Source organism: Netta rufina (genome assembly GCF_964035555.1).
Source record: "Netta rufina genome assembly, chromosome: 2".
NCBI lineage: Eukaryota > Metazoa > Chordata > Aves > Anseriformes > Anatidae > Netta > Netta rufina.
The window spans coordinates 5,959,838-6,248,195 of NC_140124.1; the positions used below are offsets into that span (position 1 = coordinate 5,959,838).

The following is a 288,358-nucleotide window of genomic DNA, read 5'->3' on the forward strand; positions in this document are numbered from 1 at the left end:
AAAGGCAGCCATACTGTGTGTCTTCCTATCAGTCACTCCCTAACAAATTGTGTTTGTGACATGCTTTCCTCAAACCTGACAGGATGGTTAAATATCACGCTGTAGTTCATTCTTGCCAATGAGGTAGAGAAGAGAAGCACAAATAAGCATTTCCACTGAAGGGAAATTGACAGCATCACCTCAACCAATCCCTTAGGTAGAGATGCAGATGGGGAGTGCCATGTGGGCACCACATGGGCTGCTCTTTGTCATGGTGGTGAGCATCATCCAAGGCCATGGTGTGAAGCCTTCACCTGAGGAAGATGTGTTGTGTTGGTGGTAGGAGCCTCTCCCCCTTCTGCTATTGCTTCTCTGATGGAAGGGACAGTTTCCTTACCCCTGCACAGGTTAGAAGAAACCAGAATACAAATAACGTGGACATTTAGGAAATTTGGGTTGAAGCATTTGAGTCTGGGGTTAACATGAGACTATGGATTTAGAACATAAATGTTTCTTGTGAAACTGTGTGCTCATGGTCTCTCATGATCTTCACCACATTTTCCTTACAGAGGTCTTTGTCCTCCTTCATTTCCTTACTAGCCTGGTTTTCTCAGAGAAGCACACGTCCAAACAATACATGGTCTTTTGTCCCTTGCACATGTACTTTGTAGATACTTTTAGCCGATGCACTTTGCTGTCTCATGATTGTCATGTTATCCTTTGTCATGCACTAGGCACAGTCATAAATTACCCTTGACATTTTAATTTCTTATTTAAATTTCAGACACGTTGCATGCAAGTCAGTAGAAGAGGTTTTTTTGTTTCTCTTTGTCACATGGTTGTAGTCATGCAGTCACTGTTGGGTTTGTCAGGTTCTGGTGAGGTTCAGGTGAGCTTTTCTCCAGCCAGAGAAGAAACTGGGTTTTGCAACTGAATAGGACCTGTTGTACACTCCACTTATGACCTGCAGCAAGTTGCTCACTCTCTTCAACACCACTTCTCTAAATGGTTACATTTTGTTCTGTGCTGTGTCGCCTTCCTTTTCTACCTTTTTCACCTCTTCAGATTGTGAGGTCTTTGGACACAAATTCTCTTTTACTATAATACTTAATAATGAGATTCTGTTTTCAGTTAAGACTGTTTGAAAACTGCTTGCAAATAAATATTTATAACACCTTTTAATTTTCATTTTCTCGGTGGTATTCTTTTAGCTTTTCCTAGCCACTCCTGACATTGTAACACCTTTTAAAAATTTTGACTAATAGTCACTCAAATTCTAAGATAGGTGCACTGTGAATCTGCTTGATGCTAGAAAAGTCAACAGCTCTGTGCAATTAAATCCAAGGGAACTCTATTCCTTCACACTTAAAATTAAAACAAACAAGTAAAAGTGATTAATACAATTAAATGCAGAACAACTGCAGCTCTCTGTAGTGGGCTTGATTTCACTACCTATAGAACACACATTTTTAACAGGAAATAAAAGTAATGGAAAGGCTTGGAATGTAATTAAATACTTGCACCCCAGTCAGAAGAGCTAGAGGAAAAAAAAAAAAAAAGACTGTGTTCTTCAGTAAAAATAGTAAAAATCAGCATCTGTAGTTTAAGCTACAGTGACTTTACCACTTATCATTATTTATGGCACCACACTGACCATCTACTTCAGTGTCCCTCGGCTCCTTGGGGAAATCCATAGAGCTAAATTGCACTTTAAAGCAAAGAGAAGTTTTTTCTCTGTTTTTCCAGAAACTTTCATAATTCAATAACTGTGAATTAAAACTAGATTAAGTTCAGAAAATGCAATAATGAATTGCAACCTGTGTTATGAAAAGAGATCCAAATTTGGTTCATTCGACTTAGAAAAACAACTGAGAGGACACACCAGAACTCTCAGTACATAAAGCAGGTGGGAAAATACATGCGAGGGAGAAAGGCATTTAAAATACAAATAAGGTAGCCTGGAAGAAAATGATCCTGGAAATTAGGTGTCTTCTGTTCTTCAGAGGATGAAGTTGTGAAACAGTGATGCATCAGAAGCAGTGGAGCAAGTCTGACTGAAAGGTGAATAGTTGCGAATTTCTTTAAGGGACTATGTGCCATGACATTTTCAAGAGAAGTGTGACACAGCAGGCCCCTGGATTCCTGCTCAAAACAATCAGAATTTCATTAAATTACCAGTTAAGGCTGGGATCTGCACCACACCAGTGAAACTTGTTGAATGCTTCCTCCTAGTGGTTTTAGATCAAAACGACATATTCGAAGTGCAAAAGACGTTGGGGGTTCTATCCCAAATATAGAGACTGAGACGTAAAAAAATAAAGGTCTTAAAAAGAATGTTAGCAACAAACAGAGAGTTTAGAGGGTGTGGGAGAAAGAGTTGTCCAAAGAGAAAGCTGCACCTTGATGGATGGAAAATGAAATGGGTACGAATTTCCAGTGTAAAGGAGAATTAAACTGTGAATAGAAATCTGAGGCAATAATAAATAACTCATCAGCTATGATGAGGAAGATGACCAAAAAATTAAGAAGATGTGGGATTGTTTTGGAGTGGGGCATGGATGAGTAGGACAAGTAGTTTTGGCTCAGAAGAAAGCTGAAAAAAGCACCTAGAAAAACAAGTAGGACAGCATTAGTTAAAGATAATCTTTCTCTCTGTGTTAAAGACTAGGTAAATATTTTCTCTCACTTTTTAATGAAGACGATATTCAGCATGGGATTACTTTTCCTTGTCTAATAGGAAATGTTTGAATGGAAATATGAGTATATCCGTGGATGAACAGAGGAGAGAATTAAAGCAATCGAGTCGGGGGCCAGTAATCTCTGTTCAGAGATACTGCTGAGAGCTGGCACGTGGGACTGTAGATCTCTCAGCAAGGGTTTTGTGGGAATGTGTCAAATCAGAAAAGACAGCAGGGGGAATAAATAAACAAAGCTAAACCCATATATAATACTTATATTTGTAAAGGAGGTAAAAAAAGCAACTCAAGCAATCAGAGACTTGTTAATCTGAACTGAGTGTGTTCCAGGGTGCTGGAACACTTAAAAATAAGTGGAAAAACAAATAAAATAGTTTTAAAATCTTTTTACTGAGAAAGAAGAAAGTGGCAGATCTTGTTCACTGGTATTCTGATAAAGCTGTGTCTGATGGGGACCTGTAGGTAACATGGAGGCAATTTGCATTTACATGGGAGCTGTGCTATTTGCAAAGGGAAAACTGCTTTTGTTCACCTTATGAAAGATCTCTTGCACAGATCAATTGGTTTTAACAATATTTTATCCATAACCTGAACAGTGGAGCCCAGGAAGTGTTAATGCAATGGGAAAGCATGGATGAGGTCTCATCTGCACCCATGCATGCATTAGTAAATGATGCTCAGGAAAGATTCATACGAAACAAACAAGAATTAAAGGGCTTCTATGATAGGGGATTAGAAAGGCTTAGAAAGAAGCCTGGAAGCCTAGTATGCTTAATCCCACAAAATGAAACTAAAGGGGAGAGCTGTGACTGTTTCTGATGGGGGAATAAACGTAAGTGAGGGTTAAACTAGAGCATTCAGAAATGCTTATTTTTAATAGAACCTGCATCAGCCACCCTTCTTTCCAAGTCTATAAGTGAGTTTCAGGTTCCCCATGGTGAGGTTTCCATGCAGAAGAATCTTGCCATGATCCCATGGCTATGGGCCAAGGTTTTGGCTCAGAAGAAAGCTGAAAAAAGCACCTAGAAAAATTGTCATCTGTACCGCCTTGATCAAGTAGAACAAGCTGCTCCAGAACAGCTAGATCCAGTCATCCAAAATGCGTTTGCCATATTCCATCCAGTCAATGAAGATGCTTCCTGTGACTTCTGATGTGTTACTGCAGCAACACCAGAAGGTAGAAAGAGACTTTCTGCAACAAGTGCAAAGTAACTCTAGTAGGAGGTTATAGGTGTAGCAGAGCAGACCTGCATGCTCACAAGTCATGTGCAACACAAGCATTAATATATTTGCAGGCAAACATGCAAAAGCTTGTTACACAGGTACTGAACTAAAGTTTGCATCAGCTGATATGTAGTTGATGGTCTCATTTGGGATATTATGAGCACAAACCAACTGAAAGGGGCCTGGATCATTAGTGCAGGTCCCTGTGATATAAATAAGTCATTTCTCGACTGAAAGAAACAAGAAACACAGGTTTAAAGTCTGCCAAATGCTTTGGTGGTGAGTTCATTCTCCCTTCTGTTGTCCTGCTGGGGTTACAGTTCTTCACCTGAAGACATGAAAGAAAATTTTTGCCCCCTGGTAATTTGTTTCACAGTTAATTAGCCTTACACTTAAAATCACAAGCCTACCTTCTCATTTAAATGAACTTGACTTCAGCTTCAAGCCACTGGTTCTTGATACACCTTTAATGCTGCATTAAAAGGTTCTTTGGTACTTGCTAGTTTCATTCAATGAAGGCACTTATTCACTATCAGCACTCTATTTATTATTTTAATGTGAGTGGAATGACTTCTTAAAGTATTTCATACAGGCATTTTTCCCAGCAATCAAATAGTCTTTTGGCTCTTTTCAGAGTCTTCCTCAGTTCTCCAATGTCCTTTTTAAAGCTGCAGACAGATGATATATGTGTGATGCTCCTACATGTGACCCACTAATCTCATAATCATTGCCTATCGTGATCATTATAGCTCTGTTAGTATACAGGCAGTTTTCCCTCCCCTGAGAACGGAAGAGTTAGGACTGACTGTGAGGAGCTTTACTGGATGTGGCAGGGAAAGGGTTAACCCATTCAGCTATTAGCAGTCAGGTGCAACGTATAAAAGATCAGGAGAAAAAAAAAAAAAAAAAAAAAGAAAACATAAGGTTTGGGAGAGCTGGGTGCTCTTTTGGAGGGAGAAGAAGTGATTGAGGGCTAGCAGCTGGAGGCTGGATTGGTTCAACAGGACTGGATGATTTTGGAACATGTGTGAGCTTCTGTGGCTGGGAGCATCCCAAGGAGGTGATCCATCTGTCTTGGCAAGCTATAAAGTACCTTGGTGTCATCTGCCTCAGCGTTCAGCTTCCCTGGTGGGAGAAGAGAACCCAGCGCCATGAAAGGGGCAGGATGAGCCTGAGCTTGCTTGCTGCTCCACTGGTGGCTTTAGGCTTTGCTTATTTAACCTGAGGGGAATTGAAATGATGTATGTTTTCACATGTGCGAAAGGAGAAAATTCAGTCAGGGTCATCATATCCATTTATAAGATTAGTAACCTGAAATGTTTCGCTCATTTCCTGTTTTCTCCCCTCAAATTACCATTTAATCTTGTAAGGAAATGGATATGGTTTAGCGAGTGATATTGGTAGTAGGGTGGACCAGGTGATCTTGAAGGTCTCTTTCAACCTTAATGATTCTGATTCCTGACACAAGGAGCGCTATTTTAGTGAAGTTTTAGAACATTCTGCTTGGTGATCTTAAAGGAGTTTTATGAGAAGATATTTTATTTAATTTCCCCCCACCCCAAAATAGGGAAGTTATCAAAAATATTCCTTCCATTTTCCTGTTTTGGCACTTCTCAATTGCTAAAACCATTTGCTGGCTGTGAGAGTCCCTGGGGCAGCAAGGCCTGGAGTTTGTCTTTCAGTAACTTGTACGACGCTGTTTACTTTTTAGGCTCATGTTTTTGGCAGGTCTCTTACCTCAGTGACATTCAAGTCATATTTTCAAGATTCTTTTAGCAGCATGAATCACAGCTTTATTATGAAATGAGAACTGAGTGTCTGATGTGATACTGTATCATGGGGTGCAACACAGGAACCATCCTGTCCATAGATAACTCTAAAGACATGCTAGACAAGTGACCTCTCAGGTGGTTGGATTTTGGAAACGGTGTGAAGACCTGTGTAGTGCAGAGATGGCTTTGCCATTTTTACCCAGCTGTAGGCCAGCCTCATCAGTGTTAGCTTGTTCAGCCCCAGCTGTGCTCTTGCCATGGCATGAACAAGGCATACCACAAAATCTTGGGGGACAGTTATCCTCTACGTATGCTATCAGCCACTGACAGTTTTTGGTGTTTCACTGGATCAGGTAGGATATATTTCACACTGTATTTGTTGGCATAGATTGCAGGATCAAGATGTTTAAGTGGAGGATGCTGAAACTCTCCTTTTCACGCATCAGCGTTTGACAACCATGGGCAAGAGTGACAGCTATTACATCCTTGAAAAATGTGTGTCCCACTTCTGAGCTAAAGATGCTTACACAGGTAAGCATCCCATGTAAAAGTACTGTGCAGGACAGGATGTGGCCCTGCTACAGATTAGAAAGGTGGCTAAAACTGCAGAAATCACCAGAAGAGCTATTTTGGACCCTGCTGCAAAGTGTATCCCAAGTAGTGATGATGAACAGTCTGGGGAGGCTTGCAGGGGGTGAGGATGTGCCTGTTTCTTTCACTTTGCTCTTCCCACCAGCTTTGGCTGTGCTGTGTGACTTGGCTTTCCATACAGGCAAATCCCCTGCAAGAACATCTGTCATATTGTTTATGCAGGGTGCTTGATGTAAAGCAGTCCTAGAGAAGTAGGCTGCTTTGGGGGGTGCAGGTGGGATGGAGGGACGGTACAAATATCCCTCCTGGATGCCCATCCTTGTCTGCATTACGTGTAGAAGGAGTAAAATGTAATTTAAATTCATTCTGCCTCACTTATCCAGAGACAAAGATCTTAATTTGAATACTTCATTCACAGAATTATTTTATATATATATATATATATATATATATATATATATATATATATATATATATATATATATATATTTCTGCTCTTCTCTGCTGTATTTGTGTATTTGGTGGCTTCTTTCCAACTGACCTTTTTCAAGGAAAAGGCAGCTGGTGAGTTTTCAGGTTCGTTTGATGATTAGTTCACATTTTATTAGCAGATTCCCTCTTCCATTGAGGCTCTGACATAATAGCAATGAAAAGAAAGTGATAACCACCACCACCCAGCAGTTCCAGCTGTTAACTCATTTTTAATTGTTCTGGGAAACTTTTACCCACATTTTATTTCTTCATGCAGTTCCTGAGCTACGCCCTCAGATGCTATCACTTGGCTGATGGTGTTGAGCTCATTTATACTGACTGAGGGCCTTGTCTGCTGAAACTATTGTGAACTGAACTGAGGTTTTGGGGGCTTTTATTTGTTTGGTAAATCATGAGACAAGCTCATATTAAATTTATACATTAGAAAAAATCCAGAATTTATTTTTCCCATTTAGATTAAACCTTGTTCTGAGTCAGTCTCCGGTCCATTACCAAGCCTTTTAGCAAACCCTATCATATCCCCTATAACTTAAATTCTGCAAACTTCCTTAAAAATCCATTTTTCATTTATTTGCACAAGCCTTAGCAGCCCATTAGCTGACATCAGCCTCAACATCTCTTGCAAACAACATCTCTTCGGACAAATAAACTGATTACTGGTGTGATTTATAGGGCACCGTCTCTGCGCCTGTGATCTGTTTCTAGAGTGCACCTTCGGGCACTGCTCTTTCCTCAGGAGGACACGGTCACCATCTTTCTCTAAAGCTAAGAAAAATCTTAAGTATGATGGCTCTTACAGACAGCAAAATGCCAGAAAGATCTGTGGGAAGTAGGCACTGTTCAGGTAGTGGCTATTTCATAAGGAGGGACTTCTGCTTGTGTTTATTGCAAGAATTTACCAACTGAATAACTGGTTAGCATCCCTGTTGAAGAGATTGCTGGTGAAAGAATTTGTTGAAGTAAATATATATACATTTATCTAAAATAAAACCCATTTCAATTAAAACATTACTGGCAGTTCTGGCTGATTTCTTTTCTTTCAGGTACAGAAAGCAAGTGGAAGGACTGGGACTAGGTGCTTTTACATCTCTAGAGGTTGATTGATCTTGTCCATGTAGGGTTGGGGAATCACATATCTCTCCAGTGGCTTTTTGGAGGGGAGACATGATATGGTTTGTTCAGGTTTGGACTTGCCTACCTTTTAGATACCTAGATATGGGCAGACGACTCCCACTACAACTCTCACAAGTTGGGAAGAACCATGCAAACCTCACAGTTGTAAAGCACCTTTAACAGGGCTACAGTACTGTCTCAATTTTAGGAGAAAGTTTCTTGTTCTAAGTTATAGTCCTAAAACTGTCATGGCCTTTCTATCTAATGAAGTAACGGAGCTGAGATATATTTGTGCTGTATTTCTCAGAGAAGTGCTTGTTGGGGATATTTTTCGAGCTAGGTGTTCAGAGTGTGTGGACTTGGAGATCTCATCTGGCTTTGATATTTCTTTGTTTATTGTTGAAGAAATTATTCCTTTTTTTGCTTATAAACGATGGTGTTTGTCCATTGTACCTGCCGGGTTTTACAGCTGAGCTTGTCTTTGCATCATATGCTACACTTGGGGCATGAAGTGAGACTGCAGAGCAGTGGGATGTCCTTGGGGAGGGACTGACATGAGTGAGCTACTGGTGTAACGCACAGAAATAGTACAATGGTAGCTGCATTAGTAAAAGAAATGGGGTAAACTTTCACTCAAATCAGAAGTGGGTACTTGCCTCTTCCATATACTTATCTTCCACTTTTCCTTTACTACAGACCATCCATTTAAACCAGCTCAGCTCAAGATATCTCCTTTAGAGTTTTCTTTTTTTTTTTTTCTTCTCTTTTGATATCAACATGACTACAGGGAAAAAGGGGGGAAAAAAAAGAAAAAGAAAAAAAAAAAAAGAAAAAAAAAAGAAAAGAAAAAGAAAAGGCAGAAGTGCAAATCCATTACAAAAAGCAAAATATGAAAAGTGCCAGGCAGTGGGAAGTGCTTCTCCAGCATCCATCCTTTCTATCGGACACTTGAGTGCCCACAAAGATAGGCTACTCTTGACCCCATCTGACTCTTCTGGGCACCAAAGTCAGTTGTTAGGGTTTTGTGTTATTGTCTGTGGGTAGCTGTGTTTGTGTTGAGGATAGCAATTCCCTTCCAAATATCTGGCAGAAGCCCCAGTCCTCTCCCACTTAAAGTCACCCCCAAATCAATGCTTGAAAATGGATGAAAGAATAAATAATAATAATAATAATAATAAAAATCTCTTCAAGAGAGCACTCAAACTCTGCAGGAAAAAAAAAAAAAAAAAGTTGGACTTTGCTTGATGCTGAGGAGAGCATTCAATATCCAGCAAGGGTCTGACCTTGCACTCAGAGGGGGTCAGCTTGGAAAGCAAATGTGGTTGTTCAGTGCGCGCATTGATGTGCTTTAATGCTAGATTTCCAGTCAAGAGCAGTACGGTTTTTAAAGGCTCCATTTGTCAGAGGTAGGATATTGCATTAAGGATGAAGTATGAAAAGCTGAGAGCCGTGAGCAATTATAGTTTTGTTTAAAGTCTTCTCCAAAGAGGCAAACCAGTGGGACTCAAAGGATTCCTTGATTTTTAACAGAGGAAATTTTCAGATGCTTGGAGGACTCAGTGACTTTACTTCAGTTTATCCCAGCAGGTAATTGTGCCTGTTGCATTAGCAGCCAGATCCTGGTTGAATGCTGTCCTCCCCCTGCCCTTTCTTGTCATTGTGAGGAGCAGGCTGGTTTATTATATTAGGGTTACAGGTAATTTATGCTGGAGAGTCGTTTTGCAGAGGCTCTAACTTTGTCTTGAAACTGCTTTGGTCTAAAAATTGTTTGCTGGGAAAAGGAAGATGAGGGGCAACACTGTGATGGGACCTGTTGGAAGTTTCAAGTTGGAAATGGAAGTAAGCATTTATCCTGCCAAGAGGATGAGTACCAGTACTCATGTTAGCCCTCCCTGAGGGCAACAGGGCTCAAACAAGTTGCCCATGCCCATGCCATATCGGTATAAAAAATTTAGATTGAAAGAGCTTCAAGGCAGGCCCCATATCCCTCTGGGCATCCTTAAACTGCCCAGCTTAAAAAGCTTAAAAAAAAAGTCCAAAAAGTAAATAAATGCTATTGCGAGCAGCAATAGGGCTAGAGCAGTCCTAAAGAAGTTGACAGGATTATTTTCATTCTGAAAGACATTGTGGTTTTAATGCTTAGCTACTCCAAGCACTTCCCAGAAACTGAAGTGGTAGCTTCTGAATACAAGCTAATAGGCATTACAATTAATTAGAAGATTCAAATAAAATTAAAAAAAAAAAAAAAAAAAGGAAATGGCTGATGATTCACATAAAATACTAAGTGTACTGGAAGGAAGCTTGACTTTAATTAGTGTTAAATGGAGAAAAGGAGGGCATGCTGGATTAAAAAAAAAAAAAAAAAAAAAAAAGAGGAGGTATAAGGGTGCTAAATGCAGAAAATGGCTTTATCACTTGAATCTTGCCTCCAGTCCTTGGAGGGGCTGCTCATTAGCTGTGCCTCTGTGATGTACCCGAAGCCATGTGTCTAACGCAGGCCTGTGAGTAGTGTTTGACCCTCTGGACCGTGCACAAGGGATGGCTCTGGAAGCACAAGGAAGGCAAAGATTTGCTCAGACTGCCTGCGGAAGGCAAGGAAAGTGCATAGAAAGTTTGAAGGTGTGGCAAATAAGATTTTACATCATGTACGGTCAACTTTTCACCATGTATAAAATAGCAATATTTCGAGATGCTTTGGATTCTTGATTTTTTTTTTTTTTTTTTTTTTTTTTTCCTAGGAACTGATAACCTATGTTTTGTCTGCCTTAAAGTCCACTCTTATGGGAATCATAGCCAAAATTCCCACGGAGCTTGGCAAAGTTTAGATTTCATCCCCCTAAACATCTTCTTGGGGCACTCAAAGTAGAGAGAAAGTAGAGTAAGTAGAGAGATTGCAGGGATAAGGCCACTTCAGTAGTTTGAGTTTGTCTTTTTGACACTCCCCCCTCCAAAAAAAAAAAAAAAAAAAAAGGAATATGTTTATATTTTTGGCTGCTTTGTGAAGGCTCAATGTGCAGGAATGCTCACTGACCATGGGAAAGGAGGGGTTTGAATCACCTCTCGGAGGGAGTTGGCATAGGAGAGTTCATATGAGGAGAAGTTTTTTCAACCTTCTGAATGTCAGAAATTCATCCCGCCTGAGGAAAAGGCCTTCGTTACAATGCAGGTGACACAGGAGAAATAGAAAGAAAGCTTTGCTGGAAAACCAAGTGTCTTCCTGACACTGCTAATCACTAGAGCTGATGTAAATGCATGTGCCTCTCCTCCGCTCTCTAAACCACCTAATCACCGAGTGTTTGTGCTGTCCGCAGGCAGCAAGAGTGCATAATGGGGCATAATTCAGCACAGCATAACCTTCATACCCTTCCACATTAAAATTCAGCTATATTCTGTTGTGACACAAGTGGCCTAATTGTGCGGGGGGGTTGCCATTTCAGGGAGGTGCTGGGAAAAGGAAATAAATTACTTTTATTTTAATGATGTGAACTGTTACGCATCTCTCAGGGCACTGAATGCTGTCTTCACACTTGGACACATTCACTGACTGCCTGTAATTTTTTTTTTTTCCCTTAAATTAGATTAACTCACTTCAGGATTATATCTTTGAGTCTGATTGAACAAATGTAGCAATTTAGCCAGGCGTTACAGGATTTCCCCATGGATGCTTGATGAGAGATGCTCCATGAGGATGATACACTTAATTAAAAGATGGAAGCTGAAGACTGATCCAGATGTACCCTGACACAGCAGCTGGGTTTATGTCAGGGTCTCTTTGCTTATCAAAACCAAAGCAGGGAATGAAAAGAAGTCAGGGCTCATAGTGCTAAGGGAGGAACAAGCCCAGCTCTCAGACTGTGTCATGCCTGATCACCATCCCTGATGTGACCCAGCAAAACCTGGTGCAAATAGAGGTCTGACCTGATGCTTTCCATAGCACAGAGGAGGCGTGGATGTGGAGGGATCCAGCCCTTCAGGTTTGCTTCATTTGCTCCTGGTTGGGGGCTGGGAAGCAGCTGGGAAGGGACCTTGTGGGGCTGTCATCATTGTCCAGGCAGTAGCAGGGGTCGATATGGGATGTCCAAAGCCCTTTTACCCAGTTAATAAATGAGCAACGTGTCGGTGATGTGCTGAATCGAACACCTTTTCTTCATCGCATGCACCTTGAATCCTCCATTGTTTTTAGGCAGGAAAGCCTTTCTTGTCCTGGTGTCTCCCTCTATAGCAGAGTATTGCAAATAGCAATATTTTTCTTGCCCGGTAGAGGGAAGTATTGGCTAAAATGAGCATTACGTATTTTTTTTTTTTTTTAAAAAAAAAAAAAAAAAAAAAAAAGCACCTGGTGCTAAAGGAGCTTCTCTCACCACTTATCCCTGCTCGTAAAAGGCTTTATAGCAAGCCGTGGTCTGTGGCAATCAAAGGCACTCACACCGAAGGCGGGAGGGCAAAGTGAAACCTTTCAAGTTTGGAAGAAAAAAAATATATATATATTTTGGCAAGTGAAGTTTTGCGGGATTCTAAGGAAGTGTATTTTTTTTTTTTTTCTTTTAAGACAAGGAACAGTGTTTGTGTTTTAGACTAAAACTCTTCTCCAAACTCTCTCAGTTTCCATAACTGCATGTTCTTCAATTTCTTTGTTTCCTTAAAGCAGATGGCAATAAATGTGTGGCGATTCGGATGAAAGAAAGGTTTTATAAATACCTCAGAAAAATAAATGGCTCTTTGCAACCAGCACTGCTGCCTGTAATCTCTTTAAGAAAGCAATGATTGCTTCATAAGAAAAAGGTACATTTTTTGGAGAGAAGTGAATAGAAAGATGACATCAGCTGATCTCCCACATAGTATTTACTTTGCTGCTAGTACCTACTTCCATCTGACATGCACATTTATTTGGTTTCAGCTGACTCATCTGAACTTCTTCACAGACGCTCAGTAAGTCAACATTACCTGAGAGTTTCCTGCAGAAGGGAAAATTTTGGCAAGGCAGCACATTTAATCAATTTTATCTCTCTGATCGATCTGCCTGTAGGGTTCCAGTTAACGTGGTCGCTTTATGATTAGTTTTTCCATTATGAGTTGCTCGTGTCCCAAGGATGCTTGCTGCATGAGTTTGATGCTGCACAGATCTAGATCCCACCCCCAAAGTGCTGCCCTTCAGCATATGCTCCTTGGTAGCATTTCCATATCTCCTGAAGCGATGCTTAGCGGGATGCAATTTAGATACGAGAACCTAAATAACATGTACATATTTGATCTGAAAACTTGGGGGCGAGTAATGGTTTTCTGGGCTGAGCTGAGCTAGGAGATAGAATATGGGGGATGCTCTCATTCCTGCTTCTGGTGTGGAATAAATTTGACAGGTGGTTTTCCTTTCCTATCCTTCTCCCTTTTCCATCCTTCCTTGTCTTCATCTTCATTGTTTCCTCTGTAAATATTGCTCTGTGTTTCATATAAACTGGGCTCAGACTGAGCTGAGGAACTAGGATTTGCAAATGTTAGGAATAATTTCTCAATTTCTAAAGACAGATGAAAAGAAGATGGGTTTTCCTGGTGCTTAATCGAGATTACACAGTGCATTTTCTCCCTCCATAAAATAGCGGTAGAGTTGAAAACTTGGAGGATCTTTACTTATTACTGACTGCAAAAGAGAGACGAGGTGGTTAGACTGGTGGATGGACATTTAGTGAAAGCTCAGGGGCTTATCCCTCTTTTCCCTGGCTGTGACACTAAACCTGTGACACTGAGATGCTGGTGGCTCCCCCCTGCCCACCTCATTTAATTTCTGGGATCAACCCTGACACAGTCACTGCTGAGATTATTAAAGAAGGAGAAAGGGCAGAGATAAGATTCTTCATGGGGGAATTGTGAGTGGAGCAAGAATTGGATGAGAAAGACTAAATTATTTTAATTTCCAGCAGTCAATCCCCTTCTACATGAGATTCCTGAATCTGAGTGAAAGCTCCAGCAGTGTCTGGAATCCAATACTACCTGTTCTGCTAAAGCACAGGTAGGGATATAAGAAACCAAAAATGCCCTTTAATATATACACGTGTAAATCTTTGTTCCAAAACATAAATCTTCAGCTGTCATCAGTGCAGACAGCAGTACATCACAGCCAAAGCTGTCTATTAATCAACTTCTCCATGGAAAGAAGAAATAAGTTCACTTGCCCTCTCTATGTGCAAAGCCAGCCCCCCCATGAACACCCTGAGAGTATTTTTAACGATTTTAGGGAATAAACACTATTTTGAGAAGCAACTTAGGGCATGGCTCTGGGGTTAGAGACTCCCACCTCAGTCCCTGACAGTGATGCTGGTCCCACTGTCCCAGAGCTGGGGGTGTTTCTGGGTGCTGAGGGCACCTCCACAGCAGACTACGCTGCGACCATCCCTCTGCAAGGGTTTCCATTGAGGCTGGGCTCGAGACACCAGCAAACTCTGGTTTTGGACCTTTCTGCTGTGAGGTCCTTTCTCCAGTTAATTTAATATGGGGTAAAAACTACTATAAGCTCTGCAGAAAATGAGCTGTTTCTCTTCTGGCGTAGAAATGTGCTGGCACAGCAGCAGGGTGTGACTGGAGGGGCTGAGCAGCCAAGGCTTTTGGAGCAAAGATTTACATGTATATGCATCTGAGGGCATTTTTGTTTTCTTATATCCCTGCCTGTGCTTTAGCAGAACAGAATTTGCTTCTGCGGATTGATGTTATACAGACATTGCTGGAGCTTTAGCTCAAATTCATCAGTTTCGTGTTTGACTTTGTGGTGTTGAAGACATGCCCATCCTCTGTCAACTTTAGGTCCTCATGAGAATGTCCTTCCCTATGCACACCAACTATTCAATTTCTTATCGAGTGATTAAAAAGTTAAGCTGTACCCTGAGGATTTGTCTCCCTCTATCTCTTACCTCCTACACCTTCCTGCACTGCTCAGGGGCTTTTTTCCCATCAGGGATCTTCCTCCTTGCTCACATCCATCCTCCTCTGCTTTTTGTAGCCTTCAATCCCCTCCATCTCTGTTCATTTCTGTTCTTCATTTTCTAGTCCCAATGCTTTTCTGATCTCTACCTCTTCTTCTCATCTCTCTCTCTCCTCCTACTCTTCCCCATGACACACTTCTTCATTCCCTGCTTTTCCAGCTTGCGTCTATGCATATTTTGAATCCCTCACTTGATAATTTCTTTGGATGTGAGCTTTCTTTTGAACTGAGACCTGTTCATCGCACATTTCTGGGGCCCCTTTTTTTTTTTTAAAAAAAAAAAAAAACAAACATTTTGAAGCCTCCTCAATTCTTTCCTGCCTCATCTGCTCCTTTCTCAGCATTTGTATTTTTGAATCAATACCCAGACCTGAGCTGCTTTCACGGGAGTTTTTATTGGAGCTCCAGACTCTTTCCAGAGCAGTAACAGCCACTCAGAGCCCATCACAGGCAGGTAAAGCCATGCCCATGTCCCCTGTATACACTATTTTACCTTGCTCAGTGTTGTAAGGACTTTTTGCAGTTCTTCAGAAGTTTCTTTCACCATCCTGAATACTTCAATACTGCCAGCAAATGGTCACTCTTCTCTTTACCTACGAGCATCCATCCATGACCTTCTCACTTACTGCCAGGCAGCTTATTTTTGGTTAAAACTACTGTTTCTGCTCACTTCCATGCCACCCTTTAAGCATGACTTGGCCTCATCTGTTCCTCAGGGCTTGAAGCACTTGGGATACAAAACTGAAGGAGCTCTTGGGTAAGGTTGAGTTTTGTTTTACATGGGGTGGAGAGAAGGCAGCTTTGGCACTTCTCATGCCTGCCACCTTCCCCTGGTGCTGGGGTTCCCCTGCCATGTCCCACTCCCCAGCACCTCTTTTCTCCCTTGTTCTCCCACAATTTATTTTGCTGCAGCTCCATCCCACCTGCTTCCCCACCCCGCCTTCCTCCCCAGTCCTCCTCATCCCACCTTGCTCCATTGCTCCCTTCTCTCCCTTTCTTTCTCTGTATCCTTCTTCCTTTCCCAACTTATATCCTTCATCCTTGCCTATCCCTCCCTATCCTTCCCTATCATCCCCATCCTACCTTCCTCTCCATCTTCCTCCCTCTCTATTCTCTCTCCACCCTTCCTTCTCTCCATTCTTCCTTCTCTCTCCATCCATCCTTCCTTCTCCCCCCACCTCTGACCCCTGACTATCCTTCCTCCATCCTACCTTCCTCTCCATTTTTTCCCTCTCTATTCTTTCCCTTTTCCTCTCGTTTCCCATCATTCTTCCCCAGCCCTCCTCATCCCATCCTTCCTCCTACCCCTCTGTTTCCCATCTGTTCACCATCCCCACCTTTCCCCCTTGCCTTTCTTTCCCCTATCTTCTTCCTTCCTCTCCTTCCCTCCTTCCTCCCCATTCTTCTCCTTCCTCCCCATCCTCTTCCCCCATCCCCATCTCTCCTTCCTCCCTCCTCTCCTTCATCCCCATCTTCTTCCTCCACCCCATCTCTCCTTCCTCCCCATTCTCTTTCCCCCTCCCCATCCTTCCTTCCTCCCCATCCCCTTCCTTCCTGCACATCCTTTTCCCCCCTCCCCATCCTTTTCCCCCCTCCCCATCCTTTTCCCCCCTCCCCATCCATTTCCACCTCTCCTCCACTTCCCCCCCCCTTTCCCACCCTCCTCCCCCTTCCCACCACCCACCACCCCACCCCTAACCCCCCACCCCCCCAAATTTTTTCCTCCCCCTTCTCCCCAACCGCACCAGAGGGCGCTGCGGGCCGGCCCCGGCCCCGGCCCGGCTCGACGGGGCGGGGAAGGGCGGGATGTGCCTCCCTCCCTCCCTCTCTCCTCCCTCCATCCCTCCTTCCCCCCCTCCCTCCCTCCCGCCCCCGCCGCCCGGCCGGGGCTGCGCTCCCACGGTTGCCGCACACGGCGCGGCGGCTCCGAGCCATGAACCCTCGGCGGTGGCCGGGCAGCGCGCCCCGCAGCCGGGCTCTTCCCTCGGGACGTTCCTCTGGGGGACTAAAAACTCTGTGGATACAATGAAGTGGCTCTGGGACTCTTGGGGTAGCAGGAAAAATTAAATAAACCGATGTAAGTTTCTCTCTTATTTTTGTTGTTGGTGTTGGTGGTGTTGTTGCTCGGTAATCATAAATAAAAAAAAAAGAAAAAAAGAAAGAAAAAAAAAAAGGAGAGCCAAAGATGTCTGGTCGTGAAAATGTTGGAGGAATTTGGCGTGTTGGGATTTTGCCTTCCCCTAAAGTTTTCCCCTCGAGGTGGGAGCGCTGTCCCGTCCGGGGAGGGTGGCGGTGAGGCTGCCGGGCTGGAGGAGGGAGAAGTTGGCTCAGCAGAGCTTGCTCCGGGGTGTAAAAGTGGAGGAGGTAGAGATGTAGGGTTTGGTGCTGAAGGGGAACTCTGGCTGGGAATTTGTCTAGTTTCCGTCTCTCTTCCGCGTCCAGAAGTGCCGGAAAGAGATAACAACACAGAAAATACTCTGCAAATTGTTCGGTAATGTCATGTGGTGTCGGATGTCTTTGAATGGAAATTTAGTGGCACGTTTTGAAGGGAAGAGATGAGCTAGAATGGATATTTCTGCGGTGGCAGGGAAAATTAATCATTCTCCTGTATCATGAGAGTACTACAGATATTACTTATAAGAACTGTCATAATATATTAAGTATATATCTTAATAACACCACTCACCTCAAAGCCATTTGTAGAACACCCGGGCTTAAAACACTTGGAGTTTTTAACGGCATACATTAAAAACTCCACTTGGCTTGTGCAAATGAAAGGAAAACAGGGAGAGCTGTGCTGCACTCTGGCAAGGTGATCATGATTTTATCAAGGCAGCCCCGGGGGGAACGGTGACATACTGGGAGCACCGCGAGAGAGAATGAAAGCTAAATTAAAGCAAAACTTATGCAACCAAAGTGTGGCTGCAATGGAAATATATCAGACTTTTTAATTATATTTTTTCCTGGAGATTCGGGTGAGGAGGTGGAGATGAGCTTCTAAAAAGTGGAGAAATACACGAGCCGCGTGCACCTACGGCAACAGGTTTCGTTTTGCTTGGAAAGGATGAGCTGAGCTTTGTGGGTGTTTGAGCTGAGCCTTTCCAGTTGCAACTGGGGCAGCTGCTGATCCTGCAGACGGGCGGCGGATCTGGAGCTGGTGGCCCCGATTTCTCCCATAGCTGGGGCAACAAGCAGCTATTCCCGAAATACAGGGTGTATGGTGGAATAACCGCGGTGATTCAAAGAGGATTTGTCAATACTAAAAATAAACAGGCCCGCAGATGTGTCCTAAAGGGTCATGTCCAGTCATAACATTTTCAGGGCGGATGTGCCGATTTCACGATTTTGCTTGTGCGTGTCCTGTCCAGGGTGCTGAAGTTCATTTTGCTGCTATTTTCCAGGATTTCTGGGCTTTGCAGAAGTGGTTTTTGGAGGCTTCCTCTCGGGTTAAGGCAGTGGAGGTTGAGTTGGAGGGTCCCCCCTGGGTGGCATGACGAGGACGCAGGGATGTGTTTTCAGACACGTATATTTGATCCGTCCTTTTGGCGTGGGAAAGCAGGCCAGGTGGAGTCGCAGATGGATCCAGCAGATCCTATAAGCTTTTGGTGGCAGAGAACTGGAAAGGTCAGAGCTGTAAGGCAGCGAGGAGTGAAACCCCCTTATTCTAATGGACTAAGAAAGTGGTGTTTTTGAGAGTACTGCTGCTTATTGGTTTGGGTGCCTTGCCTCTGATGAGATGTTGTCTGGTTCCAAAAAAGTTGCGGGGAACCCTGTGTTGGGATGCAATAGGAATGATGCAAATGGGATTGGAGTGATGCCCAATGATTTCGGTAATATTTTTGTTTTTCTGGTGTAGCCTTTTCAAATGGCAAACACAGCTGATGGAGACCTTCAGAAATAGAGGGTGCTTAAGAAAAAAAGTGTGTCTTTTGGGGGAAAAGTGTCTCAACAATTAAGCAATGGAAGCCTGTGCTGCAAGTTGTGATATTTTTAGATTAATGTGCCAAAAGGTCTCAGCTTTAAGTAGTGGGGTTTATGTAATCTTTGGTATGAGACAGATCGCAGTATTGCCAGAAATAAGCATAGAGGAATATGCTACTTAACTTGTATGTGTTTGGAGTTTCATGTTGTAATGTGTTTTTTCTCAGTTCTTGAAATTAATTCTGAATCCTTTTATCATGCAGATTTGTACTTTTTGTCTAGGACTCTCAAAGGGCTTTAGAAACACAAAGGATGAGATTTTGATACCTGTGTCTGCATGGAGGAGTAGTTTATGCTGTGAGGAGTGCTGTAGATTTAAAGCATGCAAAAACTCTGTACAGTATGGTTGAGAACTGATATTGTTTCATAGCCTCAGTCACTTGTTAGAGATCACAGAGGAACTCAGTTGCATCATTGGGTATGTAGCCCAAATATCTTGACCATGAAGGGTGTATGTAGATCATGAGGCTTCCTGCTTCTGAATGACAGCTTATGGGTATAGAGTTTAAAACTGCAACACAGAGGAAGGCATTGTATTCTTGGCTTGAATCAGAAACTAGCCTCTGTTCATGCTATGATGGACTAACCCCCATGGGACCAGTTAACACCTCCTAAGACTTCTACAGGTACAGAAAACGGCTGAGTAGTGACTGTGTTCTTGATTTAAATGCATAGTCATATTTAAAGTTTGTATTGATAGAAAATGACATTCTGAAAGGCATAGAAGATTTATGAAATATAGCTGATTTTAACTTCTTTAAAAGTCCTTATTTTTGGTATTAGACAGTTATTTATCCCTTCTTTACTATTTCCAATTTAGTATCTGAAAGGAATCTTCTGCACATGTATGTGAGGAAGGAACATTTTGGGTTGCCTGTTAAAGTGTGTTGAGTGGTTATTTGGAAATCCTGGTCATGCTTTTTGGAAGGAACAGCTTATCATCTATCACCCCCTCAGATGTCTTTGTTTTTTAAATCTCAATTTGAAAAACACAGAAGAGACCTGTTGTTTTCATAGGGTGGTTGCTCAGTTTTTCTTTAAAATTACTACTGTGTAAGTTGTCTCCAATCGTCTTCAAGAATTATTTTGGAAAATTATAGGTCTGATAGTTAAAAGGTGGCAACAAGTAATTTCTCACTTCTGTTAAATAAAAATCATGTTTTACAAAGGCAGTGTCTCTCTGAAGTATATACTTGACTTCTGCTTGTGTTACATGCTATCTTGTGGTAGAGCCTTAATCAAAGTATGAATTTATATTTTAAATTCTCTCTGCTTCTCCGTTTTGTCTACAGTGTCTGTTGTTGTTGATGCCTGAAAGTGTCCAAGGCCAGGCTGTATGGGGCTTTGGGCAGTCTGTGCTGATGGGAGGTGTCCCTGCCTATGGCAGGGATATGGAACTGGATGGTCCTTAAGGTCCCTTCCAACCCGAGCCATTCTTTGATTCTAACCTGGAGGAAAAGACACGAAATCACTTGGGTATATCCCTGTGTGCTTACAGTTGATATCTATTCCATGGTATCATATATCTCTGCAAACAGATCAGATAAGCATCTGTTTGTTTATCATTAAAATAACCATCGTCCTTATGAACACTGACCAATACAAAACCCTTGCTATATTTCTATTGATCTTGTTTTATTATTTATTTTGAAAACCAAACTGATGGGCCCACTTTGACCTGGCTCTGTCTCTTTGGGTTTCTCTTGCAAAGTGACAGTTTCTAAATCAGGAAGGAAATCAGGTCACATTTCTGGCTCTGCAGGATTTATATCACTGCTCTTCTTTCAAAGTAATTAGAGTTACTAATAATGAGGAAAAGAAAACTTTTCCAGAACTGGTATGTCCCTAACCCCTCTCTCCTTCCTGCTGTTTTTGTGTCACAGAAGAGATCCCGGTAGTGCAGAAAGTTTGTTGTGGAGGATCCTTTTGCTCCACCATTCAGACTGTGACCTCCTTCAAGTTAAGCTGCAGGTGATGTGGTCACTATTACAAAGATGCCTTCCTTTCCTTATATTAACAGTTTCCTTCTTTATTCCCTAGTCGTTCCAGTATGGTGTTACTGGGCCATCTGTGGGCGTCCCAGTCCCAGTGGGTGAGCTCCCACAGTGGAGCTGCTCAGGTTTCAGCTTGGGAGAAGAATGAGGAGACACTGACAAAGAGCTGTTCCCATCCTGGTCCCTGAGCAGGCTGGGGACAGAGGAGGGGGACAAGATAAGAATAAGAGACACAGTGGTTTTGTTAAATACGTGTAGTGCCAGCTATTGTGGTTATGGTTTGTATCCCTTCTTCACAGGCTACTTATCAGTCACAGTTCACTGCAGCATACTCCCAGGAAAGCTGGCAACTGAACGACAAAAATTCCCTTTCCTTTAATATGTCCACCTTTGAGGTGGGGCTCAGCCTCCTGCAAGGAGGTTTGCAAACCCTTTGTGTGCAAAATTTTCATTCATGTTGAAAGACCCCTTATCTTTCATGGCAAAAACATGCCTCCCTGCTCTTTGAAACCAACAAAGCCATTTTAATCACAATTCTGCAAGACAAAAATGGCTTGATTTTTTTATCATAATAGTGCAAGAGCTTTTTTAAATACAGAGATACCACACATCAAATAATAAAGTTGTACCAAAACAGGCTGAAAACTTTAAAATTCTGTTCAGCATTGAGTTTTCCTTTTCCTTTTTTTTTTTTTTAATTGAATTTAATTTGAACTTAATTGATTTTAAATTGAGAACATTTCTTATTTACCCTATAGAAAATAAGTCTGTTCCTTATCAGATTGTTTATTTCAACTTTCAGCTTGAATTGAACTTCCCTGGCTCACTAAGCATCCACTAAAGAGGCTTTTTGCTGCAGTGCTAAAGCCCTGCCAACAGGTTACAGGTTGCTTTTTAACCTTGCTGGATTCCTAAGAAGCTAAAACTGCTGTGCATCATTTGAAAGTTATCATACTTTACTAACTTTAGTCTAACTCCAGGATTAGTATGGGACATTTAAAATGTCATACTGATGGTCAATATTTGAGTGTATAACACTGAAAGCAGACTGTGGGCATGAGTAAGGTGTCTATGTTGGAAGTAAGGAGTGTCTCTCAGTAGTCATGGAGTTTGTAGGCTGATTTTCACCAATAAGCCAGGTTTTAGAGTTTTGGAGGGGTTTTGTCTTGGTGGGGTGCAGTTGTTGTTTGTTTAGTGTGGTTGGTTGATTTTTTTAATTAGTGTTTTTTTTTTTTTCTCTCTCTCTCTCTTTTTTTTTTTTTCTGTTTGTGATTTAATATTTCTCTAATGCTTTAGAGAAAATCGAGGAATCTGTGCAATAGGAAGGTATAGGAAAACTTGCTTGTGGACAAATTCTTTCAAGACCCATTAGCTGAAGATAAATTAGATACTAAGTTTTGAGGCCAAAATCCATTCTCAAAGACTCTATTATTCATAAAGTGATTTTTCAAAGATTCTTTTTCTTATTGTAATGAAATATTCACTTTATGCAAACAAACAGGCAGTGTTGTTTGTGTCTCAGTGGCTCAATATGCCACCATTCCCCCTGGCCGGCTTACAGAACACTGACAAGGGGTTTAAAAGTCACAGGAGCCAGATGCCCACTTGGCCCAGGGTAATCAGAACAGGGCAGCACAGAGGGCAGCACATTTCTGGCGATTTTCAGTGAGCAAAATTCACCCCAGTCAGAGCCAGCTCAGGTTTTGTGCTCCACTGCCAGCCCACTTCAGTCTTCCGAGGAGCATTTCTCGGAATGGGCTATACGAGGGCAGCCATTGCCCTGGGGAAATCCCAAAGAAGCACAAACTTTTCAAAAAATCATACCAGTGACAATTAAATAAACCAATAAATCCTCACTGTTGTGTAAAGCTCATAAAATTGAGCAAGTCTGTGATGAAAATTTAATTTTTTCCTCCATGATATAGCCACCTAAAAGGGGTAGAGGTGTTAGGGGGAGGCTTTGCACGGTGGTGGGAAACTCTGCAGGTGCCTGTGCTGCTGGAGATGCAGCACAAGCTGCGGGACAGCATGGGTGGTGGAAGGGGAGCATGAAATGATGAGAGAGCTTCAGCCCAGCTTGCACAGCTTGGAAACGCATCATTAAAGCATTACAGCCTGACCTGTAGACAGGCATTTAGCATCGTCCCAGGTCTGACACGTTAGTAGCTGTTACATAATGCACAATTATAAAATCACGCCAAAGACTCTTTAAAATACCTGCCTGATTACAACTGGGCAATTGCGCTGCTTTTAATGGGGCTGGGTGCTGCAGGTAAGGTACCCCCTGCACCAGCGCATATTCCCCTCCCTGGCAGCTTGAAATACTTTACCAGGTGGAGCTAACAGTGCCATTCCCTTGGTCAGGAGAAGACCTCTTCCCTCTAAAGCTCCCCGGTGCTCGTGTCCTCATCCTGGTTCACCTGCCCATGCCTGCTCTTATGTTACAGAGGTTGTCCTGTGCGTCTGGACGAGGGTTTCTACCCACCCCTGATCCCCAGATTTAGCACAGCAAGCACGGCAGCATGACGCAGCCACTTCCTTGCCCTCCCTGGGGCCAAGCACATCATCTCTATTGCCTCGCTGGCTGGAGTTTGAGGCCCTGACATGGAGTGATGTGCGGCTTCCATGCTGCTGAAGGGGCTGGAGGCAATAAGAGGGGTTGGGAAGCACTGCAAGTATCTTAAGGATTTTTTTTAGGTCTTTATCTTTAAACAGTGTTTCATGTTGAAAAGTCTAATCTCCTTCAACACATGCATGTAATTCCCATTCATGTGAGAACAGAGGCTGCTGCCGGCATGCTTAGGAAATAACCCCGTCAGAGCTGTGGTGCGTGGCAAAGTTACCCGTAGCTTACTGAAGTCCTTGTCGCTTTTTCCTTCCGTTCATTTGTCAAGCAGAGGGCTGGGTTCAGCTCTCAGCTCCATAAATCCAGATCGACTCATCTGACTTCGGTGGAGCTAATCCAGATTTGTGCAGTAGCTTCCCCGAGGACTGCCCGGTTTCACTCTGGGTGACAGTTAGTGTGCCAGTGTCAGAATACATCTGATCTAGCCAGATTCCCTGTCTTGAATCATTAGTTATTCCTTGGCAAAAGTTTCTCAGAAAGAGCTGTTGTATTTGAAAACAATATACAAATTCTGTTGCTAATGTTAGAAAGTACAGGATTTTTTTTTTCTCTTACTGTTGAAACTAAATATAATTTGAAAGATAATGTACAAGAATTTAAATATAGCATGCAATTATACATTGCATATGAATAGTTTCTCTCATTTTTAACATGCTTAGATTTTTTTTTTACCAGTCTTTCTCAGCAGACAGCTGTTAGATAAAGAGAGAGAAGTGAATAGTTGTTATGAAACGACATGTCATAGCTGAAGGAAAAAAAAAAAAAAAAAAGAATCATCATATGAATATCAGAGGAAAAAGACAGAACAAGTCATCTCACTTCCTGTGCCTTTTGCTCCCGTCATGTCCTTTCTTGGCACTTCTGAACTTTAGCTGAAGAAGTAATTTTGTTCCTGAACATAATGCTTAAGATCTGCAACAAATTTCCATTGCACTCCTGTTCTGTCTGTGTGCAGGGAGTTTTGAATCAAGGCTCTGAATTCTTTACAGGAGGATGAAAGTGGAGTAGAAACCTTCCTAGGAAAGTCTATGAATTCTTGGGTTCCTTTACCTTTAGTGAAAGTCTTGTTTGAGTTGCATTGGGTTTTCTTTCCTGTGAAGTTGCGTAAACTTGACAGTTCCCCAGAGTTTTCTCACAGTGTCCCAACAAGCAGCTGCAAGGTGTACGGACGTCCACCTGGGTGCCCAGGGTGGCTTGGGCAACCTGCTTTGTCCTGTAGCTGTCAATACCCCAGAAACACTGCACTGGGTCACACATGACCTTTTTTGGGGTATGGAGGTGGCAAAAAAAAAGATCCCCAAACTTAAAAATATAATAATAATAAAATACTCATGGTGACTCCAGGCTCCTGGGAACAGAGGAAGTGGCTGAATATGAGGTTACGGTCTGAAAACACTGAAAGATTCTGGGCTGTGGTTTTCTTTTATTAATTAGCTAAAGTGATATTCAGAATCTGAAACCAAGGCTTTTAGGCACATCTCTGGTGCCTAATTCTGCTGGCTGTCTCCTTGTACGGTGAATCAGGAGACTGTTTATTGAAGTCAGTGATGCAGCGTCAACATAAGTGCAACATAAGGGAGATGGGGGATTTGTTTACGAGCATAAAAATCCCCTGGACAGTTTAATACTAACAGTGAAAATTACTGAATAGCTGCAAAGCACAGGCTTTAAATGTAGCTGAAATAAGTTTTCTGGAACATTTCCAGCATTATTTTAAGGGCCTGATCCAGACCCCAGTGCAGCCAAAGGTAAAGCTCCTTTTGATTTCTTGGGATCAAGCATTATATTTCTGAAACACCGTTCCTGCTCCTAGAATTTTCTAAAGGTGTCTTTCAGGTGATTTTTGATTACCTATTAGGCCAGATGTAATGTCTTTTGTATTCCTTTAGCTCCTGGATTGGTTAAATATAAGAAGGAAATAGCATAATAATTCTGTTGCACAGCACATTCTAATTTTCAATGTACTCATTCATTGGACAAGATGTAGAAAACTATCTTTTGTTGCCTGTTTTCCCAAAGAAAATTGGTTTTACCATTACTCTTACTGTGCGTCTGTCCTGTCCTGTAGCTTTTGAACCTCCTGGATTATTTGGCTCAGAGATTTAGGACTAGAAGATATTTGGGTTGTGCGAGTTTTGTCAAAGGAGAGGGTGATCCCAGATAGAGAGTGGAGAGACTGAGAGAAAAGTCTTTTCCAACCTAGATGATTCTATCATTGTAAAGAAGGTGACTGTAGGGTGACTCAGCCACATAACTTCATGACAGCCAATCCCTCAGAGACCTATAGGGGAGCAGATTATTTTAAGTAAAGTGAATTGTTCAAAGAATTTTTAGTGTATTGTACTGTATTGTATTGTATTTTTAGTATCCCACTGCCAGGCTGGTGTCCACTTAACCTACATTAACCAGGTTCATGAGGTCACATAATGCCAGGTGTAGACTATGTAGAGCTAATTGTATAGTTTTAAAGGAGATTTAGGGAACAAAGCTCTGGGATTTCGTCCCTTTTCAAAATCACATCTGAAAAGACTCCAACATAAAAATTTGTGCGCGCAGCTGTGAGAGTTTGTGGTCCTGATAAAGACCAGAAGAGATGAACGAGGGATATATATGTTGTCCCAGAGGACCATGGCCCTGCCTCCACTCTAATCCTGCCCCACACATGGCTAAGACCGTATGCATGCCTGGGAGATGTTCGTCTGTACTGGCACCACATCAAGTATGAATTACTAACCATGTATATACATACAAATCTATAAAAATCAGGAATAAAGCAGAGCTATTGAAAATGCAATTTTCAGCTGCACCAGCTGGAACGCAATTTCTAGCTCCACCAGTTGCACACTCCCCATTTTGCTGGGATCTGTCATCTGTGGTGTCAGATGGGGGATGTGTGCCTGCCTATTGCGTGACGGTGGTGCAAATGGAGCTGGCATTTAGTGGGGATGTACTGAGGACCTCCCCCCCGTGCATGTGCACCCTTGCAGCAAGGCTGCAGCTGCTTCTCCCCTGGCCATCACTGTGAGATGGTACGAGGAAGGGAAAATGGAGAAGTAATCCCCAGCTGACACCGTTCCTGCCAGGAGGCACACGTGGCCAGCAGCGATTTACACAGCCACAGCAGGGACTGGCCTGGGTTCAAAGGAGAACAGAGGTGGCCCCCTTCTGCTCCTCCTCCTCACCCTGCTCTGCTACAGGCTTTGCCTTCCCTGAGCAGTAAAACCCACTTTCTGCCATTGCTTACAGACCAAAATGCTTTTTTTTTCCCCTATGTATTGCATAGGATGCTAATTGCCAGGTGGGCTTTCTGAGCTAATAGTTGGGATATAGTCTTTAGTAATGCTTATAGTCTTTAAGTAATGCTTATCTTCTGTGAGTCTGTCAAGTTATCCATCCCCAGTGTAAACCCTATTCAGCTAGAAAACATGCTGAGCAACAACATGTGGCTCCTGTGAAGTCTGGTGTCTCAGTTCAAGCACAACTTAGAGATTCGGATGCTCATTTGATGAAGAAACCGTGCTAGGAAGTGCAAGAGGGCAGGTGTGCCAGCATGCTCCATGTTTGCTAGCTTGTGTGGTGTTCATCATGCCAATAACTTCAGGTTCCTCAGATCCTGAACGAAACCTGGAAGAATGTGCTTGCAATGACATTTTCTTCTCTCACTTCAGTGGCCCAGGATCCCATCTTGAATGCAGAGCACCATCATTTCATGCTCACTGAAAATTGCGACAGCTGAACAAGCGAAGTGCTTTGCAGCACCGCAAGGCCCAAACCAGGCCTCATGGAAGCCTGCAGCTCCCTCATAAGGGGAGTGGAGGGGCAGGCGCTGAGCTCTGCTCTCTGGGGACAGCAACAGGACCCAAGGGGACGGCATGGAGCTGGGACATGGGAGGGTCAGGCTGGGTGTGAGGGAAAGATTCTGCACCCAAAGGTGGTCGGGCACTGGAACAGGCTGCCTAGGGACATGGTCACAGCACCGAGCTGCAGGAGTTCAGGCAGCATTTGGTCAATGCTTTCAGACACAGGGTCTGTTTTTGGGGTGCTCCTGTATGGAGCCAGGACTCAATAATGCTTGTGAATCCCCTCCAAATCAGGATGTTCTGTGATTCTAGGATTCTAGGGCTCAAAATGCTGGACCTTGCACATTTATTTGAAATATCCCTATGTTGGTTCTAATTTTCCTCCTAATGCTAGTCTGAAAGCTAGTTTTATATTCATAGCTAGTTTTGTGCATGTTTGAATGGCTCCCTGGTACATTATTTCTTTAGGTAGATTTCTATAATGTTAATGAATGTGAAAGTTGTGATTAGCACAGGAGATTATTGCTTATAGCAACTACACAATGTATTAGGCAACCCATCAGTCTTGCTGTTAGAGCACTCTGCAGAATTCAATAAGTGACATTATTTACACAGTTGCCTTTATGAGCTTGAGAAACTTTGCAAAAACGTGTTATAATCTAGGCAATAGCTTTGCTAAAAAGCAAGTTAGCTTCATTGATTGCATTTCTTCACTTTGGTTACTGAACTGCGTGCTAAAAATAAATTAAAAAAAGCCATAATTGAGATCAATCTCTAATTGATTTTGACTTGTCGTGCCCAGTTAAAAGCAGAACTGATGCTTTCTGGAATGTTACTGATGTTCAGAGACTTTGTAGAGCTGCATACACGGAAAAGCATCAATAGCAAAAAGAATGATCTCTTAATTTGGGCTTCATACAGAATTTTTCGTACTTAAATGTCAGACTAAAGTTCAAGTGTTCTTCAAAGTCCAGCAAGAAACTTCAGTGTCAATGAAATTCCTGTTAAAACTGTCCTGTGAGGCTTTGCTGCCTGTAAAGGCTGGCTCCTTGAGCCAGAAATCACAGTGATCCATGGGCTGTGTAAGCAAAGGCTTGGCAACAGGGTGGTGGTTAACATGGAGAGCCTCTGATGGGGTTATCCGTGGTGGGATCTGTGCTCTTCACGCAATGAAAGCCAGCCTCAGCTGCTCCACAGCCGCTTTGGCTGTGGGTCAGACAGGGACAGACGCCCCGAGGACAGCCGGGACGGGCTGCACGGCTCCGTGCTGTCCCCACACAGGGCTCACGGTGGACTCGGGTTGCAGCTCCAGTGCTAAACATTGTGGAAAACGCTCTTTCCAAGAAGCACGAGGTCAGGTGGGGACCCATGCACTACGTCCCTCTCCTCCATCTCCAAAAATACCACCCTGCTCCCTCCGCTGCTTTTCTGGTTGTTTTTCACTGGACCGCCAGCCCTGTGCCCCAGGGACGGAGGGAGGGGAGAGCCAAAGCAGAGGACAGCCTATTTTTAGGCTGACTATCTCCCACTCCCTGGCATGCTGGGTGCCAATGAGGTGGTGTCGCAGGGTGATGCTCGCGTGTCTGCAACACAGCCCCTGGAGCAGGAAAGGAGCGGAGATTTGAGCCACCTTCCTGCAGGCTGGGAGGGTCCCAGTGCCTGTCTAGATCAGCAGTAAGTTTTTACCTTTGCATCTGTTTATTTCCAACTGGATAGCTTTCTCATCCCTCCCCTCGCATTTTATAACAGAACTACATAAATGCTGTGCTGTGCAGTGTTTTCAAGCCCAAGTGCAGGAATTCTGTTTGTGCCTTTCACTTGATTTGGTAGTGGGATAAAAAAAATAAATAAATACAGGTTATAGAATTTAAGCTCAACTGCATCCATCAGAGATTATTAAACTGTAAAGTGAAACTGTGATCACCTCCTCCATTTCAATAATAGCAGAGGAGTCCCCATAATTCATTAGTGTTGGAGCTAGAGCATATATTACCTAGAAAACATTAATTCAGGGAGGTGGATTTTCCATCCTTCAGTCTTTGGTAAATTGGCAGTCTTTGGAAAATCACAGTCAAATTATTTTGTTAAAAGTGTGCACGTTGTGCCTTATTTATATATCTTTTGTTCCAGTTCCTGGCCACTGGATTTCTTCTATGTTTGTCTGACAGGCTGCAAAGCCCTCTGTAATATGCAGAGTAGCAGTATTGTCGTGGCTGTGTTTGTCCAAGGGTACTGGTACTGAAGTGAATTCATCTTTTGCCTTTCTCTTTCGTATGATGAAGCTCTTTGCATCATTTACCATAAGTCTGGTTTCTAGCCTGTAAATGTCCTTGGTGATGCTTCCCTCAGCCTTTCTAATTCATCCCCATAGCCCTTGAGTTGGCAACATCAAAACTGAGCACTGTACGGGGGCAACATTCCCATCAAATTATATTTGTGCCCTCTCAGCGCTGATTAACCAAGCCCTGCATCAGCTATTCTGCTTGTCTGGCCAGAAAGCAGATGTGACGTTCACTCAGATCTTTCTGTTTATCCATATAAAATCCTGCCACAAGTGCTTTACAGCAGTGTTCCAAGACCTAGGAAAGCAACATTGATACTCAGACTGAATTCTGGCCAAGCCTCTAGTAACCCTTGGGTACAGTTATCCTGACTTGTTGATTTAAAAAGTCAAGCTGTAGAAGTTTCTGTATGTAGTACCTCTTTGTTATTTGTAAAATGGAAAAAATGTCATTCTCGGACTGTTATTCCTCTGTTGTGTTTTTTTTTTTTTTTTTTCCCTGAATACAGAACAGAAATCTGTGTTGAACATTTTTGCATTTTCTGTGGCGTTGCACCTGACAGTACTTCCACAATACATTTTGGTCTTTGTGTTTGAAAAGTTCATTCTTGTCTTCAAAAAGGCCAGTGATGTCTCTAGCCACAGATTTCTCACTGTGTCTTTTTACTTTACTGTTGTCACCTAAGTCACTTTTATCATTCTTTCCTTCATTTTTATTTTATTTTATTTTATTTTATTTTATTTTATTTTATTTTATTTTATTTTATTTTATTTTATTTTATTTTATTTTATTTTATTTTATTTTATTTTAATAAGCTTTGCGCAGTGACATGTGTGCAGCATTTCTTTGCACCATGTAAGATATTTTGGTTGACACAGGAGAGGAGGCAGAAACTCTTCCAAGCCCCTCAGTGCCCGGGGAGCTGACTGTCTCGTCATGCTGTGACTGGACCTTTCTCTCTCTTTGCATTGCCTGGCCAACACGGGATTTGCAGGACGATGCAGCAGGTATTTGGAGAGAGCTGGGAAATGAAGGAAGTTCAAGTCCCCAGCATCTTATGAAGGGTGGAATTATTTCCAAGTTGATAACCTCAACAAAACAGATCTGCTTCACATCACCAAACCTTGATGCATCTCTTTTAATGCAGGACAGGCTAAAGAGGCTGCAGTCCCCCACCATTACCATATCACACATGAGGGCAGCTGCAAATAATCTCTTTTTCTCCCATAAAATCTGGTTGCAGTGTCACGCCACCTTCTGTGTTTCTGCTAACACGTAGTTGGGACTTCAGAAAATGAAACCAGGGCCAGAAACAGTTGACATCCTACAGCCACTTCCTTTCTGCAGCCAAGCAGTAAGTCACATCTCTGCATCCTAAACTGGAGACTGCACCAAAATAGCATCCTTGGGATGCTCACTGGCACTCTCTTGCTGGGCTGAAACACCCAGGATTTTGGGAGAAGCCCTCTGCTCTGTGGGAAAGCCCAGGCTGGGAGGTGAGCTACAAACACTGGGTGAATGAGCTGAGTGGTAAGGACTGTAAGGAGGAAAGGCAGCTTCACAAATTATGATTGAATCTCTACAAGCCAGTGTTTTTTTCATTTACAGAAAGTACCAGAATTCAGTCTTTCAAGCCTCCTGATACTGGGGTCCCTTAGCAAGAGGCCCAAGGCCTCCTGGCTCTGACTGAACATGAACTCTGGGCTGATGCATATTTATTATTATTTTCTGTTTCATGCCGCTGATTGTCCCAGATGCAGCAGAGGAAAATGACTTTCAAATGAGAAGATTTTCATAAGCCTAGAGCATAACTGTACTTGGAATGCAAACTTTAATCAGTTATTATCTGGAAAAATGTCTAACAAAGTGCCAATCTCTGCTGGGTTCCCCAATCATCCTAACATCAGCTACAGGTGGTCCTTGGATGAAACATGACTCCCGTGTAAAGCATTTAGGGCTCCTTGTAGGGACCTTGGAGCAGGGACCACTCACCTTTCTTATGTACTCTGAGAATAATTATAAATATTAATGATAATGATTAATTTATCTTGGTCAGAAAGCTTTACTTCACTGGGGGAGCAGAGTATTTTTAGTCTTGAGAATCTCTGAATGTTTTTGGCAAAATCTTACTGTTGGATTCAAGTGTCTGCTTCTTCAGTTCAGCAGTCAGGTTCCCATACTTTTGGCCAAAGGAGTGCCCCTAATCCAAAAGAGGCATCAAACCATCTGGCACCCCAAAGCACCCAGTGCTAGGCACCTTACAGGGGGTCAAACCCCACATGGGAGGAAGCTTTGCTGCAAGATCCCACATCACCCCTCACCATCCCACTCTAGGGCCACTCCCTGCCCCAAGAGCTTTTGCTCTGCACCTAAAAAATGCAGGTACCCGTGTAAGTGGTTGCAGTAAAGAGCTACCAGAGGAGGCAGTTTTTTTCAGGACACAACCAGAGAGCCTACTTAGCATAGTTTTACAGGCTGCTAATGTGGTTTTATTGCTTCTAGGACCTGACCTATTATTGTTATGTGCTGTGGATGCTTTTATTCATTTGGAACTGGTCCAGGGATCTCTAACGGAGCTTTGCACAGCATGACCCAGGTATGCCCAATGTAACACTCCTCCCATGCACTGGGAAAGATGTGTTGTTTTTTTTTTTTTGCACTGCAACTGGGAGGCTTGGGGAATTAGGCTGGCAGCACAACTTACCTTTGCAGATGCTGTGCTCTGGATCCTGCAGGGTACTGGAGGACTACAGGGTGGGAGTAAGGGATGTCTCCATGCTCCCCATCACTGCACGAGGCCGTAGGTTTCTTTTTGCTCTGTTGTGGACTCAGTGTGCGTGTGCTGAGCGCTTCAGTCCAAGCGCTGGTGTGCAATGAGTCATCCCCCTCTGCTGCTAATAGAAAACTCGACAGAGCCCAGATTAGAAATGGACAAGGGATGGTTTCTTAGACTCACCTTCCCCCGCACCACTGAGCCCAGGAGTTGCACAGCCACGGCTGCTCTGCTCCATGCCCTCTTCTCCCTCAGACAGGTTGAAAACCCATGGGGGAGAGGAGGGATGAGGCAGAGGAGGGTGGAGGAAAATTCAGTGAGTCCTGGTTAGGCAAAGAGGCCTTGTTCATCCTGACCCATCACCAGGACCAGCTTTGCCTTACCAGTGTTCCCATGGCCAAAATAATGGATCTCAGCATTATCTGTAGTCCTTTAAGCATTTACTATGTTTTGGTGTTACTAGTTTTGACTTTCTATCCCATTTTACAGCCTCAAATAGCTAAAGTGAATGTTTTCTGTTTATTGAGCTTTTCGTGGTTTCTTGATAATAAACAGCATTTTTCTACATTTTTTTCCATGCTTAAAATGCTGATCCAAGCAGTACCATCTTGTTTGTGAGGCCAATTGCTGTCTTGAGATTCCTAAACACAGATTTAAAAAATAAATAAACTTCTTTGGGCAAATGGTCACTTTTATGCCTGAATAGTCCATAGGAGCTTTGTCGGTGTTTTGCAAGTCTAAAGAGGTCTTCCTTGTTACCAGAAGTAGCAATTTCATACTGAAAGTGGCAAATTTTTGTGTTATGGACATAAAAGCTTTATATGACAATGGGATTTTGCTATGAGCACTGGGAGCGTGGGTGCACATGTTTAGCTTTAAGCTAATTTTTGGTTCTCCCTGAAGTGGTCAGGTAGTTGGACTCAGTGATTTTTTAGGTCCCTTCCAACTGAACTACTCTACTCTACTCTACTCTACTCTACTCTACTCTACTCTACTCTACTCTACTCTACTCTACTCTACTCTACGCTACTCTACGCTACTCTACTCTACGCTACTCTACTCTACTCAAGTCCCAGGGGCCTGATGAACGGTCTTTCTGCCCACAGCTCTCAAGAGTTTCTGTCCTCACTGCCATTTTTTCCCCCTCCAAAACCTTGCTTTTGCTTCCTTCCAAGCAGGAGCACTTCCCACCTAAAGAAACAGCACTGGATTAAGGCTTTTAGCTAAAAGGAGAGGAGCATATGCATGCCTTACACAGTTAATCAGGGATAGAGAGAAGGGGAATTTTGCTCTTGTGTGAGCTGAGACATTGCTTTGAGGTGCCTCTATCTCTGCATGGATGACATATCCACCTAGAGAAGCTGCACTCTCACCATGTGGTTTGCTATGTAAGATGATGTGGTGCTTTGGTGATCAAACACAAAAAAGCTGTTGTCTTCAGGGAGGTTGAGTTGTTCAGCCCAGGTCTATGCTGCCCTCCAGTCCTCAAAATGGACCTCTGCTGGGGACCTGCCTAGCTTTTGCTCTGCATGGACTTTGTCATGCATATTGAAGTTGTGCTGTTAGGAATAACAGAGCATTCAAAGTATTTCAGCATGAGTGGCTCTAACCCTGACCCTAGCCTTACATAGCCTCTAAAAATGCAGACTCGATGAAACCGCTGAAAATATATTGTAGAGCTTATCCATCAGAGCAAAATGCCTGTAAATATTTTTTAAAGTAATCAAAAGGCGAAAAAATTAAGAGCAGAAGAAGGAGAAAGTGCACTGCTAGTTCAGTGGAAAAGACAATTGTACCTGCTTGTAGCAAGAACAACTTCATCGTCTGATGCGTGGACTTCTTCCAGCTTGTCACAACAAATACTGCACACCCAAGGCTATTTGTTGCATTAGCAATAAACCAGTGAACATAGGGAGCTGCAGCTCATGTTGGCACGTAAGCTAGGCACCAGTTACCGCTGGCACAGATATACTACTGTTTAGCAAGGAGGAGAACTGGTGAAGACGTGAAATGGCATCAAGGACACACTTTGTTTCCCACCTCCTCTGAACTGTGTGTTGATCAAGCCCAAGTGTTAAGTCAAGCCCCAGGTGACAGCATTATCTACTGTTTTGCTAAGAGTACTCAAAAGACACCTATCACCCTACAGCTGAGGCTCACTGCACTTTGGTTATGATAGGACCAATCTTTATTCTAGGACCTGGCAGGGCACAGCAGCAGCTGACTTCAGATCCCAAATGACAGCTGAGAGATTCCGCTAAGGAGAATCCTGTATTCAGCTGTGAACGAGTAGAGGGATGGTTTGTAGCTTAGCATAGGCAGCCTTACATAATGCAGCCAGAAAAACAAACAAATGAAGAGGTTGCAAATGACCCAGAGGATACATTGCAGAGAGATGAGGAAGAAGAAAGCCCACATTATTCTTGTTATAAGTATTTGAAGGTAGTTCCCCGCTGGACATCACAGCTCAATCTTATTTGAGGTAAAATCATCTGGCTTTCATCAAGGTTCCTGTCTGTTCCAGGGGCTGGATGACCAGAGAAACAAGTGAGCTGCACCTTGTAGAAAAGTCTTGCGATGTTGTCCTTGGCTTTCATGGTGGAACTATATAAGCAAGGTGTAAATGTCTTTGCAGCCCAGATTTCTCTCAGCATCTTTACCTCAACAGAGCTGTTCAAAAGATAAAGGAATGCAGAGGCGAGGGTCATGGAGAAGGAGCAGCTGGACAGGATAACCTGTGGAAAGAGATGGTACTGCCTTGCCTTCTGATGGCAGCCTTGCAGCTGCCTTCAAGATAAGAACATGAATCCCAGAGATAGAGCAGATGTGGGCTTGAAAACCACAGGCTTGTTAATAATTGCGGACTAATATATCACAAGAGTGTCTACAGGCTGCCTTGGAATTGCTCACATGAGCACGACAGAGGGACAGAGCGCAGGGTACCTAGACAGGCTATGGACACTGATCTTTCAGACCTGCACTGATCAACACTCAAAAAGCAATTCCACAAGCTCCAGTTTGGCCACCTACATTGCATCTTCTATTTCTAGGTTTTCAAAGCCAGAAGCACTTCTTTGTCTGTCGGGCGCTGGTTTTGAGGTGAGAGCTGCCCCCAGGAGCAGAGTTCTGCTGATGGGGAAGCATTGTGGCTGCTGAGCAGGAAGACAACCTCCTGTTGTGGGCATAATCGCTGCATTCCTTGACTGGGAGAGGAGCGGAGCAAGCCTGCCTGTGTAGGACTTACATGGAAATGGCATTTTTATGGGAATATCTGAAATGCCTCTTACAGGCACCCGGTTAAACACTCCTCTCTGTCTGGCCACAGGCCAGTCTGGAGTCCTTTGAACTTCTTGCCCTCCAGGCAGAAGCTGGGGTTGAGTTCTCCTGTTGGCTTTCAGGACCCTGTTTTTGGTAGTAGCCCCAGCGAAGGGAACCCAGCAGCCTAAATTGTTGCCAACAAAGTTTCATGTGTCTCATCGGCCATGGTAGGGGTTTGACAGAGTTTTGTCTTCTGCAGTTTTTGTGGCACTGTGTCCACTCGCTGGCAGACCTCAGATTTTAGCAGGGATAGAAGGCGGATCACAGCTGGTAGCCAGGCAGTCTGCCAGTGCGCATCAGCCATTTCTCGTGATATTTAGCAGCTGAACTAAGTTGATTTTTTTTTTGTTTGTTTGTTTTTTGGTGTGGAAGCTTTGAAACCTGTTGAACTTGCCATGTAGGAAAATGTCCTGTTAGTCCAATGCTCATTTGTAGCAAGGACACACAAGTTTGGGAGCATATTCCTGCTCATGGCTTAAAATGTGCTTTCAGCACATTGTGCATGCACGCACCAGAACTCTTGAGAAGGTCCCAACATCCTGTTTCTGTGTGCAGATATACAACGTGGTGCATGCAGCCAGGGAAATAAAGCTAAAAGTGTGTGTAAATTCAGAGTCTGCTCTTTCAGCTCTCGTGTACCATATGCTGCTCTCGGGGAGCGTAGGATTTCAGCACAGCAATCAGGCTCCTGTGGGAGACTCGCACTGCCTCTCTGCTGCCCTAGTCAGAGGCTTTATGTGAAGTTGCTACTGCTGAACTCAAATGAGGACTGAATACCACCAGGGAGGGCTAAATGATTTTCGTGGCCTCAGTATTCTGTATGGTGCTGCTTTAAGGGATCAATTCACATCAGACTTGGTTTCCTCTTGCTTTGGGAACTAAGTTTTAGACTTTGCCATTGAAATGTGAAGAGAATAAGAGAGGAGCCAAAATATGAATCTCTGAACAGCAAAAGATATTCTGCTTTTCTAAGGTTATTACCCTAAAATAATGTAAATAAAACTCATGTTGCTTTGTGACTAACAAAACTAATTCAGCTTTGTTTCCTAGCTCTTGTGACTTTAACTTGCCCTCCCAAGCCCATAGGCTCTTCCTGATCACTTGTGGGACTAAGTGGCAATATGTGCAATGGCTTAGGGCTGTATGTCCTATTGAGGATTTATTTACATCCCTAAACTGACTGATATACTGGCTGCCATCTCTCAGAACAGGGTAGAGGTGGGAGCTATGCTGCCATGGGGGTACTAAGGTTGATTTATTTTATATAGCTCTTCATTTCAATAGGATGAGTGGGCATTTAGTGGATCTAAAACATCTACTTCCGTCTCAAGTATGGTTGAAATTGGCCAACGGATTCAAAAGTTATTAGAGGGGATTAAAAGACAGACAGCATGATCAGATAAGCCTGTTTCCTCGGAAAACTAGGCTAAAAAGGGAAAAAAAAAATCTAGTGCAAGGACTCCTGTGATGTCCTCTGTACATCCTGTTTTTTTTCAGCATCCACTGTAGTTAATTCTGCAAGCTCTGAGTATTTACAAACGAGTGATGCAGCACATATTGAAGTGCTGCTCTCCTTTGCTCTGTTTACATTGCACCTAGAACACGGCATGTGGTTATCCCACTGATATGGTATCAATCCTCTGTCTTGGGAGCCAAAATCTGTTGTGCATGCATAAGGAGTGGCTTCAGGTTAACCGCATCTGGACACCCCTGTGCCCAAACAGAATTTAGTGGCCAGGAGACAAGCCTCGTGTCCCTGTCCCTATTCATTGAAGGACTGTAAGACACGCCACCAGGATGGTCATTCTGTATCCCAGAGCAACTGATGAGGACTTCTTGGTTTAGGTGTGAACATGGACATGTTTTAATTGAGCAGGGATGTGAGGCTGTGCCCAGCTCAGCCTAAAATATACACTTGACTATCATCTTTCATAGTCAGCATCATTTTGCTGTCTAGAAGTTGCCAGTTCATAAATCAAGGTTTGCAGACTGGGAGGTGGGGAAGTCCATGAGGTATTGTGTTTGGTCTCTAGATAAGCAGCTGCCACTTTGCCTGTACAGCAAGGTCAATGGAGCTTTGATCCCCAAGTACATTTCAGAGCAAGTGCTGCTAGTCATGAGCCCACCATCCAGGAGGAGTGAGGGAAAGGGGCTGGGTTTAATGGAGCCTTTCATCAGAGAGAAGGATGCTGGAAGGAAAGGCAGCCACAGCTGCAAGAAGAAAAATAGTTAAAGTCTGTGAAGGTATTAAGACTTGGAATTTTATTTCAGGCTATGTAAAGGCATATTCTGGGAGGTGAATTTTTAAAAGTAAAGGAATGGTACATGGATAAGGTTTGGGTTTCTGCCTTTTCTTGGTGTTTCCAGCCCAGTTTCTGCATTCCTGTTTATATCACAAAGCCGGTAAATTTTCAAGCAGACACACAAATCCAGAAATAAAAGGAATAGCTGGTCATGAACCTGCCGCCCACATACATAGCCAGTGAGCCAGCTGGGTGCCAGCACTCCTCCCTCCCTTCCTGCTTCCCTGACATCCCTGTTGGCTCAGCCGTCATGACATGAGTGAGACATTGCTGAAATCCACGAGGCAGATTTCCAGAGCAGGGTTGGGAATGAACTCCTAAAAACGGTCTGGAGAGACTACCTTGGCTTTCAGAAGCTGTAGTGCTGGGATTCTGGTAGCTCCTGAGCATCATCAGGAAAAAGAGGTTTTATGACTCAAAATCAGTGCTTTGAACTCTTTTGGATGAGCTGGTAGACAACATTGTTGTCAGAGGTGATGGACATCAGATGAAACTCATACCTGACAATGAAAAGATTCTGTCTGGTGCTTGCTTGGGCTTTCAGACCTTCTGAGTGTGTCTTGACGCAGCTCATGCTGTAAGCCGCCTACTTGCATTTCTTGCATGGGGAGGCAGAGAATGGGCATCTGGGCAAAGCCTGGGAGAGCTGGGATCCCCTCCTCCTGCTGGTAGAAGAGGCAAATAACTTCAGACCATTCTGCCCTTCTTTCAGTTCACGCTGTGTTTGTCCAATGGTAAGCAGCAAAGTAATTGCATTTGTTGCCTCTGGGTGCTGCTGTCAAAGAATAAAAAATAGCAACAGGAATTTCTGGGGCTGGGCTTCAGTTCAGAAGCTCAAAAAAGTTTGTACGCACTTGAAAATCCCTCCCTGCCCTTCCTTCTCAGCTGGATATTTAACATTATGAGGGAACACTTGGTACCATGCCTAGTCCTCAGGATTAGTAATTTGCTTTGTTGTGTGTGTTAATCTAAAGCCCCTGGCTATGCAGCAAAAAGTCAGCCAAGTTCCCTTCTTGGAGAAGTCTGGGAGGAGGTCATTAATCTGGTGTGTGTAATGAAGCACTGTGCTCAGAAGGGTCATTATCTGCGCGCTGCCAGCCTGCCGCATGGAAAGGACTGAGCAGCATTTACCCTGATGGCATCAGGTGTGCAGCTGGGAGGAAACCCCTGCAGCAGCCAGAGGAAATCTCGAAAAATGGCTCGCTGTCAAAAGCAGTTTTCCTGCTGAAGTCTGCCCTCTCCTTTCCTCCTGGGATCTGCGGAGCTGCTGCCTTTTAGCAATTTGCTCTCTGGAAGAGGTTGAGAGTAGATGGCTTCTGCCCCTGCGTTAGTTGGGGTAGGTTTATGGGGTACGTGGGTGCACACTGTGCTGCCCAGGAGTGGGTCACAGCTTGGGTCTAAAGGCTGCAGGATGCTTTTTTTATGCCTCTACCCAGGCCTTGATCTCTAAGCAGTTTATATTCTCTGTATCTGTTTCTACCAAATGCTTTCCCCGCCTAGCCACCTGCTGAAACCAACCCAGGCTCTTTGGTTTCTTTTCTTGCTAATTTGTGGTGGTGCTTTTTTTATTTTATTTTTTATTATCATTTTTTATTTTTATTTTTATTTTCTGTGCTGCAAGAGGTATAGCCTAGCTCTGGAAGACTCCCAATAGCAGCTCCCTCCCACCCTCCCCATTCCCGTTTGTCTTGCGTCTCGTTTGCAATTGCCATTATTTCATCCCTCTGAGGCACCTACTGCTAAGGCTCCCCCCAATGATGGATGCTGACAGACCGGATGCATAAATATTAAGAAAGGTGGAAAGAGGCAGACTTGCAATTTCTGTGTGCAGAACAGAGGTGGAGATGCTACTTTTAGAGCTGACCAACACAACTACAGTCTGGGCTCCAGACTAAAAAGTCTATAGATGCAAGTTAGGTGCAAGTTTTAGCTGGGACTGGAGCTGTGCATCTTGTGCCAGCGAGGCAGAGAAGCAAATATGCTGGTTATACCGGTGATTTTCACTGGACTTAGTTAGGGCTTAGTCAGGAGACTGATCTGGTCTCTAATTGTATCCTGTACCTTGTCTAATTTCTGTTACTGGTAGGGTGAGACAAATTTGTGCCTAGATGGTTTTACAGATTTTCAGTTTCTTGAGTTTTGACATGAAAAATCTGATGTGAACATAAGCCCCTGTGCATGGCCCTAGAAATGATTATGTTAACTGTCAATCTGGTACATTATCCTTGCAGTGCAGTATCACAAGTCACCTGTCTATGTGACCACCTTAATAAATCAGTGTGTGACCGCCCGGAATTGCCAGAGGTTTGGTATTATCAGAAAGCCTGATGGCAATATTCAGATACTGAAGGAACAAGAAAGTCTTGATTAACGCTGAGTTAGCTGTCTCTTCTCTAATGCTGTTTCCAGTTCAATGGATGTCTTGATAATAGTGTTTGGTCTGAAGGCCATAGACTTATTGATGGTCACAGATCAAAATACCATCACTTCCAATAAATTATGCTGCCCTATTTCTGTTAAGAAGTACACCAAGGAACAACATCTGTAAAAGCAAGGGGAAAATATGAGCAGTCTCAACAATGAATCGTACTGCTGCTACCCAGAGCAAGAGTGAACACAACTGGAGTGCATTTCCAGAAGTGAAATTTGAGGAATGCAAATTTGAGGCTGGCAGTGGTTCTGTGTTGTGGACCCCACAGTACAGTGAGGATGGTGTTGTTTTTGGAGGATCCCAAATTTCCTTGCTTACATCTCCTTCTGCAGACCTCTTTGGTCATTTATCCTACCTTGGATCAGGTATAGTTTCGAGAATTTGAGGATAAATAGATTAGGACTAATGCAAAAAGGCACTGAATGTTTTTCTTACATCTCAGGATAATAATGCCAGAAGTTTGTGATGGACCAAAATAATTTTAATGTTCACAGTGTCCCAAACATCATCTCTGTGTTATTACCTCTGAGCGTGAGGCTGAGACTAGTGTGATCACACGAAGATCTCAATATCCCTGTAGCCAATACAGTAAATTAATACTTTGTAAGATCAAGGTTTGGGAATGTACAACAATCCTCATCTTGCTAGGACTGATCTCTCAGACCAGTGTGGAGTATGTCAGAGATCTTGTCACTTTTCCAAGGTTCTCACCTTGTCACTACTCACTGTCTGCAGGCAAAGGGAGGCTCACCAATCGAGCATTTTCCAAAAATACTAACTTTCACTTAAACAAAATGTGCAAATTACCTTCCTTCATTTAAAACTCACAGAGTGTATTATATTTTGTAGGAGGAAACAGATTGGAGGACATCTTGTTTCAGAGCATGCAAAAAACTAACCAAAAGTCTGGAATCACTCACTTCTGTCCATTTACTATCAATGAAACATAAAAGCAGCTGTTTGCACAGTCCAGGTATTTCCTTGAGATGAAAACTTTTGCTCCGTGACAACCTATGAGCATCCATTAAAGCACAGATTGTGGAGCAGAGCAGATTGTGTGGTTCTGCCCATCTGTACATCGGATACCCGTACTTACTTTTTAGTAAGAGCAAGGAGCTGGATGTAATGTCATGCAGTCATAATTCTTGGCAGTTACTATAGTTCATATGTTTATAGGAAGCTGAAGCTTTGGAGCATTTATCAGATCTCTTTACGCTTCCTGCATTAGTGCTTGGGTGTTTTTTTTTTTCAACTGAGCTCTCAGGCTGCTGAAGCCCTCTTTGGTAGGGAAAGAGCCATGTGTCCGGTGGAATGTTTTGTGGAGGAATGACTATGTGGGAAAAAAAGGGAGAGCACCTTCCTGGACAATGCATGTTTGTAAATTTAGATTTTTAAAGGAACTTTGAGAATTTAGATTTTTAAAGGAATTTTGAAAAGGCTAGAGAGGACCTCTCTCTCCAGAGTTTGGTGTGAAATAGAAGTGGCACCTGCAAGATAATGGACTCTCCCTTGGAGGGGAGGAAGGTTGTGGCAGGCTGACCTTGTGGCAGGCAGCACTTTCTGCCTACTGAAAGTGGACTGCAGTGAACTCAGCTGTCAGCCTTGGGATGTCATTTAGGGGCTGGACTGAGGCTTAGAGCCACGTCTTGCAATGCAGGACATTGCACAGCACCTAGAGCCAGGGCAGAGCTTCTAACTGGGCAAAGCACATGCTGTCTCATCCATGAGGACCTTAGCAGAAGGCTTCGGGGTGCTGTGTTATGTACCTCCACCACCAGCCTTGCTGTCTGTGCTGTGGCATGGTGGCACAGTTCAGCATCTCTGGGCACCTAAGCAGGCATGTGCTCCCAGCCATAAAATGAGGGTAACGCTTCTTGCTGTGACCAGCCGAGGCAAAAGGGATGCTCCCAATGGTTCTCAGCTCTTGGTATGGGCCATGGGAGCTGCAGAGAAAACGATTTTCCCGGCTTTCCTGGGACAGCCCGTGCATGCAAAGGGTTGGGCTCCCTCTTTTCTTCCTTTCCTGTTCCTTCCATCTAAGTTTAGGAGGTATGAGGGAAATGACAGAGGGTGCTCCAAGCTTCCCCACTCCTATGACCCCATCACCCTGAATGATCCAAGCAGGGCTGGGGTTTGCCTTTAGGGTGGTCATACGATATAAAATTTCTTCTAGGATGAAATTCCTTCTTTTAATAAAAGCCCCATTTAAATAATCAAAGTCCCGGCGATGAGATGCAACTGGCTTGTTTGCCCAAGAGAGCGTTTCAGAATACTTTTACCCAACAGTTGGTCTGAGATCAAAAAGACTTGGCATTGCACTGTTTCCTGGATAACACGCCATCATTATTTATTAATCTGAATCAAAGTGCTTGATGTTTTCATGTGATCAGTTAGAGCCTTATCGTCTGCTTCCTTTTTTTTTTTTTTTTCTTTAAATTTGTTGTGTTTCAAGAAAGTTTTGTAGCTGTTGCAGTGGGAAATCCATAGCTTAAGTGGCAGCTTGCTCATCTTTTATTTATTTTTGTAATACTCCCATTGTTCCTTATTCAAACCTCCAAAAGATCCTTGTCCTCACTTAAAAGTTTTATGCTTGGATGGTAGCCTAAAGGTGACTTTTAAAAGAAAGGCATGTTTTCCTGGGTTTGAGTAGATATTGTCCCATTTGCTGCTTTGTGATTTAAAGAAAAGTCTCTTGTAAGGTCAAAACCAAGTAATTTTAAAATACATTTTTGTATTAGGATCAAAACGACTAAGTTACGTTCCTGTATTTTTTTTTTATATATATATACTTTGCAAACACAATCAGAGCAATGTCAAGTCAGTGGGTGAACCAGCAATGGGATGTGATTAGGCTGATTTCTGGCCTGTTTCCATCATTCTTGGAGAGAAAGTGTTTTTTATTTCCTCACGGAAAAATGTGATTTTCTATGAGAAATCTGCTCCCTTTTCATTTTGGAGGCTTCTTTGTTATACAAAGAAATTTGTATCTCAAAGTAGATGCTCTTTACTAAAATGCCACTCTTATTGGAAAGACTTTTTTCTATAGAAATAGAACTTCAATAGGAAATTTGCAGTCAGCTGTTACATACAGCAGGCAACACTGCTCCCCCTTCCTCTCAAAAGGGTGGTTTCATACAGAACCTGCACTTCTGCATAGCCATGCCAGTGTTGTGGTTTTATAAGCACATTTTCCTATTTTAAAATGTTTTCCTGACTCCTGTTTTTGTATTAAACATCCTCTCAAAGAGGGATGATGATTTATTAGAAACTACAGAGGAAACTATAAAATCAATTGCTCTCAAAGAACTGTATAATGTAGAAACTAAACTAATTAAAAAACAACAGAGAAATATATGTCTATTCTCTCCCCTTATTTGGTTATATAAGTCTTAGCTGTAACTTGGAAGATTTTTCTGAAACAGAATTGTAACCCTTATACTTTGTCTAATTGGTGCTCAGCTACACATTATCTGTGAACATACCAAACAATATTAAAAAACTAGAAAAGCCAAAAACTCTCTTGATGGACTTATTCTGACCATTTACACTGCAAGAAGGCCTGATCCCCAAGCTGATTGTGCTTCTTTATAAAATTAATCCACAAGATTTTCTGCTCATAAATAACTGTGAAATGATTGAACTTTAAAACGTAAGACTTCTCATGTGCTAAACCTCATGGAAGAATAATCTCTTGATAAATTTAGTTTTAAAGCAACGGAAGCATAGATGATTGCAATTCTATTTTTAGACATGCGCAGTAAACCGTTTCCATTTGGTTTATAGTAATGTTAGTTTAACTTGGAGCCTCCAATTGAGGAGGTAGATGTGAGAATGTGCAGGAGCAGCAAGGGTTGATGTATCAAGCAGTCCTGGCCCTGGGCTTGCAGGCAGTTTTAGGAAGGAGATGGTCACAAATTGCATTTGCCAAGGCAGGGAGGAGGCAGTTAGAGAGCCGCGAGATGGCTGGAGCTGCTGGAATCATGGCTATATCATAAAGACTGGAACACCTGAGCATGTGTCTCTGCTATCAGCCTGTACCAGCCAGCACAAAGCAAACTTAGGCCGTCAGTTTTTGGGTTTATTACAGTGTGTATTGGGTCAAATGGAGGCGGTGTTAGGAGCTCTAGGTTTGTGCTATCAGACCATACCTAAATAACCTGTAGATAGCTGTGTTGACCACATGGAGACATGTTTCTGCCTCACATCTGTAATGAGAAAGAAGTTAAGGTAAGCAGCAGAACTCTGTCCTGGACTATCTAATTCTTGTTAGCCACTGTAAGAGTAAATGTTAAGTATGTGAAATGGGATTTCCCATTACTTTCTTAAAGTGAATCTTCAATTGAATTTAGATTCACCTGGGAATATTATAAATTATAAGAATTGAGAGGATCAGTAATGCTTTTAATGGTCTGATTTTTCAAGCTAAATGTTCTTGCTTTGATGTAAGGGTTAGCCTAGAGGCTTTCTTGTGTTTTGTGACAGCATTTTTTTGAGGCTCTCTTAGCCAGCTCCATCGCTTTGGGATGGAAAAGGGACATAGTATAAGTCATGTGGTAGCCCAAGCTGCAGCTCAGAGCTGCAGTCTGGTCTGCTGGGACCATTTTTTCCAGGATGTCTTCTTTATCTGCTTTGCAACTTATTGATTTGGAGATCAAGCGAGAAGAACTATTTCCATAAATGATGGTTATTAGTTTGGGGCCCCTAGGCAGGGGCCCCAAAAAATCTTTTATTTCCCCACTTACATTTCTCTCTTCTCTGGCCAGCAGTAGAGATGGGGTGGAGAGAAGAACAACACTCCAAGACAGCTCTTCAGTAGTTAGCACTACAAGTTTAGTCAATATTTTTGGAATGGAAGTAGAGTCAGGCAAGCATATTTTGGAGCCAGGCTAAACACAGTTGTGTGGGAAGAGAGGATCGGTGCTATAATGCTTGTTCTGCTATTAAAACCACTATATTCCTTGGCATAATCCATAAGACAAACCCAAGACTGGCACATGAAATTGTCTGGAAATGGAGGTTCACTTTCAACTATTTTGGGTTGTTTCTTCATGACCCCTAGGAGTCCTGGATGCCACTAGCAGGTATGCCATTCTACTTTAAGAAATATTAGCTCAAAACAACTTTTGTCCACAGAGATGCACAGTCCAGGTCTCCACCAACCCTTTAGTCTGCAGAAGTAAAATACAAGGTGGACAATCTTTTCCAGATGCCCAAGTCAAATGGTGTGTCTGGGAGAACTGGGCTAAGCTGAGTGACCATGTTTCTAGGAAGAAGCATGGTTTCACTGGTTAATTAAATGTAGGCATTTTGTTGAAGCTGAGCATCTATACTGAATGCAGTAAAATAGTAGTGAGCACTGGAAAGCTGTTGTAGAAGTGAAAGCTGAGGTAGAAGTGTTGGAGTTTGCCATCTTCAGGAGTGGAACATCCCCACGCTCTGCTCCTTTTCCACCGTGCAATTAGAGGTAGCTGGTCCTTTTTTTTTTTCCAAGAAGAGTCAAGCAGAAGAAAAGCTAACACACAACACACAACTTGGTCAGAATTTTGAGGAGATGGTTTTCAGTTTAGATGCCCCTGCTCTGTCAGAGAAAAGCAGACATGCCGGCATAGACACTGAGTTCACAGGTACCTATCTATATGTCAATACCTAAATTTAGGTGTCCTAATCAACAAATTGAATCATCGGTACCTTTGCTGCGGTCTAGTCTGGTTTATCTCACTAAAGTAGACATGTAAAACAGGAGAGATGACTCATGTTCCTGACAGTGTCTACTTCTCCCTGAATGTCTGACATCCTGCATTTCTTTGGTTTGGGCAGTCAGTTTCATTGCATCAAAGATAGATTCATTCTGTTCTATGTATGAGGCTATTTCATATGAGTTGCATGTCCAGTGCATATATTTGCAGCCAAAACCTTTATAATACATATTTGTCCTGTATGAGCTATGAAACTACGCTGCGGGATGGATGACGATAGAGATGAATGTATAAAGGAGTAGGCTGTACTTAAATTACTAGGCTCTTACATGGCCAAATAAAAATTAAGAGCTGGACAAAATCTTCCATTTTCTTGTCAAATTTTTATTTTTAGGAAACATCATCTCAAGAAAGGAAAAATGAATAAATCTGAATGTTCCAGCCATGTAGTCACTTCTGTATCACTGCAGGATCCTATCAGAGCAGGTGCTATTATACCTAATAGCAATAATATCCCTTGAGGGCTCCTACATTGCCAGCATTCATATAGTAAGGTAGGGCTCTGGCACGGAAGCTGTCCTGCACATAGGAGGGGATTAGAATCAAGATATTGGCTGATCTCTTGGTGCATTTATAGCTGATGTTATGAATATTAATGTTATTTTTTTAAATAGTGTTGTTTTCTTTTTCTTTTAGAAAGTGCAAACAAGTTCCCAAATTATGGAGCTAGTGCATTTTCTACTTAGAAAATATCCTGCCATACCGTCATCTGATGTTGCTCTTTCACAGGCCACTTGATGTATTATTTTCTGTTTTACTCATTGACTGTTTGGTCTCATAAGCTAAATTAAGCAAGGAGCCACAACAGGGGGTTGCAATACTAGGCCACTATTGTATGCTTCCAGTGCATTGTGCCTCAGGCCCAATTGAGTATTACCAACCATTGAAGCATGCACCGTTGACACATAAATGCATATTTGGATGTAGCTTGTTAGTAAATGCAATGTCCCCAGCAGTTTTATTTGGATGATTATATTATTGCTAATTAAGAGAAAATGTCATGACTTTTGGAAAATAATTGTTTGTGCAATGTGTTATTTACTCTGTAAAATTATTCTGTGTAAAAAAGATGAGGAAATTATACAGAGGAGAAGGGGAAAGTGGGATATTCAGGAGAGTCATGGGGTTCTCAGTAGTGTGAGTCTCATTGACATCAGTGGGACATAGCCAAAATCACTCCTGGTAATGTGACTCACTCATATACCTCTAAAATCATCTGTGTTTGCCACTCATTAGATGCTCTCTTTCATTTGCTCAGATGCACTTTAGGTTTTGGTTAGTGTCAGGAGAAATAAAGTTTAATTCAGCTAACCTGCCAGGAAAATATAGTAGCTAGAAGGCGGCAATCTTGGTGCTAGTGTTAAAGGCTACAAGATATTAAAACGGGAACAATGAAAAATCCCTGGCTTCTCGGCATTCTTGCTTTGTCCACCTCATTTACATAATGGTTTAGAGCATTATGTAATTCAAATCAAATAGCTGTCAGTAGGCACCAGCTTCCATTGCGTCTTTTCCACGAAGCTGCACTGAGTCACTGAAGTAACCGTATCTGAAAGGAATGACAGAAATGAAATAATTCTGTCTCCCAGATGCCAGGGATCTGACCCACCACCTATTGCAGTCAAACAAAATATTCCCCTTGGTTGACGTGAGGCAAGGATTGCACCCTCAGCACCAGGGTAAGCTCTTAACTCTGATTCCTAAACTTGGCAACCAAACACAGGCAGTTTTCAATGGCAAACAGGCAGAATATCGCTCCTCTTTATACAGCAATAATTCTCTTTCTGTCTCTTGGTGGGGGAAATCTCTTCCCTTCCATCACATTTGAAGATCCACTGGCTTTATCCAAGCACTACTGTTAAATTCACAGGGTACTAAATAATGAATCAAATCTTCAATATACCCCAGCAAGCAGCAAATAGCCTCTCCATGACGGTGTCCCTGTTCAATTTCATGGGTCTCTATTTCCATTTTCAAAAAAAATAATATTGCCAGAGCACTTCTACATCTGTGCCTTTAGTTTTTTCTCCTCTGTGTCTTATTGCAAAACACACTGAAAAGGCCTGCCTATAGTTGGGGCACCATTAGCACCCAACACCATCCGAACCCATAGGGACATAGGTACCCTGCACCCTTGTCTGAGGGAACCTACTAGAATAGACAGAAATGCATTGCAGGAGATTAAGGAGAATAAGATAGCTGTGCCAAAGTCACTCAGGATTGGTGCAAATGTCACTTGAGGGTTATTGCTCAGTGCTGTGGACAGGGAGAGGTTTGTGGAAGGGTTATGTTGGCTTGGGATAAAATAGGTGGGAGGGTGAGTTCGTTTTCTTGGCTGACAAATAAAAAAGGGAACGAGGTGGAGAAAGATGGGAAGCTGGGTGTACCGTAGGTATGTGGGTGGATGGAGTTTGGTGAAGGTTAGTGGTCATGGAGCAAAGTGCTGTTGATGTTGCAGATGGAGGAATGATTGGCAAGACCTGCTGTCCGACCTCCTCTGCTGAATATGAGAAAGGGACTTGCCACCTCCTGTAGCTTAACTTTGTGTGATTTGGGTCTGTCTCTACCAGCCTTTTGTATCTAGTATTTTCTTGACACTTCATCTCATCCTCTTTTTGTTCCTCACCTGAAAGAAGAAAAAAGTATATTGCACCATTTACTCTTAATAATGGGTTTTAAGTTCAGTTGTTGTACCATGTTTGTCTCAGTTCAGCGTTAAAACTGCAAGAGGCCCTGGCTTTACTTACAGTTTCATCCATCTCTTTTAATGTAGACATGCCAATTCTAGTGATGGTTTCTGTAAGTCTGTTGTTTTTTCCTGCTGGTGAGTGTCTCTCCGTAACTTAGAAGGGGGTGATAGTGATGCCTTACTTGTAACCTTGTGTTAATACATCACATAGCCCAGCTCTTCAGCTGTGGCTCCCCATCTTCTGAAAGCATACAGCAAAGCTTTTGGTGGCCAGCCTAAAGCCTGCCTTCTTTAAGCAGTATAACTACCACATAATGGCTTCAGAATATATTTTAATAGCTGTTTTACAACTTCCTATATCCGTTAGAACGTCTTTACAAAACACTCTGTGAGTAAAATGGACCTGATTTGATATATTTTATTCATGGGAGCATTCAAAGCACCTAATGGTGTGAGTAGTGTACATTATATTTGGCATAACGTGGAGCTCTCCTGTAGATTTCTTATTTCTTGTTCAAAAGCTACTGACTGTATCCTTAGCTGAAAACATTTGGCTTGCTTGGTAGCTCTTTTGCAAGCTCTATTGGTTCAGAATAGCAAAAGAGAAATCTTCCCCTGGATCTGAAGACTGACTAGTTTCTAGTAAAATAACTCTGAGGACAATCTCTAGTTAATTAAAATAGATATGAAAACCTGTTGGGTGCAGCGAATTACAATTTTCTGCAAAATATAGAGATGTGCACTGGTAACTATATGCTGTTTCCCTCTTGCTTATTTCTGTCATTCAGTCACAGCATAATTTAAAACAAAAACACCTGCAAAGAAAGCAGAATATTTTTAGCTCACTAAAAATATGTATTTTATCATAAGAGAAGACTTAGTGCCAGCACTTAATTCTTGGCATAACATTTGTCATCCCCAAATACAACATCAGGATGAAATCTTTTGAATTAATTTCCTTTTAGCACATGTTAGCTTGCTGAAGACTTTATCTTATCAATAAGTCATTGGTAATGTCAGAATGTCATGATTCTGATGAGTGAGATGCCAGCAAAACTCATTAAACTGGATTTAAAAGTAGATACAGCACAGGCAGAGCTGGTTGTGACAAACGGCGTGTGGGTCAGTAACTCTGAGATTTCACTTTGGACATTTTGTGTTTATTTCTGCCCTCGGTCTTCATGCTTGGTGAACAAATAAGGCTCCTTTTAGGAAACGTGTGCGTTATGCGATGTCATATCAACCTGCAGGCTTGCTTCGTGACGCGGGCAGCAGGAGGAACTCTGTCTCACAGCTCCTCCTGCGTCAGTCTGGGGCTTGTCTCAGTGCTCGGCTTTTCCTGGGAGATATCCTTCCAGTGCTAAGAACACAGCAGCCGTTTCCGTCAGATTTTTGTGGAATGCCAAATCTTTCTGTTGCAGTCCAGCCATGGGAGCCTGCCTGGTCCTCAGCAGGTGTTGGTGTCCTCAGAGTCTCTGCTATGTTTGGCAGTATCCCCTTTCTTCCTTTGACTCCAAGCTCACCCAACCGGGTGTTTCTGAGCAGTGTTCTCTTTAAAGACAGCGTATCTATCTGAATATTCTTGGTCCTAACAGATCACTTCCCCAGCTGCTGTGACTTCCCTGGGATGGGTCAAGCTGTGCTCATTTACACCAGCTGGAGATGAGGTTGATTATATATGTTAGGAACATGTACCACAAGAAACCATTCTGTGTGGTCTTGACAAAATCATGCCTGTTGGAAAAAAGAAATAAATCAAATACCAGTTTAAGCAGAAGTAATGAGCGCACTGTGCAAAATTTCAAGAGCTGTCTTACTCAGTTCCCCCTTGTTTCGGTGAGAGCACACAGACCTTCAGAACGTGTATGAGCAGCAACTGAAATGTTTCAGTAAAAATTTCAGTAAAAAGAATTTCCTGTGACACCTGCTAGCTGAGGTGCATCAAGTGAGGTATAAATATAAGTGAATAAAGTTTCCTGAGGTTGTCTGTGGATGGTCAGTAAAATTATGAAGTCACCTAGACTCCTGTAGGCACTTGATCTTTATGTAGAAGTTCTTTATTTGGTCTTAATTAGAAACAAGAATTCTCCATGAAGCCATTACATGCTTCATGGTTGGAATAAAATTTTCATGTGGTTCCACATCACCTTGCAGTCTTTTTAGATACAGTAATGTTTGTGTGTGCATGCGTGTAAATTTATGCATAAGAATCTGTGAATCTAGGCCAGTGACATTAAATTAGATATGTCATTCCTTATTTCCCTAGCCTATTATTCTCATGTTTTGTAGTGCTCTGTAGGTCAAAGGAAAATGCCAAAGAGATTATATGGAGAAGAGGTTAAGAAAAAAAAAAAAGATGTCAGCACTGTATGCAGACTCAAACAAGGGAAACCATCCTCATAATTGTTTTTGTTACCACAGCAGTTGGGAACACAAAGTCTACATTTAGTCACAAACATTTTGTAAACAAAGGCGAATTTTGAATTCTTGTTTGTTACTGTGTAAGATTTATGTCTAGCAGAATCACGGTGGAGACATATTTGCTTCCATGTGCTACCATGCATCTCCCCAGCCCATGGTCAGTAGTTGCTTCTTGAATAGCATCACTGAAATCAGAAGGGTTGTATGAATAAAAGCCTACTTGAGAGGAGCATGTCTGATGGTATCCAGTCTTCATTCTATGATCATCACTTTCACTCTGTTGACTTTCAAGTTTGGCTCCTTTATTATTATAGCTCCCAAGCATATGAAATACATGTGTGTACATCATTTATACTCTGTGTGCCAGGGAAGAAATCCAGTGCCATCATGCACATTGGAGGTGAAAGCAAGACAGGTCTTTGAAGGCAGTATTCCTCCAGGTGTAGTGGACAGCAAGGACCTCAGTCTCTGCTTTCCCCCAGTGCATGAAGGACCTTGCTACCAGCTTGTGTCAGTGTCTCAGGCCATGGGAAGTGATTGTCAGACACTCGGGTGGTGGTCTGAATCTGCAGACCCCACGTGAGAGCAGGAGGGCAGGCAGCTGGAGGTGAACAGGACAGCTTTCATTGGTTGTATCTCATTGCCCAAGTGGCTTTTTGGGTGCTGGTCAGCCATCCGTGGGGAGTCAAGGAAAAATTTGTAGGGCATGCATGTCTTGTTTGGAGAACCTGGAAGGTCTTCTGAGCTGGGATGACTGAAGCTTACATGAGTAAGGCTAATTCTATGGTGGAAACTGGCATTTATCTTACTGAATAAATACAGATGCTAGCAATATCTTTGTACAGTTCCCACTTCTTGCCATGTCATAGAAAATAAGCATCTTGGGGCTTTATTTTCTTATGCACATTTTGTTTACATAAGCAGTACATTTTTATCAGCACGAACCGATGTTAACTGAATTTAACAAAGACAAAGCAAGAAGGAAATGTTCATTCTGTGCATGGTGATATCACAAAAACAATGTGTTTTGAAGCCTTGTACTTCAAAAATATGCCTGAGAGGAATGGAAAAATCCAGGCTCATATTGTAAAAATGTGAGTCACAACTGCTATTATCTCTTAAGAAGTGGCATTCCAGCTCTTTGATTCAGTCATTAATGATTTCTTTTTTAAGTAGTGGTGCTTTCTTACCCTTTTAAGAAACATCTGCACTAACCCTGGCTATTTGTGTTCACAATTCATAGATTCAAATAAATTAGACATAGAAAGGACTTACGAAATCATCTTGTCCATTTCCTGAAAGCATATGAAATTGAAAAAATAATTATACTAAACATATATATTAAAATGCAGATGCCTTAACTTACGTACAATATGAAGACAAATATGTCAGTTTTTCAGTTGTAAGGATGCTAAAAAATGTAACTTATTTTCTTTATAGTAAAAATAAACATGAGTGTAGCAAAAGCTTTCACAAAGTTTGTGGAGCATTTTCTACTTTTTTTCCCAGCAAGCTAACTTTCTGGAATTTGTATTTAATATTCAAAAGATCTTGTTTCAATTAGTTTTAAGGTGATTTTTTTTTTTAATTTTATATTTTAATGAGAGAGCTCTGAACAGAAAGAATTCTTTTTTAAAAAACAGTAATTAAAACTTCTGTTTTTGATATGGTTTTGGGCAATTTTATCTCACTCTCAATCCCCTATCCTATTAGTTTTTTTAGTTTAAAATTTTTTATGACAAGTTCTATTGCCAGAATAGTTTATTGTAGGAAGTCTTTAGGGACTGCTGGGTAGGATGCTGAGTATTCTGGTGAATATTCGTTTTTTGTGATTAAGCAACACCCGTGAAAACTGTGGCACTTATCAGAGACGTTCCACACATTCTCTTATTATCTCAACAAGTACTCAGTGTTCCTCATGCTATATGGTCATGCCTCTAGCTCTGCTGTATGGAGAAGGGGCTGCAAAAGAGGCTGGGCTGAGGCAGGCTAGCAGAAACACCCCAGAATGACACAGCTCATGAAGCATGAGCAGGGCCATGCGCAAGTTCACCACTTGTGTGATCTTCATCCCTCTCCTGCAGCATAGCACAGCTCCTTGTCAGAAGGGGACTGTTAGGGCTAATTCTCTACTTCCACCAGTCTTAGACTAGTAACATCTCCGTACAAATACTCAAGATATTCTCTAGTGACTTAATAACCTCCTGGTCTGATAATTTCTATTAAAGAAGATTATGTATAAAGCTACCACTAGCTTTCCAGTAACCATTGTATATCTAAATGCTGGAGGATGTTGTCTGGCCCATGATCCAAAGCACTAGAAACAGGTAGATGGTCAAGCACCTGCCAGTGAATAGGGGTACTAGCTTTGGTTTGCCGTGTGGTTACAAGGCTGTACAAGCTCAGGCCAGCCACAACGTCAAGGAGCAGGATGAGCCCAGCCCATGCCCAGGGCAGCGTAGGCTATCTTGTATTGACATGAATGCTACATAAGGACAGACGTGCACAAGATCAGACCACGGGTTCCTCCAGGGCAGTAGCCTAGGGATAGAGTAAAAATAGGGAAAGCGTATGTAGTCTTTCTTATGCAGCCAGGTTCTGCAGCTAAGGGTTTTTCTCAGTAAGAGGCAGTGTCTTTGTATTTAAAACCATGATAGGAACTTTTGCTCATGGATTTGTCTGTCTCATGGCTCTGTGAATTCTTGGTGTTTTTGTTTGTTTGTTTGTTTTGTTTCGTTTTTGTTTTTGTTTTGTTCTGTCTTTAGCATTTACATCAGCTGGTGTAAACAAGTTTTACAGGCTAACTCTGTGCCATGTGGAAAGTGTCTCCCTTTTTTGCTTCAAACCTGCTGCTCTGTGAATTCATTCAAAATTTCTCCATTCTTGTTTAATGAGAAGAAGTGAACAGTCATTCAGTACTCACCATCTTCACAGCTGCAATGATGATCCGGACTTGCATGGCAGCCCTCAGTAGTCTTATTTCTGGTTTAGAGGCCTGGTCTGTTCCTTCCCAGAAATACCGATCAGCCACTGATTTTTGTTGTCCCCTTCAGCACTGAGACAGGTTTTGCTGCCAAGAAACAAAAATCAAAACGACAAAATACCTGAGAGTCCTCTGGCCACCTGTACTGATGTCATTTATAGAAAGTGAAATTCTATTTGTTTGCACTGGTGCTGAGTCACAAAGCCGTGTGCATAAGAAAACCCAATTTGTGGGAAAGCTTCTAATTTCCTGTTTTTCAGGAAGAAGGGAATAAAAAAATGATGTGGGGTTAGTGGGGAAAGGAGCAAAGAGAATAGCTAAATAAAGAAGAATGTCAGAATACCCAAAATACAGGAAAGGCTAATTTATTTTACACTTGTTGAAAGAAGTCATAATGCAGAGTATAACGTACAATCTCCAGTAAATCATTCCTGTATGATAGTCTGTGATCAATGACAATTTAATGAATTCATTTTAAAATGAAGTCAGAATAGGAAAAACAGTAGTTGTTTGAAAGAGTACTTTACTCAAATAAATTGAGTCAATAAATATGCTATTTGTCATGCAGAGTCCAGTTAAAGTCTTGTTTGCTAACAAAAGTGCTGTCATCACAGAACCTAATAGAAGCAAACTATCTGGAACTATCCACTATAAATAGACAAATACTGTCTGAAAGCAGAAGACAACAATTGCAGCTGAACAAAGAAGTGTAGCCTGCACACACTGATGAATGCAGTAGGGTAGCCCACCTCAAAATCTACAATTTTGTTTGTCGGTTGCTTATATTCTGATGATTCTGATGTAGTATGAATGCTCTCTTGGTATTCCAAAAAAAAAAAAAAAAAAAGTCGTGTTTCTTCTATGAACAGTGTTCTAATTGTTACATAGTAGGGGTTTCTCTTGCTAGAGAAAATGCCACTGAAGTCACTATTAAATTGCAAAATACAGATTCAGTGAGCTTGAACGGATTTGTGCAGGCTACTAGAAAGGGGATAAGCTTCATCCCTTTTCAAACAGTAGTTTTACATTAATTTTCACATGTTGTTTAGTGCAGATACAAGAAGACTTTTTGTTCTGCTGTGATTTTCACACCTGCACTTTTTTCATGTAAGCTGAAGAGTTGTGACACTTCTCACTCATTTTTAGTCTGTTGTGGATTGGAAGTGTTAACAGTGAAGCACCCTTAACCCAAGATGGTTGAGCCTCATGGTTCTGGGTTAGATGTTCAAACTGGTGTTGGATACAAGCAGCATGATATTCAGATGTGATGAAAGGGGGTTTTCAGCATCTCAGAAGTTTGGAGTGCTCTCACGAAGGTTACAGGGCTCTGCCAGGCACATTTGGGCTTCCGGCATCCTTTGGATTGTAGGGTGTGGAGTGGCAGAAAATACTCAGAAGTCCTGCCATATATCTCGAAGATGGTATTTTCTATACCCAAAGGAAAATAAATGCTGAAAAATTACATTGCAGAAGCCTAAGACGGAGATTGTGAAGAATTTTGGTGTGATTTAAGAATCTGAACTTGACCCTTCTCTTTTTAAATTTGGAATAGAACAGCTGGGGCATTTTTAGAGTTTGCATCATGTGGCCTGAGATCGGTGGATTTAAATCTGCCCTGCAGTCATCTTAGGCACACTGTTCATCCACTCCCAGAGCTGCATTTTCAGAAATGAGTTAGGAATCCAATCCCTGTGACTTTCAGTGAAACTTAAGCTTGTATGAATCTAAATTACTCGTTAGATGTGACTGAGGCTCCCAAGCGACTTAAAAACTTATGAATAGGCCACAGTATATCTACAAAGTCTTTTTTAGCTCTGATCACAGATTGCTAATTGCAATAACAGTTTCATCGTTTCTGGTTTCCTTGATGTTCTACTGACCACATAAAAACAGGTGAAGAGTTTCCTGGTAATCAATATCCTACAAGTTATTGGTTGGTTTGTGTGTTTGCTTTTCGTGCTGATGGCTTTGTTCTTCTTGCTTTGCTGCTGTCAGTAATCTTTGGTCCTTCTCATTTCAGCTCTTTCCACTACTAGGAGTAAAGACCAGTATAGACAAAGCAGGATGAAAAGATGGCTGACTTCTTGTTACCACCGGGTACTAACAGCTTCCACCGGTTCACACCTGAATCCTTGGCTGCTATTGAGAAACGAATTGCGGAGAAGCTTGCAAGGAATGCGAAGCAGGAGTACAGAGAGCAGCTGGGTGAAGAAGAGAAACCTCAGCCTCAGTTTGATTTGCAAGCTTGCAAGAAGCTTCCCGATATCTATGGGACTGTTCCTCCGGAGCTCATTGGGGAGCCGTTGGAGGATCTTGACCCCTTCTACAATGATCGTAAGGTAAGCATCAGCAAAATGTTCTGCTTCTTAGCTTTTGCTGAACCATAAAAACTTTGTTTTGAGGGCTCTGGTTTTCATTTTTCTACAGTCAGTAAAAATATTTTTTTCCAGATTTAAGGGTCAAAGTTTTGTTGAGTAGGACTCCCAGAAAACGTCTAAGCAGCAGCGCAAAGAAGGACACAAAACATAATTATAGAAGTTTTCAGATGACACTGGATATGAATCTACAGAGACTAACAGAAGTAGAAAAGTAGCTGAGTTAAATGAACCCAGAGGTTTTTATCTACCACATCTTGCCATCTTCATGAGACTTGACTCTTCATGGTTTTGTTTACCACTTAGGCCCTTAGGTTAAGGGTTTCTGGGTGACTTAAGCCTTGTGCTAACACTCTTCAAAGACGGGCAGGCTGTTCTGGAGGGCAGTGGTTCCTTTCCTGCTGAGGGATGGGTCAATCCCATTTAAGATAACCAAAACAGCTGAAGGGATGTGTAGGTAGTGCTGGCACTTTGCAGAACAGTATGCTTCATCCCAAAGGGAGCATCACCTGATGAAGAATCACATGTAGGCTGGACCAAAGCCACAATAGTGCAAACAGCATCTGTCAAAAGGCTGTTAACAGCAGAGCTGGGCTGGCTGCTTTCTACAGTTCGTTCCCCTTTCCAAACATTTTGCAACACGGAGGACAAAATAAGGCTTGGAAGCACGGTGTATTTTTAGGCAGCTTCCAGGTCTTTCAGGCATTGATGTTCTTGCTTTGGGGCTATGCTATTTCCTGTAAACAGTGGATTAATATGACCACAATTCTACTTCTGTTAAAGTGATGTGGAAACAACTACAGAATAAAAGTTAAATAGACAAGGAGAAATAGATTATTTACCTGGATGAGGCAGAATTAACTTAAAGGTTTTTATGGCTGTGTTGTTCCTGCTACCACCAGGCGCAAGCTGCAGGATATAGATTTGCAGTGAAAGGATCATGAAGGTATTAGACTCAAGGTGGGTGTCTTGCTTAAGAGTTCATCTACCTAATGGCCTGATCCTGTCTCTGAGTGACTATTAGTCCCTCTGTACATGGTTGGGCATCTTCAGAGCTCTGAATTGGGCCAGCATCCAATTCACCTTTGTTTTGGATTCATGATAACTCACGTGGCTGGTTTCCTCCACCCATATTAATGTGAATAGAGTGACAGTGCCTCATTGCCTGGCTGAGATCGTGCTGTGGAGCTGTGCCTCACGTAGCTTCTCACTTGAAAGATGAGACAAGAAACATAGTGTGAGAGCAACAAGGTGTGCAAGGTAGGGAAGATGGATTAAAAACGCATCAGAAGAAGACTGGCATAAAAGTCTCTCCACTGCATTTTAGTCTCCAGGTCGTCTTGCATTTTTAAATGTCTCTTTGCAGCCCCAAGATGGAGTGATGGCACAGGGTCCTGTAAGCAATGAAAGGATAAAAACAGTTGGGGTATTGCAAGAAGACAGGCAAGGGTTCTGCTTGGAGGGACTTGGAAGAAGCTTCACTGAGTGAAAAGGAATCTGGGATCTTGGGAGGTAGTGAGGAAGGAATCTGGGATATTGGCAGGAATTTCCTGATGGGATGTGAGCTGGGACAATCTGGGCATAGATGCAAGCGCTGAATGTTCTTATTCTCTATTTTGTTTTCCAGACATTTGTAGTACTGAACAAAGGGAAGACAATCTTTCGATTTAGTGCCACTCCTGCCTTGTATATACTTAGTCCTTTCCATCCAATCAGAAGAGCAGCAATTAAAATTTTGGTACATTCATATCCTTTCTGTTGATTTCCCTCCTAGTGTATTTTGCAATATTATTTTAAAACACAGATGTGTGGAACCCAGAAAATGTTTGATTTCATTAAGCTGTTTTAAAACTCGTGTTTGGATTTGCTTGCACAAGCAGAACCGCACTTGGATTTTTGGTCTGTTTTATTTTATATTGTTATGTGAGCTATGATTATGATTATATTATGCTACTGGCAGATAATGTGAACTGTACTGGATACTTTGATGAAATTACTCGGGTTCAAAAGGCATGAAAGGCCTTCCAATGACTATGAAGGAGTCAGTGAAAGAAACTGGCCGCAGTACCTTGGAAAGGAAAGGAACAAGGAAGCTGGAGCTTGCCCAGGAAAATGTATGCTGAAGGAGAGTTTTGCCACTGAGCACTTAAGCAGCCTCTCCCATGAGACTCCGTGAGACCATATACAGACAATTTAATTTTGAACTGCCTCAGAATTATTACTATTTTTTCTGTCCTGAAAGACAACATTTTAAAACTTGTTTTGTTGTTTTGCCAGTTTGGTTATTTCAACTTCTTACCCAGCTAGTAATGAAAGCAGAGGCTGGCCTGCTGGAGCTCTCAGTAGAAGGGTGATGGCTAATTTCCCTTAGCTCTAGATCTGGGGTCATGCAAGATGACTGCACATTTGGTTATTTTATTTTATTTTATTTTATTTTATTTTATTTTATTTTATTTTATTTTATTTTATTTTATTTTATTTTATTTTATTTTATTTTATTTTATTTTATTTTATTTTATTTTATTTTATTTTATTTTATTTTATTTTATTTAACACAGCTACGGAAACATTATATTCTGATATAGTCTCATCTCTCTGGAAGACCAGACTGAGCTGAATGCTCAGCTTTGTGTGAACATTACTAAAAACACACCCTTTTCCATGAGTTGCCTTCTTTTTCTACGGTGCGCATGGGGGATCCAGCAGTGCTAATTCAAATACTTCACATACTGTTCTGATAATTGTTTGGCATTTTATTAATGGGAATCCTTCTGCTTCAATGCCCCTGCACATCAGAAAGAAACAATACTAAGCAGATAGCATCTTAGAATCATTGGTTTATTATCAAATTTCAGGGGCAAAAATAGGGAAATAAACCAGATTCCCAGTGAACCATGCAGTGAGAAAAAAAAAGGAAATAAAAAAGAAAGATGTGAGAGTATAGATGTTCTAGCGGGAAGAAAAATAGGTAAAGCTTCTAGTACAAAAATTATAAGGAAAAAAAAAATGAGTATGTGATATCAGCCAAGATGTTATGAAGAAAATGCATAGGATTTTTCAGAGGCATTTGCTGATGGATCAGGTTATACCTGCAAGCAGTGCAGCACATGCTGCTGTATACCCAGAGCCCAACAGTGTTTATTAGGTACAGTTACATCAGCACAGCCTTGCTGAGGTTAATTGAGGTCAGTGAATTTGCACAGCTATGGCTAAGAGAAGAATTTCGAAATTGAACTTCTTAGAAAAAGTGTGTATGTGTAAATATTGGCTCCAGTTTTGGAGGCCTGTTCTGTCTTCTCACTTTCTTTCACGCAGGCTGGGAAGCCAAGAGGTCCCAGATATGTGTAATGCACAGGAACTACACGCAGTCAACTAAAAGATAACTATGCAAGAAATCCTTATCACATTACTCCCAAGGATAAAGAGCACGGAGGAGTGAATTTCAAAGACATGACAGGAGCAGAAATATAGTCAGATAAGGAGTGTAAAGTTTCAGGAGCGGAAGGCTGCAATGCTAACAGTATTTTAGTTCCAGAAGGAGCCAAGTTATCACCTTTTGTTGATAATGTCAGACAATCCAACAGCTCAGCCTTTGGCCAGCGCAGGCAGGAGGCCACAGCTCCCGTCCTGGTGAAACAGCAGTGAAGTCCCTGCATTAGGCACGGTGTTGTTTTCTGTCAATAAAGGCCTTTTGCATCATCCTGAAACACAAAGGGCAATTGGCTGAGCAGGAAGTCAATATCCCAGGCAGAAAGGAGCCTGAATCTGCAAGTACTCAAGCAGATAATATCACAGACATGAATCTGGGAACCGGATCTGTTGTCTTGCGTGAGGGTAATCAAGCAAGCTTTATTTTCCCTTGGGGCAAAAGTCAAAAAAGAGCATTAACAAATGGTACCCTGTCACGTAAGTGTCTGAAGCAACATCTTTTGCAGATGCCATATTTCCATTTCTAGGCACCAAATGTACCTCGAAGGCCAACAGTAGAACAGAGTAAAATCATCCTATATAGAAGCTGTGGGGGGTGACATTTCTTGGTTAAGTAGCTTTGTATGGAGTTCTTCTTCTGAGACTTCAGGCAAGATAGATCCTGTATGCTCACAGCTCATCCAACCAAGCATGGTTAGCCTAGTCATTCAGAAATACACCCTTCCAAAGGAAGTTATCCACAGGCTGACAGCCTCCTAGTAATGTGAATTATTTCAATTAACAACATACCCCTAAGCCTGTTCTAGGTATCTTTCTTCCTCTTCAGAGTCTATGAGGCCTCATGAAAGGACCACAGTCCAGGAGGCTGCCAGAACCAGGCCCTGGCCCATTTCTGTCACAGGACTGTAGGTCTGCATCCCTTTGGTCTATATCGAATGCAGAACAGAAGGAATAGATGAGCACTTTTGCCTTCTTCATCATTACTGGCCATTAACATCTTTATTTACTATCTCATCCTATTAATAAGATTAAACCACTGTTAGCATTTCATTTATTCTGTATGCTTAATAGGCTCTTCTTAGTTCTTCTCGCCTGCAAGCTAAAAACTGTTCTGTGCTATCCCTGGTTTCTCCAAGCAGTTTGCTGTCCTGTATAAAATCCATGGCAATTGCTAGTTCCTTTTTTTTTTTTTTTTTCTTTTTTTTTTCTTTTTTTTTTTTTTCTTCTTTTTTTCTATGTATAGGTATAGATAAGTGCTCTCAATTTGCTACTAATCCAGAATAGGTTTTTGGCCAAAATTATCTTCTTTGATGTGAGAATTATGAATTCTGTCTCATCTAAAAAGAAAAAAAAAATCCATAAGAATTCACAATTTGTGTTCATATTTTCTGCTTGCAACTTCTCTCCCATCTGATTTTACACACTTTCCTTGGTAAAGGAAAATGAGGCCTTGTGAAGTACCAATTATATGTACTATTGATTGGACCTAACCTTTGCTTGCCCATATTATATGTAATTTGGCAATGATCACTTAAAGAGCCACTAGTATTCGTTCTGCTAATTAACCATTATCCGTCATAATGAAGTCTAGAATAGAAATATGCTGTGTTTGACTCACTATCTTTGTGCTACAAGATAAATTTTATAACTTTTAGGAATTCTTTATACAGGCTGCATAATATCATTCTATAACTTCATATTGGAAATAAATGTCAGGTTCAACTTATTGCAGAAGGGATCCTGATGAGTAGCCTAGTATATTGGATTTGTGGTTCATAACAGAGTGTGTAACCCATTCTCCCTTTTGGAGTGCGTTAGCCATGTGTGTGATTCACGTCAACTCATGGATCAGTAGGCTTTCAAAAACTGGAATTAATAGCAGTTCTTTCAAAAAACTGGAATTAATAACAGTTCTAAGATAGGAACAGACAATGGTGGTAATGCAGATTGTATCAATTTCGTCTCCTTTACTTACTCTGTCTTTTCTGAATAGATAATGATCACTGACTTTTTCTAATGTGAACAATTGCCTTAGATTTCAGATAGGAATACTAATTTTCATTCTGTAGGAATTTCTGTTTTCTCTTGCTTTTTACACAGACCTCTGACTTCGGTGCACAATCAACTAGAATGATTCTTTCTTTTCTGTTCTTTGAAGTTTTGAGCATGGTCATGAAACTCAGTTTGAATTGATAGTGCATTTGATGACCTGAAGCTGACCCCTTACATTTTCAACCTGTGTCATCCTGTACATTCTCTTTGGTGTCCAAATAAGAAGGTGATGACACCTGCCAATAAGTGAGCTTTGGGAAAGCTGTTAGATTCAGCTTACACCACTAGGAAACAGGGACATATATATCTGATTGGTGAGCCAAAAATGTTTTTTATAGAGGAATTTCCCTGCTTGTAATTGTACTGATGGATAGCTGTTGTTTGGCATGACCTGAAGATACCACTCTGATATATTATTATTACTTTCACAACATTTCACTGCTGTTGAAAAAGTAATCCAATGTTTCCTACACTAGCTGCAGTTTACAACCTAAATTTTGTTAACCAGATAGACACTACTTTCAGGGACGTATCTCAGGCTGACTTAAGAAAATGAGTCTAGAAATCAGATATTCTTCCCTGTACTTCAGCAGGAGGTGTCGGCCCCGTAAGTGGAAAATGTTTGTGAGATGAGCAGTCCCTCTGAGTTCAATTACAGCTCTCTGCAATGGCACAGGGGAATATGTGAGTTGGTTACTACCAATTTAACCTTGCAGTGGCTTATGGGGCCCATCAGAAAACATTCCACTCTGTACTCAGCAGAGATTTTGGATCTGTGAAAAGACGGCTTTTATGCAAACATTTCAGGACATACCTTTTTAAATGATATCCTTTGATCACTATTCTTGTATATTACCACCCATGGGACTGGTAAAGAGATAAAACCAGAAAACTTTATTTATTTTTTTCCAAAAGAAGGCAGTAGAAAGTTACATATGGATGCTACCGTCTCTGAGAAGGGTCCCAACCCATTGACTGAATTGTAGGCTGTTTTACTTCTGTTCATTTTAAGTCATTCTTTAAATTTTCTCAATTTCTCCAGGAGCATGGGATACATTATTTATGCAAGAAATTCCCATCATGCTTTGTCTTTTTTTTTTTTTTTTTTTAACAAAAAGTAGCATGTGCTTTTAGGAGAGCAGCTCAGTGAACTATGTTTTGAATTTCAGGAATTTGATTTGATTTTTTTTAATTTATTCTTTTTATTTATTATTTATTTATTTTATGGCCTCGGCGTAGCAGCTAAGTGCAAAGACTATACACTTGAGAGATTCATTTTAGCCTCCTGTTAGGGAAGCTGGTGCATCATCAGAGGCAGTCAGCTTTGCAGCCCAAGACAGTGTATTTTCCACCCTGGTTTGCAGACTAAGACTTGAAATTAATGCTCTGAAACTCGTGATAGCTTTTGGTGAAACTGTGTACTGAATGCAAGACCTCAAGCTCATTAGAGAGATTAGAGAGATTGGATATATAACTTTCCCTACTGCCTGATAAAAGTTTCAGGATGCAAAATAAAATCAGAATTTGCAGAGACAGGTTTTTCAGTATGTACTTACATGAGACTAATCCCTCTTTTCATGCAAAGTTGTGCACCTATGCACATTGTCATCTGACCAGCACAGCTGTAAATTTGGGGTATTGTATTTTCAGAAGACTGCAGAGTCAGTGTTTGTTTACTGTATGAAGTATGCATAAAAAATGTAAGCAATGGAAAAAAACAGGAGAGAGTCCCCTGTTTTTTCTGTGTTTCTATAATTACATTTTCCCTTATGTAATTGCAAACAAATGTCTACAGTGGTTTTTAAACATCTTGGAAATTATAAGTGAGCTGTCACATTTTGTATGAAATGATAAAAATTTATAACGTATGCATTGTTTTCCTTAATTCAGCTATTTACATTGTTCAGTATGTTTATTATGTGCACTATTTTAACTAATTGTGTGTTCATGGCACAATCAGAGACTCCACCATGGAATAAATATGTTGAGTAAGTATCCTGGCTGCTTTACAACTTCCCCATCCTTATCTTGTCCTTCCTCTTCCATTTGTTACATCCTTTTCATCTTGTTTGCTGTTGTCTAATTTCTTTCCAGTAATACTGACCATAGTATCTGTCCTGACAAAATGTTTTGCCAGGTGTTTGTTGCCCGTGAAAACTCCCTTAGTAAGTAAGCTAACAATTTTCAGTCTTCCAAGCTCATACTTACTGCTAAATGCACCTGCTATGCTACATCGGAATGAGATCACTTATGATGAGAACTCCATTCAAAACTGGCCGGCCTTCCACAGTTCCCATGCAAGAGATTCAATTGCTGGACATGTTAAGATAGGCTGATGGATTTTATGTTAAATTATTTCAGAAAATACTCCCACGATGTAGTTAGTTCTGTCCTTAAACTGGAATTGGAAACACAAGTTTCCATCAGACCGATTGCATCATGAGAAGTATTTCCCAGTAATCATTGGTGGACTTATTTTACGAGCAAGCATAAAATTATTTCGGAACACTTTTATCAGCATTCCTGTCTTTTTAGCTTGCCAAGTCCTCAGAAAAAAAAATAAATAGCAAAAGTGTCACTTGAAGTCCTTTTTATTTTTTTCTAGAATGAATTTTAAAAGGGGCTAACGGGCTTCAGAAAGCCCATTTCATTTCTTTAAGTTGCTTTAAAATACTCCTTTTAGAAAGAGATACCAGATGCACAAGCTAATCAACCTACAGTGCATTAAACAATTATTTTGGCTCATTGAACCAATCAGAACACACTTTTTATTTTTGACTGACATATGATAAACACAACCATCTGCTGTTCCATAGCCTGGTGGTTGGTCTACTCAGGGCTGTGAGGAAAGGCAGTAAATGCCCTTATTTTAGGTTTCATAAAATCATGCAGGGCACATCTTCTAGGCCATAAATTACTAATTATAGGCAGCACTGAACCAAATATTTCATCTGATCACAGTAACATCCTAATCCCAGGATGTTTCATGTATTTCTGTGCACTGTACTACCCTCAAGTATGTCTGACTTTCCTTTTCCCCTGATGTTGTCCTTTCCTCGTTGAAAACTGTCACACAGTACCATGCCCATGGTGTATGCAGCTGAAACATGGACATCTCATCCACGTGAGTCAAAATTTGGTCAGTGGGTCTACGGCTTGGAATTTGAACATTCTGAAGGAAAATATCAAAGTGTTTGTTGGGTCTTCCTTAGGCAGCAAAATGTGGATGATGTTATCAGTACATTGAGCAGGGCATGCAAGAAGTGTAGGGCATAATTGCAAATGGAATCATGCAGCATGGAGTAAAACCTTTCCCTTCCATGTTTCCCCCTCTACTGTGTCCCCTCATACCTCTCAGCTTTTTCTCCTCAAATTAAGAGAATGAAATCAAAACCAAATAGTTTTGTGGAACAAAATAATCCAATGAACTTTAATTCAAATTAATTAATATTGGATTTGGAACAGATACATTTAATTCATTTTTTCTGCTGTTCACAAGGGATGCACGAGCACAAGAGCAACATTGTGCAAATATTTGTCTTAGTATCCTCCTTTAAAACAGAATAAATACTTACCATTTTGGAAAAAAAAAAAAAAAGAAAAAAAAAATCAATTCCATTTACCACCACTAAAAACTTTGAAAAATGCTGACTTCTATTGTTAAAGAAGCTGTTCAGTTGCTGGAGGACTTTGCCCAATGCATTTAGAATTTGATGATGATTATACAATCAATTAAACCATCTGACATGCTGAATAAATACAAGTGCTTTATCATTTTAATGAGCTTATGTACTGTTAACTATTTTTTTTGGTTCTTTCCCTGTGTTTTCTGCATGTATTACTGAATACACATGCTTTAAAGAGATTCACATGGGTGACCTATATTTGTAATATCAGAACAAAACTAAATACGAGCTATGAAGAGTTGGATACAGGATAATGCTTAGGTGTGTGGTCAAAAAGGAGATGTTAGAAACATTTTACATGCACTGCTGCACAAAAACAGCCCTGCTTATCTCCATTTTAAGCTGAAGCACACCGGGGATTTATAGTATGTGTAACTAACTCTACTGTGTGACAGGATGACAGGAGGGCATGAGATTTGCCTCCGCTTGTAAATGTGCACAGTTGCAGATCAGGGAAATACAACTAAGAGAAAATATTTCCTCATTTCCCTTTATGAATAATGAAGTTCTTCCATATATTACCACCTTTAATTGCTTACAGTTTTTGTTTTTTTGTTTGTTTGTTTGTTTTCCCCCTCCACTAAACAGGAATGCCAACTCTTCTAGGGTTGTTTTGTTTTTTGATGACATCGTTGCAGTTACTGATGTTTAGGAACTGAACAGAAAACTCAAGCCAGTGTTTCCAGTGCAAGCCCTAACATTATGGCTTATGAAATTGATGTTATCACAGAATCACAGAATCACAGAATTTCTAGGTTGGAAGAGACCTCAAGATCATCAAGTCCAACCTCTGACCTAACGCTAGCAGTCCCCACTAAACCATATCCCTATATATATGTATATATTTATATATATGTCAGACTCATGAGAATGAGAACTCTGCTTTAGTTTCATCTGTATCTTCATCTGGGGAAAAAAGTGTAGGGAATACTAGTGGTGGATATTAAGCATTTATTATTTTTATTAAGATAGGACCTAGAATACCAAGTCCCATTGGGCTAGATGTCTCAGGTAGAAACATATTAAAAAGGAGGTGTTGTATGCCCTGAAGTATGTCTCTGTTGGTAGTTAGAGCCCCAGATGGATACCAATCTGAGTGTTATAAATCAGATACGTTGCTGCCCTCCACAGAGAATTTGCTAAATATTATTACAAGTATTATCTTTATTGTGAAAGGTAAGATGTATGTTCTATCCAGTATCATTACAGTGAAGAGACTGTTGGTAATAAACAATGAACAGTAGTATGGGAAAAAAGACCCTCGTGTCTCTTACTGTCAAGCAGGTCAAAATTGCTGCGTTTAGTATTGGGGCAGGGCTTGATTTGCTCTTTTTTAGTGAGGACATTCTGCTGTTGTTTGATTCTGAGGGTTGAGTGATTCATCACAGATAGTGAAAGGGGGGGAATTTGAAGGGGGAATGCCCTTTTAGCTAAGAAAACTAAGTGGCATTATTTTTTAACTTCTGTCCTTCAAAATGGCCTGGGCAGGAAGAGATGAGAGGTGTGAATGGACCAACCATTGTCCTTCGAATATGAGAAACAACAAGGAATGCTGCATAATCCATTCCTCTTTCATTGGCGACTGCAGGCAGAGCTTCGAAAGCACAGCTTAGCAGCGTAGCGTTCATGCTTGACATAACAAGCAAGAATTCATCAGGGTACGCCCTGTGGTGAAACTTATCTTCATCCTGTGGCTGTCATGAGTGCTTTCCCATTTCTTACATGTCCCCTGGTCCACTCATGACGTTGCTTACACCCAGCCCCAGTGCCACAGCCATGACCCACATGAGCAAGCCCAAAAAGGTGGGCAGGAGGGTCTCATGTGAGTAGGACTGGGCTGAGTGTGCCTCTGCCATTCTCTCCCTCAACTGCTTGCTAATGTTCTTGCTTATCTTGGACACTTTATTCCCCAGGTACACTTTCACTGGCATTTACACTTTTGAGTCATTGATAAAAATATTGGCAAGAGGATTTTGCATGACAGAATTCACCTTCCTTCGAGATCCATGGAACTGGCTGGATTTCAGTGTTATTGTTATGGCGTAAGTAGCACTCCCTTATATTTTTTGAGACAGTAGTGTGCAATAGTTATTTTTTAAAAAATTATCTAGCTGTCCTCTTTTTTATTTTTCCACTCAATTGTACTAAAAAATGAGAAAATTCTCACTATATTAGGATGGACTTTGTTTTCCTGAGTGGTTTCAGAGCAAGAAGTCAGAGGAATCCTCTGTTTTGTTCTGTCAATTCACTAGACTGTTTTAGAGAAATTATTTACATTTGATCTGAACTCCTGGGCCCATGCTATTTGAATGGAAACAAAATTGGGAAAAAATACTCAACCCAAACTTAGTTCAAACAGCAGTAAGGGCCACTGAACTCAGTGGTGGGGTTCAGGGATCAGGACTAATATTCTTAGTAATATTTAGCAGAAGAACAACACAAAGACATGTGAAACCTACGTGGACTTAATTGGGAAGATTCCCATTTATTTTAGTAGGTCAGCCCAGGGCCAGATTCTGGTAACTGTTACTACCTTCCTGTGGTTTTGGCTGAACTGGCATCTGGCCACTGTGATAAGCATTTCAAAAAATGCAAGGCAGGTGGGGAGGAGCTTTTGGCAGTCAGCACACACTAGGTATTTTTCTCAGCTAAACCTTTCCTCAAGCAGTGTGATTCTTTTGCAACATTTACAGACAGGACAGAGCAACCAGTGTCGCCAGCACACTGTCCTGTCCATTGGATACTGTAATTGATGCAGGGAGTTGAACTTTAGGGTTCTGAATTCTTCATGACTTGGAGAGCTTCAGTGCATGGGTTCCCAGTATTCTAGAAGGAAGGAAGCTTTTGACAGTAAGGTAGAAATGAGCAGAGAAAAAGGGATAAAAAAGAAGCAACTTGCAGCCTTGACAGTGCATGACACTGTCATGACAGTGCTCTTCCTTGTCTTCTCAGCTCGGGTGGAGGTTGGGTGTCATCCCCCAGCTCTGCAGAACTCCTCTGGGAACATCTCAGTGACTGTCACCAAAATCAGAGTCTAAGCAGTCAATGCAGACAAGGTCTGGATATTCCTTAAATTATGGCCTGATCACCTTTAGAGGGTTGGCATTTATAGAGTTGAATTAAAATATGCACAAACCTTAAGGTGGACTATTGCCCAATTTATTAAGAGATTACACTTCTTTTTTTCTTTTCTGATTCTTCTCAACTTGAATGGCCAGTGAGTTCTCTGGCCCTAGGAATTGTAAAATTTTCCCTGAGACTTATTTGACCTCAGTTTTTTGTTTCCAAGTTACATTTAAATTTTCTATCTAAATGATATTCCATCTCTTAGTTGGAAGGTCCCCATAACAGGGTTGCCTGAGAAAAACTAAGCTCAACATCAAATTATTGCAATGATTGCTTGCTTCAGAAGTGGCAGTTGATCATGTTGCTTCTTACTTTAAGGCAGTAACATTAACAATTTTGGAATAGAAAGGAAAGATTTGAAATTCTGGAACAGAAAAGAAGGAATTTATACTTATAGCTAGATGCAAGCGTTTTCTTCAGCCCATAAGGAGCAGGGAAAGAGTTAAAAGTGACTGCAATATGATCGTCATATGTACAATGAAACCTGCTTCCCAAGTATGCAACCAGCAGATAGCACAAAGCATTGGATAATGGACTCTATTCTGATACGATTTATCCTTCATATAAATTCAATTTGCAAGCAATTTAAAGTGAGATTGATTATACAGGTAACTGTGGTGTTGTTTTTGCTTGCAGCTAGTGGTATTTCTGTATCTGGAAACAAAAACAGCATGGGATGGAGAGCCTGATAAGGGGCCATGAGATTTAGATGGGCCAAGGGTTTTGAGCTAACTGAAAATGTGATTGTTTCACTGGTGGATGTTACAGTGGAATGACCATCAGTTACTGCAGAGCTATTGCAGAATTACTTCCTACCTCCTCTTTGGGGCAGAAATTGCACAGATTGGGTCACAGGGAGTAGCTTTTAATAGCACGCTAGAGATTAAGTGACGCCACAGGTCTCCAGGGCTTTTCTCCCACCCTGTGCTAGCAGAGAGCCATGGCTTCTGACCCTCTGTGGGACCATGGATGGCTTCAGGGGAATTTATGAAACTGCCCTGTTTAGATCACTGTTTCCTAAACAAGTGAGTGCTTTCCAGAATGAGGAGGGAGAAGCTGCTCTAACTGTGTTGGAAAATGTCCTGCCAAAATTTTAAAGACAATAATCAATTTCCTTGCTAAACAGAAAACTTGGAGTGGGAACTCCAGTTGCTTCTCACTTCCCATTACAGAGGAACTGAACTGCTGCAATTCCATCCAAGAAATGGTCAAAATAAATATTAATTGACTGTTGTGAACAAGCAGCAGTAGTATTTGTTTAATATGTTTGTGCATATAGTATTATTTTGTTTGTACAAATCTTTGGTCAGAAAAATCATATTCCCATCCTGTTGCTTCTCCCCAAATTATTTTTTCCACCCTTGCATGCTGCAGAAGAGTTTGGGAGAGAAGCACTGGGTAAACCTGGTGAGGAATTACTGGACAGGTAAATGCCAGACTTCCCTGTAAGACTATGCAGAGGAGAAGCAATATTTCTCTTCCAGGCCATAACCTGGGTTAGCAGATATGAAGAGGATGCTTTGTCCTCTCCCAGAGGCTTTTGCACAAAGTCCATTTTAGCAGGCTTTGTAAAATAGGTGAGTTTTATCCTTAACATGTGAAAACAAAAGCCTCCAAAAAGTAGAATATGTAAATGTAAATATCAATACAAAAGGGTCCAAGAGCTGTTTGGTTGAGAAGATACAATGGTGATTTTGATTGTATTGCATACTGGGGAAATAATTTTGCAAAACAATGATAAACCCGAGCTCATGCTGTAACTGGCCCTCCTGGGAGCATTTTGCTTGGCTGTTCCACGGGTCTCTGTGATGACCAAAATAGACACGTCAGTGAATAGCTGGGATTGGTATTTTAATCATAAATAGATTTTAGTAGGATTGCAATTATATTCATTCAAAAGCCATCTTCCAGCAGCCAAAGGGCATGGATTTGATGTGTAAAACAAAATAAAGTTTTAAGCGTCTCTTGAAACCAACATCTGCTTTACCATGCAGTACATTGTACAATAAATGACCCAGTGGAAATATTTGCACTGATACTTTCCCATGTTGTCCTATATGTAGCTTGCAGATGCTATTATATGAAATTACTTGGGTATTTGAAGCTTTTATTTTTATTTTTAAGAGCAGCAAAACAATTCTTAATGTTTTCTATAATGTAAAGAATGTTTGTTAAAATACATGATGGAAAAATCTTTGTATTATTTGTTGCTGAACAGCAAGATAACAAAGTTCATCCGGTAGTTTTAAAGAACTGATGCCTATTAGATAAGCTTAATAGTTCAAGAAATATTTGCAATAATGTGTACTATGAAAAACCCAGGATGTATGGCATCAAAGAGCAGCCTGAAAAGTGGATGCACCTCTCATTCGGATGCGTTCGCTCCTGCTATGTATGAATGCATTCTTCATTCAGACAAGTCTCATACTCTATTGTATAATTCCAAATAACTGTGACTTAATTCTACAGGTATGTAGGAGAATTTGTGAATGTAGGCAGTGTTTCACCTCTTCGGACTTTCAGGGTATTGAGAGCTTTAAAAACTATTTCAGTAATCCCAGGTAAGAAGCCCTGATCCTTACATTTTGGCTCTCAGCTACAAGTGATTCTTTCTCTGTCTCTCTTTGTCCCCTTGACTGTTGTTTTCTGCTGGTGTTTTGTCATTGTCTGTGTGTGACTTTCCCTTGTTACAGATACATAACTGAATTTGTGGACCTGGGCAATGTCTCAGCCTTGCGAACGTTCAGAGTACTGCGGGCGCTGAAAACAATCTCAGTCATTTCAGGTGAAAACCAGGTTAAACACTCCGGCTGCAGTTAAAGCCTACATGCCATTTCCAGTAGTAAACGCAGTAAATAAGAGTGACTTAACCATAGATACTGATCAGGAAATGGAGGAATGTAGGGAATGTGACCTGTCAATAGAATACCTTTGTCTGATATATTTCCCAATACCATTTTTGTGGGCAGGAGGAATTAGAGTGCTTCCAAAAGTACAGACCTCACTAAAACGAGTGCTGCTATAAGAAATGCCGTATACAGTGGCTCGTGAATCACAGACACAAAGTGCTCATTCATGAACTGTATGAGAATGGCAATGAAACTCTTTTAAAGTCTTCAGATATTGATTTTAAAAATGGAAGGTTAATGACCTCAAGATGCATATTTGTGTTTAAGAGCACATCGATAGAGGAATCTAAATCTGTGCTATGAGCTGAGGTTTCAAGACTGCAAGCACAGATAGCCTAATTTGTTCTGGTGTTTATCTATTTGCATGTGATAGAAACGGTGTTTAAATTTCTGACCCTGAATTGATCAGAAAAAATCCATCATTGATTTTGTCAGATTCAGCTTTTCACCAAATCACATCTTCTTACATTTTAAAGACTATGATTCCAACCCCCCAGTCCTCGCTGAAGAAAAATAACAGTGTTTTTGTACAGGCCAGGTAGTGAAAGAAGCTTTTTTTCATGGCTTGTGATCTATTTTATTTCTGTTTCTTAAAATAATAAGTTTTTTTTGTTTGTTTGTTTAGTGATTTATGCAGGTATGAGTCCACTTAGGACTAACTGTATGACAATAAATTCTTGCCAAGCATTATCTATGGACAGGTCTCATTCAGCCTCAGTGTTTAACATCTCCAACCTGCATGGCAAGGTAGAGAAGGTAGCAAAAACCGTGCATGGTAGATCCTCTTGGTGATAATCCTGAACAGATGTTGGCAATTACGTGTCAAAAATATTCATAACGTTGAGAAAATTGCTCAGATTCTCACGCACAGCTCTTTAAAGTTAGAATGGTTTTGCCATCCACCATGGTATGCACACCTGCATTAAAACATAAATGTAAACAAATGCCACAGCATAAACTTTTAGGGGCTTGTATTACAACTAATTACAAACACTCACAGGAGGTATAAACTAAAAATGGAAATTCTTGAATTAAGAGATTAAGGAAACATATATAAGAGTCCAGGGCTTACTCCATCATTCCAACATTTAAGTTTTGAAATCAGTGAAATCATTGAAAAATCAAGCTACTTTTCATTGAAAAGGCATGGAAGTCAAAATATAGCTTTAAAGAATAAATACATTAGGTCTTACATACTTAATTATTAGGTCTACTATTTCCTAAAATTGATTCTTGTCTTAATTCTTGTCTGTAATTTTAAAAGGAAAAAAATTAGCAGAGAGGTTTTGTAAAGTTTCTTTAACTGGATTTCCATTGTGAAAGTGTTTTTGCTTGGGAAAGCTTTAGCTGAACAGCAAGTTGAGCAGTTTTACAGATCATGTGGAATGGTAGTGGCTAATCAAAAAGAAAAGCAGAGTTTCTTAGCTTCCTTTGCTAGTGATTTGAAGGCTAACTTGGAGGGACAGACATCTCCAGGGGACACTTTTCACTTTTCATCATGTCTCGATCTTGTGCTTTTTCAGAGCAGGGCCTGTCAATTTTGCTGAGTTATATATATAGCAATTTTCTGTTGTTCTGTATTTTGTTTTACATAGAATGATAAATTGTGTGTTTTTCAGTTAAAAAAAGGAGTATAGAGATTCAAAAAAGTTTATTTTGAAATTCACCAAGCACTTCAGTCATACTGAGTGCTAAGTTGTTCCATTTGTTGGTTAAAGGAAAAGAAATAAAAAAAGATGAGGAGTATTATTTATTAGAGTGATACATGGTAACTCACATTTCCTTTTATTTTTTCTTTCTGCCTATTTGATTAGTCTTTTGATAACTGCATTTTTAGATACTAGTAACTGAATTATTTGCTGACATAACTGCATTAAGATATGCAAATAAAATATCTGGCCCTTAAATTTTATTGTCAAGATTACCTGTGCCCTGAGAATGTTTTAATTCCAGATGCAGGGAGCTACAAATTGCTAAGGATGACTTAGCTACCTGTAAAATGCAGCTGTATTTTTTGTTCGTTTGTTTTTTAAGTTAATAGATAATTTCAGAGGAATCAGTTCATTTATTTCCATTAGGCATGCATTTAAAAAGAAACACTGGGCATGATATGAGCCTCCATGATAGATGGAGGGTCTGGAGCCCAGGACAGGGACCTGTTGGAGTGAGTCCAGAGGAGGCCATGAGGATGCTCAGAGGCTGGAGCACCTCTGCTGTGGAGCCAGGCTGAGGGAGTTGGGGTTGTTCAGCCCGGAGAGGAGAAGGCTCCAGGGAGACCTCACAGTGGCCTGGCAGGGCCTAAAGGGGGCTGCAGGAGAGCTGGGGAGGGACTCTTGGGCAGAGGTGAAGTGATAGGACAAGGGGAAATGGCTTTAAAAGATGGTAGGTTTAGGTTAGATACAAGGAGGAAATTCTTTCCTTTGAGGATGTTGAAACACTGGCACAGGTTGCCCAGAGAAGTTGTAGATGCTCCATCCCTAGAAGTGTTTAAGGTCAAGCTGGATGGGGCTTTGAACAACCTGATTTAGTGGGAGGGGTCCCTGCCCATGGCAGGGGTGTCGAGCCAGTTGGTCCTTAAGGTCCCATCCAACCCAAACCATTCTATGGCACTGTGTTTACTTGGAGATCAATCTGAGTTTTTAATGATAACATAAGCTCATGCTGGGATAAAATATTGTTCTACAGTAGGCTTAACAAGGAAGAGATGATGAACACTAATATTTTCCATGAGATTTTTGAGTTCAACCTCTAGAGAGAACAGAAAAAAAGGTTGTTTTTTTCTATCTTTTATATCTTAGGAAAAGAACACTGTAATGTGCTCTCCTTTGCAAATATCTAAGCCTTTCCTCAATAAAATTGATCACGCTTCTCTATCAAGTAGTTATGTTTGTACAAACGTACTTGGGCTCAGCATGCTCGGTGAAATTGCTTACTGAAAGTAACAGGCCAAGTCCTCCACGGTGTAAGGCTTCTGTCCAGCAAAGCACTTAGAGGCTGGTTTTCAAAGGCATTCCGCTTCACTTGAAATCAATGAGTTTCACTATTGACTCCAGAGGGAGTCAGTAAAACTAACAATTAGTGCTTTTAAAAATCTCACCTACCTCTAATGCCTTGCTCTAAGTGCGCAAGCAGGCACAGGGACGTTTAGGGGACGTGGACTCATAGGATTCAAAAAGATCTCCTGAACTCTTGGAGTCCATTCCTCGGCCCTAGCCTGTGTTTATGCAACTCATGATCTTCCTAAAAAGTCTGTTCTAGCACCTCATTACCTTTACGTTTGCTCTAGGAGGAGGGTTTCAGATCCAGATTCAGCAACCCAAATGTTAGCGTCTAGCAGTAAAGCTGTGTGCTTCCTGCTCAGTGGAGTCCTGGGGCTACATCTCTGGGGCTTGCTGTCACACTGGCATCTCCTGTGGGTCCTGTCTCTGAATCCAGACCCACAACCACCCTCATCCTCTCTTGGTGCATTATCAGCTCATCATTTTTAACCCTACAGCCACTGTATAAGACATCAGGTCAGTGCCTTACACTCTGTGGCAGCCATTAACATGCCCAAAGACCTTCATGGATCCCCTCAGTTTCCCCTTTCCTGTATTAAGCACACACATTTCTTTCTGTTTTCCAGTTTTCCAAGATATTGGGGAAAACAAGCTTTCTGCAGTAGCTGGGTATCTGTTTATCTAGACTCATTAAAGAAAATGTTTTTAATTTCTTCATACATCCCTTATGTTCAGGTTCTTAGAAATAGTGAACGTTCTCTGCATGGGAGCATAAAACCTTTAACTCTCAGTGATTTTATTTATTAATTAGCATCTTGCACATTGCCATGGCAACTAGATTCATTCGTTTTCATCCTAGATAGGAACCAAGATCAGCTTGTAGGACAACCCACTGATGTTACTCATTTGTCTCCCGTCACCGGTGTACCCAAATCCCAGAGTACTCAACAGGAACCTTTCCTGTGACTAAAGAGGACTCTAATTATAATTTATCTGCAAGGAAATCACCAATGTTTTTGTGATAACTAAGAACTGAGGTAATTTAAAGCCCTCGGGTACACCCTTCTATGCCCCAGCATTGAGAGCCTGCAAAATGCAGGCCATGGTCATCATCAGGATTTTATGAAGTACCCATATCCAGAGAAGCTCTGCTGCTCTTTCTAGAACAAGCGTGCACATCACGAACATTTCACATCAAATGACAGGATACAGGCGAAAGGTGACCTCATAGAAAATTGGGCCAAGGCACTTCGGGGCCTGATCCAGCTCCCATTTAAGTTAGTGTGAGTCTAAAGGCTATAAATAGTGCCGTGAATGTTATCCAGTACTTTACTGATAGCCAGAACAAAGCTTGGAGTGCAAGAATTAAGGCTGTGTGGAGGAGACTGACTGTTGTTCACTGCTTGAATCTCACAGAAGTCCCCCTACAGAAGGACAAATTTCATCCTTATGATGGGTAAATCACTTCACTCAAGAAGTAGATATCTCAGAGGTGAAACATTTGCACCTTCCTTGCAGACTGGCCTGACAGTCACATCTTCGTACAAGGATGGTCTACAGAAATGCTGACAACCATTCAAGTTTGCCAACGGGGTATTAAATTCTTAGCTGCTGTTCATGACTGATGACAAAATATGTTCATCATGAGTAGTGACAAAATTTGTTCATAGAGAGCGAAATCTCTCCCTACATGCAAATGATTCACGCAGACAAGGCACATGCACATCTCTTGGTGCAAGTCACACTCTCTGGTTCCGTTTTTGCCTTTTTTTCCCCACTGGTTTCCAAACTGTGCATGTAAGTGTCTGATGTTCTGTAGGTGATTGCCAACATCTGGTATGGATGTCATACTGAATTATGCTAATACTCTCACATCTCAAAGGAGGAATGGATGGTGCTGTGGGATCTTGCCATTTCTCATTGTTTGGTGTTGCTTGCATTTTCTATGGTTTCTGATTTGCATTTGAAAACTGATTATTTGATTAACCTCTGAATGTGTTAATTTCTACCAGTATTAACAGGAATGTTTGGGCCAAATCCTTCTTGCTTTCTGCAGATGTCAGGCTGCCTGTACAGCCCTCATTCCACTGATTTTGGATGCTCTGGTGTTACTCATGTCACGCAAGCAGGATTTGGCCCAGAAGTGTGGAAAGAATTCAGTGATTCAGGAGACCACTGTACCGATTATTCCATAAAGAGTAATCCACAGCGCCATACTCATTAACAGGTGTAGACGTTACTCAGCTTTGGATCAGCTCCTCAGTTTTTGCTGCATGCTGCCTGTTGGTGTTTGACTTGCAAGAATTAAGTAAATGCCTTTAATGCCCCATAAATAGAATCTTCTATTATGCTATATTGCAATGCTCTCATTGGCACTATTTCAAAGAAGGATTATTTATCTAGAAGATTTAACAGTGCTCTAAATTTGAATACATCTACCATTGCTTTTACAAAACACAGGAATTGATTCAGACAAATGCAGAGCACCTGCAAGAGGTTCTGGGTGTCCTTATTTCCCCTTAGCCCTTCCATTTACCAGGCAGAGAAAGTTTAAATGAATGGTGATTTAAACACTTTGCTTAGCAGTGAATTGTGCCAAGCCACTCGATGGATGCTACTTAACTTTCTGGGCAAATTTTCTTTTTAAAGGGTGAGAAAATAACATAGTTAGACTGTAAGTATACAACTCCCAAAATGATTTTCCTGGAAAGTTGCAACAAAGTTCCAGAAGGCAGAGTACAAGTTATTTTTAAGTGGTCTTTAATTACAGCAATTGTATTAATAAAGCATTATTTTCTTAGATTGTTCAGAAGTCTATATGCTATTAAAAAAAAAAAAAAAAAAAAAAAAAAAGTAAAGCAGAAAGCCCTCTCATAAAGAAATTATTTGATACTTGCCAGGAACAAACTTATAAATCTAACAGCATAGAGTTACTCTTCTATTTAAAACTCCAGTAGGTAAACTGAGAAAAACATGTTTCATGGAATGACCTTGGAATTAACAGTACTGGGGCCTGAATTTGAAAACAGGTAGTCTTTTCTGGTGACTAGCATTTTGTAGGTCATACTTCCTAATGTTATCGCTGTTTACATTAGGAATCCCATTGTCCTTGCTCATGTGAGTAAGATTAATTAGTGTATGTAAGCAATACAAATGCAGTCTCCAAGCTTGTATTTGTGTCAAACAAACAAATGAATGTGCTGCAGTGATTTCACAGGGGGTACTGAAATAAAATAATTTGTGGTTTGGCTGTTTTCCCTTTCTTAAAATTCGGTTTGCATTTGGATTTCCCAAGTTTCCCTGGCTTCAGGGAAGAAACATCTGTGCATTCAAAGGGCAGCCTATGATAAGTATGACTGAGAAAAAATCAGAATATTAAATGAAGTATAAGAAAAAAAACCAACAACTATTGTATTTATAAATCACATTCCTCTTTCCCTACCCCATTACTTTTTTTAAGACAAGGCTTTACAGGACCTGAGGAAGTCCTTCAGAATAGGGCTACAACTAAAACCAATTTCACTTCAGGTATAAAGTTTACCCAAGGCTAGATTATCAGAAAAGCTATGCTTTTCATTTAGGCATCAAAATTGGTAATCAAATCTGTTAGCAAACCGAAGAAGTTCAAAGCTAAGCTTTATCTAGATACCTGAATAGAACTCACCTCATTTTCAAAATCTGTTTCTGATGAGGAATGCAGATCCCAAGACTATCCAGCTTTTGCCTCATGTTTGTACTACAAATATTTTTTGGCTTATTCTTGTGTATAAGAGGGAAATTTATAGCCTCTCCATTTTTAATGTGCCAAAAAATAGCTTTGAAGAGGTAAACAGAATATTTAATGAAGAAAGAGGGCAATTTCACTTGAGGGTTCAGTATCATTTGTTTGGAAGGCCATTTTATAGTAATTAATATAATTCACGGGTTAACCTAATGGCAGTACTGCTATACAGCACTGAAAGTTTTAGTCTGGTAGGACTTGGATGCTTTTCTAGCAGCTCATCCTCCTTTAAGGAGCTATGATTTCCCACTTACTTTATCTACAGAATTTTAAGCAAGACCAAAAGTGCTATTTTGCCTTCCTACGCATCCTCAAGTACATTTTTTACATTATTTTAAATTATAAAGCACTATCTCAACCTTCATTGCTGTCAAACTCTTGGGATGGAATTCCAGGGAGCTGAGATTTAATGTGTACGTTCATATTCAGTGAGCAAATCAGCATGTTTCTGAGTATTTCCCAGGAGAATTCCTCCTGTTTCCTTTTTGCATTTTCTATTTTTCCATTTAACTCAATTTCTCTTACTGTTGCCATACTGGCGACACTGATTATCAGAAGCACTGATTAGTACTTATTGAGTATTACATATAAAAAGTGAAGAAGCAACAAAATTGCTACCATTGTGCAGTTGATATTAATGTCCAACTAAAGGATACAAGATTTAGAAGAACAGTCTATTTATAAAAGAGTGGGTTTTGTCATATTCATGTAATGTTCAACCAGCTCAAATATTGCTGAACACTTCAGGAACACTTCAAAAGCAAGCAACATCTTTTGGGAAAACAGTTTAATTATTTATATCTATATACTTAAATAATAATAATCTGAATCTAGTGTTATGGGGTGAAATAAATAATAAGAGCCAGTTTGCATTACCTAGGCCTTTATTATAAGATGATTTATCTACATTGGCAGTATATTATAAAATGATTAACTTTGACCAGGTATTGTTGGAGCCTTGGGTTGTTTTACTCAAATAGTTTCCACTGGGTGTATGTGATTGCCCATATTATTTGGTTTACTTCTAATCTCAAATTCCGCTTGTTTTAAGCATATGAATTGAAGGCAGAGGAATTATTCATATGAGGACAGTGAACAGAATTTGGCACTGAAAATGTAAAATAATCAGGCAATAAATAACATTTTCATAGCTCTTCATCTGTTTATTTGAGGGATAAAGTTATCAATCACCTAAGTGATTTAAAATTAATTCACATTCTCAAAAGCCAATGGGATTTAGGCTTTACAGCCTTTACTGCAGCTCTATGAAAATAGAAAAGACTTCCTGTTTTTCTTTTATCCATTACTAGTTTTTGTTTTTGTTTCTCACTGTTCCTTCATCCAGTATTTCCTTCTATTTTTAAATGAGTGTTTTTGTAACATTAACACCAAGACTTTTGTTGAGATAAAAGTAGGCCAAACTAAATGTTCATAGTGATCACTTGTCTCCTGTTTCTGCCGTCAAATTACAAACATGTAGTAGAAACCCTTCCAGTTTTCCTTTCCATTCAGATTTTCATCATAAAAAAGTTGCTATCTGTACATGTGTTTCAGCCTCTCAACCTATAAACTCTTGGCTTTTATCTCCCTAGGACTGAAGACCATTGTAGGTGCACTTATCCAGTCTGTTAAGAAACTTGCTGATGTGATGATCCTGACCGTTTTCTGCTTGAGTGTCTTTGCCCTCATAGGCCTCCAGCTCTTTATGGGCAACTTGCGACACAAGTGTGTCAGGGACTACACCATGTTTAACTCCACCAATGGCACGTTTTACTTGGATGGTAGGATGTGGAACAGCTCAGAGGAATTTCTTAACGATCCAGGTAAATACTTTTCTTTACTCTGTTATCTGTTTTATTTATTTATTATCATATTTATCAAAATTCATATGTGAATTCATACTGCAAATGCAGTGTCATGTGTCTACTGCCTCTTCACAAAGTTGATGTGGTTTGGAAAGATCTAGGTAGAATTTTCTGTTGTACATTCGCAATTCACACTGAAAGTTTTTAGTGCTTTCCTGATGCAGACTAAGTGCCTGGTCACATCACTGGTGATTTTCATAGTTTTAGGGTGTCTCATGACTTTTTTCTTAAAGCTTCCTTTCCTGAAATCAGGTGATCAAGTGGAAATTTCAGCTGTGTGTGGGGGGGTCTATTTTTCATGCTGTTCCTTTAAGACAATTTATAGCACTAACATTTTCTGGCAAAACTTGAAAATTCGAACTAAAAGTCTTAAAAATCAAAAAGCAACGCAGAGCAATTCAGTATTTATTACACTGAAAAACCCCAGGAGTATTATTTTAAGGAAATCTCATGCTATTAGGGCCTGAACTCATTATATGGTTTGGGCCATCCTGCAGTATCTGGTGCTCTGATGTTTATTATCAAAAGGCCTGTTTTCTAGGCCAAAGCAATTTTTAATACTCTACAGTCTGCCAGACTTCAAATTACAATGAAATAGGTTCACTGAACTCATTTATTAACATTTAAAAAAGGCATTTCATGTAAATAAACTTCAGAATGTAAACAAGGAGCCCAGCTATTAGCTGGGTCTACACCATAAACCTCAGAGACACCAGAGGGTCCCCAGTGACTGCAGTGGACATTGGCTTGCATCTGAAAAAAATCAGTGATGCTTTTGAGAGAAGGAAGCAAACAGACAAATATGCCTTGCAAGGAGCTTGTAATCAGTGACCTTTGGTATTTGATTTATTTTGAGAAGACTGAAACGCATAGTCAACTTGCTAACTAGAAATGTGGTTGGCGGGAAGTAGCACAGTCATGGGGTCCCTCTGCTCTGACTGTACGGCCCTACAGTCATCATTCCTGACCCCTAAGCCAGGTTCAGGGCAGTTGTCTGGCTTGATCCAGGGCTCTGTTGAAGTGGCACAAAGTTGTCTCCAACCCAATTCTGCGTCTCAGAATTGTATGGCTCTTCAACTACATTATGTGGTTCAGGGACTGAGCCAAGGGCAGTCCTGTCATTCCACATGGGCGACTTCTGGCCTTTCTGCTTGGTTCCTTTCCCTGCATTCTAAGCAGCCTTGGAAGGAGTAGTGTTAGTAAGCTTTAATTCAAAGAATAAGAAGCTCAGTATTGGTATTGTTAATGCATAATGTGCTTAATAAAACATTAAGGAAGGGCATAAGCAAAGCTCTGGCTAAATGAGGGCCATCTTCAGGGCTGACCTTGATTGTCAGGTTATTTGCCTCAATGTCCCTTCCACCAGCTGAAAGAGGAAAGAGAATTTTAAAACCCTATAATAAAGGTGAAGGGATGACATTGGAGCTGTGAAGATACTGTGGTTCTTTGAGAATGGAAGTAGGGTAAATGCACCACTGGTGGTCTCTAAAAAAAATATAGTTACTGTCAAGGCCAGCTGCAGCATTGCTTTAAATGGAAGGAATTGCACAGCTGCTGCAGCATGCCATGGGCAAGTTTATTTGTGTGGGTCTGATATGGGGAAGGGGAGAGACACTCATGTAAATCCATTTGGTAAATCCAGCAATGGGTAATATGGTCAGGAAACTATACTTATTATCGCTAAAGTAGATTGACCTATTACAAGGTTAATCAACTTGGTGATATAAAGGATTAAAGTGAAATAAAGTTTGACCATGCAGTATTAATAGTAAGCAATAAAAATATAAAGGACTGCTTTAATGTTTTCATAATATTGGAAAATAAAGACAGTGAACTATGGCAAACAACTGTCACTGAAGATGGATGGACAAGACATATTTAAATAGTTGAAATGTTAAGTCACTGCCAAGGGCCACTGAAGAACTGGAAGAAAAGTAGATGTATAGGAAGAACGTACTAACTTCAGAATAAAAATTCCTCGAGAAGCTGGAGAAGGTGGCTCAGCAATAAGACTAAGCAGAACAATATTAAGTAGGATTTTCATTTAATGTTGATAATTATGCCAAAGCAATTCAAAAATTGAAGGACTGGCTCATTTTGTAACTAGAAGGAATATTGCTTTATATTCCATTTTGCGTAAGTATTATGGTGAAATGAAGTGACTATTTAACAGAGTAGTACTGACCACAATTTAATAACAGTCCGAATTTCAAGTACTTTATGGAATTAAGCAATACATATGGTTAAATTAGAGTGTAGGCAGACCAAATTAAATAAAAAGAAGAATACATTAAGAAACAGAGTAGTGTCAGTGTTTATTTTGGGGAAGAATTAGAGAAGAAAATTGGCCAACATGTTGAGATAGTAAAGTTCATTCAAAGGGAGCAAAAACAATTACAAAAGCTCACTGGAGACTTTAAAATGAATGCAGCTGAGTCACTTAGTTTGAATCAGGAATAGTAATCTAGAAACACAGAAAGCAGAAGAAAGCAGAATCCTGAAGAGATTCATGATAATATGTAAAACAAACAAACAAACAAACAAAAAATGCAGTATGTAAACAAATGCAGCAGTGAAAAACACTCATAAATGGAAAGATGAATTGTTAATTCGTTCATCAGGACACCAAAATAATGAATCAAAAGGGATGGTATGAGAGCTCTGCTCTTGGAGAGCAAAAGTTTGCTCTGGATTCTTTGAGAGTTTTTAATGTTTCAGAGGACAATAGGAAACCTCTGAAATAGCATCAGCCTCTTCTTGTGTCTTATGAACCTTTTTTGCATGAATGGAAAAACAAAGTGAGTAGATCCCTTTGAAAGGGATCTTGGTGCAGAAGACATTTTGAAAGGGATCGCTTGGTGCAGAAGACATTTTGGTTTTGTGGAAGGCCTGGAATAGATTTAGCTCTGCCCTTTTTATTCCAAACAGATTTTGTATGTGGACTGAATTGTATCATCTACCCTTAGCTGCTCTCAACCCCCAGGCCGGGAATATTCAGTCATCTGTCTTTGCAACACTTTTTTTTTTTTTTAATAAACGGGGAAATAATTTATAAAAATAACTTCGTATGGATCATCATTGGCTTAACCACAATTACGTGGTAATGCCTAATTTTTGTTTGATCCTTGTGTGATATATCCACTTTTCCCCATGATACAGGGACTCCAGCCCTGAGCTATATACTCAAGACTGTGTTCTATCCTGCTATGTGGCTGTGGTCACCATGACCATCTTGGCTGATGGTACAGGTGCTGCTCTGCTGCTCTACACTTCTGGTACCCCTGTTTCTGCCTCCGCCACCAGTAAAGACAGCAAACGAGCACCAGTAGTGGTGGTGGCAGAAACTGTGTTGACAGAAGAAAAATGTGGTTTTATTATTTTATTTTTTTTCCTAAATTTGAACCAAAAATTAAATAAATAAATTGGTGTGTTTTTGTGCTTAATAGAGCCATAACAAGTCAGTCTCCTTCACCTCCCCTTTTGGCCCTTTTCCTGTTACTTAACCTTTCTTGGATGAGCTTGTTGATCCTACACTGCTTGTTTTCTCCATCCTTGGCTGCAACCCAGGGATGGCTGAGCCCTGCTCTTCTTTCATGTGCAAGGTTGTTAACATCACTGAGAGTGCTGGGCTCTTTCCTGTTACTATGCATCTGCCATGAAAGGATCTTATAAACTAAATCCCATAAGGATTAAGGATTTTCTGCCTTTCCATCCAACACTTTGCTTGTTAATTCCATCATTTCAATGGCTACTGCAACTGAAGGAGAAGCCAGGCAACTTAGGAAAGCAAGTGACAGAGCCCTTATGCATTGGGATTATCTGGGAAAGTTCACAGGGAGTTTTCTTTCACCAATTCTAAGGTTCAGTGTTCACCAATTACAAGTTGTAGGATACAACTGACTATTTCTGGTCTGACTATCAAGAAGGAAACTTTCTTGGTCATTGTCATTATAAGCTTAATTCTATGAGGGAAACTTCACCTAAATTACTGCAGGTGCAGATGGTTTCTCAGCTTAGCTACTTGGCACAGTGGTCATAGTAGGGTGAGATAACTGCTTAGTCTCTCCTTTCCTCACAGTGAAAATGCAGGTTCAAAATCTGCTTTTCAATAGGTATGTCTATTTCATGATAAACAGGAGGATTTTCCCATTCTTTCTACTAATTAAAATGACTCTATGTCTTCACAATTAAGCACCAACCTCTCAGAAGAAGACTTGTTCTGACCTTTCTTATCAGAGAAGTTATTCTAGTCTGGTTTTGCCTACAGAGTGATGCTAACTCTTCCAAAGCTAGAAAGAAAAAGGAAGAATAAGACTAAAGTAGTTCATCAAATTCATCAGGACTCCTGGCCTCCTCCGTAGGACTGTTTTTTTTTTTTGTTGTTTGTTTGTTTGTTTGTTTGTTTTTTGTTTTGTTTTGTTTTGTTTTTGTTTTTTTGTTTTTCTGAAAAAATCTGAAGTTATAGATGCAACAGTGGTCATGTATAAAAATTACATAGATAAAAAAGTACAAAATAGAGATAGTTTACATCCACGGCAATATGAAAATATGTGATCAGCGTATCAATACCAAAATTATTGTGCTGTCAGTTATCTGTAGGAGAGGTAACAGTTTAGAAATAGCAGGTGACTGAAAACCTGCCATATTAATTCCAATGCTTGTAAAGATTTCTAGGAAAGTAGCTGCAAATAGCATGCTCGAAAGCCTTAGGTTGTGGTATTAAAATTAAACATGTATTTTATGAAGTGAAGCTTTATGAATCCATGACTGCATTGAAAGTTATATGAAGTCAGATGTGTCACTGGCTTAGGCATAGTAAAAGATGTACCAATAGACTGAATGTAGTTGATTCACATTGCTGATGAGCATAGGATCTTTAATGTAATTTATGTATTCCATTAGTAAAATGGATTATTGACTAATCAGTGAGTAGTAACTTGAAGTCTGAGTTTAAATCGGGTGTTCTTTTGTAGAGTAGGGCTCAGTTTGAGTACTGAATACAAGAAAAAGCACTTAAGAAATAAAACCTTAAAATGTAGCAAAAAAGGTTATTAAATCGCTCTTGAGGTGCTGGTCACAAAATTCAGTGTGTTCTTTTACTTTAAACTAAGTACCCCAATTAAGAGGCTTTGAAAGGATCTTGTTTTCAAAATGTGCCATATATGTTTTCTCTCAAAATCAGTATCTTGTTAGGTAAAATAAAATTAATAAAAAAACACTTATTTCTTTTAGGTAATTGTCCAAGATATTGGAATAATAATAATAATAATAATAATAATAATAATAATAATAATAATAATAATAATAATAATAATAATAATATATTTTAAAAAGTTTGATAAAATGTATTAACCTTCTGGTGGGAGGAGTCAACTGCCATTTTTATAGTTTAAAAACCAACTTTTTAAGGCTGCTGTTTTTTTCTTCCAGACCACTTTCTCACATTCATTTCACGGCAGTGTTTTTTCTCTTCTTCTGAAGTCAAAGTGTGTAGTTAATGAAAGTTTAAGGGGAAAAAAAAAAAAAAAAAAGTAATAATAATAATCCAGATAAAGTTTAATACAATATCTGTAATGTCACCTCTAGTTACACCTGGATAAGTCATGGTTGCTTTGGGTTCTGTATTTAGAACGACATATAAATATATTAAGTTTAGGTCTTTGTCTTTGCATCTCCCAATTGCATCCAACTAAGTAATCTGAGTGAGGTGCACTGTTAATGCACTATTAAATAAATGGGCATGGATATTTAGGAGTATACATTTGAATTTAAAAAATATATAGATATGTGTATATAGATGCATGTCTACATACATGTTTTGTCCAACTTCTGTGTTTAGTTATTAGCTCTGCCTGATGAGTTGCTTCATTTTTGCTTTCAGAATGTCTGAAATGGAGCTGAATGAAAAGATATTCTGAAACTGTGTGAAGAGTACAGAAAATAATGATGTCCAAACCAGATAATAGATGTAGCAAGTTTGGGGAGAGCTGAAGTGTTTGAGGTGTTATCTGAGGTGGTAATAGAAGACAGTGAGTGTTGGATGAGTAATTATGGAGGTGGGAGAAAAGAGGGAAGCAATAAATCAGGTTGAGACTGGAAGAGGTGTTTTATTATGTATGATTGTGTGTGAACCAATGATTAAGACAAAGAACCTCTCTGGGCTTTCAGGCTGTGCTTGTCAGTGTGGAAGCTACTTGCGTTACTCTGCCGTTAACTGTAAATATTGTGGCTTTGTTCAGGTGCTTCGGATCTTTTGATAAATAGCTTCTTAAATGCTCAAACATTAATGCAGTGATATGTTATTAACATGGGTATTGTACCTGTGCACTTTAATGTTTTAAGCTACATTGAAAAAGAAAGGCCCAGTGGAAGAAATATAGGATCAGAGAAATATAGGAGTTGGTACTGTTGTACCCGATACAGCCTCTTCCTGACAATTCAGTAGCATTATTTTTTGATCTTGTGGTGAAAGAGCAAGTTCTTGGTCTCAAAACAATTTTTAAACATGAGGATTTGCCCCTCAAATACATTTCTTTTGCTCTCATCACTGCATTATTACCTCTCACAGACAGATCTGCTAGGGGAAAGATCTGCCACAGAAGATTAAACCTAAATATTTTGAGAGTTTTCCTGCACCTTCAGATTGTTCATAAACTACCAAAGTGATATACACTTGACTCACAGAGCACTGTTCAAATGGACCTCATCTGTGTCCTGCCCTACGGAGCCTCTCCGTGGACTTCTGCTTGCTGCAGGTTCAGCAGTAACGAGCCTTGCAAGGGCAAGAGGTAGCTCTTGCATTTAACTCTGAGCAGTAAGTCCAGGTACAGCATGAACTCACCACCAGAGAACAGCTTGCAGTACTGCTTTCCCTTATCACACTGTTTTTAAGCATTAGGAAATATTTTCTCCTGTACATAAACACTGAATTCAGCCGAGTGAGGTAGAAAATAAATAAGGGAATTGCCAGGCTCAATCTGACTTTGGTTTCCCTGGTGCAGCACCAGTCTGTGGCACAGAGCAGCCCCACATGTTCCAGAAGAAATTAGTACAGCCCTGAGTATAGACATTTTTCTATTTTTGTATTAACTATTATAATTCTGGATATCCTTATCTATGTAAGCAACCAACCTGTCTTTGAATGTTTTGGCTACAGGGACAGCTTGTGGCAGCTGAAATGACAAGTGCAGTGAAAAAAAAATATATTTCCTTTATCTTTGTTTTTGATTCTTCCCCCATTTTCTTAGGGAAAAATAAAATAAAAAAATAAAATAAAATTATCACATTCTGTGTCCAGGAGCACACAAAGATCCCTATTCTCATTTTGTAGAATGTGTGCTATTTTTGACTCTAATTGTCACCCCCTTTCTAAGATAAAAGATCTCAATTTTTTCAATAGCTCATCTTATTAAAGTTTTTCTAGTCATTCTTGTTACTTTCACCCACTTCTCAATACCCTACAGTTCAGCAGTTGCCCTACTGAGAGCAATGCTGTGCTCTGACTTCTGGATGACATAAGCCACTGGTTAATAAATTGGCATATTTTTTTCCTGTATGGCACTGTATCCTTTTCCTCCTGCATATTAGTACCACAATTTTCTTTGATCCTAGCTTCAAATTATGTAAAAATGTTGGGTAAGGGTTTCAAAAAAAAAAAAAAAAAAAAAAAAAAATCCGTTTCTCTTACCTGAGCTGACACAGGGAATTAGGGAATTTAAAACTTGGCAATGTTATGAATGGGTGAGATGTTCTTTGCTTTACATCACATTCTGACAACACAATATCTGACTTTGCCTTTTTCTACTCATTTTCCTACCAGGACAGACCTCTTTAGCGTTCCTCATTTAGTCCTGGCTTGGACTTGAGTTACCTGAAAGTACTGTGCTGTCAGTAGATTTCCTCAGCTCTGCTCAACCTCTCTTTTCACTGTACTTACAAATGTATTAAACCAGTGCAGACACAGGTCTGCCTATTAGCCTTCAGAGATTCTGCACCTTGGCATTTCATCTCTAACCTTTGTTTCCCATCTCTTAGTTCTTGAGCCAATTCATGTTTTCTTTATCACAATACAAGCAGGAGTTTTGTTTTGTTTTGTTTTTGCATCTGTCTGTATCACAAATGCATTCAGCCCTTGTAGCAGCTTTTGATTTGAATTCCTTTGTGCGAAATATATATATATGTATATATAAAAAACAACAAAACAGCCGTCTACAAAACTTCCAGACACCACACTTCAGCGTTTTGCTGCCTGTTCATGTGAAGCGCTTGTTTAAACAAGTGGCATTAAATATGCTTTTAGTTGTGTACTGTGCAGCCTACAGCTCCAAGCGGGGGGCTGCGTGGCTGACCAAACACAGAGGCATGGAAGGGGTGGTCTGAAGATCATTAAAAGACTGCACACATATTTATTGCTGGTCATTTTCTCCTGTCTCACCTTGCTCAAAATGCTCATGGGCTTGGCATGGTCCCCAAGCAAATTTGACAGCGTTGGTGGAATGCGTAAATTCTCTGCTTCCTTCTGGCCTGCAGCTCCAAATGCTCCTGATTTGCTTTTCCTTCCCTTGGACCGTGCACCGCTGTGGATCTTTGAGGTTTTCAGAGCCTCTTAGTAGTGCACAGGAGCCATTTAGCAGAGGGCTTGATTGATATCTTTAGTGGCTTTTTCTCAAAGAGAGTAAAAGCTTCTCTATCAAAATTGGATGAATTATTTTTTTACCTTATGGAGACGGTGGAGCCCTGGCTGGGAAATTGCTTTTTTGGCTTGTGTCAAGCACTGGAGGGAAGCACTGATGACAGGAGCTTACCAGTGACTCTCGAGCTTAAGGAGACCACTTTCCTCCCAGCACCTTGTTTTATGGTTTTCCACGACCTCATCCCAGCTCCTCCATATCTCCTGCAGGATGGCTCATACCCAGAAAAGCCCCTGGAGTCAGAGCTGTTCCAGGGCTCTAGATACCCTAAAGCCATATATAAACCAGTGCTGTATATAAGACCCTCAAAAAAAGTTGGCTGCTTGGACTCTGCCCCCTCTAACATCTTCACAATTAGCTCCTCCTTTTCCTTTTTTAACTGAAATTTTGAAAACATTCTTAAAGATGGTGATGGGGTGAAATGGCAGGAGAGAGCCGGACCAGAAGCAGGTGCAAAAGGCAAGAGGATGGGAAGGGTGGGAAGCAAGAAAGGAGAGGAGAGCACCTGAGAGCTTGCAAAGCCTAACAGAAGGACCAACAGCAGCAAATGCCAGGGGAGAGAGGAAGACAATCAGATCCCCTGTCATGGGGTGAGCAACAGGAGAGTACCTCATTATTATAATTATTTGCAACCCCTTTTAGCAGGGAAGAACTGTCTGGCAGTGCCATTTATTCCCAAGCATTCTTCCCTAATAATACCCTTAATACGGCTTGTTCCATCGCTTTTGTGAGAGGCATGTTTTTCATCTTCAAACTCAATTTCATTTATTAGAGACTTCACCATGTGTGACACAGTGTGCACACAGCAAGTGCAGCAAGGATTCATTTTAATTATTATGTATTACCAGGAGGTACAGTGTGTTTGTGCCGGTGGGCGAAAGGGCGAGGAGGGGGTGTTATCTATTTTGTTTCTGTGTCACGTATCACAACTGTAAGGTGATGGGGCTTTCTGAATTGCATTTTAAATTTGGATCTGGACATTTGTTGGCTGTCAGTGCTCCATGCCAGCCGTAGCGAAGGGAGAAAGTCTCCAACCAGCGTGTACCCGTGTGGCTGCAATAAATAGTCCAAGATAACAGACACCTCTCTCAAGTTTTTGTTAGAAAGTCAGCCAGAGGACTCTACTCTGGGCAGTGACTAATGATATTTGAATGCTGCTCTTTACGCAAGTGTGATAACATATATTTTTTTCAAACCCCTATGACTTTGCGGTAAAAGAAATCAAAATATCATTTTAGCTGGATCTTCAGATAAGGAACAGAAGGTGGGCTTGGGAAGCATGTTTTCTAAGCTGACTCTAACCTTATTAATTTTTTTCCAACTGGAAACTTTTCCCATCCTTCTACACAGAATTGCAGAGGGCTTTCTACACTGCAACTTTCTGCTAAGTGGTGTGACATAGGTATGGAAGGTATAAGATGGAGTATAATTTTAATTAGAATTAATTGTCTTGTTGAGGAATTTTATGGGAAGTTTGGCTTTTTTTTTTCTTTTTCTTTTGTTTGCCTGACAGATGGAGCCATTGTGAATTATTTGCTGTATTAGAACTGCCTGGTGTGGAAGAGAGCAATGTGGAAACCTGAAAGATTGGTAAATTGGAGAAAGTGTAGAATAAAACAGCAGAAAAGATGAGCAGTTAGAAGAATTTATTTTAGAAGGAAGGCAAAACAAAAATCTAGAGGATTTTTTGTATTTGCTCACTGTATGCATATAGCTGTAACTCTAAAACTAGGGTCATCACCTTTGCTGGTGGTGGAGAAGGGCACACATTACCCCACTCCATAGTCATGATGCTCTGTTCTGTGGGCTCAGTGTCAGATCTAAAGACAACCATCTACCAAATAATAATGTAACATATAGCAGCTGTGTAATAATTGTTATCAACCCTTTCCTCAAAACAGTTAGGGGAATAGACTAGAGGAACTTCTTGGTACAACATTTATGTTAATGCTTGATAAAGCCTATGCCAAGAAATGCTATCCATAGCAGATGGAGGTAAACCTCTACTCTCCCTGTTTTTAGTACCAGTTGCAATGAGGTTATGGCAGAATGAGCTTCATCACCCCAGTACACAGCAATTAATGTTGCTTGAGCCACCTTGGCTGAAGCAGTTGCCAGTTTCACGTTTTCCTTTGTAGGCAGACAAAACTCTGTAAGAAGGTAATAAGCTGCCTGTGAGCACTCACTTTTACAGGTTTGATTTGTTGAACTCAGCACCTCTAAAATGCAAGCCGAGGAAGACAACACCAATACAGGGGTTCATAGTGCACCTATATATTGGCAGCAGAACCAATGTAGTAATACTATGTTAGGAGCAATGGGAATTACGGGGTCTTAGTATGTTTTTATAAGACTCAGAGTTGATACAAATGTGCATATGTTTTGGAGAAGATAGCATCTGGTTGTTGGAAAACATGTTTCTATTGAATTTTTGACTGCTAAGTGCTGACAGGAAATGTTCTGTATTATTTAAAAATAGATGTTTATCTGGCACCAATGGAGTAAATAATGTGCGGCCAAGAAGAAACAGATACTAAGCGAGTGTTATTCTGATAATTTATTTTATTATTTTAATATAACCAAGTAGTGCTGGAAATTCCTGTAAGAAACTTCTGAAAAAATATAATACTGACTATAACTCTAAAATCAATATTTTAGTATAGCTGGAAGGGAAAAAAAAAAAAAAAACAACACAGTTTTCCTTTGGAGAAAATGACATGTTGGATATACTTTATTTACACACAAGCAAGTGTGAAAATGTTATTGTTTTGGCTTGATATTACTTCAAACTGAAAAAATATATATAAAATATATGTATCTATACTATGGAGGTTGTCAGTTTTATTTTCCTATTGTGTTCCCCATTGACATGCAGAAACTTTTCCATGATAAAGCTAACGAAACAAAACAAAGATTAGTTTGAATCTTCCAAGACAATGAAAAAGTCATGTTTTCATAAGGCGTTTATCAGTTCAAGCAGTCTGCCTTTCAGAGATAAACGTCCACTGCAAATGAAAAAGGAGTTTTTTGTTTTTTTGTTCACGTTAAAGTTAAGTGATAGAAAGCTGCGGCCATGGGCTAATATGATACCAAGGTGGTTTGTTCTTAAGAGCAAGAGAGATGACTGCTTGCTTCTTAAAGACCTCTGATTGCATGGCATGTTTGATCGAAATCCAAACCAACTTGCTTTGAATGACAAATTGATTGTTGTGTGCGTGTTTGATAATAGAGCAATTTGTCCCCTCAGGCATAATACTCTAATCCCCCCTTCATTTATCAGTAGGGAATCAGTAATTCAGCTCTTCTTCAGGAAGTTTGGCACAGTAGTGGTGATGCTCCATTGCACAGTTGCAGATCCCGTGGTGAAGATACCAATCCTAGCCGCATCTACACACTGATTGCTCAGCATGCATTTCATATCGCTCTTCAGCACCAACTGTATTGCTTGTTTTAGAAATGTAAATGTTTAAGTCACAACATAATTTTGTGTCTTCTTGAGGTTTTAAATGTCTTGTTTGCACACACGCTTTTGCTTTGATCCTCACTTCCGTGCTCTGACTCTGTTCTCATCTTCTGGTCCAGCTGAGCAGGAGGTGTTGCTTTGGTCTTCAGGGCTTCAGTCATACCTTGAAGAAATTGGTCAATGTACAGTGACAGATCTGTGGTCCTCCTGGTCCTAGCATTTGTGGTATGAAATGTTGCAATTCCTAGGGAGCTGTGCATGTTTGCAAAGTTCAAGGTATCCTGTGTAGCCATACCACTTATCAGCAAGGTGCAGAACCTCTGTGGTTGTTTGTCTGTCTCTTATTTCATGGAAGTGCTCTGTTTCCTCCATATCACAGAGGGTTTGTGTCACTAACTGTATATATCCCAAATAAGATACCATCTATCCTGAGAACAGTAGAAGTGTTTCACCAGCAAAAGTGCAGGGTGAAAAGAGATATAAAAGTCTGCATCCCTCCTGCTTTTCTGGTGATTTTTCACAGCTCCTTAACCATATTGATCACTGAGGTGTTGCTATCAGTCAAGATATTTCTGTCAAAAGCCCAAATGTACGGCAAAGCCGAAAAGCATACAGTCTGAGCAGGATATATGCGCTGATAACTTGTGAACACCATCACGTGCCCTCATAACCACAAAGCTCATGGACAGTAATTCCTTCTTGGCATGCAGCAGGGCAGGGCTTTTCCCCTGCTCGCAGCTTACTGAGAAAGCCACAGCACATCTGTTCAGTGGCTTGAGCCATTGAGCATTCTTTGCATAGCCTGACTCAATAAGCTGTCACTCTTGATTTTTAAAGCATTTCACAACAGGGGGTTAGGTTAACCTATAATGAAGAACCTCTTCAGAGCATCATCTGCAGAGGCCCCTTTGCTCGCAAACAGATGTTGTGTAAGGCTGCCACCATCATGTCTTGTGTCAACAGGGAATCCATCCTCGCTGCTGCAACAAAACACACCAGTGTACCCACCCTCCCTGTCAGCTGCTGGCCTCTGTTTTGCATTTATGATGATTCTAGATCAATGCTTTTATCCTTTCTTCTATGCTGCCATTCAGATTATAGAGATTCTCCTTAGAACATCTCTTTTTTTCAGGCTCTCTCTTGAAAACTGATTTTGCTTATCCTTTTGAGATGTTGGCCTCCTGTTACGTTTCTCTGAATTTTAGACCATTTGTTGGCTGGGGATAGGAGAGGGAGTGTGTACAGAAAGGCTCTTATTAGCCTGGGGATGCTAATTTCCTTAAGTCTCATTGATAGTCAACAAGGGAATGATGCAGAGCACTTAAATTTAGCGTGCTCCTCTGAGTCTCCCTAGAGAAGTGTCTGTCTCTCTCCATTGGCATTACAGATGACTGCATTGATAAATATTTGTCTTTATGAATACTTCCATGTTTGTCTGATCTTTAACGGTGCACATTTTTCCATTTCTTTTGATTTATAGTGTGTATTTTCTATCCTGACCAGAATTCACCAGGCTGGGGGAATAACACTGTGTTGGTGTTATTACATTTTGACTCGTATCAAAGTTGCATTTTTAACCTATGAGTCACGATTTGTTATCACAAACTTTAGTTAATATGTATATCATCAACACAGAGTCCTAATGGGCAAACTCATGGATTAGTTTCAGTAGGCATTGCTATACTGAATCCATTAACATTGTTTGTATTTACAGCAGCCACATGGCTAGATGATGTTTCCTTCAAACTTTGCTCACAGCCTTACTGCCACCCTATTGCACTGGTCAGGTTTGGATTATAAGCACCAAATGTTTAAAGAGCTTTGAAAAATATCTTTGTTTTTACAATTCATAAAAATTAAAATTATCAAAACAAAGCAAAATATGCCGTTCTTTCTCAATTACTGTGCCAGTTGAATATGTTAGTTGGTGAATAATATTTGTGAATGTTATCACTCCCAGAATGTACTTGTTAAAAAGCTGTTTCTCTAATTCTGTTGCAGTTAACTACTTCATAAAAAATGGTACAGAAGATGTATTACTTTGTGGCAATAGCACTGATGCTGGGTAAGTAATTTAAATGGCTTCCCTTCTGTTTGTGTTCTTGTTGTTGTTACATTTCCTTCAGTTTTTTCCACTTTTCACCTTTATGAAGTAGATATTTCAAATTCCTTGTTTCAGTAGTAATAGGAGAGAGTAATGCTTAGAGACTGCAAATATTTCATTTTCTTACAATGCAGACAGCAAGGAAATCACAAATAATTCCTGTGTTATAATAGTTTACTGGTCTGCACAAAGGACTTCGTTCATAGCCCTACCACCCATAGAAGCTAATGATTCCTTCTGCATCCAGTCCTCAGGGTCTAAGTGCATTGTCTGGGTGTATGATTTTATTTGATAGGTTCTTGTGATCTTAATGGAAATGGAAGAGTTGGTCTGGGATGGTGAGAGATGGATCTTGTGTGGGCAGAGGAGATTAAAAAGTATGCAGAGACTGTAGGGTGTTTGAAGTTGTATGACAAAGAAGAATAGAGACCTTAGTGTGGTGGGATGGATTAGCTTTTGATCTAAATATGAGGGAATAGTTGAACCAAGGAGGTGGATGACCTAGGTCAAGTGAGGAGAGGATGTACTTTTGGAGGAGAAGGATGTTCTGAGCTGGTAGAACTAATTGTGGAAGACTTAAAAAAAAAAAAAAAAAAGGAGGGGGTGTTAAATTAGGAAGAGCTTATTGTGAAAAGAGAAGGAAGATATAATCTAATCTTGCTTGTGTACAGGACAGTGAGAAAAGCCATGGGGTCCTGGAAAGAGATGCTTTACTTTCTGCTGCCACTATCTGTATCTGTATTTGCATAAAGCAAAGGGAAAGCTGAAGTGTCAGCCTTCCCTCTGCGTGTCTTGTGTCTGATCCGTATTGCCAGTCTAATTTAGACTGTAAACTCCTTGGGCACAGGGCCATGCTTTCCTCTTTGTTTGTTCCAAGGAAGGTACAATGTCAGCATTCATTAATTAAATGCTTTGTTGATTGTAATACATTGCATTTATCCAAGCTCAGGCTGGACTCCAAGACTATTGGGATATTTCCTGGGGATCCCAGGATTTGGCAGTCTATCTACACTGGTGTGCTTCAGCCTTTTGTAAGCAATAGACGATAATATTGAGCAAGAAATGTTCTGCACGATAGCAATATTGTGTCTTTGCTATACCTTGCACAGAGTTCCTGTCTGTCATCCACTACTGTTATTTAAACACATGGAGATAATTAGGCATGATCCTAAGGCCTCAAGGGACCTGCAAAGTTTTGTATTCCCACCTGTTAGGACAAAGACCATCATTCACAGTCCAACATACCCAACCAAGCAGGACTCCTTTTCCTTAATCCTTCAATAATCAAAGCCAAGAGTAAGTAGGTTCAATAGTAAAAGAGCTGATCTGAATAGGCAAGACATTTTGGGATAGTTTGCGCCACAGAATCAGGGAAGGGAGTGAAAAATGAGTGGATGCATAATATCGTGGTCCTCCTCTCTATCAGCAATGAAATTAATGACAAGGGCCTAAGTCGGGAACCTGGCAAGAGAGAGAATAGGAGAAAACAGTTGGCAAGACTGTGTCTGAATGTTCATAGCATTTTTGGAGTTTGTTTCTGCCCTTACTCTGAAATAGCTTGAATTTATTAGCCTCCGGGGTATGCTGAGGACCCAGAGGAAATGCAGGGAAGGGTGGTGTCATGTGTGCGCTCCTGGAGGGATTTGTTGTTACAGTGAGGGATATCTGTGCTGTGGCTGGGATATTAAATCTCAAGGTAATTGACAAAACCATTTTAGTGCATTTTAAAAGCATGTTAATGACACTCTGAGGTTTGGCTGGTTGCTGTTATTATAGAAGAATAAAAAAAAAAATCTAAATAAATCTACTATGGCAATTATTAGGTGATGAGACTCAGATGGTCTGATGTAAGAGAGTTTAGTGATGGAGACTGCAACCTGAGCTGGAGCAGCAGGCCAAAATCAGCAGGGAAATGATCATCAGTGGATGCTATATCACAGACAACCTAATTATCTCTAAGGTGGGGGCTTTATTACATTACTAGGAGGGACTGTTTTCTGAACAAGCACCCAAACTGCCAATAAAGCAGGAGGTAATGGATCTAGCTAATATTGATTCTGGTTCAGAAGGGATTTGAATAAATGGATGTCACTCAGATGCAGCAAACATGTCTCCAGTACAATACCTGGCAGATGGAAGAAAAAATCTTGGTTTATGTTTTAAGGTACGTTCAAGCAACCTTGAGGAGTTATGTTAAAAATCACTTTGCATAGATGTAGCAGGAATGTTGGGGAGAAGGCATGTTTCTTGGTTGGACAAGGACTAACCTGTCTGTGGGGTTTCCCATGTGATGCCTTAGAAACTTTACCCAGGATGTCTGAAATTTTATTTTTATTCACTTAATCAGATTGAAATTGTGTTGTGTTTGTATTTTTTATCCAACTGCATTTTTCCCCATGATGTGCTGCTAGACTTTTATTTGTATTTAAGAGGAATAAAGAGTCCAATGGAAACAAAAAGTAATGTTTGGAGTAGAAAGAAAATCAAATGATTGTGATCAAAGATGTTCTTTGGGTCAGAGTGAACGTTTGTGACGCGTGCTTGGTGTTTCACAACAAGCACATTCAGAGCACGACATTAATGGAAAAATCCTCTGCTCTGAGATGTGTCACAGATTGGTCAGCCACTGGAAGTGGTGCTATAGCAGTAAGGCTCTTTTAATAAAAAAAAAGTGTAGTGTATTTGCAGAATTATTTATGTTTTTAGATGCGTTTCGGGGTTAATTCGGTACTTTTAGATATGGCTACACTGGGATTTGTCCAAGTTGGTTGGTTCTCCTTGCAATTTCAGCTCCTTATATTTGATTTGGTTAAAATAAATGGAGAAAGCTCAACTACTTTTATTTTCAAGAGGATTACAAATTCTTCTATAAACCTGCCTTTCAATTTAATTCCCAGACTAGCATCTCATCCAATTTTGAACACCTTATTTTAAGCCCTGAGGAAGATCCAGTAAAGATCTTGTACAAGGATGAAATAGCTGGAAGATCTTGGCTAGGATCACAATGTGAAAGCTGCTCCAGCCTTCATGAAATCCAGCTTTAGCATCAAGGGGACTATGGTTTGTAAGGTCTGCAGAACATGTGACTGAGCTGCCTTATGGGGCAGCAAACAGCACCATACACTGCCAGCACAGGCATCGTGGGCCTTTTGGAGGCATCTACCTCACATTGTAAAAGTGGCCCCTGAGGTCAAATCTGCCACATATGCGTACAGTGATAGCACCAATGGCTAAACCCATTGGTGGGCCAAAGTGCTGAGGAACCCACAGTACGTGGCACATTTTGTGCCTGCCCCCAGGTGATGGTACATGGCCAACACGGGGCAAAATGGTTGTTTTGGGGAGTCGTGATCCCACATTCAGCTCCAGCATGGCATCCTGCCTGAGCACATCAGCAGCACTTCTACCAGGCATCGTCATGCTGTGATCACCAGACCAAATCGCCCAGTGAATGAGCTGTGGGAAGCATTATATGTCATGCAGCACCATCCTGCCTTGTGCCATCCATGCAATTACAGCGTGTTCCTTCTCAATGATTATTAACCATTCATTTTAATGAGATGCCCAATACCATGGAGCCCTGTTTCCCACGGGGCAAAGATTTATGGGGGCTGCCGCGGCTTGGGATTATCAGTCCATGAAAAGGGAAGATACATTTCAGCTCCAAAGCAGTTCCACTTTTATGCTGTTGTAATTTCACAGGGACATTTTTCTGTCTTAGACTGCTGTTTTGTCTTCCTTCTCTGCCTGAAGGTTTGGAAGAGCAATAGAAACAGCAAAGAAATTTGTCCATTAGGGAAAAGAGAAATGGACAAGATGCTATCAATGTACAAAGTAAACAAGCAGAAAAAGAGAAACTTATCTTTGTTCTTTTCACTTTTTCACTTGCAACTACTATAGGGAGATGGTTTTTCAGACAAACGCGTATGTTTTAAGTCAATTGTGTCCCCTCTGGGTCTCAAGGCCAGACTGTGTTTTTATTTTTATTTTTATTTCTTTGTCCTTTCACATGACTTGTCCTATATACTCGGCTTGTGGGCAGGAACAGTCTACGAGATCATACAGACAATGAAAGTACATTTGCATCGTGTCTGTACGGATATTACCAAAAAGACTAGTGAACAGGAAGGAAAAGCAGCCAGTAAAGCTACTTCAGGATGTAACAAAAAAGCACCTTTGGCAACTGCATCCTAGTAACTGTTGCTATAGAAACTTTACCTACCTTTATTCTCGCTATGACCTTGATTTTTCTTAACAGCTTACATTAAAATAATGTACAGAGTGGGTCAAGATTCTACATGGTTTGGTAAATTCAGCTGTCACCGAGCTGATTGCTTCTACGGGATGTAGGAAGGACCATGCAATGTAATGCTCCTCAAAGTTTTTTAACAAGTCCTAACAGTTTCTAAAGTATCATCAAAGTAAAACTGTTTCCTGTTGTGTTATGTCATTTTACTAAGGAAATTAATACCAACACATAAAATTGCATCAGATGCCTGTTTTCACAGTTTCCATGAATACCGAAAGCAACGCTTCTATGGTAGGTTCTCCAAGCCAACATGCTGTCAGCATACTCAATACAGCATGTACAGTGATGTAGCACTTTGATCTCTGAGCTGTAATAACATTCCTTTGCCTTTATGCATCCTCCATGGGGTGATTTAAAGTCCCTTGCAAGGGCTTATCACAACCCTTAAGGGTAGAGAAGAAACATGCACCATACCAAGGAGCGCTGCGACTACAGATACTTCCCATGCTTCCACCAGCTCTATCTTGTCTTGCACAACCCAGTGCTGCAGCTTTTGCTCAGCCCTTGGCAGGCAAAGAGCCTGGAACCACATATATATGTCCACCAGAATAGTATCTCCAACAGTGTGGTCTCCCACAGCTCTCAGTCCCCGAAGTACAAGTAGACATGGCCAGTAACACAAGCCCAGCTGCGCTGAAAATTGAGGAAGTGCAGCAGAGAATAATGTACCCACTTGGTTCTTTTATTCTGCCGCTGGCAATTAGGTCCGCTGCAGCTCTGAGTTGCATGAATTTAAGTAAGCCTGTGTTATTATTATTGCTATTATTATAATTACTTGCTGTCTTAAGATCTGAAGGCCCCAGATTCAGGCATTGTTTTGTTGGCTACTGGACAGATACAGTAAGAAGAGCCCCCTTCTCCTGAAGGGTTTGTGTTTAAGAGGCACCAACTTGAACAGGTTGGGGTGAAGATAGAGCTCAGGTGCCTTCTCTGCATGTATGTTCTCCTGGGGAGAGACAAGAAAGGGGAATGTCATAAGGAACAGCTAGTCAAGGTGATCTCTGGATAACCAGCTTTGCCAGGCAGGTGCAGTCTGGCAGCCTGTGTTTAACTTGTTATGTGAATGGACCCATCACAGCAAATGGGCTCCTGGCCAGCTTTAGAGTGTGTCTGTGGGACCGGTGTCCTCATAATGCTCACCACGTTCAGTCTGATGGGGTGTAGCTGGATGACAGGTGGGAAAGGCTGGAAAAGCTGGTGGAGTGAGGAAGGGGATACAGTTCCCAAATGCGACTCCTTTCAGCAGTGATAATATTTCGTAAAGAATAAAGTCTATTGTTTAGGCTGCCAAAGCTGATAACCTAATTACACCCCGGTTTAGTAAGCAATATCAATGACCTTATTACAAACCTTCAGGCTGTACAGCGTGCCTTGCATGAATTTAACTAGATTCTGATGTAAATCACATAGACTTTTCCATTTACTCCTTGTTGGTTACAGTGACATCAGAATGAGGATGGCTTGCTCCTCGTGAGAAAGCCTCTCACTTGAGTATAAGAAACACCACAAGACAGGTATATCACTTGAAGGATGCTGCAGAGGCCATCGGGGATAACTTTATGTACTATACAGCCTTCAGGTCAGCAGTGGAAGTCTTCACTCCTGGGGATCAGTTGTGTATTTGGAAGGTCATGTCTGCGGTTAAACAGCAGCAGTAGGATTAAATCTAAATCCACTCAGTTCTTAAGGATGGGTAATATTATCTCTTAGTCAAAGTTGTAATAAGCTCATCAACCACATGAGAGAAGCAGACTGACTGTGGGCTACTGTCTTCATTAAACAGTAATCTGTCATTGTGTTTATGATGATAAATTGCTTTGCATTTTGATTGATGGGTCAGGCAGAAGACCCAGTGCCTGGCCACTAGATTGATTGAGAATGATAGTTTGCCTTCCTTGTTGGAACATGAAGTATAAAAAAGTCATCCTGGAGCACAGGGAGTTCTTCCTCTTGCTTGCGTGCCTGCATGAAGGGTCTGACATAGCCTGAAACCAGTGGTTTTCCATCTGTCTGAACAAGTAGCCAGTGGAGAGGGTGAAACAGTCTGTGGGTGCAAGTCAGTGGCATACAGAGAGGCCAGTGGGTGCTCTGAGCCGGCGAGCAAGCCTGCTCACTTGTGCCTCCTTCCCTTTGCTTCTCCAGTTTCAGCACTTGGTCAGTGTTGCTCTTTATTCTGATCTCCTTTCATAATTTTTTTTTTCCTGTGGTGTTTGGTTGGATCTGCTTGCACTTCCTTTTAGACTGTTGGTACCCCTTGCTTTCAGTCAGACCTATGAAGCGTGCCTCTGTGAGTGAGATGTTGGCTCTTAGATGGTGAGTAATGGGGAATTATAAGTCAGACTCTCTAACCATGGTTAGTCTTTAATATCACAAAAAAAAAAAAAAAAAAAAAAAAAAAAGAGAGCAAGAGAAGGAGAGCAGCCTGTGACTTTCAGGCAGACCAAGCTTTCACTGTTAGCAACCCCTCACCTTGGCTAGGATGCTGCTGACTTTCAGTCTCCTTCTCCTACATGCCCAATCACCCGTACAATGTTCATTTTGTAAATACAAGAAAACATATTGCCCTGTTTCAGATGGTTAGTTTTATCTTCTCAGGCTGGAGCAAATGTTAGGTTAAGGATCTTTATTTGTTCCCCTGTAATCATTGCTTGGTAGGCACTCCTTGTTTGGCTGCTGGTCTCTTCCCTCAAAGCCAGGAGAAGTGAGAAAACATGAGAAGTGCAGAGAAAAAGCACTTGTGTGTGTGATCTAAAGGAGATCCAGGCCTTTGCTTTGTGGCCTGAGGACTTCAACATGAAAAGGCAGGTTGAGGAATTCTTTGCCATGTGCATCACCAAGCCTGGGAGGCCACAGGCACCATTTCTCCTTCCAGCTCTTACTGTGAGGCTTTGAAACCCCATCATGCTCAGCAGGCAATCCTCTGGAATTAGCAACATATCAAAAGCATCAACTGTAAACATTTCCGCTTGTTTTCTGCATTCTTAGGCTTAAAATGTGACAAAACCAGGGATACCTAGGAGCCCTTACCATGATATGTTTGTTGTTTGTTTTTAAGGCTTTATTTAATTATTTTTGGTGTGTGTCAGTGGGATGCACTTTATCTCCCATTGTTGCTTCTTTTATAAGCAATTTGGAGTGGCAGGCTGTAGTGAGCTTTTCCAGCCTACACCAGATAAAGGCATAGACCTGACTTTACAGCTGTCATACCTGACTTGAGCAGCGGTTTGTTGCTAACTTCTGGTAGCACATGGATAACACTCCCTGTGTGTACGGGATTTGAATGTTACAACCTAGCACGTCTGTTTTACAAATCTTCTTTTATTGCACAGCCTTATTGGCCACTGCAGTCTGGATCAGCAGGTTCCTTGGCTTGCTGAGATTAAACTCTTGAGCCAGAGCATTTTGTAATTATGCCCCTCAGCTCCAACTCTCTGGCATTCCCAATCTGTGTTATTTAAAACAAAGCCGTTTCTTATGTTCTTTAATTTCCTGTACCAGTGCCAGCTTACAGTGGTGATTACAGCCTGATGGATAGGTAGGTAGACTGATGCTTTTAACTTTTCCCAATCAATGACACTAATTTTATTGTGATTAATTGAACAGCATCCTGTGAGGCTCCTGTGCAGGATGTTATATTTATGTCGTTTGTTGTTGTTGCCCATCCCTGTGCATCAGAGGAGAGTGCAATCCTCTGTAATGCTTCCCCAAAGTAACAGAAGCGAAAGATTTTGGGGAAAAAAAAAAAAAAAAAATCTGAGGGGGAAGACTTTATTATACATCTAAGACACTTCAGCAAAATCTTGACACTCCTTGAAAAAATCCTTAGAGGAAATGGTGTCAGTTGCAGAATAATATTCTCATGTGAGAGCCTTCCTCCTAAATTTCTGTAGAGTATTTTTCTGGGAAGAAGCTCAACATACCCACAACCCGTGGGTTATCGCCTCTGTAGGCTACAAAAGAGGGTGAGGAAGTATAAGAAGCTAAAAAATAAGAGATTTTTGTCTCAAGCATCTAGTCTCCATTAAGAGGGATGTGAGCTAATGTTAATAGCATTCTTTGAGCCAGAGTTCATGTTTTTTTGTGCTCTAGACACCTCATTTGAATGCTCATACACCTGCACATAATATTAGAGTACCGTGTACACTCACTATGGAGCCAGACAGATCTTTTCACTGCAGCAATCTATTGCTAAGTGGAAAAGGTTTTAGAGACACACAAAGGCAGAACAAATCATGAAAAAATAGCAACTGTATTATAAACAGAAAATATTAGTCTGAGGAACCATTGTTCACTTTCAAAGTCAGAGGAGTTGCATCTCCATTTCCTAGGGCTTTCCAAGCAATTGCAGCAAACTGCTTTACCTTTTTGCTTCAAAATGGAGTTTCCCCAGTCAGAAACACTGGCAGTGAACCTAAGAGTGACTTTGAAACCTCTGATCTTGTGGTGATGCATGAAAATACATCCAAGTTGAATACTCCCAATATTGCCTTTCTTTAAGGCACAGCTCTCTCATATTTGAAATTATGGCTGAGGAAACTCCAAAGAAATTAAGATGAAAGTCTCTCGTGAAATGAATGGCAGCATTTCTGTTTTGTCTAAGATGTGGCCAGCTTATTCTAGGTGAAAATTTATTTCCAACCTAGGTTTAAGTCCACCAGTAAAGCTATCACTATTGAGTTTCTCACAGCTGTGCTCAGATGTTTTAGCTATTCATAATAATGTTAAAATATGAGCAGTTACACCAGCTCAGTAGAGCTTCTTGGGATCTGTCTTTCATGAAGGTGTAAGAAAGTTTGTCTGTCTCTGTAAATAATAGCTCAGTTTCCACCCCAATACATTCTTAATGCAGTCATTTTCATGGCAAAAGGAAAGAGCCTTAACAAGAATTTTCATGTCCTGCCTGGGTATTATGTCCTTCCTGGGCATGATGTCCTAACATAAGTGCACAGAAAGGGTTTCCTTCTAAAGAACCCAGAGGGTCCATTTCTCTTGAATGGTATCAGCAGCATGTCACGGGCACTGTAGGTTGTCTGCAATAGCAGATCTGAGGCAGAAATCTGATGTCTCTATGGCAGAGAGTGACAGCAGATGCTGCCTCTAGGACAGAGGAGATACAGTGAAAATGTTGCCTCAATAAAGGACATGGTTATACAAGAGATATTCAGTATGCCTATGCATATTTCAAGGAAAAAAAAAAAAGAAAAAAAAAATCAGCATTTTCTTCTTTTGTAACTCAGTAATGTTACTTTACTTTTTATTCAAATGTGTCTCTGATCAGGAAACAATAGGAAATTAAAAGTAAGAAAGCTCTAGAAGGATGCATTTCTAGGCAGGGGAAAAAAATATACACGTCTCCTTTATTCTTTCTTTGTCAGACATAGCTATTACTGTCTGTGGTGGTTTTACCTTGCTGGGCAGCTGAACTCCACCATAACAGCTCTCTCACTCCTCTTCCTCAAAGAGAAAGGGGGAGAAAGTATGATGCAAAGGGCGCAAGGGTTGAGATAAGGACAGGAAGATCATTCCACAATTATCATCATGGGCAAAACAGATTCAGTGTAGGGAGATTAATCAAATTTATTACCTATTACTAACAGGCTAGAGACGTGAGAACAGAAAAAGCAAACTAAAAACACCTTGTCCCCATCCACTCTCTTCTACACCTTCCCCTCAAGCAGCACAGAGGAACAGGGACTGCTGGGGGGCTGCGGTCAGTCCCTGAGGCTTTGCCTCTGCTGCTCCCTCATGGTCCCTCTGTGCCATCCTGCCCAAATTGAACCTGCGGGGGCTGCCCACAGGCAGCAGCTCCTCAAGAACGGCTCCCACACGGCTCCGTCCCCCAGGGTCCATCCCCCAGGAGCAAACTGCTCCAGCAAGGGTCCCCTATGGGCGGCAGCTTCCCCCAGACTCCCTGCTCCTGCATGGGCTCCTTTCCACGGGCTGCAGCTCCCCCCAGACCCCATGCTCCTGCGGGGGCTCTCCATGGGCCGCAGCCTCCTCCAGGCCACATCCACCTGCTGCATCCGGGGCTCCTCCACAGGTTGCAGCGTGGAGATCTGCTCCATGTGGGACCCATGGGTGCAGGGGGACAGCCTGATCCACCAGGGGCCTCTCCACAGGCTGCAGGAGAACTTGTGCTGCATGTCTGGAGCACCTCCTGCCCTCCTGCTGCACTCTCCCTGGTGGCTGCATGGCTGGGTCTTACTCCTCACTCTCCCAGCTGCTGTTGTGAAGTAGTTGTTTTCCCCCTTCCTTAAGTCTGCTCTCCCAGAGGCACAAACAACATCACTTATTGGCTTGGCTCTGGCCAGTGGTGGGTCCCTTTGGAGCCACCTGAAATTGGCCCTTATCTAACATGGGGCAGCTGCTGGATTCTTCTCACAGAGCCACCCCTGCAGCCACCCTGCTACAGGGGTGGCTTGCCACATAAACGCAATACATCGTCTAAATTCTCAACTGATATAAACTATCTTGTCTCTACCTAATAAGGTGGAATCACTTATAATATTCACTTCTGTATTACATTTAATTCACTAAACATCAACTATTCTTTTTCATTTTTATTGCTTTTTCTGAAGACCACTGCAAATATGGTTATGCAAACATTTTGCAATGCTTCAGCACTCCTTTTTTCAGTGTTCAAAGCAGACTTATTTAAAAATTTGTGCTCGACTAACGATATTAAATTAAGCTTCTTAAAATATTGTTAAATATGTAATGTCGGTGGCTGACACCCTAGATTTGTATACCTTCAAAACCTATAGTAATGTAGTCTCATCTCAACAGCAGTACTATATATATACATATATAGGTAAAATCCTTGTTTTTCATGCTGATGCACAGTCTGTTTTCTCAGGAGTCCACTTTGTTCTTTTTTTTTTTTTTTTTCGTTTAAAAATTATTTTTCATTATTTATTTTACTGCTTTGCATTTTGATGTGCAGCAATATTCTGCTTTGGTGAAAAATAGTGGCTGAAATAGCTGATGTCGAAAAAACAAACAAAAGTAAAAGTTATATACATTCCTGCAAATTTCTGCTGAGATCTGCTTCTCCAGATACTTAGATTGTTCTCACCTAACAAATTCCCAAATACTGTAGGGCCTTAGGACACTGGAAATTTCCTTGATCTTGTATTCTCTTTCCCTGATACATCCAGCAGCAAAATCTTTGCACTTTGCTCAATGTCTTCAATTTCTGATAGGTCATTTCTTATGCTTGGAAAGTAGCTTGTAGTGTGCAGGTGTATAGGGTCTTTTGGCTAATTGTTCATTGCACCATTGCTGGGAAAGTAGGAGGCTTACTGACCTGGGACCTCTGCCACCTGGTGTTATTTCATTTGATGATATGATTTGGTACTTAGTACCACTGTTGTCTCTAAAGCAGAGAGCATTCTTTTTCTCTTCTGGCATATGGGTCTAGAAAATTACTTGTAAAGAGTCTCAAAGTTTAATGAGAGCAGGTTCACCATTAGAGTATTACCCAGAACTGTAATAGTAAATGATTACCATTTCCCAGCTTATCCTTTCAAAGGAAAAACAAGATCGCAAAGATCTTTGGTATTATGAAGTTAGCATGTATGTCTATGTTTTCACTCAATGCTCAATTTACCTTGGAGCATCCGTGCTTTTAACCAAGAGCATTCAATATGGTCCTTTTGAAATCTCTTTTTCCACACTGAGGCCATCCATGACATATTTCATGTATTGTCTCATGTTTTGCAGGACATGCCCTGAGGGATACATATGTTTGAAGGCTGGGGAAAATCCGGACCATGGTTACACAAGCTTTGATACTTTTGGCTGGGCCTTTCTCTCTTTGTTCCGTCTTATGACTCAAGATTATTGGGAACGTCTCTATCAACAGGTATAAGAGTGTTTTCTTACTTGAAATAGGAAATAAACACATCATCTTATTAAATATCCGATAATTAAAGACAAGAAGGAATTCCTAGGTATTAGTTACATTGCTCTTTGTGTGTTCTGAACAAGGACCATCAGTTGTTACAATTTTATTTTATTAGAGGTATTGATCACACCAGAAGCATAAGACTGGGTATTTGGGGGAGGGAGTAAAATTGGTATTAATGGAAGGATTCTGTGAATTTACATGAATCTGAATAAAGTTTGCCACTTAATGAGGGTCATCCAGGCTGCTTAATGATTGTTTAGTGACTGATGTAACATAAACTAATCTTTTGAGCCCATCTCAAAACAACAACAAAAAAATTACAAAAAAACACCACCAACCAACCAACCAACAAACAGAAAACCTCCTATGTATTTGATGTATCTGTTTTTGCAAAGCATGTCAATGAACACAAATTCACTGGACAGCAAGACTACCTGGCACCTCCCAGCTCTCCGTACTGTAAACTTCTCATCACCAAGACCTAAGAGACAGAACTACAAATGGAGTTAACTACAAATGGAGTGGTCATGCATGCAAAATGGTCTGCTAGTAAATGCTCATTTTAGTGTACATTTTCCCAAAAGTATGCACACTCTGAAGAACCGCATATGATAGTTTGGTACTAAATTACACGCTCTGTCCATGAAACCATTGAACATTTAGTTCTGCATCTCAAAATTGCCAAAACTAGAGCATAACCAAGGAATTCAAGAGAGTTAGTGCAGAAAGATGCTTCTCTGAAGGTACTGAGGTAAACATCTTTGAAGGTACGAGGGATTTCAGCTTCACGTGTAGACAATTATACAATTTCATGTCAGGAAAATGTAATACAAGGCAATCAAAAATTATTTGAACAACTGCATTCAGTTATTTGGCACAGAGCTACATGTACAGTGCTGGAAGGCTGAAACTGTTGGGGCAAATAAGGGTGAACGTCACTCCTCTCATTATTTGACCCTATAATAGCACACTGTGTTTTCTATCACTAGAGTCAAATCCTTGACTGAATCCTTACCTATAACGTAAGTTCAACCTAAACTCTAGTTATGCCTGTAAAGAATCAGGCAGTACAGTCAACAGCACCTAGGGTTTAGTTTTTCTTATTCTGAGGCAGATGTCTAAATAATCCTTGGATGAATTACACCCTAAAAGTACCTTTTTCTCCCCATGGACTGTAATGGGACCTATACTGAAGACAGCTAAAGGGAAACAATGAATCCTGCATGGGAAGTCTCTATGTACTGCACAAAAATAGATTGAGCTATGTGAAGAAACCTCTCACTGCAGCTGATTGTAAGGTTATCTGTAGTCAAAGAAAACAAGCAGAAGTATTTGGTAAAAGAGGAAAACATTCTTATTTTAAAAATGAATTGTAGTGCAAGGCACGCAGTTTTTGACTAAGCTAAAAAAGTTTATTGTGGAGAACGTTTTTTCCATGAATGACATCAGCATTTGTCATGAAAGGGATTCTGTTTAAAAAAAAAAAAAAAAAAAAAGCAGCAACCTTTTTGCTAGTGAATTTACTTTTGTATTTACAGACTCTCAGATCTGCTGGGAAGATCTACATGCTCTTTTTCATGCTGGTCATCTTTCTGGGCTCATTTTATCTGGTCAACTTGATTCTGGCTGTGGTGGCCATGGCATATGAAGAGCAGAACCAAGCCACTATTGCTGAAACAGAAGAGAAGGAAAGAAAGTTTCGGGAAGCCATGGAGATGTTAAAGAAAGAGCAGGAGGTGAGTAAACTGCATGATGTGATTAGCCTTGGGTTACTTTAAGATGGTCCCTTGAGATTCACATTCTCTTTATTTCATATTTATATGATAACGGAAATAAGGTTCTGCTTGAAAGCAGCTTAATGTTTATTGTCCTGGGTAGAGTTATTACAGTCCTTTCTAAAAGAAAAATGATGGCTCTTTCTGCTAGGACTAGGGCCATTTAGGGTTGACACATCCAGAGCTGTATTGGTTTAACTATACCAGCATATGCCAGCAGAGGAATTTATATTAGTTGACATATAAGACATTTTCATGATGATATTACTACATCTGCATTCAAACACAGAACATCCATTTTGGTCGTTCAGCCATAGCCCCAGCTGAACCACTCCTTCTTTAGCTCACGTTCATTTCTACACTGTCTCATCCGTACTGCCATGAATATCCAAGCACACATGACTTTGTACCTAAACAAGTGAACAGGCAGATCTTGAGGTGAAGCTTTGCATATTGTATAAAGGATATGTGTTTAATGTTATGTTGTAGTTTGAGCAAAACATGGAGGCCTAGGTGTGAAAGCCTTAATAGCCAATGTGGCCTTAATAGCACTGATTAATTTGACTGTGATTTGTATGGGGTAGAAAGCATTTATTAAACAGCTGAAGAAAACGTTTTCAGTGCTGTGAGCAGGAAGACAATAAGAAAATTAGTATGAAATAACACACAGCACTGTAGTTCAGAGAAATAAATCCTTGATACACAATATAAACTAATATACATAATTTTCGTGAGGATACATATGGCTTCAGGGCCTAATCCAAAGCCCATTTAAATCCTTGGAAAGAAAATAGAAAATGCAATTCATTCTTGACAAAGTACTAGCAGAGGCTTATGCATTGTTTATGTCCTTTTAAAGATCTACTTCAATGGTTTAAGTAATAGGTAAATGCAATTTATTCCATATGTGAACAGAGTAACTTTCTGCCATAACCATAGGGAGCAAGCTGAACTCCAACTTGTACCTATTTTATACAAATTTTCATGTGTTTTGACTCCAGCTGAGCTCTTCCTAATAACAGTCAACTTTGGTAACCCCAGCTATAATTAAAGATATTTAGGAATTTCCTTTTGAAGACTTTGATTTCAGTTAAACCCATATGCATGTATGCATACAAAAAAGGAACAGTAAGTCCCGAAAGTCAATATGTGTCAAAATGAAGGTTGCTTGTGCAAACTTAAATTGTTCTCCTTTGTCTGTACGCTTTATAACATGGTCTTTTCTGTAGCCAACCGCATCTCATTTTTCCTGTGCCCTGTTCAGTACAAAGGGTGGACAGTGCAGGACTCAAGAGCAACTCTTCACTTTCTCCTCATTTGCTCTGTAGCCTTAGGCAGGCTCAGTCTTCCAGATTCGAGCATTCAAAGCCCGCTTCAAAAACAAAATGACTAATGTCCTCGGAGATTTTTCAGTACTTCCTGTCACTGCTCACACTCTGTATGCTTCAAAACTACTCATTTGTATTTTCAGTACTCCTGGAGAATTATCCCATTTTTATGGAGATGGAGTTTAGGAATACAGAGGTTGGGATGCAACGTGTTCACTAGCTTAGGTTGCCTAAATGCCCAGGACCCACCACTTCGTAACTGCAAGATGAATTTGTCCATGACTTCATGTGAAGTTTAGTCCTTCTGCATATCAATCCCCAAAATCTCAAATTAGACATCCTGAGGAAGATTCTCAGGAAAGTGATCTGAGTGGTTTGCTATACCATGTAGTTTTCAGATGTCCTTTGCCCCGGACAGAGCTACTTAGTTTTAATCTCACTCTTCAAGTCTTTGAGTTCTTGGTTTTGACATTCTCACCATACCACTAAGTTCTTGCCTTACATCCCATCTGGTGCATAACCCCCTTTTTATGGTGCATGTGAGCTAAGCTTTACTCGTGTTCTTCAACCACCACACACCCTTGCCAGACGTGCCTGGTCCCAGTCTCCTTCCCTGCCTTGGGAGTTAACTGTGATTTGCAGTGCTGAGGGGACAGGACACTCTCCAGCTCAGCCACAGGAAACCAACCAGAAAGAGTAGGTAGTCAGGTTGTGGTCATATCCTCCAATCCCTGAGAAACAGTTTTATCCAAATCCTTTTTCAAAAACTAATGAAGGTTTGTAGAGCAGAAACATTGCAACCCAAGCAATAGGTAAGAAAATGCTAGGAAACTGAAAATTAGCTTATTTCCAGTAAGAGTACAGCAAGCCTAACAACATAACCTACATTTTATATATTTTCTAGATCACTGGAATATGATGGCAATGAGAAAGGAAAACTAAAACTCCTTAGACCAGCTTTGACATTGTGCAGTACAAAGAGAACACAAATATAATTGATAGACCTGCTTGGGGACCATCAGTCAATTTACGCAATTGGTCTAACACATTCCTAAACCTGAACTTAACACCAAAAGACTTGCTGAATCGTTATGAAGGGAAAGCACTTCAGCATAGCAATTAAATTAATTGACTCAAAAAAAAAAAAAAAGAAGAAAGGAAAAAAAAAAAAAAAGAAAAACAGCTTAGACTGGTGTCTGAGCCCTCCTTCTTTCTGCTATAAGCAGCCTGCTCATGAAAGATATTTCCCATAGGAATTAAGTTTTGTTGTGCTCTCAGCTTGATAGAGCTGCCGCTACTCCTTGAAATACATGATTGATTCTTTACACGACTGTTAAGTGCCTTCACTTTCCTTGGACTGATGCCTGTGGGAGGAAGGGAGTATTTTGCTGCGGAGAGCTGATTGCCTGTTTGATTCTAGTGGCTTGCAGACAATAGCACTGAGGATTCATCCATTCCTCCTGTTCTTGGGAACCTGGAGAGGATTTTTTTTCGTAATTCGTTCATTTTATGTACTCCAGCTGGGGGCTTTGCAAATGGGCCTGTCTCCGGGTCATTGATGTGGCTCCTGCTGGGACATCAGCATCTCCAAACCTGACCTCGTGCTTTGTGCTCAGAGCAGAGGAGCCCCCTCGCTCCTCCCGCCCGCACTGGGGATGGGGACCCGGTATGCTGGCGTGGGCTGCAGCTTCCTCTCTGAATATATTGATTCTTCCTCCTGCTGCTCATTTGCTTTCAAGGCTCTTGCTTTGTGTGCTCAGGCTTTTGCATTCGGCTTCTGCTGGGTTTCTAGCTGTTGGTCTGTTATCACTCAGCTCCTGCAGTGATCCCACCAGATAGCCAGCACAACACTGAAGCGCACAGCGTAGCAAAGTCCACCTTATCTCCAGTTAAGCCCATGGCTTTCTCTTTGGATCTCTGATCATAGCTGCCTGCACTGCTGCTTGGCATAAGTGTTTACAAAGACATATCAACTGAATTGCCTGCTGCTCCTAGCATCCCCCTGCGACTGGGGAGGAAAACCCAGCAGTAGCTTGGCTCCCCCCCGGCTCAGTCCTTCTGGTTTGAGGGGCTGAAGTCCCAGGAGAGGCTGTTCTTGTGGTGCCCCAACCTGAGATCTTTCTGACCACCACCAGAAGTATTACTCCAGAGGGAGTGTGCGCAGTACTCATCTGCAGGCATGTGCCCCCTAACTGGTTCTCTTGTGAAACGTTGCTCATGAGCTCTTCATAAATCAGATTACTTTATGCAGCCATTCCTAATGCTTCATCACAGGATCTGGATGGAAAACCTGCATGTGTGCATTTGTACTAGCATCCTGAGTCACATGTTTATTTTTCTCATGGCTAAGTAGGGATGTTGGATTAAGACCAGTTCCAGCCACAGGAGATAGTTTTATGATTAATGATCACTTGGAATTTTTAATGTATCTCCTCTAGAACCTTAAAACTTACAACGAAAAATAACTGCTGAACAGGGTAATTATTAGTTCTCACTGGGATCCTGAACTCAAATAATGGACTTTGTACTTTCTACCATCTTCTCTTTTAGGCACTAGCTGCTAAAGGGATTGACTCAATGTCACTTAGCTCATTGGAAATGTCACCTTTAGCATCCAAAAATGCCAAGGAAAGAAGAAATAGGCGAAAGAAAAAGAAATCTTCGGGGGAAGAATATGGGGAAGACCAGAGGAATCCCAAGTGTGAATATGATGATGGTCAGAGGAGAATGGTAAGCCATGCTCTGAAACATCACTTATTTCTCACTGCACTTCATTGGACAGGTCAAGCTCTGAATATGCATTTAAAACTGAAACTTCCAGCTGGAAAGAAGATATTTAATGTCATGACTGACCTGCAGATAGTCTGTGTTAGAACTGTGGAAGGAAATATATTAGTGCTTTATTTTCAAAATGAATTAAAAATGCTCATTAAGCATTCTTATGAACCTATTTTGTTTCAATTTTTTTAATTTATTTTTTATTTTATTTTTGCTTCAAGATTACCCACAGTCTGATTTATTTTTTTACTCTAACTTCATTCATCTGATTATATCTATCCTATACCTACTAGAACTAAAATATTCTTAGAAGAAACCTGCAAATCTTAAAAAGAAAAGAGAGGAGGAGAAAAGGAGGAAACTTGTCTCTGAGGGTATTTTTAATGATCTATAAAGACAATATTAACACTTTTGTATTCCTTTGCTAGTTGCCTTCAAATCAAAACTTTGTGGCACTTGTTTCTATTGTATGTTGCAGGAACAAAAATAGTGAGACAGTTGTTAAATAGGGTTTTATATAAATGTTACTGACATGCATGAATATGAATCTGCACATGCTGTATGTACCAAATGATGGTAAATATCTTCAGATAATTTGTCTGTGCTTGACTGTGGGCACAGTTAAAATCAGGTTTTTATTGTTGTTGTTGTTGTTTTTTAATAGCCATGTAATAGGCTAAGTCTTTTTATATTTTGGTGTTAGTGAATTTAGGCATACTTGGCAACCATAAAATGCTGATAGAAAACATGTAAGTGATTTAAGTAAATGTGACCATTTAATGACACCCTAGCTCACAAAATTTACACAGAGCTGGATTTCTGTAAACAACATGCCTCTTTTTTATCTTATGGTTTTTGTTTTCATCTCATTGGTTGAGTGGGTTGTGTAAGAAATGATACCTTTGTTAAAGCTAGATTTGCTCTCTAGCTTCATTCTGGATGGGGTTCAAGACACCACATTCTAAAATGATCATGGTCTGGAGCTATGTATTGCCAGTGTGTTCCTTAAATTAATATTTCTTGTTTTCACTTTTCGCCCCTGGATGTCATATGCATGAGAAACATGGGAGACACATTTCAAAGCTTATAGTAAATCTTCTCTGCAAGGCAGTGTCTGGCATGGTTAGAGGGAGTACGGCTGAGTCATCATTCAGATGCAATCTGAGCAGCTGGAAGTGTGTTGCCATCAGAAATCAGTCTCAATGACTGTGTCATGGAAACCCAGGCATGGATTTTTTTTTTTTTTTTTTTTTTTTTTTACCAGTTAAAGTTTGGTAGCAATCCAAATGGGTTGTTTTTAGTTAGAAGGGGCCTGGTTTTTGTATGCGTACTTGTACCAATGTCAGAAAATAGCATCGTTACATAATTCAGTGATGTGAGCTACAGTGCAAAGTGAAATCAGGCTCATTTGGGTTGGCTGGCTAGTGGATAGTGTGGAAACCTGACCTCTCTTCATACATACTTGGTTCACGAAAAAGTTCTGAAGAAGCTGAAAATTCTATGCAGGTCATAAAATCAAAAGTATGTTCTGCCTAAATGCTCTTATTCCATTAATTTCCTCCTCACAGATATGAGGGAAGGGGATAGACTTGAATTCCTTATGCATTTTCTGAACATCCTTTTCACTTTGTGAGGGTTTAGGTGTGTTTAGTGCTTGCCTACGTCTTGCTGATGCTCTGCCAGAGCTGCAATCTCACTAGCAGACGTCAAAGTGGATCATCAAGGGTGATATTTAGGTGTTAAGGAAACTTCTGTACTCTAGATTACCTACCCCTCAAAGCGGTTATGTGCATTGGAATAATCATTCTACAAACTAATAAACCATATCCCTCTTCTTGCTCTTCTGTTTTTTTTTTTTATTTATTTATTATTATTTTTATTTTTCCTTTATCACCTTCTTCCGTCGTATTCTGCTTCTTCTTCTTCCCTCTTCTCATTTCTCCCCGCAGTTCATTTCCTGCCCTATTTCTTTATCTCTTGTTCTCCCTCCGCAACGTTCCTTCCCCAGCTGTTACGAAGATGTGTGATAATGCAGTAAACTGGAGCTGGATCCCCTTCCCTGCTCCTGTCTTCCACTCCTTGTGCTGCCTTCCCAGGTCCTTTGGCACTTATCAGATGGGGAGGGAGTAGAAGCAAAGGAAGTATCATGCTACCGGGCAAATGCCACCTTGACCCTTCCTATTTCAGTACATCCTTAACTGTCAAGTATTAGACAAATACCTAATGGCTAGGAATGATTATTCAGCCTCTTAACTTTGCTAAGGTTGAATACATGTAATTAAATCTTTCTCTGAAGGACTTGATTTTAAATGGAACTTAGTGCTCTCCCCAGACCTTCCTCGCTCCTGAAAACATGTTGCAAAATGTTATTTCTCTTTCCCCTTTTTCCTTTCCGGGGGTTTCTAGACTCTCCTTGGCATTAGTTATGGTCCCAATGCAAACTTGGTGAAGCGCAGAACCAGCCACGGAAGCATATTCAGTTTCCGACTCCGTGGCAGAGACACTGGCTCCGAAACAGATTTTGCCGATGATGAGATCAGCACTGCTGGGGAAAATGAAAGCCACCGGGGCTCTCTCTTAATTCCAAGATCTGGGAGGCGTCCGAGCGTGCAAAGTCAAGTGAGCCATAGTTCTCACCCTACTACTCCCAACTACACCCAGACGGGCAAAAGGAACAGCTCAGTGGATTGCAATGGTGTGGTTTCCCTGATAGGAGGAGGCACCGGGGCACTCAACCCAGACCCTACTTCTCCTGCAGGGTTACTGCTTCCCCCAGTTATTATGGAAAAACCTGGGACAGGCGATCTGGTGAGTACTATATGACTTTTGTATGTGATTCACGCTCTTGTTTCCTTCTGAATGTTGTTGGAGTTTGCTGTAATTTATTTACACCGTATGCAGTCTGCAGTGAGAAACCCAAACACACCATCTTAGGCAGGGTGGGAAGGCAACGGGCTAGCTCCCATACCGATGTCCATTCACCACAGCATAAGTTTACAGCTTCTGGTGAGACTTGTTCTTCAGAACCGGCTGGAGGCAAATACCTATATCTTGGGTTTAATATGAATTTTCTTTTCTTGTAGGGACATTTTTTAAGTTCATTCCTTTTGCCAATTGAATATCTGATTTCTTTCTGTTTGCATCTAACCTGTGGTCTTTTGTATAGCTGCTTGTGGAGGGCTGTTCTTACAGTCCAGGAGTAGTTCCCAGAAGGGCTGACTAAGCATTGAGTTCCAGTAATGCAGAGGACAGACAAGCAGATCATCAGCAGATTTCAAGCCTTTTGCAGATTTCCAGGATCTTTGTTGAGAAGCACCACTGTTACACTTCATAAGGCTGGAATTAAAACTATTAAGACTGATAGCATTAAGACCTAAGCACAAATTCCTAAGCACGTGGAAAAACATAGGATGCTATTTTGGAAATAGCTACTTCACAGGCAGGTCGAAGTGGACAGGTTGAAATATGACTGATGTGGTGGGAATTTATTTCATTTAATGTGGATACCTAGATTGGAGTTCATCACTCAATAGTTTTAAAGCAATGCAAATCTAGTCACTAGCATCGATGTAGACAAGATTTGTTTCATCTCAGAGATCTAAAATGTATCAGAATAATCTTTGTCCCTGAAAGTGCTTTTTTTTTTTTTTTTTTTTTTCCCCAACAAAAACTCTGTATTACATAGGTCTTAAGTTAGGTGAAATGAAATACATCCAGAGTAACCACGTGCCAAAAAATGGGTTAAATTGAGAGGGTGGAAAGCAGATGATATTCTAACATGTATTAGGCAAGGTATTTCCTGAAAAGAAAGGCAATTGAGATGGATCGCAGCCATGGTGTCAGATTATCAGTAAATTGAGAAGTAGCTTTTTTCTCTAGAGCCAGGCAGCTTCTTCCCTTTCAAGCACTGGTCTGATTTTTATTTTTTTTCCTCACCTATCCAGGCACTCCCTGTGGCCCTGCAAATAGGCTCTCACCCTGTAAATGGGAGGAGAGTCCAGCATAGGAAGCTGGGTGGGGTGAGAATTACCTGCTTTGTTGGTGATTTTGAGGCTGTCCCTGCTTTTTCAGAAGTTCACACTTTCACTCATTTAAGGACTTTGGTATTCCCATTTGCACTCTCCACAGACAAGGAAGGCCAGTCTCTAGACTGCAGAGCAGCAGATACAGATGGTGGATTTTGGCTGAACATAGCTAGGCACGTAATAAGCTGCAGGTTAAAGAAACCATAGAAGGAGGAGTCTGTGTATCTACTAAAAAAAAAAAAAAAAGGTAGAAAGGCTTCCGTAGATGAGCAGTGGGTTTCCCCTCTGTAAGGCAAGCAGTTCTGTGGGCTGCTGAGGCTCTCCTGGCTGTCAGACAGCTTAACAAACCATGACTCAACCTTTTACGGCAAATATTGGTATTTTACAGGATCGGGCCCCGAGGTGACAGGGAGGCTTTGAGCTCTGCTGGCGTTTCTTTTCCTTTGCCAGTTTACTGCCTTTTGAAAATTGATGTTGAAAATGAAATGGCCTGGGTGGGTGAGCTCACTTGGCAGTTCCCTGGTCGTCTAGGAAATAGCACCCAGGCACTATAGTAACAGATGCTCCCTCAGTGATGCAATGTGAAGGATGTTGTGTCTCCTGAAAAGGTCTGGTATCTAATCTAGCCAGAAAATGTGAGCTGGACTTAAAAGCTAATTGGCAAGAAGCCCATTGCTGTACAGATGCATTTGCTACAGGAGCCGTAAGCGCTGCGCACAAACGTGCAGCTCTGTCCGTGGGGCGCAGGCAGAAGGAAAGAGCAAATCCAAAGCCTCAGCATGTTCAGAGATAAATTAACACTGTCTGGGGCTCTGTGTTGGATTATTTTGCCATTTTCTTGTTAAACTCTTGAAGTTAATTTTGTTCTTTCGTAGCAGTTTTGGCTTCTTTTTATATTCTCTTGGGGGGAGGCAGAAGAAAAATGTTACAGGGTGAAGTTGAAGTTACCTTATTAACCCCATCAACCTCTGTTATTTGTTTTATGCAAGTGTAAGCCCATGGTGAAAAGGACTGACCTGTGCTGTATCTGCTCTGTCTTCCCTGAACAAAACACAAAGAACCAGTCCTTTCCCTGAAAAGGCATCTCCTCTCTGTAGTCCCTAAATACAGCTAGTGAAACAAGAGAAGATTCAAGTAATCTCAGCGTTTGGTCCATCAGTCATGTTGGCTAGAGGTAGTCTGAGTGGTGAGCAATTTGCTGCTTGTGTCGGACGTGGTCTGTACAGAATGGCCATCCAGGCCACCTTCTGCACCAAAGCTGCACCAAGTCACCAGGGACTTCAATGCACAAGAAATGTCCCTCAGGAGGAGGGACAGATATTGTGTTTTTTTCTGGAGGGAACCCATTTGTGTCTGCACACTGTGCTACAGCTGGTGATATTTCCATGACACATATGAGCACCTGTGAGGCTAAAGAAGGAGCAACAGAGTTTTTGGGGAGCGTCTTGCTGGCACCAAGGGTTACACTGCAATTTTCAAGCTAGAAAGCCTGCTGAGGTAATACGAAGAGCAAAGGAGTGTGATATCAAAGTGTGATCTTCAGACACCCCCCAAAGAGCTCTGGGCCAGGCAATCTTTGCATGGTTATGAAGAGCAACAGGTACTCAATTCAGAGGTATGCAGGGTCCCAGGAAACCCACACCAAGTCCAAGTCACCCTCCTGGAGATCTCCATGCATCCCTGTCCCTCAGAGAACTGAGTCAGGTCTGCTTCTGTTTTCCCACCAGCTTTCTTCAAACAGTGCAGCTGCTGATTTCAGCAGACTTAACCCAGTGTAAATAGGCTGCAAGCTGGATGTGGTGACTCCATTTAGAGTCCCCCGTCCCCCCCCCCCCCCCCCCCCTTTTTTTTTGCTTGCTCTGAGACTGATAGGTTTGAAAATGATTCCTTCTTTACTACTCATAATGATTGCTGGGCTGGGGGTTTGGACTTTTCCTCATTCTTAGACAAAATCCATCCATTATGTAAGCAACTTCAGGGCACAAGCTAAAGTTCCCATTTGTCCACATAGTATTTATTTGCAGTTATGTATTGCTCTGTTGTGTCTTGGTGCTTCTCAGCTATTTAATAGATTAGAATAACATCTTCCTTCACAAGATACTGATCCTTTTGAACAGAATTGGATTAAGTTAATGAGCTGTCATCTAGAGCTCAATTTATCCATGGGATCTGATGGGGATGAGTAAGGCACCTGTGGTTCTCAAGGTTTTTTTGAAGGTTAAAAAATACGCATGACACCATCCTCTCTTGCCTCCTAAAGCCAAGTGGAGCCATTCCAGTAGGTTTGCAGGGAAATCACATGGTTTTTAGTTTAGCCCAACTTTCCAAATCATTCGGAGATTCAAAGGGGCAGAGAAATGGACACAGGACTAGAAGAGGCAGCTGGAAGAGGACAGCTGGCTGTCAGCAGTGGTCCCCAGTGCTTCTTTCCCTCTGGGTCACATCCTCACCCCTCAGCCCAGGAGCAGAGCAGGGCCATCTGTGATGTGGCTCTGGGATGGGCAGCAAGGGGAAGGTTGGGGCTACCTGGGATCTCCCAGCCTTTCCTGAATCAGTCACACTTTTTCTTCTCCTTTAGGAAAACAGAAATATCAGGTATTGCTTGCATGACAGGAGAAACTACTGGGGTGTGAGCCCTTAGAAAGGGAAAGCTGTTTAATGAGGTGCCAAACTAAGGGTTTAGGAGACAGAATCTGTTCTCTTTAGAAATATTTTTGTTGTTGTTTTGTGTTTTTTTTTTGTTTTATTTTGTGTTTTTTTTTTTTCATATAAAAAGAAGAGGCCTTGTTTTTTGTTCTCTCTAAGCAGAAAACCGGTTTGCTGACCACATTGTTTTAAGGTTTTTTGTTTGACCTTACAGCTGCCCCAAGGTAAAATTTCTTTTTTCCTCTTCTTGCTTTGCCAAAGGACTGGTGAAAAGGCAAAGTGTTAGCAGTTTTGTGTTCAGACAATGTCGACATAATAAGTCATGCAAACATTGCCACCAAGAAGTCATATGGGTGGAAGCAAGCTAGCCCTCTGCTGTGGCCGCACAGAGAGCTGTCATCGTAGCTCAAGTTTCTGTTCACTTCAAATTTTGCTTTAGCACATCCCAAACGAGGCCATACCTGCAGTAAATCATTCAGATTTGACACAGATACTGCAAGCTGCTCCATTTTACAGTGCATCTCTTTAAATAATCGAGTATCCGCAAAATTAAATGCCTTCTTTTTAAGGCTGAGCGCTATTATGGTCACCTTCAATCTCATTAAATATTTCTGCTAGTGCCTTTCTGGGTCCATTGTTCATGGTGTGCCCTGTCCACCTCTTTTTATGCTTGAAAAGATTTTTACTGTACAAGGAAAATTAAAGCTGTCCCAGTTCCCAAATGTAGTCTTTAAAATGCTGCCACATATAAGCCCATCTTCGCACAGCAGTTTTGACACAGCTCAGTACAGTGGGCACTCAGAATAAAATAATTCTGCAGTGTTATGCATCCTCATTTACATGTAAATTACTGAATAGTATATTTGTCCCTATAGAATTGAGCTAATCCAAGGGAGAAACATTTCCAGTCAATCAAGGAGCAACACAAATAATCTCATCTTGCTAGAGGTGCCTGTATTTAACTCCATTGTGGTTTCTCATCTGGATGCTGTGGAGGCTCCCTGCATAACTCTAGAGACTGTTGTTATTTTTGCTTAATTTTTATACACATATAAGTACAATGAACTATTGTGCTTCAGTATAGTCTCTGTGTGATGATGATAGCTTTTATGCTGCAGTGCTTGTCCAGTTCCTGGAACTGCTTTCTATCTCAGACTGCAAAAACTGCCAGTTCCTTGTGCAACTATTATCTATCTCTGTTCTAAAATAAATAATAAAAGCCCCTCATGGATCTATTCATTACAAAGAACACAAGCTCGTAAACTTCCCCAAGGTACTTCAGTAATTTTAAGGAATTCATCTGGAAACTTTATTCTCTGGAAAAAATACTTTATGCTAAATCAAAAGCCACCCACGCAAAAGCTTAACAGCTATATTATGAAAGAGACCACGTCCTTCTGGAAGACCCTGGGAGCATTCCTGCACCCCTGCATCACCTGCCCAGGCACTGTGTCCTGCGAGCAGGGAGCAATGGGCTCTGCAGCTGGATGAGGTTCAACCTAGGCTCTTCACTTAAACTGTTTTAGCTGAATCCTGCAATAGGAAGAATGAATTTGAATGTTTTCCCTAAAACTTCTTGCTTTCAGAGCGAATCTTCTTTGCGTTGCATTTGTGAATAACAGGTGGCTTTCAGGTAAAGGCCACCAGCCTATAGCTTCATTAAAAGCACTTCTGCATGCATCACTAGGAAAATAATATCCTTTTTGACAGACAGAAAACCAGCACTTCTGGGGACGAGGTTGTATAAAGAAATTCTATTGATATGTGAGAAACTATGGGATGGGATGATGATACAGCTTAAAACGAGTTAGATCATCCAGAGGAATTTGAGAATTTCTTGTGCTTCCTTCTACAGACAGAGGGAAATGGCAGAAGGGTTGCTTTTTCACCGGGCTTTTTTGTTGCTTTTCTTAGTTTTGACTATTATTATTATTATTATTATTATTATTATTATTATTATTATTATTATTATTATTATTATTATTACTCTACTTAAAAATATGTTTCCCTTGGAAATTTTTCCTTTTCTTGGTATTTCATTTCACTCCTATGTATTTGCTTTGTACTGCAAGCGGGTGTGAAAGGTTATGCAATTTGGTAAATGCTGTCTTCATTAATAAAATATTTGTTGCTTCTTTGTTTGTTATTGGACATTTTTGAGGTGAAGGGAATCGAGTGAACTAATGCATCTGAAACATCGTTTCTGGTTTCCCCAGCTCCTAAGCCAAGCATAGAGTGATTTCTTGTTCTGCACTGCACAAGTGAAAGTCTTTTTGAATAGGCTCTGATTGCCCATTTCCTTTTGATAAAACTGCATCAGTAATTCAGTGGACAATGATCCAATTGTTTTAAGAAAAGAGAATATTTTGAGGAGAGAAAAAAAAAAAAAAAAAAAAAAAAAGCAGTTTTGAAGCATTAGTGCTTTTCTGACTTAACTAATGTTTTAAGTGATTGCTTTAAGTCCTTACTCTTCTCTGGTCTTGCAGTCATTGTTATTTTTATCTTCAGTACTTCAAAGTGACCTGGGACCAGTGTCCTGACAATTATTTTTAGCATCAACCAGTGGCCAAGTAGCCTTGTCCTTTGCAGCCACCTGACAAAGGGATCTCCCCTGCCCTGAAGAAGTCACACTCCAGAAAGACAGCTTGTAGAGCTTCAGTGCTCCTTCATCCCCATTGTCACAAAATTGCCTGTCTTGAAGAACACTTTTGATAGAGGAGTGGCCCAGAAGATGGATCCTGAAACCTTCTGGGCGTGTGTCCCAGCGACAGGCAGCAGAGCTGTCTTGGTTGGCATCCTGGGCACTGCTCAAGGCAGTTGGGGCCATTTATGATCCAAGGGATCTGAGAAGATCCAGAAGATTGAATCAAATTCCTGTAGCTCATTTGGCTACAGAGGGGCAAAAGCAGTTCCTCTGACGTCTGTATAAACCAGGGGTTTTCATCCTCTTAGGGATTTCCCCCTTCACATTTCCCTGAGCTATATTTTGGGAGCCATTGGGACCTTTCTATCTACAGCGCATCTCTTTTGCCTACACAGTGTCTCACAGATCCTTGGAGGAGCAGGACAAGGCTGTTAAAACATTTATTTTGAGAACTATCCTTACTTGGATGTGTGTGTGTGGAGGAACAGAGTTGAACATGGCTTTCCCAGATCCTTACAGTACAAACACCATCTTTCCTTCTTCCTCTGGGAGAGCTGGAGGAGTAAAGCAAGCAGGATTTGTCTCTGTATGATGTGGGGGATTGTAATAATAAAAGTCTTAACATCTTGCTGCTGTGAGCTGACGATATAAAGTATTAAATACAGTGTGTCTGCAGTTATGCTGTGCTTCTGGTTGACTTCAGAAACCCAAGTCTTCAAAAAGCATACAGCTAATGTAAAATGAAATGTTAAATAAAGGAAGCTCGGGAGTTCTATTTCTCTTCTGGTATTTGAGTTGTTCTTTCTTTTTTTTTAGCTTTTCCTTGAAAACAGGAGACCAATAGAGTTTATTTTTGTTTGCTTGTTTGTATTTTTTTCTGTTTCCCTTCCAAAAGAGAAAAAGGAAACTGAGATTCTCCTGTAATTATGGAGCTTCAGAATCCATGACACCAAAGATCACCAGAATGCCAATATGTTCCTCAGATTTGGCAGTGTTTCAGAGCATGAAAAAAACACGTGTTGGGGAGTAATTTGGCTTGGTATGATATCAGAGGCCTGTAATGGAGCTGTTACCAATGCTCCTTTTTCCTTTTCTAGCAGTATAATTTAACAGTTAACACATTTCAGAAATAATGGTATAATTAATGTAATTAAGCAGGGCTTCGTTCATTAGCAAAGGGTGTGGTAAAGCAGCACTGCTGTTTCTCTGGTGTCAGAAGTGCCCTTTTATTTTTACCTGCGTCTTTCACATGTTTACACAAAGGTGAAGAGCAGGGCAAAGTTTTTAAAATTGCTCTATGTACCATTTTCAAAAGCAGTACTCCAGCAGCACATGTCTAATTGGGAAATTGGTAAGCTTTGGACTTCTTAGAAAAAAAAAAAAAAAAGCTTAGACAATTTCAAAAAATGCTACTCCATATTTGCCTCGCATTCTTCCCCTGTTATCACTCAACTGACCCAATGTGTTCATTTCAACAGACCTCCCCCTCAGATGAGGCAAGCAAGAAGCAGCTTTTAATGCCCCACCGCCCATCGGTGGACCACTCAGATGAACCCTTTCAGAGGCAGAGGGCAGTGAGCGCAGTCAGCATTATCACTAGTGCCCTGGAAGGTAAGATGTGCCTCTAGTTTCCCAGCTGAAAGCCAAGTCAACATTGATTGGCAGGAAGTAGCATGAAAAACACTAATGTTTTTCTTTTGCGCTCTTTTTGTTTTGCAAGACAGTATTACAGAGTTATTATGACCCTTATAATACAGGTCATTCCTAAACAGAAGGCAATACGTCTTACCTATAGACTTGTAAAAATCCTGACAAAGTGCTGGCTGTACAATCAAAGTTGGGTCTGGGAGCTTTTTGTTCCCCTATGGACTTTGATGTACAGAGGGCTGATGGGTAGTGGAGCACGAGACTGTGTATACATTTATCACAGAGTGGTTTGGGTTGGCAGGGCGCTCAAAGCCCACCCAGTGCCACCCCCTGCCATGGGCAGGGCCCCCTCCCACCAGCCCAGGCTGCCCCCAGCCCCATCCAGCCTGGCCTTGGGCACTGCCAGGGATGGGGCAGCCACAGCTCCTCTGGGCAGCCTGGGGCAGGGCCTCATCTCCCTCTGAGTGAAGAATTTCTTCCTAATGTCTAATCTAAATATACCCTGTGTTTGGAGGCTAGAAAGAGAGATCTATCTCTTGGGAACAATTCTGCCTCCCAGAGATCTCACAGCAGTGCAGGTGTGCATGTAGGGTATCAAGCATTATTTTGAAAGTTTGCTAGAAGGCACCTAACCCTGCAGCTCTGTTGTCCAATGGGTGAAAATGCAGAGAGAACGCATTCTGGCTTAAGAGAGGAGGCTGCTTATAAACTGATTGAAATAATAGGGTTGGCTGAAGTTTTCCTGTTATTAGCTCAGGTTCTAATTATATAGACTAAAACCATTATACAGCGTTCCATGCCCATAAAGGAATCAGAAAAGGAATGCATTAGGCAATTCTACTAATCATGATCATTCAGACATTAACTGTCTTGTTTGGCTTTTCTTTTTCACTGTTTAACACAAATTATACTTACAAAGCCATTTCTCTTCTTTTGTGCTCAAATAAAATGAACATATAAATGTTCTATTTTAACTAATACTTTAAAAGCACCTTTAAAAAGCACATTGGAGCTATAGTACCATTTTCAAACTGAGTTATGCAGTCCCCTGATTTTAGAAGAACTCAGATGCTTAACGCCTTTTTGGATTAGACATTAAGAACAGAAATCCTATTGATAACCAATGATACACCAGCTCTTAAGACCTTAAATCAGCTCTAAATATCGGATTGAATCTCTTTTATCTCTTAAACTCTTTAAAAGGTATTACTTAAGGTACTTGTAAAATGAGAACTGGAAATGAATTCTTCTTAACCACTTGAACTTTCCAACCTGGAACACAGAGTACAAGTCTGATTCTATGTGTAATACTAGGTCTTGCATGTCTGGAGTGAGTCTTCCTTTTCTCTTGGGACACTTTTGAAAGGTTCCTACTTTCAGAATAGGCCGCTGTCTGCTAAGTGCTATCAACTGGCAAAAAAAAACAACAAAAAACACAAATTGTGTAATCTGCCAGCCTGTTAGGATAGAAATATTTTTATCCTAAAATAAAAAGAAAGAAGTTTGGGGTAATTCAAGGGCCTTCCTCTAAGTTGTGAGTCATTTTAAGTGTTTCCTTGTCATATAACTCAGCATGCACTGACTGTTATTTTACTGCTTGTGACTTAGAGCTTGAGGAATCACACCAGAAATGTCCTCCGTGCTGGAACCACTTTGCCGTTAAATTTCTCATTTGGGATTGCTGCCCGCTTTGGCTTTTAATCAAGAAATTTGTCAAGTTTGTGGTAATGGACCCATTTACTGACCTCACCATCACCCTCTGCATTGTGCTGAACACACTCTTCATGGCCTTGGAGCACTATAAGATGACGAAGGAGTTTGACCACATGCTTTACATAGGCAATTTGGTAAGTGAATGCAAAGGTGAAATACTGTCTGAGGAGAGTGTTTGCTGCTTTTTAAAGTTTTGGCTTAGGCCTTGGGAAGACCCACTTTTAACATGCTGTCAGCATCGCTTTGCCTATGTCATGTCAAGGGCACACAGTCGTGTTTTCTGGGGGTGAGGAGAATCAAAGGAAGGACTAGAACCTATTTTCATTAAACTATCACGTTGTAATGTTACTGGTAACCACAAAAGCCATGTTTCTGGTCTGTTTACAGGTTTCTCATTTGTATCAGTTTAAGGATATGAGATGAGAAAAAGGTTAATGAGGTTTATTTGTGATTTCTGTAAAAACAATGCTAGGGAAGCAGCTCTTGGTGACTAATAGTCACTTTTAAGTTAAAAATGCTATGGAAAAACAAGGCAAGATCATAGAAGGAAAAGTAGTTTGGGTAGGTATGTATGTAGGAAGGTGCCTAAGGTACATCTGCTGTGTACCCCTGCCTTGTGCATCTGTGTGTGATAGGAGCTGTGCAAAACCCAGGGCAGAGGGGACACACAGCAAAGCTCTCTGACCAGTGCTCCGAGGGGAAACTCCTAATGTGCAGGCTGAAGCAGCTGGGGAGAGCTGCAAGGTAAGCAGAGACTGCTCTTCTCCAAGGAAAAGCAGAGTGACAGATCCCCAGCCAAGCTGCAGGGACAGCAGAAAAGCCTTTCCAGAGGCGATGTGGTACAATTTGTTAACCCAGGGGGGGCACTGAAATACTGCAATCACTACAAAAGCAGAGCTTTTTCTTTAATTATCTTCCTCCGAGTTTGAGCTTAAAAGCTACCATGCTTTACAGCTTTAAAATTTAGTGTTTAAAAATCCTTTTAATTTTAGAAAAATTAGTATTGGAAAAGGCATAGGCTATTTAGCTATGATTTGGTTGAATTGCCCCTAAAGTCTAATGGTAGAAGCAGAGATTTACACTAGGACCAGAAGAAAGTCTGGAGTACCTGGGAAGGTGGACCCTGCTAAATATGTATTCAAGAAGCTCACAGCAGAGATAAGAAAAACCCTTTATTTCTATTTAAAAAAAAAAAAAAAAGGCTTTGCTCCCTCAAGGTGGGATTCACTTTGCCCAACTTGAGATATTTAGAGCGTAGGAGTCTCTGTCTGAGCTGGTTGCCTTTAAAGTCAATGGAGGGAAATGGACAATTTTAAGGCACAATTAATCTGATGTTTTTAAGACATTTGCTTTTGGATAAGGTGAACTGTGCCCTGAAGGCCACCGACTGCAGTGGCCATTGACTACAGTGGGAGTATGCAGAGACACTGCAGATGTCATGTCTGCATTGAGATACGTCCTACACTGGCAGGTTTAGGTGGGTAGTAGCAATAATCAGACTTTTTGTACCTGCTCTAGAATATGTGTTACAGAACCTGTTAGTGGTGGGTTTCTTCTGTGGTGTTTTTTGTTTGTTTGTTTGTTTGTTTTTTTTCCCACTAGTCATTATTCTTAGCTCTAGACCTCCTCAAGCAGGTTGAGGTTCTCCTAGGCTGTGGGACCTGTCTCTAGTTTTTCAGTTGCTGTGTCCTGGTAGATCTCCCTCTGTCGTTATGCTAGGCAAAAACATGGATCTTCTCTCCTTGCTCCAAACCTGCATTCGTCCCCTCAGTAGTAAGCAGTGAATAAGGGTAGCTTGGAAAATCAACCCTCAGGACTGCACCCAGCTTCACTTTGCAGCAAGTCCTTGTGTGGGGATGTTGCTCAACAATTTGTGGTCTTTTCAGATGACTTCTCAGATGACAAAAAAAGCACCTTTGGATCCAGCATCATCCCTCAGAGCAGGTGGCAATGCTGCCATATCTCTCTCTGGCTTGTCAATGTGTCTTGCTCTGCTTTTAGCAGATGAGTTGCTCTCTTTGCCAGACCACAGGCAGTGAAACCCCAGCCCCTGGCAGCCCTCCTGCCCGCATGGCTCCTGCAGACCTGAGCGGGTCTGCGCCAGCTGCCAATGAGACTGGTGGAAATGGAGACGATGAGCAGAGGACAGGGCAAAATTGCAAAGGAAATTTTGTAAAGTGTTGCCCCCCAAACATGCATCTCCCCCTGAGTTTCTTAGCACTGCTTAGAGCTAATTTTGATTATTTGTGTTAGGGTGTAAAATAAGCAAAACAGCCTGATATATATATATATTTTTTTTTTGTAGTAGGCAGCTGGCCCCAGGCTGAGATGCCAGGATGGGGTCAGGGAGAGGCTCCCCCTTGGCAGATTTTACTAAACCCCTACATAACAGGAATGGTTTTGAGTAGAGCAGGTCAGAGGAAGGTAATTCCATTTTGCAGAGGATTTCACAAAGTCATTTGTAATGAGAATTGAGTGATTTTTTTTGCAATTCCCCATGAAAGGGAGGGCAGCCCCAGCTCCAGGGCAGGCTGCCAGGTGCCTGCTTCCCCTAAGCCACTGACTGCCAGAGCCTCCCTTGCCCCAGCGCCAAGCGGCTGTGCTCCTGCCATCCCATCCACCCCTCGCTGAGCAATTACATGATCATTAGGTGGACGAAGATACTGAAAAGGGCAGATCTCTGGCATTTTTTCCTCGAAATAAGTGCTTCTGAAAGAAATTAGAGTGGAATATGAATTTGCTGTCTCCGAGAGTAATTCTTCGTCTGGCTGCCAGGAGCTGGAGACCTGCTTTGATGGCACCATCTCCATCATGCAGTTGTGTGGCACCTGCTGCCTTCAAGCTCCTTTAGCTCATCACTGACAGGAACCAACATTTTAAAATCCCATCACAAGGCCTCACAAGCATGTGGACGTCTTCACTTCTCATCTTCCCGTGCAGTGCCACCACTGAAGAAATGGGTAGACAGAGCAAGGTTTTCCCAATTTTTGTTTTCCTTTAGAAACTGAGATGATATTATCCAATATTAGAACCTGAGTGGCTGAAATGATAGTTAAAAGAGGTTGTTTTCTTAAAGATAACATCCTCCAAATCAGCAGTGGCATATTTATAACCATAACCAGGGGGATGTTGAGTTGCTCTTTTTCTTTACAGCCTTTATTGCACTCAGCATCCAGCCTCTTGTATGAACACAATACAATACTGGTTACCAGGTGCTGGCAATTTGATGACCACCGTTGGAAATTCGTCGCTGGTGCACGTACGCGACTCTTGATGCCTTCAGGAAGGCTCAGAGATTTTCCTATCTTACTGTGACATTTCCCTCTCAGAAGACTATTGATTAAAATGATTCAGGCAAAGAAAGCGATCCTCCTGAGTCATTTCCCAGCAAGATGGTCGCATAATGTAGGCAGCATGGTGTTGTGGGTTTCGAGGCAGTCCCCTGGATACAATTTCATAGCTGTCCAGTTTGGGCTTGTTTGCTGTCCTCAGGGAAACTGGGGTGTTCTGGTGGGAATCTCTGGTATCTCTAGCCAGTGTGACTCAGAAATTGTTGGTTAGTTAGAAATCAGAGACAGGCTGTTTCATTGGGTTCTTGGTATGAGGCATCAATAGGATGACAGTCCAAGGTATTATTTTCCTGATAAGGAGAAGGTATTTTGCTTAAGGAGTTGTGTGAAATAGCTGCTTGGAAGAACTCATCAATTCAGTCCTGAAGCATTGCAGAGTAAAAGTCAAACCTTCAAATACAGGCTATGATCCTTTATTTTTATTCCCTAATACCTTAATTATATATCCTTAACTTTTCCCTTCCACACCGCATGGAGTTTCTTAGTCTTGTTGCATAGAGCTGATCACTTGTGTTGGGATAGCTCTTCAGACACTCAGCTTATAGGGTGGAAAACATTCCTCCTTGAGTGTAGGTTACTGATACGTCAGCTCTGGGGTCCCCCCTTTTTCTGACCTACACAATGCATTGATATTGGCTGTTTTATGGAAAACCATATGCTTTGATATATAAGTGGAACTGAGCGCTTTTCAGAATGTAAAGCTCTGTGGGAATGGAAATAAAACAGTATGTGTACAACTTGCTGCCCACATTTTCTCATTTTAAGCTGACTGTCAGGTGTTTAAATGGGTGCTTAAGGAGGGCATATGAGAGGACAAGATCTGATTCTCTTGGATGCTTTGCGGAAATCTGTTAAAACTTAATTTACTGTCAGCAGCCTCCCCTTCTCCACTCCCTCTGCCTCATAGGTAATATTTATATGTTGTTTTAAAGAAAAATGTTCCAATTAAAAGCTCTACCATATGACATTTGAACCAGGTCATAAATAAGCAATGTCTTCTCAAGATGCTGTGAAAAGAATACTGCTGTGACTATTTGTAAAAAAATAAATAAAAAATACGAGGGCTCAAATTAGGGTTTCTAATCGCCTTCACTGCCAGCAATAACCTCAGAATGGCTGGATGCTCTTGCTGTCCTGGTATTAATAATAACAATATAAAAAGGGATAATACAGCCAGTACATGGCAGCCCAAATACCCCTTTAACACTCCCACTCCATTCATTCAGGTTTCTCCACTGAAATAAATAGATTTAACCTTTATAAAAGGCACCTTTACGCTTTCTTTTTTACCACTGAGACTCTGCAGATGACAGAAGGCGATGGAAATGTCCATCCCTATCAAGAGCTTGAACCCAGACGTCGTTGTGTGCTTACAGCGCTATAAAACATCATGGTGAAAAGACCAGACAAAGCCAGTGCTGTAACAGTGATAAAAAATCATCTGTGAAAAATGAAGTATTTGCTTGTAAAATGTTTTTGGCTTTCTGCTGTGTTCACCTCTATCTGTGGAGAGTCTGTAAGAAAGGAGGGATGCTTAGAAGGCTGTTTTCACTTTGTATTTTCTTTCTGCAGGTCTTCACTGGGATTTTTACAGCAGAAATGATCTTCAAAGTAATTGCCCTTGACCCTTACTACTATTTTCAGCAGGGCTGGAACATTTTTGACAGCATAATTGTTATACTGAGCCTGATGGAACTTGGTTTATCCAGCATGGGAAACCTGTCTGTTTTACGCTCCTTTCGACTGGTACGGTCTTATTCTGTTTTTACCCCTCTCCTTGCATTAAGTGTAAACTCTGACATGAACACAACATATTTTCTTAAAAATGCATCCACCGATAAAGACTTTAATTGCTGCAAACCGGTGAACGGTATGTGACACTAATTATAGACTGCGGGATAAATGGAATTGTTCCAGATTTACATCAGGGTAAATGAGAACATAATTTGATTCCTTCTAGCTGTGCCAGGTACTTGTAGCACACTTAAAATGTTTGAGATCCAATTTGTAACAAAAATCTGCCATTTTATACCTGTACACCTGTTAGCACAATCAGCAGATAATTGATAGCCCACAAAATGCAAGAGCTAGTAACATGTCGTTTTGGAAGTTGTTATTCCAAAATTATGTTATAAACATGCCACCATTCTTTTAAATGTTGTCAAAAGAAAATGTCTTTGAATTATTCACGGAGTGATTTTTTTTTTCTAGAACTGATCAGCATAACACAGCATCTGTCTTTCACGGAACTCCTTAGCTGTCAGCTCCTTTGTTATGCATGGGATAGTGGCATTCGATTAATGAGAGACTGTCGGCATATTGGAACAGAAAAGCAGTTTCCTTGCCAGCCTGACATTTGTGTTGCACTTCATGTACCAGGATGTCCATGCTAATCATTCTGGCCATGATATGGCTTCATAACTTGAAAGACCAGGAAAATAAGCCCTTATGGCTACATTTAGCGGAAGACTTTTCTTGTTCCTTTCCAAAATTCTGTGCACTGCTCAAAAATGCAAATTTTTTTTGCTGCTGCTGCTGCTGGGTCCTGAGAGTCTCCTGTCAATTTATGAGCAATGCCTCTTCAATGGTGTTGAAATTAAACCTTTAGTTGAAAACACAGTGCAAGGACTAGGAACCATTTACATCCTTAAAATAGGTCTTAAGTGGGATGTGGGTTGTGCCCAGACTGCGGGATCCTCGGCACAGAGGTGATTTTCACCCTGGGAGCTAACAGCTAACAGCATTAGGCTGAGGCTTGCTCTGAAATACAGAGGAATTGCTTCTCCCTTTGCAGGATCAAACCCTAGTCCCCTTCCCCCGAGACGTCTGTCAGGCTGTTTAATTTGAGGTGGAAAAGCAACATAAAACAAAATATTGATACCTGAGACTTCCTCCTTCCATCCCCTCCACACCGTGATATCAGGGAGCTGAGCCTCTAAAAGCATGTCTGCCTAACAAGGCAAGAGTACAGCCCTTGAATGCTTAATTCTCATCCAAGAAGCACAACTGATATTTTATTGATAGACACAGTGAGGCTAACGGGAAGTGTGGCTAAAATCCCCTTGTACTGTGGCATTTAACGTGTTTCACATGTTTTAACCACTTTAATAATTCAGCAGCTGAAGTGTCTGTTGCTTCTGTGAACTGACACTGTTGTTTATGTTTTGTTCACAGCTGCGAGTCTTCAAATTGGCAAAGTCCTGGCCGACCTTAAATACGCTCATTAAAATCATCGGGAATTCAGTGGGTGCCCTTGGGAACCTCACCCTTGTGCTGGCAATCATCGTCTTTATTTTTGCTGTGGTAGGAATGCAGCTTTTTGGGAAAAGTTACATGGACAATGTTAAGAAGATAAGCGCTACCGGCAATTTGCCACGGTGGCACATGAATGATTTCTTCCATTCGTTCCTCATTATCTTCCGAATCCTGTGCGGGGAGTGGATCGAGACCATGTGGGACTGCATGGAAGTGGCTGGGCAGCCCCTGTGCCTTCTTGTCTTCTTGTTGGTCATGGTGATAGGAAACCTCGTGGTGAGTTGTCCAGATGGTTTCTTCTCCCTTTTCTGCTGGGTGTGTGCAAATGGACACCTTTTTATCCAGAAAATGCAAACCTCATGTTGTTCTGAGGCTTTAATTTGCTGAATCAAGGTCTCACCCAGAGACACCTGCTTACATCCTAAGTACAAAATTGGGAGCGTTGCATTGCTAATTAAGGATGGAGGCTTATGTTGCAGAAGAACAGGTAATGTGTTAGTAGAAAAAAGGCACATAGGCTTGTTATAATGATTTAATTCCTTAAGGCATTCATGGGACTTAAGAGATTCCAGATCTCTTTTCAGGAGTGAATATCACCTTAACTGTCATGAAGATATTTTTATTTCTATTCAGTTTTGGTCCAGAACAGATGAACCTTACAGCTAGCACGGTGTCTGAGTGGAGTTTCAAATGTGTTTAGCCTGCATGTTCTAGGAAGCTGCAGGTTATGTTTACAGTAAAGTCACTTGCTCGCTTGCTTTTTTAATAGAGTATCCCATAAGCATGGCTTACATAAGCTCTGAACCTATTAAGGCTGAATTGTATTTCCCTGTTGACATCTTATGGAGCGCTTTGCTGGCTTGCAGTCATTGTGGAAATGTTTCGCCCGTTCAGCTTACAGAGCATCTTTGACATTGTGGCTCTAATGGGCTTACTGTTTATGTAGTGAGTTGTTTAATAGTAGATGCAGCTATAAAAATGTTGGGTTTTGCTACCGATTGCTTTTAGTGGTTGTTTTGCTTTTAAGTACCCAGTGTTTTTGTTCTCAGCTCCTGGGATAGAAAAGTTCCTGAAGGGGCTTATTTAAAAAACAAAGAGCATAATTTTTGTGTTTATATGAAATTTTAATAATTAGATTTTCACTGAAAATATTATTTGCAAAGGGAAACTACAGTTTCTAGCTTTTATTTTATTTTATATAGGTCAAAAGATTAAGTTATGATTACTCAAAGTGGCAGAATATTTTTTTTTCACTGACTTCAACTTTCTGCATGTTTTTCATGTGTAATTAGAGGATTTGTGGCCAATTATGACTTTCTGCATTTTTAGTGGAGTTTAGCCTAAATTCAGATATTTGGTCTCCCCTTACAATTAGTCAATGGATTCTGCATATGATGATGAAACCTGAAAATAATTCTGGAGAAAATGTTATCATTTGAAATATTAGTGGATTACTCGGTGAACTTGCAACATCTGATTCACTTAGATATTAAAATTCATGGGATTGTGTAGGGATTGTTAAATATGAAATCTGATTCAGAGGAGATTGCAATAACATTATCTGCATATATTTAAATTCCCATGCTCAAAAAAGACAGATGTAAAACTAGATACTGAAAAACTCTGTCAGCATGGATAATCTGAAGTTACTGGTCAGCTGAAAGCAAAAATGCTAGCTTTATACTTTTCAGCCAGCAGTTCTGTAAGCATGCAGCAAAGACTGGTGGATAGGAGTTATTATAGGAATAGGAGTAAAGCTCTCAGGGTGGAACACAAAACAAAATAAAAAGATCCATAGGTCTGATAGGACCAAGCAAATAGGAAAAGAACAACAGAATCTGAATCATGAGACTGATCCAGTGCCAACCACATTACATGGAGATTTCATGATGTTAATTAGCAGGTAGAAAGAAGGTCTCCCCTGACACCGTCAAGTCTTGGTTTCCTCAGTGAGAGTGGATTGAATTCACAAACTCACGTATTTGCTGAAGAGCATCAGACAAAAGTTCAGGTAGTCAAAAAGCACTACTAACTCTTTAAAATAAGAAGACTTCAGCTCTAAATTTTTACATATAACTCTGGTGTGTTCTGTGCTACACTTCCTCTTTTAACTTGCTGAGTTCCTTCACAGAATCACAGAATCACAGAATTTTCTAGGTTGGAAGAGACCTCAAGATCATCGAGTCCAACCTCTGACCTAACGCTAACAGTCCCCACTAAACCATTTCCCTAAGCTCTACGTCTAAACGTCTGTTCTTCCTCTGAGTTTGAAGAGTCAGTTCTGAGATGAACACTATTAGGTTGCATCTCATTTGGACCTCTAACTCTTTCTTAGTCTCTGCAGGCATGGAGGAAATCCTACAGCATTTTCCTGTGTTCCACACTCATATCAATTGAATACTTTTATTTGTAGCATATGCCCTTACTTCTGGTAGTGTCTGTGGATGCTCTGTCCAGTGCAAATCTATGCATTTCAGACCTGCTCTTTAACGTCTCTAAGCTCCTTATTTATTTATTTATTTATTTATTTTAATTAATTAATTAATTAATTAATTCTTTCCTGCAAACTGGGATGGGAAGAGTTACGAGCATTGTGATTCTGTGATAAGCGCAGTGATTTGGTCTGCAGATCTTATTGAGCCTCACTAACAGAAATTCAAAGGAATGGTGGAAGAAAAGCATGGGAAACTAGTAAGTGCCCTGGGCAACTTCATGTTATAATGCAGTTAAACTGCTGAAAGGAATTTTATTAAGTATTAAGTCTTTGGCTGGAATTCATATATCCCCAAAATGTCTTGGACCATGGTAGCGCTACATGCAACAATGTACGCTGATGGTAAGCTGATATTTGAATCATCCTTAAAGAATTTAACTTTACAGAATAGTTGGAAAATTACATGCTGTGTAATTAGCTAGCGCAGTAATACTGCTGCTATCATCAGAAGGCATTTTTAAAGTCACTGAAGTGGCTTTGGAAGGTAAAACCAAACCAGGGGAATGATAAAATAGTCTCTCTCTCATGTATAAGAGCTTTTGAAATTGCTAACTGAATAATTATGATTACTGTTAAGTTTTATAAAGACTAAACATATTTCCTGTGTACTTTTATGTTACTGAGGTTAATAAGGAAAATAACTGAGACAAGAATTATTAAGAAGATGTAGGGGAGTTTGGGTAGTGAGGCAGCCCTTGCTCTGTGGGGTCAGCTGATGTGACACCAGCCACTTCTCAGGGGACACCTGCGTGCAATGGCTGGGGACTACTACTGCACTAATGACATGCATGAATAAAACTGACACTCCAATCACAGAAGGAACAACCTTCCAACCTCTCTGCGTGCTCCTGACGTATATTGGCCAAGCCACCCTTTCATTCTTCTCCCTCCTGCTTGGATGAAGCCAGCTCCTACCCACATGCCACCACTTAAATCTGTGCCCATCTGCCTAGGGTCATAAGCATGCCAGGATGTACAGTCCGTAACAAGGGAAGATCTTCAGGGTTTTACTAGAATTAAAGTTGAAACAGAAGACATAAAGTGCCCTTTTAGGATCAGCCCTAGGCTTTTTTTTTTTTTTTTTTGTCCAATAATGATGCTATTCACCCAGAAAAATATTGATGACATTTTCTTAGAACACACAGTTAGAAAGCATCACCAGTTTCTAGCGTACCCAGCTATCCTACAGGAAGGATTACATAACTGCTAGCATTGAATTAATGTATGATGCATGAAATTATGAAAAACAAAGTGGAAGGTCATGCACTCAGCCCTATTTAAGAATTTATGTTATGATCAAGTAGCTTATCAACAGGAGATGTTTGAGGGGATAATAAAAACATATATGTATCTGAGATAACTGGGTGGACTACCTTTGTAGCCGGACCTTGTCAATGGAGTCCGTGAAGTCATAAATTATCTTAACCAAAAAGACACCTAAAATATGTCAGATTAAATAGATCCTAAAGGTACCTATTTCTGTCCCTGAAATCCTGGGAAGCTAACTCAGCTGTAGACACCCACATATACTTACCACTCTGCTTGACTGAGCCAACAACATCGTGCACCTGTTAGAGAGGTAAATGCGATTCTAATATGTGTCAGGAAAGGTAATTACAGAGGAAAAAGGAGAGTATCAGTTCTGTTTTGCAGTGCTCTGCAGCACTGGGCATGCAATGTATTCCCTTAATGACTGATGCTCAAGACAGATTAAGTCAAACTGGGAAAAGCACAGGAATATTGAGTTGATGAGGGGACTGCAGAACTAGGCAGGGCTGAGAGTGATTTAAGATACAGGACAGAGCTCATCCCAAAACAGAGGAGGATAAATCACCAATAGGTGCCTGTGGAAAAGCAGATGATATTGTCTAGTAGGACTTCCCAGCAGCCTGCAAGATGGAGCTTGTTTCTGAAGGAAACAACACAAGTAGCCTGTCAGCAGGGGAGTTGACTTGATGACCCAAGAAGACCTTCCAGTCCTGTTTTCCCATGAGAATTCGAGTGCCTGCCAGCGGAGCTGCTCAGCATGATTTGGATGAGATTTGAAGTGGCCTGCTTTAGTTAAACCCGATAGAAGCTTGTCTCTAAAAAATTTGGATGCCCTGGAGCCTGTCCTTTTATACCACTTCCACATCTTTGGAAGCCTTAATGGATATTTCTTCTGTTTTAACATGGCCCATGACTGTGATACATTGAAACTTGGAAATGTCACGTTCCTGGAAAATAGCAGTTTTTCCTTCCCTGCGTTCTTTTACTACAAGTCAGTGTAGGATTGTTCCCTGAAGAGATGTTCTGAGAAAGTGCTGCTAAACCTCCATCAGGTTAAAATCTGTGGAATCCCAAACCGAGAAGAAGCCAAAAAACTTGAGTAGGTCTCTTTTACCACCATTTCAAGCTTTTAACAACCAAAGTTTGCTGGTAAAATGGCATATCACCAAAGCAATTCTGACAGTCAGGTCTCTGCAACAAGGCAAGAGAGAAAGAAATCTAGCTACAGGGAACATGAGCAAATTGTAATTGCTTACAGTTTCCACTTCAGCATGTCTTTCCACAACAGTCTCCCTTCCTACTACTGAGAGATTGTCCTGAGCACCACCAATGCAACCTGGATGTGAACAAATATCTGAGAAGGAAAAGAGTGAGATGGATGAAAGGCCAGTTAGCATGCATCCTGGCCTGACAGATGTGCAAGAGAGAGGTTTGAGATGGGGATGGTTTGAGTTAGGAAGAGGAGCAAGTACAAGTACATGTGATGCTTAGTCTGTGAGGGGAATTTCATGGTAATTTCCTGCCCCAAATCACCCTCCTAAGTGACAGACCCTAAGTACCACAAGGAGTCATTGGGTGCCATGTAGCTATCCAACAATTAGTTATGGCTCTAATCCCACAGTTAGGTAAAATGACTTTGTATGTGCTTGCAAGATTACATCTGCCCCATTAATTGTTTTCATTCCTGTATATCTTTGAAATATTAAGAATGAAGCAAAGGCGTGTGATAAATATTTAATTCTGATTAGCTTTCTTTGCTGCATCTTTGCTTTGTTAGCATTGTTGCCTTTAGTTTGGTGTATGCAGTCAAGCAAACAGAAGAAAAACCTGAAAAAAAAAAGAGGTAGCTGTGATGTAGAGTGTATAAATGTGTAAGACAGGGCTGCTGGTTGGATTGTGTGGTCTTCAGTATGGGGGCTTTGTTTCTATTTAAAACTGTTTCCTAGAGCCAGTTGTGGAGTATTATCACTTTTGCATTATGATCTCTAACTGAGGAATGCTCTTACGGGGTAGAAGCCTGCCCTGCAGGAATCCTTTGGCTGGCCAGCCGTGCAGATGTACCAGGAGGTTCACAGGCAAGGGATTGCCCCACCTGGGATGTTGTGGTCAGCACAGGTTATGAAGAAGTTTAATAATATGGAGCAAGATGATCGTCTTCAATTGTCCTCAGCATAAGAAAATGTTTCTGGGCACATTTAATTTATTAGTGTGGGAGTAGCCATAAAGTCCTGTCTCACCCAATACTGATACACTTCCATCACTGCAGATTTCTCAGCAGATCACAGCTGAGCTTGAAAGAGGTTTATGGTAATGTGTCAGGTTTTCTCTTTAAATTAAATGGATACAGGGGACTATCACTGTCTCTTGCGGTAAAATCACAAGTAATAGCAAAATAGCTAGGCATCTACCAGGTCTAGGTAAAAGTGGATTGATTTTTTACATTTCAAGAGCTCAGACAGACGAAGTGTATTAGGATGGTAAAAGAAGACCTTCAGATGAGACTTGTATTTCTGCCTGAAATGAAGAGACCATCACCTAGGGAATCTACATCAAGACTCTGGCCTTTTTAGGAGACATGAAGCATTACCCAAGGGTGTTACAAGACCATGAAGCTTTTTATAGGGTGATTAAAGATTGCTTTGCCCCAAAGGAATAAGACCTCATTCATTAATATTTTCTGTGCCAATAAATGAATGAAAACGGAACACTGATGACTTATGATAGCGCATTTCCAGCTGTCTACTTAACTTCTTTTCAAATTATACACAAATCTAAAATTACTGAAGCCCCATTTTCAATGATTTTTATTGTCTATCCCTAGAGAAATGTAAAACTCAAAAGTTGCAAACACTCTTGCTGTCCTGAATCAAGTAATTATTTTTGTATTTAATGACAAACATGCTCTTATTCATCGGGACCACTGAAGACTTCTGCTCTGTGAATAAAGGTTAATCTCCTTAGAGGGAAATGTAGTTTTTATATTGCAGTTGTACAGCTGATGATTAATATAAATGAACTGGAATGTTAAAATATTGTGTGCCTTCTAATTGCAAATACTAGGTTACAGCTGCTTGCTGGAAATTAAAACAAGTTTGGGGAAGACATGTTACAAGTCCAAGTTACAACATTTTAGTCTCTTTTTTTTTTTTTTTTCTCAGAGACCATCATAGGGGTCTCTGAATCTTAAGTGCTCTTCATAGCACTCTGAAGCTTTGTAAGCTTTAACCACCAAGCAGGTGTTCTTAGGCAACAATTAGCCCATCGATTCCTCTTCCTACAAAACCAAAGTAAGAGGGGAAGAACAGTGCTTTGCAAGGAGATGTGCATCCAACAAGAAGTTCAGCTTTTCTCAAGTCTTGAAGGAGCTCTGCTGGCCCCTACAATCCCCTGTGTTTGTGTCCTGGATGCTGTTGCTACCTTATCTGCTCTTTCAGCAGCTCACAACATTCTGGAAATGTGCATTTATGTTTTGGTGACATCAGCTGAGAAGGCCACTAGATAAACAAGCGAGAATAGGCATGTCAGGAACAGTCAGCATCAGGACAGGCAAAATCTGCAAAGCAGCGAGTGGGGTGCGTGCAGGACACCACAGCAGAGGGGAACTTAACAGAAAGCTGCAGGAGGCTTGATAGAGCTGGGGGAATACAGGACATAGGGGATGGAGAACTAGAGAGGGTCCAAAAGGAGCCAGGGAGCCCAAGGAAACAGGAACAAGGAGTAAAAGTGTCGTTTAAGTCTGTCTCATCAACTTCGACACCTATTTAAGTGAGGCAATTTTTCCTCCTCGAGAAACATACAGCTTTGCAGAGGAGCAGCCCAGAACACATGAATAAGCACATTTCAGGACACAAGTGAAACAGAGTTGAAACAAATGTCAGCATATTACCATCCTTTTTGCTTCCACTGATGTATCCTTATGGCCGGCAGCAGGTACATTTAGTGATACCAGAGAATCCAAACCTCAGAGGAACGTAGCCAAACCACAACACTTTCCCCAGCTTCTCCCTTCGTATTTTTCCTGCCAGCTACCACCACAGTCCTTGTGTCCCAGAACAATTTTTTCTGGTTTTATGTCCCATTATCCATCCTTGCTTGAACACTGTCCAGGAAGCAGAGCGCTGAGGTAGTTGATGCTTCTGAGCAAATATCTGGCCACATCTACTCAAGTATTAAACACCCATAAGAGGAATGAAAGGCCCACCAGAAACAGATGGCATCATGTGATGAATCAAAAAGATAAATCCTGACACCAGCCATCAATCAGTCCAGTTGTGTCTGATGACTCTTAGCAGAGATGGAAACCCTGCAAAAGAAAAGCCTTTTGCCTAAGACTCCAGACTTTGAAAATTCAGTGCCCACATAAACAATTATTGTTTATGTTGTCAGGCAGATGTATCCCACACTCATGTTGAACACTAAAGGATGGTGCTGAAAAGTCTGGGGAAATTAAGCTCAGGATATTTTTGATAAACCATCAAAAACTGCTGGGTTTCAAAAATATAATTGTATGGCAGAATAAGTAGAGACCATTCCAGGCTGGGAAGCGTAAGACTGCTTTCCCAAGAGAGATAAGGCAAATACACCTGGGAACGGATGGGAGGAGAAACTACTTTCCAAATGTTCTCCTAAAAAGTAATCTCTTTCCTAATGTCACTGCAGATTTATGAGTTAGTGCATCCTGCCACAGGCTCAGTTGTTTTTTTTCTGAAGAGTTAAATCTTGGCACTTGGTGACTAAATCTGAGCAAGCATCTTGTACTAGGGGACAAGTGTGGTCAGTTCCTATTTTCAAGGTACTATTTAATGTCCAAGTTGAATATATATATAAAATCTGCTAACTTTTTCCTCGAAACATCCATTCACAGGAAGGTATATATTTTAAAGTATAAGTGGCTAAAATCCTAACAAAAGTGTTTGTACAGAAGAAGAGTCAGATTTTACTTCTGATTAAACTCAAAGGAGGCTGAAAACAAAAAACTGGACTAGGGCTCTTTTTTTTATCTACAAAATAAGAAATTTCCCAGAGCAGCAATCCAAACCAGATTCATTGGTTTCCTGTGACAGGTATTGATTGGCCTTTGGTACAGATTTTTATCAACAGAATTTTGAGGTATCTCTTCTTGATCTATAAATGGTCTAGGACATATCACAGAGGAATAAAGTCCCTTAATGCTATCCTCTTTTGTAGGTATGTACATAAGGGAATATGAAACTATCTCCCATTCACCTTCATGGATGGGAGACATTAGAAATGCGGAGGAAGAAAACTGTTAATATGTTAGTTCAATAAACCCACCCCTTGGAAAACATCTTTATGCTCTTTGTACTATTTGTATTTTTAAATCAAATATATTGACTCCCTTATATGAAACACTGAGAAAACAATATTTTTAATAGGATCCACTATATATGTATATAATTTGTGAGGCTGATATGAGTGAATTGTCTGTTGAGATTTGGGTTAGTCCAGAGACTGAAGTGGAGCTGAGTTTCCAAATAATAAAAAACAAAAATAAGAATCGTCACCTTGTTAGTATAGTAGGCATCAGTATGGTAAAACACTGCCTATTTTTGTATTATCTCTGTGCTTGGTTAATTGTATAAGTAGGATATTTGTCAGTGGTTAAGTTCTTGCTAATAGCAGGGTAGTTATTAAAAATCTAGAAGACACTGAGTGAAATTTAGTCGGACAAGAGTGTGCAAACGTAGGTACAACTCAATGTGTCTCTTCGTATTAGTGTCACTGTGCAAGTTGTCTGGATGTCATTGAAAGGGTAAAGAAAACAGAGTTCGACCTTGCATGCACTGGGGCAAGGACAAGGTTTTAATGTTAAAATAGGCCAGGTGGTACAAATTTAGCACATTATTAATTACTCATAACATCTTATGCTTGTATTTAAAACAGTCAGTTAAAAATATTAATTATTTCTCTCCACCAAAACTGCACCAGTGAGTGGTTCATTCTAACAGTTGCCTCTAGAAATAGCTTGTTAAAAGTGATATGTGAAACGATCAGGTAGTCATGACAGGCTTAACCTTCGTAGGAAGTGTGTGGTATTTAAAAGACACTGGAATTGATCTTTTCCATGTACAGAACATGTTCCTATCTGCGTTTCTCCACCTAGCACTTGTAAGGCAAGTGGATCACTGTCGTATTTTCTCAGGAAATGAGTATATGCTAATTGATTTTAGGTTCTGGACTGAAGGATATTGTTAAAAATATTGGTATTTTCCATGCTGAATTTTTGTGGAGGTGAAAAATGCATTTATATTTGTCTTCAGGTATGGAGCTATGATCGTTTGTTGTATCTGATCAACTAAAGTCATCATCGTGCTCCTTGTGCTACCAACTTCTTCATACGGTTGTTTCTTCCAGAAGGACATCCATGTCCCTTCTCCTCTCCTGTAACCTCCTGTCCCACATTTAGCTGTGATGCCATCCCATTTCTGGGAGCTTCAGCCAGTGCAAAATGCCTTGCCTTTGAAAACACAGGCAGGTGGCTACATCTATAAATTGGCCAGGGCATGAACTCCAACGTTACGAGTGTTCCTCCTCCGTCTTGGTTGGCACATTCCTTGGCCACCCTGTCCCAGCGGGTGCCTGGGCATTCAAAGGACAGCCCAGGGTGGGCAGCAGCCAGGGAGCAGTTCTGCCTGGGGGCAGAGTGGGGCCGGGAGGTCAGCTGCCTACCCTCAGGGCAGGGGAACAGGCCTTGGCTTGCCTTTATTTACTACCGCAGCTGTAATTTTTAGCTCACCCAACCGACTAGCTGTCTGGCTCTCCGTTCCTTTCTTCTCTCCAGCAGACTGGCAGTGAGCACAAACTCATAAAAATGCTCTTATGGATAGCTCACACCACTGACTTTCTCCTTTGCTTCCCTGATTTTACATCCATCTTGAGAAAAAAAAAAAAAAGAAAAAAAAAAAAAGATTTTGAGTGGCCCCAGTTGCTGGGATTTCATCCAGGCACACAAAATACAATTAATAAATAAAATCGCTTTCAAATTTCCGCATCAGCAAAGCACCTTTTGTATTTCCTGACATAAGAAGGCTGTCGAAGATGAGGTCATCATGTCTGGAAAGAGCAGTTTGCTTTAATCATGTGGTAGAATACAGACTAGATTTGAAGGCTGCTGATAGCCAGTCCTCCACAAAGTGCTTTTCTTGCATTTTCAGGGAATGCTTCTCTGCAAAGCACAGCTTAAAGCCAGCTTTATCCTGCAGAGATCCACCACGGGAAGAAAGGACATACATTCCCTGCCCTTCCTAGAAGTAGCCATCTAGTGGGGCCACCACTGTAAGAAGATGGCAAAGGAACTGGGTCACGTTTTAGGACAGAAGCAAGGCATGCCCATCAGCACCTCTCTGCCGTCCCTTCTGTTGGCAAATATAGGGTGGCTCTCATTTTTGGGATGTAACCAGGACCACCAAACTCTCTGGTCCTGTATCTTTAATGCAAGATGTGATTTTGTCCCACATTTGGGCCATCTGTCTTCTCCAGCCCAGGTATGTCAAATCTCCAAGCCTAACTGCGTGTTTTGAAGGCAGGAGATTCCAGACTGTGCAAAATATTAGTAGAAATCTGTTTTGTAGCTTTCCTGAGACAGATCCTTCTGCCTTTTTTGCTCAGTTTTTCCCTTTCAGGAATCTACATACGCAAAATGCAAAATCTGAACCTCTTTAGACCCACAAATTCACTAGTTGTGAATTCTTTTCACACTTCATTTAATGGGAAAGTGTGATTTCACAATTATAACATCAAGCCTGGGAAACAGCCTAGAAAGTAATTTTTGAAAGTGTTCCCCTCCCTGTTAATAATTTAAAATGCTAATATTAATTATTTCTTGGGTCTCTGATTTAATTTTCTAGTGTCTGGGCCTACACTCATATTGATTTTTCTTTGCTGCAATATATTGGCTTCAGGGAAGTCATTTGTTACCATAGCCATTATCACTGGGTTCCTCTCTCTGTTATTCTGCTGCCGTTTTTTCGTTTTCTCCTTTTGGTTCTCTGCAGCTTACCTTTTCCCAGATGTTTTATGCCATGTGTCAATGGGAATCACCTCTTTCTGTTGATCTCCAGTCCTGACTGCCCAAGGGACATAAGGACCTGTAGAAAACTGAATGGAAAACTTAATGCAGTCTTTGGTCAAGGCTGGGTGTCCCCGGGTGTAGGATTTCTGTTTTAAAGGGAAGACACCAGGAAGGAGAGATGGGGGCAAAGATCTGGAGTGCTGATAGTGTGTGCCCCTGCACTTCTCTGTTTGAGCATCCAGAGCTGCTGCTGTGGTCAGGGCTGCACGGGCTGGATCCCACTCTGCCGTGACCATGCAATGTCCTCTGCAAGTGCCCAGCTTTGCAGGGTTGGGACTGTGTAGTCTCTGCCTCTCTACAATGAGCTTCTTTCATGTGCTTAGACATTGTGTGGTAGCTGGCACAACAGCCGGTGAGGTGGAATTTGCATATGAGCAGGGAAAATATTCCAAGGATAATATGGGTGTTCCTCGCCCATAATCACTCCTTGCTGGGAGCAGCAATAGCAAAAGCTCTTACAAATGTACAGTCAGCCCAAGCCTGTGCAGTCAGTCTTCCTTTCCAGTTGTCTTCACATCCTCATCACCATGGCAGACAAACAATTATCTTCATTTAGCACAAAGTAATTGTAGTCTCTTGGTTTGTAATCAAGAAACTTTCTGTAACTTCCATAAGGCCATTGGGGTCTGTCGAGCCTTTGACATCTTGGACACGGTTGTCTTTCTGGGAGAGGTTTGCAACTGGGCTTGTCTGATAGCACTTCTGTTTGTCTAGGCTGGTTTGAGAAGTCCTCAGCAGCCCTGGTGGAGTTCTTGCTATGCTGGCAAATTAACGTTGTTGTGATATCTAATGAAAAACCTGTGGGAACATATTTAGTTTTATGCTGTGATTAGACTTGAGCAGTGGGAAGAAGTTATCTGTCTCTGCTCACCATCCCACCCTCCTCTCCAAATTCAGACTTGGAGACTAAGATTTTCAGATCAGAAAGCACTTGGTTTCCGCAGGCTTGTCTTTTGGATTTTCTAAGGGGCTTACCTTCAAAAAACCCTGGAAATCCATCAGCAAATAAAAAAATTAAATTTATTTCAGTAATCTTGACCAGAACTTGCAGTGGTGCAGTTTCCATGCAGGTTTATACCCACTCAGGTGGAAAACAGATCAAAAATATGTAACAACACCAGAGATCCTCCAGGTTGGGCAGGCAGTGCCATGGGTTGCTCCAAATCTGTGTGCCAGCATGAAGAGGATGGAGACAAGTTATTGCAGAGTCTGGAGATGAGGAGAGGCAGAGATTAGGGGCTTGTCCCTGTGGGATGGGAGCTGGGGAAGCACCAGCCTCACCTCCCTGCTCATTCTCCCCCTCCAAAAAAAAACATTTCCACCATGAGGGTCAGCATCTCAGGCTGGCAGCAGGAGCAATTTTATGTGGTGGCCTTTGCCTGCTGCCTGCTCTCAGAAGGATGTACCCATGGCAGGCCTGGCAGATCCTTGTACTTGCCCGGCTTTATATCTCTGCTGAAATCAGGCAGAGATGAATGGCAGCTTAAAGTGACCTCAGAAAACCCCTCTGTGACACAAAGGTGCTGTGGAGTGTAATTAATGGGCCTAATCTACCCTTCCATTACTCAAGCAGATTTATTCCCTGTGTAAAATGTTGAGAACAGCACCGAGGAGTCTGGCCCATTAATTATAGATACCCCTCCAAACCCTGAGAGGAATCAAGTGGCCGTTCAAGCACCATTGGACATGGGTGAGCCCAGCTGACACCTAGCACCACTGCCCTGCCTTGTACCATGCAAAGGCAATCGGACACATGAGAGCCCACTGAAACTGCAGGGAAATGCCTTGTCAATAGCTGAAATGGCAGACACTCAGCAAAACTCTTAGCTTTACGGTAAATAGCACAAAAATGTTGATGGGCTGGGGGAAGCCATTCATCTCACCTGGTTTCTGAAGTCAACCACGCAGATGGCTACACTTGTATCAGCCACCCTTCCTATTCTTACTGGTAGCTGGAGAACAAAAGCACTTTTACTCCTGTTTCATCTCACCTGTGCAGCTGTCAGTTTTAGGATGAGACACCTTGGGCCCAGGCTTATCTAATTATTTGGGCTGGGAGTAGTCTGCCTGTAAGGGGAGCCCCAGGTGCCTTTGACAGATATGTGTGACCACCAGGTGTACCCCAGGACTGCACTTTTCAAGTGTGCTGCCTGTGACAATTATTTTGTGCAGGCAGGAAAAAGGTATGCGGGTAGCTGTGAGGTTGGGGGAAAATGTAGGCCTTCTCTTCTTCCTGAGGGAAAATTGAAATAATTCACCTGATATGATCGAAGTTATAGCCACTTTGAATTGTGGGTGAATTCTGCTATCATACTGCTTCCATTTTTCTCTCCCATGCAGAACATCTTCTTACATTACCATCATGAAGTAGTTTAGTGATCGTACATGAGAAAGAAGCTGATTTTCTTGCATTGTTTTCATTAAACTTTGATTTTCTTGCATTTAAACAGATAAACCTGTTATTCACCAAACAGGTTAACATGGAGTTGATAAGAAAAACATCCTATTGCAACAAACTGGTATTGTAGTGCCCTACAAACATCTCATCTACAACTGCTAGTCTGTCCTGTAGGACCAAACACAGTCCACTAAGGAAGCTGCATGGCTGCAGGGAAGGAAATCTATATTCTCATTTCCACATGTTTTCTTTGCTGATCTTGGGCAAGGAACAGAAGATTTGTCCTTGTCTCCTGCCTGCACCCAGCCAGAAGAACCTCGTGCTGTTCTTGTGGTATCATGATCATTTTGACAGCAAGAAACCAAGATATCACAAGCCTGGGATTATGAATTGAATGCAGGATAAAGAGAAATTGGGCTGGGAGGATATAAGCCTCTTATCCAGCACAAATAGCTGAAATAATAGAAAGGGGAATATAGAAAATAACTGTTCATGTAAATTGCTTTTTGCAGAAGTACTCTCTCAGTAAACTTTGCCCTAGGATGAAAAAGTACAAAAGATTGGAAAATGTACTTCGAAGGAAATAAATAATCCTCCAGCTGCAGAGAGATGGACTAGATGGCCTGTTACTGCAGGTCTCTGGCTGAAGCTTACAACTCATACTGCCTTGGTGCAGGGAAAGCCCCTGTATGAGCAGCTGTTCTTTGTAGCTTCTTGGATTTTGCTACAGCAAACAAAAATTAAATAATTGGTATGTATTGTATTAGGCTTGCTAGAAGGTCTCACTTAAGAGAAAACTGCATCTTTCCCACCTGTGATGGTCAAAGGTCAGTGCAGATGTCCACTGCCATCAGAAAACAAGCAGGGAGGAAGAAAATAAGGTTTTTATTTTGGTCAGGGATCTTCATGCTGGTGTGTGTTAACAGATACTGCTGGAGACATGGTATTGAATAGGTTGAAGTTTACAGGTTCTGTTTTATCCACACGCAAACAAAAAAATAAGTACCAGATGAGTAGTCACGATCCCATCAGGTACACTACTGTGCTGTTCTGCCCTGACTTTAGCATGCAGCTGAGTGACAGCAGTGACAATGTGCTGCCACAGGGATACCATTTATTTTAAATGTGATGTGGTTTTTTTATCTATATATTTTTATTTTTTCTTTCTCATGACAGAATTCATTGATTCAGCATGTTTTCTGCTCTGGACCCTGTTGTCATAGAAAAAAAATGCTTAACTGGCTCCTAGGAGAGCCCTCTTTCATGGGAAAACACCCTCAGGTGATGTAGATCACTTGCCCTCAGCTGTGCTTCCTGTCCTCCATCTCTTGCAGTGGAGATGACAATACACATCTTCAGCCTGAATATTTTCAGTTGTTTGAAGGGTCCTGCGGGCAAAAGAAGTGCTCTTGACAGCAGTACCCAGACTGCTGTATTTTGTGAACACCACTCTCTCTCACCCCCAAAAGGTCCCTTCTGACTCTGCCTGCTAGGTTTTATCCAGTGTGGTGCAGATGGGAACATCTGGCCTTAGTTGCTGCTCAGTGTGAAAGACTGGGTGTTTGGAAATCAAGCTGTCTTGTTTTGTTGGCAGTGTGCTGTCAGGACAGATCCTGCAAGAGGAGAAGCCACAGAAGTGAGCTCATATCAGATTCTCTGCAATCAGACAATACTGACCAGACAAAACTGAAAACCTTGCCTTGGAGATGGTTTAACCCTGCCACTGAATTGGTGCAGGTGCAACACTGTTCTTGATCCTAGCTGATCAGAATTATTCAAATCTGCAGAATTGTTTCAAATCTGGTGGGAAATGCCCTTATAGTCAATGAAGAGATTTCAGCCTATACTCAGTGCAGTGCTGAGCAAGGTGCCAAATGCCCTCCACTTCAGTGATCCTAATGAGAGCGCAGGGTAGAGAACACATTGCTGGATCAATGTACAGGAACAGCAGAGGATTGCAAGGGCTGCACGTTGTTTAACTGAATGAGAGATGGAAGGCTAAATACATAAAGATTTATAACATTCCATTTTTGCCAAATCAAGGTAAATACAGGAATGGCAGGGAAATGAGGTGGTAGTCACAGGCTTTTGCTCCTAAAGTATTGTAACGTCAGCATCAGAGTTTGAAGACAGCTATTCTTCAAGGAGGTTTGAGCAAAAGGTGTCATGTAAAATTTAGCTGTCTGGTTATGTCCTGTGATGTCTGGGTTTGGCAAGTTGTATTGGTTATTTGGTCTGCACCCATTAATGCCCTAGCTTCAGTCTAATTAAGTGGTCAAGCTAGCCTAGACTTCATTAGGTATCTCCAAAGATGGTTCAGTTCTTCAGCATCTCCTGGGCTGCCAGACTGGCTCTACCCTCTACAGACATCCTAGGAAACTCCAGCTTAAGCACCTCAGGGAGGCACCTGACATAAGGCTGGATGAATCTGATCCTTGGTGCCTTATAATGGCATAACCAGAGTTGGTGGCTTTGGGAAGGCATTAAAAGTGAGAAAGCCTGTGAAAGCATGATGTACTGGCATTAGGGTAAATGCTTAACATCATTATGCTAAAGGATTTGGGGTTTCTTTGAGTGCATCTGTCATTTGATTCCTAACCTCAAAGACTGAAAAAAGCGACCTGCTTCCAGAGACGGGATGGTCGCTGTCACGGGAAAGCAGATCCCTTTTCAAGGGGATCCGGATGGACATGCAAATCTGCCATCGCTTTTGAAGACTGAATTAGTCTTTAGTTTGCTTTTACTTAAACTGAAAGCATCGCATTGGCAACCAGGAGGACTGGATATTATTAGTAACCTTTTACAGGAAACATGGTGTGTCATGGGTTGAGGATATATTTTTTTTTTTTTTCTAGAAAATGCAGTGCACAGTGAAATGGGGGGAATAAGTAAACATAAAGTGCTTATACAGCAGTTCACTCTATTTGAACACCCAGCATACACCTCTGAGGTTACCCGCTCATAAAGGAAAGGGGGAATGATATTTGAGACTTATTTTTGGCTAAAAGCATGAAGTGCAAATAGCTCTTTGTACAAAATGTCAGCTGCGTTTCTGAGAAGCAAACAACATTGCCTTGATAAGCTGTGGTAAATAACAACAGTAAGTATGTTACCACCTATTATACACACCTGTAAGTGTATCTGGATAGACTTTTGTAACTGTAGTTTGACATCTGAAATAAATATTAAAAAGTAAAACAAGGCATTTCAAACAATTTTTCTCACAGCAGAACTAAGTATAGGAGGAAATTCAGCTTCAAATAGCAAAATTTATATGCCTACATGGAGGTGTTTATGTACAGGGAGGGAGTGCAAGCTACCACTGTGGTCTGGAGATCTCAGACTTGGCTCAGTTTTGTCTAGTGCCACTGGGGATGCTGTAGGGTGTCCATCCTGGCCTTCAACTAGATGCAGTTCTCCCAGTAATAGTGTGTAGCATCAGCCCAAGTTACCTTCTGCCTAACTTACCTCTGGATGATTTGGGCATGCCGGGGTCAGCTGGCACTAGATGGCTGCCTACTGGCAGCTGCACACAGCCCCCTAATGGGGTCACCTGTATTTGTTCTGGATTTGTTGATTATCCTGTGAACCTCTTCTGATTGAGACGGGGCTTAGATGCCCATTCAAGTGCAAGTTTTGGTGGTTGTGGCTGGAGGGAGCTGCTGTCCTTGAAGCATGTGTCAGTTCCCTAAACACCATCAGTCTGGTTCCTGCTGTGGTGCCCTGTCATGCCCTGCTTGGATGTTAGCTGCAGATATAGGGGTACACATATCTCCTGTAGGTATGGTGCTGATGTCGCAGCCTCAAACATCAACAAACACCTCTAAAGTAACTGAATTAAAACTATACTGTCCAGAAGACTTCTGTTCTGCATTTCTCTGTCTCTTTCCATCCTCCTGCTCCTCCATGTGTCCCTAGGCTGGGAAGGAGACACATTCCAACCTCTGCCTACACTGATGGCCTGGGCAGTGTCTCATTCTGCACAGGTGCTTATTTTCAGGATGCTTGTATCAATCTGGTTATCTCTCAGACCTCATCCCTCTATCAAATTTGCTTGCAAATGGCTAAAGTGATTCTGCCAGAAACTTTTGTTGAGACCATCAACACACTTATTTGTTGATGGTCTCCCACCTGCTTGGCAATATATCCAGTGCCCGGGTTGTGAACCACCTACTGGAGAACATCGTTTGAGTACCTCCAAATGGGATGTGAGATGAACGACTGATTTCACGAGACAACCACAACGACAAGAGGAGACCCGTGCAAGCTCTCAGTGACACTCCAATATGATGGACCAGCTAAGAAACAATTAGCTTTAATCTCACTTTATTTCTGAGCAGGGCTGTGCTCAGTAAAGCACTGCTGTATTCAGTAGTTCGTAATGGACACGGGCATCTGCAGCGCTGCTGACTGCTTTCGTTTATAATCACAGTGATTGCAATGAGTACGTTATGAAACAGGACTGACAGGACACTTGAAATAAAATGTCACCAGAGTGATTAAGACCAGGGTAGTTCACAAAATTCCAGCTCATGTGTTCTGAATATTTGAAGGAAAGAGCTGGTGAGTAGGGGGAGAAGGGGGACGACAAGACACAGCAAAAGCTTCTGGCTGTTTGGTAAGGCTCTGTTAAATATAAATACTTTTTATACTGTTTATTGTAGGCTAGCAGACTTTATCAATTTAAAATATAATGAGAAAAGCAGAAGCCAGGGGACTTGCAAGTACTTCTTGTAGCATTAAGAGATAACAGAGACAATATCTTCACAAAATCTCTTTTATTGCTACAAGGGCAGAAGTGCTGCAACACTGAACTCTCCCTTGCATTGCTGGCATCCATTAGCCTTGTTCAGGCAGCGGCTGAGTTGATAGCAGGCAGTTTGGTCCTAGGTTATTTTGGGTGGGTATGTTTTAGCTGATATTGTTTTGAGTCACCTCTGCACCATTCCCATCATCCCAAGCATCTCCCTCTGGTGTGAGCTTCTTGTCCATGTCAGTCTGGCATGCAAGCCATGCTTCAGTCCTTCTTAGACCACAAACAGGTACAACGTCACATGCAGCAGCTGGTAATCACCTGCAAGATGTATCATGGGGAATGGCCTTCAAAGAAGAAATTGATTTTATTTCTTGGATATAATTAAATTTAGCGGGAAGAAAAATCAACACACTAGATGGGGAAAAAAAAAAAAAGTAGCTTAAAAAGTCAAATACATTACTGAAATCTGTGGTTGTATATAATCTTGAAGTTCTCTGCAAGCCCAGGTAGATAGTTGTGAAGTTGCAGAAGTAAGAGGAAACCAACTTGCAGTCTCTGGTTCAGTCTGAATCTTACATACACCTATGAATATCTTCAAATATTTTTCTCCTGATTGGTAGCAGCATTTCCGGGACCAGGCCTGCTTGCGGGGTTAGCCCTGTTCAGTTTTAGCCGCATTAATCCAGGGTGTGATGGCTCCTTTTTCCTGCAGGGCAAATGTTTTGAAACTCTATGTTCTCTTAGGTATTTATTCACTGTCACAGTAAGATTTCTTTGGCCAAGAGGCTATTTAAATCTAGAGTACCCATGAAAATACATACAAATATTTAGAAAAGTTTCCAAATATACTATTAGGGTGAAATGCCATGCATACATATATCATAATGTACTATGAAATGTAAGTAACAATATTCACACTGAGCAAAATCTTCCTATATACATTATATATATATGTATATATATTTTTTGCACATGTAAGCAGTACACTTCTGGATGTCAGTAATTGTTGCAATTAGTGATTTTCACCAAGATGAAATACTAGCAATGACAGGAAATTCATTATTCATTCATATCAGCTTATAAGAATATTTACACTACAGAGCTTCCAATGAAAATTTAATCCCATATTCTGTTTCTCAGCTTTTCCTTTTTTTTTTTTTTTTTTTTGTGTGTGTGTGTGTGTGTTTTGGGATGCTGGAGGGAGAAAGGGAATATCAGTGTGGGTACTTGTCCATACTAAACTTCTGTACCTGAAATTAATGTTTTTGGAAAAGTCTGCAGGCCTCCATTCCCAGTGAAACCACCCATAATTAGAGGCAATCCCACAAATGCTGATGATGTTTGTGCAGCACAGATGAGACAAGACTCGGATCCTCACACTTCCAAGACCAAAATTTGCCCTCCACATTCAAGAGTCACTAATTTCCTTTTAACTTTATTTGTTTCAGGTGCTCAACCTGTTCCTTGCCTTGCTGCTGAGCTCTTTCAGCGCTGACAACCTTTCGGCACCAGATGAGGATGGAGAGATGAACAACCTGCAGCTTGCTTTTGCTCGGATCAACAGGGGTCTTCAGTACGTGAAACGCACGACGTGGGATTTTTGCTGCAATGTCCTCCGGCATCCCAAGACCACAGCTGAAAAGAAGGCAATGATGAAGCTTGCTGCCCAGAATACAGGTGCCCTGAACAACTGCGTGAACAGTCACACAACTGCTGAGTTTGGCAAAGACATGGAGAATCACAAAGAGAACCACACTGAGGATGGGATGAATAAAAATGGGGATAAACACCTGGGAATTACAGATAATGATGATTTCATGACCAATCCTGACCTGTCCATTTGTGTTCCTATTGCTGTGGGAGAGTCTGATATTGAGGAGGAAGATGAGGAGCAGAGCACGTTTACAGAAATGGAGCAGGTAGGCAATGAAAATGTTTGTTAGCTGCATCTGATTAAGATGGCCTTTTTTCCCACCCTTGCTCTGGATCCATGGCTCATAATGCAAATGTGCTATGGCCTAATCCTGCCTTTGATATGTTGTTAACTTTAGAGGAAGTTACACCTGCATATCCAAGAGCAAAATTCAGTCTCCAACAAGAGGCGTTCCCTTCCTTTGCATTATTTGTGCTTGTTGATATTAATTCTTCTAATAAGAGCAATTAAACCCTTTCTCACACAGGAGCCTGTTTTTCTTTCAGCTGAATCATGGGAATAGTACAGAACAAACCTTAAGTTCCTCTGACTCTGACAGGGCATTTTCTTGGTGTACAGTACTGGGGAATGGCTTGGTTCGATTTGGGTAACAGGAATCCAGGGCCAGATATTTCTGTTAAATAAATCTAGGCAGAGTCTGATAAGACATTGTGCCAGAAGAAGTGAGAAGATATGGAGTCATATGTATCCAGACAGGAAAAAAAAAAGTTATTTACTTGTTCTTTGGTGTTTTCACATTTTATTGTTCCTAAGAGCTCTCAGTATTAATGGCTGAAAACTTGTGTGTGGTTTGAAATGTTGGTGTAAAATGGAGAAGAAAAATCTTTATGGGAATGGTTTTCCTTCTGTCCTCCCCCCTTAACATATATAGTTAATGTGGATCCCTCACTCCTGTGGTGTCAGCGGAGATGTGTGACATTCAGCAGGCTCTGGATCAAAGCTCTCGTTTCAGATTGAGTTGTCAGGAGGGATCCCCCATCTCCTGGTCGAAGGGAAGAAAGATCTGAAGTACAGGAGTCCTTAGAGAAGGGATGTCCTAAAAAAGAAAGCCCTGAGGAAGGACTCTCTGCCAGGGAGGCAGGCACAAACAGGCTGTTAAATGTTAATTTCTGCTACTTCACTGAGGAAATCTCTTTGGTGCTGGTGCATCTGCTCACCAGCAGGTCTTAGGCATTGAGCAATCCTTGGGGAGCGTGAGGGCAAGGGGTCGGAAAACTCTATCAGCAAGCCCCACTGTCTGAACAGACTTCTAGGGAGAAAAAAAAAAAAAGTATGAAATTTTTGGCAAACAATTTTAGGGACTATTTCGTATCTCTTTTTTTTTTTTTTTTTTTTTAAAAAATGTATAATGTAAAAATGTATAGGAATACATTTATGGAAATGATCTGTGGATCAGTGTTGGTGGCACATGATAACCCACAAAGCTGACTACATTTTCAGGGCTTTTTGTGGGTTAGCTGTATGCTCAGTGAGTGACAAGGCTCCAGTGAGGTCCTGTCCATTGCTTCCCTCTTCTCACCGAACATAAAGCAGGACTTCCTAAAACCATATGGGGCATGAGTTGGATTAATTCTAGGGATAATATATGTTTTTTCTTTGAAGCCTTTTCCTATTCCCAGGCTTGTATTAGTTAAACCTACAAGAGGAGAACACTTGAAAAGTGAAATATACAGTAGAATTAGCTAATCTGCCAATACTGACTAGTATAAATATGTATCATAGCATGTGTGTTTAATTCAGGATTTTTTTTGTTTGACCTTTTTTTTATACACACATATCTACTACATCTGGCAGAGGGTCACAATTGTAAAAATTCTCACCCTTTTAATTACAAGGCAGAGAAAAGTTTGTTGCAACTTTGCACGCAAGTGTCCGTGAGGGCTGGAAGCATGAGCGTGTGCATCTGCACACACGTGTATGGTGTGTCACTGCACCCCACCTTGCTCAAGGTAAATAAGTGGTCACAATTGGAAGCTAAACTGTAGCATGGAGCATGGAAGATTTGGGAAATTTACAGCTTATAGTACATTAAAAATATAGAAATGTGGACTTCTGTTTAACTGCACAATGTATCCATGTGGGTGTGTAGGCATGGGACAGATGGAAGTCCATTTTATGCTGTATAGAAAGTAAATGTGGAATTGCAGGTTTAGGGAGATCTATTACAGTCATGAAGGAACAAATTGATATAGAAAAACAGTCATTTTCATGAAATAGAGCATAATAAATAATAATGGATCTGAAAATATTAAGAAAACTTTTTCAAATGGTTCCAATTATATGGAAGTGTTATCATATATAACATAAACATTGAGGATTCCAAGTGAAACAAAATGGGAAGAAACAAACCAAATAGGAGAAACAAACCGAAGTACTAAGTTTGCACACTGCATCGTTTTGTGAAATGTTCAATAAATATTAGGTTAGCATTGTTGCATTGCCATGAAATATTTGGATTTTAGTGAAACAATGTAGTCACTGCTAGCATGTGCATGATGTAGAAGGAAAGGGGTTGAGAAATATATTCATTAGCTTTGTCACCAGTGTTTTACAGGCTTTGATGAGCAGCTGCTGCAGGTCACTGCTGTTCCCTGGTGCATAGCCCCGATCAATGGTGTTCAACCTTTGTCTGCAGAGTCTAGGGGACTACTCCTGGAAGGGTCCCAACAAGAAGCGAGTTCACATGTCCAGCACTTGCTTTTGTCAAATGTCTAGTGAGGAAAATATGTGCACATGAGAGGGCTCTGGTTCAAAGACTCAAATTGTATTGGCATAATAAATAAAAATAGGAAGAAGCTCGACAGCAGGACACATAATTGCAGGACAATCTTTGCGTTTGTTTTCCTGCAAGACCCTCATAAATTTGCACAGCTGTAAATGTCTCAAAAAGGAGAAGAGCCGTGGGAAAACATACTCTGAAAGACCTGTCATTTTCAGTGGTGCCCGTTCCAAAGACATACGTACGATCTCTGCACTCACAAATAAATAAATAAAATGCCTTTATCAACACATAGGTTACTGCAGAAGCATCTGTTGCAGCCAGAGGTCAATATTAAATCCCAGCTCCTTGAATGCATTATTGTGGCTATTACAATGTGCAAGCTTTTGTATCAAGGGCACAGAGGGTTAAAATTCCCTGCTTTTTATCAGAAGCCTTTATCCTGTGAGCCCGTCTCTGCAGTGGTTCTTACCTCCTTCCTTCAGAATGGTCACGATAACCATAGAGAGAGAGCTCTCAAAGGAAAAACAATGTGAACAAAAGCTAAATTTACATGATTACACTGAAAGGGCACAACTGCGGTGAGGTATCTTTTTGTGTAGAGGGCATCATACAGAAATTAAACAAGAACTACCAAGGGTACGTTAAACATTCAAATCTATTCTAACTTTCCCCTAATTATAATCCATATTTTTACATATTTAAATATTTTAGCATGTACAAAGAGGATGTGCATGTAGATTTACTGCTGGGGAGAAGAAAATGTACCCTGCTTCACTTTAAAGTTGTAGGCTGACCTGGAATTTGGCAGTCCTTTGGCAATATTGCCAGAACCTGCCTTCCTCCTCATGCATGTAGATTTTGGTGCAACTGCATGGGTAAAGAGGCAAAAAGAAATGTATGGAAAGGGAATATATTCATTGCATGCTTCTCAAGTATGTGGCTAGGTGAACCTACACAATACTTACATGTCCTTCCCATTTGCTGTGTCAGCTGAACATCCAGGGCCATATTCTGAGGCTAAAAAGGAAGGGAGGTCAGTCTCCAGAAGAACCACAAAACTTTTGATCCCAATGAGATATTTTAGGGTGAGGATCAGTTCAGTTTACAGCTCCTGTACCAGTGCTTGTCTCTCTGGGGGTCATAAGCTGTCTTAGCTAAGACAAATGACCCCCACAGTCTTAGATGAAGCAGTTTGAAATTTCGGGTGACGAGAAACCCGTAGAAATGTCTATATTTAAATTTCAGCTTCCATTTCTATCATAAAATCTTACTGGCAGCAGCCATATTTCCCAAAGCTACCCATTTTTGGCACTGTCATCTAGAGGGTTCCGGGGGAGAGAGCCCACCTGATGGCTTTCTTTGATTCCTGAGATGTGAGATGCTCTGCCAGCTCTGAGAGCCAAGAGACACATGCTTATAGCTCACACATATGGTGAAAGGATCAGGAAGAAAAGGTGAGCAATAAAAGTCAGCGCAGGTGTGAGAAGAGGCGGAAGAGAGTGAGACTGAGAAAGGAAACTGCCTTTCATTTTTCGACTTTTTTGAGATGTATAATTTTAAATATGGGTTGTCCTAGCAGGGAAACAACTCCTAAAAGCTCAGCAGCAACCACAGCAACAGTTTGCATCTTCTCAAGGTTCTTTTGGGTTCTCACTTTGGCTTCCTAAGTAATTAAAATTTGGAAATTGTCAAATTGTCGTCTTCAGCTTCCGTAGCATTCCTATGATTGCTTAAAAAGACCATCTTTTCATAGGCAACATCAAACTTCAGGCTCTTACAGGAGTAAGGAATGCTTTGTGGGACAGTAAGGTGATAGGACAATTCAGTGTGCAATCCACCTGACATGGGGATCCTACCAGAACTCACCTGCAGTTTTACTGCATTGAAAGTTCCAGACATCAGAGGGGTTTGTGCCATTTACATTAGATAAATAAAGTCTTCAAACTTCCTTCTTTATTACTGCTTATCCTGCAAGGTGCCCACAGCTATAGCCCAGAACAGTGTGTGCCTTTGCCACAGCAACATCACTTTTTGGTTCAGAAAAAAAAAAAAAAAAACACACCATGACAGACTAAAAGGAGGTTCCAGATGAGTAATGCCAGGCTGACATCCTGAATCAGTCCCCAAAGCACAGTGTCCTGCACTTACACCATGGAACTCCATCTTGTTTCTATTACCCCAAGCCTCAAGGACATGCGTGTCTTTCTTCAAGGTATTTGGATCATTGTCTGCATTGACGAGGTCCTCCAGTCAGCAAATGTCATTAGCACAATGTCAGAAAATGGCTCTAAACTTTGCTTGTTGTTTGAGTCAGCCTGGTAAGGCTGTTATTGCCTTCTCCCCTTTCTTAAATTTAACTGCAGCATGTGTTGCCTTACTCTGACTACTGCCCTCAATCTATCTATGGCATGCTACTGAGAAGAAAATCTATGATGCCGCAGTAGCTAGTGGCTCGTGGCCACATTTGCCCCCTCTGCCGTGACAGAACCAGGCATGGACGCTGCTTTCTGCAGAGATAACACCTCTGCATTTCCCCGTGCGGTGCAGTGCCAAGCCAGCAGCACTTGCCTGCTTGTCTCCAGAAAATGCCATTATTGATTTGTTCCGATGGAGTGGCTAATTGGGTCATATGGAAAGTGCTCACTGCCTGCTGCTGGGATGAAGAAGCGCTTTGCAGCTCCTTCCCCGTTCCTCGACACCAGGCACACACGCTTAGGTTCACAGCGGCCAGGTCCCAGCTCCCACCGTGGCTGATTTGTGCCATCTGAATCTGCAAAGATGCTCGAGAGCTGCCCCTTCCCACTGCCCGAGGCTTTCCCCTGGATGTGGAAATCCTTAAATGGCAGGGAGCTATTGCCTGCTGGGGTTCGCCTTCATGACCTGGCAGGGAATGTTGCCTGTGGGAAGGGGAAGGTTTTTTCTGTCACCCCTCAGGGTTTCCTGGTTTCTCACAGGATTTTTCTCAGTGAGGGATACACATTGCCTGGATTTTGCACACCCGACAAATATTTGTAACTCCACAAAAATCACTTTCTCAACTTGGGCTCTGTCAAATGCATCTCCCAGGAAAATCAGTTTTCCAGGCTTTAGATAAGTTCCTACCTCCATACGTGCCAATGACAGAGTTGGCCATGACCACAGTCTCTATCTGGTGGTACAGCTCCTGTATTGCTCTGAACTGGATCAAATCCCCAAGCTTTTATTCTCTTTTTCCCCATTTTTTCAGTATTACTGACTTAATTTGATTTCACTTGACAAGGTGAAACTGTTTCGGATGGCTTTTTTTTTCATGTTTCTACCAGTAAGAGATTAATAGTTTTGAGGGCAGAGAGGACCGTTGGGATCATCAAGTTTTAGTTTTCTCATAGCACAGAGTCAAGGACTTCAAGCAATAATTTCTACTCAGAGCCTGTAAGTTTATTTTCACTGTGATACATCATTTGTGAGATAGAGGAGGGAATTAAATGTCTCAGGTAACAGAGACTTCACCATGAACATCTGGACCCACATCTGTTCCTTTGCAATCATTGGATACTTAACTGTACAATTTCTGTACAGTACAGACCTGTTCCTAAACTGATATGAATTCTGTAAAAGTCAGTAGAATTATTCCAGGTTGACATTAGTGGAGCTGAAATTACTGATAATTGCCCTAAAAATGCCATTGCATAAAGATTTTGGTATAAATTGTTTGTGACGATACCTTACTCTCCTGATAATTCGAACGTCGATAAATCAGAGATACCATGAAGTCATATGTTTATTTGACAAGGCACATTAATTTCAGCCTTTTACTGCAGGAAATATCGTTTATTGTCAGGAAATGTAATGCCTTTTCAAGCAATATTTATATCCCTGCTGTTTTCCGATACAGTCCTAGGGACAAATTTTCTTTTAGTACAACTGGATAAAATACCTTCGAAGTCAGTTGATGACTCCCCAGTTTATACTGGGAGGAGAATGAACGCACGTGTACACATGCACAGTGTGCAGTAAATCTTGCAGCAGTCTGCATGTCAGCTTTATTTGGGACAATATTTTTCTGACCATTAAGTAAGGCAGCAAGCGTTGGTTGTTGTTGTTGTTATTAGATCCAGTTTGCCTGATTTTCTCTCTCTTTGAAAGTGTATGGTTTGGTATGCATTTCCTGAAAAGTGTGTAGAACTCATTTATTTTCTTTTTTTCGTATTTTTAGCAATTAAATAGAATGTTTCTGTATTTGTCACCTTGGGAAGAATAGCAGCAAGGCCATTAAAAAGAAAAGAGAAAAAAAAAAAAAAGGACTGTAAATCACAGCAGCAGATTTAAAGCACCTCTACTTTGTCTTTGCTTTTACATGTAGAATGGCATTTATATTTATTTCATTTCAGTACAATAGGGCAGAACAAGACTCAGTGTCAGATCTCTCTGCTGACGTGATCGCAGCAGTCACACCACGTATAAAGGTTTTAGGGTGCTTATCCAGTAGACACGGTGCCCAGGAAATATGTTTGTCTACAGCATAGTGCCTAAGGTCCAGGAAACACAGGGAGCTGATAGGAGAAAGAAAGAGGAAAAAAAAATAAAAAGAAAAGAAAAGCCTGGCATTGAGCGAGCCGATATCAGGCGTAGCGGACTTGTCAACATGCATTTGGACAAGAGCCCAGACCGGGGACCATGCGTCAGTCACAGCCTACTGGGTGCCATTTCCCAGGATCCCTGTCCCTCCCCGGAGCACAATGCTGCCCAGAAATGAGCATTTCTTGCTGTTTCTGCCTTTGGTAAGGAAAATGCCAATGTTTAACATTTCGGACAAAATGAACAGCAGCCAGTTCTCGAACAGCTCCTGTGCCAAGGGGAGACAGAGGGTGTGTGTGTTCAAGGGGCATGAGGGCTTGACATTACTCCCCTCAATAATGGTCCAAAATAACAACATTTAAAATAATGGCATCTGAAAGTCTGACAGTTATTCTGTTGCTATTGCCTGTATTAAAATAAGTCTTCCTTAATGATCAAAACATTACCGCCTTGTTTGGGTGAAAGGACCCGTAGTATGTCAGACACTCTCTCAAAACATGCTGCACTTTGAGGCAAACTTCCAAAATTTAAGCTTCAATCAGAGGAGCCCATTAGTTTGAGTTCTTCGTATTATACTGTGGAGAGATCCCAATTACCAAAAGAAACATAAAGTAGAGTGTGATTAAACTTCAAAATGCAATTTAGCAGAAGGTATTAGCTTGAACTCTGAACAATGAACACTTATGAAACACTTTCACTGCCTATTTAAGCCTATTGAATTGATAACAAGCTAAATTAACTTTGGCAGTCCATCTTTTTGCCAAGTTCTCCCACTTAAACCAATTTTAAGACTGAACCCTTGGAATAATGAATCAATGCTTTATTATGGGCAGTGTGTTGCCCAGTGTGGGAAAAGATCTCAGGCCAGCCAGGACCACACCATTAGAAATAATGTGCACTGCTCCTCCAGGGCCAGAGTTCAAACACGTAAAATGTTCTGGATCAATTCGAGAAGGACCACTGTGAAAGTGCCCTTTTCTTCTTCAGGGGAAGGCATTTGGCAAAGCACCCAGGGTTGGTGCAGAGAGCAGCAGTTGGTGGCTGCACGATGTTTGTCAGGGGAAAAAGTTCACATTTATTCAAAATAAAAAAAAAATAAATCCAGGAGGGGCTGGCAATGTGTGTATATACATATATGTATATACATATATGCATACATTATATATATAAACACATTATATTGGAGTGTGTGTGTACATATATATATATGCGTATATATATACACACATGCCAAGATGGGTTGGTATTAGAGGAGTTTTTGCTGTTAACACTCTCTGCTCAGCAGCTGTGGTTTCTGGCCAGCCTTAGCCACTCTGAATTTTAAGGCCCAGATTCTGGTATTTTTATCCAGCTGCATATTCACAAATACTTTTTTTTTTTTTTTTTTTTTTTTTAAACAATTTCTCATCTTTGCTTCCAAATAGCCTACAGATTTCAGGGAATAAAGCTGTTTTATAGGTCCACCAGGAGGACAAGTCCTGTATTTAGCTACACAGGTGTAAGTTCAAACTACAGTGGTGTTCACTCTGACTGATGACAACACAATTGAAAATTCCCTTGGGAGCTGTGAAATTAAGGACAGAATTTCATCTACCGGTACAGTCACCAGGAGCTGGGCAACAGGCTTGCATTATATCTGATCTCTCAGACTGCTGTATCTAACCTGTTTTGTCTGTGTTGCTCTCTGCACGCCTCTGCTAGTGGTTTTGGTTTTAATAAATGAGGTTCCTGTAAAGGCTGTGTCATCAAGAAAAAGAAAAGAAAAAAAAAAAAAAACAAAACACAGATGGAATTACATGGGAAATATGAGCAGGACTTTCTCATTCTGATGATGTTTTATGACTGAGTTTGCATCAGATTGTGACTGGCTTTTGCACAGGTGAATGGTGAGAGGAAAGGCTGGGAGGGGGAGATAAGGACTGAAAAGCTGGGCAAAAATCAGAGGCTAAGTTAGTCTGATGTGAAGTTGTTGTTGGAGAGATAGAGCTGGTGGTGTAAGATGGAGAGTGGGGATGCCCCCTCATATCACCAGGTTTAGATGTTTCTCTTTCCTGCTTTCATACCTATCCACCCTTGCTGATGAATTTGCAGCCCCTAAATTTTGTACAGTCTTCCTGTGCTGCAAACTCAAGGTAGGACTTCAGGCACTTCACATCAGCATCACAAATGCTGGTGACTGATAATGAAACATGCTTTTAAAGTTCCACATGAGTCCTGTCCCTAGTGCTGTGCTCTGATATTGCTTCTGGTTTTCCTGTGATTTCTCATTAAACTGAGCAGTAGCCACCCTGCTTTGCAGAAGTAATTCCTCAAATGGGGGTAGAGAGATTCCTGAACATGCGCGCTTAAAATTGACAGCTGTGTGGCAGCCCTCCTTTCTTCCTAGCAGAGTAAGTTATATTAATCTTCCCCATCTCATATTAAGGAAGCAAGGGGATTTTCCTGATGTATTTGGTGTTTTTTCTTTGCATGCTGAATATGCAGAAAGATAAATCCACCGATTTTATTGGTGCTACAAGGATTTATATTTATTCATGAGAGGGGAACCAGGATCATAAATGATGGTAGCAAACCCCACCATTTGTTTCCCTGGATCAAGGCTATTTATTTCTCTCCCATTTTAGCCCCGACTGTTGAAGTCTTTTCAGACAGAGTGAATTCAGCATATCTGAGAGCTGTCAGCTTGACAGCTCTGCTGACTGTAGCCTCCTGTTGACTCTACACACGAAACAGGTGCTGCCCTGCCAGTAAGGCAAGCTCGCTGCTTTTCAGCAGCACTGCAATCTGCTCGCCTCTCCCCTTGTGCAGAGGTAGGATGCAAACAGTTCAGTTTTCACACTCGTTTACTCCTTGGCTTCTCTGCACAGGAAGGGTGCCAGTTACTCGATGCAAACTGTTGCCCAGAAAGGATGCCAATAGCTACCAGGCACAGCAATTTTGTGAAATCCATAGCTGTCTGCAAGGAGGAACATAAACACCAACAGTTACTTCCCAGAGTAAACAACCCTCTCGTAACTACATGTGTTTCTCCACTGAGCTGGGTTTGCTCTACGTGAAAAACTCCTCAGGCTCCTATTATTGTATTTCATATCCCTGAACTGGCCATGGGAAGGTTTGCAGATTAAAATATGTTCTTGACTATTTGGGGACTAATTGTAGCTGTGCTGAATGGCATTTCTTGAGCAGGCTGTGTCATAGTGTTGGTCATCTCCAAATGGCTAAAGCAGAGATGCCTCTGCTGCCAGCATCCTTGACTGCGAGTGGTTCTTCCTGCAATGAGCAATGTCCAAAACTCATCTTCAGGGTGCCAGAGGGATGCATGAGCCTGGTGGGGAGTGGAGAAGACACATAAGATTGTTGTTTCCCATTGCACCATGGACTGAGTAAAGGGCAGTTCGTATTTGCTGTCCCGGCAGCGTTAGGTGATACCCTGACCACCTCATAAAATAAGTTGAATTAACTTCATCCTGCACCTCCTTCATCTGTGCCCGCTGGATCAGCAGTGACATTTGCAAGTGGGGAGTGCTCTAGCCCAGTCCCCAGTCCTTACCTCTCCCGCTTGCAGGGAGAGGAAGCTTCCTGCTATCAAAGGCTTTGCACGTCTTCTTTCCCATGACAGCCGTGCCTGAGGAATCAGGGAACAAATGCTCCGAGCTGGGGTCATGATCTAGGTAGTGAGTGAAGTGTCAGGAGAGCCCATCCGAGCAGATCCCCATGTGAGAGACAGGCCTGGGGATCATCTTTCTAAATTTGTTTGCACAGGATGGAAAAAAATGATATTTCCATGGGGAAGGAATAAAGCGAATCCACGCCGATGACAGGTATTTGTCCTGGTTTGCCAGCAGCAAGTCTTCTTTCCAGAGGAGCGGCATTTGCACTAATCCCCATCTGAGCCCGAAACAATTAGCTGATCCGTGCTTTTCAGAGGCAGGACGTGGTGTGGAGCCTGTGTATTTACTTGTGCCAGCCAACAAGTATGTGGGTCCGTGCACACGCACACTTGGGATGTCACCCAGATCGTGCTCTGTTTTCAATCTGGTTGCTGTTTTTGTGGTGCCGCAGCTGACCTGCAGCGTGCGAGGGGACAGCGCTTGGTCCAGCCTCCTACACACGATAAACCCTCCTACGGTGCTGGCAGAGCACCTCTTTTTAGAGCCCAGAGCCGAGCAGGGGTGAGCAAACTTATGGTTTATCCTCTAAAAGAACTAACGCCTGTCCCAGGCTCCCAGCCGGCCATTTATAGGCACAAAGTTTTCGTACTGCTGAACGGTTTTACTTTATAAATAGTGAAAACAAGCGAATCAATAAATATTACCATAATGTGTATTGCCTTGGCAACATGGCACTTGATACAAAAATTAAAAACAAATTATATAAACCACCCACGGTGGGGAGCTTTACAGGAGATAAACCTGCTGCCATTGCTGCCAGAAGAGCAAATCATCTGGAAGCAGAGCAGAAGCAAACAGCCCAAAGTTAAACAAAACCCCAGCGAATGCACCCTGCCCCAGGCAGATTCCTGCTGACCCTTGGGCTCTGTGTGCTGGAACTGAGACCCTTCCATTCCATGGCAGCAGCTCACCAGGGCTGGCATCAGTCATTTGCAAAAACCCAGTTAATTCCCTAACCCTAGTGGATAATTTGCCAGGATATACTCCATCAGTACTAATTAATATTAACTTGTCAGATGCTTGCTACAAGTGTGATTTCTGGGAAGTAGCTGGGGCCATGTTTCCTGGAGTTTAGTCTCTAGGAAATTGTTCCTAAAATCTTGGTGCCACGGAGAAGGTTTAGCCAGTAGAGTAACGGTGTAAGCTTTGCATCTGACGCTAGCTTAATTATTCAGTGCAATAATTTGCTTAACAACTTGAATATTCGTCAGATCAACTGAGTTACACAGTCTGTTCTCGTACACGGCTTTGTTTCTAATGAATCTGAGTGCACAACCCTTCTGCATAAGTGAACTCGAGATGTCACCCGGGATTGCCTTGCACTTTTAACGTGACACGATTGTTCCTGTTGTTTTAGTGCTATAACTGATACCCTGCCATTAAGATTATGTGGTACTAAGTTGTATGCACATTGCATAAAGGAAAAAAAAACACACAACTTTTTTATGGCTGAGCGCCTTATTGGAGTATTCTCTGCTTTCCATGCTAGCATCTCTCCTGAATATTACAATATTTCCAAAGATGCTCTTTAAAAAGTGCTACTTTTTGGCAGGGGCTCAGTGATTATGGAACACTCTCCGGCTTGTGAAGATCGGTGCTAAACTGTGCCTAGAAATCGCATGCAATACATTCTCATGCAGAGGGTACAGGCTTGCACATGCATACTTTAATTTATTAAAGCTAGATTATATTTTAGACCACATGCCCTCTGAAGCAGGAAACAAGTAATTTGATTTTGAATTAATTTGCTAGAAACGCAGAACAACATTTGAAAGGATTGGTACAAACCTGACAGTCCGAAAGTATTTATACAGAGAGAGCAATTTGCTTAACCAACTGCTTCCTTTGTGTCATCTGTTCTCTCAGATAGTTATATTTGGAATAAAGTGTTTTTCTGCTGCTGGTACCTCTTGAGGGACTTCCTGTGGTGATGTGGCTTTAGAACTGAGGCAGGTAGGCTGCGGCTCCCTGGGGAAGGGAAACTCACTTTAATACTTGAATAACGTCGAATGTCACTCAAGACAAAGGAAAAAAAAAGGTGGACAAGTGAAAGATAAATAGGTTTAAATAATTACTGTTGAAATCCTGTTATGCTTGTAATTTTTTTCTCAGCATGGAAGTCCTTCTGTAAGCAATTCAGCATAACCCTTTGAAATCAGCTTGAGTTTTATTAATATTTTAGTAGCAGCATTAGTAATGGCATGAACGATGGTAGTGCTGTGATGAGCTGTGGAGTTTTCAGAGCAACCCCTCTTGCAGGTGAATCAATAAAACTGAACTGATTTACACCAGCAGTGAACCTGGGCTCCAGATGCAGGGGCCAACCGTGCAAGCATGCTCTCCTCTGCCATTAGTCCTGGCAGCACTTCTGGAGAGCTCAGAGGCAATAAGCATCGCCCCAGGATGGCGTGGCTGGATTTAACGGCACCACTTGTACCGGCAGGCACTGGGGCCAGTCAGATGTGTTTGCAGGAAAAAATGCTGGTCTGATTCCGCAGCGCATCCCCTTTTAGTGCAGTACTTAAGGATGTGCTCTCCTTTCAACCTGCGGTTAAGTCCCGCTGATATCAGTGGGTGCAAAGTAGTCTGCAGTGCTTTGCTGAACAGGCGCCGAACACGTTCCTGTGTTTACCTGCAGTTTTTTTTACATCTACTTTTAGATACCTTTTATCTCTTCCTGTGAACTTGGCGTTTTCCTTCCCTTCCATGTGTACCTTGTCTTCTCAGGGTGAGTTTTTTTCACATCGTTTCAAGCAGCCCCGTGGCAGGGCTCTGGGTGTTGCACTGGTGCCTTTCTCCATCTGTGATGCTGAATATCGCTCAGTCACCTGGCTTCAGAGTACACCCCTCAAGTTGCAAAAAAACAAACAAACAAACAAAAAAAAAAACAAAGCACAACCCCTTGTTTGAACTACAAGCCCTCCTCTGTGCCTCTGGTCCTTGGAAGAACCTATGTCACCAAACTGGATGGAAAGTGGAGAACACAAGGAAATTTCCTCCCACAACAACAGCTCAAAAATAATAAGCTGGTCTATCTGTAATTTCCGATTTTACAGACAGATATCTTGACACATATAGTTGCTAAACCTGAAAAATTACAGCATAAGCTTGTGTAATCTTGTTGCTTGCCATTTTTCCTTAAGATGTCATCCCCTGACAAGTATAGTTCAGGCTATTTTCTCTTCTAGCTGGGGAGTTCTCCATAAGAAATAAGCATGCTATCAAAGAAAAAGAAAATAAACCCATCTAGGATTATTTCCAGCAGGAAAAGCAGCTGCAGCTGAGGGGGCAGCGATGTCAAAGCCCAGGCGCCCGGAGTCAGAACTCTGAGATTTGTGAAGAGTTAAGTGAGTTGCACATGGATAAGCAGTTGAAGGCTGAGCCACCACCTCCAGTAGGGCAAAAAGAGGTAACAGAAACCACTTTCCTACCTGATACTGCATGCAATTCATCACACAAGCTCCATAGTGCATGCCACCAATTTTTGTGGGGGGTTGGGGCTTGGAAAATATATATTTGTCAATTGTCAGGGAAGCAGAAGCACAGTAGGTATTACAGTCTTACTAAAGGATTGTGTTCTTATAAAAATCATTGAAAAGCTTGGAAAATGTGCATTACAAATTAAGATGGGATTTTCTGAGGCTTTGGAAAAAAAAAAATCGGTAATGTTACTTTCTTATTTTAGGAGAAAATGCGTGTGTGTTTAGCCCTTGAAAACTAGCTCCAAGAATGGCATCTGCTGACTTGGCAGATCTGTACCTGGGGTTCACTGGAGGGCACCTGTTCTGTGTCGCAGATTACCATTTCTTTTCCTGTTAGCACTATAGACCCAAGAGAGGTTCAAGAATTTAAGTAGCTGACATGAAATTACTAATTATACAGTAAGCCTTGAAATCATTCAGTTATTATTGGCCAAACTGTGGATAGCTCTTTTTTTTTCTCAATGTAAAGACTACATTGACGTTTATTTTCAATTTCTAGGATTATGTTGTCTTTATAAACATTAATATCCCACTTGATGACTTGTTGAGATTTTTGTCTCCATTCAGATTTAGTATTTATTGATAGAACATTGCATTTTTTATTGAAGAGTGATCTTTGAAATCAGAAACTGGAGGTTTTGAGCCATGTCCTGGGAATTTGGGGAACTCCATAGTAGCTTGAGACTGGAACCAGTGGTAGTCTGGGGAGTTTGAATTAATGAAAGGGAAAGAATGACTTAATATCAACATCACTCCTTTCCTAGTTCTGCTATAAAACTGCCAATGAGCTTGTGCCCAGCAGGAGCAATCCCATGCAGAAATTTTGACAGGTCAATGGAAACAAGGCTGCTGCAGAGCCAGAGCTCACCTTATCCAGGCCTGCTGATTCTTAGTGTCACATGGGGTGGAATTTACTGAACTAAATGTGGACATCTGCATCTAGACTTGTCATCTGAGACCCCTTCTGTAGTCAACAAAGATCGGGAGCAAATATAGTTAGGTAAAAGTGTTTCATCTTCTCCTGAAATCAACATTTAAATTAGGTCAGATGAATCATATTTTAAAGCACCTGTTTCTCTCCAGTGACTATAAAGGGAGCCCAGGGTAACTAGCTGAGCTGTGGCGATCTACACTTAGGTGAGCTAAACTCCACTGATAACCACCCAAAATTCTCTAGCCGTGAAGCAGTTCTGTCAGGGGCAATCCTCACCAGAATAGTTCTTGGCATACTGAGCTTTCATCTTCAGAAAGAAAAGGTCCAGTACTTTAGAGGAAGGAAACTTCAAGCATCTCATATTCCAATCTCAGGGAAAAATAAATAAATAAATAAATAAATAAATATTTACCCAAAAGAAACATTAGATTTTAAACTAATGAGCTGAATTACAACAAGTAGGAATCAGAAGACCATCTCAGGAGTTTTTTCTCACAGGGGATTTGGTATCCTTCATGTTTAACCACACTTGTAAGATATAAAAACCCTGTTATATTAGCATGAAGGCCTGAGAACTATGTCCTTTCTTAGTGTTATAATGAAATGTCATGATAAGACAGGAACATTCTAGCTCTGATATATTCAGCAACATCGTGATAAAGAAATAATCCCCATTTCCTCCCTCAACTTTCAAAAGGTCCTGGAACACAAATGTCACCTTTCTATAGTAGACTATAATTGATTCTATTTGTGGCTTCTTAAAGAGAGGTGGAGGAATATGGCAATAATCCAGGGATGACTTGAAATCAAACGGAAGTTCACATGAGGCTATGAATACCAACATGAAAGAGCAAAGCCCAAAGGATGCTATTTTTGAAGGGTAAATCTTGTGTGGACATCACATACTTACAGTCCTTCTGTTCAGAAGTAATCTTTCTGCCGACACAAAAGGGCATGATAATCTTTTTGATGAATGCCCAAGAACCCGGGACTAGCCAAATAAAGCCAGCAACTGCAAGGAAGTAACTTAACGGATTTGGTACGCCCAAGAGACGGGGCTTTGAGTTATTCAGTCGCTCACAGGAAGCACTGAATGTGTTCTGAATAAAACACTGTTGATGGCAGTAAAGGATACATTATATGATTAAAAATTCATCCCATATAAATCAACAGGAAGACACCATAGAAATAAAATCGTTGATGTCACAGGTGGATAAGACCTCAGAGAACATACCCGTTAATTTCTTTGCCAAAACATCGCCCCGTAAAATATTTTGTACAGCCTTGTGGAATCTACCTTTAAACATATCAGGCAACTTAGACTTCTTCATTTATCAAAGAAACAGTTTACTCAGCTAGAAAAAAAAATTCTCATGCTTGGGTGTATTGCCTTGATAATCATCCTTTTTTTTTTTTTCCTTTTGAAATAGATTTTTATTACTCTCTTTTATTTGGCATTCTCTTTTTATGAATTAATATCACTTAATTTAATAGACTGTTATTAGCTTCCTTTTGCATTTTGTTTACTCCCTAAAGTCACATGCCATTGTTCCTCCTTTTACCTTTTTCTTTTATCTTTTTTTTTTTTTTCAACTCCCTCATTTTTTCCTCTTTGGAGTTGTTTTACCAAGAACTAAACGCAGTACTCCAAATGAAATATCCACAGAACTATAAAGAGAAGTAGTATCTCAGTATATAGACACAATACTTTCATATAGGATTTCTGCATCTTTATATTCCACTACAAAATCATGTCTAATTTTTTAAATATTACCCCAGGTGACTTGTGGTTACAAATTTTCATGATTCCCATTGAATTTTTTCCTGAACTATTTCCTTTGTAGTGTTTTGAGTCAATTCTCATTTTGCTATATTCTCTCCATGTTTCACTTCTCACTTCATTTCTCCTTGGTTTCAATACTCTCTTCAATTTAATGTTATCTGCCAATATAAGAATTATATTGGTCAGTATATCTTCTGTATCTTTAGTGAAGATAATGCTGACTCTAAGCCCTACATGTATCTTCCTCTGAAGACAAAGTTTTTGTTACTTTTGTGTCCTTAGGATGGCTTTTCTCCATACAGCAATGGGTGAATCAGAGCCAATTACACAATATTTCAAAAGTAGGCTTTTCTATAATAGAAATATAGGTATTTTATTAAGATTTATGTATCATCTGTCAGTTTGCTGGATTAAGGCTGTGATCTTCAAAGGGAAGGGAGAGAGGGAGAAAGATAAGAGAGTTAAACCTTCAGCAAACATCAACTTTCAATGAGATTTCAGCTTCTCACTGCTGCAGGCTTCTTAAAAAAATAATAAAAAAAAAGCAGCATTCAGATCAATTTAGCACTATTAGAGACACAAGTGGTGTCTGACACAAGAGACACAAGCCCTGTCCAGCTACTTAAGACAGAGCAGACCACTCAGAGACGCATTAAAAACTATCCTCTGCAGCATAAATTTACTCTCAAGTGGGAGGTCTTCCAAAGAGGCTCCTGATGTTGTCTCTGCCTGGCATATCTCCTCCACTCACTTATTCCAAGAAAGAAAGAGGACATTCTGTATTCGTCCTCTTCGTCTTTTGGCCTCCTTATTCCCTGTTTGTGCACAGCACCCGTGGCAGACAGGAGAGCTGCCTCAATGTCTTTATGTCTCCATGACTTTTCGCTCAGCTGGCCTCCAAGAAAGTACTCTCCTTTTCTCCACTGTTTGTTTAATTAGCTTTAATCATGAGCTACAGCAAGAGTTTAGTGATCTGTGGTTCCCATGATTATTCCCTTTTCCTCTTCTCTAAACTCAGTATTGTGTTTACTTATTGCTGCTTTCCTGGACTCTTTCCAGTTTTCCATGAGCATTATTGATTGCTAATGGCATGTTACCTTAGTGTTTCAGATCCCTGTATGCCCTACAATGTGCATTGGCTGGATCTGCTGATTTGCATTTGTTTCAGGTTTTCTAGATATTTCTCTGCTTACATTTCCACTAGTTCTAACAAGCTCTCACTCCCTTTTTATTGATCCCCTTGTTGGATTCTTTTAAAAAGGGTTTATTTTCTGAAGCAACTGAATTTTGATTAGTCACATCTCCCTCATCAATTGCTATTATGTCTCTTGCTCTTTTCTTTCCATTACCGAGTTCATGAAAACGTTAATCCTTTTAACCTTTATGGCAAAGAGTAACCTTTGCTTCTTTTCCTACAAGCTTTCCTAATCTTTCCCTCCTCTGTCGTATGTATGGTTCATTCTTTTTCTAGTCCGTATTCAGACCCTCAGAGCTTTGTCTAGTGTTTTCTGTATCCATGTTCGCTCCCTCTTCTTCTTCCTTGAAGGCTTTTCAAAAGAAATCCTGTCTGTTTTGCCTTGCATGTTCCCTATCTCCCTTTGACACTGATGGATTCTAATATTTTCTGAAAACTCCTCCTGATAAATAACTCTTGAGCATTCTTGATTCTTTAAGATGTTTTCCCTGTGGTCTAATATAATTGCACTGTGTTCTGCAATTGTGTTCTCTGAATTTCGTAACCTGTCTCTGCTAAATACAGCACTCTCATTGACAATGCTATCAAGCTGACGTTGTTCTCACAGTTTTCTTTGATTTCTCTCTGTTGGTAAGAATTACATCCAACGAGGCTTCTTTTCTCATTGGACCTCCTATTTTCTACATCCTGCAGCTGTATATGATTTAGGATTATTTCAGTGATGCGTGTTTTGACGTCTTCATAACAGAACAAATAATGACTAAATGCATTCCCTAATGAACAGTATCAGAAAGTTCTGATTGTGCAAAAAACTTGGTATAACATCTTTTCCACCATCATATACTGTTTGTAGGCTGTAGAAAATAGGCTATTCTCTGTATGACAGCTGCATTCTGAATATGGATTTTTTAGAAGCTTTATCCATGCCGTTGGCCTGCTCTTTCTGTTCTGACTCTCTTTTTAAATGGTCTCTTCTCAATTGTTTGCAGTCCTTCTGAGTAGAGCATTAAAAACCCTAGCCAAGACTATGACCTTTGGGATGCTGCAGCTAATTGCAAAGAAGTAGCTTCCATCCCCTCTTACAAGCATTGCTGGAATGTTCAGTCTTGCCCGTTTTACCCCAGGTTCAGCATTTCTCTGAATTCAGCTATAAATTTTGCATTGCCTGTGTATGCTGGAAAACAGAGGGTCCATTTTCACATTAATAATAAATATATGAAGCTGTACCTATTCTCTAACTCCATCTTCATGAAAATAATAATTTATGTGTACATGCCATCTTTCATATAACTATCTCACAGGTTGTTTAAAAGCATGGGTAAGTATTATTGTCCTCATTTTCTAAATGGAGAGAATAGTATTGCAAGATAAAGCACAAAAAAGTTTCAGTAGGTGCTCAGGAAAGAGAATAAGAGAGTTTGCAAATAAGCTACCTGTCCTGACTCTTGTTTCTGGCCATTTTGTATTGACATGATCCGTAGGAGATCCCAGCTTTGATGATGCCTGGTTGTGCCAGATATCTCTCCTACACAGTCAGAAACAAATGTAGGGCTGCATAAATATTATACCTCCCACTATAATGGCCAAACTAAAGAATCAAGAAAAATATAGTTTTGGATTCACACAAAATAAATATGTTTTATTTTGAATACTGATATAAAATTTTGAAGGCAAATCTTTTAAAGAAAATGTTTTATGTCAAAAGAAAGCCTAGACCTGAAATGAAATTTCTATTTCATATTTGGGCGGCTTATGTAATGGTGAGAGAAGGACTTCTGCTCATCTCAAAGAAACTGGTGCAGCAGGGAACAGGACACGGTCCTAACCACCAAGGTGCAGTTTTTATGCACCAGCTGTGGGTGAGGAGCCTCAGGAATGAGGTTTCAGAGACAAGAACCCAACAGAAGCCTTTCAATTCATCCTTCAGCATTTCAGGAGCTAGATTCTACTTATGGTTTTCCCATATGAATTCATCAAATATGAGGGAAGGACGTACAAACCTTAAAATCCTGAGTGATTCAGTTGTTCCAAGCTTCCACCTACCACTAATATTCAGTGGCTGTTCCCTATGTTTCTTAGGTTGTTCCTTTTTATTTATTTATTTTTTTTAAAGATTTTTTTATTATTTTTTTGGTTGGTGGTGGGTCAACCATTAGTTCACCACGGCATAGGTAGAGCTGTCACTCGAGGAGTGGGCACCGTGTGAAGTGCATGGCAATCTTGCTGTCGTGTCTGCTTTGGCTGGGATATTGGTTAGTGGAATAAAAACTCAGCTACTTCCTTCGGGGCGATTGATCAATTTGTTTTCCTCATCTTTGCTCTTGTTGACAACAAGCTTGATGAAATCAGTCTTTCTGAAGGCAGCACAGTGGATTTGACAAATCCCGCAGAACTGCTGGAGCAGATCCCTGAGTTTGCTGAGGAGCTGATGGAGCCTGAAGATTGCTTCCCCGAAGGTAAGGGCCTGTATATTTCACTGCAATGCTGAGGAGAGAAACCTCCTGTCCTCTTATCAAACATGCCTCCGCATTCACACCAAGTTGCTCTGGCTGCTTGCAATAGTATTTCACTGGATGCACTTCATTTCTTAGATACAGTAATGCTCCAGAATCACTTGTTAACATTAGTCTCTGGATTTCCAAGGCAAGATAAGCCAGATGCATGCTCAAAATTCTTGTGTAGCTTCTAACATGATGGGTTTATTTTAACCACAATTTGTGCTATACAGTTATTTTAAAAAATAATAATAATAAGGTTGATATATCTGATTTGGCCAATGACGATTTTTGTCTTCCAAAATATATGCATAATCAGACTTGGTAGAGAACTAATGAGTTCAGGATGTTTCTATAGCTTAGGTGTATATAGGCAATTAATATAAACTGTCTGCAGTGCTCACAAGTCCCAGGGACTCTATTCCATTTATTTTAAAAGGCATGAAGATAAGCATGTCCAGTAACATTAATTTGACCCGAGATGTGCTATGCATGGGGCATTTTACTTAATTATTTCAGATAACAACTCATATTTAGATAACTATTTTAATAACCCAATAAGCCAGTTCTTTATTCAATTTTGACACCATGCTACCCCAAAATGGATTTGAAACCCAGCTGCACAAAAAGATCTATCTTAGCTATATTTGAAAGGAAAATAACATTCTAAGTTTTTTCTTCTGAGTGAGCTCTATTCAAAATATTATCTCAGTAAGATTCCTCATTTTCCTTTAAATCTGGGTTAGGAAAAATAGGGTTAGCTGAATGTTAGCATATTCCCTTGAAAATTCAAGGATTATTATAAATAAAAACAGAGCTGCTCAGATGGGATCAGACAGAAATGATTTACTGGGTATATGAATGCCCCTGAAGTCAGCAAAAATGTGCAGCTCTATATGTGTGAGAAAGATGATTGAATGAGGTAAGGGAGCCCTGCAGGGCTTACAAATGTCCCTAGGATCTAAACATTTTTTTGGCAGCTTTGCTTAAAAGCAGTAGCCAAAAATTAATGCAGTTGACTGAAGAAAGCATGGTACTGTACTGTAACTGTTCTGGCCGAGACAATAATATTTATAAATTAGATCTGGTGTTTTCATTCTTTCATAATATATTTCTTAATGAGACCAGTGAGGAGCAATCTATGTTGTGCACTGCAAAGTGAGAAATTATACTATATAATTGCACAAACAAGCCTGTATTATAAGACCAGTGCCAGTCAAATGCCAGACAGTTTACAAATGATGAAACCGTGGCTGGACAGGATCACCTTCCATTTTTTAAAACAAAAAAGGCTTGGATCATTCAGCCCATCACTTCATTCAGTATACAGCCCTGGGTCATTCCCAGCACAGCTGCATTCTGTAATTTTCTCTTTCTTCAAATGACCAGAACTGCCTGAATCCCCATCATGCAGACCCACACCAATACCCGGATGTTTTTTTGGAAGCCAATGTCAATGGGACATGGGGTAGCAGTGGCAAGAGGTGGATCATTGGAAGCATTAACCTAATTTTGAAGCCCACCTGTCATTCTGACCACAGATAAATGTAGAAATGGAGCCTTGGGATGAATCCCAGGCTTACCCTTGATCACATCCATCCTTCTGGCTCCTGATCCCTTCCCCATGAGCACAACGTCACTGCTGCTGCCTTTTATTCCTCTCCTCTTCTAATTCCTCACCAGCCCCTGCTGAAATCAGGGTGTCCTCCTCTTTTCCCAGGCTATGGCCAGCTGAGCCTTGAGCACTAAATGGGAATTGAAGCAGAAGCTGCTCCCAGCCCTTGATCCTGTGCATGGGGGCTGGGGGCAATGGGGAAGCTGTTGCAGGCAATGGCATCCCCAGTACATCTGCTCTGCTTTCCAGGCAAAACGCGTCCATGTGGATTTTTCAGAGGCTACTGTGTAGGCTAAATGGAATTGTATTGCTCATGGATTTGGCAAAAATGCATAAACTTGGCACGTAAGTGTTCCCTCATTGAACTTCAAGTCAGAGAGCCATAAACCGAAAGTCCAAATTACTTTTATTGCAATGACGTTAGAACTTGTTTGTATTTATGGAGAAAACCACAGTATTCTCCCATAATCTTTGTTTATTAAATGCCATCCAATATTTTATCTCAAAGTTAGCATTACAATTAAGCCTCTTGCAGCTATCACTTCAGTCTGGTTAAAAACAAAATGAAGCAAAGCAAAACAAAACCCATCTACTTAGCTAAGATATGACAAGGTTATAAAGTACTAAAATGGAATTATTGAAGGGCAAGCACTGGGCTATTTTATCTAGTGTTGCCTTTGTCATCTTTTAATAAAGAGATACAATGTTTGGAATATTTGGAAGAATGGCCAGCTAATATTTGTGAAAGAATATTAGGTGAGATGAAGAGAGGTGAGAGAGAGTGTTAAGTTCTTACCTCGTTAGCTCACCAGCTATCTAAATGCAAACTATGACATTTCTAAACACATTCAGCATAGGTTGTGTCCTGGACAAATATGTTCCAGATTCAGCCCCCTTTTTCAGATAACAAAGGCACAAAGATAATACATGTTCTGGAAATAGTTGCTGAAAGTTTGCTGAGGTCAGAGTTTTCCCGGAGCTGGGTGACCCAGATTAGCCATAGGTCGTTTTTCTTGGGGAGACTTGTTAATTTGTTATCATCTCAAAATAGCTTTGATTAGGCTGAACTGGGAATATTGTTGGGTCAGGAAATGTGGAGTCAAGGTAGGGTCACAGCTCAAGGTCGAGTATTGCTGGGAAAAAACTGATAGAAATGGAGATATCATTCTTGTTGCCAGTTGATGGGAAAGCAACATCTAGGCAATGCCAGCTATTTGGGTATTTTTCCCTCCAGATGCCTTGCAACACTCCAGTGCTGTTACCTCTATTGGTATGCATTCCGCACCAAAAATTGTTGTCTGTTTGGACATTATCTTCTGTGTTCCGCAGAAGGTCATCCAAAGAGAGCCCCTGGCCCCAGCATACTCCTCTTTCCCAGACCCTAATAGGAGAAAGTTTTCGCCAAGTCCTCAAGCGTAATTCCCCGGGCACAGCCCGCTGGCAAATGAATATGGTCAGATGGTTGCGCAAGAATGAGCTACCTTGATCAACACGCGGTTGATCGCAACTCGTGACGCCCAGGACACCCACAACCAGGTTTTCATGTGACCGTGTAGGAGCATTTATCGCAGCTGGAAAGCACTGAAGATATTCTCGTTAATGGTGGGGTCTGTGTCATGCCCTCCCCAGTGGCTCTTAGCGGCCGTACAGAAATGGAAAAGCCAAGAGGAGCTCCAACAGACCGCTAAAGTGAACACATCTAGACTGAGCTGTGGGCTCGGCAACCAGATGAGGTTTGAAGGCAGAGTAAAACCAAACAAAGCCCAGAAAAATGCTTTAAGTGTCATCCTAGAAATATATATATATATAAAATATATATATATGGAACAAAACTAAGTTTGAAAGTCTCTCTTCTCTAGCCATAATACCTGAGATACAGGGCTTTTTCAGTCAGGAAGAGCATGGTAGTATTTCGTTGTAAAGTGTTCTCAGGCTTCAGAAAACACTTACTGTCCCATCACTTGTGCAGAACCAGATTAAGTCAGGTCAGACAGGACCTCCATCTTTCAACTCATCCAACCTCCTGCTCAGAGCACGGCTCCCAGCACTGGTGGGCCAGGCTGCCCACTGCTTTTGCTTCAATGCATCACACTGTTAGTTGCAGTGACCTCCAAGAGGATATGTTTTGAGGAGAGTAGCAGTGAATAAACAAGAATTATATCCTTGTAAAGACTTTGGAAGAGTGAAAACACCTGGCAGACTGTGGCTTTGTCAGAAGCCATGTCTTTGCAGCTCCCAGTTGTAGTACACAAGGAAAAACTTAAATCTCTACATGTCGCAGGCACCCAAATGCTGGAGACAGTGAAAGCAAATATATTCTGTGTTAGCCCTAGAGCTGCACAGCATAAAACCCAGTCATGCATACCAGTGGATTAGTGGGGCCAGAGGATGAGAAAGGGGGCAGATAAGAGGGCCAGCAGAGATGTGTGCCCTCCAAGCCAGACTTACCTTCTTCCTTGAGCATGCACAACTAGCCAGGCTGGTCATTAGAAACCCAGTTTGACAGATATGTGTCTTAAAACTGAGTTATGAGTACCTGCCTGCTTGAATTTGTGCTAAGGAAGCTGTATTTTCTTTGTGTAAAACCAAGCAATATTATAACCAGCATTCAAAGCTAAGCAAAATATTGTTTTGTTCTAAAAATGAATGCCCCAGTAATTGGGATCTTCTTTGAAACAGTAGCTATAAAATTATTGTAGCACAAGGTAACAGACTTACTGCTCCACAGTATGCAAGAAATTAATTGGTCTTCCAGGTTTATTGAAGAGAATCAGCAGCCTAATCCAGCCAAAACATATCTAACAATTTTATGCAAATTTAAATGTATATATTGGCAGTGGATTTGTAAAGGCTTTGCTCATAAGCTTGAAATAAATAGTCTGGCTATTGTGCATGCAGGAGAAAGTTATTGCAGCATAGCTCCCACATTTACAGGGAGATTTTTCTCCTAATGCACCAAGGTAATGCAATCAGGTCTAACAGCTCCATGATTATAATGCAGCAGGCTAGAAAATGTGAGTGCAGAGCTAAACGAATATTTACACAGAATGCATCATAAATTAAATTCCTCTTTTTTGTTTTGTTTTGGTTTTAGTTTGTTATTGTTGTGGCAGATACTTAAGTAAGAGCTTTCTCTGTCACACCTGCAGTGGAAACTGCAGGATAGGCCCCATTTTAATCTTCAGTTTGTGGTTATGCCATAGGACACCCTACTCACGGAAGGGAACAGTTCCCTTGTTTTGAAAAGCAAACAAAAAATAAATAATATCATGGTAACCAATGCATTTAGAAAGGTTTCTTGGTAAATGGGTCTCTTTCATGAGAAATGGTACGTAATGTTGAAACAAGAATTGAAAACAACCATTGTTCTTGGGCAAGGTGACCACTAACGGAGCTCAGTACAGCTTCACTGATTTGCCAGCAAATAGCTTGACCTTTTGAGGGGGACTTTCTCTGCTGTTCTGTGTTTCTCTTGAGCAGACATATACTATGCAAAATACTGTAATGGAAATGAGTCATTTTGCTCTCCAGAAACATGTAGCCCACCATGAATTAGGGTGGCAAAACTAAGTCCTGACTAAATCACGAGGTATTCAGCTTCTTCTGCGCAACCCTATATAGTTCCCTAATAGCATTGATGTCAGGGGATAGCACAGATCTATTAGACTAAACAGCATAAGTAATGCTGTTATAAGAAATGCCAAAGGGTTTACTCATGTCTTGACACTTGCTGTGTTAAAAGGTGTTAATGAATAGTCTTCTTCGTATGGATCAAGTAAATAGCTTTCAAGACCTGGAGCTGGAATCTGTTGACCACCTGCCTTGTACAAGTCAGCTGGAGCTATGACCCTCACCAGATCATGCTTAGAACACACTGGAATGTTTCTAATATTTTGATTTCATAGAAATGGGAAAACAAACAAACAAACAAAAATCAACCACCAACAACTCTTTGAACATTGACTAAGGCCAAGTAAACTTTTTTGTCGTGCTATGTAAAGCTTCCAATTCATCATTTAAGCTTGGGTCAAGGTCACCGAACAGTAGGCTACCAGCATTACTAGAGAGTCCAGGAAAGCACAGGTATTAAAGAGCAGTCACTGAGGGCAATGAGAAAATTCAAAATGGAAATAGAACTTTGTTCATTAAAAACCTATTTATGGTCAGTTTTCTTTTTCTTTCAAATTTCTTTTCTTCTGTTTGATTTATGAGTAGTTAAAAATAGCATTTCATCTGAATTGCACCAGCATGATTATTCACGGAAGTGCTACTTGACATTAGTAATTGTATCAGAATCTGGTCTAAACATTTCTGAATTGGGCCCAATCAAAAGCATGGGATTTAATAGCGCTGTGATTTTGGGCTGACTCATCTGAGAGGCTATTTTGGATTTTTCAAGGTATTACTGTCAGTAACTAGGACCTTTTTTTTCTTTTTTTTTCAGAGCAGAATTGCATGAAATTGCCATCAAAGACCATTTAAAAAAAAAAAAAAAAAAAAAAAAAAGATTAGTGGTCCTAGCTGCCTTTCTGTCTTTAAATATACCTCTCTGTACCTGTAGATTATCAGATGGAAGCTGACTATATCAGCAATAGCTTGTTTTCACTGTTTTTAAACTCTTTTCCATCACAAATGAATAACTTAAGGTCTTATGCTGCCCTGCTCATTAGTATTTCATTTGAAGATGACTCCCTGATTTTAGCTATGCCTGGGTTCAGGTAATCATGTTAGCTCACTGTGTACTTGAAGAAAAGAAGCAGACTTCTCCCAGGAATGTTTTATCCAACTATCTTAAGGTGGGGAGAACCACTTGCTGGAACACATTAACCTATTCCAGTGCTGCTTATGGAGTCTATGACTAGCTGAGCGGAGGCCTTTACCTAAGTGTCTAAAACCCCAAGTATAAATCTAGGTATTAACTTAGGAGAAAATAGCGAAGAGTTTTTAGACAAAAGTCTTAAGTCATAAAAATTCAGATTTTTCAAAATATTTAATTTTTTTCAAAATATTCTAAAGTATGTATGAGAACAAGATAGTCTTGTGGAAAGTTTCTTCTGCTAGAAGCAGCAGTTACCTCTAATACAAAGGGGGATTTGTGCTTAACATGAGAAACCCACACCTAAGTTGTGAACACCCTGGTCGTTAGGCTGTTCCCTTGATAAATGAGGGATCTGAGCCCATGTCTCAGCTCTACCTGATGCCAAGTTGAGCTGAGTACGAGGTAAGCTGCATACCTGCATAACAGCGTGGAGTGTGGACCAGACATCTGCAAGCTGGCAGTGGGGTGAGAAATGGTGTAAGAAGTTTCTGGCAGCACTGCTAAGAGAAGCAACTGAGAGCCCCCAGTGTCCTGTCCTGCTGGTGGGAATATATTGCATGGGCATTTCCAAGCAGAGCTGCCAGGGGAGGATGTTGGGCTCAGGGATCTGATACCATAGATCTGGTACTCAAACTCTGTTCCATGGAGCTACTTCCTAAAAAATACCCAACTCACACACATTACTATCTCTGTGTTTGTTTTAGGAAAAAGTTCTGTCTAACATGATATCTTTTCATCCCTTGCCACAATTCTCTGTTGGTTTGGATTGAAGTGCTTAGAGTGATAAAACTTTCCTTTGCTGGAGTGGTACCTGACCCACAAAGGGGCAGAGAGACAGTCCTTACACTTGCATCTTCTTCTAGCACTATGCTATTCTCAAGCAATTTAATTATTTAATGTATTTCAACTCAGCCCAGAATTTCTCTGAATTCCAGAATACAGTGGGAATACAGGTCTGTGTGATGAAAGTATTCAGAGGATAGATAGTTACTTGCATCACTGTCACATTACATTTTCATTAAGGGTTTCCTATCCTGCTAGTCCCATGCCAAAACCTCATACAGCCAAGAACCTACAGCTTCCAAACATCTCAGAGATGGGGGAGAAAAAGCGGCTCTGGGAATGGTTCATGCATGAATGATGGCAGTGACACCCTACAGCTCTGCTGCTCCATAGCAGGGATGTGGGATAGTATAAACTTACAGAAAATGCCAGGAAGAGCACAGCAGACTTAGCAGCTTGCTCCCTCTTGGCAGAGCCAGCTGCCAGCACATCCCCACTTCCAGCTACATGGGAATCCCGGCATCCTGGGACTTGCACTTGATCTCCTTGCAAATCACATGTAGCTCAAGAGCCTCAGTTATGCCACCTTGAATTAACAGCATCTGCTGTCTGCGTAACCTTGGCACTCACCCTCTTTCCTTCCCCACATTCCTTGCCTAAATATTATTTCTACATGCAATAGCGTTGCATTACATCACCAGAGTGAGATCTCCTCCCTTGTCACTTCTGAGCAGTTGTTGTGTGCTTCGAGATGTGTCCGTGACCTCAGCCACCTTTCAGCTAGGGAAGCAGCTGGCCTGTGATTTATCATCTTATGATGGGACTATAAAACTCCACAGCAATGTCTATTTCTATGCAACACATGGATTAAATGCAGGGTAAAAAGCTTGTGTTTTGGAAATAAAGTAGTTTCTAAGGGTTATTCTCATCAGCAAATGTTGTGACACTTGATTTGAATTATCTGACGTAAGTCTCAATGGCCAGCCTGGGAAAGGACAAATTCTGGCTACCAGGCTGTCCTCTCATCACAGTTTTAAGTTCCTACTCAACACAAGATAATGGAAGTGGTGCTTTTTAGATGGGAAAGACCAATCTATCTGTTACTAACAACAATACTCTTTCACTATAGCAGTTTAATGTTGCTAAGAAGACTAAAAACATGGCCAAGGTTTTGCCAGCAGAGATCCTTCTGTGGTCCACATTGCCACCATGGCATTTAGCTATTGTATTTGTCATTGCAACACCTCGCTAAGGTCTGAAAGTGCTCTAAGTGCCAGTAGGGTACTTGCTGTGGACAGAGGCTGGATATCTAAATTTCTGCTGAAGTCAGAGAGGATTTAGCCACCTAAGTACCCTTTCAAAGTTGACCCGATGCCTTGTTTAAGCTCATGAGAGACCAAGAGATCAAAATCTGCTTTTCCTGTCTGAGTCTCTTCAGCACATTGGTCCCATCTGCATTGCTGCACCACCTCCCTTCATCTTCCTTTCCTCAGGTTGCCACTTTTAATCAGTAATTCTAACGGTACAGTAATACCAAGAAAATATCCTTCATACATTCAGAAGGACGTGGAAACTATTGGTAATACCCTGCTGGAGTCAGTAGACCAGATCAGCAGGGCTGCCTGAGCTTAGTTCATACAATGTGATCAACCTGGGGCACGGGTGACTCATGACCAAAATATTCTGTAACCACAAAAATCACTGGGAGAGACCACTAGGGCAGGTTTAAAGTGATTTTGAGTATTTTTGAATAGGGGAGTGAGAAGGGGAAATAGAAGGCAAAGCAGAAGAGTATGATGAGAAGTTTCTAAGGGTCGTTAGAGGGAGGAAAGGTAGGAAATACTCCATGTAGTAGTTTATTGCTGGAATCTTGTAGTTTATTGCTGGAATCTTGTTTAGCAGGCACTTTTTGCAGATTTAAGAAATAATCAGGCCTTGTTTTTTTAACGGTTGTTTGGTTTTTGTTTTGCTCCTTTTCAGTTTGCGTGCGATTCTTCCCATGCTGTTCAGTGGACATCTCAAAATTTCCAGGCAAAATTTGGTGGAGGCTCCGGAAAACATGCTACAGAATTGTTGAACACAACTGGTTTGAAACTTTCATCATATTCATGATCCTGCTCAGCAGTGGAGCCCTGGTAAGTGTATCAAGGTTTCTTCATTGATTGAAAGTAGACATGGATCTAAGAGAAGGTGGCCTCAGGTTAGGTGCATCCAAGATCTTATGAAACCTCATTGCTCATTTCTCAAAGCAAAGCACAGCAACCAGTGAATCAAAGAGCTACCAGTGGAGCTGGTGGATGTGTACCATGTTCTGGATGCACTTTAGCTTAACCCAACATACCTTTCTGTGCTCAGATACCTCCTGCTTGGAGCCGAGTGAATGCACGCACAAGAAAACCAGTTGGTCATTGCCCATGACTCTGATAAGGGATATTCTCCTCCTGAGAGGAGGTGTGCTGGGATTATCCACTCTGTACTATCAGCCCTGGGCTCTTTGTGGCAGTGGCAACCAGCATGCAGTTTCTAGGAGTTTGGTAGACAATCTGGCTTGTTCTCTCCACTCTGAATCCAGCCTGCTTTTAGCAAAGATTGCTGCTCTAGCTGTTCAATCTTGCCTTTTCCATCCCTCCTCCTGTCCCCTCCAGGGTCACTTAGATAGAAAAATTAGCACCTCTGCTTAAGGCTGTTGCTTGAAGCTCCCACCTATATTTGCATGGGTCATTTACATGGTTAAGAATGTCCCTGAAATTGATGCTGATTTCTCTCAGGGTTTTAGTTTGTTATAGAGCAAAGGGATATATAGGAAGTTTTCTGGACTTTGGTCTGGTGGTCACTGATTTTCTCCTCAGTGATGGACTTAAGAAACATACCTACTAAATTCACAGGCAGTATCATCTTTGGACAGGTTACCAGTGTTTTTCTGAAGTTCAGGATTAACTTTGCCTAGCGGATGAATCTGCCTTCAGTATTTAAATGAAAGTCACCTTAGAAAGGTTCCTGCTTCACTTCACCAGGGATAATCAAGGGCAGAAAGACAAAATGCAGGCTGACTGGTGAGGTAGCAGATTTACTAAAGAGAGCTGGAGAGAGAACAGGCAGCAAACAGAATAGAATAAACTACATCACAGCACTGTAGAAAAGCCGAACACCCCACTAGGCTGTATAAATAAGCATGTTCTTCCACTCCAGTTGGCATCAAGGAGGCCTCAGCTGGAGCACAAGGCTTCAGCTCTGGGCACTGCACTTTGGGAAGGACGTGGGCTAATTGAAGAAACTCCAGAAGAGGGCAACGCAAATTGTCAGTGGCCTAAAAAATAAGAGGCAAACACAGAAGTACTAGGCTTGTGCAGTTTAAAGAAAGTCTCTGCAGGAAGGCAAGAAGATGGAAGTACATAAATGTTGTTACAAAATGAACAGAATGGACAATTCTCCAGGTCCACTAGGGATGGACTGGAATTTTGCCCAGGGGATTTTCTTTTATTATGAGAAGAAAAAGGCTGAAAAACTTGTACAGATAGCAGGCTGCTGAAAATTGTCATAGCTTTGCTGAAATCAATGGATTCTGACAGTTTTTGCACCAGCTTGGGGATCAGCATGTTAATTTTTTAACACATTTTAAAGGGGGCATGTCATTTGCTATAATACACTTCAGACAAATGCAGTTCTTTACATGTGTAATTAAAAGTGCCTTAGATACTGAAGACTGTGATATAAATCTCATTTAATTTTCATTGAAAATGTTCATTTGCCTTTTAAAAAATTTTCAGTTTACTCGGTACAGTTCTGTATAAGGGCAAATTTCGCTGCACTTTCTCACATACCTGCACTGTGCTTCAGCATATCAGCTCTGCTCTCCAGGATTGGGATTGAACATGTGGGAGGGTACACAGACATTTTATTTTTTCCTTTGTTATTCTGGCTCACGGTCTGCTCTTGGTAGAGCAAACACAATGTGCTTTCTGACAAGTTAGTAGCAAACAAGGGGAGCAGAGGCAGGAGGGAGAGGAGGAAACCACTTTAAATAGTTTGCTGTTATTTTTGCAGTAATTGCAAAGTACAGCAAGTCATCTGACAAAGTGAGCGAGCCCCTACCAGAAGCGATAAACTCCAGTCTGTCTGTGTATTGTTTTCTGTGGCTTTCTCCAACAGCTCTTTCACACCCTTGAAATATCATTTTTGAAGGCAAGATAGGAGACTGGGTCGCAGCGAAAACGTCACCCCGAAGTGTGGGGACAAATGGACAAGCTTTGGCTTGGGCTGCCAGAGCTGTCTTGTCAGTTTAATTACTGTTTCCTGGCAGACAAAAGACCAGTGTGACTGCCTGAGTGACAGGCAGCACGCTTCTGGTATCTACAGGCACTGGGTGCTCGCTAACTTTTGCAAGTTCCTCAGAAAGTAGCGAGAGATCTCGAAATATGTAAATGTAGATAATGAAGACGATTAGCACAGACCCTCTTGAATAATGTCGTGCTTTCTTGCTGCTGAGTGTCACACACTGGGACAAGAGGAATATATCAAAGCCTGGGTCCTCCAAGTGAGAGGGACACAGAGGGAGGCAGTCTGGATAATGATCAGCTGGGAAGCAGGCTAAAGCCACTGCTCAACTTAGCAGCTCCCAGCCGAGCCATGTATCTGCTGCCCTGACACCGGGATCCTGCATTTTTATTTGACATGCATTATAAAGTGAAAGCTAAATTATGGGACAACTTTACTTGTTTTATTTTAGTAGGCACATTGTTTTATATCGTAAATATTTTAAAAGGGTTATTAAGTTGCTTGTACTTGATGCAGATGCTGAATGTCTTTTGATGGTGCCCTGCACAAGCTTAGTTAGGGAGACAGATGAGATGGGTAGATAGATACCTTGACCTTTAAAACATAATTGCTCTGTTAAGTGAATAATAATGAGCATTTCTTGAGGCAGATAGTTGTAGCTACCTGAAATGTGATGGCTGAACAGAAGCCAGGGAACTCTGTGCTCTGTAACACGGGCGTAAGCATGTTAATAACCCAATTTGTCATCATTAGCAGTAAGACGTGTCTGACTAAATGTAAGGGTCGGATTCTGTCTATTAGGTTAGGATCAGTACTAGCTATGACTGTGCACTCGTTCTGATGGTAACATTAAAATATACCAGAAATCACTGCCAGTACATGAAGTCCCATCAAATGAGACTATGTGCAGCACTGATGCTTTCCAACATCGCTCAGCAGAAGCTCTTAATCAATATTTTGCACTTCCAGGCTTTTGAAGATATTTATCTCGAAGATCGAAAAAACATAAAAACCATGCTGGAATACGCTGACAAAATATTCACTTACATCTTTGTCTTGGAAATGCTTTTGAAATGGGTGGCTTATGGCTTCAAGAAGTATTTCACCAACGCCTGGTGCTGGCTTGACTTCCTCATTGTAGATGTAAGTACCGTTTGGGAGCTACGATGCTGCTCATGTTGTGATTTTATGGTGTGCATAAGGAATAGAGGCTGTTAAGTCTGGCAGCTTTGCGTCTGCAAAATGACAGCTGTCGCTCTGACTCCGAGTAACAACCTTTGGTGAACCTCGAAGGAGGTCGCCAGACGCCGTTTTGTGACTGTGCATCCCCAGCACACAGCGTGCCAGGGTGGAGAAAACGGCTCCATGTGTCTGTGCAGAGGTGTTACCCTGCTAATGTGAGTCACGTTCCCCTCTAGTCCCCAGGAGCTCACTCTTTCTCTTAGCATTTAATGTCTCGTCCCACACTCCCGCCTAGCACAAGGTCCGGTTACCTCCGAGTGCTCCGCACATGACCTCGACACACAAGTCTCAGCAGATTAGAGGAGCTGTCCTTGGCAGAGCTTCCCTGTGAGGCTGCCAGCAGCACCTCGCAGGATGCTCAATCTCCCAAGCATTCACAAGTGGAGGAGTCCAGAAGAAGGTGTGAATAGCCCTACCTAAAGTGATTTCACTACTACAAAACCATACAAAATACTCTAAATCCATGAAATGTCTCTGCGCATGGCTCTCCTGAGAGAATAATCTTTAAAACCAAGAAATAGTTGAATAAAAGGGAATTAATCCCCTAAGAGTGTTGCTAGAACCAAGCCATGCCCTCTCCAAAGTTGTGCCTGGACCCCCATGCAGAAGGTCAGCAGGTATTAGCACATAAAACCTGAAGTTTAACAATGGCTGAGTGTGGGATCTGATGAATTCCAGAAAGGCCAGAAATGCTGCATCCTCCAGATGAGGTTTAACATTTCATCACAGCATATCAATAAGGAGGCAATTATCTCCCCAAGGCCATTTCTTATTAGCTCGGGGTATTAACGTGGCAGGCTAGCAAAGCTTTGCCATGACTGTAACTTATTAAACTTCTGATGAATTATTTTTTTCCCCCATTTTACGTCTGAACCTTGACTCGGGGGAGAGCTGTACTTTCTTTGGCCCCAGCCCAGAAAAGCACTTCAATGGGGCGATTTACTTGTTTGAAGTTATGGACATATCTAAGTGCCCTGCTGGATCAGAGCCTTTGGAAGCTTCTCCAGAGCTTTAATAAATTGATTTATGAAAAGGAAGTTCTTTACATAAATTGTAGGTCATAAATTCCTCTTCACATACATGCTTGGAAACCTCTTAAAGGGAAGGCACTTATTTTTCACAGATTAGTTTCAATAGAAAAGGAAGGCCTGGTTTAATTATCTAACCACAAAATTGGAAACCACCAGCTCCTAAGTTACAGCCCAAACCCGAAAAATGTGCTTACTGTGGTTTAGGTCAAGTGGCATACCTTCTCTTCCTTTGTTCCTCCATCTGTAAAATGGGACTAGTAGGATTCATATAAAGTGTTGTATGGGTTTCCAGGAATTTGTTGTTGGAGCTAATGTTCATAATGACCTTCTGGAGACTAGAAGAGCTAGATGAGAGCTGAATATTGTCACTACTATAAGTAGGGGTCTTCCTGATGGGGATGAGAGTTTGTATGGTGAATTCACCGAGGCAGTTTGGTGCTCTGCTGTATTACCAATAGTCTGCAATGAGTTCCTTCCTTAATAGAAGTACACATAGAGCATGGCATTTAATTAATGCCAAAGAGAGTAAACCAGAAAAGCAATGAAATTCTGTCCTCCATGCAAAAAGCTCACTTGAAATAAGAGCTGTGCAAGAATGCAAAGTCAGTACGTAGCCCAAAAATTTAAGGTTAATGTTTGCCTTTTCATGATGAGATTTGTGAATGTAATGTCAGATTGCAGAGAAAGCCATGGGTGGGTTGGGGAAAGAGGCTGCACATCCTTGCCACTTCCAGAGCAGTCAGGTCATTAACCAGTGCTATGGGGGCAGGCAGACCACAGCACCCCTGGACTGCCCTGTCCCCAGCAAAGCCACTGGCCTAGTCTTCTTTATTTTCTGAACCCACGTGAAAAGGTTGTTTTTGCAGGATCCCCAGGCTAGCCAAAAAGATGTCCCGCCCTTGAGTTGTTTTGGTTACTTAATTGACTCTAGGAAGTTTGTCCTTTTGCATTCTCAATTAATAAAGCTTTTCCCCATGCCCCATTATTTTCTTCGGTCATTTGCCAACATGGATTATGAGAACCGGTACTATATTTTTAGCAGGTTTAACAGATGCTCTTCTCCTAGCCTATTGCTCGCACACCCTGCCACTCTGAATTGGCAGAGTAACATGCTGTCGTTTTTCCAGCACACTTTTTACTTCAATTTACATTTTCTTTTGGTCCTTTGAGAACCAAATCACTGCAACTGAGCTGCAGAAGGGAGTGAATGAGTGAATTAGCTGCTCGAAAAGAAGCAGATGAACCACTTGTCTGATTTTCTCAAATTTATTTGTTTAAAATTATTCACTTAAAAATTCCTGATCTGCAAATTATTCATTAGCAATTTGGTATTGGTATTCAAAATTCAAGCTGCGATGGTTGATTTTTCATTGGACATGGGAAACTATCTATCATCTGTGTTTTCTCATTGTACAAATGCAACTCAGAACTCTTTCTCTGCTGTGAATTATTCATAAAACCATCTTAAAATTTGCAAGTATTCACTGTTTCTAAATGGGAAGTGAACCCAGAGGGGTTATAAGCACATTGCTGAAGAATTATTATTTTTCCCCATACTTACTCTGCTCAGTGAAAGACCTTTGACACTGATTTGGGCCTGTGGAGCAGCAAAGGCTCTGTCTCGTGATTGTGGATTACTAACAAAAATTCTGTCTTGCACAGCCTGAACATCAAAACACAGTAATCCACAAACTGAGGGCTATTTTTGCTGGATGTAGAATCCCTAAAGGATGATCTCTGATAATGGGCCTCCACATCTCTAAGAAGCGTGCAAGTGTAGCAAAACAAAAAGAGAGTGCTTTTAAATACATTGCAATACAGTAAAGTTTTGCAACAGATTTCTTTGGGAGGAAGAGAGAAAGGAGTAATCAAACCACAAAACAGAGACTCATTTCAACTTAGAGCACTTGGGAGAGATGCCTTAAATTTCTGCAGTAGTTTTGGATATACTGAACAAAAAGCATTAATGCATTAATCTATAGATTACCTCCCTGCAAATAACATGTATATTCTTAAAATTAACCCACTTCTACACTGTAAATGTAGTTTTGCTGTGCACACAAACTGTGTGATGGGGACTGCAAGTCACAGCTCATTTCCAAATGAGAAAAAAGCAGAGTCTGTAGCATAACCAGAGTGTAGACAGACATCAGCATCACCGTCACCATCAGGAATGGTGTTTATGCAGAAGCCTCTTTGCTAGGCTGCATAGGCAAATATTTTCACAAAGAATTGATATTTCCCAAGCATTCGTGCAATCAAAACCTGTTTGTACTCAGCAGATTAAACAAGAAGTACAAACTTGGCCAGAGACGAAGGCGCATGGCATTCAGAACAAATGTTTATGAAAACTGTTCTCAACCAGGCGCGTCCCGCGACAGGCAGAGACAGTTGGGTTTTAAAACAGGGAGCAGATAAACTCCTCCGGTCGTGCCTGCTGGTATCACGTTTGATGTTGCTTTCAATTGTTTCCTCTGACCTATAAATATTATCTCGAGCTTATCTAGTTTGAGCTTCAGCCAATTAATTCTGAGCAATGCCCCGGCCTCTGCCGACAGCAAGCGGATTATTCCTTTGCAGTGGTCAGTTCAGGGGAGGCACTGGTCTGGAGCTCAGCATCATTCAAAGGGTGGAGGTGTTGCAGTCAGCAGCTTCTTTGCTTGCTGATCATGCGCTGGAGGTGAAGGGGAGAGACCACTACCCTGCAGCAGTCATGGGAAAGCTCTCGGGAAGGGGATGTAACAGCCCTAACTCATTAGTAACACTGCTTGAAAAAAACTCAAAGGCAGGTTTCATGGCCTGTAGCATACACAGAAAAATCCTCTTAAGCGGGCACCAATGTCATTTCTCTACAAAAGTCCATTATCGCAAATCCATTGTCTCCATTGCAGCTTTTGCGTTCCATTTAATTGACCAAAAGTTAGTTCCAATCGAGGCTTAAAATAAATAAATAAATAAAAAACCCACGATTGTTCTTTACTGGTTTCAGAGATGAGGGGAGGTGAGAGTTTCTCCACAAGTTCTTTCTAAGATGATAACACCTTGCAAGATTTGAAATAGGGAAAGGTTATTTCCTAGTGATTTTTAAAGCCTCCTTCCCTTTCAGTCCTCTTCAGCGATGGTCCCTAAAGCTCCTTCCTGTAGTAGGGAGGGGAAGATGCTCTCTAGGTCCCAATCTCTGTCCTGATGCCCCACCAAGTTCTTTCTCCAGCTGAGCCACCACGGAGAGAGATTGCTCCTTTCAGCCCTTTTCCCCAAGGAACTGCTCCACTGCCTTGGAGGCTGGGGCTCACAGCAGCTGTAAGCAGCATTTCTGTCTGCAAAATAGTTCAAGAAAGGCTCAACAGTATCTTTTGAGGCCAAGCATCTCAAGTGAGTTATACAGCAAACCCAGGAGGAAAGAATTTGTCGACACTTTTATGATAGTAAAATAAGATGTAGGGGTTTGTTGCCCCTTTTGGTGAATGGTTATAACAGAACAGGTTTCTGGTCTTTGCCTGTGCACTGCTGAGTTTGTACTTAGAGAGCTGTGTTCCCCATTGAGCCCCTTTCCAAATTTCCCATTTGCTGTCAAATTTCCTGTCTGTGTGCTTGAGAACTGCTCATGGATGTTCAGTCATTAAACACATCATCATTTTCAGTGAATGGTTAAAAAATACAGACATTATGTTTTCCAAGATAGTTTCCTGGAAAGCACTTGCTCTAAGATTTCTACTTAGAATACTTCACTGCCAGACGAGTTAAAAAACAGCTAATAATCTTTGGGTTTGAGACGAACAATTTTAGCAGTCTTTCTATCCCTAGCTGAAAATTGAATTGAATTAAATTATGCCCTTGTGTTGGATTGTCTTTAAGTGACAATTAAAAACTTGCTGTGTGAAGTAAATATTGATGGCTTATGATTACTTTAATTGTTTTTTCCATCTGTATTCCCTGTTGATTAGCAAGGTGATTTCTGTTTGCCTTACCAGTAATTACACAATCTGCTGTAATGAATTGCTCCCAAACAGCACTGAAATCCAATTTGTATTCTTTGGAAAGTATCTTAAAAGCATGTGGATTTCATCTAGTTTCTGTTTGGAAAAGCACACGGGAACAGAATGACAAAAATACAGCCAAGGTAGAGTAAAAATAATATAGCCTGTCACTTGGAGAAGCAGTTTATGAGTGAATTTATTAGTGCTCTCTATGAGCTATTGAAAATCCACGGGTTACAGCAGATCATTATTACCTCAGAGCAGGTTTTTGACTGGTTTCCTTCTAGTTCTTCAAAGCAAATGCTCTTGTGGGATTTTTGAAGATGTCTCAGTGTGCATTCTTCTGGGCTTCTGCCAAAGACATAAACCTCCCAGCTAACTAAAGAGAAAAGAGAATCCCTTTACAGAAGCCAGGGAGCCTTGTTTCAAAGGGGGGAAAGAAAATGCTGTTTTACTACATGTTGCCTAATTCAGGGTAAGTGAAAAAAAAAAAAATTCCACATGAAGATGAGATAAACGGTTTTAATGTGTGTTAGCAGGTCAGCGGACACTGTAAATCTCCTTTCTGCCTCCCCACACTTTATCTCAACATAACACATGTGAAAACATCCAAATGTCTTGTCTTATCTTGGTTTGCACCTCATGTTAGTTACCACATAGATGCTAAAAGGAGAGTGGCCCGGCTTTGCCAAGTGGAAGTGCAAGCTGGATTTCAGGCAAAGAATGCTTCCGACAAAGGAAAAGGGATGGTCAATGAGGGTGAGGAGAAAAGTCCATCAGCAAACCTAGCTTACTGCCTGCCTAAATGCTGCATAATGGTTAAAATACGAAAAATTTGTTATTAAGGGATAATTTCAGCTTTTGAAAGAGGTGTAAAAAGCCAAGCTCAGCTCAGATTGTGCTGAACTAGATTTACCAACTGTTTTTACTTCTTGAAGTTATTTAAAGATGGAGCACGTTTCAGTGGCCCTTTTTAGAAGAACATCCTTAAAAATAAAATAAGGGATATTTGAGCCTTCAGCCCTTGCATGCAGCCTGCCCAGCCCTTTCCATGGCTGTGAACACAGCAGCCAAATTCCTCACAAAGTGATGTTCTCCCTTGGGTGGAGGATCAGTGCTGGGAGGGAAACATGGACCTTATGTCATCAGATATAAGAGGAGCTCTGTCCTATGGTTCTCCTCCCTGGTGCCCAGCACCTTTACAACCTCAACAGCTGTTGACCTTCACCACCATTGAGGCTTCACCCAAGCTAGAGATGAAAAGGCTGCTTAAGAGATTCGTGGCAGTCAAAGGAGGATCAAAGGAATTTGGAGGAAACTTAGAAGTTGCACACCAGTGGTATAGAGATTTTGGGTTGGCCTCCTAACCTGGCATGGCTGTGAAACTGGCTTTGGGATGCTTTGTGCTGAGGAAAATGAAGATGATGATTCTGACACATGCCATGGCACCATTGTAATATATCCTTATTCACAGAAATTGGAGGTCCTGTAATTTGTCAGGGTCACTCTCCATCCTAACCTATTCAATACAAAATCAGGACCAAGTCAGGTTCAAGAATTCAACTATGCAGGGATGTTTTTCAAGTCATATTTGCCACATCGATTTTGGTATTTTTCCTATTGATTTGGACCATCTGATTAAATAAATGCTTTAGGGAAACAAGGAAATCCAGAATTGCACCTTGTGAAAACAACCCACGCAAATTTTTCTATTTTCCTTTTGCATTGTGACATATTTGAGTAAAGTTGAGCCTAATCCTGCCCAGAAATAAGCATCCCTTCGGCTCAGCACCTCAGCTCCCACCGGCAGAGATGGCAGTGGAGCACATCCGATGGGGCTGAACCCCAGGGAAATGTTCTCTCAGCAATCACCATGCACACCCCCGGCATTACAATGCTGTCTTCAAATAACAAACAATAATCAAGCGCATCCCCATCCACAACCTGACAACAGCAGTCAGCATCAAGAGGGTACCCTGGGATGCATCGGGAGGTGTTTTCACAGATCTTTTGAAGGGGAGAATATCATTCCTGCTCAGCTGCCCTAAATCAAGGCTGTCTCTGCATGGCGCCTGGATGAGAAGCAGAACGGAGTTGACAATGAAGAAATTCTTTTGTTGCAAACCCCAGTAGAAATGCCAGCCTTTCCAAAGCAGCTGCACCCAGGCAGCCACCACTGCAGTAAAAAGGAGGAAAGCTTCAGTTCTAGGACAAGGTCTGGCTGATCGAAGGGCATCCTATGGTCCCCAAAAGTCACAGGAATTCTTCTGTCATCCCTACCCGTGCTGGTAAACATGACCCAGGGATCTGGCAAAGGTGCAATGTAAAGGTGGACTGTGAAAGCCCGAAACCCCATTCCAAGTGGTTGGGGTGGGAAAACATCGAATCCCAAAGGGCAGCCAAGCAGCCAAGCCCTTTGCTATCTCGCTGGATGCAAGAACACAGCAGCAGGTTGTTTGGCTCACCCTTGGAAATTAGCTGAGGTTTAATTCTTGATTCGCAGCCATCTGCCTTGGGAATTCACGGGAGCTGTTAGAAAAGCCTGAGCAGGTGTAAAGGAGGTGACAGATTAAGAGAACAGCGAGACGTAAAGAGGTTCTTCTGGAAACCACCAGGAAGCAATTAGGATGCAGGAATGATTTATTTAAAAGCATTTATGCCAACAGGAGTGCAACAGGAGTGGCACATGCTGTTTGCAACGAGGCTGCCCTCTGCAACGGAAACATTGCCTCAAAAAGCGTGGACACAAGCAGTAGGAAACAAGCTGAGAAGATGGAATATTAATAGACTTTCACAGCCTTAGTTTGAGCATTAGATGGAGAATTATTATTTTTTTTTTAAAGAGGAAATGTCTTGCAAAAAAAAAAAAAAAAAAGGCTGAGTAGATGATGTGAAAACCTCTTTTAACCTGAGTTACACGAAGTGGTGTCTGGCTTTCCAGGAGATAATTTTTTGTTTATAATTAACCTAAGCACTCATGTATCCCATCATATTACAGTACGTGAGAGCACTCCAGAGCAGTAACCAACCTGCTGCTGGTAAGGGCAGCCCTCTGCTAATTCCTTTGCAGACGCATTCATCTCCGTGCCATGGACCAGCTCCAGAGCTGCCCTCAGGAGTCCATGGTCCTCACCTGAACACAAGGGTTCTGGTTCAAGGAAGCAGGCAGTAGAGGTGGAGATTTCGTGCAGAGCACCTTAGTCTCTCTAGCCTCCTAAATTAAAGACCTTTACCTTTTTGCCCTTCATTCCTTTGATGCAGTTCCTGGATCTGTAGATGCACTCATGCAGTTAGGCAGCTGTGAGGCAGAAAATGCAATGCCCAAGCAAAAGGGTAAACAGGTATGAGAAAAGATTAAGGGGATAATAAACCTCTGCTCAGAAATGATACATGGTAGAGGGAACACCAACCTCATTACAAGCTGTTTCACCCAAGGGTATTTCAGAGAGGCAGCAGAAGCTCCAGATATTTCACCTGTTTTTGCAAATTCCCCTTTCCCTATAGTTTTTTTCTCTCAGTATGCATTGGTGTACAGACCTAGCTTTGTTCCTTTTCAAAAGAAATGGGGCCAGCTGAGGACCATGGGCCTGGCCTTTAAAGACACTGAGCTGCTACCTGGCCTGGGAGGATCTGAAGATCTGCTCTGTAGGCATTACTTGCAGCAACAGGCATGAGAAGCTAGCCTGGGTGGAAAAGAGGAAAAAAGAAGCACCTGAAGTAATCCAAGCTCTCTTTCTTCTATCTTTTTTCTTTTTTTTTCTCTTTTCCAAGCACAATTAGAGAGAGACAGGTGTTCCTGGGGCACATAAAAAGCTATTTGAAAGCACTGGGGGCCTGCATTAGCTGAAACTGCTTATTTAAATAAGTGGCCAGAGCTTTCAGCTCAGCTGCTGTGCTCCCTTTTGGATAGCCTTTTTTTTTTTTTTTTCCTCTTCTCCTTCTTCTTTCTTCTTCTCCCTCTTGTTTCATCCCCTCTCATTTAAGCAGGTAGATTAATTTTATGAAATCCCTGGCAAGTGCTGTGGTCCTAACCAGGATGGGGGTCTGTGCTCCTCTCCCAGAGAGCACCTTACAGGGCATGTAATTATTGGGGGTTCTTCTTGTTGTTACAGGTTTTAGGCTTTAAATTGCCAGCCAAGGAGTATTTTTACTGCTGCCCAGACAGAACAACTTGTTCCTTGGTCTCTGCTATTAATTCATCTGGGTGGTGATGTGACTCAACGCGAAAATGCAGTCTATGGCTGGGCAGTATTGTGCTGCTTAAATCCCCTTTCCAGCTTGGTGCAGTGGATGTTCACTGGTTATCCATAAGGATGTGCTTTTAGGCTGGTGAGAAGGAGCACCAAAAAGAAAGGACCAGGTCCTACTGCAGCTCAAACCCACCTCATTGCTATAGGAAACTGTCAGGTTCAGGTGAAATGCTGCTCCCAAAGATTGTGCCCCCTGGCACCAGCAAGATTGCCTGGATAGTGTGTGCACGCTTCTAATGTGCTATTAAGGTCTACATGTATGGGAAGTAACCTCACAACTGTTATAAATGCAACAGCTCATTGGGAAAAAGAGTCTGTCTCTTTGACTAAAGACCCTTTCCCCTGTGTGTTCTGGAAGGAGGCTGCAATATGGCACTTTCTACTCTGCGATTTTTTTTTCTGCAACCTTAAAATTCTCTTTTGACAGCTTTACTGGGGTTTGCATCAGTTACAATTCTGAAGTCGCTGTCAGATACTGAAGACATACATAGCTATTCTATAACTTTACATCTGTGTTTGTAATTTCAATAGTCCAAGAAATGCTGCATATATGTTAACTCATGAATTATGTCAGCACCAGTGTGCTCCCTGTAGAGTGCATCAAGGAGCTTGAAACATCTGATAGCTAAAAGAAGCACACCATAAAGCCAGCTCGTGGGAAAAAGCTGATGCATTTTCAGAAGAGCTCACTGCTGTCCCCACCACTTTGCTTCTCCCAGATGGACACAAGGCACACCCTGGCCAGTTTGTGGGGACAACACTGAGCACAGTGGGAGCCTAAAAGTGCGACACCTGGCTGCAAACAGATGGGTCTTATTTCTCATCTCAAGAATGACAATATTTCTTTAAAATGGTAAACCTAAAAGAATGACCATCACTTTCAAGATGTCCTGATTCCTGGACAAAAAAAATTTTGGTCAAATATAATCTAGTGGTGCATTGTACCAAACTGACTAAGAAATTCAGACATTATTCTTATTAGAAACATGTTGGCTATAACTCTGAAGAGTTACCAGTGAGGCTAGTCTCTTGAGATCTCTCTAGAGATCATTGCTTGTATTCTAGTGGCCTAAATTCATTGATTCTTCTCGATTTTGCTCTGGAAACACCTGTGAATGTCATACAATGGGTACTCCAGGCCCATGCTGCTAAGCCACAGAGATGACAGCAGGTTTGCTTTCAAAACACCATGCATGGGCCTGGTAATCCCCATGGCTGTCATTTCTGGTGTTCAGTGCAGTCACAAGATTTAAAAGCTCTCATTTTTTTCTTGAGCATAACACTGAAAATGGCAAAAAAGAAAGATGTGGTGTTCATTCATTTCTCCCTTTACTCAGCTCCAGGAGGCTGCCGCGCAAACTCCTTCAAAGTCTGTCATTCTCTCCAGCAAAGGAGATCTATCTAAACAAATTGCATATAGAAATATAGGTATATAGATGTGTTTATACATATATAGTTAAAATGATATATGTGAAAAGAAAGTGAGAAACAGAGCTGAAAAATTTCACTACATGCCAGGATAGAAGAGAGCTCAAACACCACCTTCTGCAATGGCAAGAAGAAACCAAGGTGTGTGGTTGGCATCAACCCTGGCTTTGCCTGGAGGCTGGGATTTGCTGGGAAACTCAACTGTGCCATTGAGCTGGGTGGTAAACACTGCCTCTTTCAGGGTGGAATGACCTTTAGGAGTTTGCTTAGAGCACTGAGGTTGAGTTATTTTGGGGCTGTGCTGAGATGACCTGAGGAAAACAAAAAGAAGAGCTGCCATGGGATTGAAGTCCCAGCCCAAGGAACTGATGGGACCCATGCCATTAATGTCTGAAGAGGCAGGATCCCATACAGTGATTTGGGAGGGCCACTCCCCTGCCTTACACACCCTCATTGCTGGCCAGGCTGTGCACAGGGGCTCACGGTGGATGGGTAGCAAATTCCAGTGAAAGCATCATCTTTGGGACTTCAGAGGAACCAAATAAACAGCAAATAAAGGGATATGGGACAGCCTAGAGCTGAAGCGGAGGGTGTTATTACTCTATTAAGTTAAGGGAAGGAAGGTTTAGGAAGGAAACTGTGGAAGCTTCTTAGCAAGATCTAGCATGTTTGGGAAAAACCCTCCAGGGAGATATTAGAAGCAGAGCGTATGCAAATAAGAACAATAATAAAGCATCTCAGGTCAGAAGAGGTACATAGGAGGGTGAGACACTCCATAGCTTACCTGTTAACATGTGTGCCGTGCAAGATGAAGGCTCAAGCCCAACAGAAGGTTGTGCATTTTATAGGAAACACTCCTAGGCAATACTATTCCTTAGGATTCCGCTGTGTTCCACAATGTTACCATGCTGACCTGTCTTCAGAGGTAATTTTTCCTGAAAAAAAACTACAAAACCGTTTGCAAACAGATATTGGAAGGGTTAGAAATACATGCATTATTATGAATCTGGAGGTAACGTTGACACTACTAGTGTTTTCTGGGTGCCTGCAGCATTCTAATACTGAGCAGAGGACAAATGCAGAAACTTAGAGTAGCCCTGGGCTGCATAGCCCTGTAGCAGGGAAAAAAAAAAAAAGTTACAGAAACTGCTGACTTCACCTTTTGCTATGATTATGTGGGACAGTCAGCACCAATTTTGAAAACTGCTTGATTTTTTTTCCCTAAAAATAGCCTTCTGGGTCACTTTTAATCAAGTCCAAATGGCCAAGCCTCTGTGCTAGTGATTCTCCTATAAATAATATTTGACAGGGATACCTTCAAAACAAACAGACGAGCATTTAAACAAGTTGTCTCAAACTCAGTTCTGACTCCAGCCTTGTAAGTCTTTGCCAAATAGCACACAGCTTCATGGCCTAATCCTCTGAACAGATATCTAATGCTGTGTAAATCTGTGTCAGGAGGGCTATAGCACCTGTGTGTGTTTCAGGGTGACATTTATGGCACTCCAGAGAAAGTGGTAGCCTGCTCAGACCTGAAGGCTGGTCCTGTAGGATTTGAACAGGACTCCTCTTGAGAGAGAGGAGAGCTGCAGGACATAAATCTAGGAGGAAGGAGGAGGCGTGCAGATTCACACACCAAGACAGTTTGAAAACCTTGAAAAGATCTACTTTCAATCACTGGGTAAAGCTAGCAAAGAAGGGGGTTGTTGAGTGCTCTGTACTGATTCATTTTATTTTATATCTGTACATTCATTTTAAAGTGAATGAGCTCGCCTTGTAATGTATGAATGTACAGATCTTGGCTCTGTCACTGATCATAACATTTTTTTCTTACACCTCTAGCCTTTCTGGATAGGCAGCTCCAGGGTTTTGTGGGGTTAAAGCCATTTTCTGCACTCAGCTCTCCACCAAGGACAGAAATATGTGTCACTGAGTTGCCCCCTTAGCATGATATCTCAATCCTGCCAATTATATTACAATTTTAAGAGGCCTTAGTTGAACAGCTCTAGTTTATGAGTGTGTTGTGCGTTTGCTTACTGCTATTAAACATCCTTCAGCCCTTTCTCCTTATTTAGACAATGTTCTCATTAAACTCAATGGGGAGAATAAACAAAAGGAGTAGGCTTTGGGCTGTATATTAATGCAACTTTGGAGTATTGGTTGTAATCAAGGCTGGTTACAAATAGGGAAGACAGAAAATGGGTGCAGCCTCAGTTTGGAAGCATTGGTGTGTTTTAAATGGTTTGTGAAGTCAAAATCAGGTTTTCATATTTATCTGTGAGCGTTGGCTGAGAAGGATTCAGGAGAAGTTAAAGGGTTACTAATGAATATGTGAAAACTGTAGTGTAACTTACTGTAAAATAACTTCTTAGGCATCATCATATCATGGGTTCAGGTCTGCTTCCTGAGACAGGGTAGCAAAGGCATCACTGGTGACTTTTACCTCCCCAGTGTGTTAGAGTCCTATAAAATTAGACCTTGAATCCAGCCTGCCTGTTTTCTGTGGTGTTACAGCACTAAAATGCAAAAATATTATATTAAAACCTTCCTTCTGCATCAACTGCTGGGTCCGTACATGGGAGGTGAGTTTGTGTCGCACCTCGTTAAAGGGTGACATGCTGAAGTGAGACAGTCAGACTCTGTGCTGCTTCATCCTCTGCATTTCTGGGCTGTCTTGTCATGAAAGATATCCAGTGTGTTTCACCCAGCCCAGGCGTGATGTCTCTGAGACCTTCTGCCCTTAAGCTTGCTGTCACACACATGCCACAATAAAGCCATCAATAGGTAAATAACAAATTGAGCAATTTTACAGAAATGCTTAGCTATGCAGACAGCACTTGTACATAAATGGATATGTATTAAGGAGAAAGGCTGCTCCATACAGGATGCTAGTTTGGGATGTAGGGGACCAGGTTCATCATATCCTGCCTCAGCACAAACCTCATGTGGTTCAGAGAAAAATTCACCCCATCCTAAAAGAGACAGGATGATTTCCCACCAGTACTGGCCATCTTCATGAAGGATCCTAGAGTTTTTGGTTACATTAAGCATCATTTTTCCTATAGGGTAGAAGTATCCCAGACTTAGACTTAGCTTCTATCTTTAAAATGGCAATAAAACACATTTCTTCCAGGTGAGGTTTGCACACTCACATTAGTGAACATGAGATACTCAGATACCATGATAGGGTTGAGCAAATAGCTGAAATAAGATGGGAGTAAGGGAACTGTGATGAGCAGTGTGCATAGGTCTCGTTCTTCTAAGAAAATAACTTACTATAACATGTGGGGATTCATTTTGGTTCCTTTCCTAATATGTACAATTTGGCAAGACACTGATGGTGTTGGAAAGCTGTTTCTCAGTAAGGATTCAGGCAGTGAACACTGATTTGAGCACACAAACCCCAGCTCCTCCGTGTGTCTGCTCATCTGACCCACAATCTCAACTACCGTTTGGTTCACCCAGGCTCCAGTCCCCTGCCTGATACCACCCACATTTCTGACCAGCTGGACACTATGAAAGAACATTCTGAGAACTTGAAAAACATTGAAACCCCTCTGTGCTTCCTCCAGATTTGGAAATATTTCAAAGTTTATTTCAAAGAAATAGCATTTGAGAGGAATGAACCTTAATGCTGAGCACCTGATGAGTTTCCTTCTCCTTTAGAGGCTGCACAGGAACCAGAGTAAAGTGAAAAAGTGCAGAATCAAAGTCATGAACAGAATTCTTTTAGAGCCCGTGGTATTAAATCAAATCTATCAGCAATCTAGCAGGCTTGTTTTCTAATCAGTAAGTGTAAGATGGATAATTGAATGGTAAAGCTAAAATCTTTTATCACTGCTGGAAATGGTTAGATCTTACAGGTGCTTTCATCTGGAAAGCCCTAAATTATAGCACTTACATGACTCATCATATCTTTAATAGTGGGAGATGCACACACACCTTGGGAAGCATACCGGAAACTACAGCACGGGTGTCACAGAGTGCTGGTTTTGTAACGGTGATCTCTTTTCTCATCCATTTCATGCAAGCTGATGTTAAGAGGATTTCTGTGTGCTTAGTTAAAAGAAGACTGTCATCTTTGAAAATGTCTTTCTAGAAAGTTTGTGTTAAACTGGAGACAAAGGGTTTGTGGGTTGGTAAGAATTCTGCATATGCATGGATGTAAAAACATCCTTTTTTTGCATATTGGTCTAATTTAATGGCTTCCACTTAAGGTGTTTTTTTTCCACTGTTCACTAACCATCTGTTTCTTTTCAGGACGGAAAGGAAGAAGAGAAGGAAAATGGCAGAAGCGTACTAATAGATTGGATTTTTGCTTTGTGTCTCCATTCAGGTTTCCTTAATAAGCCTCATAGCCAACACGCTTGGATACTCCGAGATGGGCCCCATTAAATCCCTCAGGACCCTCCGAGCTCTGAGACCACTAAGAGCACTGTCACGATTTGAAGGGATGAGGGTAAGAGTATATGAAGCACTGATCAAAGCTGAAAGGCATGACAACAAGCATGTAACAGGGCCCTGTTGCACTTGGTTTTGTCTTCATTTTGTCTGCCAAAGGAAATGACTGATAATGCTGCATCAAAACAACAAAATCAGAAATCCCTCCTTTGTCTTGATTACAATTGTATCGTTACAGCTTTATCCTCTGGTGGATTTCATGATATACTAATCCTGCTGCCTAACTTGTCATATTTCACTTCAAAAAACAGCTTTTTGGCTGAGGAAGCATCTGGCTAACAATTACCTCTCAATTATAAGGCATACCAGGGGAATAACCAAGCTACAAGTTTGCTCCCTGCTTTTGACATGTAAAAAATAAGACTGACTGGGAAAGTTCTTAAGGACTTTTTCACTGATAATTAGAGCAAAAATTAGAAATGCCAAAGTTATGGAAAGCAAATTAATAAATACACAAAGTCTTTCATTTGAACAGATAAGAGTTTTAATGTGTGATATCAGGACTAGCATTAAAACCGTGTATCTTGTGTTTGTTTTTCTGTCTTAGGGATCCATCTCTCTCCCTTTCTCACTCATTTGCTGGCATGGCTGTATCAGCCTAGCATACTTCTCTGTTTGTAAGCCTACCTGCTGCACTAATCAATCACAGTCTAAATGGGTGCTTTGTTTATTTAATTCTTTGTACCATGCATAACTTGCAAAAGATGAGAACTATATTCTGTACGAGCTGAGGGTTACTACTAATTGCTACATGCAGATAGCATAGCAAGATAAAGCCAATCTGTGACAAAATTCCACATAAGACAACACACATTCTCTCTGGAGAGCCCACATCTCACTACTAGGCCAAAGAAGCCTCAGCTTTTATACTGAGGTATATTCAGGGTAAAATTTTGCATAGGCAAAAATTTTGGTCTGAATCATAAGTGACTAGATGTAGTTCATGTAGTACATGCATGCAGTCCTTGCAATTCAATGCTCCAATATTAAGGATCTATGGTTTTGTTCCACAGAACTTGCGATTCTCTAAATCACATAATTTGTGTGGATGAAGATGGGAAAAATCTAACTGCAGACCATTCTCATCTATGTTAGTATTAAAACAAAAAGATTCAAAAGGCTCTATTCGTCTGGGCACTCAGACCTGCATTGTTTGTTCACCACACTCCTTCCAACAAGCACGGGGAATATTGTAAAGGTTTTTCATAAAAGAGAACAAAAGCAAACTTCAGATCCTCAGCTGGTATAAAGTGAGATGTTGCACCTCTGACGTTAATAAAGGTCTCAGTCTTAGGCCATCTGATGACCTCACTCCATCTTTATGAAACATACACGGATTGAACAAAAGTTGGTTTCTGCAAAAACTGCAGTAGTTTAACTACCAGAGTGATTTGGACTCTCATGGACTCTCTCAAATCAATTTAAATCTGGCTTATGAAGGCTTAGCTTCTACTGGTGGATTTGCAAGCTCAAGTGAAACCCCTTTAAGATACTCTAAGCTGACATAAGAATGCTCCCTCGTGACTTTGTGTCAGCTTAATTAAATTGGATTCAAACTTAAAAGCAGTGGGCAGACTAGAGCAAAGCATTGGAAGAGCGAGAAACTGAAATAGGAAAGAACTAATGTGAAAATGCTCACAGCTCTGAGAGGCATTCTGAGAACAGTGATAGGTTGGCTTGGTGGAGATCCTACATGGCGTAGACACATGGTGCTGCATCAGCCCAGCAAGTTTCCTTAAAAATACATCCATAGTTGTCGCTCCCTCCGGTGCCTGACTTAACATCACTTTTCCTCCCTGTACCGTTGCTGCAGCTGAAATGTATTCAGTCTTTCTGAGCTACCAGAGGTAGTGAATTAGCTTGTAAACTATGATAAAGTGTAATTGAGAATACGTGCTATTGGAAAATCAAATCACTTTATTTCTGGTGTGTCTAACCACACTTAACACAACTAGGGACAGTTAGACCTTTTATTATTAGGAGTTCATATGCTCCAGAATGCACAGGAAAATTGCCAGCGCAGTGATGGATTAAATCATGATAATGTGAGAAGCAAACACCGACAGTGAGGAAATGATAATAGTTTGCTCTAGTATAAAGTGTTTTTTTTGAATAACTCAAGGATTTCTGCATGGCAAGAGCAGAAGCAAGAAAGTTCTCACTGCAGTAAAAGACTTAGTTTGCTGTACCGAAATTTTGGAAACAACTGGTTCTGAGGCTAAGGCACAGAGTAGCACTTTGATGGATGGCCTCTGCCCTGTGTGTTGGAAGTAAGTGTGTGTTGGCACCTCTCATCCCATCAGAGAGGTCTGCAGAATAAGGCAGAAGGCCATCCTGCCCCTCTGTCCCCAGAAACAACACTTTAATGAAGACACTCAGTAAAGATACTTTAGGACCAGTCATGTCGTGCCTGTGCCGCCACTGCCCATCAGCCACCACTTTTTTTCCAAACCATGCCCACGGTAAATTAGCTTAGCTCTGCCTGCCCCAGGTCATGCAGTCTCCATGTCTCCCCGTCTCTTGCCCATCAGGGAATTATTTCCAGAGGTTCCACTTCTCCGCAAGGCTCTTCCCAGCAAGGAAGGTTATTGCAGTATTTCAAAAGGATAAATGGGTGGATGATAGACTGTTTAATGTGAAACTGATCCTAGGCAAAGTCATGGTGAGGCTGCTACAAGATACATGCAGGAAAGAAATAGCATAATTAATGCTAGTTAGCATGATTTCATGGGAATAGTTCTTGTGAAACTGATATGGTCCTTTGATTTGATTACAAATTATGCTGATGATGGTAACTGTGCTGATATAATATCCTTAGATTTCAGAGAGGAATCTGATACCATGGGACATTGTGATAAAAAGCATGAGCTTTGTGCCAAGCCAAGTAAACATACTTTAAATTAACTTAAAATGGATGGTGGATCTCAAAATTGTAATTGTAAATAGTGATGACATTGTAAATTCAGTGATGAGTGTCCCAGGGTGAGGGATTCTTCACGGGAAGAGCTGTCCTTAATCTGGACTTTAGCATCTGGAAGGAAATGTAAAATCTTTGCTGACAGGACACAAAGTTATTTGGGTAGTAAAATGATATTACAGATAAGGGAATTATACTGACTGATCTGGATCACAGCAAAAACCAGATCAGTTGTGCAACATGCATTTTAATAAAACTGCACACATCATACATCACAGGAGCAGGAAAGTAGGTCACTCTGGGGACGTTTCTTGGAAAACAGCAGCTAAGAGGGACTTAGGGATTGGGACTGCTGGTCAGCAGGACACAGGCCTTTGGGCAGGTCTGACAAATGAGGTGACTGTTACAGTCCATCAGTATACAAGATAGAGATTTGCACCACTGCAAATTAGGGCATGGGGTGGCTCAGTTTCTAGGCTATTCTTCAAGAAGTCACTGGGAAGGTGGTTCCACCTATAAAAGCACTGATGAAAACCCAGAGGTACGAAACCCTTTCTTAAAAGTACCTGTATATGATGCTGTTTCAAGATGCAGCAGAAATTCAGCCCTTTCCATGGCAAGTTTAGTAGCTAAACTTTCAATGTGAATTTATGATAACAACTTGCCCTCACATATCCAGGTCTTTAAGACCTCTTTCATGTCCCAGTGCAATTCAGGAGCGCTTCCAGGAGGCCAGATGGCATCAAGCTGGTGTAAGAGCAGCAGCAGGGGGAGAAGAATCAAATCCTCTGTTAATAATTCATTTGGAGAGGTGTTGCAGGATTTGCTCCAGTTTCATGTCATGTTTCATTATCTACGAGCTATTGAGCATAATTTGGCAGACGGAAAAAAGCAGGATGCAGGCACGGCCGTGGCTCACCCTGCTGAAACCTGGATGTCTGTGTCCTGTGGCAGGGTTACAGATGGGAGGTGGGTGCAGATGTGACATAAGTGCAGTGGCTTTGTGCTGGCACAGATGAAAATCCAACGAAAATATTGTCACACATAGAAGCAAATTAAAGCTATTTTGACAAGGGCTGAGAGTGTCTTCAAAAAAGCCCTTGATTTTGAGATTATTTCACATTTTTATTATCACAGTAAACGGTCTTAAAACAATGAAATTAGGAATTGAAAAACATCCAAAACTGAAAGAAAAAATTAGGGAGAAAAAATGAAAAGTCATTAGGAATGAGCTTGTACAACAACAACAACAAAAAAAGGTCAAGCAGCTTTTCTCATGTGAAAATTATCTTCATTCATAAATGCACAAAATAGAAATCTGGGTTTGGAAAGATTTACATAATTTTGTATTGTATATTGTAGATGAAGCTGCCGCTATACATGCACATTTTACTCTTCCGGTTTTTCTTCTTCCTCAACACTGAAAAAAAAAATGACAGGGAAACAAATTTTACATTATTGGCTTGTCAGAAAATTGGACAGTAACACAAGAGAAAACAAGAGCTGACATTTCCCATAATCAGATTCACAACCAAATAAAATTTAATTTTTATGGATCAATATCACCTTGTCTCAGTTTCAGAAGCATAGAAGGGGAAGTGCTCAGTGTCTGCCTACCAGATTTTAATCTCTAAAGCATGAGACAGAGATGGAGACAAATCCATGCAGAGGGGCTGGTGTCTTCAGCAGTGTTTTCAGGCAGCTTTGCCTGGACCATGCAATAGCAGGATCTCCAAAAGCTATGAGTATGGAGAAAACTTATAAACTATGGTCAGAGGAAGGGGGAAAACTACATTTTGAGATAGGGTTCTTCTCTCATAAATCTTCTTTAGCGTGATGTCTGGCATGCATAACATCTTAAAACATTAAATAAAGTGCATGCTGACTGGTCGATCCCCTAGTACTATAAAGCTGTGTTCAAAACTGGCAGCTGTACAGCATCGGTAGATGGTCTGACCTTTATCCCTTTCATATGGCTTCAGAATGGTGTGCATTACCTGTGCCATCATGCCCACACCTTAAAAACTCCTTTTGAACTTCATTTTGATGTATGATTTTACACAGATTTTAACAGCACTGCCTGGGTTGGTGTGGTGGAACTTCACAGCATGTCATGGGAAAATGTAAAGGTTTTTTGTTATTGTTGTTATTTGTTTGTTTGTTTTTTGTTGTTAAATTAGAATGGTTTCACTGATTTAATCATGTGTACTGACCATGGAGGGGAACTTGGTTTAGTATAGTATATCTCAATAAGTTAGTATTTAAGTAAACCAAATTAATCACAGCTAGAGTTCACATCTTAAGGAGGCTTGAGTTCAGCAAAAGATTTCAGAAACCTTTTCTGGCCTATTTTGAGATAGTGGTGCACCCCAGTAATTTCCAATTAATTGCATGATTGTTTGAGATTGTCTGACTGAAGTGTATTATCCAGTAGGAGCTGGGAGGTCATGGTGACTTTGCAGATCGCTCCTGAATTAAAAGATTCCTCTGGAAAAAAAAATATATAATAATCTTCCCTCTGGAAAAAACATTAATAATTCTGTTTTGTTTTGTTTTGTTTTGTTTTGTTGTTTTCTCTCCCTTTTCACCTAAGGTGGTGGTCAATGCCCTCGTGGGAGCCATCCCTTCCATCATGAACGTTCTGCTTGTCTGCCTCATCTTCTGGCTCATCTTTAGCATCATGGGAGTGAACCTGTTTGCTGGGAAGTTTGGGAAGTGCATTAATAAGACAGAAGGAGATATGCCTTTGGACTCTAAAATAATTAACAACATGAGTGATTGCATACTCTATAATGTTTCTGGCACATTTTACTGGACAAAAGTTAAAGTTAACTTTGATAATGTTGGTGCTGGGTACCTGGCTCTGCTACAAGTGGTAAGTGTGACCACCTGAGAGTAATCTCTAATGGGCAAGTGTTGCTTATTCCCACTGAAAAGGATCTGAATCATAGGATCGGATTAACCTCTATAGTTTTCTGGTTTGTTTTCTTTTGTTTTGAGCCATACTCATTAGGGGAATGCCTTTCCTCAAGTGAAAATGACTCATATACAGCATATTCATTTGGCCTAGAGATATTTATGGAAGCCTCTGGTTTTATTCTGAGCTTCTGATGCATCACTAATGTAGTCTTCTCGGAGATGATTGAACTATTAAAGTGAATTAAAGACTATTTTTTCAATGTTGTAATCCACAGCAAAGTTCAGATCCAGAAACAAAAAGTCCTGGTGGGACATCATTATTCCCTGCCACAAAAAAAAATAAAATAAAAAAAAATGATGTTACAGTACCTTCAACTGCTCAGCTGTTATTGCATAAAGCTGGAGTTGTGAAGGAATCTTGATTTACAGTCCTTTGCTGTGTTTGATCTATAAAGACAGAAGTGAGACACTTTTATGACCTTTTTTCAGTAGGAAATGTAAAACACAGATAAATGGATTGTATACACAGAGATTGAAGGTGTTGGAAGACACCTAATGGATATGTAACAGGAGACTCCATCCTCTGTCCAGATTCTGCCATTGGCCTGCGGGGTGGTTTTAGGCAAATTCCTTTGTGTTTCAGTTCCATAGGGCTCTCATGTAAAATGGTAGCAATGATACTTCTTTCTTTTGTTCCTAATTTTCTCTGAAGCCTAGTGATGGCAAGGGATGGACACATGCTAGGAATGTTGGTTGTGCTGGATTTTATGTATACAGAGTGAAACAAATCCTTTGCTACATCCTTGGACAAGGAGGTTGCTGTCTTGAAGTGCCTGTGATGGCACCCATCATTTAGATAAAATCTTGCATGCTAGGTTCTTGGTTCAGTTGTCATACATAGGCATCCAGTACCCTTTGTAGTGCCTCTTGCCCCCTCCTGTCCTTCCAAGAGGACATGGGCCTTTCATAGGTCCCCCATCCTCTCTTCTACCCCTATTGCTTCCCCTGATGCAAATTTGTTTTTCACCAGATGTATTTTTAATCTTTCACAGACATATGAACTATCTTTGTGAAGTAGATCTCCTTTAGCCTTCTATACTCTGGTCTTGGTACATATACATTGGTGTTTGAGGTTTTTTTAACACTGTCCATGGAGTCTTTGCTTTCATGACCTCTGGAAAGCAGAAGGGTTGGAATGTGCAAAACCCCTTTTGGTTCTTTTCATGTCAAAAAACTGAACTGAGAGTAGGAGCTTTCATCTTTTGCATATAATTATGATATTCAGCTCACCCATGAAGGGTAGATTAACTCACTTTGAACAGCTTTAATTAGATTTTCCATTCTATATAGTGCTTTCTTTGTCTTTTACTTAAACATCCAATCTAGCTGAGCAAAATTTTCCAGGTTTAAAGTACTGCTCCTCACCTGAAGCTTCTTATCTCCTCCATGACTGCATGCCAGATGGCTCATTTGTTTGGTCAAAAAATGCATGAGGGTATACCAAGCAAAGCCTTTCTAAAGAACACAGGAATTAGGGAGGCATCAGAATTTCTCTTCTAGTCAAGTTATGGAGACCTGCCTCTGAGTTAAGTAAATATAATGAACCCAGACCTTCTGCCAGATGGCCATGAATTCCTATGTTGTTTTCATTTCTGAGATCTCTTTATCACCTAAAAGGGAAGGAGACAGGCCTGAGTTTGTGGGTCCTACTGATGGAAAGAGTAGAGTTATTCCATCACCATTTCTTTTACAAGACCCAAACTCCAGCTTTCAGAAATTCTGCAACTTTCCCTAAACTGTCACTTCCAAAGGAGTAACCTGAAGTGGTTTCTTTTGCTGTTCTGCAGTACCAGTTGCTGGGCACTTGGCGCTTGTGATACTGGTTGCATTCAGCATGTGGGACTCCATGTTGGGATCAGTGATGGCAGCAAAAACATAACTGGTCACAAGTTGGATCTTGGCACTCTACTGAAGGAACAGCTAGTCCAGTTTTCCAGCAGAAAATGGACTTGATGACCCTGCTGGTTTCTTTCAAACCTATGATCCCGTATTGAGCAGCAGGGAAGCAGAGTTTCCAGTTGCAGAAGTGCAAAAGAAATGCCATAAAGATGGAGTCTGCGCGGGCCAAACAAACTGATTATGGCAGGAAATGAAGGAGTCCTAAAACCTTGCTCAGCTTCTAGGGCAGGTGCCGGCTCCTTCCTCCAGGAGGAAGAGCAGGAGCCAGATGCCATTAGGGGATTGATTTCGACTTTCATCCTGCACCTGGAGCTCTTCTGTCTGCTGCTAACAACAGGCTTAGGCGATAAAATGTAAAGATGACACCCACAGAAAAGGAGCCCAAACATCTGGATCTCTTTTGCCAGACTCCAGCCGAGGAGTGTCGGTTACAGGTACTTCTTGCCAAATATGCTCCATATGGGCTCGCATTTCATGAGCAAGCTGCTTTAGGAATTGCAGAGGATCAGTTAACAGCTCAGCTCTCCTAAGAGGACAGACACGTTGCTGCATCTTTTTGTATGCCGAGACAGCATGTAGCAGTGATGAGATAAGCATTTTGGTTACAACCCTCAGGGATGCAAAATATGAGCTTTTAAGTGGGACTTGTCTTTTGAGTGTTGACATTTTCAGCTTCTTTAAATGACTCTGAATTACCTTTAGATGCTGGGATATATATCTGAAAATCCAAATGGAAATGTGTAAAGCAAATCCGTCTGCCTAATGTTCTGTCTTCACTTCTACAGCGTCTTTGAAAGAAATGAAAAGTTGCTACTACAGCACCTTTAGGGCTTACAGCTATCCAGAGGCAGACTTTCTGACAACGTAGCTGAAAACCTCATGAAACTTTTCCTAAATAGCCTTTGCTCTTTTTCTAAATCATTTAGGATCAGTGATGTTGTTCTGGAGATGCCTTAACTACTACCACTTTGAATTAATGAGTCTGTGAAAATGTTCCTGTGAAGTAGTGATTCCAGATTTAAGCTTCTCGAGCTCACAAGACTGTCTCACAACAGGTTACTAAAATAGGGTGCAGACTCTGTTCATTCTACAAGCAAGGGAAATACCTTATTCATGGAGAGGAGAAGTTCTTTATTATCATGACTTTCTAATTTACAAGAAGGATGATTCACTCTGCTGGGGATTTAATCCCTTTACATCCTAATCTATTAGGAAAAATTATTACTACAACGCAGTCCTTCAGTAATGCTTGTTCTGTATTCCCAGAATTGCTTTGCAGATCTCAACAGACGTATCTTAAATTTCCAGTAGGAATTCTTCATTTCCATTGCAGGATCTTTGCCTTCATATTAGGAACACCTCCACTTTTTTTTTTTTTTTTTTTGCTTGTAATTTCAGCAATCTATTGAAGAATACCAAGAGAACAAGTTGTTTCTCACCCAGCATCTGGTTTGCTTGGAAAAGAGCTCCTTAGCAGGGAAAAGACTTACAGCAATTTGGTCCTATAATTCTTTGTCACTATGGATCTCCAGACAGGGAATGGAAAGACAGTAGGAACCCTCCTAGACCAGTGCAGCAACCAGGAGCTGTAGAGTTAAATCAGCCCCTCAGGCCAGATGCGAAGTCACGACTGAGCTCATAAATCAGCTACAAAATGGTCATGAGACAGTGGCGTGTGTCTAAAGTTACTGAGTTACATGATCTCTTGCACTCCTCTAAACAATATGCTGCATTTTACTTTTGCTGTGGATGCAAAATGTGCAGAAAATCAGTGTGCTTCTGAACAAACCATATTTTGGTATTCCAGAGCCTATTTTTCTGTATGTGCAAAGATCAGGAACAAGCAGTGGTTCAGGAGGCAGTGCCCTTGGTGCCCGTCTAGCCCAGTGGCCATGCAGACACCTGGGGTGCTCTGGTATGCCCAGTGCTTGGTGGTGCCCTGCCCAGCAAAATAATCATTCAATAAAATAAAAAATTGCTGCTACAATGAAACTGAAAAATCTGGAAAAATCAACAGAAAAGCCAGCAGAGTGGTGTTAGCACAGACACCTTAAATATGTGTAATTTGGCTGTACTGTTGGCAGCTCTGTCTTAGCTTTCAGAAGTTTCTGTCAACAGCAGTAATGCTTGAAGAAGCATTTCAGAAACGTGGGGACCAATGCTACTGTCTTCAACAGCAGTCATTTTTATGTCAGTATCGCAATCCTTTTCTAGAAAAAAAAAAGTTCCCTCGGGCAGATGTAAAGGCTTGTTTTATTTTAAGGTACCATTTGGTTATACAATAAATGGCTTGAGGGCATCTAGTGCCGGCCCACCGATCCTCCCCACTAATTTGCTGCACTGCAGCTCTAACCACCAGTCAAATAACAGCACGTAATCCCATCCCAGGATTTTATCAGTAGATAATCTCGTCACATGACAGTTTCAGTAGAAAATGGTGTTTCTCTGGATAGCTTCCAGGCAGGATAATATCACAAACACTCCCATGAAGATTTTGTCACTTCCTTATCCAGAGTGTAAGTGGTTACTAATTCCAGATAAATAATTTCTTTCCCCAGTGTTATATTTCTTTCATTCTCAGTATCTCTTACTCTCTGCAGATGAAGTGTCTAGGGAAGCTTTCCAGAAGCCTGGTGGATTTTTAATTCCCCTCCTTCTGGACAACTGGGAAAAGCAGAAAATCACAGTTCTTCATTCTCTTAGTATTTATTTTCATCAGAACACTTCATCATCTGTTATCACTACAAACCACTGTCTTGCAGTAGAGTCTCTTGCTTCTGTGGTACACATTGAGAGGTAAAATAGCTACTCCAGAGGAAAGATTTCCTCCCAAGTGGGAGAAAAGTACAGGCTAAGATCATATCATTGTGTGACACAGGCAGAAGGGTTTCTTGTTTCATCCTGTCCAGCCTTCCTGAACAGCACTTTGAGCTGGGAGCTGCAAGTGGCTGTGATGACACCAGTAAATCTTTCAGCAGATTAGAAAGAGAACAGCAAAAAAAGGAAAATATTAGAAGAGCTAAGGAGGTTTGGTGTGACCGGTTTAAATAATTAGTTGTTTCGATAAAACTACTGATCATTCTTGTACACACTTTATGTCTGAATTGTTTTCTAATACACTATACCATGGCATAGATTTTCCAAAGGGTTCTGATATGGTGGGTTACTTTCTTTTGCTCGGTAGATGGAAAAAAAAAATACACTTTTTCAAACATTATTTTGTATACACATCCATGAGAAATAAATATAGTTGACCTCTGGTACAACATTTTCCTTTGGCTTAGTAGTGTTCAGAGGAAAACCGAATGGCAGCATTACCTTCAGGGCTAATTTAATAACAGAAAGTATATAATGGAGCATTTCTAAAACCACTGGATGTACCCAGCTCAACATAAATGCCTGGTTTTCTCCTGGGAATCCCTGGCCAAATTCCCATTATCATTATCTGGACTTGCATGCCTACACAACACAGAGAAAATTCAACCTAGTTGTCAGTAGGATTAAAAAAATATATTGGGCATGGGTCTTTCATGCATGCTAGTGTAAATCCGATTAAATCAATGCATCTAAAAATGCCTCATTATCTACTCACTGATTTTAAATCCAGGGTAAGACTAAGTGGGTCAGAAGTCAAATGAGAAACATCCCCAGCAGACTATTATGAAGGTAATGTGGCTTAGGCCAGAGCAGGACCTAATGCCATGCATGTTTGGTACCAGACCATGTCTAATGAGAGGCATATAGTGAGAGCAGAGTCAGGCTTCAGGCTTTTGCTACGAAACAGCAAAAATCACTTCTTTGTGTTTCTTCTAGGAGCTGATAGCACTGTCCTTTCTTCATTTTCTCTGCAGGCTCTAGTAATAGACACCAATTCCTTTGGAGTCTCTCCTTTTTTAAAACACTTTAAAAAATAATTAGAAACACTGATTTAAAAGAGAAAAAAATAAAGAGGCAAATCCGAATAGTAAAGCAGGCTGAGTTTCCTTGGCCAGTCTCACAGCAGGTGCTGCCTGCCTTTGCTCCTTTCAAGTCAGCTGCGATCTGTGCAGCTCCCCAGCTTTGACATTGCCTTGATTTCTCCTGTTTTAGAGGAGGTCAGGATCCAAGCTTCTATGGGACCCTGAAGCATATTCAGAGCTGTCAGCCTGAGCGAGCATTACAGATGGGCTCCATCTCCCCTGGTCAAAAGAAGTTCCTATTCAAACTTCACAAGATTTAATTGCCATGTTTTCAATTTCTATTAAAAGCTTCTGTTATATCCCTGCAATTGCAGAAAATCAGAAAACAACATGAAAGTCTCCAGGAGAAAACCATTATGGAATGATTTTAAATGACTAAATGAACATAAACCCATGGGTACACGTTGCTTTAAAGGAGAAACAATTGATTAGTTGTGAAGAACATGCTCTACACTGTATTTTGGAAAGTCATCACAGTGATGATATCATTTCAAGATAGGCTTATTTAATATGCTTAATTATGTATTTTGTGGTTTCTTTTCAGGCCACATTTAAAGGCTGGATGGATATTATGTATGCAGCTGTGGATTCACGAGAGGTAGGTCACTGCAAGGAAAGGAATTATTTCCTTTTCTATTGACAGTTGCAGCATTCATGATGTTTAGCAACAACAACAAAAATACATGCAGGTTGCCAGTCCCTGTCTTACTTTGCTTGAGACCATTACAGACCTTCATTTTTTTGCAGCTTGTGCATGACCCTGAGATTAAATCAAGTGCAGCCCTCAATTCTATATAACCAATTTATCTATTTGTACTGCAAAACTCCCAGCACAGAGTGACACCTCCAGAGTGAGACTGAGTCTACCAAAAGCCTAAATTGTCTTCTGTGTTTCTGCTGCTCTTACCACTGATAGCCATATTTTTCATGGATCTAATTTTTGATTACTGGAACTTATTTAAAAGTTTTTTGTTTTTGTTTTGTGTGTGTGTGCGTGTTTTGTTGTTTGGTTGGTTGGTTGGTTTTGGTTTTCTTGAATAGAAGGAGATGTCTCTTTCCTTTTTTTTTTTTTTTTTTTTTAAGTAATTTTAAAGGCACAAGATTACTCTTACTGTTAATTTTTGAGGTAGCTACTGGGTATGAATGAGATTTTGATAGGCTAAATTGAGTAACAGGGAGTTGAGCCCTGAATGCAAGGACAAATGGTGGAAAATCCTCATGACATCAGTGAGACAGAGAAGTACCTGGTTTGGTGGGAGGTGTCCCTGCCCATGCCAAGGGGTATGGAACTAGAAGACCTTTAAGATCCCTTCCAACCCAAACCACTCTGTGATTGTATGATTCTGTGATAGCACAGCTTGTGGTGTTGATTTATTCTTCTTCCACATGTACATGTGCATCCTCCTTGCTGCTGAATGAAACATGAGGGTTACACATGGGAAAATATGGCACTTAGGGAAAAGTGAGCTTCTAGTACAAATATTTCAGTCAGATACCTGAAGCTGGTAAGGCAATGCCAAGCATTTTTGCTATAAATGCACTACATGTGGTTTGAGGCTATCAGAACACATCACTCGGTCCTTCAGCGAGATCTCTGGTACCTTTGCTGCTGGTTGAAGGCATTACCTACTGCAAGTTTTCAAAGATACTGACACTAAGGGAGCAAAAACTGATAGCAGTAAGAGTCAAACCCTGGCATTGCAGCTCTTGCACCCTCCCCCAAAAAAGCATATGCCCACACAAGCAGCAGATGAGAATCTGGAAAGCCAGCACCACCCCTGGTGCCAGCAGGCTTTTTTGAAAGAGGCTGGTTTGTTCCTTTCTCTGTTCCACCTGAGCTAGATAAGCTGTTGAAAACCCAGAACTCCAGAGATTTGTGACTCCAGGTTTGTGCCATAGGTTTTTTGGATACCATTTCCTCCTTAGAAAAGTTCTTTCTGATGTGGATATTGCTATCAAAATGCTTTGCATACTGAGGTCTCTATTAAGAAGGCACTAACCATTCTACAGCAGCCATCTGATGGGTCATTTCTACTCATCATAAAAGAAGGATTGTACTTCTAAATACCTTTATTCTCAGTGCAGTGATTTTTCAGTAACATTTAATCATACTGCGATCATACTTTTTTGTTTCTTTTTCAAAGTACTATTACTTTGTACAAAATTAGGGATAAGCAGAAGACTGATTCTTTTCCCCTTCTGGGTTCAGACTGAGAACATTTAATAGGATTTATTCTGAAGTTGCACTTTTTGAAGCAGTGTGATCGCTGTGACAGTATTATGAAATGTAGCTGAATTGATCGTGGCATTTCAGATACCAGTAGTAAACTTCAGCAGAGACCGTGGAGTGCTGACTCTGCTAGTGGCAGTTACACTGTTTTCCTTCTTTCATAATCTTTGCTGCTGATGGACAGCTTTCTTTGAACTGCATTAATATTTTGATCTGTACAGATCTCGTGTCATTTTTGTGTTTTCCCTTTTCCTTTTGCAGTGTGAGGAGCAGCCTGAATGGGAATGTAATTTGTACATGTACCTGTACTTTGTGATTTTCATCATCTTTGGGTCTTTCTTCACACTGAACCTCTTCATTGGTGTCATCATAGACAATTTTAACCAGCAGAAGAAAAAGATAAGTAGTTGCATATGCTGCACATCACCTTGCAGGCACTGCAGAGACCAGGGCAAGGGATAGATTTACAAGCAGCAGCTTTGCCACGTTAGCCTTGAGATTAACATTAACACAACCACCCTGCAGGACTTTTACAAAAGCACAGTTGTAGCAGTCCTTAATCTCCTCATAGGACGAGTGTTCTGAAAATACTGACGGGAATTCTGCTCCCTGCAGAAAGCAGTGAAGCATCTCCAGGCAGATGGGAGGTCTGGTGCAAATACTGCATGCTCAGGCGTGCAGCAGGCTGGCCCAAGAGCTGTGTTTCTGACTGCTTTGTAGGCTTTAAACAAAGGGATAAAGTTCTTATATTTTTCCCTCTGTCCCTACACTTATTTCCAGTGCAAACAGGATCTAACACTGAGTCTTGCTTCCCCCTGATGGTCTGCACTGCTCTGTCTCCTGCCCTTCACTTCCATGCAATAAGCAGCTCCCAGCACTACGTCTTCTCAGACCCTTGTTAGATATTTGATGAAAGCTGCATGAAAAGATAAATAAGAAAAGAGAAGTCCAGGAGCCCTGGACTTTGAATGGAGACAGTTCTTTTCATCAAAAGTAACAACTTTGTTTTCACCCTATACTTAGGTGGCCAAGACATCTTTATGACAGAAGAACAGAAAAAGTATTACAACGCAATGAAAAAGCTAGGATCTAAGAAACCTCAAAAGCCAATCCCAAGGCCACTGGTAAGAATGACATAATTCAGTTGAACGATGTGTAATAGATGGAGATTTATTTAATAGAATAAATGTAATTCAATTTCCCATCACAGAAAAGGTGATAGTTCCCAGACGAAAACCACTCTGTATTTACATATTTTGATTTTGGCCAGTATTTGCAAGCCAGGGAACGGTGTAGTATAAAATTCCCACTGTTCTGCCATATTGATTAACAGTCCAATTTACATACGCAGCCATGCCAGTGGCCATGTGTCTGCAATGAATGAATTCATGGCCCCAGTCCAATGTCTTTTTCCAGTAGTTTGTAATGAGTAAATGAGTTTGAAAACCCTATCATCCAACTATCCATCATCATCTTCTTGTTTCTGAAATTTTAATCAGAAACAGTATGTAGTTTATTTTCCTCTACTTCCTGATGAATCAGGAGACAATCATGTCATCATTTTGACACAGTTCGGATTTCCTAACAATCCTCTCCTTTCCTCCAGAACAAATACCAAGGTTTTATTTTTGATGTCGTCTCAAAACAAGCCTTTGATGTCTCCATCATGATTCTCATCTGCCTTAACATGGTTACCATGATGGTGGAAACGGACGATCAAAGTCAAGAAAAAGTGAACATCCTCCACAAAATCAACATGCTTTTTGTTGCCATTTTCACCGGGGAGTGCATCATCAAAATGCTGGCTCTGCGGCACTACTACTTCACCAATGGCTGGAACATCTTTGACTTTGTCGTCGTGATTCTGTCTATCGTAGGTAGGTGATTCTGGGTGGCAGGGAAGCATTTTCACCCAAACTCCAAAGTTAAAAAGACCGACATAAACTTAATTAGACAGAGTGGAAGGCTTCGTGTAATAAAGTGCATTCAGAGAACTGGATCCAAAGCAATTTTTAATATTTAAATAATGCAATGTAACACTGTAAAATTTGTGTGATCGTGGAAATGATGGGATGTATTAGACAACCAAATCTGTTGGGTGCCAAAACTCTGACGGTAGTGATGATGATAACAAATATCCTATCGCACCCTAGTACTGATTCCAATGTACATGACCATAAAAGATGGTTTGGCTCCATACACTTAACCTGTGTTCTGGATAACAGCCTAAGACAGAGAAGTGAAAAAGCCACATGAAAAGCGCACATGTGAATTGCTATTTTTTTGTTATTTACTTTTTAGTACACCAGCATGAAAAAGTTCTTCAGGTCAGCTGTGGGCAGGTGCAGTGAGTCTGGCAGTTAGCCCTGTGTAGGTGAATGTAGGGTGTCGTGTTAAGAAAAGAGAACCATCTCCTCATTGACTGATGCTCCTGTTGCTCTAAACCCTCTGCTGGACCAAGAAGCCTGCAAAGTCTCAATGTAAGAGATCCCCAGTGCCCAGAGATCAGCCTGCATTTTGGGGGCATTTTATCAGTGAAGCCCGCTCAGATTTCAGAGATTTGGGTCACCAGGAAACATCACGGGCATACAGCTGTCATCAGAGCCTTGATGCTGTGGACCTGTCCATAGCAGCCAGTTAACCAGAGCTGTCAGATTGGCCATAGCACTGTCCCACAATCAAATATGTGGTTTCAGATACAGAGGGGACTTGGGCTATCTGACAGAGCCCCTGCCAGCATGGAAGTGAGGAGACATGGGCTGGGCATGGCTCCCCGTGTCTGGAGACTGTTGGCATTGGACTATCTGAACAAAGCTGCTCTATTTCTGCAGGGAAGAGAGTTTAGCCACAGGGATGCAAGCTTACCAGTCATTTAGAAAAGTGGAAAAAATAATAAGCAAGCAACCAAGCTGATTTCCAGTAGGAACTTGCACCATTTTGTTGATAGTTCATAAAAATAGACTCAGCACACAATGCTGACTTGCTAACACTTCACAAAGAGAAATATTTTCAAATCAGAAAAATTCTGACCAGCTGCACTCCAGATAAATGGCTCAGGTGGGTCATGATCAAAAGCTGCATATATCTGTGTCCTGTCTGAACTGATCCTGGTTTTTCAGTCCCAATAAATGAGTTTTCCCTTAATAAACTGTGCCTACCATCAACACCTTTGCTCATAGTCTCAACAAAATTTGCGTGGATTAAATGGGCACGAAAATGCTAATGACAATGCCATTCTCTTTATCTTGGGTCTTCCCGTTTGTGGAACTTTTCATTGATTTTGTCCATAATCCTCATTGATTTCTCTGAAGGGAATCAGGGATTATTTCCAAGGTACTAACTCGCTGTTTGTCTTTTCTTTTTAAGGCACCGTACTTTCTGACATCATTCAGAAATATTTTTTCTCTCCTACACTCTTCAGAGTCATTCGCTTGGCTCGAATTGGCCGGATCCTGAGACTCATCCGGGGAGCCAAAGGAATTCGAACTCTCCTTTTTGCCTTAATGATGTCCTTACCTGCTCTGTTCAACATTGGCCTCTTGCTGTTTCTGGTCATGTTCATTTATGCCATTTTTGGCATGGCTAATTTTGCCTATGTTAAGAAGGAATATGGGATTGATGACATGTTCAACTTCCAAACCTTTGCTAACAGCATGCTCTGTCTCTTCCAAATCACAACATCTGCTGGTTGGGATGGTCTTCTCAATCCTATTTTGAACACCGGACCACCATATTGTGACCCAAACCTTCCAAATGCAAATGGTTCAAAGGGAGACTGCGGAAGTCCTGCCGTAGGGATTTTATTCTTTGTTACTTATATCATTATATCATTTCTCATTGTTGTAAACATGTATATAGCCATTATTTTAGAGAACTTCAGTGTAGCCACTGAGGAAAGTACAGAGCCTCTAAGTGAGGATGATTTTGATATGTTCTATGAAATCTGGGAGAAGTTTGACCCTGAAGCCACTCAGTTTATTGAGTATTCTGCACTTTCAGACTTTGCAGATGCACTGTCAGAACCTTTGCGCATAGCGAAACCAAACAAAATCAAACTCATAGCAATGGACCTGCCCATGGTCAGTGGAGACAGGATCCATTGCTTGGATATTTTGTTTGCTTTTACAAAAAGGGTGCTAGGAGAATCTGGAGAAATGGATGCCCTTAAAATACAAATGGAAGAAAAGTTCATGGCGGCGAATCCGTCTAAGATCTCTTACGAACCAATAACAACAACTCTCAGACGGAAACAAGAAGAGGTCTCCGCCATTGTCATCCAGCGGGCCTACAGGAGACATTTGTTTCGGCGCTCCATGAAGCAGGCGTCTTACTTGTACCGGCACAGAACTTTTGACGGCAGCATCCTTGAGGACGATGCACCCGAGAAGGAGGGTCTCATTGCATTCATGATGAATGAAAACTACGGCAGGCCAATAGACAAATCAGAAACGCTGTCCTCCACGTCCTTCCCTCCATCCTACGACAGCGTCACCAGAGGGACAAGTGATAATCTCCAGCTGAAGCTGACAGACTCGAGCAAAAGCGACGAGGCTATAGATTGTCTGCTCTCGCCGGACAGGGATAAAGAATCAATTGTTTAAATGTTTGTTTAGAATGCTTTAAAATATTGTTTACAGAATGTAATGCTGTAACTACACCACGATTGAAGCAGCCTTCTTATTAAACATTAGTTGCAAAAGAAAGAATGGAGTTTTTACCCTTAACTACAGGAGTCTAATAAGTCATATAACCTTTGACCCTGCTCTTTTTGACTTGGCTCAATATTTATATTTATATATGCACAGGAAGAATCTTGGCAGGGTCATAGCTGTTATATCAATGGTGTGAATACAAATATGCTAAACTGTAAAACAGTAAACACAATGTATATCTATCCACAGATAAAGCCTGGCTGTATACATTCATTTAAGGTCTTACTCATAATAGTGTGTTTACTTATGGCAATGTATGACCTTGCATTCTAAAATGGTAAAAAAAAAAATATATCACAGCTGCTGTAGCAAAATGTAACACTTACTGTATATGTTGTGAATGGTCTTTCATAAATTTATTATATTTGATATTTTTTTACTTAAAAAAAAAAGTCTCTTTTTCCATGGAGATTAATGATCCTTACACTCTTCATGATGAACTCTGAGTCAAGGTAATAGGAACTTGTGGGATCCCCATCGTTTGAAGAGGAAAGTTGTTGCAAAACTATCAAATTAGTGACATTTTAACTGCTTATTACACTAAGCCCTTCCCTTTGGGACTTGCAACTGCTCATCAGCAAGAATAGAAAACAAACAAAAACAAACAAACAAAAACAACAACAGAGAAGGAATTGATGTCAAAATAATAGGAGAAATGGCTTGTTCTATCCTTCAGGAAACTAGACAGTAATGGATTCTGTTTGTAAAACTGTTAATAAAAGCACTAATTTTTTAGTATGTTTCAAGAATCTGCTTTGAATACTGCAATCAAACTCACCATAGAAGTAGTGCATCACATTGTGTGTAGTGCTCCAAGGCACCATCTATGCCGGCAAAATTTCTGTTAAGGGCGTGGGATAGGTTACATTTTCCCAAGAACACTGAGCTAAGCAGCCTTATTGGAAACTCTGAGCATCGATATTACTCCAAAAAATAGTACTATTAATAATAACAACATCAATTGGGTCATGAGGAACAGCTGCAATGGTGTGATCAAGAAGGTGGGAGGGGAATTGCCCCTGGATCTGTATGTAACTTCTGATGTTTAGAAACCTGTCTTCTCAGTGTCCATCCTTCATTTTATCAGACAGTACAGTTAGAGCACTGGGGAAGGACAAGAAATAGCAGAACCAATAATAACAATCTGCTAAAAAATAAAAATATCTTCATTCCTGCACGCAAAGGAATATTTACAGCTGATGTATCAATCAGCTTCAGGCCAAAGATATGACAACAGAGTGGAAGGTGGATGTGTGGCTGTAGAAAGTATTAGAGGTTTTACATGCGTACATAGATTATTATTTATTATTAAACTTTCAGCCTTGATAGAATGTGAGAAAGTATTTATGGAACGTAGGAGAAATCTGTCATTGCAGACGAGTTCTTTCTTTTTCACCTTCAGACTGATTGTACTTGGGTTTGGTTGGACTTCATGAAAAATCTTAAATTTCTGTAATGAGCCATTGCACTTTAAGGAAGAGTAACTGTGCTTTTCGCCTTGGAGAAGCAAAGATACCAAGAATGTATTTAAGGTGTATTGTGATTGACATTTAGTTACATCCCAGGTTGTAAAGGTGTCAAAATCCACATGGGGTTGGTTGGCAACAAGAATTAAAGCAACATGTTACAGTGAAGTCTGTCTATGGCCATTGTTATCTGTCCTCTAAACAAGTCAAAAAAATGTAAAGACAACATGTCAAAAGGATGACTATGTATCTGTGTAAATATGGGCTAATATATTCTCTCCATTCATTGAGAGGTGTCTCAGGCATTCACTTGAGAGTGGTCTATTGGTTAATTCAGAGGATTTGCCATCAGGATTCCTGGGGTCTATTCCTGGTTCTTACTACATGATTTTTAGGCAAATAATTGAACCTATCTGTGCCTCAGTTTACCCATCTGTAAAATGGGGATAATAATACTTACCTACCTCACAGGGGTGTTGTAAGACTTTCTGGTTGCAAAGTGCTATAAGGGAGTGAAATGTACTATATAAGTATTATTATAATCATGCTCTCTTGCCCTTTTAACCCCATGTCTATGGTGTATAACATAGGGCTGTTCCTCTGGAGATTTTGTTGCCTTTAAATCTTGTATGTAATTAGATTCTAACTTAAGGGAACTACTCTTTGTTCCTTAAAGTGAAAACACTCTTTATTCTTTCCTCCCTCCTCACTACCTTCCCCCCAGTCCCCACCCCCATTTCCCAAAAAAGAAAATTGCTCAAGGCTTCTCAAATTAGAGAAACTTTATACAGATTCCCTGTGTATTTATGCTGTAATCTTATTCTGACTGTACATATCACCCAGAAAGAGTATGCGATTTTTATATTTATATGCATATATATATATACACACATACCTATACCTATACATATATAAGTATCTTGTGAGTTTGTAGAGTGGCTGACACTCAGAGGACACAACTTACTGATTAAAATGTTTTGTTCTCAATGGGATTTATTGATCATTAGAAACGAGCTGCTGCCTATAATGAAACTGTTTAATTAGGAAATAGTAGTGAATTACTTGCTGAACAAGCATTTATTGGCTGATGACTGGTAAAATTATTTTCCTTTTAAAGCTTCGGAATAAAAAAAAAAAAAAAAAAAGGAAAAATACTTAGAAAAAGGAGCATTTCTTATCTGATTTTTATCATACAATATAAAGTGTTCAAAACAAAAAAAAAAAACAAAAATAAATATATATATATAAAACAACCTTCACACAGCTGTGCTGTGTTGATCACTCTGTTTTACAAATATTTTAATTATTTGCCACTTACATTAGAACTTGCCTTCTTAATATATTCAACTGATATTCTTAATAAGTGTGAGGCCAATGATGAATAGGATGTAAGGGGAAGATTAGCTGGTCAATGATTATATTAGAGAAGAGCTCTTTCTGTGGTCATTTCACCCTTGCATTAAAGATTTTATTGTCCTTGCTGTGAGATCCTGTAGTACTAATGCAATACAACTGATTGTGTTTTCTACCCAAAACCTGTTAAAAAAAGTGTTATTTCAAAAAAAAAATCTAAAAGGGGATCTTAACTATAGATGTTTACAGTGCAACTATCTAAAAAAATAATTGTAAATTACGTTCAAAGGCTTTGTAATTGGAAGGTTGGTTTTCCATCGGGTTTTCAATTTTGTTGAACATTCAAAGAAAGTATGGTATCTTTGTATGGTATGCAGAACTCCCCTCAAAAACTTCAGCTATCCTCAGCTGCAGATCTTTATTAATGGAGATGCTGATCCAAATCCAGCAATGATTTGACCTCCCAGTGCAGTAGTGATTTAGTTAAAGATACTGACTCAATAGTTGGCCCACACTGTCTATAAGCATGGTGAGTGCTACCATTTTTATTGTTGATTTGTTCAATAAAGTCTACTATGTGAATCATTCAAGCTACAAAAAAAAAAAAAAGCAAGGAAAATATCAGCCAATATCGTAGGACATATTAAGCTGTTTGTACCTGGAAAAAAAAAATCAAGTTTATTATGTTTCTTTATTAAATAAATAAAGATAACAAATATTTCCTGTGCCAATTATTTTTTTTTTGTTGTTATTTTACCAACATTTATGTGATTTCTCTGGCTTTGTTCAGCACCTTTTTTTGGTGACTTTTGTTAGAAGGCCAGTCAATGAAATCCCCTCCAGTTCATCTTGCATTGTAAGGCTAACTACTGGGCATTAAAGGCTTGAGTCAAAGCTTGTTGAAATTGATGGAGAATTTCTGGGTACTTCAGCTGGATTTGAAGCAGACTCAAAAGCTTTTCTTCAAAGAGAGTAATTTATAGGATGAGCCTTGCATTGTTATTTCAACCCCTCTTTCCTGGTAGTTGGAGGAGTAGGAGTTTTACTGAAAATATGAGATCCCACTAAGAGAACTGAAAAAATAATATATTTTCTTACTCTTTCAAGTGTAATTATACAGATTTGCCTTTTGGTTTTTATTATTTTTTTTAGTTGTATGCTAAAATTCTCACTAAACAATCATTCATGCCATAATCCTGGAAAGAGATGGATGACCACACTTGGAGCTCTTCCCTTAACTCTTCTCGGCATTGATTGAATCAGCCTTATCTCCACATAGGCTTCCACCAATTTAGTTACTCTTTTTCAGTGCTCTGATTTCTATTTAAACAGGGAAAGGTTTCTAATCACATTAAAACAGAAGAAAACTGAGTCAGTTTAAACTACAGTGAACAATTCCAATCAGTCTTTTGAATTAGTTTAAAAAAAAAAAAAAACAGTTTATTATTATCACTTTTACATTAACCTGGGGCAGTCTGACTTTTTTTTAATATTTAATTAGCATTTACTAAAATGTGTCATGTAATCATATGACTTCTGAGTAATCGTGTATACGGAATAAATCTGGCTGAAAATTTTTCAGCAATGTATTTTTGATTTGAAAGAACCATTTATTGAAATAAAAAATTCTCTACAGAGATGTGTCAGGTTAAATAAGGATGTTCTTTGTTAGAATTTGTCAGCAAAATTCCCATGGGAAGGAAATTTAGTCATAATCCCTACTGTGAAGATTTCAGTGCCTACATTTTTACCAGAATTGCCTAACTCCTATGTGTGTGTTACCATCACCGTGCTGGGGCTGTTTTGGGTTATGGGCCTCTCCTCCTTTTCATGCAGAACTTGAAGAAATTTCTAAAAGGTTTAGATATTTCCCATTTCAGGATGAAATTTCATAAAAATATTGACTATTTTTTTCAAAAGGATTTGTTTTTTTCCAGCCCTAGCAGGGAACCAAGAGGACTGGCTCCTCAGTTAATGCCAGTTTTTACAGAGATTTTTTGTTTGCTTGCTTGCTTTTTGAAATCAAATTGTGTTGAATTTACAAATCCTCAAACCTAGTCAATCAAACCTGTCTGCAGCCTCTGAGGTTAGAGTCAGGCCCTTCAATCCCCAGATTCACCTTGTGATTTTGCAGTGGTTTCAGTTCCTTTCTACTTCTGATGCAAATCAGCTCGTAAGTACCAGGATCGTTTTGGATATAAGTCTATGTTTGCACAGACAATAAGAGCAGTGCAAGCAAACTCAGGCAATTATATATATATATATATATATATATATATATATATATATATATATATATAAAATTGCCTGAGTTTATATATATATATATATATATATATATATACACACACACATATTAGCATCTTGCTTTAGGTTTAGACATAGTTTTTGTAGTAACCAAAAGCTGCTGTATGAAGAGCAGAAGTAAAAAGAAATGTGGTGCACTGAGAAGCTTGAGCTGGGTTCTGGTATTAAAGGACACCCATGTGGGATGACAGCAAGTGTTGTGTTTCTGACAACAGAGATGAATCTTTCTCCTATTTGCTGGGGTGCTGAGACAAGAACAGAACTGGGTTTAACACAAGAGAAAAAAAGACAGCAGCATGGTCAAAAAAAAAAAAAAAAAAAAGTGAAGAGGAAGAAAAAGAGAGAAACAAAAGAAAGAAAGAGAGAGAGAGAGAGAGAGAGAAAGAAAGAAAGAAAGAAAGAAAGAAAGAAAGAAAGAAAGAAAGAAAGAAAGAAAGAAAGAAAGAAAGAAAGAAAGAAAGAAAGAAAGAAAGAAAGAAAGAAAGAGAAAGAAAAAGAGAAAGAAAGAAAGAAAGAAAGAAAGAAAGAAAGAAAGAAAGAAAGAAAGAAAGAAAGAAAGAAAGAAAGAAAGAAAGAAAGAAAGAAAGAAAGAAAGAAAAAGAAAGAAAGAAAGAAAAAGAAAGAAAGAAATGCCCACAAAACTGTAAATGAATAGGGCTGCTTCTGCATGTCAGTTCTGCCAGCTAGCTGTGAAAGATGGGCCTCACTGAGTGAAGAACAAACATGGAAATCCTTCTGAGTGTTTACATATTGCAAAGAAATAGCACCCGTGTCAAAGGGAAAGCATGTGAAAGCAAATAGGCCAAGGGGAATAGCTATTGGCAGCAAGCAAAAAAATGCTTCAGAGTCAAACGTCACCGATAACCCCGTGAGGGCTGGAGGTGTTGGACCGCAGCGTGGGCCTGGTTTTGTCAGCACCTCCACACGAGCTATTTTAGCAAGCTGACAAGCCTCTGAGCGGCTCCTGGGCTGTGTGCTCGTGCCACGGCAAAGTTTTGGAGACAGCTTCCAGGGTTAGATCCCTGTGGTCACCCTGTTTGTTGGTGGGCTGTCAGACAGTGCAAGCCTGTGGCCTTAGGGGGGCTTTGTGCCCCTTTGTACTGAGTGCTGGCACGGTGCAGCCTGGAGAGGAGGAGGCTCGGTGAGGCTTTATTGACATCTGTAAACACCTGAAGGGAGGGTGTAACAAGGCCAGAGCCCGTCTCCTTTCAGTGGTGCCCAGTGCCAGGACAGGAGTCCATGGGCCCAGCCTGGAGCCCAGGAGGTTTCCCCTGACCCCCAGGCAGCCCAGAGGCTGTGGGGTCTCCTCCTTGGAGAGCTCCAAAAGCCACCTGGCCATGGGCCTGGGCACCCTGCTCTGGGTGGCCCTGCTGGGGCAGGGGCTAGGCCTGAGGGACCCTGAGGTGCTGCCAGCCTCACCAGGCTGTGATTCTGTGCTCATGTTTTCAAGATTTTATTTTCTTTAATAACTATATTAGAAACAAACAAAAACACCCACACCCACACAAAGAGGCTTTAAGACAAAAGCAGCAAAGACTGAGGAAATTATGATAAAATCATGCAATGTGGCCCTGCAAAGAGTTAAAATCCTTTCCCCTGCCAAAAGGTGACTTGAAGTGCATACCTGTGTTTTAAAAAGTCTGTGTTTTCTGTGAAATCCCGGTCATCCTAAAGCCTAGGGGAATTTAGCACTTGCCCTTAGGGCAGCCAGGTTTCCAACCTTTTTTTTTTTTTTTTTTTTTTCAAACAAACTGTCCCAGTTGTTCACATTAGTCTTAATTTTTAATCTCCTCAAACCTGCAGACCAAGCATAAAGCAAATAATTTTCATTTTTAGCTCAGGGACAAGCTGTGCAAGTGAGGAGGATTCACACAGAGGACATAAACCTGGAGTCTTGGATGCCAATGTGACATAGGGCAATCCAGCCCTTGGTAGACTTGGTCACATCGTGGATTGCATCTTTATTGTATCCAAAGGAATTTTTATGTATTTATTTATTTATTTTAGGACCGCCTAGGTCCTACTAGAAGGAAACTGCGGGAATGGCTTGTCTTGGCAATGTGCGAGGAGGAGAGGAGTCTCAAAGATAAGTGAATTCCTGCAAGTTTTGTGAAGATAAGCAGCTGGGGAGATATCCACTGTGGGGTTAGGGAAAGTTGTGAGGAGTTCAGGTCTCAAGGCAAGACAAAACATTTTAATAGAGATGACAAATCTTACAATTGCCTTAACTGAAGGGGGAATAATTAATTTGCATTTGCTTAACCACCAGGAACCATCAACTCCATGGTGAGAAGCATGGGAAATCAGACATTGTCAGTTCTGGTGCCTCAAAATTTTTTTAGATTGCCTTTACTGTGGAGTGGGAAGATGTTCAGGACAGAACCTACTGTACATTTTGATGAGGAGATGGCAGGATGCATCTTAGGGATAAGATCAGCCTGTGTGCCTCTCTCCCTTGCTGGATTTCTGTGAAGGGAATTTTCTCATCAAATACTTGAGGAATTGAGAATGCATGAGAAAGGTTTAAGGGTGGGAGTACACAGATGATTTGATTTGCTTTGGTATGAGCAGCTATTGAGCAGTGGATAGGTGACTGTAAGCCAAGAGGTATCCCAGCAGTGATGGCACTGGGACAAATCCCTTCAAATAGGAGATGCTCAACTCAATACTCAGCAGTGATGTAGCTCAGGGTTGTGCACAATGCCACAATGAACACCTCCCTGTGTGTGCAGCACAGATAACTGCTTATCTGCACAACTGGTGCTCCCGTATTCATTCATCCCCTAAGAAATGTTGCAGGCTTTAGCTGGGCAGGCTCTCCAGCCCCAGGGCTTCACTGCCCAGAAGGCTGCCCTGACTGTCTTCACCTGGCACCCCTGTGTCCAGGCAGCAAGGAGGCACAGAGGGCAGTGGTCTGGATGTGCTCCTGCAGTTGGATTCACCTCCCAGAAAGCGTAGCACAGCCCTGAGATACAGTAGGTCAAAAGAGAAAGGTGAGGCAGATGAAAATATGGGCAAAGAAGATAAGATCCACTTTAATTATTTGAATTCTAAAAGTCGAGGTTGAGTTTGGGACTTGGATTCAACTCCTCTTCCTGCTCATTATCAGAGGAAAACCCCTCTGAAACCCTGTAATATTCAGCCAAAGTGCTGCTGCCCTTATCCACAATTTTAAGCCACGTGGTTTCTCTCCTTTCCAAAGAACACGGCACAATGAAAAGATGGATGTTGGTATAGGATAAGAAAGAAAAAACGTGATTTTTATATTTTTTTTTAAAGCTTAAATTTGTTGCTGTTGAAACCATGGTGAAATTTCTTTATCCAGGAGTGTGTGCCTGCCAAAAATGCAGCTCCTTGCAATAGTATTGGCAATAGAGCAGGGCTAAATGAATGATTCAACTCTACTGAGAAGTGAACGAAGGCCAGCAGAGAAATCACCTAACTCCTCTCAGACTGAGGCTTACTAGACTTGAGGAAGGTCTTCTTCATTTTGCTGCAAGCTTTTAGTGGTTGACCAGAAGGTTGAAACTGGGCTTCTGACCCTGTTGCGAGCCTTAGCACATCTGAAGATAAATTGTCCCTTGAAAAAACAGGCACACATGGTGCAAGAAGAAGCCAAACGGATGTTCAGGAGTCAGGTGTGACCATCAAGGATAAAGCCCCAATCTGTCACCCACCATTCACCCGTGCTCTTGCCCACCACCAGGAGGAGGTCCTGAATTTCACATGTGGTGTGCATGTGCTGGGAACCATAAGCCACAATGCTTGCAGAGCTTATTTTTGGGTAGGGTCTCAAGGACTTAACAGCTTCAGGGGCCAGAGCATGAACCTGCTACCCAGCAGCTGTGATCTCCTCACACCTCAGCCTCTGTGGGAAGATCGGCCTGAAGATTAGTCAGCCTTCACATTCTTGGAGTGTTTGGCATAGAAACACTCCTGGGCATTGACAAGGGGAAGGTGAAGGGCTACCCAGTCTCCAGAAGGCAGTAAATGTGGCCCCTGTCCAAATCTAACAGGGGTAGTAGAGCTTTATAAAGTTATATGTGACACGGGGTGTGGGGATGACTCTGGTTTACACCTCTGAAGTCAGTTCAGTGTCACAATGCAGATTGGGAATTTGCAGCAAAAGGGTACTTGCAGCAAAACCATATTATCACCTCCCTGAAAGCAACCTGGGTACATCCTCCTTAGGGCTTTGTCTTGGAGGAAACTCCAAATAAAATTAGTGAGGGCTCTCCAGAGGGGAAAAAAAAAAAAAAAAAAAAAAAAGAGAGAGAGAGAGATTAGAACTTGATCTTGTAGGAATCTTTTTATCTGGTGATGTTTATAATTAGTGATCTGAGTTTTTGTAATCCTCTCCCTTCCTGGTGTAGGTAGCTGATGGTTGCAAGTATGACAGTTCTGGTCTCAGAGTTGTGTCCAAACCCCTGAAGCCTGAAGCTTAAGGTCCTTACCCAGCTCTAATTTGAGAGCTTTGACTCTCACACCAGCTGACTGCATGGATTAGATGCATGTAAATACCTTCATAGCGACTAGCAAAACATACTCGTGATGTTATCCTAAATTGGGATGCTCTCTTTCCAGGGGTGTCAGTTTGGTGTTATCGCCTACTCAGCAAATAATTCCCTTTATCGAAGAAGGAAGACTTCCAGTGATGCCCACTCACAACCAGCTTCTTTATCCTCTAAGTCTGCTTTCCTCTGTGCTTTGCCATAATTAAAGTTGACTTTCTAAATGCCATGGTGCAAAGATGCAGTTACTAATGCTTCGATATCATCTCTATTTCAGCTCAGCCTGCTGTGAGTCACTCTGATGTTTGCACCTTGCTGCTCCATTGTATTGGTCTTTGAAAGAGTGAGGAGGAGAGCTCCCACTGCAAACACTCGTCTCCCTCCCAAGCTAATGGGGTCAGACAGGTCTGCCTGCAGGACACAGATTTTCTTAAGGGTGTTGTGTCACTGAGAAGAGCTGTGAGAAGGTGGACTCTTTAATATGACTCCAACGTTCCTTCACTTACAGCACTTGCTAAAGCACTCTGCCCAAGGCAATGCCTCACACCCAGCATGAAAAAGGCTTTGCTCCCCTACCCCTCCAAAATGCTTGAGACTCTCTACACTGTCTCCAATTGCCAGTTTTCTGCTTATTTCCCCATTTGTAGGGATATAAATTACTCCTGAAAAACCTCATTAATTTCTGATTATTATATTTTACTTTGGGTGTAGAAATTAGGTGAGCATTATAAAAATGTGGTGTTAACCTTAGACCTCAGGAGGTTCTATAGCTTAGAGGCTACATAGCATGGCAGGACTAAACTCTGATCCCTCTGAACAGGGTCTCACCTTCCAACCTGCTTAACTGGAACAGTCCTTGGCCAGACTGAGTCCTGAATAACATGTTTGGGAGTTGCAAATTTACCAGATCAGAAGTGTCTTGGAGGTCTTTCACAGTTCAAACTTCAGGGCTGGCTGCTAGACCAGCCTCTAGCAAAGCTTCGAGACATCCCAAAAAGGAAAACAGCTTCTGGAAGAGAAAAATAAAGAAGACAAACAGCTGATAATGGGAAAGAATCAATGAGAAAAAGGATACGAGATATGAGGAGATAGGGGGATTAAATGTGAGTGGCAAGGGATAATCTGGGGAAACCCCCAAGCAGAGCTGCTTCCACTACCAAAAAGTGCCCAAGGAGCAAGATGACAGCTTTGGGGTCCAGATGATGGTGTGTCCCCACTGAGGTCTATGCCTGCCCATGTCTTGTTTAGTGGTATGGGAATAATCACATCAACAAAAGGCTTACCTGCCAGGGGAGTAACCCAGGGAGATCCCCAGCCAGGCTGCTCCTCTGTTCAGTCCTGATGAAACACCTCTCTGATCTGCCGAGTCACCAAGAAGTGTGATATATTCTAGTTTGAGAGTTTTCCCTGCAAGCTCCTAGGAACTGGGGGCTTTGAAGAATAGATGTCTGATGTTTTTTTTTCACAAGACTGACCAATCTCATCACCTTGTAAAAAATAAGCAAGTCTGAGTATGTGTATGTGGAAATACACAGCTGCAAAAGGATTTTCTGAGAGAGATTCACCCAGAGAGGACTCTACTTCTCCATTCTGAGCTCCTGAAAACATTTGTCAGAACCAAAGCAAGCTCTTCGTTTTCAGAGGATGGAGAAGGAAGGCTATTTTATCCTCTGAAAATGAGTGCAACATTAATGAAGCCAAAACCACAAAAGGGCTCAGTTACACTTACATTACAAGCTCGCCACAAAATCTAATGTTGGTGGAGTTCGAATGTCTGCTGGCTCGCAAAAAGATGACCACAAGGAATGCAAAACACGGTCTGGGCACTGCTGTCCCCACTCCTGGGGAGACAACCTGCTGGGCTGGAGACTGCCCCAGGCAGCTGGCAGTCTATGATATGAGTGTGGTTTGCAGTCCTCTTTGCTTCCTGCTTGCTAAATCTCTTCCTGTTTGTTTGCAGGGGGTCACAGAGGGAGACAGGAGGCTCCCTGTGGTGGAGACAACTCATCTCACCAGCGATGGCAATGTTGTCACAGGACCCAAGGCCGGAGTGAGACAAATGCATCTGACTCAGCAGTAAATTCGCTTTCCTCCTCCCCCCACACACAGCATGACTACTGCTGATCCATAAAGGATGCTCTGGGCGTCTCTCGTAACAGCAGCTGTCCCTCTCTTCAGAGCACAGAGGCATCTAAGAAATCTTGGTATGTCTCCTGCCACACTCAGCAGGAAAACTCAAACCACACTGCAGGCTAAAAGTGATCTTGCAGCAGGGCCAAAAGGTTCAAGACCCAGCCGTCCTTGTCATAGCACATTAAAAATGGGTAATCATTCAGCCGTGCACAGGCAAAGGCTTTTATGTAGAGCAAATGTAATCTTCTGCCACAAATCACCGTGAGAAAGTGTGGGCAAGCTCCAGGAGCTAGCTTTCTGCTGACGCTTGGACTTTGTACAGATTGCACGCTCGGCAAGACCCAGGTCTCTGGGAGGGGAAAATAAGTCAAGGATTCCCCCTTTCTTTGACAGATGCCTTCTGAGGAGCAGACAACTGATGCCCCCTAGCCACAGGGTGGATGGAGTCTGTCCCATGTCACTCACGGATGTTAGCAGCCATGCTGATGTGCTCTCTGGAAATGCTGCTGCTCCTCTCCTCTTTCCCTCCCCCACGTCTCTGCAAGGAGGTAATCAGCTCATCGCTGCTTAGTCGTGAGCTCTGCCAGGACTCTCCCTGACTTTCAGTGGGGGAAATGCAGCCAGAAGATGTTTTTATTTCACTAGCCAAGCAAAGTCCCAAATTCAAACATTTTGATCAACATAACATTAAACATTTTGACTGAATCAAAACTATATGTATATTTATTAGGGGTAGGTTTGGCTGCAAACATCACGCAGAAATATCATGCTTAAATATTAACTCTGCCAGTTTTCTCTCTGAATACACTGTTTCCTTATCTGCTTTCTGTTTCATTAAGGTTCAGCCTAAGAGCCTCTCCATCCTTGGTCAGACTTGGACATCCAGTTGGTGTAAGATGCCCCTGGCCCCACCCTCAGTGTTACAGATCATTTTTCTCTAGCACCACTCCAGCCTGAAGATGTGCCATATCCTGGAGGTGAAATCTCCCTTACCCATCAGTGTTTGTAGCACCTGAGAGCATCCCTACGTGGCTGACTGTGGCTGTGAGCTGCTGCAGCATGGCACTGTGCTGGTGTGGCTGCCCCAGCTCTGCCCAGAGCCAGCCCACTCCTCTGCTAGGCTCCGTACATCAAACCCAGCCCTGGCCATGAAAAAAAAAAAAAAAAAAAAAAAAAACTTTTTTTGCCCTAGGTGGCTGATGCTGTAAAGAATCAAGATCATTCAGTAGCTCTTCAAATGACTGAAAATATTTCTATGTGCTGTTAACAACTTAGCTATGTCCAAACACAACCAAAAATGAAAAAGGGGATAAGAGGTACCATGTTGAGAACCATCAATGTAAATTTGTTATCTGGAGTCTATTTTGCTTAGCATTTTTTGCTCAACATTTGTTGTCCTCTCTATCATCTTTGCTTTCCCCAGAGTAGCCCAAGCAAATGACCACAGTCCTACAGGATTTTGGTGGAAGTGGTCACAGTTATAATCTCCTCCACAACTTCCTTCCAAATATACAGTGACATATTGCCTCTCTGCATATTGTTGTGGCTGTGGGACTGTCAGAGCCTGTGCGATCAGGACTTGCTGTCCCTTTACTTGTTGCTTTCTCAACAAAGCAGGAGAGCTGCCGTGGGGTGCCTGGTGCCAGCATCACCATGTGTACCCAAACCCGTGGAGGACCAAGTACAATTCTGCTACGGTTAGGTTCATGAAAAGGATATCTGCTCTTCCCCCTGCAGTTCAACACTTCTTCCATAAGTAACCGACTGAACATTTTGTAGCTGAATTCAGCTACCAGCATTGCTCTGAAACAGTAAATCCATGACTTTTCAGTCTTGTGCTCCTTGTAAACAAACCAACCCAGGGATAAAGGGCTCCCTCTTTCTTTAAAAACATAAACCCTCGCTCTGCCCATGTGTTTCTGATGGGCTAGAAAACATTCCCATTGCAACAGCCATCGCTGAAATGTGGTCACTTCTGGGAAGAGAAGCAGCTGCTGTTCACTGAGGGAAGGGAGGCTTTGTGGTTTGGGCAGTGGTTGGAGCTCGGGATGTTTTTCTGGTAACACCACCGCTGGGAGCCGCAGCATCATGTAGACATGCCTTGGCAGGATGGACTTTGCACAGCTCAGGTGCTGGTGGCAATGTAACCACAGACATGAGCACAGAGCCCTCGATAAACTGATTTATCATCTTTCTTGGGTAAATGATGCAGCCTATGCTGACCTCTGTGCTGTTTTAGCTAGACTGCTGCCAGCCAGCAGGCTTAAAGCAAGCTCAGGTATCACTGGGCTGTAGCCTGAGAAGATCCTGAAGTGCAACCAAAGGGTTGTGTTGTGGGTTAACCCCTTGAGGTACCTGTCTGCTTTACCTGCCTTCTGCCAAATGGATGGATGGAGGGTTTGTGCACAGAGGGGCATAACAGAAGGAAAACGATTAACTAAAGTTGCTTAATTAGAAGTTAATACCTGTTAAGGCACCCACAAGATTTTCAGACACACACAAACCCCCTTTGTTGTTTATTTTTCATCAGAAATATCCCTTTTCCGTGGGGATTTAGGAAGTGAGTTGGGAGTTTCCCCAAATGCTCTGTATTGACAGGCAGGATGTTTCATGGTGTAAGCCTCAGATGCAGGCAGACATAGCAAAAAAGAAATGTTTTGCTAGACAGTAGAAAACAGAAGAGGTAAAGCTGGAAAATGTCAAAATGAAGATGAGCACAAGTTGTCCAGCTGATTTCTTTTCTTTACTATATATATATATACATATATAATTGTACAAATATATATAGTTTATATATAGTTTATATATATATGTTATATATATCATATATAATATATAACATATTATATATAATAATATAATACAATCATATATAATGTATAATATATATAATGATATAGTTTATATTTGCACAAATATATATATAGTAAATTATATATAAATTATATATTTATTTACTATATATATTTTTTTATTTCATATAATTTTTTGGTTCCAGGAAGGAAAGGATCCAGCTGGATCCTATCTCCAGTATGGCTTTTTCTTCTGTAAAGGTAGTAAAAGGCCACCAGAGGTGGCCACAGATGTCAAAGCAGAAAATGCTGGATGAGTTTTATTTGGTAACCAAGCCGGATAAGTTTTGCAATGGGATCCAGGTTCAAAATAACCTTTAAGCACCAGCAAGGAGTGGGTTGAATCTGTGGAAGCAGCTCTTCCCCATCCATCACTTAATACAAAGCAGCCATCCAGGGTTTTGGAAGGATGTGCTGGGAGGCAGCTGGCTGCAGCGCTGTCTGTCAAACCACAGGACATCTGGGGACATTGAGGATTGGTATCGACAACATAGAAAGTCAAGGATTGGGACTGGAGCAAGACTGTAGTGAGTGGCAGCTCAGGATTTTGTTTCTCTTTTCCTCCCATCTCCTACCTGCCTCGCAGAAGCTGGTGCCACCGAAGTGTCACAGCACAGCCCCGCGGCCAGGCTGCCGTGCCATGCCTGGGCAGGACCAACACGTGAGACTGCCTGAAGCAGAGTCAAAGCAGATTTGGGATTGTTAAGATAGCCTTTTGATACCGAAGTGCTAAACCCTGTCTAGGGGCTGTACCCAGCTCCCCGCGATAAAGGCCCGTTCCATTTTCGTGGTGGCACTGCGTGGCGCATGCCACAAGGCCAAGTCACGGCGCTGAAAAAGGTAATGAGACACTTGATACGCCAAACATGTGGTGAATCACAAAGGAGCAGGAAGAAATATTCGATCAGATATTCAACCACATGAACACACTAACCAGCCCGGACGCAGTATATCATCTTCCTCCGAACAACAGCCCCGTGCCTGACAACTGTTACAGTCCATCAGTTATAAACCTCCAGCACACCTCCAGGAGAGTATTTTTTGCTGATATTTTTCTTCATCTGCTTTTTATTTATTTTTTTTGGAGGGGTGAAGGCTGCCCAAGAGCAACGGTCCCAAGATCCCGAGCCAGCTCCGGGTGCGGGTGCCCCGGGATGTGGCGGTGCAGGGCAGGGGCTGCTGAGCCGCTGCCATCCCCCGCCTGGCAGGGCAGGCTGCATTTGTCAGAAAGCTTCCATTAGTTGTGCATTCCAGCTATAATCTCCCGGCCCGAACACGGCAGCATCTGCTTCAGAGCCGGTATTATATAACCACAATTGGCCTGCACAGAGCCCGTTAAAACCCTGGGCAGGAGAGAGCCATTGATTCCACTGCACGAGAGGCAGAGCGGAGCTGTTCTTTAATAAGAGCCTTTCTGTGACTATACCGACCTCCCTTCCCTTCCCTTCCCTTCCCTTCCCTTCCCTTCCCTTCCCTTCCCTTCCCTTCCCTTCCCTTCCCTTCCCTTCCCTTCCCTTCCCTTCCCTTCCCTTCCCTTCCCTTCCCTTCCCTTCCCTTCCCTTCCCTTCCCTTCCCTTCCCTTCCCATTTCCTCTCCTCTCCTCTCCTCTCCTCTCCTCTCCTCTCCTCTCCTCTCCTCTCCTCTCCTCTCCTCTCCTCTCCTCTCCTCTCCTCTCCTCTCCTCTCCTCTCCTCTCCTCTCCTCTCCTCTCCTCTCCTCTCCTCTCCTCTCCTCTCCTCTCCTCTCCTCTCCTCTCCTCCTCATCCTTCTCATCCTCCTCCTCCTTCTTCTGTCTCTTTTTTTTTTTTTTTTCAATCCGGGGCTGTCTCTTGCAAATATTCAAAACAAGTATCCACGCACAGGCACTATCTGTTCGAGCTACCGATCTTAAATACAAAGCCCTGGACTACAATGAGAAGTAAGAGGGGTTGCTTTTTTGTTTAGCTTATTTTTTTTTCCTTTTTTTTTTTTTTTTGGTGTTGTTTTCTATTATTTTTTGTTTGTTTGTTTGTTTGTTTGTTTTAATACTTAGAAATGGTGACAGTAGGATTACACGCAGAGGAAACTCCACTGTGTCAGATCTGTTGAGAGGCTAAAAATACGTTCCCTCTTTAGGTGGGGGGGGGGGAGTGACTGGCAAGTAGTATTAATCTGAAACAGTCTGAGGCAGATAGAAGGATTATAAAGCAGCTCATTTAGGACCGCAGAATTCATTTTCAGTCACTCCTTTGCAAAATACTCGGTGACTCCCGCGTGCCCAGCAGAAGGTCTCCGAAAGCAGTGCAAAGACAGCAGGGAAGGACTTTAGCCCACTTATGCACAATTGCAAATCTCTGAGGAGAACATCATTAACTGCACTCAAGTGACAGCCAGGATTAACTTGGCTGAAACCAGCGAAGAAACATGCAACACTAAAGTCGAGGGTGCCACAGAAACCTGCTAGGATAATCTGCCACTACAGCAGCCTTAGGCACTGGAAACCAAGAGGTGCAGTCAGGTGCCTGTGCCACCCCCCGTGACATTAATGCAGTGTTTTTTACTTGCTTTAAGAGGCTGTTTGCACAAGCACATGTGTGCACAGATTTTGTGCGGGCAGAATCCGTGCATGCATGCACATGTGTGCTTGTGCACACACGCATGGGCACACATAAGGCACATCTCCCCTGCAGAGACGCAGAAGGTCCTGTCCATGCACACCTCTGCAAACCATTCAGCCTTGCAGCCTCTCCCTGAGTTTGTCCCCACAGCCCATTTTGCACGATCTGCCTTCCCAGGAGTGGGGATGAGGAGGAGAACAAGCCATCCTCTTTAAAAATACACAGGTCACTGCACAGAGAAGGGAAGGGAGGGGATGCAGAAGAGCACCTTTATTTATTTTTGCTTTCGGTCTGCCAGGCTGGCTCTCCGAGGGCCCCAGCAGCACCCTCTGGTGACCTGAGGTCTCCCAGACAGCCAGCAGCTGCTGAGGAGCCGCGGCTGGGCTCTGCAGGGCTTTTGCCATTACAGGAATAAATCATTTAAAAGTCTGACAGTCCCCAGTGGGGGAGTTTGAGGTCTCAGATAAGCGATGGAGGAGAAGAAAGAGATGCATTGGTGAAGGTGACCTCTGTTCAGTCATCCTGTACCAGGGCTCCATGCATAGGGCCAGTAGCTTGAGCGGATTATGGTGGTGTGAGCAAGAGAGATGCCCCTATTTCTGCCTGAAAGGAGGTAGTAAGGGCTTATTGATACCTCAGCACCTTGCAGGGTATTCACTCAGTTGATCCTTGGGCATGGTGTCCTCCTATACCACGAACACCTGCAACAGCATCACCCCAAAATTTAGCTTTTCTGTCATTTCCTGCCCATAATAATGGGCTCCTGCACACACATCAGTTCTCCTCTGCTTCCAACTCTGCCCAGGGAATGGCAGATCAGCTCACAGGCTCTAGTGTCTACCCTGCAAGCATTTAAAAACATGGACTGAAGGCACCCGAAAGATTGCCTGGAGCTCTCAGATTAAAATCCATGCTTTGTAATGTCAATTTCAGTAATCTACTGAATAATTGTAGAATAATTTGGCTTGGAAGACATCCCTGGAGGTCCAACACCCTGCTCAAAGCAGGATTCGCTTCAAGCATCCAAGACAAATAAGGTTGCCAAGGCCTCCATCTAATGAGGTTTTGAATATCTGCATGGACAGAGGTGGCACAGCTTCCTTGGGCCCCTGTTCCAGGCTGCTTCTCTCTCACTGGGATTTTTTTTTTCCTTTTTATCTAAACCAATTTATTTTTTTTTCCTTATGCTTCTAAGAAAAAGATTATGTCTCCATTTTCTCAATGATCCCATATCAAGTAGGTGAAAGCAGCAGTGTAGTCCCCACTCAGTCTTTCTTTCTCTCCAGGCTGAGGACAACAAGCTTTCTTCTGCTCTTCTCTCACTCTGTATCCCCCAATACCCTGGCCATCATGGTGTCTGTCCCTCTGCTGGAAAAACTCCAGTTTGTTACATCTCTCTTGAACTGGGAAGGTGTAGGACTCCACATTTGTTCTGGGGGCACTCCATGAAGTTCCCGTTTGCCCATTTCTCTGGCTGGATTGCAGCCTTGACCTCCAGTGTGTTGTCTGCCCCCTTGTTTCCAGGGAAAGTGATAGCTGGCACATGAGTCGGCTTTTAAATGGCACTTGATATCTGGTATGAATGGCTTCTGAGATCGGAAAGCAGGAAACTCAAAAAGGTCATTGATTGACTGGTAGAACTGTGCCTCTTCTTTTTGAGGTGACAACACCAGACTCATAGTGAGCACATTAGCTGAAGGATGAAAAAAAAAAATAAAAAAATGCCTTAAGACACTGTTAGGGAGAATGCCCAGCTACATATTTTCTGGAAAAGTGAAGTCCAGTCCAAGTCTTTTATGTTTCAGGACTGGTCCAACCGAGTTTTTTATGGAACACTTCAGCTTCTCCTTCCATTTGTGGTCTGGGAGATGGAGCTGTATTGCTGGCCCAGGTGATTTTAATCTCCTCTAATGGAGAAAGGGAGTTATTTTTAGGTTCAGGAGCTGATCTAGAACTAAGGCTTTGATGTGCTGCTTCCCCCTGGCCAGACCAGGAGGCCACTAGCCAAGAGGCTATCAGATGTTAAATAAGCAGCAGTTACTTCTGAGATCTGAGAGCAGGTTAAATTTCACCATGGTGTATGGCACAATGCAGTAGTTTAAACAGATTCTGAGCAAAATTATTCCCCCCAAGCACATTGTCATGTTGGTTTTGCACTCTCCTAATGTCAAAATTGACTTGCTTACTTTGGGAAAAGTTGCCAATTGTACACGTTCTTGCCTGTATTCATGTCTAGCCTATGAATTTTTATGTAACTGGCTCTTATGTATTTTTAATGCAATGGCCAATACAGAAAAGTATATGCAGTTATATTCTCTAACCAATTCTTTTTTTGTGTCTCACTGTTTTACTTAAGTCTATTCTTAAAAAATACACCCAAACCTCTCTTTTTTTCTTTTTCTACTATTGTTTAGGCCTGGGATAAATCAAAACAAGCTACTTTGCCCAGAAGGAGATGGGGTATGACAGGGCCCAGTGAACCCTCCTGAGTCTGTATTGATGTCTGCAGGATCCCTTGGGTCTGTCTGCATCCCATGTCCCATGCTCTGCAGCACCAGGCCCAAAGGAGAAAAGCCTTGTTGGTACAGAGTTTGCATGTAAGTGCTGCACTTGATCAAATCAGCTCTGGAAATACCTACATGACATGGTAGGGAGACGTGCTGCCCTCAAAGCCCATCCAGTCCCAACTCCCCACCATGAGCAGGGACACCTCCCACCAGCCCAGGCTGCCCAAAGCCCCATCCAGCCTGGCCTTGACAAGCCTGCTTTCCCTTGTGCTCATCTCCAAATGCAGACCTGTACGTGCACCTAGAGAGGCTTAACCGGCCCCATGGGAGCTGGCAGTGTGTGCTGGAGCTCATTCATTTCTTGATGTCCCTTAGCAAGCATCTTATGGGAGCCCTGTACCCAAGACATGCACCATCTGAAGAGTGGGCACTTCAGAAAAATGCTCTAGCTATTCCCTCTGGCTGAGATGAGACAAGTAATTTCAGACTTCAAATAACAGTTCACCCACATTTATATCATCATTACCTGGTCTCATCCATTGCTCTCGACATGCTCATGAGCCAGGCTGGTCAGCTCTGAGCACACTCTTCCTATCAAGCAGTACAGAAGGGATTGTTCAGGGTTATGGGCGGTGTGATTATAACTTCAGGATGCTCAGAGGGTGACCGAAACAATGTGGGAGCTTTCTCTCCAAGCTCAGCTGCCCATGGAAGAAAGGCTGCCCACAGTGAAGCAAAGTCTTTGTTGCGATTAATATAGAGCTGACTACTGTGTGGGGAACTCAAATCATCTTTCCAAGTATGAATTACCTTACATCTGCAGAGGGATGTAATCTGCCACTATGCTGCCAGGTCACCTACCTCCGGTAGATTAGATGTGGGGGAGGTTTGCATGTGAGTCAACAATGGATTGGCAGTTTAGTGGATTAAAGGACTTCAGCAGAAATGCTTCTTAAATGCTTCTTCCTAGAAAAAGGTCTCCCTGGGTGTATATCCTCCTGCGGAAGCATTCCTTTCTTCTACTGGAGAATCAAAATTGATAATAATAATAATACAGTTTCTTAAAGATACTCATTTTTAGAGGAAGAAGGAGCTTTTTAAAATAAAATAAGAAATATTCCCAGCATGAGGTAGATTAGAAGACAAAGATTGTGAAGTGGATGTTACTTTCCTCACTCACAAATGGGAAAGCCAAAACTTGCTTCTAAATCCTGGCATTGGAAATACAACTCATTGGAACCGGGAATTTCATTCAGAAGCTGAAAAATCGCATTGGAACTCCCTGTTTTTAAAAATAACATTTCTCCTGAAATAGTAATTTTTTTCCTCCAGATTTGGGGCTTCCTGGGGGTTAACATGACTTGTGGAATAATCCAAGCAGAGCTGGGGGTCACACGGCTGTGGTATTTTTGCTCTAAAAACAGAAACTGCAACACACAGTGCTTAGGTCAGCAGCCTACTTGTGCAGCTGGGGATAGAGATATTAGTATTTTGAGTGTGCCATTATTATTTTTAGTGCATACTGTCCTACCATCATCATTACCTGTTTAACCCAATTTTCAACTGCTTGCCTGGATGGAGTGGTATGCAGTCCCAGAACTAGAACAAGTGCAAGTTTTACGCCATTTTATTTACAAGTACCTTCCGATCATTGACTTGTCCATTTGGCCACCAGCTTTTCATCTGACATACAAGGCAGATCTACAAGCATCATTATTGATACAAACCTGTTCCATCCATGGAGTATTCCAGTGCTGACTTGACCACTTGACCAACTGGGGAGGCAGGTTGCCCAGTCCCTAGCACAAGGGTCTTGGAGGATGCTAGACCTCCTGGCCAGATGTATTGGGATGCTCAATACATCTTGCTCTCTGTGAGCAGTGCAAGCTAACGTGGCGAGATATTTCATCATATCACTTGTGACCTAAAGCCTGTCTCAGTGAAAGCATGTTTTCTTCTGAGCTCTGACGATGAACCAAGAAGAAAGGAAAATCCTTCCCATTGGGTTTTGGGGGACAGGACAAAATAAAGCCCTGTTAGATGCAAAGTGCAGAGCTTGAGGATGGTTTCCTGTCCAGAGCTGAGTGATTTCCTACTTAAAAGCTGATTAATCCAAATGCTTTTCAATTTAGAAGGCAGAGATCAATCAATAATTATCCCATTTAATCCCAACATAAATCCTTTAATTTTTTTTTAATTAAAAGCAGCCAAGCACCACCGGCTGGGATACACCAAATTGCATTAAACTGGAGTCCCAGGGGAGAGGCACAGGCAGCAAATTGTGCATGTGATTTTCTTCTTTCACTGCTGGGTTTAATGGCTGTTCTCTCTGCCTCCTGGTAGAAAATGATGAGCTTGGGGATGTGTCTGGCAATGAGGAGGCAACCTAGACATTTCTTCCAAGTGTGCAGTGACTCACTGACCAAACAAGTGTCCCCTTTCTGAAAGAAGGACCAGAAGGTCACCAACTCCTCCTTTCCTGCAACAGGGCCCTCCAACAGGGGCCCTGGTCATGATAGGGTCCGTGAGACTCAGATTTCTTAGCAACATGTGAGCAATGTTTGGACAACTCATAAATTGGGCTCTTGAGCTGAGAAAATTAGGGGAACCTAGTGTTATGGTACGTCCCAGTACCCACAGCCTACACCAGAAGTCTCTCTTCGTGACTAGCAATTATCACAGCGTAATTATGGGTCTAATAAATTATTTAATGGAAAGAGTAAAAATGTTCCTAGAGCTGTACATCAGCTGTCATCAAATTGTCCAGCCACCATGTCAGTAAACACTGCAGGACAGCCTCAGGGTGTATGGTAAATGCCTTTGTTTGCAGGTTTAATGTGGTGGTTGAATTATGAACACTGCTTGCAACCCATTCTCAGATACATCAGAGTTCTACCTCTGTCGGTCTAAGTAATTAAGCTGGAATCACACCTTTCTTCTTGATGCCAATGAAATCTGTATTAATTTTTTATTTATTTATTTATTATATAAGCATGTTCCTGCTACAACTTAGAGGTAAAACTTAATTAAAAAAAAAAAAAAAAGAAAAAAGAAAAAAAGAAAAAAAAAAGCTACTAATTAAATCAAGCTGGGCTGTGTGCCTGAACAACAATTCCATGCTCCTTACCTGCAGTAATGAGTCAGGTGTGGGACATAACTATGGAAATCAGAGGCTCGTGAGGGTGGAGGATCCTTTCTGTAGAAGAAAAAAAGGCTGTGTCCAACCCACCTCCTCCACCCCCAACCTAATAAGAACACTGCCACACTTTGAGACATTCAGGAATTAGTGAAAAATGGTGATGTTGCCCATCACACAGTAAAATGATGAGGTGTCCTTAGGGGAGGGAAGCCCTTTCCATTTGTTTCTTCTCAGCAGATGCGTGTGGCAGCATCTCAGCATGACTGTCTGTAAGCCAGAAATGAGGACTAAGGCTGGCAGAAGCAAATACAGCCAGAAATATGAGACGTTCCCCTTGCTTGCAGAGCAGTTTCCAATGTAACAAAACTACAATTTTTCTCTTCCCCCAATTTGTCAGCCTTTTAAAGACTTCCTTGGATTTTAAAAGGCTGTTTATATTGAACTAAAAAAGGAGTTTGCAGCACTGTCCAGTGACAATGAAGCCTTTGTTGGCAACCACAGAACATGGGACTGCATCTAAATGCCGCCTCTTTGCTGCTTCCAGTGCTCTCTTTTTGAAGCGTGTGTGTAATTTAGCCATCTCTGTAAAAGCAACCCTTCCTTCATTTCTTGGAGTTTGAGGGTTTATTTTCTGCCAGCTGCTCTTTGAAAGGCTTTGAATAAAGCAAAGTTTAATTATCCATAGGGAAAAAAAAATGCTAGTTATTTTCTGCAGCATCCAAGGATTTTAAATGATTGTCTTTTCAGAAAATATGTCACACCTGGTGTAAGTTGTGCTAGAGCCACACCATGCAGGCATCCCCTAAGGTGGTAAGCTTTACCTAAGGGGTCCCTAGAGAGTATTTTGGATTACAGCAGGGGCTATAGCATCTTTGAAATGTACATCACAGATCATTGCTTCATGGACTACCAGGGGTGTGCTGAAGATCAGATCTATTAACTGGACTGATATGTCCTGGCCTGGTCCTTATCTGTCGCTGCTGAGGAACATGATACTAGTTAACACGGTAAGTCACCTGCTGTAGTGGCTCAGGGATGAGAATGTTTCAGTGATGCTCATTAGCATGACCTGTGGGAAAGGAGTGCCTGTTCTGACATTTCGACGCGTCTCATCTTCCTGAAGGGAAAATGTGTTTAGAAAGAAGAATTCAAGACGTATGATGGCATCTGAGGCAGTCACCAACACGCAGAAATGGAGCCCTGGGTGTTAGAGGAGAGGCTGGGAATTGCAAGGTTGGTATTTTCATTGCTTTTGAAACTGCAGAGGATGTCTGGGAACAGCAGGAGGTACCATAAGACCTATGGCTGAGACCCCAGCAATAATCAATACCCTAGACTTTGGTTCTGGGCACTTCTCTGGCTCCTTGGACATCCCACCTCCCTGGAGCAGGCCCTAGCAAAACCCTCTCTTAAATCTGATGGTAGCTTGAGAAAACAAGACAAATTAGCAAGTGCAGCATTTGCAGATGTTCCTCTTGAGCTTGCTACACACTGAGTTCCTGTGGCTCCTGCATTTGAGTTTCACATTGAGGGTGGGAATGGGAGACACCCCCCTGCAATTCTGACCAAGCAGCAGCCTGCTTCTTCCACCGTTTTCTCCTCAGATCACTAATGCCCCAGGATTAACAATTTTGCCAACTCACTGGGTGGCTGGGGAATGTCCCTGGGATCGGCTGCAGCTGCTGCTATCACACCGCGGGTGCTCTGTAAGCTGTTATCAGCATGGTAGCTCTCACCCACACAGCACTGCCCCAGCAACACCACCATCGGGTTTTATCAAGTGTCTTCTGAGGATACTAAACAATGTTGGGCTCTTGTTGTGATGGAAAAGGCAAGGTGAAGGTGCATGCCCCGTCCTGAGCAGAAAGCAATGAGGTTTGAGGGGGTTCCTGGGTTAGGCCCTTCCTGAACCTGGGCTTGGCCTTCGTTGCAGCCCTTCCTCACGTTCATGTGAAGTTATCACAGACAGCTTTGCCATGCCTTGAGAGCACATCTGTCACCATTCAACCCTTGAGCCTCTGAGGGGAGAAGGCACCAATGCCACCTTGGAGATAAGGCCTGAGAGCGTGGTGTGATTTGGTGCTCCCTGAGGATCCTGGGGAAGAGGGATTGTTCCCCATGGAGGATCACAAGGGGTCTTGGAGACATGTTATCAGATAAAGTTTCTCATTTCACAAAACCTTCTGTTGCCTGGTGTGACCTTGTTGAAATCCACTCCAGAATGAGCAAGGCCAGATTTTAGTCCTTTTATGCCAACGCCTATTAGTTGCAGCAGGAGCAGGTTATGGCATTCAACCAGCTGAAGCAATGCATCTGCAGATCCTTCCTTTGGCTTCCAGCCACTGGACAAAACACCCCTCTTGCTGAATGGTGGGCTACGGCGATGATACATGAGGTTGAGTCCATAACAAAGCCGTGTCAATTTAGGCTACCATTTTAGGCCACACCATGTGCCCAGTACACTACTGGTGCATTTGGTGGTGTTCTGGAGAAGAGGACAAGATTATAGACGGAGTCCACGTCTTCAAGCAAGGGTCTCTACAGCTGATACCAGAGGGACAGCCCTTGCTGGAGGAGAGGGGTGGCCAGTGGGAGCCTCACACTATGTGTGAGACCTCTTTGGGGTCTGTCCTCCAAAGTGGGGAGGTAAGGGGGGTTGGCAAAGCTTATGGACAGTATGCAATTTAAAAAGGGACTAAAATATCTGTATTTCCTATTTGGAAAAAAATCTATCAATTTGGGGAAAGCTGTTTCATGGAAGATGTTGTGTAGAGCTGATTTACATCCTGACATTCACATAAATCATAGCTGGAGCAGCTCACAGCGCATCTTTTTCACTTGTACCCTGTCAAGAAGCCCATGCCTATGGCTTCCAGGTGAGTCCTTTCTCCCTTCTCTATGTATGTTATCAGTAAAAGCATTTTCCTGTTGTTTATCTGTTAAGACAGCAGCCTGTGACAGACACTTGCTCCTATGAGGGTAGAAGCCATCCTGACTGTTTCGCAAATGTGAGTATCCCTAGGCTGTACCACGACGCAAGGCAGCCTCAAGTTACCTTGGCCCTGGCACTCCCAGTGTCTTCATTTTTCAGGATCTGTTCCATTAAGTAAAAGAAGGAGCAAAAGAAGACATATTCCAGGAAATTTTCTTATTCTTTTGTGTACTTCATACTTTTCTGTTATTAAGGAAAAACAGAAATGAATCTCAGGGCAAAACAGTATTTCTAAATTTGTGCTGAAGTACTGGCAGTATGTTCTTCTAGCATATACTTGGTACCTAGTTAGTGAAATCTTCCTCACTTCTCCTTCCTCAAAAAAATTTGACAAAGTCCTTCAGGTTGTTTCTCCCAAGACCCTACCACATTTTTCTACAAAGGGTCCAGATGCATGGGTAGAGACTCTGAGAAATGTCCTGACATTGGATTTCGACACATGCAACAGAGGGCAGAGCTTATTCTGTCTCTTACTCCATGATCCTTCTCTATTTCAGTCCCAGATACGGCCCCACATGCTGCACCAGCCCTATTAAAGCAGATGCTTCCTGTGGGATGTGGGTGCAGAGCTGCTCCTTGATGTGATCCATAGCCAGGCCTCCCATATATGAGCTCAGTCCAGAAAGTTTCTCCTTTCTTTCTGCTCTTTTCCCTAGGACAAGCTTGACAGAAGGGGGATTGGAGCCCTCAGTCTCTCTGTGGAAGATAGCCTCAATACTGCCCATCAAGCTGATACAAATGCAAGCAAACAAGGCAAAAGTCTTTACATGAGAAAGCAGCTGGCTGATGACCTCCCACAACTGAAGACATAGACCACTGCAAGCAGGCAGCAGGCTGCAAGGAAGGTGCATGGAGACATTGTAAGGCAAGGACTTGCCCTACAGCACAGCACTGGCATCCTAAAGCATGGGGATTAATTTTACCATGCCTACTTTCACTGGACTGAAACCAGCTTGCACACAAGGCCAGCATCCCCTCCAAGGCAGGTTCACCCTGGGGTGTGATTCACATGGCTGATGCATTTCTGACCACGGAGCTTTAGCACCAGTTCCACCCCCTGGGACTGGGGGAAAGGAGAGCCAAATGTTGTTCCCCTCTCAAAATCTCTTTTCACCAAGAAATCAACTCTGTGGTGAAGCCATCTGTTGTGAGAAGTGTTTGCTTATGATTAACAAATCTCCATATTGTAAGGAAACCAAATCTCTATATTAAAAAATAAATCTTTTTAAAGGGAAAATAAACAAGTATGGAAAGAAATTCCTAGCCAGTGCAATGTATACATGCAGGAATGCCCTTTCACCCAGCACTGAGTGACTGTAGTCTGTGGGAGCATCCTCCTCTGTGGGAGCACAATCCCCTTGCTGCTAGGATCACTAACATAAATACTCCCAAATGTGACTGCCTACCTTTTTTTCTCCCTTTCTGACCCCGACAGCAGGGTAGAAAAATAAAACAGCATTTAAAAAATCATGTAAAAGTTCATCCTCCCTCTTTTTTTCATTTTGCTTCTAACTTTCCAGCATCTATGATCACATTTTCAGACTGCAATAATATATTGTGTAAAATATTTTCTCTACTGTACAACAACAAAAAAAAAATGCTTTAAAATATTCTTTAAAAGTTGCTTAAAAATTGTAATCACTAGACTCCTGAAGCCAGGGCATTAAGGAAAGCCCAGACCACTGCAGAATAGGTAACTTGGGGAGCAAGCACTGCTCTGATACAGACCTCAAGGCTTCTATTTCTTCTCCCCAGATTAAGAGAGACTCCATTTTGCCCGCTGAAGTAGTTTTATCCCTTTATTTGGCGGCTACAAGGATTACTGTGTTTAGTAAGCAGTGACCATACTGAATTACCAGACCCGCAGGCACTTGCTACCCTTGGGTTGCCAGCATTTTCACAGTATGTGGAGGGAATTTTTCCCATTTTAACACTTGATACCATGCTCCTGGTTTTACAAACAAGCCAGATATCAGTGCTAACACAAATATCTGATTTGCATTCAGTAACCTTTGTGTCTGTGTCTCCTGAGAATACATTTCCTGACTTTGTATCACCTTGTAAAATACTTACAGTGAATGGACAATAATACACAGAAATTACTCCATGGAGCAACCATCCGATATGTAAAGTCAGGAGTTCAAAGAGGATTAAGGATCACTGGCAACAAGCAAGCCGCATTGCTTGTGGATGTGGAAGCAGCCACAGCTGCTCTGACTTTTCATACACCAGAATTATTTCAGCGTCAGTGCAGGATTGCTCCGCAGTCTTACCTCTCCGAAAGCTGTTGACCCATATACATTGTATTTAGCAGAATTAAAGGTCATGGGGTTAGGAGAGGCATCCTGCCTAGCAGACACTAAGAAGTTGCTAGCCACTCGGTGTGTAAAACTTTCTTGCATGCATGCAAGACTGAATTCAGTCTCTCTTCATCTAGACACTTACCATCTATGCCATATAAAAAAGACAAAGGACTTCCCATCTCGTTCACATCACACCTCTCAGGGCAAAAGGATGCTTCTTCTAGTATTTGGACTATCATCCCAGAGAGGCCATTCTGGCAGGCTCATGTGAATTGTATGAGCATTTTCCTGCTAAAAAAATTAAAAAAACTTTCCTGAGATCAGAGGTGATAGTGCAGGAAGGAATTACTGTAGAATAAGATTACTGGAGCAGTAATATGTGTTCATGCAGGCTGGGAATATTATAGCAGCCTTTTTCAGTTTGATAATAGAAAAGTAGGTTCATGCAGTAACCTCTTGGGCCCCTCTCTCCATCTCCTGTCTCTAGAGCATTGTTTAAATGTTTTTGTATAAGACAGGGCATCCAGAATTTGGAGATGAAATTTGAATTTGGAGGTTTCACAAGAGATGAACCCTGCCTCCTGCAGAGTCCTTGATTATGGGAATAGTGGTTTAGAGCTTAATTAATGCAAACAAGCATTACAAGCTCCTGTTGGCTACCAAGGTGGTGCAGGCACAGCACTTCTTGGTGCCATTTTGTCTGATGAAGTCTTGCTAGAAAATGACTGCCAAGGGAGCATTACCTGGCACTGCAGGTTTCCCTGCATGGGCTGGCAGATATTTTAATCCTCCCCTCCAGCCTTGGCTACACGCCCCTGCCATGTACTGCTACCACACCATGGTGCGGCACAGCACTGGTGCTCCTCACAGCGGCTGCACACAGCTGTCTGCCCCAGAAATAACACCAGGTGTTATTTATTGAGCGATCTGTCAATTATGCAAGAAAAACCATGCTTAGTGAGGCCATGTCTTGCTTTGACTGGATTTGTCACGGACAAGAGTAACAAATGAGGACGGAGGGTGCAGAAAATGCAGCGGGTAGTGCTGACTCCTGGGAGCAGGTCAGGGTGTCAAAATGTGCAGATGAGGTCTAGAACTTTTTATTATTATTATTTATTTATAATTTATTTTTAAAATTCATTTAATTCTACAGTGCAAGCTTGCACCAGTGTTTGTAATCTGGAAATATTTGACCCCTCACCACAGCCTCTTCCAGAAAACTCACTTCTCTTTTCATGACAGGGCAAACAAAATTATGGAGAAACCAGACTTTAAGAGAATTAAAGAGTTCAGATATGGGTCGTGTTTCTCTTTACTGCTGTGTTTAAGGCTGAATAGCTAAGTGCTATTCTCTCTGGGGATGCTCACCTATATTCTGGCCATGGATTATGTCACTGCAACGTGGACAGCTCTCCTTCCATGACTTGAAAAACTTCCATGGTTTTTCAACCATGACTGTGAAGCCTGTAAACGTAAATCCAGAATATTTTATGTGGGGCAGTTTTCCTTCTAACTCTGCTGCCTTGCCTGGTGATGTGGTCTAATTGTTGGAGAACATCCTCTGGAAGCCAGGTGTGGAGTATAATTCAGTTTAACCATAGCGATGAGGTTTTAGAGAACTCAAAGTTTATCGGCTTCTTTGAGACATGGGGACAATGTGTCCTGACTAATACAAAGCCTTAGGAAGCTTGCTCCAGGGGTTAGGGGGCACTGGGTGGATTAAGGTTCAGTTCCTGTCTCTGAGAGACTCACCATAAACTGTGTTTCTCAGTCCAGGATAGCAACCCTTGACTCCAATGAAAGTCTATAGAAACAGGCAATTTCAGAGAGCAATTCTTCGTGACAGCCATATCAGGAGAAGACAAATGACCCTGTAGAAGCAACTATTTCTCTCCATTATCTTAAAGACAGCTTGGAGCGATAGTTCAGCTGAGGTCCCTTGGCTGAAGAGTCTCATCCTGGCTCTGTCCATGTTTTTATGCTCCTGGAACAGTCACAGGTACAGTCATGACAGACTAGACATATATACTGCATCTTTGACATGAGATATTTCACAATGGCCACCCTATGGACAGCTTGTCCGTGTGTTCATAGAATGACAGAATGGTTTGGGTTGGAAGGGACCTTAAGGACCACCCTGTGCCACCCCCTGCCATGGACAGGGACTCCTCCCACCAGCCCAGGCTGCCCCCAGCCCCATCCAGCCTGGCCTTGGGCACTGCCAGGGAGGGGGCAGCCACAGCTCCTCTGGGCAGCCTGGGACAGGGCCTCACCGCCCTCTGAGTGAGGATTTCCTCCTAATGTCTAATCTAACCCTACCCTGTTTTAGTTTAAAGCCATTCCCCCTTGTCCCATCCCTACACCCCCTACCCAAGAGTCCCTCCCCAGCTCTCCTGCAGCCCCCTTTAGGCCCTGGCAGGCCGCTGTGAGGTCTCCCCGGAGCCTTCTCTTCTCCAGGCTGAACAACCTCAACTCCCTCAGTCTGGCTCCACAGGAGAAGTTCATACATATATCCATATGTCTCCACAAATATGTGCACTCAGAAGTTCGTGTCTTCAAGTCCAAATACTTGGGGGTCTGCACCTGTGTACTCCATGCCTGGACTCATGCCTGCAGTTTGTTACCCACCAAAGCAGCTAAACTGCTCCAGAACAGCTTCAAAAATCAAGATTTGTCCTTCTAAGTCTCGGTTCCCAGCTGATAAAGCAGGAATGATTGCGTCTCTGTTCCCTTCAGGGTTTTTGTAAGGACAAATACAGCCAGGCCTTGAGAAAACCAGTTCCTATAGGAGATGTGGGGAGAGATGGCATTAAAACACCTAACTGCCATTTTCAAGAGTGCCTCTGACAGAAGCCACTGGCATTTGGCTATTTAGGAAAAGGTCAGCTCATTCCCCAGGAAGAAAATTCTTAAACAACTTCATTGAATGTTGCATTAAGTTTGTTGTGCTGATTTTTTTTTTTTTTTTCAGATTATGTAAAGTTTAAACTAATTTTGAAAGGAAGGAAAAGTTTTAAATCCCCGTATTCTTCTCTTGTTCTCTCTGAATGTAATCTTGCCCTAGATAAGCCTCAGACAGATGTTTATCTTAAGCTCATTCTCACACCAGATAGTGTTGGAAAGTTGGAATGAAGATGTCAAGGGACCTTATAAAAGAGCCTCAGTGTCAGCGCTCAGCCCTCTGCTCCTGGTGCAAGGTGCTTGGTATGATAAAGATCAAAATTAAGCAATAAAATTACTGTGAAGGGCACACCACTGAAGTATAACCTCTGATAACAATGACAGGGGACAATAAACCCTCAAACCATCCAAGACCATAAAACAACATCCCATAGTCCCCTACTGCTGGGCAGAGGGGGCTGCAGACTGCAAGACCCCCAGAGGTGGCCTTGGCCATAGCAAGAGCAAGTCCTTGTCACATTGGACACATCTTGCCTTGTATTGATTTTTGCAAACAGTTTATAGGGTTGGAAGAAGACAACATAGGAGATGGAGAGAGAAGTATGAAAAAGCAAAAGAGGGAAGGGTTAAAAAATAAACCAGGATTAGATTGATTTATGTAAGATGACAATACAGGCTTATGGGCTCAGCTTATATGGGTATGCCATGAAGAGAACAGGCAAGTGCAGGAAGAAGTTATGTCATGTCCTTTCCTACCTGTATCTGTCTTTCTGTTATGCACTGGGGGACAGATTTTGGCAGAATCTGTCTCTCAGCTTGAAAAGACTGAAGGGAAAGGGGATTGCTTTGGTTGTGATAAAAGGATCCAGAAAAAAAATAGAATGCCTTAATATATCTAATAGAGGAAAGATGTAAGAAAATCACCTCTAAATCAATAGCTGCCAATAAGAGTCAGTAGGGTTTTATGCTCAGTTTCCCATTTACAAAGATGCATCCCCAGCAGCAATTTTAATACCCAGAAACAACGCAGCACTGCTGGAGGGACTGTGCTATCATGACTACAGCCAATTCAAAATAGAATAGCACAAACATCACCTTAAAATGCAATGTTTTAGCTGTGATGACTTGTGATTCCATCCAGCAGCTGGCCCATTCCCACATCACACAGATGCCACAAAAAGAACTTGGCAAATACTGATTACCCACAGTAATGAAATGGGATCAGGGGAAGCTTTTGCCGCACAGAAGTTACAAACATGCAGTAAAAATTATATTTGCCTTTAGAGGGAAAAATGCAGGCATAAGGTGTGAGGAGCAATGGGATGACGCAGCCTTTAGCCTTGCAATCTGTCCTTAACACCTGCAAGAAAAAAGTGGGTTTTGACTGCATTGTTCCCCTTTTGAATGTCTAAGGCTGCTTGCTCGTGAGCTGTCAGAGCCCATCATGTTCCTTGCTCAGCCTCACCTTGGCCACATCTCCATCCTAAAACAGCAGGGAAGAGGAGGTGCGGGCATGGTTACAGAGGTCTGGCCATGTCAGTGCCCTGCCCAAATTGCAGAGGAGAGGGTAGAAAAGAGGAGTCAGGGATCAGGCACCATCTTCCCTCTCTCCCACTGTATGTGGGAGTTCACCTGAAGTCCACCTCTGACTTCAACGTGGAGGAGGTCTGAGCTGCCGTGTGGGTGCACATCCATCACATCCCTCTGCCTGTAATGAATTTAGCGGGGGAGCTCATTTTGCTGGAGGAAGATCACAGAGATATGTTAGCAGGAACTGAGCAGCGGGGAAGTCTCCAGACAGAGACAGAAAGGAGGAGGAGGTGTTTTAGGTAACACCGTGCATGTAGGTGTGAAACACATTGATTTTCCAGCCCCAAATTGCAGTGCACATATTTTAATTATAACTTCCTGACCTTAACCAAACAAAAGCCATGAAAAGAGACTTGTTCTTGTTGAAATATTTTAAAATTACAAGCTGGATTCTGCTTCTTGTGTTTTTGAGCTCAGAGTCACAGCAGTGAGATGGGTTTTTACAGATGATACAAACAACTGCTTGTGCCTGTTGAGAGGGGACTGAGGCTGAGTTCACAATATACATGTATGTTGCAGGCAGATTTGAGCTTGCTTTGCCAGTGCTGAGCCAAACAATAAAAGAAGCCCCACGGACACATTTGTGCTGGTATGGGCACGTTGCCCTGTGCTGGGCAATGTAGGGCACATCAGCAATGCAGCGAGCTTCTGTCCCCAGATGCTGGGTAGTACTCCCTGTTAGCTCTGTGCAGCACCCAAAACTATCTCCCATTCCCTCCTTGCATCTGCACAGACAACTCGTGATGGTTTTCTCTACCATCATCTCCACAAGACAGCCCGGTTAGCTGTAAAGACACTCAGCCCCATTAGGTTGTGCATCAATCTCTGAAAAGCTGGCTTTAATCATCACTCTCCTGCCAGCCTCATGGACCATTCCCTGTTATATCAGGATGGCAAAAATAAAATAATAAAGAAAGAAGCAAGCAAAAGCTGTGATCATCAACATGGCCTTCATAGCTGCTGTGTGTTTTCTGGCTGTCTGGCCTGAAGCGTGTATACAGACTGCGTCCTAAGTGCCCTGATAAGATTGGGGCTCCAGAATGTGTCGTCCTGAGAATGCTTGCTGCTGATTATCTGCCAGCTGAAAAACTTTCCCAAGTTTCCCGGCCATCAGCCCTGACACCCCGATTCAGACCAGATGACAGGCAGACGCGATACCGAACAGCTTTCGTACCTCGGGGCGATACCAAATTGGCTGAGAACCCGAAAGCTTCCCACGAGCTGTTGAGTTGGGTCTGCTGACACGGTGGTGGCTGCTGAAACCTGCCACCCCTGCCTTGGTGGCATCCTGTGACAAGCGTGGGATTTGTCCCCTCCTGAGGCCCGGGGCACACTTCATCCTCCCACAGCCAGTGGTCAGGAGGAGGCTTCTGGTCCTGGCCAAAAATCTCATCCTCCCTTCTCCTCTCTTCCAGTCTTACAGATGCAACTTGGGCGTGAATATACGCAGCTTGTGAGCATACATATTGCTCCAGCACAGATGTGCTTAATGAGAAGGGCGTGGAAAGATGCTAGAGGCCTTTGTGGTGGGCATCTGTGTTCTTCAAAGAGAGGGCATTTCCATGTCTTGGTGGGTAGTGATTATTTTAAAGCAGGGGGGTTGACACTGAGCTGTGCCACTGAGTGACCTCCTTGCAGGATGCTCACTGGTGTGCTCCCAAGACCACCCATCTACCTCTGATTTGCTGCCAGTATCCTGATTATTAGATATTTAAGCCATTTATGGAGAGAAATAATATGTGGATTTATTTTTCCATTTTTCAACAATAAAATAAAATAGTAGGAATAAAACTTAATCTTCTTAATGTATACATCCCTATAAATCTTTACAAGTTCAGCCAGCTGTTGTGCTGTTTAATGGCTTAATTAGTGAATGTTAATAAAGCACTTCTGATATCCTTGGGTGAAAGATGCTGTAGAAGCACAAACTTATGATATTTTTCCACCCAGTTAACATCAAGCAACCTATAGGAAAGATAGTTCTTTAACAGAGCTTGGGAAAACCCAAAGAAGAAATCAAACTGCCTGCTGCTCCAGCTATCATCCACCAACAGCCCTGGAATTTTCTGGTAACCCATGCCTTACGGGAAGGACCAGCACTTTTTACAAGAAGCCAGTGTTTTTCAGTCCTGCAGGGTGGTGAAACATGCTTGGCACCAGAGCCGCCCGCGCAGCCCCGCACTTTGAATTCCAGACACTGGTAGCACTAGAGAAACCGCGTGGAGAATCTGGACTTGGACACTATTTCTGGAAGTCCCTCTCATCGAACAGGCTAAAAATAGCAATAAATGCCCCAGGTCCTTTGTGAGCAAGGTGGCAACTAGGACCCCATCAGATCTGGTTCCCACCTCTGCAGGCCCAGCTCTGGAGTCTGCATGGAGTTATCTGCTTTCTTTCCACTTATGTATTTGACATCCTTTAGTAGCAGCAGTTTTAATCAGAGATTTTTGGATCCAGAGCAAACACAGAGACATCAATTTCCCCACGCGCATGCAGTGTTGTTCCATGTGTTCTGCAATGATGCTGAAGCCTCCATGCCTCCAGCTGAGCTGGGAATATGGCCCATGCCACTGCCACACAATTTCAGACAGAGGTGGGCAAAAAGCCTGTATTTTGGACAAATAGCTCCTCAGGGAGGAAATCCTGGAACTGAAATGTGTATTCTAAGAAAATGTCAGCTTGAAAGGTGGTTACAGGTGGAAAAGAAAGCTCTTAGACAACATTGGGAGAGTCTAGGGCCTGTCACTGTGTTCCTCCATAAAACGAGACCTGGTTCATGCCTTCCCCTTGCCCAAAGGATGCTGCCAAGTTGATGTGGAGAGGGGTGACAGGCAGGATCAAAGGTAAGAAACAGCTCCCAGATTGCATAGACTGGGAATCTTCTGTCTGCAGGGCAGATAAACTGAAGGAGGACGTGATAGAGTTGTATAAATTCATAAGTAGCCTGGAAAAAATGAATAGGGAAGGAGACTCTTGACTGCTCTGACCCAAGGACTAGGGAGGTGTCAAACAAAGAAGCAAGAGATGGGTGGAAAAGAAAGACCTAAAATGAGATATTTTGTACCCTTCATGCTTTGGGATTCATCTACAAAATATTAAAACATTTTTTTTCAGATGGTATTGATTTGGTTCTGCAGCTCTGGGAGATGCTGTTCCCTCTGTGTTATTGGGCACAAGTGCTGAAACAAGACCACTGCAGGGAGACACCCGAGTTCAGAGCCAGCACATGTTAAGGTTTCTGTCTCTGATTTCACAGCCCCTAGGAGAAGGACCTGGGGGTGTTGGTGGATGAGAAGCTCAACATGAGCCAGTAATGTGTGCCTGCAGCCCAGAAAGACAACCGTTGGCAGCAGGGTGAGGGAGGGGACTGTCCCACTCTGCTCTGCTCTCATGAGACCCCACCTGGAACTTACTCTCAGCTCTGGGCCCCAGGACCAGAAGGACAGGGAGCTGTAGGAGTGGGTCCAGAGGAGGCCACGAGGATGCTCAGAGGCTGGAGCACCTCTGCTGTGGAGCCAGGCTGAGGGAGTTGGGGTTGTTCAGCCTGGAGAGGAGAAGGCTCTGGGGAGACCTCCCAGCGGCCTGCCAGGGCCTAAAGGGGGCTGCAGGAGAGCTGGGGAGGGACTCTTGGGCAGGGGTGTAGGGGTGGGACATGGGGTAATGGCTTTAAACTAAAACAGGGTAAGTTTAGATTAGACATTAGGAGGAAATCCTCACTCAGAGGTGAGGTCCTGTCCCAGGCTGCCCAGAGGAGCTGTGGCTGCCCCATCCCTGGCAGTGCCCAAGGCCAGGCTGGATGGGGCTGGGGGCAGCCTGGGCTGGTGGGAGGGGGCTCTGCCCATGGCAGGGGGTGGCACAGGGTGGGCTTTGAGCCCCCTGCCAACCCAAAGCATTCTGTCATTCTGTTTTTCTCCATATAGACTTGATGGTTGACTGTAAATGTAAGGCTTGGCATTTTTAAGGGGAAACTATGTGGATGACTGGGCTATTTAACCAACGAGTCTTAACATACATTTACAATGCAAAGCCTGTGTGTTTTGTTCAAGAGCACCCATGAAGACTGGGCAAAGGGCAGTAGCTGAACACTGATTTTCTGCATCTTTATTTTATTACCTAAATTCTGCCTTTCATTTTGTGCTTAAGTCAAGGCTCATTCTTCCTTAATCCTTGATATGATGGCATAACAATCCCTTATGGATCTACTGCCTGACTCTTTTCCTTCTGAAATCATTTCAAAAACTTGAGGTCACCAGCCCCTTTAATGGAAATCTGCTGCCATTTCCTTCTCTCAGGAAGGACTTTTGTTGTTGTTGTTGTTGTTTCAGTTTTGCTGGACTTCTGCAATGTAGTCACAAGATGACTCCGATCTCACTCTCAGTTAAATCTAAATAAATTGGAAACATCACCTCTGGCTTTGCTCCAGATCACCAAAGTGAAGAAACTGGCTCCGAAGTATGGAACAAGGAATACAGCCAAAATACAAAAAGCTGATAGAGGTCCAAATCCAAACCTATCCACAAACAGTCTTGGTCTTCTGACTCACCAGACAGAGACCTGACCCTGCTCAAGTATCTTCAGTGTTAGAGAAATTTGGAGGAATCTGATGTTCTGCTTTTAGTGTAGGCAAAGTGCAGCGACAAAACAAACTCATTCTGTTTAGTGCTTCTTATTTTGATTATATTAATTCTGTTCTCTCTTCTTAACTGACTATATTTTCACTCTTTCATAGCATAGGCCTTTCAAACACTGCAGTGCCAGTATTGCTTCTTATCTGCTATGCTTCAGCCCTATAATATCCCCATATATGCTGAAATAGCACAGTGCTTGGATAACAAAAGAAATCCTTGGGTTTTGAAGTCACTTTTTAGTTAATCACTTTCTTATTTGGAGATCATTTAGGGCTCCCTTTCAACTTTGAAATTACAGCCCATACATTTGTGTCTATTTTGTCCCTCAAAACACCTTGTCACTGAATTATTCCATGCGGGAACTTTCTTATAACTTATCTCCTCCTCTGACTTGTTCACACTTAAAGGTCACGGTCCTCTGCCTCTGATATCACCAGCTCTCACTGTGAAAATGGTTGGAGTCCCAGACTGCGGCAGGAATTTGAGGAGGAGGAGACAAAAGGCTCCAGGACAAAAGCATCTTTTTTTTTTTTTTTTTTCCGATAAATTACAGGCTGTTGGAGAGCATGGAAAATGAGGGTAAAAGAAAGGAGATGAGAGCATCGAGTTGCAGCTTCACACAGCATTGGCATCGCTAACCAGATCTTGTGGCTGCATGCAGAAACGTGCCCTGTGTCTTACTTGCACCCTCCACAGTCTTTGCTGCCCAATTCCCCATTTCTGAACAAGGCGTTTTTTTAGAAAACATGGGGTAGCAGCCCCTATCCTGCATGCCTGATGGCAAGGTGCACTGCAATAAACCTCTTAAATGAAGCCCACATAATGTTCAACTGAGTGTTTGTACTCAGGACTGGATCCCAAGTTAGGGGATGAAGTCAAAATCAAAATGTGGGCATCTTGTCATTACCCTGAATACACCTCAAAAATAAATAAATAAATAAATAAATAAATAAATTACATGTATAACACAGAAAAACGAACAAAAAAAGTAAAAAAAAAGTAATGTGTTTTTTTTTTTTTTTCTTTCTGAGCTGTTTTTTGTTAGGGTACAAATCAGAATGAAGATTCTTTGATTTCAGAAGAAAGATCACCTAAAGGAAAGCATCAGGGAACTGTTAAGTGAGATAAATGGAAGTAAAAAGGGCTGGACTTGGTTAACACTTTCAGCTAGTCAGACCCTACAACCAGGTGTCCTCAGCAGCACCTATATGTACCAATTAAAGGTCAAAATCAACCAGAAAAGCTACCAGTGTCCAGATTTAGACTGGAATCCAAAACACATGAGGTACAAGTTAATTTTCCTCTGATAAAAGGGGAGGTCTGGCCAGCAGCACCCTTCTTTTGCTGTCATTTCAGTAGCAGCTAGAAAAGAAAGGTGAGGATTATTCTCAGAGGAAACCTATACAGGTTACATGGCACAGGCGTCCATTTGGTTGGAAATACATTGAACCTAATTGAATTTCCTTTGGAAAAGCAAAAGCTTCACTGAAAGGATACGGTGTTTTGCCACACTTTGAAAGTAATAGAAGCTGTTGTAGAGGCTTTGCAAAAAGCCAAAGCAGCAGTTTCTCCCAAACCAAACCAGATCCCACCATGGCATATGATGCAGAGAGACACATAGGTAGGCAATTATAAAGTGATGTAGAAAGAGATGGGAAGGTATGTATAGATAATCATAGATTTGCAGATAGTAATTGTGGGTCTCAATGGGCATGTACAGTCTGCCAGTACATTTGCAGGGGAAGAGGATTAGCGAGCAGTTTGGCATGGAGTCACCCCAACCTATGGAGCAGCTGTTCTACAATTAGGAGGACCTGTTCTTTGTATGTATTTGGCTAAGTTGAAAATTATTATTGAGAATCTAGCTGCCTCACACACACATGCCGACTTGGTGAATATTTACTTTTTTTGCTTTCCACTTTGAGCAGAGATCTGTCCCTCCGGTCTGAAATAGATGCTGCCTCTGTAAGGGCAGTTTAAGTGCTGTTATTATGAAATGATACAGAAGTGCTAGGCTCTAGTGTTGATTTCCAGTAGATCCATGTGAATAATTGACTTTGCTTCTTTATTAACAAAGGAGAAAACTTAGAAGTGGGATTGGAATATTTAATAAGAATTAACTTTTCTTTTCTTTTCTTTTCTTTTCTTTTCTTTTCTTTTCTTTTCTTTTCTTTTCTTTTCTTTTCTTTTCTTTTCTTTTTTTTTTTTTTTTTTTTTTTTTTCTAACTCAAAACCAGGCTCTGTCTTGTTTTCTTTTTCTTTGCTTTTCCCACCACTGTAAGTTCACAGTAAGCTCACTGGAGATGTGAACATCTGTGTTAGTAACTGTGAGATGCTTTGGGGGGAGTCATGTTGATGCATTACATCTAGTTTACATCCAGAGAGCGTGGCTGGTGCCTGGAAATGGCATTTCCCTGGCAGCACACCTGGTTCTCCACCTCTCTGCAAAACTTGGCCACCACAGCAGCATGCACTAGCCACCCCAGGTTGCTGTAGCAACTTCATTAAGTTCAGGCTGAACTGAGCTGATTATGTCCCAAGATAGCAGCCACCTAAGTTTGTGTTCCCCACAGCCTGGCACAGCAGTGACCTCCACACAAATTGCTGCTCTCTGAGTGGGAGCAGAAACAAGCCTCACAAGCTGTGAGTCTGCTGTCTTCTTCATATATCTTTTTATATTGGAGAAATTTCAGTCCTGACTCCTTTATTGCACAGTCTTTTTCTGAACTCTCATTTTATTCATTTTATTAAATACTGCTGAACCATCCATGAGCCGTATGAAAGGCTCACAGACAGCAAGAGTTTAGTTTTTCTATACCTTTTTCCATATATTCCTGCCTTTCATTTCTCCATCCCAGGTAGGACATGGCCACACAAACACCTCTTTTGCAGAAAAAAAAAAAAAAAAAAAAGCTTTTGTTTTTGATTTTGGTTTGGTTTTGTTTTTTCTTTGGTTTTGTTTTTACATTCCTCTCTCTTCCCCCCCCCCCCTTTTTTTTTTATTCTGCTAACAAGGCAAAGATAACTATCTGAAATCAACTGTTTAGCAAGATGAAGCCAAATATTTGGTGAACAGCAACTACCAAACTTAAAAATTTGCAGATACATGGGCAGATGTACATCACGAGCCCCAGACAAGCACAGTGAGTGTGTGCAGTGATCTGGTCCCTGCTATCTCTGCACATCTCCACCAAGGAAAAACTCATAAAACAATTCCCTCCTTTTAGTAGATAGTTGCTTTCATGAACCCTCTCAAACTATAGTTTTTTAAAAATACCAATTTTCATCTTGTTCCTATACATTAGGACATCACCACCTTACGCTGGTGCTGTGTTTTGCTGCAGCTGTTATTAAGCCCTCCGATGTTTGTGCAAGATAAATTCCCTGCACTTCAGATTATTTAACACCGAAATGAAATTGAGTTTGTTCATCCCTCTGAGTTGCTAGGCAGCCTTCATAGAGCATTTCTGATGTGTTGGTTAGTGGGTGAAATTATTGAAGGAAATATAAACAAAAAGAACAAAACTGAGCAGGTACATGTTGAAGTCAGGCACCTGCTCAGTACTCATGCTGTTGCACCGCTGCAAATAGACAATAACATCCACTTCAAACATGTAATTGTTCACACAGGGTACCTATACACCCATTTCACGGACAAGAAAATGTTGTCTGCATCTCTGGTGTCCTTGTGTATTTATTCAGCTGCAAGCACAAGTAATCCTTAAGCTTTTAAAAGTTAATGCAGAGTAGTGCTCGGAGGAATGCAGTACCACCCTGACAAGCCTGGGACATTATTTAGGACTAGTCCCAGTAAAGGACTTAGCATCTAAATGTGATTTAGGCACTGGAACCACCAGAAGGGAGCTGTCTGGAGAACCATCCACCCCTTCTGTGCAAAATGGGCTGCTGTGCTCCTCAGATTATTACAGGTTTTGTCCACTGGCTGCTTAATGTAATAACAAATAAACAGCTTGAGCAACAGGAGCTACAGAGGAGACCCTGCTCCTGAAGAGTGTGCAAACCACAGAGTTTCTGAGCAGCAAATTATACAATTAGCAAGCCATAAGATATGGCAGTTGTGATGCTGTACCAAAATGTTTCAGCATGTTTTTCCCTTTTGGAAATCTCAGATGGAGACACGTTGCTACCGGTTCCCTCCCACTCTCCCCCAAGGAGCAGCTCCTTATCTATTGTGTGGCACTCTCCAGAAGGAAAATTTCAGCCTGGGAATTTTAGAAGTTTCAGAACAGCTCAGATCCTTTATCTCGCAAAATGCACCACATTGGTAATTATCAATTAAATGGAATAAATTGCAAGATCCTTACTACTGGAATAAGTTTTGCAAAGAATTGCTAGAGGAGGCTTATTTCTGATACTTCACTGACATTATTTCTGATATCTTTATTTCTTATTTATTTATTTATTTTTCCCAAACATGGCTGACTATGCAAGACGTGATCCCAATCAAAAATTACTAGTTGTTAAAATACCATACCATTCTCTGGAATACTTTATGTCAGTGCATGAGAAAAGAAGTAGAGGCCATACTGATGAAGGAATGGGGACCATGGGACTCAGTACACTGCTCTCTGGAGAGGAGGAGGATTTCCCTGTGGGAGGTGACTTGGTGCTGGGCCCTTTGGGACTGGCATGTGGACGACATCCCTGGCTGGAGCCCCATGGGGTTTACGAAGCTGGATTTATTTAGAAGTGTTCTGCTGCACTGGGATTGTAATAGAGTTCAAAAAGGGATGTGTGTCAGAAAATGTAGCAACCATTCTTTTCCATATATATATACATATATACATGTATTTGTATTTGAAATATAAAATGGCTATTTTGAGCTGAGTCTTACAGGATTAGAATTTTGACACAGATTTACAATCTCTGGATTTGGAAGGAATGCCTCATATTTATTCTAACAAGATGTATTGATTTTCTAAAAAAAAAAATCTTTAGAGAAATATTTTTTGTAGAAATAAAAAATGTTCTGTAAATGCCTTAACAACCTGTCATTTTGTTTTGATAGTACCTACACTAAGTGCTTTTTCTCAATTTATTCAAACACGAAAGAAGACTGTTAAACATATACACATTTGAGTAATTTTTTTAAGTGGGGGTGGGAAAAATTACACAAAGACCTGCTGGGTTTCACATGTGAACTACTCATTTCTTTGACCAAGAGCAAATGTCTTGCAAGGACTTTATGATGTCCATGGCCTGGCACCATCCTAATGCCTGAACTAGGGCAGAAGCAGGGCCCTAGAAGTTGAAGGCTGGACCTGGCATTATTTCAAGGTCCCTTCCAACTTGGGTCATTGTATTATGTGCCTGTCTCAGCCCAGTGCTTTGGGTATGTCTTCACAGAGCATGGCTGGAGGATGCACTCTGTCACTGCACTGGGCTTTCCATCTGCTGTGTGACCTCACGCAGAGTTGCCTTATACATCAGATATTTGGGAGATCCGAGCCTATTCAGCTACGCCATATAAGGGGATTTCAGCAGAGCATGCCTCCATGGTGCCTGTTGGGTATTATCTGTATAACCCCTTCGGGCTGGATTATCTCTTATACTGAAATCTGTTCCATATAAGGGGCTGGGAAAGGGCTGTGCTTCTCAATCTGTTCGTGCCTTGGAGTGGTGAAAGGACCGTGTGCCTGCGAGGAGTTGGCTCCAGCCCCAAAACCTCCCCATCCCGAGATGGCTGCAGCACTTAGCATGGGAGCCCCTTCTCCCTGTGGTTTGCCACCCTCCACTCCTTGCCCATGAATATTCCCTGGGAAATGGGCAGCTGGGGTCAGATGATGGTCTTTTGTGGCACATAGGTAGTGCCAAAAGGTTTGACCCTGGATCTGAAATCAGCTCTGGATTATGTTATTGCTGGGAGAAGAAGTCACCACTCAAACCTGGCCTCAATATCCAAAAAAATGGTACGGTCAGGTTTGCTGTCACGCAAATACAACAATGAAATTTCACTTATGGAAAATTCATTGTCTGATCTCTTTTGTACTGACTACAGCTCAATAACTCTAGGTAAGAATGCTGTACCTCAGTAAAGGATAGACTTTGGGAAGCATCCTCATTTCTGGGATGCTTGCTAATAAGTTAATGGCACAGAACAATCCATGGGCAAAGCTACTTTCTCATCCCCCCCATTAGTATGTGATCTGTTTTGTATAGAAGTGATTCATTATAGAATTTTACTCCCATAAAAGCTCTTATATCCTCCTTTTGTACATATGCCAAAAGGCGATGAAAGCCAGAGGCAATTAAAACAAATATGGCTTGAATTACAGACCTGTTCCCACAAGACCATGTGATAAGAAGATGGGTTAAGATGTGCAATAAGGCAAAGTAGATGCTGTGGAGAGGCCAGCTTCTCAAAACTGGCATTGGTCCTGGCTCCCTTATGCTTACCCCCTTCCCTTGAGCAAGGGTCTCCCCGGCCTTGCTGCACCATTTGGTGTAAAGTGAGTGCAATGTACTCAGCCTATGACCAGTCCTGACCCCAGCTGTCTTGTCCTATGGAGCTCCAAGGTAAGGTTTTGCTTCCCCAGCCCAAATTTCAGCAGATAAACCCATTGTGTCTTCTCTGTGGATGCCGGTGGCAGAGAGCAAGTAAGAAGCTTCATGCTTGCAAAAAAAAAATGGGGAAGAGCAGGAGCATCGAAGCAGCAAAGGATGAGGAAAGATGAAAAAGGTTTTCCCTTAGACCTCTGCTGTCACATCAGATCAGGTAGGCGGAAAAGGTCAGACTCTTTATTATTTTAGTAGTGCTTTTCCTCTGGTGAACTTTTGGTTGTGTCACCTTCCTCACTGTGGTTAGACACATGGATCGGGATGGGGGGGCACTATCTCTTATGCTAGCATGATTCAAATTCAAATTCACTCCTGTTCAAAGCGTCAGGGTACACCAAGTCTTTCTATGCTTTTTGGAACAGAATGGAGAAGATTTAAGAAATGCTGTATGCAGAATGCCCTGGACAAGTTGATCAAAACAAAATTAACACAGTGGTCTGGTATTTATGATAAGACATGAAACTCCCTCAGATTATCCAGAAAGATATCATTTTGACATCTCTGTTGTGCTTTTCAACCTTGTGATAAATTTCTGTTGTACACTGTTTCAGTTCTTTACACTGTAATGACTAATGCCTTAAACCTCGTACTCAACCTATACCCAGGAAATCCTGGGCTAAACTCTGCACTTGAATCACATTCCTGATGATAGCTCAGTTGGACGTGAGTGGAACTTGACCTCACTGTGGGTCTGCGTCACCAGGAATCCCGTTAATCATCGGCACAACAAACACTGTGGCACCCTGCCTTACATGAGGTCACACTTCTGCATCTTCAGGGCTGTTCAATGTCCTCAAAAACCAGGGCTCAGTCCACATCCTGTATGCCAGTTGCTTTAGCACAGAGCCATTTGGATGGATGAACTAACAATTCCCATCTGGCTTTTAGCCAAAACTCTCCCTAGTAAAATTTTCATTTACCCGACAACTCTCTTTTAACAATAAGCTGGAAAACATGGCATGAGAAAACTGGAAAACCGTGGGGGCTTTGGAATGCTCTGTGCCTCTCTGGGGATGGGGAAGACTGGGAGAAGGAGAAATCTAGTTTTTTGTTTATCTGTCAGTGAAAGTTAACCAGGCAGTTGCATTGCAAATTCCATCTAAAGCAATGATGTTTTAATCTTTTTTGTTATTTTTTCCTTTAAAATGCTTACCAGGATTTTTCCGTCACTGCCCATTTTGTGTACATCCCTGCACCCCACAGAGAAATGAGTCTGTGGTAGGAAATGTTCAGAAACTGTTGCGAGGTACAGGGGAGAGGCAGAAGGAGGAACAATTTTACTTTTTGGCTATTTATTTTACATTGCAGCAAAGAATATCACAGACTTGGATTGTTACCTCCACACTCAGTCAAAGCAGAAAATTGACCTTAGAAATAGTCCAATTCGAGATTGCAAGAGCTTGGTTAAGGAATTTTGACTTTTAATCTTTCCATTACACTCCCATTTAACACTTCTTTCTGCAGGTGAACCTCTGTCTTGTATACTTTCAAGGCAGTATTTGCTGGTGCTAAACATTTAGAAAACAGGAGCTGCTGGTGCTGATCTAGATGTTCTGTACAAGGATCCAGCTGGTTGGCAGCTTGCAAGTATCTGAGTTAGAGCTGTCTCAACGCTTGTCATGGGCCATAAGGTTGGACAGCTAGAAAGGGGTGAGCATGGCCAAAAAAAGGAGTGAGAATTATAGCTTAAATGGGCAAATAAATAAAACAACACTGCTGACCTGTTTTCCCTTGCCAGGTCACATTGCTCATTGAAAACCATCAGTGATGTTATATTTTTACAATATCTATGTCAATTTATGAGCCTTTTTCAACCAGAGATGTTTCTAAAAGTTTTGCTTACAGGTGAAATTAGTTCTGCAAACTGTGAGCTGGTCACCAGATGCTTTGGGTCTGTTCTCCTATAATCTGTTCTCCTGCAGCAGTATCGCAGGGCTACACTGCAATAATACAACTCCTCCCAGTGCAATAGTGCAAAATTGTGCTGGCACAAGAGGAGGTCAGAGGGTTGTTGTCTGGCTTCAAACTTTGGCAAAATAGTTTGGGTCACGCTGTACCAAGTATGTGTGATTAGTTCAAGATTGGTCTGCTTTTTGGAGACCCACCATGTCTTGACACCCTCTCTACCCTCATCTTCTAACTACGCAAGAAGACAGCAGTAACCCCCCAGAAACAGAGGTTTGTCTAGGGCTATTCACCTCCTCTGGGCACATAATGTGATTGCATCAATGCAGCCCTGTATGTTCTGGGGCAAAAATGATTATTGGACCCAGAAAGCCAAGGGTGTGCAGGTTATGTGTGGGTCAGCACAGAGTGCCCCAAGCCTCAGCCACGCATCCTCCATCAGAGGTGAAATCAGGGGAAGATGGGCACCAACTGGAATTGTCATTACTGTGACTGAATGAGCAGGCACAACCCTCGGAAGAGGATGGAAAGCATTGATTTCTACCTGATTTATGCTCATTTATACATATGTCTTGCCTGTCTCTCAGAAATGAATGCACAGGCTTCAGCTGATCTACTTTACCACTACTGAGTAAAGTTAAGTACTTCAGAGCCTTCAGGCTTTGGGCCTAAATCCATAAGAGCAAAGCATCTTGCTGCATTCCCTGAATTTATCTAGACCAGAAACCCTCATTTCAGCTTGAAGCTTCCCAGACCCTCTGTCTATGTTTTCATAAGAGGACGACCTTAAGCCCTTGACATATTCTGTTGAAAAGTGATTTAAAGTTCTGGCAGAAAGGCAAAACTTTTTTTTTTTTTTTTCCCAAAGAAAAACACAATAAACAAACATAAGCTGCTGCCTTTCCTCAGCTCTTCACTTCTTCTAGTAGACAGATTCCTCAGGCAGACAGGTAAGACACAATTGAATTTGTGAGCCTAATGCATATCAGTTCATGCACCCTGGACTAGCTCCCAAAACTGCACATCACACCATCTGTCATGCATAGGTAGAGGGAAACGGGGGGAAAAAAAATCTGCCTTGGTATACAGAAGAAAATCATTAGCACTGGAAAGGGTGCTGTTACCTGAAAAAAAGGCAGCATGTGCCTCAGGGAACAAAAGCTTATTAGAGTGCTAGTCTCTGTTTCTTTATTGTTAACCATCATGTGTAAACATAAGCCAAAATGTCTATTTAGAGGATTGCAGTGCTCAGTCACACATGATTTTCAAGCACTTTATAGACATCTGCTCTCGCCAAAAGCTGTTCTTCTTTTCCTTCACAGCATTTGGGCTTTCCCTCCATATTTCACCACCTCTTGGCCTGTGGGACTCTGGAACATCATGTCCATCTGTCATACCTCAGTTCCTCAGTCCATCTCCTCAAAAAACATCACCAAAAGCTTCCTCTCTGAGGCAATCTGTGCCATGGTGCAGCAAAGGACAGCCAAGCCCAAACCAAGCAGGTTTCAGGGGCTGTCAGTATTACAGAAGACCTAAATTATGTCAACTGTGCTTTTGTTAGAGATCACCTTATTCCACAAATATTTCCACTGCTCTGGGTTGAGTCAAACATGTGAGTGATGGGTTGTGCATCCAGATACTCAGAGGGGTTAGGACATTGCTCCTGCCATAAGGAAGAGGGATCTGCTGTACCAAAATCTCCAGCTGCCTTCCAAATGAGACATCTCCAATGGGGATTATGGTTTTTCATTTTGTTTCCAGAGCTCAGACTAGATGATGACTGCATCCCCTTTCATTTAAACAATTGATTTATGAACTTCTTGTTCCATAACGAATGCACTGATCAGGAATGCCTGAGGCCCTGCTAGTCCTAGATGTAATTGAATCTTGTTCAATAACTTGAAACTGCTATCAATACTTATTGAAGTACAGAACATACACTTGTCCAGTCAGTACTTAAAAGTGACTTAGGTTATTATGTTGTGGTTGATTTACAACAAAACCATCTGAATTATGAACTGTGAAGAAGAGGTAATTAAATTTGAGAGGTTAAGGCTGCCAGTGCTTTTGATCGTGATAAATACAAAGTCAAAAAAGTCTTCCCTGGGGACATTAGCTTCAACAGATGTTCAACTACTCCACAGACATATATCCTTTATAGGGGAACAAGTCTGTTCTTGACGAAAAAGACTTTATGATTTAGGGATAGTTATTCCAGAAGTTAAACCAGTAAGAACTGCTGCATGTGGCAATGGGAATGTTGCTGAATGGTGAGAGAATTGTAAGACAATCAAATTATAAATCAGATTGATTTTATTCCCTCATATTTTAGCTTTCAGATTTATGGAAGCAGTTATAACAAAGTGTCTACCAGCATCTTAACTCAAAGCCTTAGATGCAAAATGCTCTTTCATAGCAAGTTTGCTGCCACTGTTATTGCTCCGAAAAGGCTAAACGTTCAAACTACTTTATCAATTGCACTTAATAAATAGGCAGTGGAAAGAGATAAATTCCTCTAGCATCTGATTCATCCCACTTATCTGAGATAAGTAATTTAGGAGGGGATGAGTTGTCCTTCTGAGGCACCTGAATCTTACCATACACTGCAAATGGATCCTTTAGCGTCTAACTTTATTGGAAGTAGTATTAAAGGAAATCCCACTAGGAAAGACTGACTGAGACAAGAGATAATGTCTTGTTCAGTTTGTGTGGCTGGTCATTGCTCCTGTCTTGTGTGCTGCACATGTACGTCTTTCTCCTAGTGATAAGACTTTTATGTATACTTCTTTGTCCATCAATACAGATGATCCACATCACAGACCAGATCAGGAAAGCTTTGGGCTGCTACTCCTTGAGCAATAGAGCTGTTGTTTGATTTTGGCTCTCACAGCTATTGAAATATCCAGAATGAGGAAACATGACTGTTTGCACTAGACTAATGTACCTGATGTCACATGTTTGTTTTAGAAGTCCACGTTACAGTATGTACCTTCTGAAAACATCCTCGTGACGTTGCTTCAGAGTCAGTACACTTTAGTCCCTTCTTGACTAGGTGATGGATGATGTTTTCTTTTGCTCATTTATTCTATATCTCTTACTCTAAAAACAAGACAGAATTGAGGGGAAGGAGTGTGCAGCCATAATGGCTGAAGTGTTCTCCTAGGGGAAGGCTTTTGCTTGCACTCTGGCTCCCTGAAGCTCTACATTTGGGGAAGTCAAGTTTGCAAGTTTTTTCCAGCTCTGTTTTTTTATGAAAGGCTGATTTCTCATTCCTATGAAAAGGCACATTTGTCATAGACTTATCGTGCACAGTTGTCAAGATTACAAGAACTGTTCCTACTGCTTTTGGTGTTAGCACAAATAATTCGTAAATCCGGAGGAGTCATTGTTATTTGTGAACAGCTTTAAAGGATGCTTTTGTATTTCTTCCTGAATTAAGAACTGCAGGCAGTAAAATTTGAATCTTTAAAAAAACTTACTTCTTCTAATACATAAACCAGATGTTCTTGTGATTTCTAAGCTGACATATATTCACTTCAGTGGAGTTAAAGCGATTTCCTGAATGGATAAGGATTTAAGCCACTAACCAGGGTCATTCCTTCCCAAAGTATCTGTTGTCCTCAGAACCTGTCTCCTTGAACCCCTCTGTGTTACATCCTCTTCAGCTGTGACTGTGGTGATCAGTTTTTCTAGTTAGATATTTTGATGACAGTTACTGTAACACTTGTGCAGAAGACAAAATACGTGGCAAATAATTTATTCTCCAAGAACCCCATTACAAGAGTGTTGTCACGTGCCTGGGAATGGACTCACCACGTGGCATTTCTGCCTTGCCTGGCACTAAAAAAAAATATCCGCCAAGCTTGCTGTACAAGGGATGACAGATGCCTTTTCCTTTTGAAATGCCAAGACTAAACTTGTGGCTCAGGGTGCCCTCTGACTGTGAACCAACACGGGGGCATGTGCCCAAGTCTGCAGCCTTCACCAGGATCAGAAGTGGGATTTCCCTCACTCTTATTAATCTGACTGGGGGATTGGCATTAAAATCTGGTGGTAGGACAACATCGACTGTGTCATGGCTGATCCCCCTGGTGAGTAGAAAAGACTCAGGCTGAGAAAGAAGTACAGGACAATATAAAAATAATAATAGATAAATAAACAAACAAGACAGAGTGGGATCAAAGAAGGGAAAAACATGAGAAGAAAGAGAAGGAAGAGAATTTTCAGCATCCTGAAATAAAGCAGCAGTAGAGCACTGAACACATACCTCAGCACTTGTCTTCTGCCAAGGGTGCTCTGCCAGCACCGCAAGCTGCCCACCAACACTAGAGATCCTTCTGACCGGACTATGGGATGAAGAGACCTGCCTTTTTACTTGCCTGCAGGCTGTTAAATATGAAATTTGACTCCCTCCACAGGCTAATGTGATGCTCCTGAACCAGACAATGTTAGGAATGGTTTGCCTTTATTTTCTAGCCTAAAACACTTCTACACTCTTTGATTATTCCTGCCAAGTCAGCCTCTCCCCAGGTTCCCCCCCACGTTGCTAGTTCCTATATAAATCAAGTGCACAAATGGAGGTTTCTTTCTGCCGTGTGCCCATGTGCAGCCTGGAGCCAAGTTTTGCAATAAGGCTGACAGGAGACTAGACCTCTATTAAGAGAGGTGGCAGCAAAGAACAACACAGTGATTAAATGCAAAATTGAAATCATAATGAAAATTGGGGCACTGAAAAGAAATTTTAATTAAGTAAGGAACTGCAAATCAAACAAATGTATTCATTATTTAATCAACTAGTGAGTGCAAAAATCTCAACTAATCAGGAAAGTCTCAGGGAGCAGATAAAGAAACAAATCAAGGAACCAATTTAAAATCCATAAGAAAATAGCACACATCCGCACTATAGAAGAGCATTTGTCTGAGAAACAGAAGGTGGGGAGGTGTTGTTTTTTTTCCCCCCCAGAACTCTTTCTCTCTCATCATTTTATGGGTTTGTGTTTTTTTGGTGGTAGTGGTGGGTTTTTCGTGTGTGTGTGCATTGTGCATGTGTTTTTTTTTTGTTTGTTTTGCTTTTTGCTTTTTTTGTTTGTTTTTATAATATGCTGTGATTTGTGATACTATGTCTTCTTGCATGTTTACTTTTAACCTGTTCAATCACGAGTGACTATGAAGTGATGTTTTTCTTTTCCCATTCCCAACCTTTTTTTCCCCCACTGCAAAACCCCCTATGACATCTCATTATATCCAATCTGTTTTACAGGGAAACAAAAGTTTGAGTGAGCCGAGGGGATCTGAGCACCTCATCTGTATGATGAGGATCTTCAGAAGGCAGTGCTCTTAGCTGTTCTCTCACCCCAACTTTTTTTTTCTGCTGATAGATGCGACCACAGGAGCGGGTGTGCATCGTTGGCTTAAATGAACTCCTTGCAAAGTCAGCAAACAGCTCAGCAGGAGCACAGAGAGCCCTCTCAAACCTCCGAGCTACTTCAGGGTAACCAAATGAGTCACAAGCAGCCAAGTAATTACTTTTCCAGGCTTCTTTACTCGAGGATTTGGATCTGTGTACAAAACCACGAATCCAGAGAGAATTGGCCGTCATGCCTTGCGAGCGTAGACTTGTTTGTACTCAGAGCAGTTGGAAAGGGGCAGGAGATGTGTTAAAGAGTAGTACAAACAAGTCATTTGCTGCACGGGCTGGTAAGTATAGCCTGCCTAGAGCCTAATAAAAATCACACACTTAATTAGTGGCTTCATTCAGCATTGTGTGAGCAGTGATTCACTATGCCAGGCAAAGGGAGATGGGTAGCAAATAGACTTTGCACAAGGTATCTGAAAAAGAAGATTTTTTATGCAAATAGTAAAGACCAGCTGCAAAACAAAGGCCTGTGTGAAAACATGGTGGTGCTTTTAAAATGCGAGGGAGGCAAACTCTTCTGTGGAAAAGGTGGAAATTGAGTATACATGCATGCATTAGAGGGAACAAAGTCTGATTTTGCATCCTTTGTAGGGAATTGGGACCCCAGATATTTGCTTTCTTATTCTTTTTGTTGCTAAAACACAGCACAAAGACTTTTTCTTCTATATTTCTTCTTGTCTGTGTTATTTGGTTGCTCCTACTGCCACGACAGCCAAGGACTTCACTCTCATAGCATTTTTCACCTCCTCACATCTGTTTTGCAGATGGAAATGCCCAGCCCTACCTCCACATCGGGCTGCTGGTTGCCTGAACGCTGCTTGGGGGCTCCAAAGTGAAACACTCTTGTTCTGCAAGGTTCAGGGGGCCTCTGATGTTCAGAGCTGGAAATGTGTTTTTAAATTAATGTTCCCAGGTACTTCAAGGTCTGCCGATAGCACTCCACAGCCTTTGGAGGGCCAAATAACCCAGTGCCCATCTGGATCTTCAGGCTTCTCATGGTGCACAAAGCAGGAGTTCCCTGGTGGGGCTGGGGCTGCAAGCATGCTCAGAGCACACTTGCAAGACTTGAAAGGCTTTGTCCTCTCCAAAATCAATGGTTCCTCTAGGGCCACAGCTGAGGAAGCTGATTCATTTATGTGAGACTTTACTATGGTTTTCTCATCCTCCCCTAAAGATTTAAACCCATTTTCTGGGCACCGTGGCCACAAAAGCATAGGGGATACTGAAGCAGTGATTTGTGCTTCATTCCCTGATGTTGCTGCTGTTCCGGTGTCTTGAAATAATTAAATGATGATTGGACTGGGCTAGGAAGAAGAGAGAAATGTGACTCTATAGCTTCATGACTAGGGTGCTCTTCTGGGAGGGAGGATAGCTGGCTTTCAGTCCACTCAATATTTTACTGCTTGATATTAAAGAAAAGACTTTGCTTTGTGTTATCCTCCAAGTGTCTCCAGAGCACACAGACCTTCCATCTTGTTCCTTTGGTCCAGCTTTGCTGTTGATTTGATGTTCCAGAGTAAAAGAGACTAAGAGAGTGAAAGACTTGCACAGTGCCAGCCACTCCCGTTGCTGCTGCTGTGTGGAAGCATCTGCCCATCACAAGCCCATGGGCAGCCCCAGGGAAGCCCAGCTGAAGTTTCACACGTTTTGCTGAATCAATGTTGGTTTGATTTAAATTGCAGAAGCCATAATGCAAAGGTAGGTTTGGATGGTTGTCCTGCTGCTGACTACCACAGCTTAAAGCAGTAGCCCTTCTGGCATACATATCATCTTCATGTGGGATGTTTTAGCTTCAGTGATCCAACTCCCACAGTGTTCCAATTTCATGGCCAGGGTACAGCATCCCTTTGCCTTGCAAGACACACTCACCCTCAATGCCCCTGGTTCTGGCTTTGCTACCAGCACCCAACATCCCAGAGCATCCCCTGCTCCCTCCTAACAACATTAGCAGGAGGTAATGACGTTGATCGGATCGAAAGGAAATAGCAAATTTGATTGTGCCTTGCTAGAAGGATTGGTATGCTGTCAGCAAGCACATGCACACATATACGTGCCCAGGGAGTGACCTATCCTCACATGCACACCAGGCTTTGTCTCTGGAAACCCACTTTCTATTAATCAGCAGAGATCAGAAACAAGCCTCTTAGTCTACTATGGGAGATAATGTCATTCTGGGCTAAGAATAAATCTATCAGCTGGAAACTGGTTGAATAGTACAGATTTTAAGGAGGGTGAGGTCATTTTTAGGTTACATCATGCAGACATGTTGCATCCCCATTTATATACTGCGAGAGCGTACAGCAATTTCAGCTTTCCCACAAGAATGTATTTGAGTAAGCATTATCTTAGGAAAGAGGCTAGAAATCTTCCTGTGTACAAAAGAAGCTGCTTTATGAACTTCATCCTATAGTAAAGGAAGCATTATTATCTCCCAAAAATCCATCTCCCCAAAATCCCTGGTTATATCTTGAGCTGGAGGTCAGACCTGTGCTTGCTGAAGGGAAATCCCACTCAGCACACATCTAATTATTTTTCTGTCCTCCAGATCCCACGTTGCAGTCCCTGATAAAAGGATAGACAGGGAAGAGGAATCAGTTGCAGTCCAGTTTATGATTTTACATTATTAAGCCATTGGGGACTACCAGACAATCTGAGAGCTTAGTGAACTGAACTCTCTAAGACCTGTTAAGTACTCAGGAGGCACTATGCAAACCCACAGAATAGGAGCATTAATCGTCAGGCAGAGCTGTCAGGATGCTCAATATGTGAGTGATGGATGAAAACAGAATGGAGAAGAGAATAGGGAAGGGCTGAAAAGAAGAATTTGGGGGTTTCACACACCTCCCCTCTCCAAAGCTCACAATCGTTTTTCAAAACTCTTTTTTTTTTTTTTTTTTTCAGATTGACTTTGCTTTTCATTTCATAGGGGAAAATCCGTGCCTTAGCACTGATTTCACTGGAATTACTCCAGATTTACTGCAGTGTGGCTGTGCAGCACTGGCTCTTTATAATAATATGCCTCATTAGTGGCTACTTACAGTGTAACTGAATTATAGGACATCTAGTTCTGGGCAGTGGCTGCAAAATGGAGCGACGTGACACCTAATAAAGTACTTGTAAATGCCTTCTGGGAGTCATAATGCTGTATTATTTATGAAATGCCATTGTGTTTTAAAGACAGAAGACCAGATGTTAAAATCTGCTTTATTTATACAAAATCACCAAGGATGAAGTCTGTTGTCTTTATCAAGCAGGTCCCAGTATACACCATGCACAGATTGGCATGGAGTGTCCCTGGAGACACAGAGGTCAGGCACAGCATGGTGTGCAGACACCATCTATGGAGACAGAATGGTTCAAAGTGTCCTGGTATGAGCACTGAGCCAGATGTTACAGATGTGCAAAAATAGGTAGGGAATGATGGTCTGCCCAGACCTGACTTTCCACAGAGGTACAGTGCTCAGAAGTGAGTTTTTAGAACAAACCAGGGTTCCTACCAGGAGCCTTTCCTAAGAGTCAGATCTTCATTGTCTACACGCTCTGAATTCACATTAAAGAGTCTTCTGAAGAGAGAAAAGAAATGCAGTGTAAATCTGAGCTCCTAGCTTGCTGCGTGTGCTGTTAGGTGCCTGCAGGCAGCATGTTGCCTGAGTCCCAGAGCACGTAGGCAGAGGTGTCTCCTGCTGTGTAGGAGGTTTAGACTGGTCCTACCCTGGGGCGCTGCCACCAGGTGATTGCAGCTCCAAAATGCTGTCACATCAGCAATGTTCAACGCGGTCTGTGTGCTGCATTGCTGTGCCACAAAGACCTCTGCATCCCAGGAAGGAGCCACGAGGAGCTTACAAGGGAGCCCTGGTGGTGGAGCAGGACCCATTATTCACTTGGGTTCTGTCCAGCTCTGAATAGTAAATAAGTGAAGTCATTCTAGTGAAGATCTTTCCTTTATTTTTCACCAACAGACAAGAGTATGGAATATCTTACCTCCTAAATTGATGTGTTTCACGAAGTGCTTCCCTTCAGCGATTTGAGCATTCCTGGTCCCCTCCCAGCAGGTACATCCAGTTGTGGTGAACACAGTGGGATGTTGTAAGCAACCACAACAACACCAGACCCACAAATATGATGCAAGAATGTTGTCTTACACAACTTAGGGCTTTAGTACCTAAAAAGTACCCTTTAGTACCAGGGTACTTTTTAGAAGTACCCTGTCTGAAGCTTTGTTAGAGCTCTAAAGACCACTTAAAGCAGAAATCATGATGACCAGAAATACTGATCTGCTTTAAACAAGCACTGACATAGGGAAGAAAGCTGATTGTTTGGGGCAGGGTGGAGGAGTCTTAGATGAGTGCTCCAGTTCTCTTGCCTGGACTGTCCTCTGCAGGTACTAAGGGACAGGAAAGGGGTGTAAGGCAAGATGGGCAAGCCTCTTCCACCACCATCAGCTTTTGTCCTCTTCTCTACACCTTCTCTTCGGGGCAGACCTATAATACCCATGGAGAGGGTCCTTCAGAACAAACCCCAGAATCACAGAATGGTTTGGGTTGGCAGGGACCTTGAGGACCACCCAGTCCCACCTCTGCCATGGTCAGGGACTCCTCCCAACAGCCCAGGCTGCCCCCAGCCCCATCCAGCCTGGCCTTGGGCACTGCCATGGAAGGGGCAGCCACAGCTCCTCTGGGCAAATGTGTCACTATGCCAGGGCCTCATAGTGAAGCACTTAGAGAAACTCATTGTAATGAATAATAGAGAAAGGCCAGGGTTGGCTGGCTGGAGGACAGAACCTGGAGTAGGGGATATCCATGTTCTTTGGTTCCTACAGCACAGAGGGTACCAGCACACTTATGTATGCAACAGCCACTTCATTATATAAATACCTAATTATCGCCAGTTTCTGTCCCCAGTGGAAATGACCTGAGGATCCCTTAGTATCTGATAGCTCAAAAATGAGGAATGTTAATTCCTCCACTTCGGTGATAGTAGTGCCACATCTCTGATGAATATGAAATGCTATCTCAGGCCAATGAGGCATTTCTCAAGCATACAATTTAACAACTAGTTAGACATGGCTGTGTTACACATCTTTTTAAATACCACTTTTAAATACCATTTCTTCAACAATATCTTTCTACAGCCTGCTCAGGTCAGAACCAGGATAGAACTACTCTGGACTTTCAAATAGCTCTTTGGGTGTACAGCTGGCATTTGTGGTGTCTCTCTTCTGCCACAAACACATGGGGACTTCATAAAGTATGCAGGATAAATTAATCCTTCATGCAGCTCCAGAGGAACAATGAAGCTAAAGTAAGGATGAATTGAAGAGGAAGGTCAGTGTAGACTGGCAGAAGAACCTCTCCTGTCATCTCTCCTATAACATCTCTACCATGACCAGTTCAGCTGCACCTTAGAGGTGAAGATGCTGCTTGCCATGGAAGTGCTTAAAAGATGACTTAAAAGAGCAACTAAGGAAAATATTATGTGCTCCTTGTAAAGATGCATACAAATTATTATGGTCTCTGTAGGCATAGACCTACATGACTAGTAATAGCCCAGGCTGCCCAAAGCCCCATCCAACCTGGCCTTGAACACTTCCAGGGATGGGGCATCCACAGCTTCTTGTTTTTCCCCTCTCCAGATCCTTGGTGCCCATGGCACAGGACCAAAAAGCTAAACCTGTGAGCAGCTGCCTACTGTGAAGCCCATAACCTCTGCCAGGTTTGTGGCTTGGCCTCTGAAGATGCTTTTCATGCAGGCAGTTTCCCCAGGAGGACAAAAAACCCACCATCCACAAGTCCTTGCCACAGCTCTGACCCCAGGAAGATCATTACTCCCCATGTTTTGAGAAGTATCATGGTGGTTTTTTGGTTGAGGTGAACACCTCAGCCCCCTGCGGGGCTCTCCAAACACAGCCAAGCTTACTAAACATACCCAATCCATCACTCACCTTACCAAAACCTGGTGGGCCACCACCGTCACCCCAAAGGGGAGAACGGTAGGGACAAACCTGACTTGCTTGCGCTTGTAATTACTATGTGTGTGCAAACACTGCCCTCTGCCTCTTGGAGAAGGGCTTTGTTCTCTGCTTTGGGATTTCTTGGTCAGTTTTTTTTTCCTTTCCTATGCAGCAGGGTGATAAAATAACATTCTCCAAGCCTGGCCTCATGCTGGTGCCTGCTGGCACACAAGGTGTCGAGAGCAAAACACTGGGATGCTCAGTTCGGCATTGGCAGTGCCAGCACAAGTATCCAGAGCCATGGGGTGAGCAAAAATCTTTAGCTATAGTAAAAGTCGGGGCTTCGCTTCTGTGCTTTAAGCAAGGGATTTTGGGGGGCTTTTTTCACCTTGTAGGTTCACGTTTTCACGAGTTCTTCATGAATGTAAAATTAGGAACTTTTTATTATTATTATTATTTATTATTATTTTTTTTATCTGCATTGAATTTCTCCAGTGAATGGGGAGATATAATGGCATCAGTTTGTCCCTGCAGGACATGTCCCTTGAAGGACAGTGTAGCCACCAGCTCCCAGGGACTTTAATGGGACTTCCATCTCCCTTTCACACCTTGGAAGATCCCCTTGTTTTTTTGCCTGCACCAGGCCATACACAGTCCCTGGTCGCTGCTCAAAGAGGCAAGCAAGGAAGGAAGGCAGTAAGCCAAGGAGTCACAGGAAGAGAAGAAAAGGGGTGAAGGTTGCAGCCAGCTGGGTCTCCCAGGCACGGTCTGCCCTTTCTTACATGTGGGGTTCCCATTTGAGGTGGCAACCCTGCTCCCTTTCCGTGCTGGTTTAGCACAAGGGTTACCATGGGGAATGTTGTATTCTTAAGAAATGCTTTTTTTTTTTTTTTCTTCCTTTTTTCCTTTTTTTTTTTTTTTCTTTTTTTTCTTTTTTTTTTCCTCTTTTCTGGTCAATAAAGCTGCAGTTTGACTTTAGGGTGAAGATTTGGATCAATTCTCATTTTCTACAAAATGATTCACTCTTATACACTGAGGAATAGAATTGAAAATGTAATCTATCTTGTTGAGAGGTAGAGTCAGGGTCATGAAAATTAACCCCCATGTGTCGTTTAGCATGCCTTTTCACATGCCAGCAAATAGCAGGGAACATCTTTGGATTTCTAAACAGTAATTCAGAAAGGGGAAAAAAAAAAAAAAAAAAATCAGTCCTAGCTAGGCATCCGAAGGGATCCTGCTACAAAGTCGTTTTTACCTGCAACGTAAAATAACAGAGAAAAAACATTTTCAGCAATGATTCACTAGCAAATACTATTGCCAGACCCAAACTGGGATCTGGATGTATGTGTCTCACGGCACTATTTTTAAAAGTAAGGAAGAAAATGTCATTTAAAAAAAAATTGGTGGCAAATAGCAGTTCATACCTCGTGAAATGGACTCTGTCACATCTCAGCGTACTGGCTCCAGTATATCTATATTTTATTCTGCATGAAAAGCCATGGAGAAAGAAAGTTGTGAAGCACCACAGAGATGTTGTGGGGTGTGGGCAGGGAAATGTTTTCAGTTAAAAATTCAAGGTTTCATATCTTTGCCAAAAGAAAACAACAACAACAACTCATTAATGGAAAAGCTTTCACAGAGGCACTGCAAACAAGCTAGCTGCACTGATGAAGAATGGGGTCTGTGGATTTCATTCATCTGATGCACGAAGCACAGATTTTTGAAAGAAACTAAGCTGACATTTATCCTCAACAATGCACAACATAGAAGCAGTGAGCTCTAAATTACTATCCTTCTATTCATCACTTGTGTTCCTACAGCGCTTGAGAGAGTCCCAGCTGTGGATCAGGATATCTTTGTACTTGGCAATGTAAAAACACAGAGTAAAAAGTTATCCTAAGAGTTTCCAACCGAGGGAAAAGGTGTTTAATAATAGGTGTAATAGATTACTGGGGAATGATGGAGTGGTGTCCATCAGCGTGATGGCAGTGATACTTGTCTATCAGCAGCTTAACCACTACCAAGGGCTCTCTTACAGCAAAAAATAAAGTAAAAGGAGGGCACTGAGGGCACTTTGCAGACAGTCTCTAGGTATCCACCAGAAAACATGACAGTATTTGTTTGAAGATCATACCAGTGAGAAGAAGAGGTTGGTGTTGGGCAGGTTTGAGGAGGGAATTAGCGATGACAAGGGACAAGACACGGAGGCCTTGAAAACAAAATCAGGCTGCGGTGTCTGATCCAATAGATAAGGCAAAGTGTGGAAAGATAAAACCACAGAGGTGTGCCAGCCAGGGCAAAGGGGAAATGCTGTGAACAGATGTGTGCCCAGTAAGACTGTGCTTGCCAGGGCTAGGGAAAAGGTTGCTGCAGATTTGGGTAATGTACACTTGGAGCAAACTTTGGGTTTTTGGCTTTTGTGGGTGTTAGGAAGAATAAATCATAAATAGCTAGAAATAATCTGTATGGGGAGAGGTTAGGGGGTAGAAGATGAGTCTCACTGAGGGCACTGATAGGAACCCAGTTCATGTTGTCCACAGAGACTTGTCTGGGGGAATCCATGAGGAAGCACTGACCCCCCAGGCAGCCCAGAGGCTGTGGGGTCTCCTCCTTGGAGAGCTCCAAAAGCCGCCTGGCCATGGGCCTGGGCACCCTGCTCTGGGTGGCCCTGCAGGGGCAGGAGCTGGGCCTGAGGGACCCTGAAGGGCTGCCAGACTCACCAGGCTGCAATCCCTTTGTGTTGTGAGACAGCAGCTCAGCTTGGATGCCCAACATACCAGTGAGATGTCTAAGTCCCAAGAAATGAAGGAAAGCACTTGCACACCGCCCTGTTTTTGCTGCCATCTTCATGCTCCAAAAGCACTTCTCCCTCTGCTAGGGTAAAATGTGGCCAGAGCCACAAACTTACCTGGAGCAGATGCACACGTGGGTCAGAGATGTGCTCCCAAACCCACCCACCATCACAGCTGTGACACCCATGGGTGATGAGGAAGGAAGCCACTCGGCACAAACCCATCACTCACCCACCGCGCCTGGTGGCCGTGTCCCAAAGCTGCATCGGTGTCAGCCCTTCCGCTCTCACAACAGCTGCTAAAGAGCTGCTCCAGCACTTCAAAAGGGCCTGCTGAAGTGGTGCTGCAGCAGCCACCACACACGCTCCCCTTATCTATCTGCGGGGATAAGACAAGACATCAAAGTGATTGATTCCCGGTTCTCCACATCAGAGTCGAACGCGGGGGTTGGTGGCAGCCCACGCATCCTCCCGTCCCGCAGGAGCGTGCCTGCACGTGGGAAGGACTGTCAGATTCCCAGGGGCTTGCTTCGTGTTTTTTTTTCTCCCCAGCCAACTTCATCTCCTTCCTGTTGGCAAGCAAGCTTAATTTGCACTTTTGAAATTATTTCCTTACCTTTAAATAACAATAAGAAACACCCACAGAAAAATGTCTTGGTGCCCTGACAAGCAGATTTACAATGGGAAATGGTGACCATCCAGCAGCAAAAAATGATAATTATAGGCACATAATCCACTCTATCAGTCCACCAATAACCACAGCATGAAATGACCCCATTAACACCCTGAAGACTTAATCATTCACCTTCCTCCAATGCCATGTCAAATAAACAGCTCATGTAAACGCTTGTTATTTTGCTGGATGCAAAAGCCTACCTGCTAGCTGACAGAAAAAAATGGGGTAATGTTGTAAATCATAACTCTCCCTTGATTTATTTTAATTTCGCTAGCAGATAGTTGTTGACGGTCTACTTGAGCAGCAGCTGGCAAGCTGTTTTGCCCTCCCTCTCCACTCTCCTCATTGCCTAACACACTTGATAGCATCCCTCCTCAGCAGGACTGTGAGGAATACGTATGTCACACTGCCAACCCGAAGAAAAGAAGAGCATCTCTTATCTGAGCTGAGCCACCCTGAGAAGGTGCTGGCTGATGGGAGATAGGCAGAGGCTTGCTTGAGGGACCTCTGAAAGCTCCTTATTGCCTGTTGCAAGGCATCCAGATATGGGCTGCAAGAGGATGATCCAGGGGCTCACTTAATATACGTCTTTCAGAGCTCACAGAGTGGTTTTTAGTGGTAGAAGGAAAGGCAAATGCATTGTCCGTGTTTCCCCTGAAAGTGTGTCCTGGGACGCTGCAAGGGTGTGTGAAAGGGCCCAGCTTTCTCCAGCAGTTTTGGAGCTGTTCTCACTAAGGAGGACCTGCTTGCTGTGTCAGTGCGGCATTTTGAGGGACTCTTGTTGTTGTGTTGAATGAGTGAAGGTCCCCAGCCAACATTTCTTTCATGTCCTTCCATTCTGGAGCCCCTCATTCTGGGGACTACCTGTAGATACACAGGAGATCGGGAAAGACTTTGGAAAACACAAGTCTTTGTGTAAAGCAGAAGATAACAATAACAGTGAATGAAGCTGGCCTGGAAAGCCTGAGCTGCATGAAAACCTCTTGTTCTTCATCGAGGAAAGACACTGTGCTGGGACAATGTCAGTTTCCCTGGCACATGGTTGGGAAGGAGAAGTGTGTGCTCCTACCACCCTGACAGCATCTACTGCAGCACAATAGCAACCGACCACAAGTGAGAAATAAAGTCCTAATGGACAGGCAGGGGAAAAAAAAAAAAAAAAAAGGAAAAAAAAAAAAGGAAATGTTACAATCAATTAAGCAACAGAATTATTTTCCAAGGAGGCAGTCAATAAGACAGAAACACCAGCGATACAAATAGCCCGGAGGCATACACTGAAGGCTTTAGCACAGCCGGCTCCTTGCCATCAGCAGTGAGGGATTGTCCCGCCGGACACACGGGGTCACTTTCTGCTTCGGTTCCTCCCGACGAAGAGCTGAGCTAACAGGTGCAACCCGGTGCTTAAATTTAAATAAGAAAAACAGAAAGCTGTCAGCACAGCCATGGATGAGTGTGCGCCTGCCTGCTTAGATGAAAACGGGAACAACAGGAGAGTGCACGGGCTGCGGGGATGAGCGGCAAGGAGGGGACATTCAGCCTGTCCCCAGCACCGGGGCTGCTGGATATCCTGTGTAACACGAGCAGGGAATCTGTACACAATGACAGGAGGTCAAGTGTCCGCTTCAGAAAGCTATGAAAATCACGGGAAGTGATTATTAATAGCCGTAGCGGGGAGTCGGAGGGCTTAGCAGGTGGCCCTTTCATAAGAGGGCCGTACCTGTTCTGTGGGGGACACGAGAGCTCACCCCTTGGTGCTGTCAGTCAGGCGCTTTGCCTCTGGTGCCAGAAGTCTCCATCGCAGGAAAAAGAAAAATGGGAGTGGGTAGGAGGGGAAGGTTGGGTGGGTTTCTGGCCTCTTTAGGCGATCGTTGTCAAATCCTTCCCAGTATTCACCTCTGATAAACAAATGTAATTATTTCTTCTTATCAATCACTGTTCATGGGAATTGTTAGTAGGGGTGATTATCAGGGACTCCAGGAGGATCAGGTCATGCTCAATTCTGCTCTGCTGAGGCCGCACCTTGAGTGCTGTGTTCAGCTTTGGGTCCCTCACTACAAGAAGGACATTGAAGCCCTGGAGCATGTCCAGAGAAGGGCTACGAAGCTGGGTAAGGGCCTGGAGCACAAGTCCTGTGAGGAGTGGCTGAGGCCACTGGGGGTGTTTGGTCTGGAGAAGATAAGTCTCAGGGGAGACCTCAATGCTCACTGCAGATACCTGAAAGGAAGGTGTGGGGAGCTGGGGGTCGGCCTCTTCTCACAGGTAACTTGTGACAGGACCAGAGGGAATGGCCTCGAGTTGTGCCAGGGGAGGTTCAGGTTGGAAATGAGGAGACATTTCTGCTCAGAAAGAGCAGTCAGGCATTGGGACAGGTTGCCCAGGGAGGTGGTGGCGTCACCGTTCCTGGGGGTGTTCAAGGAGAGGTTGGACGTGGTGCTTGGAGATGTGGTTTAGTGGTGACATTGGTGGTACGGGGATGGTTGGACCAGATGATCTTGGAGGGCTTTTCCAACCCTACTGATTCTGTGATTACCTTCGGACTTCCCAGTCATGTGGGCAAAATCTATTTTTCTACCCAAAAATTTGCATCAGAGGACTGGGGTTGCTGTGCAGCAGAGTTTGGCCCACCCTCCCAAGCAGGCCTGAGACCCAGCTGCAGCTCCTCCTTTGGACTGGGTCTCCCACATCACAGGAGCAACCATGCTGTGTGACAGCACTTTGGCAACTGGTATCAGCAGGTTTTGGAGCCTTTACCTGAGCAAAGTAGTCAGGGGCACAGTGATGGTCTCTCTTCTGATTTCCCTGTGCAACAGCCTTGTTTCTGCCCATTCTGTCCTTGGTTCACTACCCTGACTTGGGCTTCTATATTCAGCCCAGAATCTAAACATCTGAAGTACTCGGTTTTACTCCTGGAAACCACTAAACTGCCATAGAGACTTGAGCACAGTCGTCCTCACTAAAACCCAACTATTTTTCAAAATGGGTTAGAGTTTGGGGGGTATGAGGCCAAACTCCACCCAGGAGCAACTCCAAGGATGATGCCAGATTTGGAGCAAGTTGGTTCTCCATTTAAAATTTTTTCTGTCTCAGGGTAGAAGAGGGAGGAGATGTGGTACATAGTTTTTGGAGGGGTTTGGATGGCAGAGGCAATTCCTGATGCTTTGTTTGACATAACTCTTACTCCTTTATGCAAGAAGAAGAGCTCATAATACTTGCATTCCCACTGCACCTTATTTCTCCTGTAATCTCTATCCCATAAGCATTAACTTCATGCGCAATAAATTATGCAGGCTTGTGTGGTCAGAAAACTCCCCATCTGCTAAGCAACAAGTATGATCAGTGCTTCTTTGTTCACTCTGACATTCTGTAAAAACAAGGCTTAAAAATTTGAAAATGTAGATTACTAGCAAACCTTAAAGGTCATCTTGACACATATTTAATGAATTCCTGGATTGATCTTTGTCTTAGTTCTTCTAGAATTGGATTGTAATGATAGCATTTGGAGTCTCATTGTTTTTTTTTTCTGTATTTTTATTTTTGGAAATAGAATGTTTGGCTTCATTAAATGAATTGGGGTTTGTTTTGCTTCAGAAAGAGTGATTGGCTTTATGAAACTAGCTAACTGCAACTAAAACATGGGTGCATATGCTGCACTAATCTTCCAGCTCCATGATAGCTTCAGTAATTCAAATAGTCTGACATACAAGAAAGGAAAGTAAATTTAGCTCCAAATTGAAGGCTACATATTGTTGGCATACTTGACCTCAGGGGATATTTATAAGCAGATTGTTCTTGGGGAACTTCAGCAGGTATAACCGGGCCAGCATCTTTTAAACTCTTCAGGGGCACGAAAATAAATGGTCAGAGCTAACACAGCTCTAAGCACGTGAAAAATCTGACCCAGGGCTTCCTTATGTAAAAGGGCATGAAATTCTTACAAATGCGTAAATCCACAAAAGAATTACCACTGATTCCTACTTCAGACAGCTACACTGAAAATGTGGTTACTTAAAATCGCTGTCCTTAATTAGTATACAAAGCTTGTAGAGTGCACAGGAACACCCTCTGAAAGACCTGTGAGCAAAGGGTGAAATTTAGGGCATGATGCTTTTATTTTTGCTCCCACCCAGGCAGCTCAGGGAGCTTCCTTCCTCTTGGCTCACTGCTGTGGGGTCCGTGAGGTGGAAAAGAGATAAGTAAGCCAAATATTGCAACGCTGAACCAAGTAAATCAGGTTTCCAGGAGCCTTTATTTCTTAGCACAAACTTAGAGTTAGTCCTGTGGTACCTGTGAAACTTTTCTTTCTTCTCTTTAGCAGCTGTATTATGCTGGACTAAATGTGATTTTAACCAAATGTTTCTTTTTAAAAATAGATGTCAGGAAAACGAAGGGGTCAATATTGCATGAGTATCATCCCCCCTCAGTCTGGGACACCTCTCAGGCACAGCCATGCAGACAAGTACAACTCCTTGTGATGGTCTTCTTCTGAAACCTTCATTCAGCTCTTGCTTCCTTGGCCTATGGGCAGATGAAGACTTGGGGAGGGGGGTGCAAATATAAATGTCTCTGGTGCCATCACCTTGCCCAGAAACCCCAGGACAGCTGCAGGGATGGCTGGGTGACGCTCGTGACCTCCCTCCCCTGTGCAGCAAGGCAGATCAGATGATTCCTGTGGTCTCTTCTTGTCCCTGTCCTTGCTAAAATAAAAGTCACCTTGCTCCTCACCCTGCGACTGGCTCCCGAAGGCAGAAGCCTGCTCTCACATGGCATCTTAAAAAGCCCATGCATCGCAGTTTGGATGCAGGCTTTTCCTGTCCTGATCTGATCGCAGGAGACAGCCATCTGCGGAGCTGCATGGGGTCAGCGTGTTTTTAAGGGCTTCCCCATTCTTTGGTCAGAACAGGGGAAGAGCATCCCTGGAAGTGACTGTGGTGGGATGGGGCTAGATGTGAGAGCTGTGATGACTTATCTTTCTTTTTCTTTCCATTTATTTAATTTTTTTTTTAATGCAAAATAAGGATGCCTTTTTCTGGCTCAGCTCATACTGTGTGCAGCTTGCTTTGCTCCCGGCTACATCTCAGTGGTAGCAGAGAAAGAGACGTGATGGGTGGCATGAGCAGATTTGGCTGCTGTGCAGCAGCAGCTTCTTCTGGGACTACTCCATGGCTCTCCTGCCCCCTCTCATCTGAGCAGAGCTGTGCATGGATGATAGAGAGCAAAAAAGGTGTGTGTCCAGTAGTCTAACCCCATGACATGATGCTGGACATTTGAAGAATTTACACAAAAATCAAGATGGGGTTGTCCTTGTCAGATTTACTGCAAGTCCAGTGGGGATAAATGTCCATCCTCCCCAGGTCATTAGCAGCCTTCTCCAAGCTTTTCTTCACCAGCCTGAGGCCCCAGGTGTCTTCCAAGTGTTTCAACAAGGCAACTTCTTTGACACGGATCCCAGTTTCAACCTCTGTAAAGAAACAAACCTTCAAAAAGTCAGTGTTTTGGTTTAAATCTCCTCTTTTCCTTTTAATAGAGCTGTAACTCTTAAAATCAGATGTTGTGTAGCCCTTATCACTTTAAGATGGGCTGTTATTTCCCCATCCGTGTTACGATACATCAATGTCAGCAGCATCATGGCATATCTCCCCCTTTCACCCACAGGTTTATTTTGTTCCTGAGCTGATGGAAGGAAATGCAGGAGCTGGGGCTTGACTTTGGGCTGAGTTTTGGGGTACCGTGTGCTGGCAGGTTTGCCACTAAACCTACAAACTAGGAACACGCTGGTGTATTTGGCTGGCTTGATGCTGTGATAACCTTGCCAGCTGCCCAGGATCCTTCCAACATTTTGGCTGCAGCATCCACCCCCTGGGCTCTCTGGGCAAGCACTGTTAGGGCCACAACACTTCCCTTCAGCTTCACCAAGGCTCACGCAGGCTTGGAAAGCCTCCATTCACCGCTGCTGGTAGCAAAGGTCGGGGTTTTCTGCTGGGCTTTTTTCTTCCTTCTCTCCGACTTGGAAGAAAGCAGCAGAACCACAGGTGATGCAATTCGATTAGAAGCTCCCGAGGCTTAAATTAAACAGAATTATTTATCAAATCTCTGGGCCATTAGCCCCGTCTTGAACAACAGCAGTGCCATAACCTCCCCCTCGCTCCTCCCACGTGCATTTCCCTTCTCTTACAAAGGCTCAGCAAGAGCCAATAAAACAAAATGAAAGGGAAAAAATGGGAAAAAAAAAGGTTAAAAGGTAGAGAGTAGCAGGGCTGATAATGCACACCCAAGCAGCCACAGCTGCCGGATGCTTTGTGCTTCCACATAGCACCTGTGCATGTTCCCCATGCTGATGATGTTCCCACCCCATCCCCATCTCCATTCTCCCCATCCCTTCCCCTCCAAATCTCATCGATGAGGACCCTCAACAACCAAGATCTCATTGGCGAGACTGCAAGTGTTTCACTTTTTATTATTCATTTGTAGTTTTTTGTCTCCTCACTGATGGGATTTTAGGTTTCAGCAGAGCTGGGCATCCTTGTCCTTCACTTCCATCACAGGGATTTGTAAGGAAAGCCAAGCTCTGCACTCACTCATCCATGGTCCTTGGAGCACCAAGCCACACATCAACTTATTTGTGACATACAGTAAACTTGGCAACTAGGCAAATGAGTTATATGTCACTGAACAGACACTGATAAACTGGGTGAGATTGGAAATTTTTACATCTTCATTTCTGATATTTTATTCTGTAGGTTCTGTTTGTTTGACTGTTGTTTTTGTTTGTTTGTTTGTTTGTTTTTGTTTTGTTTTGTTTTGTTTGTTTGTTTCCCTCTAGGATTAAATCAGCCTGAGAAGGTCTGTTTAGGCTGAGAAACTTTTTTTCTTCTCGTTTCTCTGCATAAGTAAATTAACTGCTTAAAATCTTAGCTGTCTCCAGCATGCCTTCCCTGCAGGAATGTTACTGGTGCTATTTGCAGAGCGAGATGATGTTGAACACATGTTAGAAGAGTAGAACTTGTCCCTCAGTACTTAATGCTTCCCCCAGCCGAGGCTGATTATCAGGGATTTCAGTTCTATCTCAGTACTTGCTTCCAGTTTTGTCCAAATTATTTGGCTCGAACATTCCTTGGCTGGAAAATGTGTTGAGTTCAGCCTCCCCCATGGGAATCCAAGGGCTTCTGAAAACACTGCAAGCACAGCCTGCCCCAGAGCAAGGAAATCAACTTCAGTAGCTTGAGCTGGAGGTCTGTGAAGGTGCAGAAACCACCAGGAAGATTGGGGTCTAGTTGCCAAAGTTTAGACCTGCTTGTGTTTAACCTGCACTGTTTTTTCAGTTCCAGATGAAATAATAGCACAGTTAAATGTAGTCTGGATCAGTCAGAAAGGGAAAAAAATGAGGATGTAAGAAAACTATAGGGCTTTTATGAAGCCTTCTATATTAACTTATATGTATAAATAATAATAATGTGCGTGTATAAAGAAGATATGGTTGTTGCAGTTCTGTCATCTTTAAGGAAGCTGGGTTTGTGCTTCATTTAGCATTTGATTATGAATGTAGCCCAATGAAGTTCTTTTCAACTGCTGTTT

General features: G+C 41.8%; 1 protein-coding gene across 2 annotated transcripts; it reads left to right on the plus strand.

Annotated features, from left to right (window-relative positions):
* The first annotated feature begins 16,779 nt into the window (after positions 1-16,779).
* On the plus strand, positions 16,780-223,629 carry LOC311206666 (sodium channel protein type 5 subunit alpha-like). Of its 2 annotated transcripts, XM_084282198.1 has the most exons (27): positions 16,780-16,914; positions 56,215-56,533; positions 58,197-58,307; positions 63,941-64,038; positions 67,650-67,778; positions 71,556-71,647; positions 80,144-80,374; positions 94,571-94,634; positions 106,705-106,846; positions 108,430-108,627; positions 112,545-112,724; positions 123,566-123,698; positions 125,343-125,581; positions 130,370-130,543; positions 131,972-132,328; positions 152,510-152,980; positions 166,991-167,134; positions 173,455-173,575; positions 182,812-182,966; positions 186,076-186,249; positions 201,371-201,493; positions 207,006-207,287; positions 213,794-213,847; positions 215,741-215,882; positions 216,503-216,603; positions 217,086-217,356; positions 218,846-223,629. In XM_084282198.1, exons 2-27 carry the CDS (start codon positions 56,267-56,269, stop codon positions 220,078-220,080), a joined length of 5,688 nt encoding a protein of 1,895 aa, XP_084138324.1. In that variant the 5' UTR covers positions 16,780-16,914; positions 56,215-56,266; the 3' UTR covers positions 220,081-223,629. The 2 variants fall into 2 exon arrangements, with proteins under 2 accessions (XP_084138324.1, XP_084138325.1); XM_084282199.1 differs by lacking the exons at positions 16,780-16,914; positions 56,215-56,533; positions 58,197-58,307 and having other exon boundaries at positions 63,940-64,038; positions 166,988-167,134.
* The last annotated feature ends 64,729 nt before the right edge of the window (positions 223,630-288,358 follow it).

Bases quoted from the DNA above. Each gene is read 5' to 3' on its own strand.
- LOC311206666 (XM_084282198.1), top strand. From the start codon at position 56,267: ATGGCTGACTTCTTGTTACCACCGGGTACTAACAGCTTCCACCGGTTC. The intron at 67,779-71,555 runs GTAAGTAGCACT...CCCTTGTTACAG, and splicing joins TTCAGTGTTATTGTTATGGC to ATACATAACTGAATTTGTGG. The intron at 108,628-112,544 runs GTGAGTAAACTG...CTTCTCTTTTAG, and splicing joins TGTTAAAGAAAGAGCAGGAG to GCACTAGCTGCTAAAGGGAT.